General features: G+C 40.3%; 9 protein-coding genes and 3 long non-coding RNA genes across 20 annotated transcripts; 7 read left to right on the plus strand and 5 right to left on the minus strand.

The window, feature by feature from the left end:
• Positions 1–1,932: 1,932 nt before the first annotated feature.
• Positions 1,933–4,012, plus strand: znhit2 (zinc finger, HIT-type containing 2). Its single transcript, XM_008428724.3, has 2 exons — positions 1,933–2,073; positions 2,234–4,012. Exon 2 carries the CDS (start codon positions 2,295–2,297, stop codon positions 3,945–3,947), a length of 1,653 nt encoding a protein of 550 aa, XP_008426946.2. The 5' UTR covers positions 1,933–2,073; positions 2,234–2,294; the 3' UTR covers positions 3,948–4,012.
• Positions 4,013–5,018: 1,006 nt separating this feature from the next.
• Positions 5,019–73,486, plus strand: lrpprc (leucine-rich pentatricopeptide repeat containing). Its single transcript, XM_008428723.3, has 38 exons — positions 5,019–5,234; positions 6,473–6,675; positions 6,819–6,941; positions 7,123–7,244; positions 7,512–7,570; positions 7,820–7,906; positions 8,012–8,138; positions 8,292–8,436; positions 9,308–9,459; positions 9,591–9,696; positions 9,784–9,891; positions 17,372–17,490; positions 17,586–17,676; positions 19,597–19,666; positions 22,220–22,247; positions 22,968–23,025; positions 23,823–23,929; positions 25,016–25,093; positions 25,490–25,549; positions 26,368–26,481; positions 26,563–26,693; positions 26,967–27,052; positions 32,986–33,193; positions 41,791–41,915; positions 44,871–44,977; positions 51,166–51,234; positions 51,313–51,403; positions 51,906–52,048; positions 53,311–53,428; positions 53,782–53,908; positions 58,954–59,042; positions 59,148–59,352; positions 66,116–66,243; positions 66,340–66,455; positions 70,037–70,111; positions 71,005–71,089; positions 71,931–72,073; positions 73,223–73,486. Exons 1-38 carry the CDS (start codon positions 5,056–5,058, stop codon positions 73,277–73,279), a joined length of 4,239 nt encoding a protein of 1,412 aa, XP_008426945.2. The 5' UTR covers positions 5,019–5,055; the 3' UTR covers positions 73,280–73,486.
• On the minus strand, positions 62,737–64,162 carry LOC145555077 (uncharacterized). Its single transcript, XR_014091158.1, has 3 exons — positions 63,918–64,162; positions 63,312–63,426; positions 62,737–63,217 (listed from the first exon to the last, which is right to left on the minus strand). It is a non-coding gene; the product is annotated as an uncharacterized LOC145555077 (long non-coding RNA).
• A 1,299-nt stretch (positions 73,487–74,785) lies between the features above and the next one.
• On the minus strand, positions 74,786–83,981 carry abcg8 (ATP-binding cassette, sub-family G (WHITE), member 8). The gene is made up of 13 exons (XM_008428720.2): positions 83,558–83,981; positions 82,735–82,836; positions 82,481–82,628; positions 80,964–81,202; positions 80,739–80,871; positions 79,750–80,019; positions 79,484–79,637; positions 78,615–78,713; positions 78,340–78,539; positions 77,088–77,164; positions 76,613–76,880; positions 76,403–76,530; positions 74,786–75,600 (listed from the first exon to the last, which is right to left on the minus strand). Exons 1-13 carry the CDS (start codon positions 83,600–83,602, stop codon positions 75,463–75,465), a joined length of 2,001 nt encoding a protein of 666 aa, XP_008426942.1. The 5' UTR covers positions 83,603–83,981; the 3' UTR covers positions 74,786–75,462.
• Positions 76,932–82,177, plus strand: LOC145555078 (uncharacterized). The gene is made up of 2 exons (XR_014091159.1): positions 76,932–77,195; positions 80,793–82,177. It is a non-coding gene; the product is annotated as an uncharacterized LOC145555078 (long non-coding RNA).
• A 32-nt stretch (positions 83,982–84,013) lies between the features above and the next one.
• abcg5 (ATP-binding cassette, sub-family G (WHITE), member 5) lies at positions 84,014–95,211 on the plus strand. Its single transcript, XM_008428721.3, has 14 exons — positions 84,014–84,183; positions 84,435–84,556; positions 85,297–85,433; positions 86,946–87,044; positions 87,317–87,449; positions 89,383–89,522; positions 89,824–89,953; positions 90,045–90,258; positions 90,354–90,559; positions 92,348–92,486; positions 92,591–92,664; positions 93,648–93,759; positions 93,874–93,986; positions 94,304–95,211. Exons 1-14 carry the CDS (start codon positions 84,014–84,016, stop codon positions 94,486–94,488), a joined length of 1,974 nt encoding a protein of 657 aa, XP_008426943.1. The 3' UTR covers positions 94,489–95,211.
• Positions 95,143–100,096, minus strand: dync2li1 (dynein, cytoplasmic 2, light intermediate chain 1). Its single transcript, XM_008428722.3, has 13 exons — positions 99,980–100,096; positions 99,753–99,876; positions 99,615–99,649; positions 99,034–99,103; positions 98,603–98,691; positions 98,327–98,516; positions 98,156–98,224; positions 97,899–97,976; positions 97,714–97,793; positions 97,297–97,367; positions 96,899–96,996; positions 96,725–96,817; positions 95,143–95,278 (listed from the first exon to the last, which is right to left on the minus strand). Exons 1-13 carry the CDS (start codon positions 99,991–99,993, stop codon positions 95,216–95,218), a joined length of 1,074 nt encoding a protein of 357 aa, XP_008426944.2. The 5' UTR covers positions 99,994–100,096; the 3' UTR covers positions 95,143–95,215.
• Positions 100,097–100,979: 883 nt separating this feature from the next.
• lyrm7 (LYR motif containing 7) lies at positions 100,980–103,162 on the minus strand. Its single transcript, XM_008428719.3, has 5 exons — positions 103,042–103,162; positions 102,761–102,833; positions 102,580–102,650; positions 101,395–101,476; positions 100,980–101,301 (listed from the first exon to the last, which is right to left on the minus strand). Exons 1-5 carry the CDS (start codon positions 103,057–103,059, stop codon positions 101,231–101,233), a joined length of 315 nt encoding a protein of 104 aa, XP_008426941.1. The 5' UTR covers positions 103,060–103,162; the 3' UTR covers positions 100,980–101,230.
• An 11-nt stretch (positions 103,163–103,173) lies between these two features.
• On the plus strand, positions 103,174–104,829 carry hint1 (histidine triad nucleotide binding protein 1). The gene is made up of 3 exons (XM_008428717.3): positions 103,174–103,332; positions 104,010–104,114; positions 104,533–104,829. The coding sequence occupies exons 1-3, from the start codon at positions 103,222–103,224 to the stop codon at positions 104,695–104,697; spliced, it is 381 nt and encodes a 126-aa protein (XP_008426939.1). The 5' UTR covers positions 103,174–103,221; the 3' UTR covers positions 104,698–104,829.
• A 3,954-nt stretch (positions 104,830–108,783) lies between these two features.
• Positions 108,784–149,306, minus strand: cep170aa (centrosomal protein 170Aa). 9 transcript variants are annotated; one of them, XM_081616335.1, is made up of 23 exons: positions 149,196–149,306; positions 136,970–137,032; positions 136,550–136,689; positions 134,761–134,850; positions 133,592–133,673; positions 133,170–133,225; positions 132,859–133,087; positions 131,035–131,166; positions 127,499–127,678; positions 126,912–127,217; positions 121,670–122,023; positions 120,912–121,201; positions 119,026–119,112; positions 117,665–117,782; positions 116,026–117,579; positions 115,256–115,306; positions 113,159–113,435; positions 112,897–113,077; positions 111,591–111,758; positions 111,405–111,493; positions 111,172–111,265; positions 111,011–111,062; positions 108,784–109,129 (listed from the first exon to the last, which is right to left on the minus strand). In XM_081616335.1, exons 3-23 carry the CDS (start codon positions 136,652–136,654, stop codon positions 108,828–108,830), a joined length of 4,797 nt encoding a protein of 1,598 aa, XP_081472461.1. In that variant the 5' UTR covers positions 136,655–136,689; positions 136,970–137,032; positions 149,196–149,306; the 3' UTR covers positions 108,784–108,827. The 9 variants fall into 9 exon arrangements, with proteins under 9 accessions (XP_081472461.1, XP_081472454.1, XP_081472455.1 ...); XM_081616328.1 differs by having other exon boundaries at positions 112,846–113,077; XM_081616329.1 differs by having other exon boundaries at positions 112,846–113,056; positions 121,670–122,026.
• Positions 149,307–150,663: 1,357 nt separating this feature from the next.
• LOC145555079 (uncharacterized) lies at positions 150,664–152,312 on the plus strand. The gene is made up of 2 exons (XR_014091160.1): positions 150,664–150,801; positions 151,725–152,312. It is a non-coding gene; the product is annotated as an uncharacterized LOC145555079 (long non-coding RNA).
• A 30,602-nt stretch (positions 152,313–182,914) lies between these two features.
• On the plus strand, positions 182,915–185,256 carry LOC145555154 (uncharacterized). Its single transcript, XM_081616537.1, has 2 exons — positions 182,915–184,461; positions 184,555–185,256. Exons 1-2 carry the CDS (start codon positions 183,186–183,188, stop codon positions 185,025–185,027), a joined length of 1,749 nt encoding a protein of 582 aa, XP_081472663.1. The 5' UTR covers positions 182,915–183,185; the 3' UTR covers positions 185,028–185,256.
• Positions 185,257–206,243: the final 20,987 nt, after the last annotated feature.

A 206,243-nucleotide genomic window follows, 5' to 3' on the forward strand; every position in this document is an offset into this window, starting at 1 on the left:
TGTGTGTGTGTGTGTGTGTGTGTGTGTGTGTGTGTGTGTGTGTGTGTGTGTGTGTGTGTGTGTGTGTGTGTGTGTGTGTGTGTGTCTGTGCATGTATGTGTGTGTATATGCGCTGATGCATTGATCTTTGTGAGTACTGCTTTGAAATTTAGACCTTGGGATTTGGCTCATTTAGTGTCAACTTTTAGGAAAAGCAGATTTTCTTTTCAGCAGAGTTTTCTAATATCTCTGATCTGTTGTTCTTTCAGTACTTATGTTGCTGTGTACAGTGCTGCTCCAGTTGCATCCTTTAAAATAGGTTTGCAATCCTTATGTTGCATGTCATTTCTTTTTTGTTTTGGATGGTAGTATAAAAAAGTATTCTCTCTGTCAGAATTCTCATTTTCGCTTTTGCCACATCCAAATGTTTCAGATAATCGACCTAATTTAAGTACCAGCCAAAACGTGAACACAAAAAGTAGTTTTCAAATTATTTGAATTTGTTTGGCAAAATAAACCAAACAGATTTGTTCCACGTGAAAAAAGAACTACAGTCTGCCTGTAGCTTTTAGTAACAGCAGTAGTGGAAGTGAACAAAGCCGTTTGGTCCGTCTTGGTCACACTTCCAAATATTGAATTAACATTAACAGCCATTTTGTTCGGCTCTGCACTAACTGGTTTAGTTTGTCATTTATAATCCCAATAGAATACATTGAAGTGGCTGTTTGTAACACGGTCAGATTATTAAAAGAATATAAATATCATACGTGGTACTGTTCAGGTGTTACACACTAAAACATTTAGTATTGGTTATGAAAGGCTAATACTTTTCTAATTGTGACCTTGTGACCAATCACATCGTATTGTGTATTAAAGTGCAAAAAACCTGGATAGTTCCAGTGCGTCATCTACAGTATGTAATTTGTAGGAGCTAATTTATTTAGCTCACATAACAAAATGTGTGGAGCCTGCTCTCATGCAGAGAGGGGAAAACATTATAGCCTGCCCTGCTAATGTTAACAAGATTTGATTAAGTATCATGTGAGCAGCAGTCAGTGAGAAAGCTCGTGTATCTGGTGTTGGAGTCCAGCTATGTCAGAGGGCATGCCAGGGAAAGAGAAGGTAGATCAGAGTCGGCAGCTGCCCACCCTGGACTGCTGGTCTGGCTGCCAGGGGCGGGTCAAGACAGCATGGCACACGTCGTACTCAGACACCCGCTCTCCTTCCTCTCTCCCCCACGGGCTCCTGCGGTCGGCACGAGAGGCCCTCGGCCCAGCGAGGGGTGGACGGCCATCTGACAACTCCCCACCTGCCTGACCTTTACCATGCTTGACCCGCTACAGGAGACAATCACCTCATAGCAAACAGCCCTACAGGAGACATGGACGCACTGGGGACACAGGGATACACAAACATGCACAACGTTTTCTCTTTTTCGCTCTGCAGGAATTTTATTTTGCTTCCAAGGATCCACACTGTCTCCTAATCTTTTAGTGGTTTTGATCTCCATTGATCCAAAGTTGTGTTTTTGACCTTTTCCACTCCTTTTCGGTACAGTAAAAGACCATCTTAAAGGGAATGTTTTATTATTAGTAATATATTTAAATAAGCTGTGAATAATCCTCTTATAAAAAGTACTTTCAAATTCATTATAAGATAATGCACACTGCACTCCTGGAAGAAAAGTTTTTTCCATTTCTTTTTTAATCCAATGTAATCTCTAGCAATTAGAGATTACAAATTAAAATCAGATACAGCAAGTAATATTTTAAAAATTAATAGCAGCTATCAGAATTTGTGACCATTGTTATTTCAGTTCTGATCCAGTGTCACACTGTTTAATAGTCATAGAATATGGTCACTGGAGTCATAAAATGCCTGGGTAGGGAATATTTTTTCCCTCTTTTTGAGCCTTGACTTTTTATTCTTTTCAAATCTCTGGGGACCCTGAGAGATTATGTCCCGACCGCCACTGAGGTGTCACGCCTGAGGTTGAGAACCTCTAGAGAAGCTCATACGTCATCAAACAGCGACGTGACAGTTTACTTGGGACAGCAAACGTGAAACGTTGGGTTTTGTGCAGACAGAAGAAAAGTAAGTCAACATTTTTCCTGTTGTGTTTTGTTTTACATTTAGACATAATACCGGAGTTGTTCCTCAGACTTTCAGTCCTTAACCGAACCGAACTCCCTCCGTAACTCCGGTCAATACATGAAACGTCACTTACACGTCTGTGTTGTTTTTACGTTGCTAGGTTTATCCCCCTTTGGGACGCGGCGCTCTTATCGCCCTTCTACGGCTCAGTTCTCCTCCTTATGAATCCAGTAATTAGACGGAGCCTTCCTCCGTCAGTGAGGAGCCTCCTGACGGACATCTCTCCAAAGGAGGAGGAGGTATGGACCGACCTGGAGCCCGAGCCCGAGACAGAGGCTGTGGCCAGGGATGGGATCGTGCTTCCGTCCAGAGGAGCTGGAAAAGGAGAGTTTCTTTCTCCAGCCAAGAACCAAAACGAAAAGATTTCAGAGGACGAGTCTAACGCCAGGATAAGCAGGGCAGTGTGCATGCTGTGTGAAGGGAACCCTTCTAACTACACCTGTCCACGTTGTAACCTCCAGTACTGCGGCTTGTCCTGCTACCAGAGCCCGGACCACTCCGCCTGTTCCGAGGAGTTTTACAAGGAGTCTGTCCTGCAGGAGCTGAAGGACATGGGGAAAACAGAAGCAGAGGGTAAGAGGAAGATGCAGGAGATTCTGCTGGGACTGAGGCAGAAAGCAGACACGACGCATGGAGGGATGGAGAGTTTATTAAAAGAAGCAGACATGGTGGGAGACGAGGAGGAAGAAGCGGTGGAGAAGGTGCAGGCTATGGAGCTCCTATCCAGGTTGGCAGAGCTTCAGCAGTCTGGAGGGGAGAACACACCAGAGATGGAGGCCATTCTGAGAAAACTTGAGGAGATTGGAGGAGCAGAGGTGACTGCTGACGGTATAGAGGGGGAGCTGGACTTGGCCGAGCGACTGTCGGGGCTGGACATCGATAAGCTCTCAGAGGACGAGCTGTGGGAACTTCTCAGCAAGGAGGAGCAGGAGAAGTTTGTGGGTCTTCTGAAGCGGGGAGACCTCAGCGGGGTGGTCCCTCTGTGGAAGCCCTGGTGGGAGGAGCACGAGGAGAACGGCAGTTCTCTCATCCAGGTGCTGCAGGAAGACGTGAACGAGCCGGAGAAGGGTCACAATGATGAAGTCAAGACATCGCAAGAAGATGACGAGAAAACCATTAAAGGAGGAAAAAGTAAAGGAAGCTCAATTAGCGTAAAAGTTCCCTCAATCTCTGCAAATATCCCAAAGCTGAGCTCCTTATGTGCAAATCCGTCTCCTCTGGTTTGCTACAGCATAGTAAATGCCCTTTATGGCTATGCCTTTTCCCTGTCACTGTTTAACGGTGATACAGATTCACTGCTATTGGAGTTCTGTGACATGACTCTCTCTCTGTCTGAGGCTCTGAGCTCGGGGAAGGTGTTCAACTCTGTCCAGGAGGCCTTGGACTGCGGAGAGGCTCTCATCCTGCGTGGCGGCTACCTCGACAGGGAGGATCCTCTGGCTCCGGCCAGAGCAGCGGAGGCCGTGGCTCACATCATGACGGGCAGAGACAGACGAGACGCCTCAGGTTACTCCCTGGCAGCCTTGAGCCAGCTGCGCAGAATGCTCTCTAAAGCCAGGGGGAAGCTTTCCACGGAGGGAGAGGAAGGGACGAGGAGGCAGAAGTACTTCCAGGCAAATAAGAAGTGTGAATTCTTTCAAGCCTGGGTGAAGGACAACGTCCAGCAGGTTCGCAGACTTGCTGTCGAGCTGTGGAGTGAACACGGTAAAAGAGAGAGCGTGAGAAGCGGCATGGAGAAGGCAAAGACTGTAGTTGAGGAGAATTTGAAGAAAGAAAAGAGGAAAAGAATTAAGCTCATCGAGGAGCTGAGCTAAACATATATGTATGTGTATGCGTTTGTCCAAAGAAGTTATGGTTACATAAAACGTGAAAATTGTAATGTGGTCTGGTCTTTTCATTTTACGCCAATACATTTTGTGTAATGTGTTGTTTTTGTTGATTAAGACAGTTCCAGGAAGGAATATATATTCCTATGTTTCCAGTTCTATTGATAATCTCCTTCCCCTCCCCCACATATTGCTTTTCCCTATATTACAAGAAAATTTTAATTAGTCGTTTTTGGAAATATTTCCAGTGGTAAAAACAAAGATGGTGATGGTGAGGAAAGTGAAGTAGCCTTACTAATCATTGTTTACTGTTGGCTTGTTTTGAAAAACTGGAGCTGACTGAGCAGATAATACAGCTGATTAATAAACTTGTATAAATTTTATTCTTCCTATGTTACTCTGTACAGAATAGGAAAAGGTAAAATATACTGCACATCTGGATTAATTTAGCGAGGAAAAATCATGGCTAGACATTTTGTACCGGTGCAATCCTCTCACAATCTCACTCTCAAATTAATCAAGATGCTGAGGGTGAAAAATGTGTCCAAAAAAATCAAAAACAAGGAAAAGATGATGAATAAGAAAATCAGTTTTTATGCAGAACAATACACTGACAATAACATACTGCTGTTATGTGAATAAAATATATTAATGACATTTGATATTACAGAGAAGACAGGAAGGAGTGGGTGAGCATTGGGACTAAATCAAATTTTTAATTTCCAAATATTAGTCTTTTTGAAAAGTTTTTCATATTTTACAGGGCAATTGTCTTGAAGTTTCTCTAATTCTAGACCATCGTTACCACGTTTAATAGTTGAAATAAAATGTCTCTTGTAATACTTCCGTAATTATTCAGACATGAATAAACTATGCGAAGCAATGTTCACACCTTCATGTTTAAAAGACGGCTGCCTTGTACAGTTGAATTTTTTTCAACCTCAAAATGTTTTTTTGCTTAGCTGGTCAGTGTTACATTTTCTTCAAACTGCTGAAAATGTAAAAAAAAAAATGCCTATGTTGGTACTCTCGCGAGATTCTTCCATAAGACTATTGTCACGTGGTGAGGAAGTTCCTTCACGTTGCGACAGAAAACATGGCTGCGCTCTTGAGATCAGCCCGGTTACTTAAGTTTTCTCCTTCAGGTTTGCTCCAGATCCCCAGGAGCAGGAGGAGCGGGGCGCCGCTCAGTCGCTTGTACAGCGGGGTTCCAGTCGGCAGAAGTACCGGCGTCTGCTCCAGACAGCTCAGTCGTGTTTCTGACAGCGTGAGCAGGTATGTTCCTGCAGGTTAGCTGGGACCCACGCGTGAAGCAGGGATGTCATTGGGGTTCAATGACAAAGACACAGTAAAATGCCAGTAACAAAGCAGCCAGAACCTTTACACGTTAAAACCTTAAAACATGTGTCGTTGTAATGGAAACAGTTTAATATGCGCAATTAGCTTTTCTTGGACTTCTCAGTAAACATGGCTCCATTTTTATGCAACATTAGACGTTTCGTAACACTGAGACAGCACATATACATTCCCTCTTTAGCTTGTATAAGAGCCGTCGTGTTTCTTAATATTATTAAAGACTAAGCGCTTTTTCTGTAGCATGTTAGCTTTTAGCATGAGGCTAGCTCATTTACGATTGGGTGCTGTAGAAGCCAGTCTTTAGTAAAATACTAGTTAACTATCTGTTTTCTTAATTTATCATATTAAATTAAGTAATAAGCTGTAGCTAGTTAGCATTAGAATAATGACATTTGACGACAGGCTACTTTAGCATGACTGTCATCCTTCAAGGTCACAGCTCTTTTACAAAATCACAAACTGCAAACCACTGTGCTTGGTGGAGAACTGTCACTGCACATCTGAACACACCGTCACCACAGTGGTGATGGCAGCATCATGCTGTGGGGATGGCTTTCTATTGAGGGGCAAGTGACATTGATGGAGATAAACACAGGATAACCACAAGGAAAAGGAAGCTGCAGCACACAGGAGACCTGGATGGAGGTTCACCTTGCAGCAAGACTTACGCTGTTTGTATCAAAGCATATTCATATGGATGGCCCAGTCAAAGTACCAACCTAAATTGAAAAAGAAAAAACCATCCATCCATTTTCTTGCACCCTTGTCCCTCAGTGGGGTCGAGAGGGTTGCTGGTGCCGATCTCCAGCAAGAGGCGGGGTACACCCTGGACAGGTCACCAGTCTGTCGCAGGGCAACACAGAGACAAACAGGACAAATAACCATGCACACACACTCACACCTAGGGGCAATTTGGAGAGGCCAATTAATCTGACAGTCATGTTTTTGGACTGTGGGAGGAAACCGGAGTACCCAGAGAAAACCCACGCATGCACAGGGAGAACATGCAAAACTCCATGCAGAAAGACCCGGGCCGGGAATTGAACCCAGAACCTTCTTGCTGCAAGGCAACAGCTCTACCAACTGTGCAGCCGACGAAAAAAAAAAAAAATACTTGAATGCTTTCTCTGTTTCCCTTCACCTCATGTCCTCCTCAGGTGTGTGTGGCCTTACACAGCCGGTTGTGTGCGCAGCTATGCCGTGGCAACAGAGCAGAAGGACGAGGCCGGGCTGGTGGTGCGGACCAAGCAAGCACAGCAGTTCGATTGGGCGCTGACCAAATTGGACAGCTCAGTGAGGAGGACGGGACGCATCACCAAGACCTTGCTGATGCGCATCTTCCATGACATCTGCAGGGCAGGTAGGCGGGCAGATCTCAGAGAAGTATGGACTGTCCATTCCCAGTGTCACACAGCAAACTAAACTACAAGTGTTGGGACATTTTTTTTTCGTTCTGATTTTTGTTTACATCCATCCGCACTTTGTTTCCCGCTCTGCGTTTAGGCTATCCCAGTGGTAATCACGCCTTGCTGCTGCTGCGCAGCTGCGGCTCCTTGCTGCCTGAGGTGCCGATGGAGGAGCGAAACGAGTTGGCCCACCGAGTGTGGAATAAGCTGCAGGAGCTGGGTAAGAAACTGAACCTCAGGTGGTTGGAGAATTCACTGCAAATCTGAGGACAAATTTACCTCCAGCATATGAACATTTATTGGACTTAGGATTACTTAAGTTATTCAAACCACTTGTATAGAAGTGTTTTTTTTTTTTTTTGACATTGTGCTGAATCTGAACATTTGAACATTTTCTCCAGGTGCACAGTATGACGTTAGTCACTACAACGCCTTGCTGAAGGTTTATCTGCAAAATGAATTCAAGTTCTCCCCCACTGACTTCCTGGCTAAAATGGAGGCAGTGAAAGTCCAGCCGAACAGAGTAAGTGCATCATTGAGTAAATCCAGAATGTTTTTTTAATGTAGAAAAACACATTATATTGGCTTGATTTCCAAGAAGAACTTTACAATAAAAACATTTTTGTCTTTGCTCTGTATTTTTGTAAAACATTATTGAGCCTAGTTTTTTTTTCCCTTGTAATTTTACTTAACTTTACCTTTTGAATCTTTGATGGCATGCTGCTGTTTCAGTATTTTCTTGTGGAGTGATGATATAAAACTCTGAATTTTGTTCTTTTGCCGTGAACAGGTGACCTACCAGAGACTGATAGCAGCTTACTGCCAGAATGGCGACATCGAGGGAGCCAGGTGAGCAAGTGTTGTAGTTTTAGAAAATCTTTTAGATCCTTTAATGTAGAAAATAAAAAGTTTCCCAGAAACAATTAAATTAATTAATTAAAACTTTTCATGTGACTCTGAGGCTGGTTTTTCCTGACCTCAGCAGAATACTGTGTCAATTCCCTTGCAGTGTTTTTAGCGCCTGAATCCAATCAGTTTTTCCTAATGTTTTATTCTGAAAGAACTGAAGCCATTCTGATTACTTGCATTCATTCTCAGCACCATCTTGGGTTTCATGAAGAGCAAAGATTTGCCCATCACAGAAGCCGTTTTCAGCTCTCTGATAACAGGACATTCTCGCGCAGGGTGAGTTTCGCAGTTTTCAATCTGTTCATAGAGAACAGATTGTTTTGAAGCAATAATTTCTTTTAAAACCCGTTTTTTAAAAAAATTTTTATTATTACTGTGCAGCGATATCGAGAGCGCCACCAACATCTTGTCTGTGATGCGGGGAGCCGGAGTTGAGCCGAGTCCTGACACATATGTGACGCTGCTGAAAGCGTATAGTGAAAAGGGAGATCTGGAGAATATGAAGAAGGTTTGTGCTCAGCAGAGTAAATGTTTGATAAGCATGGCTTCCATTTTGAAGCCATCCTGTATCTTCCATTTGTCCTGGTTGACTTTTTCTCCAACGTTCACACCTCCATGTTTCTCTCTCCCCATCCCTCATTTTACTCTGCAACCTTTTCAGACTCTGGAGGCAGCAGAGAGCTCCGACTGCAGCCTGATGGATCGAGACATCATGCAGGTCATTTTAACTCTGGCCAAAGCTGGACAACAGCAACACATACCAGAAATGATCGAGCGTCTAAGACACGAGAGGGGCTACATACCAGGTAGACAGAAAGAAACATACGTCAAGTTTTCTGACAGCAGCAAACATTAATATCAGACAAAAATACGGCTGATGTCTTCTGATCATGGAGAGACTGGCTGTTCACATCAGTAGATATCTAAATTTGTCTTTGATGTTTTAAGTTCACACGCATTTTCAAGTCTTTTTCAAGTCTTAAGAAAATGGAGTCTGAAAAAAAATATTTGTACTTCAAGTCTTTATTCACCGTCTCGTCATCTAGAAGTTGTCCTTCTCTCGCTACTTTCGTATTGCTGTCCTCCCTTGATTCTTTCTTAGCTTTCAAGGTTTCCCGCAGAAAACTCGCTAAGCCCTGTGGTTGGGCGCTAAGGCAGGCATTCATTCAGCGGCCCGCCGTCTTTTAGAGTTAAAAAATGTTGAAACTTGACAGGAAATGTGAAAATATCACTTGATAGTTATGTGTTATTAAAAGATTGGAAGATTAATACTTGAACACCAAATATAAAGTCTTAAAAATGCAAACATTAAAAAAAAAAAAAAGAAGCAATTCTTACCCTGCTGGGGGCACAAGTAAAGCCTGGTGACCCGCCACGCTTATAATACACTGGTGTAAACCCTGGCTTTCTTCTCTTTATTTTCTTCTTGTTTTCATTTTGTCCTTCTTTACTTTTTGTTTGTTCCTTCCCTAAATTATGTTGTTCTTCTGTTTTCTCCCTCCTTCCTGTTTTCTGAGGATTTTCGATGTTTCGTATTTAAAGCTTACACAATGTGGAAGTGTCATTCATAGTGAACTTTTGTTTGGTATTTAAGATGGACTGTGTAGGAACTCTGTTTTTGTCAGTAAACATGGCACATAATTCTGTGTCTAAATGTCCTCCTTCATGTCCTTCCAGATGCCATGAACTTGTGTCTGAGCCTCATCACTCAGGGACATGAAGATGCAGCGTTTGGCCTCCTGAAGACATTCCCTTCTCTCCAGTCAGAAACCGATGACTCGCCCAACCTCGGATACTTCTTCCTCAGACACTGCGTGAACATGGGCACGGTACAGCACAACTCAAATTTCCTCTAATCCTGTTGAAAAAAAACAACAGAAACTGTAGGTTCACAGTTACCACCCACTGTAAATAATGAGCCATATTGTAATGTACCTGCTACGTTTGTCTTACGTTTCAGGCGCTGGAGAAGATTGTCCACTACTGCAAGGAGCTGCAGGAGTCGAACATTCACACCTCGTCGTTCACCTTCACTCTCTCGTGCGCCCTGGAAGCCAAAAAACTTGGTAAGTCCATCGAATAAATCTACTCATGTTCTCCAAATTGTATTTTACCGAAAACGAAACAATTTTGTCTGCTTTCTTCTACTGCAGGGATGTCTTTGGAGCTGATGAAGACACTGAAGGAGGAGAACTTGCCTGTTAGGCCTCATTACTTCTGGCCTCTTCTTACTCAGCCTTTGAAGGAGAACAACGTCGATGGTACAAACACACACGCAAACACAGACGGTTCAGAACGTCTCATCAGACTGTTAGTAAAAAAGAGGACACCGTTGTTTTACAGTGAGAGCTTAAGCACTGTTATAACAGGATAATTTGTAGCAGAACATTTCTCTATGACTGGAATCAGCTCATTTTCCACTTGATTCATCTTTACTTAGTAGCCATCTGATCAAAAACGGAATCTTTTCAGTGATTACACCACACCTCGGTGCAATTAGGTTACACCAGAAAGAACACTCTTCAGTGTTGAAGGTTTTATTTAGGAAAGAAGACTCTATTATTAGTATCGGGAGATGTTTAAAAGTAAAGTAAACAGTAACTCAGAGATGAAAGAATCAATTTCCTGTTCATTGTGTCTGATCAGTGTGTACCAGGAAGGCAAGGCGTATTTAGTTTTTCTTCGGACTTTTGGCTGTTTTCATCTTGTTACTCACCATGGCGGCACATTAGCTTTGTTTTCATCCAATTGTCATGCAAATTTTGAGCAAATGTTTTTAAATTTTGGAGAAAAAAAAGCAGAAAAAATAAACCGGAAGGAAAAAGCAAATTATTAGTTTCCATCTGTTGGTTTGGAGCGAATCAACCAGATTAAGCAAAGTGTAATTACATCAGATGAGAGCGTTGCCCATTACAAAGTAAAGGTTCACTGTTACTTTGTGGGCTGTAATGAAGAGGAAAATGTTTGTTACATCAGAACTTCTTCGCAAATATGTTCCCAGCTTCCCTTTAGCGCTTTAACTCTACTTTGGAAAAGCCGAAATCCACCAAACCTCCAACTTTTTTTCCAAAACTGAGGAAATTATTTTCAAATTTAGCTGTTTCTGTTTGTGATATTTCAAAATACACATTACATGACGTCGATGGAAACACGGCGTCATTATGTTGAGATAAAAAAGTGCAAGAAAGAGATGTTATCACTCACTTAAATGTTTTTTTAAATTATTTTGTGCTAGGATTTTGGCTGTAAGCTTTTTAGAAATCACTTCTCCTGTAAAACGGAGAGATCCTTGGTGTCCAACATAGGGGAACAATTATGTGTTCTTAAATGCTTAAACCGCTATTATTTCTCACAGTTGTGCTTTGGCTCATCCAAATCATGCTACTTTTAGCTTCATGTGTAAATTGTTTGTTGATGTGATGAAGCCCTAAGAGAAAGTAAAAACTCCTGCATCTGAATAAAAAAAAAAAAGAAAGTTCCTCTTTTTTTCTGTGGGTGTATAGGGGATTATAACATCTTCTGTACCAGAAAGAGCTTTTAAAGGGGAGTTTTTACTCAAATATTAATGACCTTTGAGAGCGAACCAGCTGGGACAGATTTCACCAGGCTGGGCAAGTCGAGGGGCGAAGAGGTCTGATCCCTGCGTGAGAGGGTGTGTGTGCTAACACACACTGTGGCCTCTCTAGAGAAGTTCTTGAAAAACCCAAACATCCCAACTTTCCATTTCCATCCAGTTTGACTCCCAGAAAGCGCTTTCAGACATGAATTTCATGTTTCTGCAACTCTCCCTGACGCCCAGCCACTCTTTAGTTGCAAGTTTCTGTTTGCTTGGCCTTACTTAACAGCTTTAGTTTTCTTCTTGCTTCAGTATTTTCCTTAATATTTTTTTGGGGAAACACATTTGCAGAAGTATAAGAATAACGGCAACAAACCACAACTATTTTGTTTTTTTTTCATTTTGCATTTAACGGAGCTCCAGTTGAGAAAAAATCTTTTTCACGATAGACTTAGTTTTGAACTAAAAATATCATTTAATGCATTTAGGCTTCTACTTGGACTGGGCCATTTCAGTACTTGAGTAGTATTGAAATGAGCCCTTCCTTTAATCTAAACCGTAGCATTTTAGCACTGGTTGCATCTTTAGAGTTGTTATCTTTCTGAAGGATGACCTTGCTGACCTTTGCCATGGTAAGACAGCCTAAGTTGTCTTGTTAGGCGTTTTGCTTCAGTGGGTTTCTTCAGTTCTTTTGTCTTTATCTGTTCCTTTATCTGTCCCTTACTGCGATTGCACACAGGATACTGTGAGCTCTGTGCTCAGTTTCTGGACCTTTGGTATAAATGAGTTATTTTGATTAGTTGCCTGAGGTTGACGCTTGCCCCTCTTGACCTCCTCCCATTACACTTTAAAGCTGCTTTCTAGTTGAAGTGAAGTCAAAGACTCACGCTACAAGCAAAGATTAGTTCTGCTGCACTTTTTTTTCATGTATGGGGTCGGGATCCAGATTTTCAACTTCACTGGTCCTGTCATTTTCTGACAGGAAATGAATAATTTTGATATGCTAGCAGAAGTGGCTGCTGCATTGGGAAAACAACACTCTTCAGTGTAGTAGTTGTTACTGAACAAAGGAGGATGAGTAGCCAGGTGTAAAAAGCTGTTTAAAATGAAACTATAATTTTCTACTTGTCTACAGTTCTGTCTGACTGACAGAGAGGGGCACATAACAGGTTGCTCTTTTATCCTTTTGAGTTCCCAAACTCTGCATGCTAAAAGTACATTTCTTCCTGTTTATTGGGCATAAATCTGCTGAAAACAAAAAAGAATTGTTCTTACTTTTTAATGTTAACAAGAACAGACAAAAACATAAGTGAGGTTTCATGGACTCTAATGGACAGTCCAAACCAAAATGAAAAAAATTTATCAAAATATGCAACAATTCAGGTTTCTCAAAACCGGCAACGTTGAGAAGTCCTCCACGTTTCTGGGTGCCAGATTAGATGCAAACATTAAAGAACAAACCATTGAAGACGGATGATGGATATGTCTGTTTTTTCCAAAGTACTCTTCCTCTGGTTGTCATCGGAGATGGGCCGGTGTGAGAAATCATCTCGTTCACAGATAGCGGGCATCTCGAGACTTGTCAGGACTCGCAACTCATTAGCTGACGCGTTCTGTCGACTGCGCTCGGCAGCAGTTTGGTTTTTAAGTGCTCCATGTTTGCAGAGCTCTGGGTCTCTCTTTAGGCTTTTTTGAAGCAATTAATAAGTGATGGATTTTTTTATTTATTTATTTTTCTTACTTTCTTTCCTCTCTCTTTCGCTGGCCGGTTGACAGCATTGGAGCTGGCAGGGCAGGCGAAAACCGCCGAGGCCGGTGTTGCGCCGCGGCAAATTGAATCTTCCGTGCGGTCGAGACTTATTCCCAGTCCGACTGGTGAGATGTCTTGGTGCGAACGCGTGCAACTCGACAGACTTAAACACCGACCGCACAGTCGGACAGCATCCATTTACGTATCGCCATGCGGAAAGGAGGAAGGAAGAAAGGAAGGAAAGTGGAGAAACTTCTCCCTCGCTCACACTTGCTTGTTTCCAACAGTGTTTGCCTTAATCCTCATGAATCATGCAGCGTCTCCCCCCCTTCTTCTTCTCCCGCACATTCATTGGTTGCATGAGGCTCTCGTGTGTGTGTGTGTGTGTGTGTGTGTGTGTGTGTGTGTGTGTGTGTGTGTGTGTGTGTGTGTGTGTGTGTGTGTGTGTGTGTGTGTGTCCGCGTGTGTGTGAGGGGGTGGATATGACTTTCGGAGGGCAGTGCAGGTGATGTGACTGATGCAGAGTGACTTGATTTCATGTAAATGCGAGCGCTCTGAGGGAATTCACTTTGGATTACGCGCCCCACTGTGCATGGCCCATGAAATATTAAGCGTCGTGTCACTTTTTGTCCACAGGTGTCACTAGCGGGCAGAGAGGCCTGAGCTGAGGAATGGGAGGGGGTTTCTGCGGGGGAGGAAGAGGGAGAGAAAAATCTCCTCACATGTTGATGAGGTGTGGATTTGGTGGGTTTAGCGAAAGCATATGCTCGGCCGTTCTCGCCACCTGCCGCCAGCTAGTCACTGCTTGTCAGTCCTTGTGACACAAAGTTCTCTTATAAGTTGTGACACAGCAGAGCCAGTGAAAGAAAGAAAGAGAGGGAGAGGGTCTCTCTCTCACCTTGCATGTTTTCGGTAAAGTCCTCGTTTGGTCTGTTTTCCTTCCTTGTAACAAAATTGCATCAAGCTGCTTTACCTGAGCTCTTCCTGAACATTTTTCACACGTTTCATCACAAATCACCTATTATGGAAGTCATTTCTCCTCTTTTTTGTCTTTTTTTCCCCCTCAAACTGCTTTTACCTTCTAGCAACAAAGTCTACCTTGAGTGAATCATAGGCGAAGAGAAATGGGCCGGACAGATGGTGTTGGAGGAGAGAGGAAAGGGGAAGTGACAGGTACTCATGTCCAAGGACGGAACGAGATGACAGCCACCGGTTCACTCCGCTCTTCTCCTCCTCCCTCTCGTGTGTCCTCACTTCCCCGTCTCTGACAGTTAACCTGGAGACATGAGGCTGATGGTGATATCTTGTGACCACTGCCATGCTTAACTCACTACTTTGATACTTCTTGTCCGGATAGAACGTCACGTCTTTATGCTGACCGACCTGGAGAGGTCTCTGGTCTTCACAGCTCTTCTACGTGCCAAAATCGGTTTGCAAATTTCTCAGACGGCAGAGAAAACAATAGTGGTTAGTTAGTTAAAGGTGAGAGCGTTTGAAGTAATGGTGTCAACAGATCCATCATGTTCCTTCTTAGGCAGTGGTTAAAATTTCACAAATGGCTTTTCTTTTTCTTTTGAAATACATTGAACCTTTCTTTTGAAGTTATGCTTTCTCTCGCTCTGTCGCAGCCTGAATTGAACCACATCCTTTCCAGCACAAAGCTGCTTTTCCTTCATATTTAATCACCTCACTGATTCTGAAAATAGCAAAAATGATTCTTTAGTTATTTTGTGACCAACAATCCTGTGTTAACTTACTTACTTAATATTACTATTTCTTTATTTTGGTCATTTTAACCTTTTCATACACAAGTCAAAAAACAAAACACAATACTGAAAAACCTAAACAAAAATAAACAAAATGAAAAAAGAAAAACGACAAAATGAATACAGAAATAAATATTTTAATTCCTGTCAATGGCTTGAACATAAAGTGTAGACAGAAAAAAAGCAAAGGTAGAAGCATAACCTTATTATACTTTAACTTTAATACAAAATCAAAACGGCAGAATCCTCCCTGCATGTTTTTCTGAAACGCTTATTGCATTTGTTTATCAAATTATTTTTATACTTTTTTTCATTTAAGAGTGAAAAACAGTTTTCACTCTTCACAACAATTATTCCACACTCAAATCCCTCTAAATGAACCACAGTTTAATATTTGTCCTAACATTTAGTTGTTTTTTTTAAACATAGGCGAAGAGAACAAATCCTTCCTTCTGAGAACAGATTTTTTCTGTAATCCAGATATTATACACATTTATTGCTTTGGATAGTTTGGAAGTTGATCGCGGGTCCCATTTCTTCCCCAAATAAAAAGTAACATGACTCATCTCGAGGAATATTAGAAATAACCTCTAAATCTTTAAATGTTTCGACTCAAAGCCGAACAAAGAAACACTTGGGTTCAAAAGGTTAAAAGCTTCTTGCTTTGAAGGCATGACGAGCAGAAAAGGAAAAAAAACTCCTCCAGCTCTCGTGGCGTGAATGAAAAAGTGCTGATGATCATGGAAGCTCATGTCCGGAAGATCGGAAGCACGTGAGGAACGTCCGGCTTCCGCATTTAAACCTCCTGCTCTCCATTCACTTGTTTTTCTGTCTGTTTGGCTCAGCGTGAAATTGATTATGGATTATTCAGGAAGATGGCAGGTGCTCCCTCTCTCCGTTCACAAAAAAAGGACGGATGGAAGCGATGAGAGGGGTAAGAATGAAGCGATGGATGGCAGAGTAGATGGGGATCCTCCATTGAGAAGAAAGGGGAAAATTGTCTGTTTACTTTTTTTTTTGAAAGATGGCTAGATGGATACTGGGAGAAGAGGATGAATGAGCGATACGAAGGGAAGAGAAGTCTGAATGGATGGAGTGGCTCAGGTACCTCTACCTGGGATAATGCAGGCCAGCCGCAGGTTTTAATGGCATATAAAAGCCCAGAACTCATCTTTTATTGATGCAAAGAGCCTGACAGGTGAACACACAAACACAAGCATCTCTCTATCTCTATATATACAACATAAGTTTATGTGTGTGTGAACTAGAGGAAGCACTTAGGGATAGTTTTCTGCACATGAAGAGATATTGGTAACATTGATAACGCTGCATCAGTATTTCTGTTTTACCCACCATTCACCAAAAAGCACAAACATGAGGTCATGTGTCTTGGCTCTCTTAGGCCTCTGCCTCTTGCGCTCCGAGACACGACGCAGAGTGTTGAGCAGCTTTTCCATATGCATGCGGTTGCTTTGGCCAACTTTCCTGGGGCAGGACCTCAGGGTTTTGCTGGAGAGCAGGTTGCAAGAGTCCATTTGAGGCCAAGTGTGTGTCTATGCCCACATATGTTTACCAAGCAGCCTGGTTTCGGAGGGGAACATTAGCGTTATAACAGTCAAGGGTGTGGAGTACTTCCACAGCTGCAGGGTGGGAACGTGAGAGTGAGTGCAGAAAAGTATGTGTGCAGTATTTGACTGTAAGACATGCAAGAGCCGCTTTAGGTGAACATGCATGAAGTTAAGTTTTTACATTTTTGTTTTTTGAATGCAGAAACGGGCCAGGATTGAAATTCTTACTGTATGACAACCTTGAGTGAAAACACAGGTTTTTGATATAGGTTTAAAATTTTATCACAACATTCTTGGAAAGATAAGTGATTATAAAAAGTATTTAAAAGTTCATTGTTTGTGGCAATGCATCTGCCATAATATAAAATCAGACCGCTGCAACACAAATACTTCTATAAAAATAAAAAATCTGTAGCAAATGCCTACTTCAGAACATCAGCTACAATTAATTTGAACACAATATTTACATGCAATCATGTTTTTTTTTTGTTTTTTTTACAGATATTAATATATAATCATAAGAAACTATGCTGGGGGAAAGAGCAAAAATCCCAACCACATCAGTAGCCATAGTTTGTCATTATTATGATTGAAAACACTTTTTATTGTGGTAAATTATATATTTACCCACCTCAGATTTTGATGCAAACTTGAGCAATAAAATAAATAATAAAAAAAAAGAATAAACACTCACCCTCTTTGGGTGTAGTGCTAAAGTATACAGGGTGATGGGCAGGTGTTGTTTAGCTCCCACTAGTGACCCAGCCGACTGCATCGAGTTTTGTGTTTTCGTTGTAACAATCCCATGCATGCATGTAGCGACAGTGGAGAGGAAACGCTCTCCTTTAACAGGAAGAAACCTCCAGCAGAACTAGAGCCCGACTCAAGAAGCACAAACTCTCTGATCCAGGATTACTCTTTACGTTAAAACAAAAGTTTTAACATAACTTTTAAACATAACTTTTAAAAGTTTATGTTAAAACTTGTAACATAAACAGATTTTGGGAATCTGTGATGTTTTCCATCTTCAAATTTTTCATGATTCAGTTCTTCTTGAAGATTATGAAATGCAAACTTCTCTGTGTTTTTTGTTTGCTGTAGGTGTGGTGGAGGTGGTGAAAGGCATGGTCAGACTCGGTGTCGCCCCCGATCTGGAGACATTAGCCACCTACATCCTCCCCGTGTTCCCCAGCTTGGAGGCCGCACTTCAAACCCTCAAGGTGATCAATAAAGTCTCGCTACGGTTTGTTCTCCGGCGCTCACCGAAAGGTTTTTAGTGACACACAAAAAAAAAAAATCGCTGTTGTCTGTTCAGGATTTGGGCGCCTCTGTGGACTCCGAGGTCTTCGTGTGCGCAGAGATTCGGATTCTGGCTACTAGCGACCTGGCTAAAACTTACACCTTAAGTAAGTCGACACACATCGACTCTAATGGAGTTTTTAACAAAGTCTGAAGAATCTCTGCACCATCTTGAGCATTCGTCATCATAGAAGTTTCTGCTTTGCCTGCAGGCTGATTGGCACACACACATTCACATTTGCCCTCCGACACCTCTGTGCTCATCAGGCCTTTTAAGGGATTAGTCTGTGTGAATTTGTAAAGAGCAAGAGCAAAGAGAGCTCAGAGGGGCGAGATACGAAGGGCTCCTAAATTATGGATAGCTGCTCCTGTTTTCTGTCTTTCATCTTTTAGCCTTAAACGCCCAGCATTCACTGCAATGTATGTGTCTCAGTTTAATCCCTGTGACCTGCCTGATCAGGGTAAATTGTGTTTTATAACAGAAAAAAGTGACTTATAAGGAAAGAGAAACTAAAAATACAAATGAAAAGACAAAAGCAAATTAAAGAGATGATAAAAAAAAAACAACAAATGTATAGAAATTTTGAGGAAAAATAATTAATAAATTGAATGTGTTCAACTACTTTTAAATGAATCTCCAAGACAACATAAAGAGAGAGGGAAAGGGTGATTGTAGGGCTTTCACAATTCATTCATGAAGGACCTGAAAGTTATAGTTAAGATTTAAAATTGAACTGTCAGCATGTGCAGATCCATTCATTCAGGACTGATTCATTCAAATGAGAAAAGTATGAATGATAATTACAAGTTTTTTCTGTGGAAACAGAATTAAATCCTAATTAAATGGAAAAAATGGAAATTGACAGAACAAAAAATAAAAATCAACAAATGTTTCATTTTGTTTCCTTTTAACATGTGCATGATTTCCTAGTGAAAAATACTGTACTTTCCGCAGTATAAGGCGCACCGGATGATAAGGCGCACCTTCAATGAATGGCCTATTTTTCAAAAAAAAAATTTTAAATAAAAAATTGGCAACCCAAACGCTTCAGTTTGTTCCATACTCTATTATTACACATCCACGTTTATAAAGAAATGGTCCCCCAGTACTTTATATAGTAGGCTGCCCCAGTCATTGTTTCACTCACGGTGTTGGTGTTGTGATATTGTGCCCAACTGCTTTCTGGGTAACACAGACCAACCGACACGCTGCCTCCGCAGTCTCTGTCTCTCTTCCCCCGCCCCTTTGCGCCCCCTGACTTTAAATGTATCATCAAACTTTATTAACAAATCAGCGTTCTGACAACTATCCCAGCATGCACCGCGTGCTTCTTCTTCCACGGGCGAAAATGAAGTCGGCGGCTGCTTACCGTAGTTGCTAGCCCTATTGTGGCTCAATATTGGTCCATATACAAGACGCACCGGATTATAATGCGCACTGTCAGCTTTTGAGGAAATTGAAGGTTTTTAGGTGCGCCTTATAGTGCGGAAAATACGGTAATCAGAAAATAAAGTTAGACACTCACTTTCTGGCCTACTCCTCCCAGTATTTTAACAAAAACGTCACAGAAAGTGTAGTTTTTTTTTTTTTCCGTTCTGTAAATAACCATGGCAACCTCATTTCATTCCTTAACAGTCGGTTCATGCTGTACCACCCATTTGTCCCATTATCATTTTCTTTTCTGATGCCAAAAGAACATTTCACAGATATCTACCAATTTCTTTAAGTTGTAGAAATTTTATCCCGGATACTGTATTTTAAAATCAGGAGCAATGGGTTTTGAAAAAAACGAGTTGCTTTACTTTATTAAGCTCTTTCCGGTGATTCAGAACCTCAAGCTCCTGTTTTGTATCCAACTTCCTTTGTTTTTTAAATATGTCTCAAATGAGTTGTTTCATTGACATTGATTAATCCACCTAATTTCCTAAAGTTAGGCTTGATGGCAGGTTTTAAGTGATTGGACTTTTACCTGATGACAATCTGGTGTTTTTCTTTAACATTTCTCTGTTTGCTTTCTCCACCTCAGTGTCGAATCCCTCTTTCCCACCTCTGGACCTCAGTTTATTCCGCAGTAGCCTCATCTCCGGCTTCAAAAAGTGAGTCAATTAGCCCCTTCCTCTGTTTGTCTTCCCATTTTCTGCATCACTTTACATTCGGCATTTTTTACATATTTGGCCCCTCGGAGCCCCAGCCTGGGGTTTTGCTATGGAGGTCACTGCAGCATATGCTGCGAGAGTGTGTGTGTGTGTGTGTGTGTGTGTGTGTGTGTGTGTGTGTGTGTGTGTGTGTGTGTGTGTGTGTGTGTGTGTGTGTGAGAACGTGACATGTGTGGCCCATTGCACCATCCACCGGCGTCTGTGCGCCAGGGCAGCTGCAGGGAGAAACGCTGCATCACGCAGACTTATGCGGGTGCCTCATACATATGGAGGCCTTCGCCCCTCATGCGTTCGCCCCAAAGCACCGTGGGAGATATGCAAATGAGCAGATGCCCACCACTATCGCCCCCTCCGACTTCTGCGCTGGTTGCGTTTTTCTCTCACTCTCTCCGACACACCAGGGCTGAGCCTGAGGACCAGCATCTGACTCGCAGGCATTCGTTGAAGGAGTGTTTATGAATATTTACAGTTTAGCACTACACGGCTGCACAAAAACACTCGGGCCCCCGGGCGACGCTGGAAGTGAACCGAGGAGTAAAGTGCTGACTTCCCTGCGGGGACCAAAGTTATTTTCTTTCACTGAGCAAAAATTCGATTACTTAAGCTCAACTTTATGCTCTTGGTTCAGCCCGTCCAAGTTCTTTATGCGCAGTGCCTAGCAAAAGGGTTTTGTCTTCAAATTTCATTGCAGTAAGTAAAAATTCAATAGTGGCTGGGCCTGTGATAACGGCAAACCCTGCTGGATGATAGGTTGACCCATAAATTATTATGATAAAATATAAGTTGTCGTTTTGAAACCATTTTCAAGTAATATCTTGATAATTATAAGCCTCTATAAACAAAATTAGCCGTCAAAAAATGTTAATGATCAGAACGGAAATGATCAATCTCATTTTAATTTAGCATGCGATTAATTAACAGTGGTAATAATGTCTTCCTGTTTTGGCTTTATTGCAAACATAAACCCCGGACAGTGAGTAATCTAATACAGCTAACAGAAACAAAATTTAAAAAAAATCTGAACTTCTGTTTATCTCAACAAGAAGGTTTTGTTTGTTTTGTAACCTTTACTTAACCAGAAAGTGAAAAACTCGTGGAGATCTCATTTATAAAACCGTCTCATTTATGGTTTTCATAGAAACCACCGGCTACATTTGCTGCTCTGGCAATGATCAACTGGGTTGTAATTTATTTTTGTCTTCCTAATCACCTAATAAATATTAGTGGTTGAGAGAGCCTGAATGGACCGACTTGAAATGTTCTTTTTCTCCACCAATTATTAGCTCAAATTTAAGAAAATTGGATAAACAAAATATTTCCGGTCAGTTTTGGTAGAATTTCTGAAATTCTGGACTCCATTCTACTTTCCGCCAACTTCCCTGCATCATGATGCTGCCACTACCTGTTTCATTTTGTTCTGGGTACGGTGAGTTCAGGGTTGTCTTTCCCTGCACACACACAGCGTTTTGCATTTAAGCCATGAAGTTCGGTTTCGTGTTTTTTTTTCTGTGTTTGTGCAGTGGATTATTAATCATCTCAGTAGCTCTTGATGTGTGATCTCTGGGATGTCTGTTCAGCACTCGACTCTGAAAAGATATTCTAAGTCATCGCTAATTATTGGTATTTTTATTATTTTTTTTCTAAATCAGTCCTTTTCCTCTCATCCCTATTCACTTTGCTCTCACACACACATACACACACACTCCTGTGATGGTTAGGTTGCCTGACAGGGTCATAATTGGGCTTGTCACTTGGGGAAGCGTGTCTGTGTGTGTGTGCGTGTGTGTTTGCGAGCGCCGTGTCATCGCTGTGCGGGACCTGCCCCTGTCAAAGACAAGGTCAGGGGATAATTTAATCATTAAAGACCTCTTCTTCTCTCCTCTCATCTCCCTCTCTCTCCTCCTTTTCCAACATCTCGCTGACAACGCTGGAGATGTCGCACATTGTCATCATTTAGCCCGTAGTGTGTGCGCGCGCGCCCCTGTGCTCATGTGTGACTTTGTGTCTTTTGTGGTGTGCCAGACTTTTGTACCGCCGTCTCTCGTCTGTTGTACTGCGGGACGGAGGGTGTCGAACTGGAAACCGTGTCGCTTCTTCTTCACGTATTCTGTGATATGCTGTCAGTTCACTAGCGGTGGTGAAATAATCCCATCGCTCCTGAGAAGTGTTGTGTTTAAAAAATAAAAGTTAAGGGATGTTTTTACAAAGTAAGCACTTTGCATTGCCTTGTTGCTGAAAATGTGCTACATAAATAAAATTAGCTTTGCGTTGTAATTGTAAAATTATAGATTTTCTTCAACTTTAGATGTTTTTACATGAATCTCATATAAAGAGCAGATGATATTTGAATGTCTTTATATTGTCATTAATGCATCTCTCAATCCAGTAGATGAATTTCTTCTTGTGTTTTTTGACTTCAATGACCAAATTGCATAAAAACTCTGTTTGAGCTGCAGCTGGTGTTCATTTATTGTCCTCTACTGCCCCCTGCAGGTCCTCTGATGTGGACTCCATGGTCAAGGTACGACTTCTGCATGTCACCTTTTGACTATACCAAAAAAAGAAAACCCGAAAAGGTGTCTGTGTTTGTAATGTTAAATCACATTGTACCTCAGCTGCATTTTTGATACTTTGTCAATCATTTATGAATAATGCCTGCTCTATAAAAGTAGTTGTTTTTTAAAAAAATACCTTCTTTAAATTTGAGATTCAACTTATTTGCAAAAGCAAATGCGATGAGATCGCGATACATATTACAACACGAAAGAGAGGATTCACTGAATAAGCAGTGAAAATGTTTTATTTTTATTTCTTTTTGCTAAAGTATGTGTAAGATTTTCTTTACAGCTCCCTTGACTATGTATAAAAATCCATGTGTCTTTAAACATTTGCTAATTTGTAAATGGTAAACTCGTGTGTAATTTCAGTATAAAAACACAGCCAACATGCAGTGAAACATGGTGGTAGCTGCATCATGCTGTGGCATGAAACTTAGGTTAAAAAGTAGCTAGAAACATAGTTAAGCAGTAATTGATAAATTGAGTCCTGTAAGAGGGTAGGAATGTATAGTTTGATACTTTATTCTACTTTTTTGAGGATGCTGAACGAAAATGTAATATGTGATAAAATTGCGAGTGTTTAAAATCAATTTATATATGAAATCCGTTGAGGTTTGTGGTTGTATTGTGACCAAATGTGAAAATACTTCAAGGTATTTGCATACTTTCTGCTGTTTTCCCAGATTATTGAGCTGCTGCACAAAGATGAGCGCTTCTCCGCTGGAAACTCCAACCCGTCTGGTAAGAAAAGTCCATGCGGACTTCACTCTTGCTTGTAGCTCATACACGTCCTAAGTTTTGTAATTCTTTCATCATGTAATTTTTGTGACTTTTGCATTTGTTTAAAACCAAAAAGGAGGCTCCATTGTGGATTTTATCTGCGTCGTATCAGTTACAAACTGCCTCCTGCATATCATTGATAACAAAATATCATTGATAACAAAATCCATGTTTACGTCCAGTCTCCATAGCAACGAGCTCACGTCCGACCCACTTCTCGTCGTGGAACCTCTATACGCTATGGGGTGTGTGTGAGTGTGTGTTTGTCAGCATGTCGGTAAAGGACCTGCTACCCAGGGAAATAGAGCCTTACTGCTGATGCAGCATCGGGATTGTGTGTGTGTGTGTGTGTGTGTGTGTGTGTGTGTGTGTGTGTGTGTGTGTGTGTGTGTGTGTGTGTGTGAGAGAGAGTCGGGGGAGTCTCCAGTGCAGAAGCTGGCGTGTGTGCGCTGGTGGGAGCGATGGAGACTGTTATCCGTGTCACTTCCAGTTAGACTACATCTGCGTGTGTGCATAAGCGTGGCAGTAGGAGGAAGCTGTCACAGCGAGCCGCCGTACGTTCACTCAAACTGCAGACCCAAAGCAGCTTCTGTCAGCAGAAATGACACAACCTCACACTTTGCAGAGGTTACAGGAAAAATAGTATGAATGCACAAATGGACACCGTGACTGACACGGTGGCAAATGAAATTTATTTCCCAAGACGACTGCTCTCAGTGTGTGTTTACGTGTGTGTGTGTGTGTGTGTGTGCATGCAGAGGCCACGTCATACTTCCTCTACAATCTGATAGACGGCATGTCAGAGGGGCAAGTTCATGCGCAGGAAGACAAACTGAGGAGTTTCTTCAATCAGCTGCATGCTCAGGTACAAACTTCACACACTGATGAGCTGCGTGTTAAATCCATTACTTCCTGTTTTAGAGGAGCTTTTATGAAACTACTTGAAGCTGTTTGCTGTTTGTCACCAGGCTATTTAGGTGTCACAAAGGAAATTATCTTTATCCATCAATATTTTTCTTGTATTTTTCATTTATTTTGAGGTACTCACCATTTACCCAGTCAACAAGAACAAGAAGCATCGTCTTAGATACATATTTTCCTTTTTTAACCCCTTAACCTGCAGGGGAACGCCCACATGCCGTTTTTTCATTGTATTTTCCGAGGGTGAGGGTTAATTAAACGAGAGGTAATAACCAAATAAAGACCTTTCAAATTTCCGATGTGGTCACTCTCATCTTTTGTTGGCTTCTTCCTCTTGAGACATGTCCACACTTTGTCCCATCTTCATGGGTCTCTTTATGTTTTAGAAATTATTTTTTATTGCATTTTTACTCATATTTTTAATTTTGAAATCAAAGAAAAATGCTGAAAAGACAAAAGCTGAAAAATTTATTAAAAAAACAGTTGGAAAATGCGACATATAGGAATATAAATGGGGTTTGATAATTTATTCACAATGCACAGAAGTTGCAAAACTTGGGCTGAAGGTCATTATCTTTTTTTTTTCTGATGGTTATGGAGGAAATATATATATATATATATATATATATATATATATATATATATATATATAAAAATGACACATTTCAGACTGAGGAAAGGCTCACAGCTTCTTTTGGACATCCCAGTGATGTTTACAATATTTGTTCAGATGTTCATGAATCCCAAGTTATCTGTGGTTACGTCTTTGACAGACAAATACTGCTACAGGCAACTCGATTAACCTCATAGGGTCATGGCATTTAGACATTTAGATTGGAGATGCACCAATCAAGCTTTTACAGCAAGATGCAAAGTTATAGTTTCCCCTTAGGTTTGACTTAATGTTTCAATTTTCCCCTAAATGAAAAAAAAGTTTTATGTAGTTGTTGAAACTCTGCTTCTCATGCACATCTTGCTGTTTGTGTGACCTTGACATTTGAATTTTTAATTTTTTAAAATTTTTTTTCAGGGTGTTGCAATTTCTCCCAGCATCTATCGAGGGATCAGAAACCTCCTGGATTCTTACCTCTGCCCAGAGCTAATTAAGGTACAGATTAGGACCTCCTTTCCGTTTCTGTTCACAAATCAATAATTGTGCTTATTTTCTGTCTAAAGCCCTGAATAATGGGAAGATTTGACTTGACAGATTTTAGTTTTTGCTGTATCTCGTCTTCCCATTTATGTAGAAGAAACTTTGAGAAACTAGTAGAAGAGGTGCAAAATAATTTTTTTTAAACATAATTCAGATTGAGACAATTTTATTATCCTCAATGGACAAACCAAAAACCATCAGTTAATCCTTGAAAATTGATACGTACCATAATGAAGTAGCCACGCTGAACGTGTAGCCGTCACATTGCTTCAGTTTCTAAAGTTGACTTGGTGAAGTTGTTGCATCACGGTTGTAGAAACGTAAACATCTGATGCTTACTGTGTTTTGCAGGATGTGCATGCTTTGGTTTATTCAAAGGAAAGAGACTCTGGGTCAGCCTCTTTGGCCACCGTAAGTAAAAATGTCTAAAGAATGACAGAGAAGTATAATTTTCCTCTTTAATGCTTAACATATGCTGGATTATTTGAGAATAATCTGAATATTAAGAGGGCAGGAGGGAACTTGTCTGGTGTGTCCAGTGAAAAGGCCAAATGTTGGCCTGTTTCTGCTATTCCAAATTCTGTTTTGGTGTTTGGACATACCTTCTTGTCTCAACACACACTTGTGTCAAAGTTTCACAAATCAGACCCACAGCATGATGCCATCATTCCAAAAGACTTGTGCAAATCTAGACTTGACTTTTCCACATTTTTTGCCAAGTTACTGAGACTTTCCCCTGATTGCCGTCAAACAAATGTTTTATTTAAAGAAAATCTATCATCTGTAATCCGTAATTATTACGTTGGAGAATTTAAAAGCTCCAGTGTAAATAGTTTCCAGACTGTATTCGTAGGTTTGAGTGCATGAAGGTCAGAGAAAATCCACTCTAACTTTAAATATGTTTGCCCAATTTATTCACTTCTGCTGTGCGTTGTATAATTGACCTACTGGACTATTAATAATTTAAATAAATCATTAAAAACCCCTAATTGGTATAGCATTCATTCTCATGATCTAAATTTCTTTGATTAATTTTATTTATTGTTAAAATATTTCACATTTATTGTTATTTTCATTTTCATTTGCGTTTAAATTTTTATTTTTCTTATGATTATTAGTATTTTTAATTCATTTTAAACTTCCGACATCAACCACATCACTACAAGGTCACGTAATTGCGAGGCTGCATGTGGGTTTTGTGCGTTTGACGAACATTTTGTCTACTTTAGGGAGATGAGAACAGAGTTTTGGCTCTTGAACGCAAACTGGCTGAACTCAAAGCGGAGAACAAGCCGCTGAACTCCGTTCTTAAACAGACCATCCATGCTCTGAGTGTTGAAGAGGTACGCTTCCCTTAACCCTTCCCATTTCATTCTTGTTTGACTCCACGCTCGGCGTTTCTGAGCATCTCGTTGTCTCCTCAGAACCTGCAGCGCGCCCTTGAGCTGAAGCAGCAGTATGAAGACGACATGTCCGTCGGGGCATACGCCATCCTCATCAGCCTGTGCTGCCGTCATAACAACGCGGAGGAGGCGCTCAACCTGAAGAGGGAGTTGTGAGTGCAGCAGGAGACACACACACTCCGCCGCGGCCGATGGTGGGCCATTAAAGTTTAACTTGAGTGGTATTAGGGGAGACGTTAATGCAGGGTCCAGCCGCTCTGTTGGCGAGCTGAAACACAGGAAACTCTCCCCTTGTTTCCTCCTCTGCCTCCTCTTTCACCACCTGCCCTCCAGTCTGACTGAACCCTGACAGCATGCAGCACATGAGCTGCATTACTGTTAAGAGAACACATTAATCACGTCTCTCTTTCTCTCTCTGCTTTTAGAAGTCGAAAGGACTCTTTAGTCACATTGGATCCCATTAAGTACATCGCACTGATAAAGACGCTCTCTTTGAATGACAAAGTTGAGGGTAAGTTGTCAGAATCAATATCTGATGTGTTTTTGCTTCAAAATTTAATTCCTGAAAGGGGAACTTAAGATGAATATAGCATCATTATGCCATAAGAGAAAATACAAAGCGGTACAGTAGAGACATTTTATATTTATCTATAAGTTATGGAGTAATTGACGTTTTTTAACTGCACTGCATAAACACAAAATTGTGTTTTTGATCTAGTTTCTAGTGCAAATATCTTAGTACACCTAAAATTAGAAAACTGACTTAGAAGTAACTTTTTAGCAAGATGTAGAGACTAGTATTAAGTAAATAATTCCTTAATATTGATGAAAAAAATTGTATTTCCATTGGCAGATATTTAACTTGTTTTGTTTCCTCTGCATTTCTGTCACCACGCTTTCTGATTGGCTACATCAGTCACACTCAGTAGGCTGCGTTCCCGTTTGTCCACACTCTGCTATATCAGACCAAAGCAATCCAACATTTTGATTATCCTCGATTTGAGGTCTCACTGGTCTCCATGTCCTTCCAAGCAGACCAGTTCACTCTTAACACCCAACACACAACAAGAATATACCTTAAGATTGTCTTTAGAGCTATCATAACACTCGGGGGACCCGGTGTGTCTGACTGATGGAAGAGGGAAAACTAAAAATATATATATATAAAAGAGCAACTTTGCTACACTATTTTTTTATTTTTATTTTTAGCCTTCTTGTTACCTGTTGATAGTTTTGCTCTCTCTCGCTCTCCTGCATTCTTAGGGAACCAGACACATTTCACTATAACAGACTCTGAAAATAGCTATATTTTAATCTCCTTTACTCGGTAACAGCGTTCACATTGAAGATTTCAGTGTGTGAGTCCCAGTAGCTCTTAGGTGGGTTTGCTGATCTGGAGCAGATTTTACCGATAAGTGCCGATCACTTGAAAATCGTTTGATTCCAGTCGACAGTTAATTTCTCGCTGCATCTGAAATGACAAGCAAATGGTGTGAGATTAATTAGCGATTTTCTTTTCTGGATTTGCTGACCGTTTCAATGTTTCTACACTAGAGCCACATGGACCCAGGTGCACACATAACGCCAAAGCGTTCAATGAACCAATCCTTCCCGTTTCTGTGCATTGTAAAAAGACACAATGGCTCATTTTCACACTGTGTGGAAACGAGTCGCAGCGCTGTCTGCTTCAGTCATTTATTACTAGGTTAATTCTTTATGTGGCAAAAGTTATCATCTTCATTTGACTCATTAACATTTTAGCTGGAAGAAATTGGTTCCTTCCGTAAGTCATTCTGTGTATTAACAAACTAGTCTGGCTCATTGTCATGTCTTTTTCTTTTTCTTTTTTTGCTTGTACAACCAAATTGTGCGCTGCTTGGAAAGTATGTCATTTTTCTTTTTTTTCCAGCTTCTGTGCATGCGTGTGTGTGTATGTGTGTGCGCGCCACCAAATCTGTCACAATCTCTCTTGGTTACCATATTAGCCGGCCATTTTCTGAATTCTACGGTGGGTTTCCTTCAGCCCATTGAAGACCCAATTACCATCAGTTTGTGCTTCTCCGCATTTCGCATTGGGTGACAGGCGAAATGTTTCCCTCGTCTGTTCTCGCCTTTCCTCTCCTCCCCTTATCACTTGCTCTCCGTTTCTGCGTCTCCATTTGACCCCCACCATCCTCGTCTTTCTCAAAGCGTGTCATTCTCTTGCCCCCCCCACCACCACCACCACCACCACCACACACACACACACACACACACACACACACACACACACACACACGTGTCAGCGGGAAATGAGAGAGGGGGAAAATTACAGGACTGTGTGTATTTTTCCAGAATTATTGAAATCTGCCTTGATGCTAATGGCAGATCATGTCCGCCAAAGTGCTTGAACATTTCACACACACACACACACATTCATACACAGAGTGACACAGAAATTTGCATGTGAATTCAAGCACAAGACATTTGGTGGCACGTCGGTCGGTGTGTCCGTCTGCCTGCGGTGCGAGTGTGTCGGGGTGTGTATAGGCTGCTCTCAATGCATTTGCCATTAGTTAGAGTGTGTGCATATGGAGGCAAGGCTTGTCAGCCACATTAGCACACATGGCTAACCTTGATGTTAGCCTGTCCCCACCCAGACGCTGATCTGCCCGGCTCCCAGCGAACACCAGGCCTCGCTGAAGATCACGTCTCTTGGCATCTCGCATTATTTCTCTCTTGCTTTAATGGTTTTGTTGTTTTTCTTTGAAGCCCCTCATTTGACTACCAACTTTGTTTGCTACTTTGTTCTTTAGCTTCATTCTCCTTTTAATGTTTTATCTGAGCTTTTTCTAATCTTCAAACCAATTAATTGTCTTCTTCTTCTGAGCAATTACTGTTATATCTTGGACCTTTTACCCATCCAGTCCCAGCTCTGTTTGTTAGAAACAGTATTTTGCTGGTTAAAGATTGTGCCAAAAAGATTGTAAATGTCTTGACTCAAAAAAAAAAGATTACCTGAATGCCATTAATGGTGCATTCACACCAACCCTGTTTAATTTGTTTTAAGTGAACTCTTAATTTATTTGCCTTGGAAGTCTGGTTCATTTTGAGAACTGTGGACGTGCGATCAAACTCTGGTCTGCCTAAAAACCTAGGTCTTGGTTCAGTTGAAGCAAACTTTTTATTTTTTTTTACATCTATTAAACTAGGGAAGTGTCATTGTCATTAAAAACTGTTTTTCAAGGGAGTCCTGGCCAAGAAGAAATGGAGGCTAAAAAGGAAATACAAATAATTACAGGATTAAAATACGATGCAAATTATTTAAAAAGTCACAAAAGTCTGGTAAGAATCATTACACCCTGATAGACTCGTTTAGTAACTGCACAGGGTTTTATTTAGGGGAATCAGAGTAAAGGACGTGTATGAATGCACACCTGACTTAATGTTTTTCTTAAATATACATCATCTGTGAATGTATGGTACTGAACAGTCGAGCTTAAGTTATTTCAGTGTAACTATGAGTAAGTTTTTTGTTAAATATTCCTTTGAAACCTTTGGTGTACATCCACCTGTACATATCTAGCAGTTCTAATAAAATCCAACCTTGGACCCGCTGAACTACATGGGCCTCAAGAGGCTAAACACAGCTTTCTTCTTCTCCTTTCTTTAATAAATACACCTCTCCTCTATCACCAAGCATCTCTTTGACCTGACCTTGCCCTCTTTCTCAATCCGTCCAGCCTCCCACTTTAGTAAACGCAACTTGTTCTGTTTTCTGGTGGTTCCAAACTCCTCTTCAGTGCAGTGTGTGTGTGTTTCTCTAAAGAGACATCAGCAGCAGTCAAGTCAGGCAGGATTACATGAACCATTGGGCTGTGTGATGTTTGTTTACCTGGGCTGTCTGCCTCCCATCTCTTGATGCCTGCGTGCGTGCACGTGTGTGTGTGTGTGTGTGTGTGTGTGTGTGTGTGTGTGTGTGTGTGTGTGTGTGTGTGTGTGTGTGTGTGTGTGTGTGTGCATGCATGTGTATGTGGGTGTGTGCACGCGTGGGGTCTGGCTCGGTGTGCTGGTCGAGATGCTCGGTTGAGCTGATGGATATACATACTAGCTCGCCGTACAGATGAAAGGGGAGATGGAGGGAGAACGGCATGGGGGAGGTTTAGATGGTGGGCGGAGGGAAGTTTGGGTAGTGTTGCTCCATTTGGGCAGATCAGCTCCAAGCCATTGGTCTCTGTGATTAACGGGTCTGTCATGTCGTGATGGAGAGAGCCGTGGGTAGATGGAGGGGGAGAAGCTCAGGGGGGAGAAATGGTCAGACAGAAAGAATATGCATCATCTGAGATGATGAACACTGCAGAAGTGATAGCAGGTGAGCCTGTGACGTAGATGTTGCTTATGTAGATTGCAACGACCAAGATCAGCATGTTCCTGTGGTCTTTTAGATGGTAATTATAACTAACAAGGTGTGTCATTTTCTGTGAAATGTTTGCTCTGTGCTTTCATTTATCCCTGCAATTTCCACCTCAGATGTTTATGTCTACGTCATTCTTTTTGATTTGGCTCAGTGATAAGACACCCGTCTCTTTAACTGGTTTAATTTATCTAGTATGTCATCCAGGAATATCCTCGCACCTGAGAATGAATCTGTTCTTACTTTAAACAGGTACAAGTGTTGATATAAAATTAATTTTTGGCAATATAGTCGACTGTAAGATATCTCTTGCAGATAAATTGGTACATACTCTGCCCCGGCTGGTTTTTACACATTTCCACGACTCCATCTTGTTCAGCAATAGGCAGCTTTGAGATGCTTAGTTGAATTTCTGCTGCTAAGCTTCTTCTGTCTTTTTTTTCTTATTTTCTCCAGAGGGTAACACATAGATCACATCTGCTTTGCAACTGAACTCTTCTGATCATTGTAAATGGTGTCCATTTGGGAAAATTTTTTATTTTAAAGGTAAAGTATTTCTGATGTGTGTGTTGTGTATTAGAAATCTAAATACAGACCTGAATATACTAAAAGAAGGTGAGCCGGTCCTAAACTCTGGCCTCTTTGCCAGATGAGCTTCTCCAGATCAGACTGTACAAGTTTCTATAAAAAGACATGGACCTGATGCATGCTGGACGAGTTAAACCTGCATCGGTTTTGTGGAAACACTGAGTGATGAAAAAATGTGGGAAATCCTTTACCTTACATTCTTTTGCAAACTTTTACTGTGGAAAAGTAGAGGGCATCATGTTTTAGTAGCTTTGGGTGACGGCATTCCAGCTTTAACTAGCCTTGAACCTCCGACAGTTTCATCCACACTCGTATTGCGTTTCCTATTTTTCCAGCCACTCTTTCAGTTCGAGTAACTATTCCTGCTCCAACCTCAGTTCCCATGTTTTCCTCCCTCCCCATTAAATCCGTGGCAGCCTTGGGTCTCATCCGCCGTAACAACTGGCACAGGAAGTTGGACGACGGAGAGACAAACCAGAAATTAGGATGCCAAAGTGCTCACCAACTGCAAAGTGTTTTGACTGGACATTTTTAGGATACTCTCGTTTTGGAGGTTTAGTTGCGATAACGTTGGTGTTGGAAAAGAGATCTTTGTAGCACTATTGTACTTTCCATTTTGAGCTTTATTTCCGTCTTTGCCTCAACAACGGAATCAAGGACCCCCGTTGAATATATTCTAAGCGCAATACCAACAGAACCCTGCAATTTGAGGCTTAAAGCAGATTATTCAAATATATTCAGCGTGTCTCCGTCTATCCATCTCCTCCTCGTTATTGGTCTCGCTGTATAGATTAGTATCTGTGGTGAAGAGCGGCTGTATCACTGACAGCCCATTAGCAGCTGTCTAAATAGACAGTAAACGCGTCTTAATTACTTTACCCTGTTAACGCACATACACACTCACTCCCTCTACACCATTTAGCCCCTTGTGCTGGCCAGATGGGCGCCTGGCCCAGTAAAAAGCCCTCCATTACCAGCGAGACTTGACCGAACCGATCCACCCCTCAGCCCCGCTCACCAAGGTCCTACTGGGGCCGCGGCGGGCCCTTGTCGCCACATACCTATAATTTAGCCCCCCAAGTGCTTTCCACATGGCCACGGCAAAAAGCTGGCCTCCATTGTAGGGGTCCGGTAATTGTAGTCTCGTTTAGAAAACTGCAAGTAGCAATTAGCAGAGAGTTGGCATTATACGGGGTAGGATTTGCATCCCCGCTGGGCGCAAAATGCTGTTTTAATATGGGTTTGTTTTCCCCACATGGAATTAGCTAAAGCGGCCTTTTATCGCATCCACACACCCAAACCAATGTCTGCCTACCTCTTGTCGCCCCTCTCCTCTTTTCGCCCTCTCCTTGTCTTCCTTTCTTTGTGTTTGTCCCTTCTCTCCTTTACCTGTAAACCACTCTCAGGTCACTGCTCTTTTTTTCTTTATGCTGAACAAGCATTTCTCCTTCCTCCTCCTCTAGAGGCAGTGGACATCCTGAAGGAGATGAAGGAAAAGGACGTGATCCTGAACGACATCCACATCACCTACATCTTCCACATGCTGAACGCCGTGGCGGCCAAGGGCGGCATACCCACGGTCCGCCGGCTGCAGGACACCATCTTCTCCCTGGGACTGGCCAAGCCCACCGCCAACCTCTGCTCGCCCGTGGTCACGTCTTACTTGCAGAGGTAACGCAAACGTCGTCACGAACCTCCAAAAAGCAAACCCTGGGTTTGCCAGATGAAGCTCAGAAACGCCAAATGCTCGTTGTGGTTTTGTGGCTCGGGTGAGTCCGCTAAACAGCCAACAAGCTCATGTTTGTTTTTCAGATCCGTTTCCTCATCTGCCAAAGCCTCTTGCCAGGTGTGTGCGCGTATATGTGTATCTCAATGAGTCACTCATCCCTCCCTATGATCATAGCCGAGGTTGTAGTCCGGGTCAGCGATTCAGAAAGGGAGAGGATGTTGAAATTGCTCATTTATGTTGGTGTGTGTTTGTGTTTTGAAGCCAGGCTTTTGTTTATGTGAGGATGCGCCAGCTGCAACCTCTATAACCCTCAACACACTTGATCTCCTGAAACACTTATGGCCATTCTTTGATATTGAAGTGTTTATGGTGTGATAATGTTCACAGAATTTACACCAGAAATATAAAACACAATCAATTTCTTTAAAAAAAAAAAAAAAACGGTTTCTCCTATTTCACAAAGAGTATGGTATAAAAAGAAATGCGATACCACAGTTTTTTATAACAATTATTTTAATTCATGTGCTCGAGCAAAAAAATATGTAATAAACTAAATGTAGTATTAGTTCTAAGGTGATTATTGCACTATATATTGCACTATATATATATATATATATTTTTTTTTTTTTTCTGTACTCTACTGTAACATGAGTACAGCAGACTGATGTTGGCTGCCTAATGCGCTAGCCTGCAACCCGCTACTGAATAGTCATGGCACTAGTTGCCTGCTAACTGTAGTTTTAAAGCTATTTTACTGTGATAATTTAATAAAAAATATTTTATTAATTCCACAGGAAATTAAATGAAATTATCAAAGTATTTTCAGAGAGTTTTTATTGGTGTTGGTGGCTGTGGACAGGAAGGAACTCCTTTTACTGCCTGTGGAAGAAACCTCAGACTGAAGAGAAATCTTGTCACTTTGACGTTTTTTTCTTTCATCTCATTTAAGCTTCAGATACACCAATATTTACCTGATGTAAATTAGGCTGACTGTGAAGGCTGTAGGTCCAATTCCAGCTTCCTGCTGTCATATGCTGATGTGTCCCTGGGCGAGGCACTTAACCAGTTCCCAAGCGACCTGCTTATCGGTGTGTAAATGGGTGACTGTGGCTCTATTGTAAAGCTCTTTACGTGGTCAAAGTGATTGGAAAAGCGCTGTATAAGTTCAGTTCCTTTACAATTTTGTTATGACCCTTAAAGAATAAAAATTAGAATATGTCTGTAAGCTGCAGGAGAGACCTGAAAGGAAACCTGAAAACTATAAGAACATCATGCTTGGTGCATCTACACTAAACATTTTGAATAGTTTTAAAACTTAAAATCCTTGATACCAATCACCATGCCTCCGGTTCCACCAAAGCTTTTTCTCCTAATGTAAATATTAGCAAACATTCAGTTCGGAGTCTCTCACCTTTCAACTCTATTCAGCTTGTGTATCTTGTATGTTTTTGTGCGAGCAGCTTTTACCTAGATCAGCTCATTAGCATGCTAATTATGCACAGGCCACTTAATTGGTGGATATACTATAGACATCACACACACTGTCCACATCCTTTCATACAGTTTATCATCATGTGCGTTGCTGCACATGAGGTAGACCTTTGGAAATGATGCTTACACACACACACACACACACACACACACACACACACACACACACACACACACACACATGCAGAAGGTAGCTCCCCTGCTGCTGTTTGTGTTGCTTTGACTCCGTTCTCCGGCACAAACAGAGCTTCCAGGTTCACGACGATAATCACTGCCTCTGCGAGATTAGCGGGCTAATTTACTCCTGGGTCATCAACGGCAGCCAAAACACAAGCATGAACACACAGCAGCTTACCGGCAGCCGGTGTTCCCAAATCAAGTGCCAGTTGTACTTCCTCCAGCTGATACTGCAGTAAACACACTAATGATCACGAGAGAACAAGATAGCTGCCCGTATCCGGTCATAATCAGCGGGGTGTTGGTTGGTGTGTAGGTTTCTAAGAGGGCCTTGTCCATGAGGCAAATCCACATCTGTACACCTTTCCTTTATTAGCTTTGAGAAGAAAAGAAAAAAAAACTTGGAATAGCTCATAGTAACCATGTATGTATTTTACACTTTGGGCATTTGGCTTGCACAGCTTTGTGGAATCAAATCCTTTTAGTTTGGTTGGTAAAGATTGGTTTAGTTATTTTATTGTAATCGGATTCCAAAAAGTGTTGGCAACCAGAAATTTCGCTTAACAATACCAAGCTCCGCCTCCACTCACCTGTTGTCGCACACTGCTGGTCAGATGGCCGGGAATATTCTCCTACTCTTTCCCATAGCTTACATGACAGACCAATTTTATGCATCGGAAATATTTCCTGCTAATATAAGCTTAGGTAGACTTGTGACTCTGTAGAGCACAGAATGGCTGCAAGGAACAATATTCTAAACATACCACTATCTACAGGAGGCGTCTTATTCTATATTTTTGCTTAACTGCATCAAAATAACTAAAACATCCTAGATTTATACATGGTTTTACAACCTTTAGGGCCTAAATTCATATTAATTTGACAACCAGATCTTAAATTACATTTCATTATGTCTGAAACTGTAATTGTACTGCATTTTCATTTATTACTTCTCTCTCCGGCTTTTAATTTTCTTCTTTTTTTTTGTAGAAATACATTCGCTTTAGTTATCTTTCTAGTTGAAGAAATTAGTTATAAAGTTACTAATATACAAAAGAAGGGAAACTCCAGAGCTAATGGAAATAAATTCATTCCAATACATTAAACCTTTTAAAATCATCTAACTCTGGCTGAAGATTGTACGTTTAGGTGATTGAAAACTTGCTGTTTTGTAATGTTACATGCAAAAGAACACGATTACCTTTAGCATGTGTGTGTATTTAAAATGAAACGGCTTAAAAATAGGGTTCAGTTATTTCCTACAACATCTTGCCAATAACTGATATCAGTCATTGTACCATGAAAGTCTCTACAGGATCCATGCTTACCAGATGTAGATCTTAAAACACCTTTTAGTTATTCCAAAATATTTTTATAATATTTATTTAATTAACTTCTCTCAGCAGAATGTTTTTCGTTTTTTTTTTTACAGGACTGCACTATAATTTGTGAAAATGTTACGGCTAGCCAGTTTCATACACTTTATCACCTTCAACTCTGTTGCATCTAAGTCCATGTCACTAATAATTCACTTTCAGAGAGAATACTTTCAGATTACTATATTTTTCCTCTTTCTAAAGCTCAGCTTTAAGTGTGAAATCTTCAGGATTGTAAAAAGAAAACAGCAAGCGGTTCAGTCAGTCTTCAGGGCAGGTTCAAGCAGCACAACACTTGACTTTTACAGCCCAGTTGAATCCGTCTTCTTGCTCTCTTCCCTTTTTATCTTCATGTTCTCGTCCCCACCTCTTCATTCCGTCAGTCAGCGGACAAACAGACGCTGGTGGTGGGAGGAGGGGATGGAGAGAAGTGATAAAAGAGGACAAAGCAGGCATCATTCCCGCCTGCACCCATCTCATCGCTGCGTCAGCGCTAATGACTTAATGAACACTTCTCCGCCAGATTAGCCCTTGACAGCCCATCACACGCGCCGCCCCGTTAGCCTTCACGCCCGTCCGCGCAGTATTGTGTGTGCTAACCTGCCACCGCGCTAGTTGGCAGCTAGCTCCGATTGCCATCCTTGAGGAAGTGATTAGCGACAGTAAATGCTAATGAGTCCAACAAAGTGAAGAGCTGGCAGGACGCATATGATAAGGCAGTAGTGGGATGATGGAGCACGAGGAGGCGGGCACAGAGCTGAAAAGAGATGAGCGGCTCACAGAAAAAGCCTAATTTACTTCCAAAGCTTAGGCCTAAAAGAACAAATGGAAACAGAGTGGCTAAATGGAGGCAAGTGATTTATTTTTTTTATACAAATAACAGAGACTCGGATAAAGAATGGATGAATGAACAATGCAGAACACGTTGAAAGACATGTTTTGCTCTTCAATAATTTATCTTGCGATATGAAAGATATAGATTACAATATTTATTATTTAAACTGGTTATGAAGTGCAGAATATTTGCTTTCTGTTTTTGCGTAAAGTTAGTCAGCTTCTCTCACTAACACGTAGGAAAAATGTCAGAAAATTCTGTTCCTTAGGAGTGAAAAAGATTAGTTCCTTTATTAGTAGGGGGAAAAAAACAATCATACAAAAAAAAGCAAAATCCTTACAATGATTAAAAAATTTTAATTTGAAGTCATCCAGTTTCACTTTGCACAATTGGTTTACTAAGTCTAAGGTTTTTTTTTTTTTTTTTAGATTTTGCAGTGGTATTATTGTGGAAATCTACATGACAAAGATGTTACATTACATTGCTCTCACATTACACTGTCCCTGTAAAGACATTATTTGCATAAACCAGATGGAGAATAACGGGTAATGTCAACTTTTATTCACAAGATTTTATTTGCTTTTTCTACCATGACAGAATGAAGTTAATTTAGTCACTAAGACACTCCACGCCAAGTACATGCAAAAATGGTTTGTAATAATTGACGACTACTCGCTTGTGTAAAATCAGCAAGGTTCAGTGGACAAGGAGTGATAGAAAATGGAAAATCCAAATGTCGAATCCAGTAGCATGGATATGGCAAGCCATTTTCTTTACCTTATCATTTGCTTCCTGCTACAGATACTTTTCAACACCTTGCATCCAAGCACAGGTGTTTGTTACGAGTGCGAGGCATTGTAGAAATTTAGAGTTTACTTCAAAGTGAAGAGATATTTTTTTTAATAGTCCTTCTAAACTGTGCTACTTTAAAAAATAAAAAACTGAGTATAGAACGTTTGTCTTTCTACTCTTTATTTTATACTTGCTGTACTTTTATATCAAAGCCAAAACCTAAACATGATTGCCTATACGCTGGTATCTGTGTCACTTGCATCAGAGCTAGTCATATTTTTAGATTTAAGCATAAATCCATCTCATGTTTGGGGATTTCTGGAAGCTGGCTCCCTCCCTCCCTCTATAAAGATAGAGATCAGAAATGCTCTGAAATAACAGGTTACGATTGGTTAAAATGAAATAACTTTCATGTTAGGCTGACACCTAATGTTCCTGTTTGTCGGCTGGATGTGGAATTGACTGGACCGCTAAATACCATGTTGCCACATCAACTTTGAAAAATGTTCACCTGCCTTTGTGTGACCACGGCTTTCACCCTTTTTACACAAAATCACCTGTTAAGGACGGGAATAATGTCAGTAATAAGTAAGTGCCATTCTAGCCCACATTTAACTGCAGGCTACTCGTGTCATGATCGCACTCTCATTTGCGTCTCGAGACACAGACACCTCGTTCTGGAGGACAGTGGCTTGATAACAGGCCTGCCCATCTCCCGTAAACAAAGGAACGGGACGGAGGCAAAGAAAAAGAGGAGAGGGAAGGGGAGGGCGGTGAAATAAGTCAAAATGAGCCTCCTTGTCTCATCCTTCAGGTTTCCACTGAGCAAATCGCTCGTTATTTTTTTTCAGGGCTTAATTGGCTGGAAAGTGTCTGACATGCAAAGTTGGGGACATTAACAGGGCTGTGTGCTGCAGTAAATGGCAACGCAAAGTGACAGTTAAATTGTACCTAGAGGGAAATTATCCATCTTTCGACATCTTTAGCTCTTTTTAGGGGGTGGATCAGCGGGCGGAGAGATGGGGTGTAATTGCAACGCCAGAATCTGTTTTTTTGCCAACAGATTTTTAAAATCCCTCATTAGGAAGAAGGGATTATGAGAAAGTGTTTAATGTATAAAAGATGGGACGGATCGATTGGGCATGCCTGTTGGCACTCTTGTGTAAAAATCCTTAAATTCATCTTATTTCAGCAGCGTAGACTGACCTTTCATTTGTGAATATTTACTTGGTTTGAGAAAAGAAACTCGCATACATAAACGTTTTAACAAAATCGCCAGTATTACAATTATACAAACTGGTTTTGCCAGCAGAAAGGACTTAACTTCTGTAATAATATGTAGGGCTTGTAGATAAACTTGAGCATTCCTGCTTACACAATGAATTTGATTTCTGTTTTGATTTCATCATATATTCTGAATTATCTTGTTGAAAAACCCACTTGTGGTCCATTTTCATTTTACCGGCTGAGGCCACCAGATTTATTCATTGTTTAGATTGCGAGCTATTTCAAAGAGTCAATGCGACCGTGCTTTCTGAAATTCTTAATCTTCCTGTGCACGTCTGTGAACTTGAGTTTCTTTGGCCTTCCTGAAGAGCAGCCATGTTTTTTCATTTGAATTGCAGTATTTCACTCAGAGACACTGATTTATAGAGGCAATGATGTTCAGGTTTGCTCAGAAGAGAAGAACTGAAATAGAAAAGAGTGATTTTCCCATCAGTGCATCAGGTTTGGTGTCCTTATGGTATCTGAGAGATGAAGTATGCAAATTATCCCAATACTTCCAAGATAAACACCTGAAGACCTGTAGTGTGCCATTCTTTTCTTTGGTCCTGCCTCATTTATTTTCTGGGTTATAAAATATATGGAATTGTAACAAGACATGAAATTAACTTCTAATGGCGTCATGGTCAAGTGATCAGTAGCGGGAACTAGAAAGTTTGAATGAGGACTAATGGGGTTCCTGTGGCTGGTGGAAGAGAAACAGACCCACAGCATTAAAGATCCTCCACCTTACCCAACAGTGAGCATCAGTACTTTAATATGCATTCCTCTTTTGCTTCATGCAAAACTGACAAAGAGTATTTATTTATTGCTGAAACACTCAATCTTATTCACGTCTGACCAAAGCACACAGTTCCAGTTAAAGTCCTGGTTGATTTTATCAAACTTCACCCGTTTATGCTTATAATAGGACAGAAAAAAGACTTGTTTTTGTCCTCCAATGGTACTTATGAAGACATGGTGTCGCCAACATGAACAGCATTTCCGTTCCCTAAAACTGAGCGTTGGAGATTTTGTTTCTGCCACCGCCTACTGCTATTGTATAATGAGAAGTAGTTAAAATACCAAGTGGTCAAAGAAATGGGAATCTGTCGGTTCATATGGATTATTAGGAGAAACTCTAAAGCTCTAAAGAAATACTTGATTATTAAGGATTTATATGGGTACTTATGGTTTAAAGCAATAAAAGATGGGTTTATTTTTAGATGTTTAACACATCTTTCATATTTGTGTACAGTCGAGTATGTGCAGGTAAGAAACGACCTCATTAGATCCTCACAGAACAAACCTTATAGCATGTTTGAGTGTCATCCCTCTCGCCCGCTCCTCCTCTCGTTTCCATAAGTCTCTTTGTCCCTCTTCTGAGCCGTTCAGTCAGACTGTTGTGCGGTTAAACAGCCTCTTGACTGGCGCAGCTGAATAATGTTGTGCCTCTTCATTTCAATTAGCGCTCCTCTTTGCCTTCCCGTCCCAATCATCGCCCCCGCCCGCCTCACCACCTCCATCCACTCCCGCCGCACAGAAGCCAGTGCCAAGGTCAAATGTTTCCTGTTTGCCCCCCTCCGGTGTTGTTGGTCGTTTCAGGGCGTGTTTTTGCATCTCCGCTTCTCTGATTGATTAGAGAAGAAAACACTTCAGAAATTACACCTGTTTGCTCTCAGCCCAACACTCACTCTTGTGTTTCTGCTCAGTCAGTCCTCCCCTCTGCCTCCCTCTCTCTCTACGAGTGCCCTATCTGCTTTGACCTCTGCGTGATTGACATGGTAATTACCCAATCAGCAGATTGATGGCAGCGCTGTCACAATAGAGGGGATTGAAGTGGTCTCTCGTGCACTTCCTCTCTTCTTCTCTCGTTATCCCTCCATCAGGAGCGAGTCCTCCCCTCGGCACGCCGCTTTTGTTTGCTGCGAGGAAGACCGGCTACGAGAGAGGATGTCATGAGAAGAAGGGCGCGAGCTGTGAAAGGCAGAGTGGGGGTCTCTAATGTTGTTGCCATATTTGAGCTAAATTGCTCGAGCTAGGGCGTGTGGTGGGGCAGGGGGGGTTCAGGTCAGAGTCGGTGCTGAGAGCTGACAGCGTGAAATCAGAAAGGCGATGGCGAGAAAGAGAAGTCAGAAAGGAAGTGTGAAGGTTGGGAGGAAAAGGGAAGTAAGGGATGAGGGAAGGTTGAGGAGGTTTTGGGTGGACAAAGAAGGGAAAGTTGGAGGCTGTGCAGAGAGGGTAAAGGTCAGCGGAGTCCTTTTATCTGCTGTATTGCTTCACCTCTAAAAGCCTGTCCGTAGAGTCATTAGCCCCACCAGGACAGGTGTGTGTGAGAGCACGCGTGGTTGTGTGGGAATGATGTATTGAGGCCAAAAGGCCTCGTCGCCCCGCAGTTGTGCTGTCATGAATTCAAAGGGCCTGTATTGTCGAGGCGGGTCATTGTGCTTGAATGGGAGGGCACAAGGTTAACGCCCCATGATACGCTCTTTATTCTCCACTGACACCGCTCTGTACATGAATGATTGGATGAACTCATTCTCACATTTTTCTTTTTCTCTGTGTGTGTGTGTGTGTGTGTGTTTGTCTGTCTTCATGCCTGCAGCAATGACCCGTCCGGAGCTCTCGATGCGGCGCTGGAGTATCACAAACTCTACAACCAGCTGCCGCGCATCCATGACATCACCGTTGCTCTGGTGAAGAAAGGAGATACAGATTTATTGCAAAAAGGTAGAACACTGACTTCTGATCTTTAGCTACGTTCAGTAGGAGACAAATCATTTGTTTTGGAAATGGCACAAAAAAAATCAATGAAACTAAACTGTTCTCTATGTCTGACTTTAAAAAAAGTGTAAGTTTCTCCATTGTGTTTATATATGCTAACAGTCCTCTTTGCCTTTAGACTTTTTTGGGAGCTGATGATATAGTTTTGTCAACTTCAGAGACAACATCTGTATTTAATGGACACACAGCTGTAGATGTATTTTAATGCAACACCTCAGACATAATACTATTATAAGGAAAAATCTAAACAGCTAGTATGACTTAAGGAGAACTGTGGGCCTCCATAAGTCTGGTTCATTGTTGGGTACAATCTCTGTTTCAGTCTGTAAGCAAATAATCACATCATGTGTCTAGAAAACTGGTCCACAACCTGCGGCTGCGGAGCCCCAGGTGGCTCTTTGGACCATCCACGACGGCTCTTGATATTTGACTAAAAAAATGCGTAAGCAACAGCTCTTAAAATTGAGATATAAAAAAAAAATTACTTTAGCAGCTTTTAGGTGGGAACGGGGGGTTTGCATAATATAAATCCTGCCTTAAATTTCCTCCACAACAGAAAGACGCAAGTACTAGTAGTATTGCTTTTTATTTGTTTAAATTATTTTTCACAAACATCAACGTCACAGAGAAGAAAATGTGTCAATCCTAATTTTGTAAATGTTTTATGTTTTTCTTTGTTTTAAGCAGACAAAGCAGAAATAAAATGGTGTTTTTTAAAAACAGGCCACAAATTTCCTATAGTAAATATTCATAAAAAAAAAACTTTTAAGTTGTCTTTTCACAAACGATTATGCACCATTTTGAATTTATGCAGCTGGCCTTGGAGCGCTGGCTTATCCGTGCTTCCTCATCTCTCTTCTCATCCCAATCTTTTTTTTTTCTTTAGTATTTGTTCTTGAGCTTCTCTATTCTTTTCTCCTCCACATGTCCATGATCCTCTTCCAAGTACACTGAGCACATGATCTGCTATGAGGAGTGTGCAGAAAATAAGTGTAGCTTCCTCAAGTTTAAACATTGAACATGAGAAAAGCGAGAAAAGCTGTACTTATCACTTCAGCTGCAACGCAACCTATTTCTTAAGCTAAGGTTAAGTTTCTCCTGAATGAGTTTAACTAAAAAAGATGCAGGATATTGATGAATGAGACCCTTTTCCTCTCCCTTAATACTCTAAACTATATTTTACTCAACAAACCCTGACGTATAACCTCGGTAAATAAAAAACCCATATGGAGTTGGAGTGTGTGCCACTTCCTTTAGTTTCCTGACTCTAACCTGTTACATTGCTGTTGTGTTTGCGCCCAAAGTGCTCTTTCAGCTGTAGCATTGAACACGCGTGTTAACAGGTGCTGGGGAATCCAGCAGAGCATAAGTGGGCCCGAAGGTCAGAAAGATTTATCACAGGGTCAAAGATGAAGCTACTCAACCAATCATATGTAGAGCAGCCTCTTTATACCTCAACTGCGGCGAGGTGAGAAATGTCAAGTCCAACGGGCCGCTGGGGTCCAAGTGGCTCTGAGTGCGTAAAGGTTGAGGCTGCGCAGTGGAGCACCTCTTCACATTTTTACTTTTGTGATGAATGCGGTCATCTCACCCTTAAAAACACAGTAACTTTTACAACACCTAGAACAGAATTACAACTCGCTGCCAAACTCTGACTCTTTAATGCTAAGTTCATTCCCACTCCAAACTCTACGACATTAAACATCGAGTCCCCCCACCCCTCAGTTTGAGGACTTTATAAGAACAAACTGAGCGCCTTTCACGCGTTCTGTGGGTTTATAGTAAATAAAACTCAGCCTTTTAAATGAACGGAAATGTGCTGAAACCACAGAGGTCGAGCAGATTGACCTACTATGACCTAACATTTGTGGTTGAATTTCAGACTTTAGTTTGAGAGAAGGATGTAAAACATTTAAATTTAAATAGAAAATCAGAGTTATCACTTGGAAATTAAATGCAGTCAGGAACTTGTGTGCAAACTTGTCTGTGTTTGATTTACACTTCTGCATGATTTAGCTCCCAAAGCACCACATTATTCTGCCTTATGGACAGAGGAAAAAATGAGCAGGGATTACCTTTATGTCCTTGGATTTGGCTGAATGTGCAGCTCCATTTGGATAACTGAAAACGTGTGTGTGTGTGTGTGTGTGTGTGTGTGTGTGTGTGTGCGTGTGCGCATACACGAGGGTGTGAGGGGTGCCTGTCCTGAAGCTGCTGGACAGAGATAGCCTGTAGCACTGAGCACAAGGCTTTAGCAAGTTCACAAGAGGAGAGCTTAGGTTTACGTTTGGGAATGTTTGCACTTGATCCAGAAGAAAACCGGACGCAGGTCTTTTATGCCAGAAGATTGGAATCTGAAGAAGTCGTTGATCTGAGTGAAGACATCACCCACCTTCATCAAATTAAACAAAATTTACGTCAAACGTTTGTGCTATGTCTGTTCAGCAAAAATTATTGATTGTGCCGCTGTCATTTTACTTTCCAGAGGTCATTAAAGGGTCAACCAGCCTCCAGCATTTACAAAATCAATTAACTTTGGTGTCTATCAACTGAAGTATGCTACAAATATTTTTGATTTTCAAGGTTAATCTCTGGTGACCTTTTTTTTCCTTCTAAATCTTAAAAATTATAACGACACAATTTAACTTTTGCTGTACAAACCAGCAGAAACATAGCACAGCTGATTGAGAGCACATTTTGTTTGATTGTCTGATGACCTCTGGAAACATTAATATCGTTAAAATGACAGACAAACAAAAATTGACACACATTTCATTTGATTTGAAGAAGGTGTTTGGGGACAACTTCACTCGGGTGGTTTTTTTGGTCTGTTTGAAGATCAGTTCTTTAATGTTCCTCCTCCTTGTCCTCCTCTCTCTCTCTTTTCAAAATTTTCTTTAGTGATGGACTTTGTCAGCCAGGAACGAGGAGAGATGATGATGCTTTATGATCTGTTCTTCGCCTTCCTTCAGACTGGCCGCTACCGGGAAGCCCGTAAGATCATTGAGGTGAGCACACATCTACACACACTGATGGTGATGTTCAGAGCCGGACTGGACCTCAACAAAGCTTTTAGTTTTCAGGGTGGAAACTAGAGTTTATATCGGCCCATAAGCCTCGTGTCCAAACCCAATCCAGTCCGACTGATTATTGTAATCACAGGCCCTAGTCCAAAGTAAATGAAATGTGTTATTTTAGAAAGCAGTGTAACTTCTCTCGATTTTAGTTAACGTCTTCCAGCTCCATTTTGTTTCTTGTTACTGCATCTTACTCACTTCCTTTACTTCCTCAACATGTTAAACTATTTACACTACAATAAGTAGATTAACACAACTTTACGTTGTGCGTCCTTATTTGGCTTTCTCTGTGTACGTAATGCAGGCTCATTAAAAACACGCCACAGAAGTCCGACCCGACCATCACGCAATTAATTCGGGTTCAGGCCATAAATCTAAACCCTAGTATAAACACTTACCCTAGCTTTGCATCACCTGTCACTTTGTACAAGACATGTTGCACTGAAGATTGTAAAAGTTTGAAAGTCTTATATCATGGCCTCAAATCAGCCATCGATGATCTATATGAGTTAAAAAAAAAAGAAAAATTTCAGAACCGTTACAGAGCACTTCCAAAATGGAGTTGGCTTCCTTTCGTTTTGGTATTGAGTCATCTGACCTGAATTATGGCATGTATATTTATATCTTTGTCCTCTCAAGTCCTGCTATAAGCCCCCTAGATTAGTGTGAGGAAAAAAGCGAGAGGCACAGAGAGCAGATAAGAAGTGATTTTTCACATGGATAAAACCAGAGGTCAGGGCACAGAAAGCAGCCACACACAGAGAGATTGATGAACAGATGAAAAGAGGGATGAGCCCGACATCAGAGGGGAAAAAAAAAGACAAGGCCATTAACGCTGCGATCAGGATGAGAACAAAGCGGAGGAAGGCATATCTGACCTCTTGATCTCTTGTCGTGGTGTGCTCTAAAAGACGGATTTGTCCCTCTTGAGGATTCAAACCCTCTTAGATGTTATCAACATGTTGTTGCCGCGGCTCTCATTCCCCTCATGCTGGATTATATGGCTGCTATCCTGCGTCTAATATCAGCTACATGCCAATGATGTGGGAGATTGTTGATGGCTGGGTGGCCTAGTCGAGGACCGGAAGGTGGCGATTCGAAATGCTGCTGAGATTAAACTCTGGACCGCATGTTTGGTCCAGAGAGTAGATATTTACTCATGGATAGATATGAAAAAGCATAATTAGCATAATTGACTAGCAATTTTCTCATGTAAAATATTCATCAATGTCAAGGGTGTTTAATAGAAAAGAGTGTACAGCTGGGTGAAAAGTGTTTTTTTGTTGGTCCTCAATAACGTCTGTAGACAATATGTGGGAGTTAGAAAAGTTTGAAAAAGTATTCAATTTGATTTGATCACTTTCTAAATCTGGGGTGAATATGTAAAAGAAAAGGAAAAACAGTGTTCCAAAACTGACAGGAAAAATGTAGAAAATTGATTGACTGTAGAATATTCACAACTAAAACCTAGTACTTTAGTTTAGTATTTTAACAATTAGAGGCCTAGTGGCTTGCTTGTAGTGCGTGCCACGTTTTTACAGAGACAAGAAGTGGAGAGTTTGTTTTCTTTTTTTGCTTTACTAAGCATTGAGTGTAACTTTGATTTGAACATGGTCACTTGCCTGGGCAATGGTGGAAAAATTTATTAAGTTTTCTGCTCAGTAGCTCAGCAAACAGGAAGCAGAGCAGCTTGGAGAGTGAAAGCGAAAGCAGGTTAGTCTCCACAAGCATCTATACAGTTGAACAAAATGATATTTAATTAATTATAAAAAATGCATCAGAAATGTGTGGGAGATTTCGCATCTTTTTTTTAATACTTTGACCTGTAGATATCAAGTTTAGAGTGTAGAAGAAAGGCACTTGGGGTGGGGGTGTTGTTGTGTTGTTGTGGTGGCGCAGGGGTTAAGCACACCCCACATACAGAGGCATTAGTTCTCAACGCGGCCGTTGCAGGTTCGATTCCCGAGCTGGTGACCTTTGCCACATGTCCTCTCTCCCTTTTCCTGCCATAGCACTTTCAAATGAAGGCCATTAGAGCTAAAGAAACCTTAGGAAAAAAAAAAAAAGTTAAGAGTGGGAGTGATGCCACACCCAATGAGTGACATCCAGGCAGCATCTTCTGCTTGTCTGAGATTGTGTCGCCTTGGTAACGGGTTCAAGAGGGTAATCGCATTCATGGTCCATACAGTATTTCATGACAATGGGTCAGAATGTAGATGGGCCTCTAAGTTGAGAGCTTTTTTATTTTTTCACAACAGCAGCAGCGCCTGCATTACTGCAGACAAAGCTCCGTTTCCCGATTCATCCCAACATCGTAAACAAGACATTAACATTTTTAAAAAACCAACACGGAGGGAGCAGTCCATCTTTTCCGGTCGACCACTGGATGAGTGACAGCAGTCCATAAAACTGAAAGCTGAGTTCATATTATAAACGTATGATCCTAAATAAATGGATTGGGGCCGTTAGCTTTACTAGCATGCTTAGTTTTCCAAAAGACTGAAAACATTTCCAAATCTTGCATGCTTCGTAACTGACAAAGATTTAAAGATAAAAAAGAAAAACCTGATTCCTGAGTTTGAGCTGAACATCGTCTGATTCTGATCCGATAAGATGATTTTTCAATTAAAAACCCCACTAATGTTTGCCTAATTATGTATTGTTTTTTCACTTAACTTTGCCAGTGATGAATACATTAACTCATCTGTTGTGGTTAAAAACCCAGCGAGTCATATCAACTCATTCTTCTGCAGTTTTCATGAAAGCGTTTTTGTTTTATTGAGCATAAAAAAAGGAGGAGGGAAGGGAAGGAGAATTTCACAGTCGCCATTTCAGCTAGCGCTGCTTCGACTGCAGAACAAAGTCTCTTAATTAAAAGTTCACTTTCATCCATCTGCTACGCTTACATTGCGATGAAGGCGACACTCGGGCGACTACAACAGAATCATATCGCTCATCGCTCAAATATTAACACTTACACACTCAGACGCACAAATACTTTTTTTTTATCCCTTTGAGAGCGTCAAGTGGCCGTCCAGTGTGGTGTCTCTCTTTAGGCTCTGTTTGGTATAATTGGCAGCTGATTAATCACAGCTAATTAAGTGTAATGATAGAGAAAGGTGGCCAATTTTGTGCTAAATGGTCACAGTTGGGTAGGGAGGGGACTGTCAGGTGGCCAGGTCCTATTATTGCTGCAGGAAGTGTGTGCATGTGTGTGATGGTCAAGGTTAGGTAGTATTGCTAAAGAGTGGTGAGCTATTATGTGTTTTTATGTTAGGGAGAGGGCTTGGATTGTGTGTGTGGGATAAGTGGTGATTAGTGCAATGGGGACATTAGGAACTGAGATGGTGAGGGTTTGTTAAGTGGAGGTAAGACGAGGTCATCTTTGGCCCTTTTTTTTGTTGTTTTATTTTGGAGAGAAGTTTCAATGCCACGAGAGTCAAAGAAAACTATTAAAGATGCAGCCGAGTGTGTTTACATTTGGTCGTCCTGGTAATCTGAATTGCTTGACATTTTTTTTTTTTTCTCCCTCCTTACTTTGATAGCGCCGTTGTTTTCTTCTCCCGCTTTGGATTCTTTTGATCGGCATCTGCATATGTCGGCGCCGCGGTTTCTTACTTCTGAGGTTTCCAGGCCCAGATTAGGGAGATTTCCACTGACTGATTCAGAATCCCAAACATTTCTGTGTGTGTGTGTTCTCCTGCTGCTTTGAGCCCTCAAGACTCTTCCAAGTAAAATGAATCTCAGGCAGAAAAAAAAAAAAAAAGATGGAGCGCTTGCGCTGAGCCTTAGTCTCTAAGAAGATTAGACAGACTGAAAGAGAGAGAGAGAATGAGTGAGTGCTACACATTTTAATTTGTCCCTTTGGCTGCTTGGGTAAGAACATAATGCCTTTGACTGGGACGGCTAGAGGGATGGAGGGGAACGGGAGGACAAGAGATTTGGAAGAAGGGGTAGAAATCTGGAAGGGATGACGGCAGAGAGGGCTGCTCGCAGAAAGAGATGAAGCTCATCTTTCCTTTACGTTTCCCTCCCTCTTAAAGCGTGACGGGTGCCCATCAAAGAGGCCAGCGGGGATTGAGGGTCGTTGATCCGCTGTCAGATTAACGTCCCGGCCTGATCGTTCTGTGTTCTCTGCTCCCAGATTACCGAGAAGAAGAGAGAGGGAGAGTGAAATTTCTCAATCCCAGTCTTATTCAGATTGTATCAAAGCCCCGCAGGGGACAGATGAAATCCTGATCGCTCTTATTCCACGATAATAATCATGTAGGCTCTGGACGTATCGGGCTAAATCGCTGCTACATGAGCCTGCAGATCAATCTATGTCAGACCTTATTGACAGCAAAAAATGCTCCGCTTATCTGCGTATCATTGGTGTTTGAAAAGTAAAAACAAATCTCTGGAAAATGGAGGACGACAGATGCCAGGGACAGCGTTTTAATCCTCTTTTGTTTTGTTGTTGTTTTTTTTTTTTTTTTTTTTTTCATCTTTTGTCTGTTTTATGCCGTGGCATCATTTTAAATTTTCTATCTGGTACTAAGAATTCACTTAAAACTGCATAATGCTATTATTGAAATTGCGTGTTGGTTTTGTGTCGCTTCTAAACCTGGTATCCATGACTCCTAACCCTCAGAGTGAAGCAACGATGGATTTCATCTTTTGAATCTAATTCTTGTTTTTAAAAGTTATTGAAGCCGTATTTTGTGCTGTCAGTCCTTCTTGAAACAAAAGATTAAAATTATATGGCTTAAAAGTAAGATTTCTTTTTTTTTTCCACATCAAATCCAATTTTAATCAATTTTTACAATAAAAAAGAAATTGCAAGTGACGGAAAATATTTCTGAAAAGTATTTCAATCCCTCTTTGTTAGTTGGACGATGGACTATTAGGGCCAGCTTGCAAGAATTTTTTATTATGAGAATATTGTCATATTGTCAAAACAAGCAGAATAAACACAACAGGAATGTCTTAAAATTAGTAGAGAAAAAGTCGTTTTAATGAGAAAAAACTTGAATAATACATTTTTTGTTATTTTTCATGTTGGAGTTCTCATAAAGTTACTTATACGTTCTCCTAATATGAAGACTTTATTCTCAAATTACTACGACTAATAACATTGTGACTTTTGGTCAAAAAAAAAAAAAAGTCAGTCCTTTAAATTCCATCAAAGACGCTCGTCAGTAAAGACTGAAGACTGAAGTAAGACACTGAAGTATGGAAACATGACGAGTGCATCGGTTTAAAAAAGAAAGTCCTGATTTTCCAGAAATGGAAATGGATTTCATTTCATTTAGAAATGAAATCTTCAAAAACCACAAATTCAATGAATCGATAAAATCGATCAATCGCCCAGCCCTAGTTCAAATAAAGGTTTATTTTTTATGAGTTTCCTGCCGTTCCTAAGTCTGTTTTTTATTTATGTATTCTGGAACTGTATCCTTACTGATGAAGGGTTTTAAAGAGATAAAATTAAGAAATATAAATCATTTTTAAAAAGTGTGGAGAACCTATACGAAACAGAACAGAACATCATTAACTAACCAATACACAATTTTAAGTAAAATACCTGATCCAAATGCTAAGGGCGACCCAAAAAACCAGAAAAACAACCAAATAAAGCACGTTTTCCAAAACATCAACGAGCTACATGTACGGGGGCACAATATTGCCATAAATCATATTGTTTTGGCTTCATTTTAATCTGCGTGTCTTGGTCTTTGATGGTACGAGTGGAAAGCCCCGCAGAGGCTTTCCACTGTCCAGAGGCCTGTCAGCTCATAATCCAGCAAAAAGCTATTTTTGTAAACACATTTCAAAACAAGTGAAATATTAAACTCTATTCATTCTACCCTGAAAATACTCCTAAAGCATCCCTAAGCTTTTTCAACCTTTGTTTTGATTCTGTCTGAATAATGATTACTCTTCTTTGTTTTGTTTTTGTGCTTTTTGAAGAATTAAAAAAATTCCTCCTTATGTAGAGAGATTTACACATTTTAGCTTCAACCTAATTGGTAAAAAGTAATTTATAAAAAGCTGAACTGCTGGTGTTTTTTAACACAACACGGTGCAACATCCAACCAACACGTGCTTGTTGAATATCATCTCGTTTGTTTTGTTAGACCCCTGGTTTGAGGGCGAAGCCTGGACGCCTGCAGTGGTACGCAGAGAAATGCATCGCTTCTAATCAGGTAACGAATGCATACGCAGCATTACATAAAGTACGGGGAAAGATTCTGGTGCTGATTGGGTTCATGTGTTTCTTGTAGATGGAGGCCTTGGAGCAGATGGTGGAAATGACATCCAAGCTGTTTGAGTGCGACAGAGACGAGATGTACAGTTACATCCTGAGGCTCTGCAGTGAGTCTTGTCCTTCGTCTGTCCCGTTTCTGTTCGTCTCCGTTTGTGTTTTTGATGGGTTTGCACCCGCCGCTCCTCGGCGCCCCCCGCTCCGTTGACCTCCCGTATCTGCCGTGCTCTCCGGCGTGCCAGGCTCTCTCCTCAGCGTGTGACTGAGTGGGATCGGTCGAGGCGCGGTGTGATTGCCGCAGCCCCGAGCCGGGCTGATAACAATTGCGATTGGAGTGCTAAAGCTGATTGTCATTGTCCCGTTGCCCCCACTCCTCTCCACACACACGCGCGTCGTAGTTGGCGTGTTTGATAAATTACAGCGTAGTTGAGGGTGAGTCAGTTGATCAGATTAGAGCTCTGATTGCCTTCTCCCAGCATGAAGCGCTTTGTCGCAAATTGGCCTGCGGGGAAAGAACAGGAGGCGGGCCGACCACTCGGCCTCGCAGGTCGCCGTGTCACGCTCTTAACCGATAAATAAACCTTTCACTGATTAGGTTCTGGTTGTTTTCAGAGGAAACCAATGACTGGCAGAAGGCAGAAGCCACATGGACCAAGATGCAGGAAGAGAACGTGATTCCCAGGGAGAGGACCCTGCGCTTACTAGCAGACATCCTGAAGAGTAACCACCAGGAGGTGCCCTTCGAGGTGCCTGAGGTAAAACTCCAGGCTCAAACGGCTCTAAAATGTCTTGTTAGACAGAGTTGGATAACTTACTTTCACTGTTAGACAAGCAGTGGAAAAACAAGGATTAGGAGAGACTTGCATTCGTCCATAAAATACCTGGTCTTTGCATATTTGTATTTATATTCTGACCACTTTAGAAATCTGCTATGAATCCTGCATCCATTCTGCACTATCTGTCTGTCTGATCTCCAATTTTTCCTTCATAATGGTCTTAAAAAGTTTTAAATTTGAGTTGGTGAAACCCTGAATAAGCAAAAATGTTAAAAATAGCTGCATGAATATGGAAAATCTAAATGTCTGCAATATTTTGTAAGTTTGCAGACTGTGTGATTACCAAGACCTAAAACACATCTATTCGTAACACCGTGGTCCAGTCATCCTAATATTTTCAAACTCATGATACAACAAGTTAGTCTTTTATTTTTAATAAAGCTAACTGAATAGATTATTCAGAGAGGCCTCTAATTGTTGAAGCTGCCAAAAAAAAAATCAAAAAACCCTCCAACTCTTATCAGCTGCTCTCCAAACCGCCTCCCACTTTGCTCCACTTTAAGCTTCTGTTCATTACATGCAGAGCAAACAGGATTGAAGCTCTGATCTGATGTGTAGTCAATCAGATGAGCTGGCTGGTGAGAGGAATTACAGATTGATCTGTCTGTAAATCTGTAATGCCCGACTAATTTAGCCCGCAGCTAAATGCCGCCATATGGCTGCAGCTTGATGCTCAGCTGGACTGAAATTAAGAGAGAATCTGAATTTTAATTTGGAGTTAAAAGAAGCTGGACTGTTGCTTTAAAATCTGCTACTGCTGCTGCTCCATTCCTCCTCAGATTTGGTTTTTTTTCCCCCGTATCTTCACTTTGCATGCTCCAGCAGCAAAGTGTGATGAGACAGGAAGTGATTGCTGTTGCCTGAAGCGATGAACTTTGTGACCCCCGGGGCTCTTCGGTTGACACTTCCCGCTCCGACACACAAACTCTCTGACGCACACGCTCTTCTCTTGCCCTTGGGGTGCCAGACCTAATTTGCCCCCAGCCAATACAGCTTAACCCCCTCCCCTTGCAGTGGCACGGGTGAGCGAGCATCACGGGACCCCGGCCGGCGCTGCCGCGCTGCTATGTACACACCATCGCACGGCCGCTCGACGGTGTTCTCAGGGCGGCCGTAGCTGTGTTTTGACGGAAACTTCACACTCTGTTTTAGCTCTTTGATCTCGTGTGTTTCCTTTGCAGACTTGGTACGAACAAGCCGCCTCCCCCACGCAGCAGGTCGAGTCACAGCCGCCCCTTCTGGAAGCCGATGGTTACCAGAGCCGCCTGCTGACGCTCTGTAAGAAGGGCAAAGTCAAAGGTAAGCAGCAGGAGGTCCGAGTGATGTAGTTGCATGACATAGAAAACACGAGATGTCACATTTATAATGGGTAAAACTAACCATATATTTTATTACTAGGTAATAACTTTTCCCCAAAACTCCCATTTGGCTCCTTCTCAAAGTTTCTTCTTGCACACAAGTCATATTTTTGTAGCAACATGTCAGAAACATTCGTTTAACTTGAGATATTTGGACTGGAAACTAAACAAAAATACTCTTTAAGATTTTTAAGGTTTTCATACACCTTAGTTTTTTGGTATTGGGTAGTTCTTAAAGAATATTTTGAAATTCTCCCTTTACTGAATGTTTTTTATTTTTATTTTCTATTGCAGAAGCATTGGATGTTGTGAAGGAGGTGGATGAAAGGGGCGTGGCCCTCGGCAGTCTTTCATACGACCACGTGATCCGAGCTCTGCTGGCTCAGGGACACATTGAGGACGCCATGGTGGTCAAGCAGCTGTAGGTGTCCCGGCCACTGATCCTGTAACTCATTTCAGGTGTAGTGAGTTAAACACAAACGCAGATGGTGAGGACTTCACGATCAGACCAAAGAACCACTGGTGATGTAGAAAACGAGGGCTGCACAGAATTGGCAAAACTGCAGCTGGTATTTTGTTGCTGAATAATTTCCAAACTTTCCATCTTTCTTGTCTATCAACTGGTCTTCTCAGTTCTCTTGATTCCTTAAGTGACGCTCTAAGCAATGAGGTGTTGGGCATTGTGAGGCTCAGTTAGTAGAGAACATGCACGGAGGCTTTAGTCCTTGACACCTTAACAGGGTGTCTGCGCACTCTTAGAAAGTCTTAAATACATGTTTCTAAAATTGAGGCCTTAAAATATCTTCATTAAACAAAATGTACATAACAGGTCTTATATTTTGTCATGACAGGGCTATTTGATTTCATACATTCTCCTATATGTTGTTTTTTTATTGTCTCAGGACTTTTTATTACGCAAAGGTTTGAGTCAGGTAGACATCTTTATTACGTGACCTGAGGCAGATGAGGCTACCGGTAACTAGCTGCTAACATACTCTTGCTAGCTAGCTAGTTTTTCTACATCTGTTACTGGTGATTGGCTTGACAGACGGGGAGAAACGAGACAGGGAGAAACGAGACAGAGTGTCAGGCAAACCCAACCCCACCCAACAGGATGTCACAGCGGCAAAAGTTTAACATTTTTCAATTTTCTTTTGTCGCATTATGAGCGCAAAATTTTATGTGAACTTGGCTGGAGGAGGGCAAAAGATTGTTGCCTCATTGTGCAACTTCTACAGGTGAAGGCTTATGGAGAAATGTATGACAAAGCGGCTGCTCAGAGCCGCAAAGAGACCCCAGAAATTTAACTATTTTTGTCATGCTTAGTTGCATAAGAGCAGTATCTCATAATCATGCCCTTTATTTATAGATTTTTCTCTCTTAAATTTCGTTAAAAGTCTTCAAAAGTCTCAAATTTGACTTGCTGAAAACCTGCCGAAACCAAGCTGAAGCAACCAAAGTTTGAAAGGCCTTCGGAAAATGTGTGATCAGAAAAAAAATATTACGTTTAAAATATTTTTCGCGACTATTTGGGTAAACATTCCCCTCTCTTTAAGGACAGATGGTTCGTCTCCATGTTGTGGCTCTGAAAACAGAATAACACCAAACTGAACACGCAACGTATTTAATTCTCTGCTCCCGTCCCGCTCATCCTCCGCCTGCGGCCGCTGAGGACACATGACGTTCAAACCGCTGCTCCTCAGCAGACACGAGGATTATACGCGGATTGCCTGTTAACACACTCAACGCCGCTGGAAACGAACAATAGTTTGCTCTAAGCCGCAGGATACAGAAACACTCGGATGTCCAGATTATTTTCTGGGGAGGGTTTTCTGAGAAGCTCCGTCCTGGAACGTCAGTCTTCTTCCAATTAGAGATGTATCATGTGTTGCACAGTTGCTGGGTGGAGAGGCGGGGGTCATATCGGGGCTCCACGGCCGAAGACAAATGGACAAAAAGATCCGAGCTTAAAGCAGAGCAGATCTCCAGCTTGGGCGTTTTTTGGGGGGTATTCTCCCTGCATTTCCTTTATCTCCTGTTCTCCCCTTTTCAGCGCTTTCTTTCCGCAGAAGAAAACACAGAAGCAAAGGAGATAATCACGTAATGACACACACCAAGAGGGGAGCCGCGGTGGCTAAATTGGTACAGAAAGAGGAAAAGAGAAGAAGAAAAAAAAAAACATGTAAAAACATCCATTACACTATCAGCCTCTTTCCCGCTCTGTTTTCTCAGCTCTCTACGCGGTTCGGTCTCTTTTATTACAAATATAATCATATCAATTTTCGAGCCGCGTTTCTACAAGCGCGAGGAAACATGAGTGATAACCCATCTCCAGCCTCTGCTTGAATTGGTTTATGGCATCCCCGCCTGGATAAAAGCAGAGTTTATCTGCGCTCTTAATGAGAAGTGAAATGAGCTGAGAGGAGAGTCGAGGGAAAGATGGAAATGTGTATATAAAAAAAGAAAACAGAGGCTAAATGGGAAAGGAGGAGTGAATGAGAGCTAGATTTAATCATGTATGAGGATAATGAAGACGCTACAGGCTTTAATTCAGATTGTGTGTGTGCGTGTGTGTGTGTGTTTTAGGGTAATCTGTGTAGAATTGAGCAGTTGGGTCCTTATGGTGAGATTAAGGGATTGAGAGATAGAGGAAGAAGCAAGAGAGAAATTCATTGGCTAAAAGGCAGGAGAAGGTGAGAGTGAAGGCGGAGGGTGTGTGTGTGTGTGTGCGTGTGTGTGTGTGTGTTGGAGGAAGGTGAGCCACGGACACCCTCAAGAGATTTTTTTTTCTTCTCCCGCTCGATAAGAATAATTCTACCCCCTCTCCGGTCTGCTCGGCTCGTCGGCCCCCCAGCAATCAGTCAGCGACCCTGTTACCGCTCCAATCTTCGGCTTGACCCCGTCGCAGCAGCTGCCGGATGCTGCTTGGCCTGGTGTCGTCGTGGCGATAAGGATTGCCAGCCTGATGCTCAATTGAGCGCGAGGATTAATCTGGTTGTGGGGCTATAATGATAAATAAATTAAAAAATAAGAAGAAGCAGGAGGCAAGTTTGATTGAGGTTTTAGTGGCGGACAAAAAAAAAAGAAAGGAAGAGACACCTCTCCCTGGAAAATGATGGAGAGGAAGAAGCTCCCACAGGCCTCAGTTGGCCTCTTTTTTTCTACATTTTGTTACAGATGGCTATAATTAATTTTATTAAATGTGGATCAAACTCGAGACCCACGGGCCAAATCCGGCCCAGCAGAAGTTTTCATGCGGCCATCTAGACTCTAAAAATAAAACCTTCCAGATTACAGCTGTCTGTAAATCAGCAGTTTTGTCTGCTGATTACATCTTCATGTAATCTAATATTATTTAAATTCAAAAGAAACTGAGTTACCAAGACCAGGCAGTCATGAGTCTGTCATACCACAACAGTCTTCAGTCAGAGGCCTCTTCAGAATCATTGTAAGACTGACTGCTACAGACACTTATCCCCTCTGGGATAAATAAAGTATTTTTGTATTTAATTTAATCTGAATTTAGCAGTTTTGAGTTGGTACTTTGCTCACTGTGGTTTAGGAAATCGCTCTGAGGTGCACCTGAGCATCATTTTTAGGTCTGGACTTTGACTGAGCCATTCTAAACACAGGAATATTTTTTTAATCTGAATCATCTCATTGTGGCTGAGATTGAAATTGCACGCAAGCCGACTCTTCACAAATTTTGGTGCCTTCTGAAAGAAATGGGTTGCATTAAATTTTATTAAGGGGTATCAGAGTGAAGGTGGCTGAGTGAAAATGCATGGAAAACTTGAAAACCATACATTTTCCTTTCTCTTAGCAATTATTCTCTGCTTTATAATACTCTGTGCATTGAGGGTTGAGGCTTTCATGTGAAAAAATTTACAAAAAAAAAGTTATAAATACTTTAGCGAAGATCTGTACAAACCAGATCTTAAGGATCTTCCCATTTATGATGACATCATTCAAGTGATTGATATGTGTGTGTTATATTGGGGTCACAGCAGGCGTCGTATCAGAGGTTCAGACTTTCCACCAATCAGATTTGTCCCTATTGTCTTGAGATCATGTGTTTATCCCCTCTGCCCCGTTTTTCCTCTAAATGTGATGCCTCATAACGATGCACAATCTAAAGCCTAAGACGACACGTATATAGTTCAATCATCGCAGATTACAAAGATTTGACCCTAATGGAACAACACTGCACTATCAGCTTTTAGAGCTGGAAATAATGGACTTCCTTGTAGAGTCGGTCAAACATGGATGAAAATCTACCATGTGTACACGATCTAATATCAAGTGGGGGAAAAAAAGATGAGTCCTTTTCATTTTCATAGGTACAACTCGCCCTTCGCGGGATTACATGACTCAGAAATGAAAACCCGAGGCCACTCTGGTGGCTCCCGGCACGCTACATGCGCGGAAACTTGCCTTTGTTTTAATTAACGTCACTTGTAAAGATGATCTCATGGCGAAGTGGCGGATTTTCTACACGCTAAAACACGGGGAGAAAAATTACTTGATTCGATTTGCCAAATGAAACACCTGGAAAAAAAACAAACAAAAAAAACAACTGTGTAGCGATGTGAGATACTGATGCAGGAATTGTCTGCAGGTAATACGAACATGAAGGATTTCTGCACAGGGATTACCTGCTGAACCAACAAACACCCAATGAAGTCACAATCCATAACGGTTGTTCCTTTCACGCAGCATTTATCACACTTACTGGCAGCCATCCTGAAGATAATAGCTTACCTTTTATTGTAGTAACAGAACCTCACTGAAACAATTTGAGCAGTCTGACCTGCGAGCGCATTTATTCAGCAAAGGGAAAAACGTCTCCGGTTGCTAACAGAATAGCAAAAGCTGGCACAGATTTTTTTTTTTTAAGCATGCATGAAGATTTTCATTCTAACAAGATTCCTAAAGCTTGTGGGAGAGAGACAAGCCCGCAGCATCACAAATCCTCCGTCATACTTAATAAAAGGGAGGAGGTTCCTTCTGACATTTAGATCCACTTTCACTTTTTCTTCCTTCTTTACTCTTTGCCATCTTCTCTTTGTTGTCCTTCCTTCCTTTTTCTTAGCTTAATTTAAAGTGTCCTCCTTTCTTTACTTCCTTGTATCCTTTCTCCCTTCCTTCCACACTCTTTTATTTCTCCTTCCTTCCTTCTATACTTCCTTATATCTTTCTTTCCATGTTTCCTTGTAATTTTCAAATTTAAACCTTGTCCACTGTAGAAACATCTGCTTTCCAATCACAGTGAACTTTAATCATTTATGTTTTGTTCTTTTAAATGAACATAAAGGAACGTGAATGCTGGAAAGCTTGGCCAGAGAAGATATTTTTATGTGAATAAATGTGCAGGAGCCCTGTACTTATTTCTAACGGACATGTCTGAGTGTGAAATTATCCATCAAACACGTTGATTTAAGAAACAAATCTGTGTTTTGTCTTCAGGGCTCAGTCTCATCTGCCGGGCTTCAAGCTGAGTGAGATCGCCAACAACTTGCTCATCATCTCATACAGCAAAAGAGGCCAGACCAGAGGTAAGTCATGTCTTAGTGCCAGGTGCAGAAATGTTTCACACACACACACACACACACATACATATATGCATCATGTTTCCTCTACCTTTCTGTGGTCGTTTGCAGAGGCTCTGGAGAAGCTGAAGTACTTGCTTCAGCTGAATCAAGTGCCCTCACACCTGGCCATCACCAGACTGGTTCAGGCCCTCGGTAACCAAGGCAACGTAGCAGGAATTCAGGAAGTGGAATCTGTGGTCAAGACCCTCGGCACCAACCTCAACCTGTCCAGAATGGTGTTCGCCAACAACACAGCTCTGGCGCACATCGCTAAGTAAGGCTTCGGAGTCATTTCTCGTTTCGCCCAATTTTTTATTTTATTTTATTTTTTTTTATTTTAACCAACGTCTTTGGTGGCTAAGGACTAACTCCAGCGTATTTAGTCCAGAAACGTACCAAGCATGAGGACGGATTTCCGATATGATTAGTGTGAATGGCAGTACTTTGGCACTTTCAATGGTCAGACAATCCTTTTTTTCTTGGTGGTACAACTTGTATGGTTTGTCTTCTAGTAAGACTTTGGGGCTCAGTCTTCTTTGTTAGACTACAAAACTTTTCTCCAGGCCAGCTGTGAGTTTCTGTCAAAGTGTTTCCCTCCTTTCTTGGCCGGTTCTCTCTCACGGTCCTCCATATTTTTGTTGAACACATTTCACTGCAGACTCTGACATCAGGGCCTTCGTGGCGCTTCGGGTTACGATGATCCTTCTGGATTGTTCTCGGCCGCCTTCATCAGTCCTTTGAGTCAGATATTTAAAATGTGGACATAATTGGACGCGATTGCCGACAACACATCGATGTAGTTTAGGTTTCATAATGTAGGCCAATTTTAAGCTTCTAGATTTGAACATTTACAAAACATGCTTAAAAGTCATATTTGTTTATCTTCTTGAGTGGATTATAGTTTGTAAAATGTGAAAAGGTCTTTTTGTTTTGTAAATAAAAGTTTAGAAGTCAGATCTACAACAAAACGTAACAAACTCTGCCTTTTCTGCCTAGAGGATTTATCAAATGTCCTGCTGGATTTACTCAGGAAGCTCGTTGACGGCTACAAAAAGCTAACGGACATTTAACCACACATCAGCAGGGCTGCATGTTCACGTCTGAGCCAGAATATATAATTTTGACCCTTCTTGAATCGGATAAAATCTTCATTACATTCAATGTTAAGCGCCCAGTTCTTGTTAGTTTGCATTTTCAATTCCACTTTGGACAATCTCCACCCACAAATGAATGGGACGATGAGCGAATGTAAACTCTGAATGACTGCAAGACGAACCGAGCAAATACAATTTCAACTCGGTCCTTCCTTTGTTTAAACAAACATAATAATTTAATAGCGCAGCGGCAGTGTGAGAGGATTGAGGATGACACACTCTTGCAGTAAAAGCTTGCAGGGAGAGCGAGGCGTCGAGGACAAAAAGGAAACACAAGCATAATAGGTTTATTCATGGGCCCGTCCTCCTCTGCTGCGTCTCAAACAAAAGAGAACAAAATAATAAAACGCGCTGCACATCAAAGTTTTATCGCGGCACATGCCGCATTAGCGCGTGCGTTCCCCCCCCCCCCCGTGCCAACTCGGAGGGACGACAGGAAGTGCAAAAAGGCGCAGCGATGTTACGCCCGGTTGGACATTGCAACGCCGGCCTGTCAGCTTGAACCCTGACCCCTGCGAGCGGCGGCTCTGAGCACCAGTGACACGCGCTGCGCCGCCGCATCTGAGTGGAGCTGACTGGTTAAGAGCCGCAGCGGAGAACCGGGCCGGTCCGGGAAGCCTGGTGCCACATTTAGAGGGGGGGCCCTTCGCTGAATTATTCAGACGGTCCCAGTCGCAACAATCAGCGCAGATATGTTCCCATACACACACACACACACACACACATACACCGTTGGTGAAATATTCATCACGGCTGGCGAAGGGCAGGCAGAGCGCGGGCAGCGTAAAGTGTTTGAGCTCAGGTTGCCAGATTGAGTCGGATTAGATTTGTTGTGCTTTGGTTGTGGCAACCTCAGCATAAAAAAAACTGAGCAATAAAAATCACAGGAATGTCTGAGAAATTAGTCCCAAAGGGAGGATGAAAAGGGCACAGCAGGAAGTATACATTCATGTTTTAAGTATAAAATAAGCAATATGGAGAACCTTTATTGTCTTTGTTGTTGTTTTTTTAAAATATCCAGTCATGTTAAACATTTTGTTTATAGAAAAACATTTAGCATCTCTCAACTAGTCGACTGATGTTCTTTCTAAAAGCTGAAACACAAACTGGTTGGTGTGAAATAGTTGATGCTTAGTTGTTTATGTTATAGGGAACATGTTCATTTTAAAATATAAACAAATGGCGTAAAAAATAAATTGGTAAAAACATAGACAACAAATGACCAAAATATGTCCATAATCAAAAGTTTTCAAAACATTTCTCCATAACAGCGACAGCTACTTCAGTTACCAAAAGCAAAAAAGAAAAAATGTATACCGTTTCTATCCAAAACATATATTATCTTAAACAGGAAAAACGTGGTGATATTATGTTTGATGTATTTTATGCCAGATGTTTATGAAAATTAACTCTGTACCCAAATGGATTCACTTACCCATCCTGACCATTTGATTCAGGTGTGCCAATCACCTCGATGACTTCAGGTGTGTAAAATCCAGCAGCTGGCCAATCAGAATGCTTCGACTAACGCTTGTGAAAGACCGGGTTGCTCAGCAAAGTCTGTCGTTTTAGCATTGATAGAATAAGTAATAAAAGTATGTCTGATTCATGCTAATATCGGTATCGGCCAATGCTCAAAGCTGCGATATCTGTATCTTTGATGTGAGCTGCTCACGTCTGTCGGCTGCTTTGAAGGAACGTCCTGTTTGAGTACTTCAAACGCTACCTACATTAAGTCCCAGGGGATTGGAGTAGGTCTAAATGTACACTGCAAAAAGTCCCCTTTCAAAAACAAGAAAAAAAAGTACAAAAATAGGGTATAATTTTCTCAAAATAAGAAAAATTATCTGCCAACAGAACAAGAAAATTTATCTTGTCAAGATTTTCTAAAACAAGAAAAAATATCTTACCAAGATAAACCTACAATATCTTAAAATTAGTGTATTTTTACTTAAAACAAGCCAATTTTACTTATACGAGTAAGATATATTATCTTATTTTAAGAAAAATTATCTCAAGTAAAGAAAATGTTACTTGACACTGAATTTCTTAAAATAGCGTAAAATTTTCTTATTTTAAGAAAAATGTTCTATGTATTAAGAAAATAAATCTCATATATTCTATTTGTATTAGTAAAATTGGCTTGTTTTAAGTACAAATACACTAATTTTAAGATATTTGTAGGTTTATCTTGGTTAGATATTTTTTCTTGTTTTGGAAAATCTTGACAAGATAAATTTTCTTGTTCTGTTGGCAGATAATTTTTCTTATTTTAAGAAAATTATACCCTATTTTTGTACTTTTTTTTTCTTGTTTTTGAAAGGGGACTTTTTGCAGTGTATACCTAAATCTAGTTTATTTTTATTGTTGCATAGGATTAAAATATATATTTTGTCACAGCTTTACTCAAGGTTCTTATGCTAAGACAAACATCCAAAAATTGATCCTGTGAATACTGGAACAAGAGATGTTATTGGCTTGCTGAAATGAAGACATAAGTTCAATTACTTTTAACATCTTTATTACGTTTAAGTTTCACATAAACACAATAAAACATGACTACTGGTCAGAATTTAAAGTCTGGATGGGCATCTGATTCTGAAACAATCCTGTAAAATGACAGAACAATGAAGATCTGACACATCTGCTGCACTAAGAGTCAAGCAAACCAAATTGTCCAAAGCAAAAAAAAATCTTGGGATTAGATGTCAACAATAGGAGCTTCCCCCGCAATGAACTTCTTCCAATAAGCCATAGCCTTTTATATGTGGAAGTCTTGCCTCAGTTACGGACGGCGTTCTCAAGACGTCTGTCAGCAGCACAGAGAGGAGTGGCCCCACACACGGATGCTGAAAGGTGTAGTAGCTATGATGTCCTCCTTTCAGAAGATCAGGGCAGGCATGGTTCCAATGGCCAGTAGAAAGTTGGTTTCACGATCACCACAGAGCTGAAAAGTGATCTTGTTTGAAGTTGTTGGGTCATCTGCTAATTGGAGCACAGACATAAAAACAATCACAAAACAAACCACGTTTTAGGGTCTAATCAGTGTAATGATGAATCAGTATCATAAATTTCTTACCTCAAGAATGTGAAGGACGTCGTCACTTGCAATTCCCAAAGTTTCTTGTAGATGGTGCAATACGTGATTGGAGACTTGTCTGGCATAGACTTCACCATGGCAACAGTTTGGTTTACTTGAAAAATAAAACAAGTCTTATTTTAGTTCATGTGCTCAATTACAATATTACATGAATTCAAGATGGCAAGAAAGTTATTTTAATTAAATCAAACAAGGACTACTTAAATTCACAAATCAAAAATAGTGTTTAAAATATCCTGGTAACAGTGTGGAATATCTAACCTTGGCTTTTAGACTCATTGCATTTAAGTTTTTTAATTACAGCACATCAAACACCCTCAGTTAGTGAAATACTAGGCGGAATTGCTCTTTAACCATTTCCCGAATCATAAGCTACGAATGAGAAGCCACCTTAGCTATGTTAAAAAACGGAAGCTACCAAGACTCGTGTCGATATTTTTAAGCCACAGCTATTGTGGTTAATAACTGTTCAAAGCTCATATTCACAAGAGCGGCTCTTTAACCGCGGATGAAAATTGGCATATCACGACATGCTAACTAGCTTCAGTTAGCTTATCTTAGAAAGACAGACAACTTTAAACTTACCTCTCAGTACAGCAGCTGTAGGGTCTATACACGTAAAAAAGTCCTCCATCTTCATTCATGTCCAACCGAGATTAGAGAATTTGCCAAAAGAAAATCTTATAAAAGTACAGTAGATAAAAGCTTAGTTACGCTGTTACAACTGAATTAACGGTTAATCAGGGCAGTTAAATGATCTCTGGCGTAGCCGTTAGTGATGTGCGGATTGATACTGAAATATCGATTCTTCCGATACCAGAACGTAATTCTTTAAAATCTATTGTCAGATCCAAGGATCAATACTTTCAACACTTTAGTAATTTGAGATAATGTAGATTAACAAGAGCAAGTTAGAAAGTAACAAAATTATTGAGATCTTGCCGAAATGAAACGTTGTTAATGGGAACTACTTTTTCTTCCGCCTGGTGAGTATGTAATGTGTAAGGACGTAATGCCCAAGCGCAGCGTGCTGCTGACGCTCACTCACTCAGAAATGAACATGTTGACAGATTATTAAAAAAGTGACATGGAGCCATTTCAGCTGTCATTTTGTAGTAGTTTTAATAATTAAACAAGGATGTGTTTAGTAGGGTTATTACTTTACTAATTTACTTTTTTTTAGTTTGCAACTCCATTTTCATATATTTTGTATATTTCTGCTGAATTAAAATAGCTTATAGTAAACGAGATTGCTCAATGTACTTCTGAGTTTAAAATGAGTGCATCAGAGTACATTGTGTTCTTTTTATGAAGCCAAGATATGGATTACATTTATTTTTTATTTAATTAAGAAACAAATTAATTGTCTTTTGCACAAAGTATGGGATCTGTATTGCCGATACCACCTTAAATTTTACTCGGTATTGGATCGGAAAGAAAATCTGTTGTATCGAACATTAATACTATCTCACTGACATTTTGGGCGCTTTCCCATTTGGATTGTATGATGTCATAAAAGGGGTTACAAACATGATGAATAAAATATTGTTCAAACTAATATTAGTAACTTATAAAGTAAGAATTTGAAATATAAACCAAAAGTTAAAATATTTATCATGACATTGAGCTAATCAATATTGTTGATTCTAATCTCATTGTGTGGAATACCAGCCATTTCAAATCACACATCAATAGAAATTTCATGACATGTCAGTAAGAGGTTGCATCAAGAAGATCAAATTAAGAAGGTCCTTAGCAGATGGAAACATGCCAAGAATTATCTTGATATATAAACTGATATTGTTTCTGAAATTGTTGTGTTAAATGTCAATCGTTTAAATATTAAATTATAATTTCCTGTACACTCTGCCAACTTATACAAGAATATAAGTTCATGGGTTTTTTTTAATTTTTCATTGACAATAACACAAAGGATTCCATTTGGACATAGTCTGTTTTAATTATCTGAAAACATTTAATTAAGTATGTGATTTCGCTTTCTGTGCTTGAAATAAGAAATTTTTACTTATATAAAATAAGTTCTAGACTTGAAGTTTGATTGGTAAATATTGATATTCTAGATTCTAGCACATATTTACTCATAATAAGTAATATTTTCTTAACATTAAGCTTTTATATCTTACTGAGATAATTAAGTACAAAAACACTTAAAATAAGAAAAATATTCTTACATAAATCCCTCTTGGTGAGAAAAATTATCTTGACAGAAAGAAAACAAGAAAAATCTCCTTAATTTAAGATATTTAATCTTACTAAGATTTCAGTTTTTGCAGTGTAGGAAATTGGATTCAGCCTAAATCTCGTCTAAATTGAAGGGATTACAAGATTAACCCAATTTATGCATGAAAGCGTACGGACATGGCCTTTATCAGGTTCATCAGATGTCAGTGTTGTTCATTAATGCATTTAAATCTTGAGTTTTTAATCTCTGATGCATTTATTAAACAGGAAATGAGTTTTCTCAGTATTTCACCTGCAAATAAACTGTTGGTGCTGATCGAGTGAATGGTACTCGATTTCTATCGCAATTTTCCGATTTTTATTTTTTTGATATTTCACTTTATGCTGAACAATTAATTTAATTTAACGGCGGGGGAAAGCTTTTAACTCAACCGATTTTATGGTTTTTGTTTCAACACATAGCTTAGACTGAGGAACTGAAGATTAAAACTGTCATCTTTATCCAACCCAAACAGCCTGTTGTTGTCAAATGAAAGTTTTAGTAAAACGGTGAGTGAATTGACCTTCTTATATCTCTGCAGAGGCGATGTGGAGTCGGCCGTCGAGTTGCTCGAAGGAATCTACACGAGTCCAGACAGCTCCAAACCCAGCATGTCCTTCGTCTTCAGGAAGGTGATGGAGTCTGGGAACGACCAAGCTCTGGACAGACGTAAGGAGCCGCGGTAACGGAAGCGTGAGCAGTTCCTTTCCAAACAGATCTACGTTGAAATAAAACCACAGGCTGTGTGTTTCTGTGCTGCTGCAGTGAGCGCGATGGCAGAGCGGCTGGCCAACCACTTCGCCTGCTACAGACCAGTTTCGGATCTCTTCCTGCAGCTGCTGGATATGGACAGAGTGGAAGATGCCAAATTCCTTCTGGCTGTGAGTTTCGCCGTGTAAAACAGAGCCAAGACATTTGAGCGTGTTTCAGCATAATTTAGATCTTTTTTTTCTTCTTTTTTTTGCTGAATGACTTGTGAATTTTAATTTTCTGATTTATTTTTCTCACTTATCAGAGGTTGAGCTAATCTACAGCGTGTGTGTGACGTGCTCAGATAGAGCTGTAACTGAGAGAACAACAGGACATTATTTAGCTTTCATAGAAATCAGAGCTGCTCCTCTGCTGCTCTGCACTGAATGTCCCGTCCACAGTTTAAACAACAAGCTTTCTGCTCAGATTGTGTTTCTTATCGCGCATTCATTTATTAATCTCCATTTTGTGTTTGTGTAAAGTGGCGATAGGGCCGCCTTGGAAAAAAAGAAGACATCTTCAAAGAGGGAAAAACCACAGGCTGCTTGTGAATTAATCTGAATGTGAAATAGTCACCCAAAAACCAAATCTAAGACGAGGAAAAATCATCTGGTGTCGCTTTAATTCCCGGTTTCAGATGGTCAGCGTAGATAATGTTCGTTTCCTGTTTGAATCGGTTAGCTTTTTCTTTTCTTTTTTTTTGGTAATCTGCAGCACTTGTCCTCCATTTGACCGCCCTGTTTATGGATATGTTTAAATTATGACATCAAAGAGAAGGAAAGAGATGATCACTGAGTTATTATTTATCCTGATTCACATTTCTGTGAGGAAAAGCTTTGCCCACTTTCCTCCCACTGAGACCTGTGGTCTTAAATTGGTCTATTTTACTTATTTACCACATTAACAGCTCAGCGACTTCTCGCTGTAGTTGGCAACGTGAAGATATATGAATATATAGCACCTAAATGGACGAAAGATTTGGGGGAAAGGAGCGGTTGTCATGGAGACTAGTGTTTATTTCCTCTGTTTACCCCAGAAATAAACAACAAACCCAACAAATATTGTTTACTGCTGTCCTACAGAGTAAATTTATAGCATTTTATTGTAATCTGGAGTTAAACAGTTAATCTAGTGTCAGACTCTTTAGCATTTGGAAAATTGGGTCAATAACGTCTCATTTTTACAATGAAAAGAAAATTAAAGAGGAAAACACAGAAATGAGACATGTCTGTTGTGGAAAGAAAGTCGCATAAGTTCACTCATTTTTTTTTTTTAACAACTTAAAGTTTACTTTTCCCCTTTGATCATCTTAGTGCTCTAATATTTTTAATACCTGTGAAAACATCCTGATATTTTCCTGGTACCATCCTTAAAGCATACTAGCCCAACCTGAGGTCAGTCATCCTTGACTTAGAACATTTGATGCTTCAGATTTGATGCTTCAGATTGCTTAAACTATAGGTCAGAAATATTACATATTTAACGCATATATTTTCATTTCTATATGTCAGTATTTCCAGTTAAATGAGTTATTTCCTGGGTAAAATGAGGAAAATCTGCACCTGGCTCTTTTCAGTGTGAGCTACCCGTGAGTTAGCAGTAGCTTTTGATAAGTTTTTGTTGTAAATATTAAGTGACGGATGTTAACATTTCAGTTCGCATTTAAGTTACTGATTAAAACATGAACTTTGTGTTTCCGGGACAAACCGCCCTGTAAAGACTGATGTAGAACACGTCCTCCCGCTCGTGTCTGCGGTTAAAGTTTGAGTTTAAACTTTGCCGTCGAGACCCGAAATAAGCCGGTGCGCCGCTTTTTGCCTTCCTGCCCCCCCTCCCGTCCTCCGCCCTCCCTTATTTTCTGAGCCGCTCCTCCCGGGTCACTGGAGGGTAGCCGCTCAATTCCTCCATCCCATCACAAGTGAAGCAGGAGCAAAACTCCGAAAAGCTTTTAAGTAGGCGAGCGGCCCGTAATGACGCCGAGGCTATCAGGAGAGAAGGAGGTGAGGTCGGCGGGGGATGGAGTCGGTCATTAAGCGGCGACGCGGCGCTTAACGAACCCGTCTGCAGCGGCTCGCGCGCCTGCATGTGCTGGAATGGGTCGTTTAGCAGGAGGAAGGGAGGATTCCCAGGATACACTGGGCTTTTAGGCAGCATGTGAGCTGAGCGGGGTCCGCTCTGTTAAAGAGTCGCTGCTGAGAGAGAGAGAGAGAGAGAGAGACGTGACAAGGGAGAGAGAAAATGACTGGAGGGAGGTGAGGGGGAGACTGAAGCAATGTGTTCAGATGCAGTCTTGGTCTAATTGCCTAATTGTACCAAAGCTGTCCTGCCACTTTAGTGACTCCTGAAGACTGTTGCTGGGTGTGTGTGCGTGCGTGCGTGTGTGTTGGTGTGTGCTGTGTTGCTAAAAGCCTTGCAGGCCACTCGCTTTTAATTCTGCAGGAATTGGAGGAGTGAAGCTCGTTAGTTTACGACTGGCTTGTAATCAGACCTCTCTGATGCTCAGCTGGCGATGTTAATGCATCTCCTCCTCACACATTAAAGACAGAAGGACTCAAACATACAACTCTCTGTTGTCCTACATTATGAGGCACGTTTCTAGCTTCAGACTGTTATCAGTATGTAATATGTGAGGTTGTGCAGAGCCTAAGGGGGACGTGTTATGCATGTGCATTTCAATACTTTCATTTGGTTCTCTACTGATTCTAAAAGCACAAGCGCTTAAAAACAAAAAGTACATGTTGTTTGGTGTCTGGAAAATGAGCAGTTTCAAAACTCACATGTTGTTACCTAGCAACCCTAGTGAAACTCCAGCACGTTTGGTCAGCTGGTTTTACCACTGTATGCACTGTACAATGGCTGCTGGAAAAGACAAGAGTTTTGTTGTCGACTTACAATCCAGAAACCACTTACTGCAATATTGTTGGTTGTGCAGGAGGCTCCACTTTTGCTTTTCAATTATGTATGGCTGTATATATAATTCCTCATCTGTTTGCAGCCATTTTCTTGTGCAAGTGTAAACGTCGAGTTGGGGGGAGGGGCCAGCAGCAGCTTATTTGGATTTAAAGTGACAGGAGACCCTAAAACTCAAAATAGGCAGAACTGAGTAGTCTGAAATCTCATTAACTAAGAATAATTTAGTGCAACAGATGCAATGAACATGTTTTTAAAGGAGAACATAATAGTTCTCCTTTAAGTATTATACATGTTTGGTAACAGACTTTGTTGCCGTATGGGAGAAACGCACTACAAAGCTTCCAGCTTGGGACTTCTGCATGTAAATAAAAAACAACAAAAAAACCCTGAAAACTCTGATTACTTACATAGATTCTAATATGTACGCTAAATCACTTTCTCTGCTCATTAACTTTTTATTTTCAAGTTTTAAAGCTGAGCAGGAGACGATACTGGGAAGAACAGGAACCCACACATTTCCATTTACAGAGTGGTTAGAAATGGATTTAAATGGAACTAAGTGGTGATAATGACGCTTTCCGACGAGAACATGTACATTCACAAGGAAACGAGGAGTTATCAGAGCCGTCGTTGTCCTTTAACCTGAGCGTTACCATCAGTGCTGGTCTGAATATGCAGGAAAGCATCAGAGTTTACGCTCTGAACCAAAGTGAGGATCACTGGCTGGAGAGTCGTCTTGACCTCAGCGAGTGGAAACGGATCAAACTCGCGTCTCACTTCCCGTCTCGTCTCGTTGCAGCGCTTCAACATTCTGGCCGAACAGAAAGAGATGTTGCTGTCCTACGTGTCCTATGTGGCCCAGAGTCCAGGACAGGTACAGTCTGATGATGGCGTTCCTCATGGATGTTAGCTTTCACGTATTTGTGTCAAACAAAGCATTAAAACTGCTCATTTGGGGATTTTTTATTTTTTTAAATAAATCAGCCTGGATATCAAAGCTAAAAAAAAAAACAAAACTAGGTTTCAGAGAATATTCTTTATTTTTTACAAGTTCATACATGCTACAGAGTTGAAATGACCTTTACCGTTCTCTAAAAAACAAAAGCTACATTTAGCATTTTGTTGTTTATTGGTAGAACAATGTGGATAATAATGCAAAATGAGTGAGTATCCCTCACATATTACCCATATTATATGAGTGAAAATATGGATACTATGTAACACTGTTCAGGTGTCAACAATTTTGTTAAAAAAAACTGAGTCTGGAAAAGTAATAACTGTGAAAGAACCCTGCATTTTGTTCAATAAATCTCCATCATTCCCAAATCCAAGATTCCATAATATTCCATTATAATATGATTTTGAGTGCTCAGACTTTTCAAAATATTTCCAGCCTTAAAAAGCAAATAAATTCTCCTAAATTGTTTTCCCCTTTTACCAAGGATACTTGAGAGATACTAAACTGATGCGATGGTCCAAATGGACCTTAAACATCTCAGAATCACATCTGTCTTTCTGAGCAAAGAATGACAGATGTGATCTTAGGCATAAATCTTATAATTGCCATTTAAAGTAGGATTTTCACATCCACTTCTTCCAGGTACAAGTAAAATTCAAGATATAGAATGAAAACACAGTAATGGAACTTGGAAAAGCAAATTTTGGTTGATATAAATATTCATTTTTTTTCTTTCTACTGTTGGAAGCAGAAAAAGTGGCGTGAACGAGTCGTGGCTCATTTTGTAAATTCAATCTTTACGTTCGCAGGCCAGTAAGATCAAGAACCTGCTGAGCCTGGTTCCGGACTTTGCAGAAAAGAAGTTTGTGTACTCGTACCTGATGAAGTGTCACGGTAAGACCAGGTGAACGGGGTCAGGCACAAGTTCAGAGGTTAAAACACAGCTAATCAGTTAGCCCCAGGGCTAAGCTTAGCATGCTAAATTAAACGTGCTAGCCTCTTACCCCACATGTTTTCTTTTCCTCTGTCATTTCCAATACTTTACAAATGTATATATATATATATATATATATATATATATATATATATATATATATATATATATATATATATATATATATTTAGATGCATTGGGTCAAATTTGACCCATAAATTATTATGGGTCAAATTATGACATAATATTCCTCATTTTGGAGGAACGTTCCCCTTAGCATCTTCCACATCTTGGGGGAATCGGTGATGTGAAGCAAACTCATGTGAGGCGTCAAGAGGTAGTTCTGTCGCTTGAGCCTTTTTACATTTTGCCACATTACAAATAAAGGAAATGCAATTTTAATTTTGACCAACAAAAAATGTAAAAGCAGCAGCATTAATTTCAGCTCATCTCCTTGAGTCTGTATTTCACAGAGCCACCGTTCGTTGCTCCTCTTCTGTGGAATCTGTTCCAATTTATGTTTAAACAAAAAGTTTAGCTTTCTTGCAAAAATCATGTCTTGCCACATATTCTTAATTGAGGTCTGAACTTTGACTAGGCCATTCAAATGCATAAATCAATGTAATGTTAAGGGTTGTTATCTCTGGGTGAAACAAAAACTAAATAGTTTCCATTCCATCTATGTCCTTCTCCATATATTCACTTGAAAGCAGATTTTGTCATGTTTTACTTCTCTTAGCCAACTTCCTACTCATCTGTTTCTCCCCCCACCTCACACTCTCTCTCTCTTTCATTTGGCAGCTCTGGATAAAGACCTGCGGTCGGCCAAGGCTCTGTACGAACAGATGCAGAGTGAGGGCGTCGTCCCCGACGATCTGTTCCTCAAACGGCTAGCTGTGCTCTACCGCGGGGGTGGAGAGACCGCGCCCTTCCCCGAGCCCCCCGTGAGTGAACAAGGAGCTGATCCAAACCAGAACAGCAAAACATGGGACATATTTGATTCAAACAAACGAAAAAAGATCAAACTGTTTGCATGAATTGCCTCTGATTTCATTTATGAGGGCAGGGGGAAATAACCTGCAGATGTGGAGTTTAGGGGATAAAATGGAGAGCAAGAAAAGCTTTGCAGCTCACTTTTACTTCTGTTTAACCGCTGATTCTCGTGAACATTTTCGGAAACGCACCTCGAATAGCTTTGAGCCGGGGCCCGCTCTTGTCCACCTCGCAGCTGTAACGTGAAGAAGCAGACATGCAGCCGGCGGTCGCCGCGCCACAGAAATAGATGTTTCAGCAGCATTTGATGTGTGGACCCAAGAGCCGCCGACTCTTACCTCCCCATCACTCACCTGCAGGACCAAGATAGAAGGAGAAAGAGATGAAGGTGGAGGAGCTGCTGCATAATTCAGAGAGTGTCAGCGTAGCTAAGAGAGGCCTGGCTGTATAAGCAGAGGAGACGGGGAGAGTGGCAAGGAGAGGGAAAGGTGAATATTTATACTCTTTAGAAGTTTCTACAAATAGGTAAAAAAAAAAAAAAAAACGGAGAAAACCCTCCTGTAACTTCTCCATATCAAGGTTTGAGTAACTTGTCTTCTGTTGTGGAATAAACCCGACCAAAAGCAAACAATGATTTCCTATAAGTTTCTGAAACTCTGCCAAGATCACTCTCTCTGTTTACGTCCAGCGCAGCCGTTTATCGGCATTAATTACCGCATTAGCGAGCGAACGCGCCGTTGTTGGGAGCAGCCATAATCTGCAGAAAAACTCTCACCTTCGTTCCCCCGACTGCTGTAAAAAAAAACAAAAAAAAACACAACACTCTGTTTGGATCAAAACACTGATTAATTATCCAGGAACAAGAGGCAAAAGAACGGAAGTGTGCGTTTGGGGAGCGAGCTACAAATCCCTGATTTGTGTATTAATGGGGATTTAAAGATGAAACGAGACAACCTGGTTGGAGGATGGAGGCTGTTCAGTCCGACCCAGGAGGGCCACACCGCCTACTTTATCAAAGATGCAAAAAAATCGAAACAAAAACACTTATTTTTTGTGATTATTCACTCGTCTAACTTTATTTCTCTTTTTACCTTTTCCAGGAGACCTTTAAGTTTTACGCAGAGAAGTTGAGAAAGGAAGCCACCCCCAAGGAATAGAGTCACCGCCGTACCGCCGAACCAATCCCACCATTTAGTTGTCTTTTTTTTCTTCTTGTTTGTCTTTTTTATAAGTTGTTGGAAAAAAACTGTGGAAAAATGTGTTGCAACTGTTTTAGCCTCTGTCCGCTGTAATGACTTTAAGGTTAATTAAAATGTTGAATGTACAGAAGTATTTATGCTAATAAACGATGAGGGGTGAATTGAGTCTGTTCTGGAATGGGGTTTTTATTTTAATTTTATCACTTTTGTTGCTTTTTGGTCTGGCTCAGTGGAAAACACTGAAGATTTGTTTACACATTTTTGTGTATTTAACCTACAAACCGAAGTTGAAGTCACAAAACTTGCGAAACCTTTTTAAAATATGATTTTATATGAATATATAGATTTGTATCTAAGGATATTTCTGATTAAATATATTCTTATAGCTGCAACCAACATAAAATTCTCAGCATGTCTGCGACACCCCGTCCATTCCACATGTACAGAGAAATTAAACTTTCTCTCCATAAATTATATTTAAAAAATTAATGGAATAACTGCAGAAAAATATGAAATACGTTGAGAGAGTGAAGAGAATTATTTATCCAAGAGAAGGTTCTCACTCACCACGCAAGACTCCACTGCTGAAGGAAACGCCATGTTGACGCTGCTTTTAAGTTTCCTAAACAACCGTTAAACATTTTGAAAATACTGGGAGAATATAGTTTGGTCAGATTAGACCAAAAATTAATGATGGATGTTGGTACTATTTCCGTACGCAAGAGCTTAGAGACTTTTATTATTGGACGCATTTTTATTTGTCTTTAAACACACAGCTGACATGTTTGGACAGCGTGCTTCCATCTTCGTCCGACGTGTCGGTAGGTGTCATAAACAGCTACTGTCATAATCACGTTACTGGGTGACGTGATTTTTGACACGTCACCCAGTAACACCTCAGCTTTTGTCTGACACCAGAAACACAAAGTCCCTGTTGATTCTAAATTCATTATTTAACTGAACATTTTTGAAGTATCCCTCTGGCTGATCCGTTTTAGCTCCAACAAAAAGTTAGTGCCGCTTTGGGACGCTGTCTGCTGCAAGAGGCTACAGGACTGTCTGCATCAAGAAATTCCTGACAAATTCATAAATTATCTTGTATGTTGTTTTTATAATTCTCAGAACTTCTAAAATTTTGGAAAACGTCCTGCTTTCGATGACCTTTCTTCACCTCTTTGCCGGACTGACTGAAGCCGCCTCACACTCTCTGACCCGTCTTCTCTCTGCTCGGCATTCTTTGCCCCGCCCTCACATATTTCAGTTTCATGTCATTTAAGTTGTTGGCGCTATCAAAGGGCAGGCGTTAGATAACACAACCTGCTGTTCCCAGAGAAGATCTGGGGCTGCTTGATGTCATTAAGAGCAAATGTAAAAAATAAAAAAAAATCGTTACCTAATGTCAGCCAGGACATCTTTTAAGAGGATAGATGCTGCAGATGTTTCCAAACACAAATATACACACACTTCAGTTGAGCAATTTGATTTAATTCTTAATTTGGACCTAAACTGCAGTTGTCGGTTTAACATGCAACTTTTTAACCTTTGCACCAGTGCAAAAGCGTATACCTTACATAACTACACAAAACGTACAAGTTTTTAGGGTGACTTGAGGAAATCTGCGCTAGACAAGCTTTTACTGCTCTACATACCGACACACATTGTTACAGTAAGCTTAAAAAGCTCCCATAAACAAAAAAAAACCCCAAAACAAACAAAACTGTTTTAGAAAATGGAATAAGCAAAAGCTGCAGATGGGATATCTGCCAAGGTAGCGCTCCAGAAGGGGAGGAAAAGCAAAAGTAAATCTGGACGTTGCGGTACTCTGCTGCCATCCAGCAGCACACAGTGGTACAGAAACAACTCATTTATCTCACAGCAGGAAGCAAAAACAGAAGCTACTCGAATAACCGTACAGGATTACATCCAAGATTTCAAACACTGTTCTGAAAATTTCAAAGCAAAACTTTTTCCTCTCAACTTTAGCACCCAGACATGAAACAATAACAGCATATAACCCTGAATGTTGTGTGTCGAACCAGTCGAACGTCAGTCTACTTTCACAAAAAAAATAATAATAATCCTATGTGGAGTAAATGAAAAAAAAAAAAAGAAAAGTGTGCGGACGCGAGACGTCTCTGTTTTCACCAGTCCTGGCTGGACTTCTGCTTGATGAATTTCAGGCAGACGTAATACAGCACCATGAAGCCGGAGCACACGGCCACCAGCACCAGGTAGCAGGAGAACAGGGGGTACTGGTTCAGTTTCATGGCCTCCACCACCTGCAGGACAAACAAACGACTTTATCCATTTATTCTAACCTTTCAAAGCTCATCGTCGTCTGTCTGTTAAGAGGCTTTAATTGTAAATGCAGCGGTGGGCCCTTATCGTATCGTTTATCACTTATCGTGAGAATTTAGATTCATCATGACGTATCTGAATTTTGGATTTTAAGAGTTTTCTCCTCTGCTCAATAAAAGTATAGATGATTATTAATTTGTAAATATGATTAAATGCAGTTACTGTGAGCAGTTTAGTGACTCGGATCACTCCTTATGTGACCGGAGTCCCAAAGAATCGTTTTACGATGGGAGTGTTTTTTAAGAGCAGCGTTTGTTTGTGGGGCGTCGAATGATGTGTCATGCCATCACTGCCATACTGTCACCTAAAAGAAAAGTAAACAGTTCTTATTGTCACTTTTGTCGCAATCACGATATTTTCACAAAATACCGTGATTAAACTTTTAAGTTCGTTTCGGCCAGCCCTATGAGTGTGAGTCAGCAGTTTTGCTCCAAAACTGTAAATTCAAATTCAAAAATACTTTATTGATCCCAAAGGGAAATAAAACGTTGTTGTAACTCGTGTTAATTCAAATTTGTCAAAGAGTTATTGTAGACAGCGACGGTTGTTGGCAGGAAATATCTCCTGTTGCAGTCTGTATTACAGTGTATTTGAAGAAGCCTCTGACTGAAGACATTGTTTTCCCAAGATGGTCTCATGAAAAGGACGGCGGGGGTTGTCCATAATTTTCTTTGCATCGTCATCTTAAGCGCACAGTTTGAATGCGGCGGCGTTCCCACTCACATGTATGCCGTCAATGTTGAAGGTGAAGTTTCCTATGGTGACCGGGTATTTATTGCCCCTGAACTGCACCTGCAGCATCCCATCGAAGCCCCAACGCATGAACGAGGCGTACGAGAGCCACGAGGCCACTGGAGAGGAGAAACAAACATCATGGCACACATTTCATCACGTTAACATCCCCACACGACAATTCTGTCGCCTCCTCCTCACCCAGCCACATGTTCTCCAGGCTGATGACGAAGCCTCCGGTCAGGTAGAAGACGGTGAACAAGGCGTTGCCCATGAAGGCGGACGTCTGCAGGGTGGGCAACGCGGCGGCCACAAACAGAGCCATGGCTCGGCTGCCGTAGACCATCAGCCACACCAGCAGAAAGAAGAGCAGGAAGCGGTCCGGAGCCTGGTTAAGACCCGCTAACCAGTAGATGGGCAAACCGTAGACCAGGGTGAACACACAGTGCTCTGGCAGCTCCCCCAGCACCTGGAGGACAGCAGACGGTCTGTTCAGTAAATACATACAACACTCTGAAAGGTAGGGGATAATATACAGTATATACATGGACACAAGTGTTGATCCTGGCTCGCGTACAGAAGCTCTCGTTTCACATTCCAGCACTGGAACGGCATGGAGCAACAGTGACCCCTGCAGGAGAGAGGGGACATCTCTTCAAGGCTGCATGAGGTTTACCTTGGCAAAGAAGTACGAGGTAACAGAGTACATGCCGTCCTCCAGCTCGTGGTACAGCATGGCCCGCTCCGTGTGACCTGCAGGGAACGTCACTCAGTCAGGCTACAGGTCAGAGTTCAAGTTTTTTTTTTCCTTTGTTTTAAACTAGATTTAGATACGAATTAATCCCACAAATGCTGTGTTCAAATAAACACCACTATGTCTGCTTATGTCTTCTGCTGAAGACATAAGCAAATGTGATTTTTATATATATATATATATATATAATCAGTTGTGTTTTGTTTATGTTTTTTGTTTTGTTGATTATTCTTCAGTTTTCTTTCTTCTGGCCGATTAGTGAGATGAGATGGCGGGTCTGGTGGAGATATTCGATGTTTCTATGTAAGTGTGAACAAAAGTGGAAGCAGATTGTTTTTTTTTGTTTTTTTTGTTGTTTTTTTTTTTACCATGGTTAAACCAGGAGCTAAAAAGGAGAAGATTTCCGCCAAGTTTTTCTAAAACTAAATAAGTTTTAAATTGCCTTCCATTTCAAAAATTGTAAAGTAATAACTTGAGAAATAAAGGCGGTCTTGGATAAGTTTTCATAAAAGTGATGAGCCTTTTGAAAAATTCATTAATTTTATCTTTAAAAATTCTCGTCAAAACGCGGCAATGATTACTTTAAGCGGTTCAAAAATCAATATTATTGTTTTACTTGATTTCTGAGCTTTAAGAAAATATTTTTAATAAAAAACATGTTGCTTATACTGGAAAGACGTCTCTCTGTATTGTTTGTGTAAACAAGTAAATTTGCTAAACATCGAATAAAGGTTTTCAGTTCTGTGAAATAATAATAATCACATTATTGATTAATTGCATCACATCAGAAAAATTAGATAAATTAAACATTGACCCCAGAATTGAATAATTAGCTCATCATATTAAGTTTTCATTTGTCAAAGCAGGAAAAAAAAAATGCTAATTTAAAATCACAAAGTTATTTTCAACAATATTTAAGGCAAGGATCTATTAGTAAGATTTCTGGGTAGATTGTGAAGAAAAATGAAGGAATGCTGCCGAAAGTAAAAAGCAATAAACATTCCCTCTCTCTTTATTAAACTGAAAGTTTTTCTCGTAGCATTTTGTGCTTTAAAACACTAAAATGAAACCGTTTAAACCCAAGACCACCCAGCTTCCTGTTGCTTTTAGCGCATCATTTGAAAAGCGAAAAGGGACTTTACGTTTTAAGTGAGGGATCCACATGCTTGCTTACATTTAGCTATGACGTCCAGCACCACAGCGAACGGCGTGAGGGCCCCGATCATGTAGAGGAGGGCCACCGTGTCCTGAATGTTCAGCCGCTCCTCTCCGGCCCCGTAGTACAAACATCCGACCAGCAGGGACATGAGCAGGGCCTCGAAGCCTCGGACCAACAGGGACACCAGGTCTCTGAAGTCGTTGGACATGTGGCGCCTGAGGGAGAGCCACGGTTAGTGTCTGGCTGTTCCCCCCTCCTCCTCCCGGGGATTCTGGGATGCGTCGCCTCACCTGATGAGGGTGGTAAACTGCTGCAGCTCACCGGGCAGCTTGTTACGATCTCTGGAAATATTAACCACTTCTTCTCTGTTTCTGCTCGGCTGCTGAGCGCTGCAGAGGACACCCAGGTTATGTTGAAAAGACATCCATCTTTTAAAGCCTTAAAACACGTTTGGGGAGCAGCAGCGGTTTCTGATAGGGGCGAGGTGGGCAGACGCCCAGGGCGGCTTCTCCTGCAGGGGCAGCATCAGCTGCCACACTAATACACAGTTTTGCAGTTAAATCTGTACCTTATTGAAAAGTAATTATTTTACGAAGCACGGGACTTTTTATAATGGTTGTACAAATGAATATGTGTTGAAGTACAGCAGGGTAAACTGTCTTCTTTAAAAGCACAATATAGATGTTAATTTGACAGTGGAGCAGTGAAATTTACCTTGATCAAAATGCAACTGTAGTACAAATGATGTAAATGTTTGACTGACGGCGCAATTTATTTTACTTGTATTTATTTTCTACCGTACTTATTGTTTTGTATTTGTATTGTGTACTTTTAACTGCATTGCCTACGGCATGTTTGTGCCTTGCTATGTGTGTTTAAAGTATTATTCTTGTTTCTTCCACATGTTTTGAAATGGAAATATTAAAATAAATTTTGAGTGTATCCATGGTGATACATGGTTATCTACATGATGTCGTGGTGGAGCACGTAGGCCCAGGGCACCAATCAAGCTAGGACCGGCCCTGCCACAGAGAACTGCTAAAGTTTGCAACCACAAAGCTGGTTCTGACCCGAAACGCAGGGGAGGACAAATAAAAAATGATAAATGCAGAATGACCCAGAGTTTGTTTCGTCAAGCTACAGATAAAAGCGTGCCTACCTCTCTATGTACGCCGCGCTGGTTTCAGCTGGTTTCCACATGTGGTCGTTGCTGTCTTGAACCTTTTCCTTGAACTGCTCGGACAAAAGTCTGGACCGCTCCAAACACTCGGCCTCACGCTCAGGACTGCGCCGGTCGATACTGATCAGATCAACTGGACAAAAACAGACCCTTTGGGAATATTCCCACTACATTTCTGATTACAAGTTATGCTAAAAAAATTTTTTTAAAAAGCCAACAAGTGAAGTTTTGACGCTCAGACTGACCATAGAAGTCGGAGGGGTTGCAGAATCGTGGGCAGGGGTGCCCAAGAGCGGTGAAGTAAGGAACCATGTCGCGCGCCGCACCAAAGTAGACGGCTGAGCCAGAAGAAAGCAGGACGACGAGGTCAAAGAGCTGGAAGATGTCTGACCGAGGCTGGTGGACCGACAGCAGGATCAGGCGGTTCCCCTTGGCGAGGCGGGACAGGGTTATGACCAGGTTGTGGGCCGTGAAGCTGTCCAGGCCCGAGGTGGGCTCATCCAGGATTAAAATACCTGAACGAAAAAAGAAATGCAATCAGTGTCTGTAAAAAGTGGCACCGCTCTTTTAGACCCTTCCTGGGTTTCAGGAAGGGTCTAAATATATATATATATATATATATATATATATATTTTTTTTTTTTTTTTTCATGAATGGATGTTGTTGTTTTTTTTAATCTTCCAAAGAAAACTTTTAAGATCACATCCCTCTGCAGTGACCGTTAGTGTAGATAGCCAAGATATATTTATTTGAGTAAGACAACAAGGTCTTAACACCTCTAACAGTTTTAAAAAAAGTGAAACAGAGTAAAAACATATGAAGTTAAAACACGGCAGCACTTTCACCAGTTTGCTAAATTTATCATAACAGATTTAATATGTATAGACAGTGTTTAACTGGGAAAAAAAACTCTTACTGCTGAAGTAACTTATACCTGAAATATTGAATGTAGCTCTTGAAACTAAAATTTTATTTTGAGAAAAAATATATATACTCTGGTCTATTAACATCAGTTTGAATCCTTGGAAAGTGTTTCCACTGTGAAGTTAGTCACAGCCTGTAAATCCTCTGTAAACACACAGAAAAATAAATGTCGGCTGAAACAATGTCTACTTCAGCAAAATTTAATAAGAAGAAGAAAAAAAAAAAAAGAGAGAAATTTTTGTGTTTTAAATAAACGTTAAACGTAAAACCAGTGCGTTTAATAAGATGTTTAAGGTTTGGTTTCTCTCACCAGGGTTCCAGAGAAGCTGAACAGCGATACTGACTCTCCTCCTCTCTCCTCCAGAAACCCCCCTCACGTAGTCGTTCCCCACCCTGGTGTGCGCACACTGCCGCAGCCGCAGCTCTGCGATGACATCATCCACCTGCAGCGGCACGAGTCACAGTTTCCTCATTAAACACGGCCCGCCATCCCCGTCACGTACTTCAGGTGAAGACGTGAAGCGGCCCGGCTCACCCTCTGGTCCCTCTGGTCCTGAGAGAAGTGGGAGGGGAGCCTCAGCTTGGCCACGAAGCAGAGGGTCTCCCGCACGGTGAGGTGAGGGAGAAGCCGGTCGTCCTGGCGAACGTGAGCGATGCTCTTCTTCACCAGCTGCGGCGTGTTGGGCTTCCCGTTAATCAGGACGTGACCGGAGGTCATTCTGCCGCCCTCGTCCCGGCAAGTTATGATGTCCAGCAGGGAGGTCTTCCCACAGCCTTGGAGGGGAGGAAGTGTGTGAAACACGCCGCAGTTAGAGCGCAGAAAGGAAATATGCTGCAGATCTTCTTTAGAGGAAATGTTTTTACTTGTTATACTTAAAACCTTCAACTGGGGTTGAGCTAGAAAAAAAGTTGTAGCTAAAGTATTTTTGACTGCATTTCATACATATTGAGTTGTTGTTTTTTTGTTTTTTTTTTTGTCATATCACAACAAACTTTAATGTGTTTATTTGGATTTTGTGTGATCGGCCAACAGACAGTAGCTCATAACTGTGAAGTGAAAGAAAAAGGAGCTGTGCCTTTCTACTTTTTATTTATTTTATTTTTTTTTACAGTTGAAAATCTGAAAAGTGTGGCATGGATTTGCACTCAGCTACCATGACTCAATACTTTTTAGAACCACCTTTGCTACAATTAATCCTGTAAATTGATAAGCATGATGACTACTTGATAAGCACATCCAGAGGCTGATCAAGATTCTAGATACTTTTTTTTTCTCTTCCAATTAAAGTCTAAAACTGGACATTTTCTCTGTTCTTTGCAAAGTAGCTCAGGCTCAGTCAGACTGCAGCACAGAAAGTGTTTGTGAACATCAGATTTAAGATTCTCAAATGGATTTATATCTGAACTTTAACTGGGAAACAAAAACTCTGCATCGATCCTTCCATTTCCAGGATTGCCCCATATTTAACTCCACTCAAAAAAAAAACAAAAAAAAAAACATGTCTTATTTTTACACCATTTCATAATTATGAAGTACTTTGTGTTGGTTTATCATTAAAATCTCAATAAAACACACTGACGGGTACAAAACCTGAGATTTGAATTCTCATGCACGGCACAGTTAAGTACAAAAAAAAACATTTTTCTAAAGTGACTGACTAATAGAAATGAAAACAAATTAAGATTTTTTTGTTTTGTTTTTAGCAACCCTACCCATAGAAAAATGCCAATAAATCACATTAAAGATTACATGGACTGATGCTTTTTTTTAATGATTTTTTTGTTGTTGTTTATTCACCAACTTTTGAAATGCAGAACAGGATAACTCCAGGTGAAGAAAATTTAGCTCAAACAAGATAATTAAATCAGAAAGAGACTGAAACTACAAAGTGTAATTTAAGCAGCTTGTGGCTCTAATTAATAATCTGCTACTCTACATGGTGCCTCAGGGTTGCAGCTCTGGTAGAAAGGTGGAACAAACAAGAAAAAGGCCTGGCAGCCTGTGCTGCAGTTAGAAAAATGATTTCAAATCCCAGCGTGTCGCTGCCTCACCCGAGCTGCCGATGACCGCCAGCATCTGACCGCTGCGGACTCGCAGGCTCAGGTTGTTGATGGCCGTCTGCTTGTTCCCCTTCACCTCCCATGGCAACTTGAACTCGGACAATTTCTCATACCAGGGAATCTGAGCCGATGTGTCCACCTGGACAAAAAAAAAAACAAAACAAAACAAAACAAAGATTTAGACATATTCAAGAGCCCAGACGACATGCATCGATGAAAAGGTGGAAACGGTTTAAGAAGCGAACCTCGTAGTGCAAGTTGGTGACTTCCAGCTCATTGCACTCTCCGCTGTAGGTGAAGTAGAGACTGCTGTCCTCGTCGGACGAGAACAACTCCGTGTCCGTGTGCTGTCACAAAGCAGGCAACTCACATTGACCATCACATTCACACATATATGTAAATATAAATATACATTTTTTTTCCCCCATGTATAGTAACTCGTGTAACTACAAAAAGGTAGTTTTTTAAATCTACGTCGCTGGTGTGTAAAGAAGCAGACACGACTCTTTAAATTTCATTTTCCCTTGTTTATTTTTGCAACATTTCAATCATCTAAATAGATTTCTATTTCATCTTCTCAATGTTTCTCAACTTACACGTGCAAAAATCGGTTCCAGTTGTTTAATTCAAATCTGACAGCCTTCTAGACTCGGTCTGTTATGTGTTTCAGCTTGAGTACACATATTCTGTGTGCTTTTCGCATGCATCTGTTTGTGACTTTGTGTAAATAGTTGCTAAAGGCCTCCTGTGGGCCAGAAGTCAGCTTACCAATATTTTGGCAGTTTTTAATCAAGCGTTTAATAGTAAATAGACTACTGCAAAGATCTGAACAACATGTGACATTTGAGCAGATAACCAGAGCTTCAAGGCCCAGAGGATTCAAGTAGATTGTTGATTACAGTGTTAATAATTCAAACAAAATAAAGCTAAAGGTGCTCTTATTTAACACGCTTTTGATCAATAGTTAGAAGGAAACCAAACCGAACAAGATTGGGAAGTAAATCAACATCAAATTTGGGATTAATTTGAATTTTAAGAGAGAGATTGGCTTTTTCTGTCCTGACTGACCTGTGAAAAGTTGTCTATGTGTCTCAGGCCGGTTTCTGCGTCCATGATGAAGCAAGCTTCGCTTTTTTTTTTGTTTGTTCCTGTTAAACTCCAGTCCAGCTGAAGATCTCCCCTGAAAGCTCCTTCTTCCTCAAGTCATCCAAGTTCATGTCGTGTCAGTTCTTCGGCCGCTTCGTCCCGCAACTTATTGCTTTCGTGGAAGTAGCCTCATGATGTGAGGTCTGTCGAGTGACTTGGAGTCTGTGGATGGACTTAACCTGTCTGAGTTTTTTTTTTTTTTCTCTCCCCCTTTCTTTGCACAACTCCAGATCAAAGTTCTCAGAGATAACAGGCATGAACCTGTTTTTTTTTATGGTTCCGAGGGACACCACTGACACAGCTGCACAGAAACACAGTCAGGGCTATTAACAGATCGATGTCCGGTTGTCGTCTCGCAGCCGGAGTTGGATCGGAGACATGAACCGATTTTATTCCCCGGAGGCGGCGGAGCCACGGAACGAGACGGAAGCCGAAGGGTCGTTCAAGTTTGTGTCCGAGGCGAAGAGGGATGTGTGGAGGGAAGGAGGGGAGGGGAGGCCGGAGCCGTCCTGTTGTCTTGGTGTCAGAAACATTTCCTACACTGTCAGGTAAACGCTGCATGCAGACGGTTTTGCGTTTGGACTAAAAAACAAAAAAACAAAAACAAAAAAACAGAATATGTGCAGGTTCTTTCAGATTAAAATTACACAAATAATTCTCCCAAATTTTATAAACAACAAATTGTAGTTTTTGTCTTTAAAGCAAGAATTATTTCAGCGCTTTATTGGCAGGTGTGAGATGAATAAATACAACCGCAGTTAGCATGTGGCTCATGCATGTCTCTCTGTGTTTGTTTTAGTGACCGTGTTGGACAGTGGTGGGACTTGCCCTCCTGCAGGAAGAGATGGACCCGTCAGATCCTCAACGACGTCTCTTTCCACGTAGACAGCGGCCAGATCATGGGCATTCTGGGTAATTCAGGTTCGTAACGCAGGTCGAAAGAGCAAAGAGTTCAGTCATAGCTGCTTCTCCCCCCCACCAGATCTGGAAACAATTAGACATACTCAAAGTCAGTTTCCAACGTAATCTTGCAATTATGTCATTTTTATATTCTGCTAAGAGAAGTGCTGCTCTGTTTCATCTCAATTTGTAATAATATGAAAAAACAACATGACTATTTGGAAGAAGGAAAAAAACTACATTTGTCTTTCAGTTTCACCCCCAAACTGATACCTTCTTCTTCTTCTTCTTCTTCTTCTTCTTCTTCTTCTTCTTCTTCTTCTTCTTCTTCTTCTTCTTCTTCTTCTTATTATTATTATTATTATTATTATTATTATTATTCTTTTACTACCATGCAGCTAGTTATGAGGGCTTCATGCGTTTTTCCTGTTTTCCAGAGAAGCTAAACTACCAAAAGTAGTTGAACCTAAACAGAGATGTGTTAAAATGAGAAAATGTCAAACTAATCGGTACATCAGCTTGAGATTGATGAAACTCCTACGGCATAAGTTTAATTGGAAGTTGGAATCTGTTCGCTAAAACACAGAGAAATGGTTCCCTTTTCTGTTTCTGAACATCAGGAACAGAAATGTGGGATTGAACAGGGTGCAGTTCATTCCTCCAGCTGCGGTTGTGCCAATAAGCTCGAGTCGTGCATCAAATGAGTCAGTTTGTGTGCGCAGTGATTGTCCTTGATTGTGTTTTAATTCTGCATCGTGAAGGCTCGGGGAAAACAACGCTGCTGGATGCCATTGCTGGCCGGATCGGGAGCTCCGGCACCCTGCTGGGTGAGGTCTTCATCAATGGCAGAAAGCTGAAGAGAGAAGAATATCAGGACTGTTTCTCCTATGTCTTGCAGGTAAAATAAATAAATAAATAAAAAAATAAACAGATCATGCCATTTACGATGACTGAATTTAAACTGGAACCTGCATATTTTTCAAAACAGGCCTGGAGAAGAGGAAACCTCAAACATAAACATGTTCTCTCTGTTGTTAGTTCACTAGAATAAACTACAACATGTCAAATCTGTCCGGATTACACTAAAATACCAATAATGTAACCTTTCCCCCCCCCCATTAACTCATTTTGTATTTGGCTCACACCTGCTTTAAATGAAGGGCACGTTTTCATGTCTTTCTGATCTTGAACAGTGGTGTGTATATATTGACCTCTGTGTCACAGACTTATTAGAAATAGAAAATGTTGAATTACTAACAAAATGGTTCACAGACACTCTGAATAACTTTAAAAGGTAAAATAAGAATCACCGGGAGAACCAATATTTGTAGCATTAGTGATTTTCCTCAAGCATTTTCAGAAATGTAATCAAATAAAAGGTTCAATAAGTTACCTGAGTAAGAGCTGAGTTTATTCGGGGACTTTTTGCACAACTTTACCGAGGAGGGTTCTTCACCGCCCCACTACTTTTAGATCACAAACACAAAAGACACTCGCACTTTGGCAAAATCTCCAAACAGGCCGCCCTGCTCTCTTTATGAAATTAACTTAAGACCCTTGATAGCCTCCTCACACCCCTAATCTCTCAATGAGAGGTGCTCATGTGTGTCCAAAGCTTGAATTAAAAACAGTAGTTTAAAAAACGGGCTTTGCTTCGTTTCAAAATCGTCTCCCTCCCTTCGCTGATAGCAAAGCTTTCTGCTCTCTAAGCTTCGTCATTAACTTCCTCCGCTAAGCCGCAGATGAGGAGGTGATATGAGCTCCTGATATTAAAGTCATTCGGAGGAGACAATAAGGAGGACTGGGACCGGGTGGCGCGCCATGTGCTAATTGAAGCAGGTCCAGCTGCTTGAAGTGTGTGTGTGTGTGTGTGTGTGTGTGTGTGTGTGTGTGTGTGTGCGTGTGTGTGTGTGTGTAACAAGGCTATTTGCATAGGAAAACTTGAATATTTAAATATATGTGAATGATCATGAACAGATCTGTTGACTTCTAAATGTTTATTCTGTTCCATAAAAATGTCCTTCTTCTGGACCTAAACAGGGACATGAATATTATAACACGGTTTTAACTCCAACATTTTGACAATTAAGACGTTAAGTAATATATTTCATTAAACTGAGATAAGGGGTAGGACTAAATAAATGTTCATGTCTTCCTGCTCCTTTTTCAAACAGAACAGTGATGGTAAACAAATTATGTTGTTCTCGGTTATGTATGCACATGTTTTCTCTGTCCTACTGATTTTCTTGTTTTTTTTTTTTTTGTTGTAGTTTTTTTTAACAGTTAAACAAATCAGATCAAAATCAAGCATTGATTTATTTTGTATTCTCTACATGTTTTCCACTGAAAGTTACCAGAAGTTAAAATTAGCATTGAATTGGGTTTTTTTTCTTTTTGGTCTGTTTTTCAGAGTGATAACTTGCTGAGTTATTTGACAGTGGAGGAAACCCTGACTTACACTGCCCAGCTGGCCCTGCAGAAACACTCAGTGGAAGCCATCAAGAAAAAGGTTTGGGGGGCTCTCCTGCGTTCTGTCCACTGTTACGGGCTTCTCTGCTTTGAGCAAAACGTTCACACAATTTGTGAGAAGAGCAAAACAGAGAAGTTTCGCTAATGATGTGTGACACAAGATTGTACGTTCCTGTTCGAGATCAACTCTAATATTCTGGCATTTCTAAATGTATTTCCCCTTTAAGAAATGAAATGATATCTTACATTGATAATCAGTCTATCTTGGTGGTAATTACTGCTCACCGACCTTGACCTGTGGTCTGCATGTAGGTGTCGGCAGTGATGGCCGAGTTGAGTCTCAGTCACGTGGCGCACAGTGTTATTGGAGGTCGAATTTTCACTGGGATCTCTGGCGGTGAGAGACGGCGGGTCTCCATCGCCAGCCAGTTACTCCAGGATCCAAGTAAGTTCCAGCTACAGACATTTTATCCATGAAAAAGTCTTCCGAGGTCTGCAGCCAATTTAAATGGCGACTATGAAATAAAACAGCAGACGGACATTATTCTTCAAATGATGAATCTCAGATCCATTAAAATGATTTACTAAACAATGTCTAGGCCTTGGGGGGAATATAAAAAGCCATACACATTAGATTTTTTTAATGTAATGTTCAACAATGATTCAATAACAACAAGATTAACTAGTTTGTTTCAGTAATATATTCTCCACCACATTTTTATAACTGAACCAAAATCTTTAGTTAATTATCTGTTAGCTGTGCTAAATAAGCAGCTAATATGTTTATCTGGACATTATTATTGATAATACATTCAATTACTAAAATTTTAAAACAGTCCTAAGAGTTATAAAGGAGAAAACACTATTTTGTAGCAAGAATGTAAGCTTGCATCCAACTTTAGCTACGTTAGCATCAGTGCTAATGCTAAAGCCGAGCTTCTTAACACGTTTAGCTTCTTTATCCTGAGACTGATTACCAAGGAACTGCATATTTTAGTTGCTGTTACTAGAGAAAATGTGTGCATTACAAGATTTTAAAAAGGTATTACTATTTAAGTTACATTTCAGTTACTAGCAACAATATTAATTTTGTTGCTAGTACAGCAACAAAATTAATACAGAAGTCATCTTAACTTGCTAGCTTTGTTTCTGAGCTAATCTGACTTTTAATGTTGCTTTGAGAGTAATGGCTTTTTCCTCCCTGTATGAGTTTTGAAGGCTCTCAATTCTCTTATTAATATTTGGGGCATTTATTTTATTTTCCATGATGATAAACCAGCAGTGAGTCACTATCTTAAATAGACTGTGGTTATGACCTTTGGTTAACTTAGGCTAGTAAATTAACCTATTGGAAATTTATATAGCCATGACATAATTACCTGGGATTTTCCAAATTGTGTAAAAGTATAGTAATCTTAGGCTATAAAAACGTCTGATTTTAGAATAAGTTATTTAAAGATTCTTTCTTTCATTATTCCTGCATTCAGTAAATAGTCATTCCAACTGAACTAAAAAAAAAGAAAAGCTTTGTCAGTAGAAGAAAAACAAATCTTAAATGAACTATACAGACACAATTCATCTGGAAATTACAAGAGAGAACCGAGAAAGCAGGACAAGATTTGACAATTTCAGGCATTTCTTTTACGTTTTTCAGTCGCACTAAATGCATAAACTGCAAAATGCAAACAAGACTGAACGCAGAACTTTAGTGTTAAATGACAGGAGTTCAATAAATGACCCGTATCTCACCCCAAGAGTTTCAAAATCCCCCTTGAATAAAACAAAAGAATCTAAATGGTGCTGAGATAACGAGAGGACAGAAAAAGGGATGGGGTGATTGAGAAGAGTATTAAAGGACCAGGTTATCACACCAGGAAGGGAATGAGCACAGACCCACCTGTGTGTGTGTGCGTGTGTGTGCTACTCCTAGGTGCGCTTTATCAGGTCTGAAGTGCTCCAGGGAGGACTGAGGGTCTTAGTCCTCATTCAGGATTAACTGGCCATGAACACACACACATTCCCAGAGAGTCACAGTCGGAGTAATGAAAAGTTCCCATTCGCTGCCTCTCCAATCAACCAGGAAATGAATTAATCTCACAATTAAAGCATCTACTAATTCCACCCTGCTTTCATAATGCAAAGAGGCAATCTTTTAATTGTTCTAATTAGAGTAATTAACTAAAAAAAAAAAAAGAGTGAACTCACTTATCTTCCCAAGTTAAGTTGGACCTACAGAGAGGCCTGCAAGTGCCACTTTATAAGAAGTGCTGTTGAAAGTTTTCTGCCTGGGTGAGGAGGAGTTGCTGTCCACTCTTTAACTTGTGCCCAGTGTTTCAGCGTGTGACAGTGACGAGGTCGCTGGGATGGTGTTCCTGCAGGGGTCATCTTACTGGACGAGCCAACCACTGGCCTGGACAGCATGACGGCCAATCAGATCGTGGTGCTGCTGGCAGAGCTGGCTAGGAGGAACCGCATCGTCATAGTAACCATCCACCAGCCACGCTCAGAGCTCTTCAGGGTGAGTTTTGGGATGAAAAGCAAATTGGAGTTACTGAAAATCAGAAATCCTCTGTCTCTCATTTAAAAATGATGCTTTGCTTTCTGACTCTGAAGAAGACAAAGAGGGCGTCCAAATGTTTGCTCTCATGAGGTTTAGACAAAAAAAGTTCCCTGTTGACCTATCGCATAAAATCCAATAAAGTACACTGACGTCAAGAAGTAAAAACAGAAATAAATAAATAAAAATCTAGGTATTGAAATACTTTTGCATGAACGTTAACTGTGAAGGTAACCTGTTCTCGTGCGTGTTGACCCGTCAGGTGTTCAGCAGGATCGCCATAATGAGTCGGGGAGAGCTGGTGTTCTGTGGTCAGCCGGAGGAAATGGTGGATTTCTTCAGCCAGTGTGGATATGAGTGTCCAGAGTACTGCAACCCTTTTGATATCTACGGTATCAATAACACAGAGCAATACAGCACAGTGACAGAACACCGCACATGTACAACAGCAGACGTTATAAAAACTCATATGATGCCAAACAGTCGACTTCACCTCCGTGGACACGCGCAGCAGTGAGAGGGAGGCCGCCACTTTCAGTCGGATGCACGAGATCACGTCGTCCTATCAGAGGTCGGCCATCTACCAGAACATGCTGGACAAAATGGAGCAGAACCTGCAGATCTCAGACAAACCCGCCATCCCCTTTAAAAACAAAGAGTCGCCCAACTGCGCTGCCAAGCTTGGAGTTCTGGTTAGGTCTGTAGTCTTTACCGCAGCTTGAACTCTTTATAGCGATAGCGAGTTTTGTGTCTTAACGGCTGTGCTTGATGTGTGTGTGATTTTGTGTTTAGGCGAACGGTCCGAAACCTCTCCAGAGACAGGATCGGTGTGATCATGCGTCTGTCCCAGAACCTGATCTACGGTTTCTTCGTGGCCTTCTTCGTCATCCATCTAGACATGGATGTGGCCAAGGGTGCAGTGCAGGACCGGATAGGAATGATCTATCAGTGCGTGGCCGCTTCGCCTTATACTGGCATGCTCAATGCGGTTTCTCTCTGTGAGTCCACCGTCACCATATTTATACGTTCTAACACTCATGGTTTATTAAGCGTCGCCAGCAAGCCCGCAATTTTACTTCTTATGCTGCTTTACAAAGCTTATTTTTCTGTTTTTGTCATGGTGCAACAAGCTTTAATGGATTTTAATGGGATTTTCTTTGACAGACCAACCTAAAGTGGTACATAATGGTAAAATGAAAAGTATTTTTGTTGTACTGTGCTTTTATGGGTATTATATTATTGTCCTCCAATTTTTTTGGGTACTACTTTATGTTGGACTATCATATGAAACGCTGCAAGGATCTAATTAAATGATTATCGGTGTCGAACATGATTCACTTTATAGAAAAATTAAACAGCTCATTGTTTGGTCCAGCTGTTGGGCACCGTGCCCAATGTAGCTGAGTGATGTCTTTAATGTGCTGCCCAAACCAAACGAGGCCTAAATCAGACTCCATGCAGATTCACCAGAAGACAGAAACTTTCCATCATCTCATTTGTACATCAAGTTACAAAACTTGCAAACAAGATGGCCGCAGAGCTAAATCTGGTGCTGCGAGACCAGGTGGAAGGTAGATGTACAAAGTGTTGTGTGGCGGCTTGCTTGAGGATATTACTTTGGCGCTTCGCGCTGACAGCAGCATTCACAGCAGTGCAGCTTCTTTTACTGCACAAATTGTTCAAAAGCAGCGCAGAGAGCATGTCAGAAACGTCAAAGTGCTGATTTATCCTTCAAATCCCCCCCCACCCCCAGAGTACAGACAGATTGAGCGACTGTGGGACGTTCTGTTCTGGACAGATAACTTAGACGCATGCAGTTTCCAGCAGTAGAAGTGTCCGCTGCGTTTTCGTGCCACAGGGTGACCTCAGAGGTCAATCCCAGCTGCGGTTCAAAGTCAGGCGTGAACCAGATGGCACGACAGACTGAAAAGGTGAATCCTTTCTCGATGATTTATCTCCGTTGTTTGACTGATTGTGTTTAGCTATTAATGCTAAAAGGGTAATGAACCTTTTCTTCCACCACCGGTTCAGTGAACCACAGTAAACTTTAACCTACAAACCTACAATGTCGATACGGCCTAGTCTAGATTATGTTTTAGCTTATGTACGCGAGTCTTTCTGGGGTTAACATGTTCAAGACTTCCTCAAAAAGCAAACAAAAAAAAGTACAAAACATTCTACTTAAACTACTTCTTGTTTGTCTAAAATTAATCTTAAATTTCACATCACTTATAGATGACATACAGGGTTATCTAAACAGCTCTATATGAGTGGTCCTGTTCTTTTAGCCAAGTATCTGCTGCTTATCGTCTGCGTCTAAAACAAGCTTTAGGGCTGTAGATATCAGATAAAGAGGATAAGAGGTATGATAAAACGATGAATTGAGCAGGAGTCTCAGCCAGAGGTAGTGACTGCTTTATCAGACTGACCTTGAAATTTGCTGATAAGATATTATACTGAACTGCATGTTGTAAAGTAATGGCTTTTACCGAGTTAGGTGGACTGAGTTCTTGGAAGAGAATTCAGAATCGGTTCGATTTATTAGGGGGATTTTGCAGTGTCAGATAATTAGTTATTAATAATGGAGCAAATGACCAACAGTAAAAGTAGGCAAAGAAAGGTTATAAATGTACTTTTTTTATCCCCTATAGAAATCTTGTTCCTACTCAAATGTCCCCGCTCTTCCCCATTTTTGTTTCTGAGACTTTTTGGAGGATCAGTTTCAGAGTATCTGACCGAACTCGGTCATAAAGTTGTCACTTTGTTGCTGTTTCCCCCCCCAACAGTCCCTGCGCTGCGAGCCATCAGTGATCAGGAGAGCCAGGACGGCCTGTACAGTAAATGGCAAATGTTCTTGGCCTACATCGTCCACATCTTGCCCTTCAGCGTCCTGAGTGTCATCATCTTCAGCTCCTTTATTTATTGGTGGGTAGCTGCAGATGAATCCTCATCAAGCGCTCAGTGAGTGTTGTGTAAAACAAGCAGCAACAAAGTCAACTCTTGATCCTGTCTGTTTTTCCCCTTCTCAGGACGGTGGGGATGCACCCGGACACGTGGCGCTTTATGTGTTTTACTGCTGTAGTTCTTGTTCCCCATGTAACAGGTGAGCTGATAAGATGTTGCTTATAATTAGACATTTTGTCTTGCGTAGATATTGGCTCTAGAACATGTTTTTAGACCCACTGTCTTCTCCTTAAAAGATAGAAATACGGATGCCTCTCAATTGATTCATTTTAGTATCACTGAACAGTTTGTGTATTTTGTTAATTCTACTCTATATGTGAAATTCAGTGTAGGGAGAATGTTTACATTTTTTTTTTTGAGTTACACTTTTGTGCAAACAATGTCCTAAGACAATAATTATACACTTAAGACGTATGTAAAATGAAGGTTATTATGTATATAACATAAATATGTGAAATTCATAGTATACAGTTGAAACACAGTTGAATTTGTAATGTAGCCTGTTTTATTTTCTTACTTTCTTTCATTAAATTAGAGAAAACTTTTTCCGTTTCAGTTCATTTAGGATTGGCAAAATAATTTTTATTATTTGCTAAAATAATAATTGTTATTATTAATTAAAAGGAAAAAATAAAAAGGGAGATATTTTAAATATATATTTTTGCTTTGGTCTAATGCAGAAGTTTACATAAACATGGTACTTGTTTTTCACATGTTTTCCATCCACTACATTTTCCATTAACGTGCCTTAATTCAGCAATCTGTGAACACCTTGCTTCTTCAGAAATGACCTATTACTACTGGACAATTGTCAAGTCAGCAGTCTTCTACATGACTGTACATGCTAGAGCAGCACATTTATGTATAGATTTACTTACTGTTTTTATTCTAATAGTCAAAGAAACAACATTTTGGGCTTGTAGTAGCTGTAAACTATTATATGAATGACCAGAAATAAACAACTGAAGTACAGCTTTGTTCGGATGAGAGAGGAAAAACGTTATGTTTTGACAGGTGTATTAGTAATCTTGGCGTTTTATTAACAGTGCATAGATGTTTAAAATTGTACTTTTACCATCTTAAGTGACTTGTTTTCCTGTATGTATTGAAACCTGTTCCCAGGGGAGTTGCTGACGGTGGTGCTGCTGGGAGTGGTCCAGGACCCCAACATGGTCAATACTGGGATGGCTTTACTTAACATTGCAGGAATCCTGGTGGGATCCGGTTTCCTCAGGTTAGACGAACCACAGCGGAACCTCATTTTTTAATACATCTGAAGTCAAATCCTTTACAAAAACGGATAATTGATTTGTAAGTTTTAAACGTGGTTGACTCCTCACGTCCACAGAAGCACAGAGCAGATGCCGATGGTATTTCAGTGGCTCAGTTACCTCACCTTCCAGAAATACAGCTGTGAGCTTCTCATTGTCACCGAGTTCCTCAATCTGGAGTTCAACTGCAGTAAGTTTCTTTTTTTTGTTTTTATAATGACAGATTTTATTTAAAAACACATTATTGGTGTTTCCTAATGTTTTGTAGACAGATAATGTGCTTCCCTTTCCTAACTGAAAGCATACAAACATTTTACATGTATATGTTTGTTTTTGTTTGCTGATCCTTTGCAACTTTGATATTTGATGTTGCGACTGATAATGAGTTCAATGTTCAAGGACTCTTGAGTTGAGCGTGGGGTAACATCAAGGTTCTTGTCTGCTTGTTTGGGAAAAAAACAAAAAAAACGATCTGAGTTTGATCGTTTCTGTTTCGTGCTGTTCCAGACGGAACCAAATCCTTACCAGGAGCCTGTGTGGTCACTTCAGGGGATCAGATCATCGACATGGGCTACCCCGGAGCTTTGTCGCGGTACACACTAGACTTTGTTCTCCTCTACTCCTTCCTCCCTGCTTTGGTTGTGATGGGAATGATCAGCTTCAGGATCAGGGATAAACTCATCCGCCACTGAAACGAAAACATTTCCATTAACATGCCTTAATTCTGGCACGTCGGTCAGTTCTTCTCTGGTTCGGTTGTTGTATTTTGTAGTTTACTGTAACTATGCAGTCTGCTATAATGTAAAAATGTGTTCTGCAAAGTACAAAAACCTTCCGATAGATCATGACTAGGATGACTAATAAGTTTAAATGATCTTACTTTAAAGTTGAAAAACATGAAAACAATAAAGACATGTGAATCCAGCATCTGCTCATTTTAAATGTTCTTGTTAGTCTTCACATAAAACTTGCACATTATCTTAGTATTTCTGCCAGCACTTTTGATTTTTTTAAGCTAGACTTTTTTTTTCTTTATATATTTCTGGAAATTGTGTATTACCAATAATGAGTTTTGAAACAAGCACACTAATAACCCCAACATTGGAGACAGAAAAGACAACACTGGTTGAATATCACTGTAATTTTTAAGTTATAATAATTATCTAATACTGTCAGGAAAATATGATCAACAGCTTTTTCCACTTACTGTAAAGAATGTTTTAAAAAAATAGAAAGTTGTTGTAAATTGTTTTTAGAAAAACTCATTTTAATAGCAGTAGTTTGAACAATTCTTTTGGTTGTTTAACCAATAATGCATAGACATAAAAGAGCCTGTAAAAAAAAAGTTAAATAAATACAGCAAAAATTTTTATTATATGTACACAATAAAGTGTTGTATGTGTGTAACAAATGTATATCTTATGTCTCCAGCTGCAGTTCTTTCCATGACTTTGCTGCATTTCTTTTGTACTGCTCCAACTCCTGAAAAACAGATTCAGACAAAAAAACAATACAGACATATTTGTTTGTTTTCGGAAAAAAATATGGTGTGAGGTCAATTTAAAAATATGCATTTTTCTCTCATTTTCTGACTAAAAATGAAAAATAAACACGTTGTTCAATCCAGCAACATGTGATTCATAAAGGTGAAAAAATATCAAACTGATGGCATTAATATGACTTAATTTTACTTCTATTTTCATAAAAAAAATGTCATATTTTAAATCTTTTGAATCTGTTTTAATGCTGTTATCAGGTAAGAGTCAGTCGAAGATAGCAGAGTGTAATTCAGGCAGGTTACTGCAGTTCAAGTGCCACAGTGGAACCATGGCATGTTGACAAGAAGATAGATAGTATCAGCTTTTACAACTATAGGACATTATTACGGTTATGTTAATGAAAGCATCACCGAAAGGCCAGGCTACTACAGGGCACAAGGTTACGTTAGAGCACTGGCGGGTGGTGCGACGTGTAGGAAAGACAATAAATCTGAGTCCTATTTATGTTAACTTAGTGGGGAGAGAAAACAGCACCTACAAGAGAAAGAGAGAACCTCTGAAATATCAGTACAATATCAAAAATCTAACATCTGGATGTTTGTTGGTGCTATTGTAAATAAATATTAAAACAGTTCCATATTATTTTTAGACTACAAAGCGAGTAAAGGTTTTGTGAAGTCATTGAGTAAATACGCCTCACTGTATAATTTAAAATGCATGTGTATGTTTTTCTTTAACAAACTAATTTCTTTCTTAAAATACAGGATTGTGTCTTAGTACTTAAGTTTTTGTTTTGTTTGTTCATAATTTTTGTGTTTCTGCTTTTTTTCTATAATTGATGCTTCATAAATATGTTTGAACTTGAATCTTTTGCTTTACCTTCCCGTTGTTCTTGATGGTCTTGATTTAAACCTCCATTTGTAATCATGTAATAATTAATGTTCAAAACCTGGATATTTTAGTTAAGATAAATTCTCCAACTCAGCATTGACCTCTCATATTTTATATAAAGTAGAATGTGCCACAAAATGAAGAAATTGTGCTTAAAAGTCAACCTCATTGTAAAATGAGGAGGGGAAAAAAAACAAGAAAAGTTACGTTTATTAAAAATTAAATGCTGGGAAAAGTTTATGTGTCTGAGACTTCATCTGATATAAATATAACTTCTTCTCTAAATATAGTCTTAATAACTAACATCAAGTCATACCTGTCTTATAATTTATTTATATAAATTCTTTTGTTACTTATTGTTTATTAATACCTGCATTCCTTGATATGGATTACAAAGTTCACGGACACAGAGACTGACCCAAACATTGCTCGCCAGCTACAGTTGTCTGTCTAAAATCAGTCTTATTCAGTGTTTTGCTGCAGTAGCAACAACCATTTAACTCTGAAGAACCAAGTGTGTAAGCGTTAAAAGTGTTACCTGATCCTTCTGAGCTCTCATTGCATCAATTTGAGGCTCACTGTACTGTGGGTCTTTGGCTGGATCCTTCAGCTCTCTCTGCTCACTATGGCTCTGGGAAAACAAGATTGTTCCCTTGTACTGAGAGCATTTATGTTCTTGTATGTGAGCTGAAACAGAGAAACGTGCCTCTACCTCACTGGGAAAGACTCGCTCGTACACTTTCTTCCACAGATCCTTTGGGTTTTTTGCGTGTAGAGACGTAATGTCGATGTCAGTTGAAGGAGGCGCCCCTAAATATCAGGAAACATTATTTTAAACACAATATCTCACAATCCTCTGCATCCAAACAAACTATACAGCTCCTTTAAAAAGTGTGCATACCAATAAATTTGAATATTATTTAAATATTATTTAATTTAGTAGCTCAGTTCGGTTTGTGGTTCTTATGTGGCAAATCTGAAAAAGTTCATCTGCGGATGTTTCATCATGTAGTGTTAATTTTTTATGCCACAGAGCCGTTCATGTGCTGCAGTCCTGGTTTATTTTAAATGTGTTGCGTCGTTTGGACGGTAGGTGGTGCTGTTGCTCACCTATTTGGCTGAAAGAGTCAGAGCCAGTTGGGATGATGAGAGGTTTACCTGAGTCACAGGACACAGTTTTCCTGATTGTAAATAAAAATTTAAAAAAAGACAGAAAAAAAAAACAAATGAACTCAAGACATGTTGCTATTATGATTGTTCTCTGTTTTCATTTATTTAACAGGTGACAGATAATTACAAATCTAACATATACAACTAAAAAAAAAGAGTTTGAACAAAAACTAAATGAGAGTTTTCATAAAAAGAATATGAACTGCTGCAGTAGATGTTGATCATTTCAGAACTTCTGAGTTTATAGTGATTAGAAAGTAACTTAAAAGCTTCACATCTAAGTTCTTCATATCCTACAATTTCATACAAAATTCCTCTTAATGAAATCTTTGCATTAATTGGTCATTTGCTCCTCACCCTCTGTCCAGACCAAACGCCAGATGTGAGAAGAAGCTCTTGGTTTTAGACATGAGGCCCTCTGATTTAATGCTAGTGAACTAATATAAAGAACAGACAGAAAAAAAACAGAAATGAAAGCAGCTTAACAGCAGATGGAAATTAAACTGCATTTGGATATATATAGCCTGCTGGGGTTCACTTACAATCAGAGAGGCTGCGTAATAGTGGGCAAGGAAACGGAGGGTTTTTCTAATAACTTTCTTCTTGTCAGAGTCAAAGTCCTGCAACATAAATCAAAAGACTTTCACTTTAAATCTGTCACACAAAATAGACCAGACTGCCTGTGATGTATCAAGAGATGAAATTTTCACTGTATGCACACACCTCACTTTAACTGAAAGCAGTAAACAATAGATGTACCGTCCAGGCAATGTAGAGCAGTTTTAACTGTGTGCTTTACCTGAAAGAGGTCATATTTGCTGCCGATGATGAGCAGTGGAACGGGAAAAGGACTGATCAGCTCCCTGTCCTGTTGAAAGATGAAGTTAAATCTTCAGAAGTACATATGAAAATAAAATATACAAACATCATGTAAATAAAAATGGAAAACCACAATGATCTCCGCCCGTACTGGGTAATCTTTTGGTAAGACCCGAGCTGCTGGGTGAGCAGCCTTCTGCCGTTTGTCTCCAGGTTTGGACTTTTGTGCCTCAGAAAAGACTTTTTCCACATGAGCTTGAGCTGCAGTCAGAAGTTTCTCCATGGTTCCCCACAGAGCGTTGGGTTTGGACAGGTCCAGAACGAGCACAACAGAAAGAGACCTGAGAAAAACCGCGTATTCAGGGACACGCTGCCTCTTTACTACCAAGAAGCTTTAAGTACAATAATAGGGCAATAAGTGACCAACCTTATACTGTTAGGAGTGATGGGGATCTGGACGAGGTCTGAGAGAGAGGTTCCCCCTCCCAGTTCCCACAGGTGGGCTATATCTTTGGGCTGAAAGAGGAAAGAGGAGGTCCGCTTTTACAGCAGGCAAGTATCTGGCTATCTATAAAGACTTACATGACTTCTATATTACAAGTGAACTGACTACGACTGAAAAAGTTTTAAATTAAGTTAGATTCCAGCTCAGTTTTACATCAGCTTCCTTGTTTGTGCTCCAATCACTTGTTGCCGTGAACCCCTGATCAGTGCTTATTGTGCATTTGAATTTCTTTAAACATAACTTAAAAAATATAAGGAAGACTTTTTAAGATATCAATCTTAAAAACAATATTTGTGCTTCTTTAGCCTATTAGAAATATCATGGAGAGGTCTGAGATCATCAAAGATCCTTACTGTGTTGTGTCCCTTGGCCCGCCTGCCAAACGTATACTCCAGTGCTAGAGTTGGCTTTGGTGGCTCATCTCTTGTGGAGAAAAAGAAAAGAAATTGAGGGTAAATTGTGTGCAATTTAACTCGTTCAGAATAAATAAAGCCTCAGAGGTTTGTTGGAGAATGTTAGTGAACAAACCACTTTACAAAGAGCAAGGAAAAAGCAAGACAGATCAGGAGGAAAGTGATGAATTTGGGAAGCATCCAGGAATCTTATGGTAGCTCTGGTGGAGGCAATGGCGCCATCAATGCCTCCAACTTCAGACACTTTGCAAAGAAGCTGTAGTTGCAGCAAGAGATGCTCCAGATATTATTTATAAATATATATATTAAAAAAAGATAGAGAAAGACTTTTCTGCGGAGCCTATCTGGTGAAATGGGATTTTAAAAAAGGGAAAAAATTGTGTAAATGACTTGCTTAATTCATGGGTACGACTTTCTCGTGATGAAATGTACAACAGCGTATTGTTTGCGCCTAGTAGCTACCATAACATGTCTGCATATCATGAGTTATGAGTTGACAGTTGACACTATAAACTACTCACCTCTCCAGACATCTGAGAAGAATTGACGTTTTACCCTGAAAAAGACGAATTGGCTTCACAAGCTATAACCTATGATTATTTTAAGGTTTGGAGCTCGTCTTTCAACATATGAAAATAATGTCATGAGGCTGTACCAACCCCAGTCTTGCTCCCCATCAGAAACACACTCCTTTCACAGACCGTCTCTCCTCCGTCCCCCTCTCCAGCTCCGCTCTCCTGACTCCGGACCTCCGCCGCTGCCAGCTCCCAAATCGTGTCTGAACTGAAAAATGAGAGAGAACAAATTCAGGACGTTTCGGAGAAATAGTCTCTTCTTTCTAAGAGAGCTTCGTGGCATAAATAGATTCCTTCTTTGGGATTATCACCTCATTTTTGCCATTGAACTGAAGAGATCGCCAACGGACACAAAAGACAAAAAGCGTTGCCACAGCAACGTCGACGTCGGCCTTTTTCTTGGCGTTAATGGCGGATTTGGGTACCATCTATAGGTGGATACCGCCACCTACCGTTCTGGAGCATGAAAGGCGGGCTTCAGCATTCTTAAAGCATCCACACACTGCAGAATATTAAGCTAGTTTTAGTTAAAAATTCAATTCGTGATGGTTTGCGTGTTTCTTTTAAACAATCAGCAATATCAAATTGATCCCTTCCATGTAAATTTCATTCATAATGTGCTCTAATCAGTGGAGTATTGGAGATGGTAGATTACAGTGTTCTACATTTCAAATGGCATAACAGTGCAATATGGTGGATATGTCAGGATGCTGTACGTTCCTGAATTTGATAGTTATCAGTCTATTCCTTTATGTCTCTCTTAACTGTTGCCTTAATAAGCCAGATATATATTAACAACCACGATAAATACACCATATATCAATTGTTTGCGATACATTGCTGCCATTGTTATGCCTGACACACAGATCCATTAAGTTTCTTGACAATGCAAAACCAACACAAAGCATTTGTGTGCTTTAAACGGTGCTGAATTTAGTTTTTGGAGATAAGACCTCCACAAGTTTTGTCAAGTGCAGACAGCTTTTACTAAAAACACAAGTTTTAGACTTCTGAATGAAACTGCCTCTGTTTAATATTTTAATCTGTATTCAGTAGTTTTGTTCTATATGTCAGCACTTGTTCCAAACATTATTCTTTACATAGTGCTGCAACTCTAATCACCTTTCAATATCTAAAACATCTTCCTACTATGATTTTTAAGTAGAAATTTCATATTTTTTAAGCTTTCAAAACTTTATAAACAACAAATCAATGAAATGTGATTTTATATATGTATATTATTTTTAATTAAAAAAGTAAAAAGGCAATCATGGTCCAAGCATTAATTGAAATCCTCCAGTATCAGCAATATCATTTTGGATCAACTTGCCTTTATTACAAGCAACCAAAAGCAGAACACATTTTATAACAACTAATAAAATACTGTACATGAAATAATGGCATCAAGTTTACAGCACCCTTTTTTAGCCATAGTGCAATGGCTCAGGAGGAGGTCATCACAACTTCAAGCATTGTTTTGTGATTTCCATTAAACGGCAGATGGGACTAATGAATAAATGTCTCTTGACTGATGCTCAAAATTAATAAGGAAGGAAGGATGGTCATGATTTTTTCCTTGGTTCATCACAATAGGGTACATTTTCCAACAGTAGACCCTCTCTAGGTCGAAGCCCTGTGGAAGGAAAAGAGGTGTAGTGAATCAACAGGGGATCATATCAACAATAAGTTGTACAGCAAGCATGAGGGGCAAGGAGAAGAAACATACGGAGCTTGTTTTCTGCAACGTGTTCCACTTGCAGCACCGTCTCACGAAGAACAGCTTCCACATCAGAGCCCATTTTAATCATCTGTAATTTGCAAAAACAAAAACAAAAAAAAACAGCTATATATGTATGACGGACTAAGGAACTCTACATGTTCAAATGTGTCAGTTCAAACAAAATGTAATATAAACGGTAACCTAAGTAAATGTAAAGTGCAATTTTCAAACAAGGACTTCATTCATTAAAAGAAAAGGCTACTTACACCAACGAATCTGGTCATATGTGAAAGAAATTACGGTACAGTCTAAACCTAATTACTGACTCTGCCACCTTTGGTAGCAACAAGTGCCATCAAGTGTTTGCAATTACTGAAAATAAGCATTTTACATCAATGTGGAGGAATTTAATTCAACCATACAGGGGAGTTGCAAGCATGAGCATGCTTGTGTGAGCCAAACTTTGACAAGGCCACTTTAAAACTTCAGTTTTGTTTTTTGTTGAGCTAGTCAGGGCGGGTTGGATGTGTTTTGGAATATTGTCCGATGTAATCTGTGTGTTTGAACTTGGTGCCATGAACTTAATTTATGGTTCTAACAACTACGGCAAGTCGCCCAGTCCCTGAATCAGCAAAAAGACCTCATACATTTAATTTATTTTCCTGAAATGCTGAGTCAATTGTGTACAAGATGCAAAGGGATGTAAATCTCCCAGAAAGTTTCATTTTTGTCTCGTCAGTCCACAGAATATTTTCCAAAAATCTTAAATTATCAAGATGTTTATTTGGAAAATGGACACGCATCTTTGTGTTCATCTTTATGAGATGTACTTCTGGCCTTGAAACTCTCCAATTTATGTCATTATTGATCAGTCTCTTTCTTATTTTAAGTGAGGCTTGAAGACTTTTACACGTCGTATTTTTGTGACCTCTTGGATGAGGTATAGATGAGCTATTGGAGTTATTTTGGATAGGGCTGGCTCATCATTTAATTAAGCCATTAAAATTCACTAAATGCACCAGTAGTCTTTATTCTATGTTTTTTTTAATCAATATAACAAATAAAAGTAAGGAATAACATTATTATAACAATAATAATTTATAATATTACTGCGAAGATAATTTCAAAATGTAAAACTATCTTCGCAGAACTTTTACTTTTCCATATATATATATAAATAATTCAATGGACCTTTTCAATGTCTTCCTCTGACGTTTCATTTTTGTTCTTCTTGAACTCCTCGTTGATCTGTAACCTTGCAGCTTTAAAAAGGAAACAAACGAATGAAAACATCAGATTATAAAATTCCAATAGTGATATACTTGCTTTTTTCTTCAGCAGAGAGATACGCTATCCTGCTGTGTGACCTCACCTGTCAAAGCTCTTTCATCCTCTCTGAATACATCCATTCTTGTTCTGTGCAGCTTTTTAAACACGCTTAGAACCTGCATTTATACACATTAAACCGTTAACTTAACACACATTTAGCAGCTGTGAATTCAGACAGTTGTAACTGACGCTTTTAGGTGACTTAATATTTCCTAAAGATTAAAATAAATAAATAACTTCAGTATGACTTAGTCTAATAGACTTAAAGAAAATACTATTTTGCTTAAAGTATTTTCTTAAATATAAATATTGCTCAACACTCACCTTCAAACGAGTGCCCATGTTGAATTTTTCCACCTATTTCCGGTATGTACAACGTTGACCAATCAGCGAAGGTTTTAGGATGACGCAGTGTTGTAACCAATCAGTGTTCGGCGTGTTCTTGGCTAGCTAAAAGTAGCACCCTGCTCCACACCACACCCCCTTTAGTTGATCTGCGCCAACATGGCGGATGAAACGGCGAAAGCGCAGGTTGCCCAGCCGGGTGGAGACACAATATTTGGGAAAATCATCCGCAAAGAAATTCCCGTCAACCTGATTTACGAAGACGATCAGGTATGCAACTGAAATGTTCACTTATGAAGGATTTTTATTGCAGCTCAAGCCCGCTGCAGTTCACTTTCACTGCAGCACTTTTTGGTTCAGTCTGAGCTAGCTTTGCAGAAAGCAGGCTAAGACAAAGTGTGGTAGTTGGACTTCCAAGTCCTGAAAGTGTGCTAAAGTGCAATATTTTAGAGACAAAGAGGAGGGCCAGCGATCAATTTAATTGCTCTGAGAACAGAGAGTTGTGCGTTTCTGAATTTTTACTTTCGTTCTGTATTTGCTGGAAATTGATGAGGTTCCAGTTGGCTGTACTTTCAATCCAGTATTTGAGATCTGCACGCAGCCTGCAGACCTATAATACAATAATTAGTCATAAAGCATGTAACACACCATAATGCAGAAAAGATCCTGTGTGCTATTGTGTTCTAGGGCGTGTGTCGTCCTAAAATAAAGGTAGATCTGAATAAAAACCAGTTAAGTGGTTCAGGTAGATCTGAGCCAGCAAGTTATTATGACATCCATAAGAACGTTTTGATCTGACATGAGTAAGGATGTCATTATATCATGACATCCCAATAGTATAGTGTTCTGTAGCCATATTTGTGGTCAACATCAAATGTTCTAAAATAAAGTCGTCCTGAGCTTTCTGCGCTTTATTGATTATTGTTCCTTCTCTCTTTTAATTTCAGTGTGTTGCCTTCAATGACATTGCTCCACAAGCTCCCACTCACATCCTGGTCGTCCCTAAGAAGCCAATTGTTCAGCTGTCGCAAGCCGAGGAAGGCGACGCTGCAGTAAGTACGATAAGATAGATTAAAATTCAATTTAGAATAATTTATATCATCGACCACCAGAGGGAGGCATTTACAAATATTACAAATATTTTGAACCAAGTGTGTTACTAAAAAACAACCAAAAGTGGTGTAATTTAGTAAATAAGTCGTTAACTATTTTACTATGCGATTGTTTACAATGTAAATAAAAATGGATGTACTGCAGATTAGGAAAAAATATATAAATGTTTCAGTGATTTACTAGTTTTTGCTTGTAATTTAGACAAATTGATTTGTCTAATAATGTGCATTAATATAAATATATGAATTCTTATGTATTTGATGTACAACAGTTTTATTTAAACTGTCTCGGGAATGAATATTAACTTGACAACCTATGTGTTGAATCTGTTTTTAACAGACTCTTTTGCTCTTGCAGTTGTTGGGCCACTTGCTGATCGTTTCAAAGAAAATCGCTAAAGATGCAGGCCTGTCGAAGGGCTACCGGATCGTCATCAACGACGGGCCCGACGGAGGCCAGTCTGTCTACCACGTCCACGTCCACGTGTTGGGTGGACGCAGTATGGGATGGCCCCCAGGCTAGCCTTCCTCCCCCTGCTCCCGTCGCCATGTCGTATCGACGTCCCTTGTCTGACATCTGTCATGTTAAAATGAAACGGTGAAACAAATGTGAGGTTCCTGTGGTGTTAATAAAATACATAAGGGTTGCTTGAAACTTGTGTCTGTTGGGGGTCATGGTTTTTAAACGCTTGCATTTCGGGTCATAACTTCGCAAACCTAATGTGCAGGAAAAATTTGGAAAGTTATATTTCTTCAATACTCTGGTGGAATCCTCAGCCTAAATCGTTGGTTTTCAATGTTGGTCCTCAGCTGCCACTGCTTACTTCAATGAATGTGTGATGAACAGGCTTCTGTAGCTCTTCATGGCACACCGAGAAGGTCATGAAGTCATTTGAATGCAGGCCTGCAGTAAAGACATCTTAAAACATGAGGGGAGTGATCTGAGGGCCGGAACTCGCATCAAGTGACCTCAATGCAAATTGCCACGTGTGGAAGAAAACTGACACTATACATCACCCTGAATAAACCATACCTAAAGGGAAGAGACCTTTGGGGTATAAAGATTTGGGGCAGAGGTTTTACCTTTCAGCAGGAAAACAATCCTAAAAATGTATCCAGAACTTTAATGCAGTGGTTTAGATCAAATTTAGGTAATTCTAGACCTAGTTGGGTTTAGGTCTAGAATTACCAGACCTAAACCCAACTAAGAATCTTTGAAAATAAATATTTGCAGAAAAGCTCCATTCAGTTTGACTGCGCTTAAGCTGTTTTGGCCCACTAAAATGTTCATCTCCAGATATGCAAAGCTGGTAAAGATTTACCCCAAAAGACTGAAATCGTGGCAATAGAGGTTCTTAAATTGTTAATTCCAGGGCTGACTACAAAGGTATGCCGCATATTTTCTAGTTTTTTATCTATGCAACGCTTTCAAAACTGTCATTTTACTTCCACTTCACAATTATTCACTATTTAGCGCCGGTACATCTCAGAATCTCGGTAAAATGCGCAGAAGTTAGCGGTTGTGACCAAATGCGAGAAAGTTTGAAAACCTTTTCGATGCACTGTATAAATTGCATTTGGTCTGGATTCAGAGTCTTCAACATGGTGCCTTGTGCTTTCCAAGCTTTCATACTGAAATCTCCTTCATTGAGGGTTCTGAGCAGAGAGAACCCTTCCTGTTGTGGGTTTGTGTCCTGGGATGGTCCCCTGTGAAAAGATGCAAATGTATAACAGAATTCAGGCCACACAAAGGACCTGTGGACTCATTTGCATTTTGATTTGACACATGATTAATTGCCTTAAGTTCAGTACAAAAACAACTGAATATGCAGGTCTACAGCACAGTAGTCAGACCCCTTCATGTTTCCACATTTAGAAATGCATGTCAGCCTTTAGAATTGTTTTTTTTTAAATTATTATTCATGCAAAAATAATTGACAGTAACAAAGTAAAAATATGTGTACATACTCACACGTTTGTGTACTTGAATTGAGTTGACCGAACATGATTTGTAATTCAACGTACTCAGCTATGTATGTAAAAATCTCACTTCTGTGTTGTGATATTGATAATCAGGATACGTTTGCACCCAATAAGAGGCGGTAAAGACGTGACGAGTCAATAGCTCTTTTTTTTTATTAACAGTAAGAATGCAGATAGTTGAACAAATATAAAATGCTTAAAACATTCACATAATATTAAAACAAAAATAAATAAAATGATTTTCTTTACAAAATAAGAAAAAAAAAAATACAAAGAACACTGATCCAATGACACGTGTAGCATTTACAAAATATATCTAAATGTACCTAGCATTCACAGTCCCCTAAAGTTTTTACTTTCTGGACATCATGAGAGGGAAAAGGGGCAACAGAATCGTTTCAGACCAGCACGGCAGTCACTTCTGATATCAGGCAGACTGATATCCTGAGTTAGATGCAATCTGTCACTTTGTTGATGTGATGTGCAAAATAAAATCACTTTTTTTTTTACAGACAACTGCACCTTTTTCTTATTAGTCAATGCCCTTCTGTCATTTAAAAATTGACACTTTGAGGCATTTAGAGTCTGTGTAAAGTACAGTATGGAGGGAGGGAAACGAACATGTATCCTGGTACCTAAAAATCACTATTGTTAAAGGCGACTAAGTACTAATACACTCCTTTAAATTTTAACCTAGTCTACACACAGATTTTAAGCTGAAGAGAGGCTCAGAAGAAAAATGCTCAGTCTCCAAAAGCAGCCAAGTGGTTGAGAAGTCTGAAACAGTCCAGGTACGTTGGAGTTTCCCCTCATAAATGATCCAGAACAAAAAAAACAAACAAAAAAACATTTTAAAAATCCTTAATATTTGAAATGTGGAGCCACATTTCAAGATAATTTCAGCTTTTTTTAAATAAACAAAATAAAGGCATTTTAGTGATTATGTGTTATTTCAACGGCATCTTATTAAAAACTAGTTCCAGCAGCTTTTTCCCACGGAGATGTTTGTAGAAGAGCGGCAAGGAAGACTATTATCTGATTGTAAACAAAATCAAACACGGCTATTTAAATATAAAGTGATTAGTTCAAACACTGACTCAATAAAGTAGAAATCCTTCCACAGGTGACAGGACCAAATAAAAAACAAGTCAATTGGAAAAAAAATAGATTGGCACCCCTAATAAACATGTAAAAAACCTAAAAATAATAAATTTATCTCCCGCTGTAGTAGCACAATCTCAGTCTCTTATCTGCGGTAATCTGCGTCTCACTGTGGCTGAAATTAGATCAAAAAATTTTGACAACAAAATAGAAAACAATGGACTTGAAAAGATTTTTAATAAGTCAATCATGGGGGACCTTTTTTTTTTTTTAAATATTCCAGTACCACAGTGAGTATGTTCGTTTGTTTCATTAAAATATGGCACAATTAAGTTATTTTTGAGCACTGACATTTTTTTTGCGTTCTTAAAGAAATTAAAATAGCCCAAAATTATTTTGATGGACGTGATGAGACAAAAAGTTCTGACTCTGCTTTCCTAGAGGCTTTGTTAGGTGAACCAATCATTGTAGCACTGGTCATTATCCACACACACAAAAAAAGAAAATTATTCACTAATGTTTTCTTGTGGCTGCTACCGAATAAATGTTCTCATTTATAAAGCTTCGATTTTTCAGAATTTTTCAGTGTGAGATTGTGCTGCTGCAATCAAAGATGCATTTATTTTAAGGCTTTTACTTTTATTGGCTGATAAGAGATATTGAGTTCTCTACAGGCAAGGACACAGTTTCCTTTCCTGTTTACTGGGAGATATATATATATATATATATATATATATATATATATATATATATATAGCGCATTAGGATGAATTGTAATTTTTGCTTCCCCAGGAGAGATCGCTTTAAAAATGGCACAACAATTTGAAAATAGTTACATCAGTAAACATGACTGAAGCTGCTACTGCTGCTAAAACCACCAATCGAAATGAGTCAGATCTGACTTGTAGTTGTACTACAGGGAGAAAGTGTGTTTCAAGCGGCTGGGACAGAAAAATTGATGGAAGGAGGAAAACTCAAGACGAATGGAAGCCTCATAAGTAGAGCCATGTTCTACTTATGAGGCAATTATTTTATATCATCTTTTTACATGAATAAATTCAGCTTGATTTCTGGAATAATCTCAATACTTCTAGGTTTAAACCATGTTTCTCATAATTGAGCTGAAATATCCTTTGTGTGAGTGTAACTAACACATGTTAAAGTTTTACTTTACAATGCATTCAGTTTGTCTTCTATGAGCTCACAAAAAATGTGTCGACTAGTGTTTGAGGGGATGAGGTGCGACGCTGCTACGGGGGGCGGGCAGGTTTTGTTTTAAGGCATGTCCTCAGCGCAGGAAGGGTCCCGACGCACGAAGAAGGCAAGAGGAGTGAAGCAGGATGTCAGGCTGGTCAGGGTGGTTGTTGTTCGTCAGCAGCTGGACGCTGGGATGTTACCGTCAGGCTATCTGAAACATCCCTGGGTCAAGTTTCTGCTATAGTCGAGCGGTTGAGAACTTCACTTCATTTCTGGTCACTGTTGGGTAAAAAGAAGACTGTGCGTCTGCCAGACGCCTACACGCTAATCCATGCTCACGTTTATTCATTTCTCATCGGGGAGAGCTGCTGTTCATTTCTGTGCGATGGCCTCTTCTCCGCTCGGCCGCCTGCGACTGAAGGGCAGCCCGACGACGCTCGCCAGGCCCAAACCCACGATGCTTTCTCGGCCCTCCATGTTGGTGGCGGAAGACTGGACCCTGGTGGAGGCAGCCGAACCGTCAGGCCCAGGAAGGATTTCGGGCAGCGACTCTTTGGCTGGGCTGACGGCGGTGGGGGGCGTGGCTTTGGCGGTCGGGACCTTGGTGGGGCTGGTCAGGCTGAGGCTGGCCAAGGCGTCCAAAGTCCCGTCTGGGTCCACCATCACGTTAATCACTGAGACACAGGAAGCACTTTGTGAAACGGCTGATTCCTATGTTAAAATTATTAGCTAAAGCTGCTGTATATAACTTATAAAAAATATGATTTTTTATATAATTGTTAAAAATGTCGTGACAATACAAAATGAGACAGAAAATCTGTGAAAAAAATGCCTTCATCCATTACTAACTGCAAAAATACACCACTTAGTCAGAAACAACAATCAGAGCCAGGCGGAGGGTCTTAGCGCTGTCAATCATCCATGTTTATGGGCTGCTCCCACCCTCCCTCTTGCTCTCTGCTACGCTACACCACAACAAAGCCCGTCATGAATGCTGAGGCCAGTCGGCACGGCCACCGATGACGGCAGATATATGGTATATGTAACAATAAGTTGCTTCCTCTCCATTAGTCCACTGAGCAGCACATGCACAAGCATGACTGACAACACTAAGACCTCCTCGCTCTGATTGGTGTATTTCTGCAGTGGCAAAAGCATCCCTGGCATGAGGCTGATGTTTTTATAGATTATCTGTCTCATGTTATACAGTCACAACTACAGATGTGCCGATCAGGTTTTTTCCTGTCAATACCGATTCCAATCACCCATGAGGGCTGATCACCGATACCAATCACCGATACCGATCACTGATACCAATCACCGATACCGATCACATAATTATTATTTTTTAATCATAAGCACTACCGGTTACATTATGTGGAAAAAGGAACCATGAATTCACCTTAATTTAGACAAAAACTTGTTTTTAATCACTTTTTCCAAGAAAAAAACAAAACAGGCATTGTGCAAATTGTACTGCTATCGGTAATACTATCTGTAACAAACTGAAAACATATGAAGGCTCTGAAGAGGCTAAATAATGCAAAGAGTCAAAATAAAACCTCTCAACATTGCCAAAGAAATTCAAGTATAAAACTTAACATTCAAAGGCTCCATTACAATAAAGACCCACCTTAAGCCACCTGAGTTACTGAATGAAACCTTCCTAATAGCATGGCGGCTAGCTGATTACTGCTAGTTCTGATTGGCTGTTTCTGACTGAGCGGAGTAATTATGCAGAGCAAGGAGGAGATCGAATATTTTTTCAGAGATTATTTGTCTCATGTTAGGACAGCGAAAGTTTTAATACGTATGTAAAATGTATTTTTTTAAGTTAGATGCTGCAGCTTTAAGCAGAGGTTTGGTGTGAGAGTCACTACCAGGTGGAGCAGAAGCGGTGCTCCGTCTGTGAAATATTACTACCTGTAGCGAGTAGCAGTGGTTCAACAGCGAGAACAGAACCAGCGTCTTACATCGCAGCTCGAAGACTTAAATAATTTTGCGGGTTATTTGTTTAGCTTTCTGACCGTCATGCTAATCCGGGTGAGTGTTTGTAGCTGCGCGCTGCTTTACCTGCTATCTGATCCTCCATGTCTTTTTTACTGCAATGAGCCTCAATGTAGCCAAACTCCGTCAAGTATGGCATTGTTTTTATGCCATATTAGATTCGTTGTGTTGATGCATTTTGACGTGCTTCAATTTTCCGCCGCAACATGCAAACTTCCCCATTCATTCAGTGCGTTATAGTTCCACATCGCTTAGGATTTGTTGCTGCGCGTTTGCGCAGTGTGAAGGAAAGAGGAGACCAGCTGCACAGGCAGGCTGCGAAATGAGATTCAGGTGATCGGTATCGGCAACAAGAGCCAATGATCACCGATCATACACTTTTTCACGGAAATCGGCCGATTATGATCGGTGGCCGATCGATGGGCACACCTCTAGTCACAACATAATAATTTTAACAAAAATATGTAAAAACAATAAAAGTTATATATTGCAGCCATAATCTTTTCAACATTTGCATATTTTATCCAGTAGAATCTGTTGTGCTTTACCTTGGAGCTGTTTCTCAACTCTCTTCAGTTCGAGCAATATCGAAGAGATTTCCTAAAAAAAAAAAAAAAAAAAAAAAAACGATGACAAAATTAAAGCTTCCATTTATATTTGACTCATGATCTTTTTAAACATTCTTGCGTTGCAGGATTGTTTTCTGTACCTTGTTGGAGGTTTTAAGAAGTGGCGCTTCACTCTCTAACTTGAGTTTACTCTCAATTTCATCCCAGTTTCTGTCCTTATCCTTGAACAAGATCCTGGCAGGAACAGAAATATTCAAGTTGTCACAGATCCACTGTTTCATTTATTTACATGTAAAATGAATATCCGGTTGTAACATAACCAAAAAATGGAGAAGTTCAAAGAACATGGCAGCTTTTGCGTGACAACAAGTACCTGATTTTTCCTGCTGTTCTGTCCACAGAGTGTCTGATCTTGGTTGACAGCTGAGACACTGAGTGGATCAGGAGGCTGTCCAAAACCGCCTAAAGACCCACAACGTCACAATCAGAGCCTGTTTTTCATTGCGAAAGCCTCAAAATGCTGGTCGTTGTGTTTTAGGTTCGTCAGGCAGCTCCTCACCTCCTCTCGGTTCCAGGTGCGCCTCCTCAAGGCCCGCGGCTCCCGGCCGTCAGGAGCTCGGGGTTGGTGCTCAATGGGCTTTCCGTTGATCTCTGGCGGCTTGTTGGATGAAATAACTGGAGGGATCTTTCTAAATTTGAGGCTCTCGTCAAACACTCGATCCACCAGCTGGGCCAGAGCAGAGAGAAAGGCAGAGGAGACAAAGGGAGCGAAGGTAATGAAACCTTCAGCTCGACTGTTGTGTTTCAATGAGCTGCATAAAGATGTTAGAATGTGTGAAACGTGGGCTTAGCCACTTTATCAAGGAAAGTTGTGTCTTTCATAAGTATAAACTTAGTAGAAACAAATTTGTACACTTCTTCCCACAGTAAAATTCAAGCACTCTGAAATATTTTCAAGGTAAACTTTTTCAGTGCCACACTGGAGAAAGAAACAATAAAAATGAACTAAAACAGATAGTTTTAATACACTACTATTATTACTATTAATCATTTCTTGTGATAATATCTACACTCTACAGTAGGGACAAATTAAACTAAAATATAGCGGAATTTTGTAATGTTTGTTTCATACACACCCTGACTGGTCAGAGAACAAAGCACTAACAAAAAAACAATTTCAATCATTGGTCTTGTTTAATGTACAAAATGTACAGTTACACAGATCAATAAGTCACTGACCCAATAGGAATAATAAATATTAATAAACAACAAATGTTAATTAACAATCAAAACAAATCATGTTAAGATAAATGACATATACAAAGAAAGTTACGAAAACTGTTTAATTATTTAGTAAAATAATTAATTTTGGCAATTCTAACTTACCAAAAATAAGTAAAATTTTGTTTGATTCAACTTTAGACATTGGGGGGAAATGTATATGCCCTTTTACTAGGTGTATGAAAATATATATTTCCCAAATGTAGGCTTTTAATCAAATGTTAGATTAAAATTTGTAACAAAATTGTGCAGTTTGAATGTCAAGTACATAAATCAGGCACTTTCCAAATGTTGAAAATTGAATCAAATAAAATAGATTTTAGGGAATTTAAGCAGCCGTATGAACCCTGGAGGTAAGGAGTTGACAGTTCAGCAAATAGAAGCTCATGAGAAGAACTGAAAGCTGTGAAGCAGCAGAGAGGCACTCGTTTTCCCCCTTATTAAACACAGGAATTAATGGCAAAGTTGCAATAAAAGCACAAACATTAAGGCAATAGAAGAAGAAGAGGAAGAAGAAGAAGAAAACCAGGCACCTTTTTCATGCTCTCCTGTATGTCCGGCTGCGCGGGGCGTGCAGGGCCTACCTCTTCCCGGGTGTCGATGGCCGAGCCCGGGGTGGTGGCGGCGGTGCTGACGGTAGTGCTCGGCGCGGTGCCGGACGAGCTGACCGAGTCTATCTCGCCGGCCACGTCGTGGATCTCGCGTGCCAAGATGGCCAAGTCCTTGGCCAAGTCCTGGCTGATCCTGCGCACACAGGGGAACAACCTGTTAATCAGACGGGGTTCTTTAGGACTCAGGAGCTGCTTTAAAGTGCAAATGAATCAGCAGATCAGTGATGGTCGGTACCTGGCTATCTCTTCGCTGTGAGCCGTCCAGTCCCTGATGTACTCCTCCTGCTCCTTCATGCGGTGTTTGATGCCCGCTCCGCCGGGGATCACCGCCACGGCCGCCGGTCCCGAGCTGGATGCGGAGCCGAGTCTCGAGCCGCGGTGCGGGACGAGGTGGTGGGGCCGGACGTGAGGGCGAGCGCCATGCTTTGCCGAGTTCCGGCTGGAGCCGAACTCTTCCTCCGAGGTGGAGCCGTACTCCGGCGGCAGGCGCCTCCACCTGCTGCTGCTGCACACTGCAACGGCAGGACAAGCCGTTACTAGACATCAAAAAAAGTCACAGTGGTTGTTGACTCATTTGTTAGCAAGTTCAGATGTGAATTTTGTTCAGAAGTTTACGAACACTTTTCTATTATTTAGCATTTTAAAAACAAGAATTTGGTGCAGGGGTTTGGATTTCTTGTGGATCCAGTCCACACCGAGTCAAAATGACACATTAAAAATCAAAAATAAACACAATCTCCTATTATTCTGTTAATAGCTCAATTTATGGCTCCTCAGATCGTTCAGATCCTCTTTGTTCTATTCATAGCAGGCCAGAGTCTTGATGGGACTGTTTCTGATTATCTTAAGCGAGTTTGGGTCAAATGGCTCAAACCTTGTCACAACTAGGTGCTTCTAAAAAATAATGACCCCAAACACACATCAGAACAGTTTTTTTTGCAATAATAAAAAGGGCGACATTGAGGTTTTGGAAAGCCCTAACCTCAGTTTGCATCAAGGTCCCCTCTGTTCATCTAAAAACCTGACTGGTGACATGATCTACGGATATTTGTGTTTTGATCATTTATTTACTGGTGTTAAGAGCTTTCTGAATTCTGTTCATTTCTATTTGTTGGTCACTGTGGATGTTAGTGTTTTTCTATGGAGTTTATTATTCTTTTGGTTCTTACTCATTTCTTGGTTTGTTCTCTTTACCTCATCTTTTTCTGCTCTCGATTCGTAGATCCTATTGTGTCTTAATTCAGCTCCTCTTTGTATTTTCTGTTTATTAGTCTCCCTGCTCTCATTTTGTCACAGCTGTTCCACATCCCCTCTGATTAGCTCCCCTGGTTCCTGTTATTTTCCAACCCAGGCCTCTGTAGATAAGCTCCTTGTTTTTTTCATTGCTCCTCTCTGGATTTTCTGTTTCACTCCTCCAGTTTCCATCATCTGTCTTCACATGTTTTACCTCCAAGGTCTCCTAGTTTTTTTTCTTTGGTTATTAAAGTCTATGCTAATTTTCACCAACGTCAATTTCTGTATTTGGGTCGTCATGCCAACCTCACAACATGACAAATAGTCAAATGTTGAGGCCACAATTGAGGCAAAACTTTGCTGATGTAGCTACAAAAAGTTGTGGAACCAAGTTGTGCACCAAGTCATTGTTTTTAAAAGTATTAAAAATTTGTTTGTGTAATCATTCCACCATGGAAAAAAATAGTTAAAATAAACCATTAAATTCAACACTATCAGGAGTGTATGTAAACTTCTGACCGGCAATTTATGTCACTCTTGAGGAAATTAATTGACCGTAGTTCATGAAGTGTTTTGAGTGTTTGACAGCGTATTTAGCAATGATAAAAATCACACACAAAAAAAGCAGCAAAAAATATTTTGAAGCATTTCAAGGCGTCCAACAAAACAAAGAAGCCATAAAGCTTCATGTTAAGTTGTTTTGAAATGTTCAAACAGCAGCTCTGTTAGTCCAGCTCTGAGACAATGAGATTATACTTCGCTCAGTCCAACTCTTCAGGATAACATGGGGAAAAGTGTTACAGTGTGAGCAAAGCAGCTGGCTTATCAACACAGCATTACTAAATGGATTTAAGGAGGACACGACGTTAGCTATCGAAGGCTTGGTAGAGCTGGGTCATCATGAAAGAGATTTTTGACAGGTATTAAAGAAATGAACCAACATTACTTTGGTAAAGTATGTATTAAACGAGAACTGTTTGAAATCCTTGAAGGATCCTTCACATCTGAGCATTGTTTTGACCCAGGTCTGGAGGTGTTAAAATACACACATGCACTACACACAGCAGTCCAATTAGACTTTATGGTTCTGGTACCGTACCAATCAGCTCTTCCTCTGCATCACCCTCTGGAGGTTCAGGCTGAGAGCTTTCTGGACGATGAAAGCCAATGCACAAGGTCATGACAACACAGGTGTTTACTGAGAAATATTTACACAGGAAATGCACCAAAGTGCCAGCTGATGACCAGAACCTGTTGGTTTGTAGCCCTCAACGGACATCGCCTGGTCAGAAACTCAAAAGTGTGAATTATTTTATAGCGAAATGTGGTGGTGAACACATGATTTGAGGAAACGGGGCAAGCTGTCAACATGCTTCATTGTCGGCTAAGTGACTGAGTGAAGAAGACTCAGTTAGCTACTTTCAGGTGTTGAAAATGAAGTCAACAGAAGCATAGGGCCATAAAGACTTTTAAAATGTCTATGAAGCATGATGGAGTCGGAAACATTACCAGCCTTTTTGATATTTCAGTTAATTTGAGCATTGTCCAGCTAATAATACAAAAGAGCTGATTTTGCCACGATAGTGATGAAAACCACAAATTAGATTCCAAAGATTATATATATATATATATATATATACAAGGTCACTATATAGGGTCACTGAAGAAAGAAAATCGATATCTGCCAGTCAATGTTTTACAAACTAGAGACCAGAAATCAGCCACGAGCATCTCATGTTGTGACTCAAAATCAACCATGAAACAGCTTATTTTTAATCAATAAACTGATTTAATTTTCTCTTCTTTTACTGAAAATCCTCAGATGTCAGACACTGAGTTGTTTTTTGTAGTTTGTTTTTCTTTGCTCACCTGTGGGCGAGCAGTATCCAGACGTCGTGGTTTTGGTCTTGGGCTCATTGAGTTTTGACACACTGTTGGCTCTCATCCTTGGCGACAGACGATTCTCTGTGGGCGTCGTCGAGCGCAAGCCGAGACGCAGCGCGGTCTCTGTGGAGAGGCGTGGCGAAGCTGTGGAAGGCCGGCTAACCGTGCACTCCGAGTCGCTGCGTGCCGAGACAGAGCCCACGCGATTCCTCCGTGGCTGAGCCAGCATGTCCAGCCGCGACATTCCCTTCCGTCCGGACGGCGGCTTAGAGGTGGAGCTCGTCGTGGACACCTCGGACGCCACGGAAACCCGGTCTGCATCGGCTAGATCCGTGTCAGACGTGTCCCCCAGTCGGGCCCGGCGGAGAAGGGAGGCTCTGGTGGGTCGTGGTTGAGGCAGAGAGGCCTGCTTGTTGAGTGAGGAGGCCGTTGCTGCCTGCAGATTTCGGCTGGTTTTGGAGGCACCGCTCATGGACGTCTTGGAAGATCTGCCGTCGAGTTTGGAATGGAGGAAGTCTTCTGAGCCTCGTCTATGAACCGAGTTCCCCAAAGGCCCAGAGTAGGTTTCCTGGTCTGAAGACAGAATGTCAGAGATGGGGAAGGAGGAGGTCTGATCGTCATCGGTGAGATCCAGGGAAGGCTGGCGTGCTCTGGAGGAAGCGCCGGGTTGAGCGGAGCGAGTCCGACCCGTCGCTTCGACAGTTCTACCTTTAGCCTTCCTCTCCAGGCGTTCGCGAGCGCTGCCGTTTCCGGAGGTCGTCTTGGACGCCGTGCTCATATTGCTCTTTTCCCGGTGCATGCTGCTGAGAGATTTCCGCTTTTGCACGCCGCCTGCGGCGGTCTTTCCCCCTGCTTCCGCTGCAGCATGGCTAGCCGTGCTGGCTGTGTCCACGTCTGATTCTGGGGATATGGAGTCAGTTCGAGCTGCGAGGCCAATGCTGGCACTAGGAGGAGTTTTAATACTTTTCTGGTCTAGTTTGTTCTCGTCCCTGAGCTTAGCCTCTAGGAATGCCATGACGGCCTCCGTATCTTTAAGCAGCGTAGCGGTGTCCATGCTGCCCACGGAGTCGCTGCGCTCCCGCTCATTGTTGCCTCTGCTGATGCGAGGGATAAGCTCTGGGGGGACATTTGAACTGGGCTTCTCAATGGTAAAGCTACCCTGGCGAACGAGGGCCTTCCCGGATTTCTCCCCTCCTTCTCCTGCTTCTCCTCCGTTGCTCTCCTCTGACCTCTTCCTTCTTTCAGTGCCCCGAACCGGACCCTTAGACGGAGAGGAGGTGGCCGAGCTTTGTTTCCTCTTGTTGGTCATTTCGCCGTCCTCCATGGGGGTTGGGGACTCTCCGTCTCCCTTGTTCTCTTTCTCCTGTGGCTCAGTGTCCTGTTTCTCCCCTATCTCAGACCTCAGTGCTTTGGGAGTGGGTTTAGCCCGGGGGTCGTCCACTGGGAGCTGGGGGAGGGTCCTGCGTTTACGGTCGGTCAGGCTGGAAGAGGGTTCACCTTTGCCAAGGGGAGGAGCAGCGGACTCAAAGGCATCAGATCCTGAGTAAAAAGGACAAAAAGCAAATTAATCAAAGGATTAAATACTGATTAAATGTAAGCAGTTTGTTGATTTGGGTGAGTCTACCTCTCTCTTTGTGCAGGAATGTTGCTGCTTCTGCTCCAGAACCTTCTGGGTCGGTCCTTGCTTGATTAGCAGCTAAATTGGCCCACTGAGAGACCCAGCTTGAGTCACCAACAAGAGCCTGAGGCAACACAACGAACAGGGTTAAACAAAAAGAGACTGATCTCAAATAAAGGGTTCTTCATTCAAACGATGGAGGTCTACAACAAGCCATGTACTTAAAAAATACAGTTATGTAATGTCTCTTAGAATGGTGGGTAGAAGCTTACAAACACCCATCATGGACATAATTATGAGCTTTAATGATCCATTGCATAATCTAAATAAACAGTTCTTTTCCTAGGATGGACTGATTAATATACAACTTTAACACATTTTTAAAACAAAAATTAAGTGCAAAGGTTTTAGTCGTTTATCATAAATAGCAAAGCTCATTTAAATTGACTGATTTGTTCCGAAAGACTAAGCTTTTAAGTTGATAAGTTTGGTTTCTCCATCTGGGCATTTGAACATTATTTTTCTTCATCTAATATTAACAGTTCATGGCAGATGGTTCCCATTTAATCCCAAACACAAGTTAAAACCAGTGTTAACAGGCTTACGTTATTCAAATTTAGTGAACATGATCGTAAGACTGAAAGTCAGTTTTTTTTTTTAAGAAAACCAACCAATTAAAATGAACTATGCCTAAGCAGTCAAAACCAGAATTACGATGCTACAAAAATGGTCTTGGTTTCTTTGCAACTGACTAACCAAACATTAGTTAACAGTGTATGCTTATGGGTCCCTTTATTTATAATTTGAGACCAACGGGGATTAGCTCAAATGTGCACAACAGAAATAGAGAAAATCTGCAATACATTCAAACTTGTGCAAAACTGACTAATATGACCCTGATGTCCACGGTGGATGCATATAAACCTATAACTGGGACTTTATTTGCTATACAGTAAAAAGAATATCCAAATAAAATATCAAATCAAGTTTCCAGTAATACTGATAAAGACTTTGTGTATCACTTGAAAAGAAAGGGATCTAAATGCCGTAAAAGACGGATCAAACAGACATTTAGGATGTCAGTGCAGATAGGCGCTGCCCCCTCCGTCTTATGAAACGGCCTGGAGGGCTGAACGTCTTTCCTCATCCCAGTGTGATCTAGGTCACTCACTGAGGATGAACCCTCCTCCCATCTGACAGGCCAGTGGAGCAAAGTAGTCATCTCAAAGGAGTAACGGACTTACACAATAAAAACTCCATAATTTTTTATTTTTTTTTGCTCTGGTTGCAACATAACTATGGGGTCAGAGAAATACCAAAATTAATTTCTTTTAGGAAGATTTCTTCAGTCCAAAGCATATTTATACCTCTTTCCCGGCGTTTCCTGAGTCCTTTACTTTTCCTTTTAGGCCAGACAAAACCAAGCTGCTTGTATTTTCCTGCACCCCGAACACCTACAAATATGTATAAAAAAAACTATGAATCAACAAAAAACTGGCAGAATATCATAATTTATGCAAACCTTTTATATAACTTTGTATGACTTGTGTGTAATGTACACATAATACAGTCATTTAGAGAATGTCAGTACTCTTGACTACATCCTCTTTCTGATACAGTGAATCCAACAAACAACGTGAGTTGTTTATTCAAAATGCTCAGCTCCCGTTCACTGAATATTTAAATGAAACAAACAGAAACATCAGCAGGTTATAAATGAGAGAGGGAGAGTGGACAGCTGTGAGCGCTGTGCCAATTAGCGTGTCAGCTAATTACAGGAATTAGCATAACAACACTTCCTGTTTAGAATGTATTGCATGCAGACTTGAACTGACTCAGAATATCGTGTAGTAATTATTTGACTGCTTGTCCAAAGATAATTCTTGCATTAAACGCTTAAAAGGAAATGTGATAAAATGGTTCAGAAAATAGTCCTTCTGTTAGCGATGCACAGAGAAATTCAGTGATTTGGTCATCACTAAGTTCCAGCAGGTTGGAGTAGAAACATCTTTGGTATATAAAGATGTTGTCCTTAATGGAAGAAGGCTACAATTGGAGGATACGGATAGGTGCTTAAAGCTAGCTATGCTAACCGCTAACTGCTTAAAATTCAAATTTAAATGGTAAAAACATTTCATTTTGTCATGCAGCACCTGTTTGGTCATGCGACGGTGATGGTGGTGCAGCACAGGATTATGGGGAGGTAACTGCAGCAAAGAAGCAGTGGTGGTGTCAGGAGGGTGCAATATCGATTATTGGTTATGACAGCAATATATGTATCAGATATCAATATCGGCTCAGATTTTTATATTAGCGCATCCCTAGTTATTAACCAGTAAAGCTCTGATGTCTTCTCTGTTTTTGGTATAAATAAATGAATACTTAAAGAAGGAAGGCTAGAAAAATAAATATTCTGAAAGCTGTTTTTATGTTTACTTGTGTTATATTTGGAATTACTTAAAGTCTCTCTCTGCAGGTCAAAGTGTCACGAAAACTAGAGACCAGATATCGATTTCTCTGGTTTTTATTGTTGTTTGTTGCATTTGAGAAATGAGGCAACAGTAGGAAATTAAATGTTGCTTAATAAAACAGGACAGTGCCTCATTGAGCAAATCCCTCCTGCTTATTCGAGATGCATTAGGTGAGCTGATGTGCCAGAGAATGAGAGGTGGTCAAGCAAGGCCAAAGGGAGATGACGGTGCTGTTTTAGTGGCAACTCCAGTTTGTCTCAAGGGACTCACTATGAAAAAAACTGCAGACCAAGTAAAAGAAAGCGACTATTAACGCTGCTGCAGCCTGTTTGGACTTGCTTTAGTTCTGCTTTTTGTAGTTGCTGCAGAGCAACGTTTAAAGATGTTACTTTTCATTTTAGTAGCTCCTTTATTATCACAGTTTTGAAAAGACCCCAAACTAAAAACACCTCTAAACAAAAGGTTATGGTTTTTTAGAGGTTGACAAACAAAAAAAAACCCTGGAGTGGTAAAAGCTGCTCAGCCCTTTAATTAAAGGACGCAATTCAAAAAGTGTATTCAACATCAGCAAACTGATCTTTAAACAGTTAATGCCATCTTTGGAGCATTTTAATATGTTCCTCGTAATTTCAACTCCAATTCCTATACTGTAAAGCCTCTAATGCAAAAGAATATAGTTTAACTGGGTCCCCAAAAGATGCTGTATAATTTCAATGATTACGGGTGATTTATACAAGTACTGTGAAAAGTAAACTGCTGCTAACATGTTAGATTGCTCCCACCTTGTCTATCATGCGCCTGGCCTCTTCTTCTTCTGGATTTTTATTCTCCAGCTCGATAGTGTAAGTCCCCTTGTCACTGTGGTCGTCGTCCACCTCTCCCCCAGCAGTTCCAGCTCCCTTTCCGAGGATCGAAGTGTCCTCGCTGGGCGTCGTGGGGCTCCCAGTCGCCAGCCCAGTACTAGCCGAGCTCCGACCGATACTTTGGTCCTCTGACCTCTGCTTGAGCAGCACTCGGGCAGCCGTTGGAGCGCCCACAGTTACTGTGGCTGGTATGGGAGCTGGAGCTTTACCTGAAAGTAAAAAAACAAAAAAATCAGTTAAGCAGAACTTATCTTTAAGGTAAGCTTATTTTTTTTTATGGCAGAACAACACAAAGCAGTGTAAATTATGAAATGAAGTAAAGCAATTCACTCTTTTTCAACATTTTTATGATTAAAAATCTGAAAAGTGTGGCATGCATTTGCATACACCCCCATTTACTGTTATATCCTGAAATAGAGCTTCTCCAACTAATTACCTTCAGCCATCTTATTGTAAATCTTTAGCTCTGTGAAGGCCTCACAGGTTTGTCAGAGAACATTAGCGAACAAATATCATCATGAAGACCAAAGAAGACAACATATTTTGTGTTGGTCGCTCACATAAAAAAAGCAATTCAATACATTAAAGTCTGAAGTATGAGAACTTTTGCAGGGCATTGTAGGAGCACTTAATTGCATCCGTGCAGTGAGAAGCATGTAGCGACACCGGAATTGTACCTGAATCTGCAGCTGAGGCAGCTGACGTTGAAATACTGAACACCTTCGGGTGCGAGGGAGGCTGTGGACACAGTCCTTCTCCGCCCACTCCGCCCCCTAGCAGTGGAGCAGTCTGGGAAAACGAGTAAGAGCGACGCTTGCGAGGGTTTTCCTCGTCGTAGAACTCGATCATGAAAGCCGTTCGACTGCCAGTGGCTCTGGTCCCGCTGGCGGTTGCGGGCACCCCTGCGGATCCCCCTCCCGCGTGGTTGTGCGCTGTCTTCAGGCGCTCCTCGAGGGCGTGTCTACGGTTGGCGAAACGCAGGCCGAGTCCGTTCTCAGAGTCACTTTGGGTGCCGTCTTCATGTTTGCTCCCTACTGAGACACAAACAAGGCGAGACAGTTGATTCCGCGATCGTCTTTGAACAACAACAAATAATCAGATCTGAGCTCCCCGGAGTTTAAAAGCACAGGAGGCAATTTTCAAACCTAAACAGTGGCATATCAACAACACAGTGTTATAGCAACAGAAACAACATACTCTTTGAAATATAACACAACCCGACTTCATTGTAGGTGTCATGGAAAAAAAATAGAAAACGAAGCCTGCACCTGAACAACAAGAAACACATGTTTGCAAATCGTCACAGCCAACGACAACAATAAACTCTCTCTGTGGCCTGAGGTGAATCACTGAACCGTCAAGATGGATCCTAACAGCACACTGTCTGATTTACCTACCACATCACTGCAGCCGCACATGTTGCTCTGTCCCAGTTGATTCAGAGAGTCCTTTCTGTGTTGTGCGGTTCAAGACGTTGTGCCACACTAACCCAGACATGCCACCCACACAACTCGCCTACCGGCCCTGTCCAATTCAGCGGCAGTCAGTTAAAAGCGGGGGAGGGGAGAAGGGACTCATGGAGGAGTGTGGGTGGAGGGTTATGGATGAAGGAGGAGGGGAGGCGAAAGGGGAAGAAGGATAGCAGAGGAGGAGCTGGGCAGTTGGGGGATGTGTTAGAAGGAAATGGGAGCAGACGAGGAAGAGTGACTGAATTAAGTGGGAAAAACACAACAAACAGGAGGCTAAGCATGTAGCTACTTAGATTTATAGATTATCAAAGTTTAATGTTCAATGTTCAATGTATTCAGGGTATATCTATCCAATCTTACAATGAAACTACTCTGTCATAGAGAGTTTATATTTGAGGGTTTTTTTTATTGAGTACGGTGATTGAGAAAGTTTTACTCTTTCACACACTGAGTGCAATTGCAAATCTGTTCATCGGTCACACTTAATTTTTAGCACAGCTATGCTGTTTATTAAACTGCAGTCGTCATGTCAGAGTGCAATATCTCAAATGCAAAAGGCTGATTGGATCAAATATTATCTAGCATTTTATATTTTTATATTAGCGATATGTTCTGCATATTGCTAATATGTTTGAGCAGATGAATGGCTGGATCGGATTGGATAGATATACCCTCATATGGCTGAAAAATGTACAATGGTTTCATATCAGTCGATATCAATAATCATAAATAGATTTTTGTTTTAATATCTGAAATACTGCCAGATTGGTGACATGGCTCTTCCTGTTTTATCCTCAATTTCATCTGAAGTGGTTATACTCATTTTCTCCTTTAACTCCACAACGTTGTTTTTTAAGCAGTTATGAGGCACAGTAGTGAAACCTGAAACTGCTGCTGTGCAAGTCACTCTGCAGGATGTTGCTAGGTTACCAAAAAGTGAGTGAGTTAGTTGATGCCACCAACCTTGAATTGGATTTTTTCAAACAAACCACTGCATAAATTTGGGCCCCTTATTTTATACTGCAAAGGTTCTAAAGTCTGCACTAATAAAGCTAATGCGACAATGTCCACTTTTAGCTGTTTAAAAGACATCCGTCTTCATCTTTTGCTCTTCCACTGTATTTTATTTGGTCACTTTTCATGATTTAATAGAGGCTTAATAATTAAAAAAAGAAGATGAACGTACAGAAAAAAATGAGAAAGGAAAACCACAGAGTGTTACAGTAGGCAGATCCGCATTCACAGAGAGGAAGGTCTTTCATTCAGCGTGCTGTGGACAAAGAAGCCCTTAGCAGAGCCGGAGGAGAACAGAGAACAGAGGAGTCTGTGAAAGTCCAGTGCATCGTCCCGGCCGCCCCACCATGACTCACAGTGGAGCTGGCCACTGCCTCTGCCCACACACACACACGCACGCACGCGCACCCCCACACGCACACGCACACACACACACACACACACACACACACACACACACACACACACACACACACTGAACATGCTAAATAAGGAAGAACTTCCTTTACAAACACAGACAGAGAAGCAAGCATGCAACCCTAAACATACAATGTAATGCCCAAGCATTTAAAGTACCACCTGCAGCAGGATTATAAGCTTTTGCTTTGGCTATGAAGACAAAATATTATTTTTACCTCAAATGCTCCTAAATTAAAACCATAAAAACACACCACTAATTAGAAACCACATTTTTAACCTCATGAAAAAGAAACAGCATCTAAATTAATTTAAATATGCTGCAATAATGAACACAGAAGAATAAAGATCTTTTTAACCCCAGAAGAAAAATGTAACTTACCTATCGGGTAATAAATTAAAAGCTATAGCTCAGACGCCTCCTTACGGTTCCCTTGGTGAAACTCTGCCGCTCTTTCTACCAGGCACCGCTACGACACACCCTGAGCAGATCTCGAATGCCCGCGCTAACGCACGCTGCACCGCTTCTCTGCAGATCGCCGCTCAGCATGTATCAAACATGCACACGGAGCCTAGCACCACATGACTCGCACACCTTTGGAAGACGGTGGAAAGCGTTCCTCACACAAAATACTGAAGCCGCTTCACACTCAAGACAGATGCTCACAGTGCCTGCAGTTCGCATCACTGTTACTATAACAACTTTCAGCCAAAGGCATCTTTCTCTCTCTCTCTGCCTCTCTCTCTCCTACCTCGTCGCCTCCTTTTCTGCTTTTACTGCAACCCAAACAACAACCCTTTCTTTCTTTCTCTCCTTCTGAACACTCACCTTTGCAGCTAATCCTGCTTCCATTGCTTTTGTCAGCTTCCTTTCCTCCCATCTCCTCCACTCACCTGGAGAAAACCTTCCTTCATCAATCTCTCTCCGTTGTCTCCCTCATCTCTCCCTCACTAGTCATGTCTTTCTTTTCAACCCCTTCTCTGCCCCACTTGAATCTTATCCTCAGCTTCCCATAACTCATCCTTGTCTAGGAGTGAAAACGCCGGTCAGTTAATCAGCTAAAAACAACGGCATCCATCAGGTGAGCCGATCTGTCAGCCCACTGACACACCCGTTAGTGGTCCTAACTCCATCTAATAAATTGGCTTCACCATTGTCCCCCACCGCCTCGCAGATTTCCGTTTCCATCAGCTCACACAGGCTCCGCCCCTAATATAGTGCATCTAATAGGCTAAAAGGAGGCCAGAGACAACCTAACCTTCAATAACACTCCAAGGAAGGTCTTGAACTGTGGACAACTTGAACATAATTCTTAGTTTTATGGGCAGAAACAGAGATGGGGAAGGTAAAAGCTTCCGAATTACATGTTTTACACCAGTAAATGTGGCTCTGGTTTAAATTAGGTACAAACTGTAAGAAATATAATGACTTTCAATACATCCTATATACATGCAGTCATAATGGGTAAAGCTCTGACTTTGCTATTTGGAATGTTTTTATCATCTGAGCAAAAAAAGAAAGCAACATAAATATCCTTAGACAAATGGAGACTAAGGAGATAAAATCAGTTCATTTTGACAATAAAATGATAATAATGTATATCAGAATATCCGAAAATAACCACGGTATTATTTTAATAAAAATTCATATAAGCAAAATGGAAATCTTATTTCCACTTAACATTGTTGTTTTATTGATAAACCTGGATCTAGCAATGAAGCAACTTTGCTGCCAGAGAAACACAGTTCTGCAGTAAACTATAATAACCACAAACATGTACAGCATTGGGAACATTGATGGAAGAAAAAGCAAAGTTTGCTGGATATTATGGAGATTCTGTGATTCAGGGAGATCAAGGAAATAAATTACATGCTTTGCACCACAAGCAAACCTTCCAGTTGGACCTTCAGCTGGAGAGTTTCCAGTCCCCTGCTTCCTCTACTCAAACCAGGCACCGTTACTTTGAGTCCGTATCTATTTATGTGTCGTTTCCACACTTTGTTCAGTGATTTAGGTTTAATGAAACAGCAACACCAGCGTGGAGCAGCTTTAATTTAGGAAAGTAATATTAAACAAAGTCAAATAGAAAGTCTTAAAATGCCCTAAATCATATTAGATAATAAACTATATTACCAGGTTGTTGAACTGGAGGTTCTTGAAAAATGTATTATCTGAAGGAAGCTTAGTGGTATTTAAAAATGGAGATCTGACAGATGAGTTTGCTTAAAATCTGGATAAAAGATGATAAACAAAGAGAGTCCTGCATAATAAAGTAGTAATAAAGCAAATACTTGAAAATTGGGGAAAACTTAACCAGTGCACAATGGCAGGGCTTTGGAAAATATTAAACATGTGGAACTAGAATAAAGCCAAACGATTAAATTTTTTTTATAGTGGAGTGAAAAGGAGTTCATTATTTTAATAAGATGGCTACTCTGTACTTCGTCCTGTAATAAACAGAGAGGTTTTCCTCTAAAAACTGGGCACAATCTCATCAGTTTATTGCAGACTGTTCTTCAATCGGCAGACTTGGTCCAGCAGCAGGATTGTGACTCAAAACTTCACACTAGCAGCATTTGGTCAAACAAAGTCCAAGGTAGAACTAATCCAAATAATGTCTCCTGCACACAGTTTACAAAACTAACTCATCTAAACAGTTTGAACAAAATTTTCCAATCTTACCTAAAATATAAATACCAATGGTACTTCAAATACCACTGACTATGTAGAACGATACTTGGTACAATCTCACTGCAAGGCTCAATAAGCACTTTTGGGTAAAAGTTTTAGAAATGGCAAAAAGACAAATTCCAAATGTTGGGATGAGGCTGTTTCTTATTGATTTGCACAGACAAACAGAAACAATTAACATTAAAATAAATGTTTATTTTAGGCGATGGTGTAACTTTTCAGGAAAATCACTGATAGAAACTTGTTAGATAACAAAGCAGCAACGTTAGAGTCATTTTCTTGGTGCAAACAGGATGAAGAGACGTGTAAAAAGAGTCGGACCTGTACCTTTGAGCCTCTTTAGGTGGACCGGGACGTCGCTCTTAATGCTCTTGCTGTCATCCTCGGTGGACTCGGTGTGCACTAGCGTGGGGTCGTTGTGAGCCAGCCAATCCGCCACCTTGCTCTCAGACGCCATCATGGCGGCCTGCAGCGTGGTGAGGTCCTTGCTTCCCGAGCCACCGCTTCCCGCCGTGCTCTTCTTGGTGCGGGACCTGTGGTGGTCCGACGCGAACTTTGACACGTGGTCTTTAATGGTGACTTTCCCTGGAGAGGTGTTGTCAAACTCTATGGTGAAGGAGGCGTGCCCTTGAGCTGTGGAGCAGACGGTGCACTTTCAGCTTTTGTGTCCCGTCGACAGTAAAAGTAAAGGCTGCTAACTCAAGCACTTTTAAAATGTTGATGTGCAGTATAGTTGTGGCATAAAGACGCTTTCCCTAATGCCATCTAGGTTACAGGGAAATACTGCGATAAAATAAAATGTGTTACTAACTAACCTTTATTAATATTGCACATTTTATGGAGCAAAAACATTAGAACTGTTCAATTAAATGAGAATATATATGAATAAACCCAATCCTCTAGATCTCTTTCACCTGCAGCGGTGTGGCTTTGACTGGGAGCATCCTCTGTGTCCTTGGTGGGAATTTCATGGATGCCGTTATTTGCCATGTGACCTTCCTTTGTGGGGACCTCAAAGTAACTGGAATCGAGAGCAGGGGACGCATGAAGGCCGTCCTCTTTAGCTTTCTCTCCCCGACGCGCCTCCTTGCTCTCTGTTGTTAGAAAACAAATAAATGTATTCTTACTGCAGCGTGACTGTTGTAATTTTGTTTTTTAAATAACATATAAATACTGCAGCGTCAAAGATGGCTACTATGTTTTATTACAAAAAGTAGCATAAAATGAAGGTAATGAAAGGGGAAGGTCAAGTTAAAACTGCAAATGGACTAATTAAATCCAGGCTTGTTTCTGGATGGAAAAGAAGGATGGAGGAGGAGAATGGACATCTGTCTCATTTTCGCTCGCTGTCACTCAAAGCATAAAGTGACGGCGAGGCTCTTTAAAAAGTGCAGCATTTATATTCTCTTCAGTCGCTATTAACCAACAGAGCCTCTGATGGGACTGATTATGATTAACGACACTTTCAGGAATTAAAGGAGCCATCTGCTTCGTTTTTGGAGGAAAACGCAGGAACATATGGCAGCTGGCGAATACGGACAAAAAAACACAGAAACTTTGTGCAAAATTGAATCATTTGTAAGTCATTTATCTGTGCAATTCGTTGTAAATTATACATGCTTAAATTAAATTATGAATTAAATTAGGAAATGTGTCTTCCACTTTCATTAGTTCAGATCAGCTTAGCTAAAAAAGAAAGAAAATCTCTCATAATTACATAATTACTGGTAGTCAGCATAAACCATTAGGCAATACTGGACAGATGCACAACATGGCTGACACCGAAACAAGAGGGACTCAAGCACCTTTTTAGGACTGTGTCTGGTTGCTTCTTGTGTCCGTTTATTAAACAATTAAAATTATTAATGATCTAAATAGTGCTACTTTTTTTTGTGAACCTGAAAACATACTACAAAATTTATAAATTGGCTATAAAGATTAGAATTGCATCGAGAAACAGGTTAGCGACCAGAATTGGCCTGAGACCAGTTGAATGGCCCCAACCAGTGGTCAGCGGGTCAGAAACACAAATATCTGATCGTTTCCATATGTAAGCGCTAATAAATTACTGCTACAGTGGGGTAAAAGAAACTCAAAGTCAGACATTCAAACAGATTTTCAGTATCAGTTAGTTAGGAATCTTCTATAAGGAAACAGTGTTTTCTAAGAAGGTGGATCAGCTTTTTACTAAGGCTGCTACAACACAGAGCCAGACTTGCTGGCCCAAAAAGACCACTCAGATATAAAATTAGTTGTATATGTGACAGAAATAATCTTATTACCTGATGTAAATGAATTTGATATAGTGTTTCTGTATCGTCTTTAACCACATACTAAAAGTAAGAATAGCGAATCGTCTATACTACATGAACACTCGCTAGATTAATAAATATGCTGTTGGGGTAAAGTACAGTACATTAACCAACAGTGACTCAATTTTTCTATTTCACAAAATACGGAACAGATACAGCAAATTAAATTAAATACCTTAAAGATTCTCCCACTAGCAAAAAGCAGCAGGAAGAAGACAGCAAAGTCAAAAGTTGTGTCCTCGCACCAGAGGAGGTTGTTACAAACTGAAAGTATTTTAGCAGCTATATGGATTTGAGAGTAACTCTTACTGGAGGGTTAGCTAATGATTTCTGCAGGGTAAAGAGCAGTCTGTTAAGAATGGGTTTGTGTGTGTGAGTTAGGAGAAAGAAATGGAGTCGTTGCGATGGTGTAACCCAATCGGGTTTAGTGACAATACACATGGAGGGGGAGTTAGGGAGTGGTGACAACAGAGCCTTTTTTTTTTTTTTTTTTTTACTCTGCAAGAGAAAAATGCACTAAAATAAAACTGACATACACATGCTAGCAACAAAACACACACTGAAACAGAATCATTTCCTGTCCTTAACCTCCCACTTCCCCTTCACTCCTACATCTCACATAGACTGTGGAACGCTCATGTTATTTTTGAAACACCCATATCAGATAAAATCTCTTTTTAATGCAGAGGCTCAAGCCAAATACACCAGAGCTTTCCGGACACACGCTGCTTCACAGAGGCGCTCCAACATTTCATCATCTACACCACAGTTATTCGTCTAACATTTAATACTGCTAGAAGGGAAAATAATTTCCACTCACCCACTCCCGAGGCTGACGTAGCCAGACCCATAACGCTGGATATTTGGAAAGGTTTCAAGGTTTCAAATAGTTTTTGTGTCCGAACACAAACACTATTTGCGAAAACCAACAAATCAGGGCAAACAGACTCCTAGGAGCTGGAGAACAAAGTCTTCCTTCACAGGGCAGCCAAGATGATGCCAGACTAGCAGTGCAGATGTGCAGAGAGATTGGAGGATGCTCCAGTCTGCTCTCGTGTTTGTGTTATGATTCCACACTGGTTCGCTAACCCAGCCTGGCACAGACTGATTTTGATTCTCTGAGCTGGTGTGGCCACTAATCCTGTTAAGGGGACCCCCCTCTCTCACACACACTCATATTGTTAAGTAGACAGACATCCATGCAGACTCTGAAAAGAGGCTTTGTATTCACTTGGATGTAAATGATTATTAATAAAAGCAAACCCTCGCTGCCAGTCGCTGCCTGAACAGCAAAAGCAAAACAAGCTGACCTCACCTTTGTGAAGCAATTGTTTTACAACCAAAGAAAAACATATAGTACGTCACAGTGCGTGTTGTATCTGTCGTCTATAAAATAGTATTCTGTTGGTGCAAATCTACCGACACAGTGATTCATCTGGCCGATTATTCACCAGATTATTTCCCTTTCGAAATAATCTGAGAGATTATCTGGTAAAAAAAAAAAAATTGAGAAAAAAATGTAATAACATCCCAGCCATCAGTTACAATCCCAACTAAGTAATCAGGCTACGGGTTGATTCCCACTAACAGTGAACATACCGTCAAATAACAGCTCCAATCTACCTAGAGAGGTTGAAATTTAAAGATAAAGAATGTAAACGCATATACAAATCAATAAAAGGAGCAAGTTGTTTAGAAACTCAAATCTTGTATCTTTCACATATCAGATTAAGGAAAAAAGCTTGGAAATCTCCAAATAATCTTTTTTTCTATTTTTCTTTTCACATACTTTTTCAGACCAAATTTACAAAAAAAAAAATTAACACTTTTCCATGATATTCAAAACCATATACAGACAGAGGTCTCACAAGTAATCTTTTTAAAAATCCTGGTCTGTTTCCATGATAACTAGTTGCAATACCAGAAGTGTTTTCTTTTCACCCTTTAGAGTGACGTTACCAGGAAATGAGAGACTGTATTGGCTGCTGAGGTCGTTGATTTAATACCTGATTTAATGTGATGTTAAAGTCTTGAGTTTGGGAGTCTTCCCAAGTGACTTGAATCTTGATATCTTGGCAGCCATATTTAAAATCCTGCTTGTGGACATGAGAGCATCTGAAAATGTTAAAAAATCCCACCTGAAATGGAGCCGTCGTGTTTTTTGGACTTGGTTTCCTGTTTGAAGGAGTTTTCATCGTCTGCGTCTCCATCCCCCCACCACGATGGCTGACCGTACAGGGGGGTCCCACGAGGCAGAGCTGTACTGTCCCCTGAGACAAACATGCACATTTCAACAAAACTGCACAGATAATTTTTTTTAACATTTTCTCTAAACCATTGTGGAATAAAAATGAGTCCAACTAATGTTTGTGTGTAAGTTTATTTCCTCATTTTTGCATTGTTATCAAACACTATTCTTTGATTTCTTTCTCTGTCATGCATAGGTAGTGTAAATGTATTGCTGTTATGGAATTAATAATACTTTTTTTCAGGATGGAAGCTGACAGGGATGAAACATCCGGTGCAAACCTCTTTTCAAAGCAGATTTAAGAATGCAGAGAAAATCACAGTTTCTGTAAAGATCCTCCTGTGGATTTCACAACGTCACAGCTCGCTCCACTGCTTCTTACTTTCTTCCTTTAGCCTCCGGTCCTTTAAAGGCCCCCTGTTATCTTCAGCTGGTGTGACTTTAGTCACAGTTGTAAACATAATTACAGAGGCAGGTTTCCAAATCACATATCATTTTGTGTGAAAGCTACAGAATGTGTATTATGAGGAGTAATGTATGTTTGGCTTCCAGTAACAGTTAAATTACACATTTCAGTGGCAGACAGAGTAACACTAGCAGATGGGTGTAATACTGCATGTTTAGAAATATTGTGCTTCTGATATTTCCTTCAGAAAGGCTGAGATGACAGATGGTTTTGCTTGTTAAATTTCCTCTTGCTGATTAATCTGTTCAAATAAACATATAAGCTCCATGTGGCCTTGTTTTAACAACTGGTTATTAACCTGAATCCCTGTTATCTCCATGCCCGACCAGTGACAGACCCTCAAATTAAAACTTCTCTTATTCCTTTTTCCTTTATGGGGCTCTGAATTTTGGAGGGCCACAGTTGTAAACAAGTTATTTTTTCTTAATCTGTTCTGCTTGGTCAAATAAAAGCTAAGGCAAAGTAAATACAATATGTTTACAATGTAACTGCATGCTAGGCTAAGATAAAAATAATAATAATTTCACAACATTTAGTCTGAAAAGAAACTGTCTTTGAACAGAAAACTTTTGCAGAGTATCTGCAGGTTTTAGCAAGTTACCTTGAATAAAATGTAAGACCAAAAACTGTAAATATAGGGGATGGTTGGGGGAATCCTGCTGTATTCCAATCGAGTATCGCAAAAATCCCAGTCGTGACAAGCTTAAAAGTTTTGTTTGTATAGAATGCGCCTAGCCTCATAATTGTTGGCAACAGAAGTGAACCAGTGGTGAAAATAAATGTTTTGTAGGCAAGGGGATAATTTGCAATGACCCATGATAGATGTAGAACAGCTAGCTAGTTAGCAAGCAAAGGCATATTAGCAGCTAGTTACCAGTAGCCTCAACTGCCTCAAGGCACAGAATGAGACAAACATCTCTGTGCACGGCTCAAACTTTTGCCAGACAGAAAAGTCCCGTGAGAAAGAAAAAACAAAAAACACCTGTGATTCAATTATTTAAGGCCAAAATAAAAATAAAAACATTTATTCAATTGATTTTTTCCACCCTTAAAAGGACTATTTAAGACTTTTTAATGCTCGGGCACCCCGAAAGTACAAAAAACAATCTTTGTAGCACATTAAAGTCAAAGCGAAGCCAATGTTTTTGAATTACAATCTCATTCTCCGTCACCATTTCTGTCACCTATCCTATTTAGAGAAAACACAAATAATTCACATGATAATTCCCTCGTTCTTCTGCAGCTCACCTAACTTCTCTTCTGCTTTCTGAGAGTCCAGCGGCTTGGTCGGCTGTTCTCTGGAGGAAGTGACCCCATCTGCTGCTCTGCTCTCCGCAGACTTTGGAGTGCCGCCGCTCGGTGACTTTGGCGTTTTCATTGGGGCCTTAGAAGGAGAATGGCTCTTGGTCGTGTTGGTCGTGGTTTCACCGTTGGACAGCTTCTTGCTGAGCTGGAGGCCACTGGTGAACTTTTCATGCTGGAAGGAGATTACATTTTAATAAATGTGATGTATAAACATAACATCAAAAATGTGAAAGGGACGCGTTAGGTGTTTTCACCTTTAGAGCTTCCTCAGGCACAGTGAGCTCTCCTCTCACCACCGTGAACAGGTTGGTATGTGAAACAGAAAAGGTTAAGGAAATACTGACCACATTAATGTAGCAATGAAACACAAAAGCAAAATTGAATGTAGATCATAGTATATCACAATATTACTAACGTCATTTATTTCAGTAATTTAGTCAAAAAGTAAAACTAATGCGTAGTACAGATATATTAATCATGGTGATATATTTGTAGAGCTCATTTTTGTTAGCTTAGACGATCGTGGCTTTACTCCAACAATTCAGTATGTCAGACATAACCAATAGACGTAGCATTACTGTAAGAATGAGCTTAGCTCAATAATCAGAATGAGGATGAGATTGAGTTCACTGGATATGTGAGGCTTCACAGAGTATAAAGTGAAATAATGAAAGGATATCATATCCAAACCTCAGCTTGTCCTCCAATTTGAGCGTGATGTACATCTGCTCCTGAATGCGGACATCGTTTACAAAGGTCTGGAGAGAAAGCAGACAAAAAACCTGAAACTAAACAGAAAAACTAAGCTAAAAATCTAAAAACCACCTGTTTCTTTGAGAATGATTCAGTCAGTAAAGTTCATTTATTAAATATTAGAAGAAGGATATGATTATGTTTGTTTGTTTTTTGTTTCAAAATTTGTAAACATTCTACAAAAAATATTCTCTTCATATTTTACGGCATAAGGCAGTATGTTATTTTGTTTCGTGTAAACGAGTCACTTATTTACTAGTAATTTAAAGAGTAACATACATTTTATTGTAATTTATTGATAATTGTTGTGTTAGCAGCAAAAACTATAGTCTTTGTTATAGATCTTTGCACAATCAGCCATGTTTCTCTTTTTGTTGGAAGGTTTAGCTCCAATCTCTCCTTCTCCAGAACTCATTCACCCTCGTTACGCTGTGCAGGCAGATCAAATACCACTGACCAGCAAATAAAACTCTCACATATTTCCACTTTTTTTTGTACCAAAACATTCCTTTCTTCTCTCTAGTGTGATAAAATTACAGCTTAAGAATTTCGCAGTGAAAAGGTTTCAGAAAGAGAGCAATTGGTCCAAACGTTTTTACTGGCTAACCCATGTGTGGCAAACCCACAGCACTCCCACTGACTCAGCAGGGAAAACTTCCTCTGAATCAAGCCAAAGGAGCTGGATGGCTAACAGCGCAGGAGGAAGTGACTCTGACTTCCTGTCTGAGAGCCGGAGAGGATGTGAGGGACACGGCACAGATGTGCCTCATCTGGTGGGCTCTGACTGAGCTCTAATCACAACTTATGACTAATGCCAATGAATGGGTTTAACAGGGCAGCTGTGACCAACTTCTACTTAACTTTACTGTCAGAGGAGAAAGAAACTGTTAAGAAGTCAAATTAAGCTACCAATAAACTTAAAGATGTGAATAAAGTAAAAGTGCAAAATAAAATAACTTTAAATTTTCCACTTAAATCAAACTCCAGATCTTTCCAGACGAGGTAGGAGCTTGTTCGCTTTTTATTGCGTTTTCTTCTTTGATTGTTTTCATTACTTTTCCGTTCTTTGCACTTCACCATGTCGTCACTCACCCCGTTCAGACTTCCAAGGTCCTTCACTTTGTGTTCGTCAGTCCCCGGCTCGTAGTTGATGACTGCGTGCTGCTTGTCCACGCTACGAGACTTTAAAACACAAAAATAAACAAACGAGGAAATATATGAATCCAGTGGGGACCCTAGAAGAAGAACCCTATTTAGCTATACCTAATAATTGAAAGAAAAATCTGATTTGGACATTTCAAATCGTATTTTAGCTGTTGTTTCATTAAGTAAAAATATGAGACCGCTGGGACATTTTTGCACTCACATCACAGATTTACAAGAAGTCAAAGGAAAAAAGCAAGAGAATAAAACAGGAGGTGAAATATTGATTTTTCTACAGCTAATAGAAGCATGCCTATCAGCTGTTGAGAGAGTAAACTGTTTTTAAAACAAACACAGCGGCTCCCCTTCTGCATTTATAAGCCTCAGGTAGAAATGCCTAGATATGTTTCATGAACCAAATGTCACTGAGATGGAAAACACAAAAAGGAATCCAATGACTGGACAATGAAAGATCAGTTACTGTCAAATTTGCTTTGAGTTTTGTCAGCACTTTATTTTAAGGTAGGTCAAAGCCAATTCTGGGAACTGGTTCTCATCTTCAGTTCCCATTTCTCTCTTTGTTTTGTTGAGTGACATGGTTTAACTGTGTGTTCTGTTTGTTCCTTAAAAGCCCAGATTTTCTGAGCTGGAGAAATAAGTGGTAACACACAACCTCGGTTTAGTTTCGTGACATTGTGACCTCTGCATGCTCCACGTGACATGACAGGAAATAGTTTTTTTGTGTATTCGGTGTATGTAATTTTTAAGTGCACCTTTCTCTTCGAAGAGAAACTTTCCCTGTAATTATTAAAGTCCTTCACTTTTCATTACATGAATAAATCAACTTAATGGGTTTAAACGCTGTTGGGCATTTTAAAAAAACACATGTAATCCTTTGAGTAAGCAATACATTTTTATATTTGATTTGATATATTGCATTAGTCTGTGTGTGTGTTGTATTTGGTGCATGACACAGGAGCTTTTTTATGTTTAGCCATGTGATAAAGCCTTGGCTTACTGAAAAGGTCACATGGGTATCAACTGCAGGCTGCATCAAAAACACACAAAAGGCTATGAAAATGTTTTGTCAAAAAACTTAATATCAAATCCTCTCTCATCCAAAAGATTCGCCAAGACGGGAGCACAAGAACAAAAACACAAAAATAAACGGAGTGGGGGAGAAAACTTCCAGCGAGACGAAACATAAAAAAGGTTCATGATCTTTATTTGCTGTAAGTCTTCAAATTGAAATCCTCCTAGAAACTATAAAACCAGAAGTGAAAACTAAGAAAATAAAAGCAAAAGCAATTATCTTTAAACACGTATTGTGTATAAAAATGTATAGAAATAATGCATCCTGAATGCTTTTTTATACAAACAGTGGGACCAGTAAGAACTACGCTCAAATAATATTGTCCCAGTAGTTGTAAACACTCTAGCCACAACGAATGACTCAGTCAGATAAGATCTAACTCAAGAGGTATCTGCCCCACTTTCTATTATTAGCGCAGTGACCAGAGGTACACATGAGTGTACATGAGGTCTCTCTGGATGTATGCAGGTGCAACAACACATAACACACACGCACACACACGCACACACACGCACACACATGAAGACCAACATGCAGATACAGAAAGAACTGTGTAAAATCACTAATAAACTCAAGTAGTAGGAAAGAAGCGTCTCCTTTCTGCTGGAGACCAACAAAAACAAAATCTTTATGAAGCGTCCTCACCTGCAGCATGAGCTCGCAGTCATCCCTGCCCACGAAGATCATTTCCCGGGGGAGTCGATGACGAGTCCCCCCGCTGCTCACCAGGAACCAGGAGGTCACGCTCATCTCTGCGATCTGCTGCTGCCTCTAGTACACACCTCCTGATATCAAGGCGAACAGAATCTGTGGGTTAATAATAAGCAGGAGGTTTCCGTTTTTGGTTTTAATTCCCTTCCACAGTCACTGCCCGATGCGTCTGAAATTAGGCAGGTTTGTTCACAAGAGAGCAAAAAAGTCTGTTAAACAGTGATGATGCAGTACGGTTTACAGCAAGTAAGGAGGAAAACACACATAATCCTGCAATAATAACATTAAATTAATAACATTTTCAATCTACAGAAATGAATATAACGATACATTTCCATGCATTTTAGAACAAACCTCTGGTCCAGGTGATAGACCACAGCTGACAGACCACTGGCCGTGCAGCAAAGCTAGGCCATCCTGAAAAAGATAAGCAAAAACAAAATCATCAGGCATCTATTCCCACAGGAAAGAACATGCATTACACTGTACTTTTTTTTTTTTTGGTGTCTTTGTCTTCTGCTTCATTTTCTCAGCTGGTTGCTGAAGTAAGTGAGAGGCCTGGGTAGATCCTTTCTTTTTCTCTGCCTGCTCTGATGACTGCCAGATGTTTGAGGAGGAAGTGATGTAGGAATGTTAGCAGGCCTACCCATCAGCGAGTTTATTTTCCCTCCTCTTCAGACGGGCTGGAAAGGAGGTCAGAGCCAGCCCCGGTTACTTTCTAACTGTCCCGGCCTGAAACGACTAAATTAAACAGACCTAACTCCTGCCAAAATGACACGAACTGTTTACAAACTAACTTCAAGTGTGGCTTAGAGTAACTGTTGCTGTCTCACTGAGCAATTGGGCGTAAAATTAAAGCAGCACTGTCATCCTGTTATAACTGAAGTTTCCATGCTGTCAAAGGATAGCAGGAGAAGTATTATCTGTGCAAAATGGAGAAACTTTCTGCATTTGATTTAGCCTTTATGTTGAACTTTTAAGCGGTTTAGACAAAAATGGCTTTTAAAATTATCATTTCAGAGCTCTTTATTGTCCATTCTGGTGACGCTAAAATAATAGGAACTCTCTTTTATGAGTATAAAGTGCCAAGAAAAAGCCCATCAGAGGAAGAATTAAAGATTATTGAGCTAAGCTCTTGATCTCTTGACCTCTTAAGTACTTAGTATACCAGCTCAGTAATCCCCTGAGGAAAATTTTAATCAGCTACACACTTCACTACCTTGCATGACAAGGCTAAAAGAAAATCACAACTGGATCAACAGCTGTCTCAAATGCAAAATGGATCAGTTTGTAGCCCAGTTACCACTCAGATTGTCCTGCAAGTTTATTCAACAGGAACTCTTATCGAACATTTGATACCACCTGACAAAAATTTAAAACATCTAAATATCCTGATAATACTTCATATCTAGAGATGCACTGATAATGCTTTGATTTTTTTCCCGAAAGACTCTAACCTATAACGGGGGAAAAAATTGCTACACCATCTCAGTATGAAGAAAATTAAGAAATGACAAGGTTCTCCTCATTCATGAATCAAAGCATATGTGCCTAACCCTTACCTGAGTCTTCATAAACTTAAAAAGATACATACTGGGAGATCTTAGCTTTTAAACACTTATTGAACAGAAAGAAAGAAATCACTTCCACTACCAATCACCGGTCAGAGCCGAAAAAATGGAACATCGGCAGATACCGTTATCTGGACAAATCCCATAATAACAGGCACCAATCACTGGCATTAAAGTATCTTGAGTTTTAAAAGATACAATGAATAATGCTGTGCACTCCCAGCCAGATGGCTGAAATGTTACTATGTTTATTTGCACACTTTCTGAAATCACTCATTCAGTTGTTTGTAAACAGAGATGCACCAAGCAATTATTAATGTCTGCATCAGTCGAGATATTGGAAAAAAAAAAAGACTGCATATCGATGACAATGTTCTGCATTCATAAGGGTAGATCTATTCAGTTTAATTCTATGGTTTGTGATCTGAGGAACGTCATACTTTATGATTTATATTACATTATATTTAGAATTGCTAATTACACTTTATGAACCATTTTAAAGAAGGTTTGCTGCAGTTTATTTTTACATTAGACCAAGGTAGTCAACCGATAGTTTCAGTTTCTTTATTATTGATTTTGCATTGGCTGTTACATTCCTAAGTGCACTAACTGCACAAGTTAAAGTTGGGCTGTTTTTAGTGCTTGACCGAGTTTGTGAAGCTATTGGTGAATGTAAGTTTGCTGTACTGGTGCAGAATTATTTTCGGAACTCAGTGCATTTATGACTGTGTTTTAGGTCAATACAGTACTATTTTTCTGTATCGGATCGATATCAGCCGATACTATAGCTCAGATATCTGTATCGGTATCACAAGCAAAAAAAGTGCATCAGTGCATCCTTTTATGTCATTTCTTGTAGCATAATATGAAGAGTCAAAGTGTAGAAAGAAAAGGAGTACCACTCTAATACAAGCCCAATAAATCATGGTTATATAGTGCGTATTATCTGTTTATTAACAGATTAAATGAATAATGTTCACAAACAAACCGAAACACTGCAGCTGCTTTGCAACGAAACAATAGGAAGATATCAGAAATAGAAGAAGCTTTGCTGGAACAACACATCAGGCTCAACAGCACTGGCATTACACCACAACTATGTGTGGTTTCCCTCCCAAATGTAAGCAAACCATCAAAGAGCCTGCTGACTAAATAACTGCAGCACACTCACATGGAGAATGCAAAGTTAACAGTCTGCGGTGGAGGAGCTGCAATACGGTGCATGCCAGCCTTCTGGTGCCATTCAAACAACCTCTGACTATCACACATGAAAGATGTGGCACACATGGAGAAAGGAAGAGGTTGGTGTGATGAAGGGAACACAGCTGTGGGGAAATCTGCTTTAAAAATGCCTCCTTTTGTTCTTAAAGTGTAGCTCACCTTAAAACAGCTAATCCCTAAAACATGAATACAAAATAAAATGGAAAATTATTAGTTGAAAGGATCCATTTTTCCCTGGGCAATATTTTAATTTAAACAGAAGAAATGTTTTAAAATGACAAAAATGTCATTGGGACTCTGTAAATAACATATTGATGTTGCTTTGCTTTCGTTCTACAATTGCTTAAATTGTGATGCGAAACTGAATGTAGAACCCAAATCAGTATATTAAGACAAGCGTAAATAGAAAATGCAATACTCACCACAAATAAGATGTTTGTGTTGAGTATTGCACCACAAACATCTTTAAAAATAAAACAATTTATTTTATCCCTTAAAATAAATTGTTGTGGCAATATTCTACTGTACTATGTACAAAACCACAAGTTTTAATTGGGTTTTTAATTCCTCTTAATTGTTTTATTAACCCCACCGTTGTGTTGATATGGTCCTATGCTTTGATTTCTTATTGTGCTACCATTGGCTGTTGGTTGGGGGCCACCAAATTTTATTTAAAATTTACTGTCAAAGATGTCAAAATTTGTGATGCCATAAATTCAAGAATCTACAAGGTTCCAAGCACCTTTGGTTGAGGAAAAGCCCACATCGTCATCATCATATCTTCGACAGCCTTTTTTTGCTTTACACTAAACATACCTGAAAAATTTAAATCTGCATCTCATCTGACCAAAGCGTCTGGTCCCAGTTAAAGTCCGAGTATCTTTTTACAAACTTACTTTTTCTTAACATTCCTCCCAGACTGATTAGAATGTCGATGGTGCCTAGTTATTATAAATTATTATGTTTCACCAATCCAAAAAAATAAATGAAACATAAATGTAAAAAGTTCCAGTTGAATTATTAGGGTTGCTATCTACCAACTGTGTCCAAAGTGATTCTGAAAGAAACTATTTCTTAACTTGGGACTAAACTGACATATATTTAAATGAAAAAAAAAATCATGTTTTTCTGTGTGAGATTATGCTGCTAAGCATCTTTATCACGAGCATCAGTAGATGTTAAGGGCAGGAAAAGAAAAAAGAAGCAAAAAATATGCAACTTATCATGCTGCTTCAGCAGGATTCTTGCAGGCGATAATAAAGAGAAACAGTGACTTCATGTTATTGGGAGGAATTTACCAGCCCCCAGAACTGCACTAATACTATCTCCCTACACACTCAAACACTCAGTGATGAGGAATGAAAGAGCAGGATTATTCCAAGATGACTGAATTCTTTGTGGTGAAGAGATAGCAGTGGAGAGACAGGAAGAATGTAAAACACTTCTAGTTGAGGACACTCATCTTTTGATCTACTGCCTGTGACCAGAAACTGTTCTTAAATACAGCTAAACATTTATTTTAAAAAAGGCAACAACTACAGAAAGATTGTGCTTTAATAACTAAATTGGATGCTAAGTAGAAATACAATTTAAAATATAAGAGCGGATAAGAATCTTGACCACTTGCTGAAAAAGGGGTTGTTATCAAGCAGAGGGGAATAATCCTTTATCAACCCTGACTAATCACACTTCCAGCTGTATTTCCGTTGTTTAGTGTCAAGTTATATAAACACCCATCTGTTTTTTTTCTTTACTTTTTGAATCTCTTCCCTCCATTCTAAAGCAGCCAATCACAACCACTAACTGGAAAACAGGAAGTGACGTCCATATTTACAGTCATCGACTGCAACGTAGCATCTGGCGGGAGTTGGGATCCCAGCATGATGCAACAGCTGGGTAACGGTCACAGGCACTCATCTGCTGTTTCCTATTAACCGTCCGGTTGCCGCAGCGAGACTCAAACGAGACCCACATCACAGACCAGGACGAACGGACACACAGATGCTGAGCAGAGCGCGGAGAGAGAAAGGCATGGCTCATTCTCTTGTCACACTCATTTCCACTTGGTCTTATGATGAGAGCCATGCTCAGCCCCAGTCAGGGTGGGGTTGGCTGTCTGCATGGAAACATCTCACTGTAGTGACAATAAGCTCACTTTGTAAATTCTAAATTTAAAATAGGTATTTGCGGGGATAATTACTGTAATCTGTCACATATCACAACTTGTTGGGTAAACAAAAGCAAACCTCCATGGGAATCAAACTGAAAATACTTTCTTTTAAATTAATTATGTTTTTTGTGGCTAATGGTCTCTTCAAATGGAACTAACTATGTATACCAAAAGGAAATTATTTCTGTTTTTGCTACTGCAGCAGTTACTGTACCTACGGAAGTAGAAAATGTTGAGGTCGACACAAAGCTTCTGGACAATGGGAACGTTTAATGGTAAAATAAGCGTGGTTTCTTGATATGTACATCTCTAAATATTTGATATTTGTTGACAGGACAACAACAGAAAAATGCATGGCTAAAAAAAGGAAATACTTTGTACTTAATATTTCCCATTTAAGAAGACATTATATTTAAAATTTTGATTAAAAAAACAGTAAAAAAAATTCACAAAGTGACCAACTGAATTGGCTTCATTTACTAAAGAAACAAAAAATCTGGACATCTAAGGCTAAGCAATCTAAGCTTTAAATAATAAAATGAGAGGACGGATCTGGAAAATGTAAAATATTTCCATATCCTTAATGTCATTTCTATACTTATCCAGAATATAAAATGATTAAATCAAATTCAATAGTTTTCCAGGCTTTTCAAGAACGTGTGGAAGTCATTTTGCTGACCGATACCAACTTCTGTCTTTCACTGAGGTCAGACCTCAGTGAAAGACAGATTCACATCTTCTTCACATCTTCTCTCACAAGACAATAAGACATGCTTTATGTATTGCAGGTGTTTTGATTGAGGTGACCACATAAAGTTATTACTATTAAAGTTATTACTATTCAATTCAATTCAATTCAGTTTCAATTCAGTGACAGTAGACAATCCTTATTGGCTTATTTAAGTTGATACTTTAAAGAGTATATCCTTACCTTGATCTGATATCTAATCAAGCTCAAAAGCAGAAAGTGCAAAAGATGTTTGTGGATGAGTTTATGAACTGAGAAAAACTGGTTCTTTTTTTGTGTGCTTAACACAAAAAAGTGGGGAAATTGGCTGATTTCAGCCAAATGATTAGTGCCTCACTACTGAAAAGTGAAAAGACAAAAAGCTCCCCATCAGTCTCCCCTTTTCCCTCAGCGTCACTGATGTTAGGCCAGTCAGACAAGCATTTTCAGGATGAAATCAATAAGTAATAGGCAAGGGACCAATCCTCTGACCTTACAAGAACATCTACACACCCGGAGGGTTTCAAAGTACAATCAACAGAACAGATTTACAGTAAGACAGTGAACTCTGGGCAGGGAGACGGACAGACAAAGGCTTCTCCCGTCCCCCGCGGCTCTTCTACAGATTTACAGACATGAAAGTGTACAGCACCTATTGTTCCTCTCTGAATGAGACAAAGAAATACTGGTCAGAGCTTTTCAATGATCTGAACCAGGTACTTACCAGGCTACATTTTTTCAATTCAGTGTGCTGGTAGTTGCTGGTATTGATGCATCAATACCTTATGAAGTAATATTGTATTCACCTATTAAGTTTTTGTATGGTGCTGGTTAAAAAAAATTCACAGAGACAACAGGAAATACAGACCTACAATATACATGACAATAAAGAGACTGCTAAAGTCTACAAATGTACCACCAAGGTTTAATTGTAACTATGTTGCCTGCATCTGTTTTAAATTTTATATATATCAAATATGACTTAAAATAAATTCGACATAATAATTTAATGTTTTGTAATTGGCCTCTGTCTATGTCAGAAATTCATGCTCTTTCTGATACTCTACTTTCAGGAACAACATCGCTCCTCTATTAACCCTTTAACGTTTTAACCAGCGCTACACTGAGAAGTAGCTCATATAATGAGCTTAGCAGATGTGCAGTTACACCAGGTGTTTGCTAATTGCCGCGGGCTAGTCTGAAGGAAATGAGTGGGGGAGTCAGGGAGGAGAGGTGCTTTGTGAGGCGGAAGCCACAGAAGATTAAATAATTTCTCAAACATGCTTGAAAGAATCAAAGCAACACTCCAGGTGTATTTTTGATGAGGGAACAACATAACATGATGTAAAGCTCAAAAAAGTCGATTTTACATAATACTCCCTCTTTAACATATGTTAGGAAAGTGTTAATAAACTCTGAATCTGCAAGTTACAAAGGTCTTGCTTAAAGTGATAACAAAGAAGGCAAGATGTGTTATTTACCACCTCATTTTAAGAATGCACAAAAGGGAGTGCTGCCTAGTAGTTAATAAAAAAAAGATTTTTCCCAATCAAATCCAATACCTGGTGAATCTGTATTGATTCCTCCTCATGTAATCAGTTCTAGTTTTTAAACACATAACTATTACAGTCCATGAAGAGAACATCTTTACGTTAAATTTATAATCACACTCGATTACAAATTATAAATACAGTTTGACGGTGTATATCCTGAGTAAGGATCCCATCCTGCTTCCAAATACATCTTTAGTATGAAAAACTGAAGAAGGATTAAGCAAAAGCAAATCCATTTGGAGTTTACACATAAAATCAATGGCAGAAAAAAACTGCACTGTTTGCCTATTTATCCTCAATAAGTGTAGTGCGTGAAAATATAAACAAATAATAAGAGGCTGTAAGATGAGGAAGAGACCACCTTCCTCCTCGGTTGAAGTCGCTCATGTTGAAAGTGATATGATTTTCTAAATCTGGATGTAAAAGGAGGTCAAATGTCACCACTGAAACATAACACTTCAAAACAAAACCAAGAGTATGAAGATAATTGTTGATTCTACAGAACCTTTATTTCAGAATTCATCCTTATTTCTGCAGCTACACCACAACTATGCACCAACATTTATTCCTGCGACTGGACTGAACTACTATGGAGAAAGCTAATAAATCATTATGCTGTCAGGATCAAACCAGTCGTCTCTTAACCCTTGGCTACACAAGGGTATATATAGCTTTATGTGTGTTAGCGTGGCTATTAAATTCAGCATGTTAGTAAAAAAAAAAGTCTAATGCGGCAGAACAGAGCATATGGTGCAGAAAAGCGGTATCACATGAACAGTTGGCAAGAAGCAACAAATCAGCAAACACCTCCATTTAGCCAGCATCAGTCCTGTCTGCTCCATTGTTATTACCAAACACAATCCAGCAACCCCCTTCTGACCCTTCCACTGCCTTAAGACATAAACCCGCCACATGTTCTGAGATCCATGTGTTCAGACTGCCCTGCAGACCCACAAATGCCGGTTTACAGTTTGTGGATCCTGAGGACCGTACAGGAATATTATCCAAAATGTACTACACATTCAGGCAAAATGAAAGTAAAAATAAAAAGTACTTTTCTTCTAAACATTTTTAGGGGAGCAGCTACCCGTATAAACAGGCGCTTGGGATGATGAAGCGCTCGTAAAAATTATGTTATTAATATTCCATGAGAATAATGAGGCACATGTCCTGCAGCAAAGTCTTTTTCTCTTCATGTGATTCTTTCTCTGAAGGGTGTGTGCTTAATGCTTCTCTGAAAAACATACTCAAAGACACGATTTCTTTACTAAAACCAGGTCCTAGGTATTGGACCTAGACCATTGTTAGGTGAGTGGTAAGATCACCACTCACCTAACTTATCCAAGAATTTGCTGTTATAGGGCCTTATCACATGACCCCCCAAACAATTTAACTCCAGCATTATTTTTACTTTCATTTTTGGAAACTCATCCTTATGAGCGTTTCCAATGTGTGTGTTAAAAAAAAATAAAAAAAAACTTTGATGTGCATTCAGAAGGCTCTATCTTAACTTATTGTTAGTAATCTGTTGGTTTGCATTACATTTGTATTGTACATGAAATCAAATTTAAACATGCTATGAATAGGATTGTGACGCTACATTAGACGCTTTGATGTGCTGGGTGCTCTTGTGGCTCTGCAGTGCTCCTGCTGAGTTGATAATGACTGACCCGTGGCGCTTTTACAGAAACATTAGTCTTTGACTGCCTCAGCCAGAAGTTGATTATGGCTCCTACATTTTTACCACCCAGAGCAATAGCCTTGGCACCGGATAAAAATAGTCAACTCTCTTATACTGAAATCCACACTGCCACTCAGGAGGAAGGAGAAGAAAAAAAACAAAAAAAACCTCCAGAAATGTTAGCATAACAGGACAATGAGGGGTTGGCAGAGAGGAAGATGGGAATAGAAGATGCAGAAATGAAGATCGATATCTGCTGTGGAAAGCACAGCACATAATAAAGGGAACGCAGAGGGGAGTAGAGGCTGTTACACCCCAAAACAGATGTGAAGAGTAGTTCGCCGTTATTCTGTCTTTTTTTTTCTTCCTCCATTTCTAAATAATTAAATCTCGGAAAAGAAAAACTCTGACACACCCCAGACGTTCAATAACAAGGGAGAGTTTGGTCATCATGTGAATAAAGAACTTTAAACTCTCTTCTTGATTTCTTATTTACTCATTACCACTTTATAACTTCAGGCTTGTCTACTGACCAGTCTTTATTCTCTTGAGTGTGTCTGCCCACATCCAGCAGCACCAGCAGGCTACCTGACTCCCATAACCTTATTAATGTTTCCACTCTGTCTGATTACAGAAATGAGATTTACTGATATTTTTAGCCAAGGACTCTGCTACAACGCGTCTAAAAAAACACCTTGAAACAAATGGATCAGAGTCACATATTAAGTTCCAAGCTAAGTTGTTTTCAGTCACAAGTAATGCTTTCCTTGCCACTGAAGCAAAATGAATTCACTTCCTAAACTTCCTACTATACACAATAGCCATGGGCAGGCCGGACGACAGTCCCCAAAGACGTCCTAACTACACTCCAGAGCAGAGATGCACACAAAAACACAGCTCTGTGGTCAACAGATCTAAGCAAGTGAGGACCAGTAAAAAGACACATTTGTTCAACATTATTATGCTGCACATCATCATCATCATGAGATTTCCAGTTTTCAGAGAAAACAAGCGACAGACGTGAAGCTTTACGGAGGGAAAATAATTGACATTTGTTCTGTATGTTAGCTGGGATTCAGTGTAACTGGGTAATGGCTGAGGTCTAGCTGCTTCTTCTTTGAGACTGCAGCTACAGTCCTGTGACACTGACACAGTTTTCCTTTTAAATGTGGAGGCCTTCGGAGCAAACCGGCCGGCCAGCAGCCACATTTACACAGAGGGTTCTCAGGAGGAGGGAAAAGGCCAAGCAAAAGAGAATATATAAAGGAGAGAGCAGCTGAAGCAGCCTGCATGGTAGCGTATGCACCAGGAAGGTTTTGTAGTTTCAAAACAACGTTTTCTGTCACACCATGCCTATAGGTCAAACTTATTTTGTAAAAACGTAAGACAGAGTGACGAGAGATCTCACTGGATCAGGGTTCCTACAGGTTTCAGTAAATTATTTTTAAAGCTTTTACATCTTTTTCAGAGCTTTTATAAACATATGCATGAACTACCATAGGGTAGCTGTGTAATGGTCATATTTGACACGCTATTGGCTGGTGTTTGCAAAGCAACCAATCCAGGAGCAGAATTAATTTCCTTGCCTCTGATTGGTTGTACCCAAGACCAAGACAAACACTGTGAATGTTAAGCTTCTACAGTTTCCACTGTGCATATCAGGTAAATTTGATCCATCCATCCATCCATCCATCCATCTATCCATTTTCTTAACACCCTTGTCCCTCAGTGGGGTCGGGAGGGTTGCTGGTGCCGATCTCCAGCTAACGTTCCGGGCGAGAGGCGGGGTACACCCTGGACAGGTTGCCAGTCTGTCACAGAGCAACACAGAGACACACAGGACAAACAACCATGCACAAACACACTCACACCTAGGGACAATTTGGGGAGGCCAATTAACCTAACAGTCATGTGTTTGGACTGTGGGAGGAAACCGGAGTAAATTTGATGTTAGTACTAAAAACGAACAAAACAAAAAAAACAGGAAGTTCTAAACATTTTTATCTTTTTTATGTTATTTCATATTTTACATATTTAAAGCATAATAATAAATAAGTGCTAAATCACAAAAAAACCAAACAGCTGGGACAGTAATACTTGTAAATTTACATACCATTCTTCAGACTATCTATGTCTCAGATATTTGGTGACATTTGCTGTTTAATGCAACGTGTACGATTTTTTAAAATGTAAAGAGATTAAACAAATGTCCACAAAGTTTGAAAATGCTAAGACTAACTTTTTCCCAAAAAAAAAAAAACTTTGTTGTGGAAATGGAAATAATGAACACTTTTTTTTCACTAGCTGGGTAGACTACACACTACCCAGGTCCTATCTTTGCTATGAAGTCTAAGAGGAATTTAATTTCTTGCTTAATCACTGTAAGTCACATTGACATCATGACATTCACCAATATCACTGCATTTCGCATCTCTACCTAAAATTTGCCACTCAATTAATATGTTGTAGTAGTTTAGCAGCTCTATGAAAAGGATTGCTTTTCTTTTTTTAACCAATAGCTAAGAGGCCATTTTATATATTTTTGTTTGAATTCTAGTTTGATATCCTGAAACAGTGATATTTTTGGTTGTGAGGCCCATACTGCCTCACAACCAAAACATTTGAACCCAGCAGAGGGGTGAGGAGCATTCAAACTCTCTGATATCAATACAGTTCTTAACACAATATGCAAACAGCTAACTTTAATGACTGGCATTTAACTGATTTTTTTTTTTTACACGTTTTATTATCTGCACAAAATTCACAACAATGTGAAAGAAACTATAGCTAAAAGCATATTTATTAGGACAGCAATACAGTTAAATAATCAATTATTACAATTAATTACCAAAGTAGTTTGTTTTATTTAGTTTATTTATTTTTGGAGATGTGATGACGGGCTCAAAAAAACTAACTGAACACAAAGAGAGGGATGTATGTAGGCCATCTACATCTGCCCCACGAAAACAAAGCCACTACATTAGAGGAGGAGGAGGGGGTCCGACATCGGGACACATTCTGCGATTTAGTTCGTTCATATTGAACGAACTAATAAGATTTCCCCTAGTAATGCACATTGAAAGCATACAGACTCGAAGACAGCTATCTGGTTCCAAAAACATAAACAAAGCGATCAATGTGAACGACCTTCATTGATGTGCATCTTGTCTCGGCGACCCTTCCGAACGCCTTCTGAAGGATGCAACTCGGGAAAACAGTGGTTGAAGATTATAATATTCATCAGAATAAAAGAAACGACAGAAAATAAATGTGTTTTTAAGAGGAGGGGAGACTGGGTCGCTTAACAAAGGTGGAGCAGGGAGCCATCCAACCAGTTAGCCGACAGGGAGTCAGACCAGCAGCATTTTTAAAGGATATTTCTCAAGCTTCCTAATTATATTCGAGCACCCATTTCCATAAAGCTTTAAAGTAAGTAAGTTTACAGCGTGTCAACTCCGGGAATTTTCAACTGACACGGAGAATCCTCTGAAATCAGGAGATGTGCTGAAGAAAAGCTGAAAATCGACTCTTTCTCCTTTTGTCCCCTCTCGGTCGTAAACTCCACGTAAGTAACGGTAAACTTTAAAGCTAAAAGCCATTTTAAAGCTGTTTATTGTACTGTTTTCTGAGTAAAAGTCAAGTCTACGCGTCACTTACCCTTTTCCTTTAGCTGCGAGTTGAAGGTGTGTATAGAGCCCAGCCCTGAGTGCGCTGGCCTTCTCTTCCTCCGTTGCTCAGCAATAAGCTACTCCCCTGAAAATAACGGCGGGCGCATCAAAATGCAGGAGAGACTAAATACTGTTTCCGGTCATTACTTTCAAAATAAAACCTAAAAGGAAATAATACAGGGAGTTATTAATCTGCACAATGCCCCCTTTCTTTTCCTTGTTTTTTACTCTGGTGTTGCCATTGCACCCAAACTTTAGAAAATACAATTTTATTCTTTTCACAAATAGGAAAAAGATTTAATAAAGCTCACCTGAATTTCAAAGAATATTGTGTATATACTTTGGGTTTAGGGCTTCACAGTCGCGCAGTTGGTAGAGCTGTTGCCTTGCAGCAAGAAGGTTCTGGGTTCAATTCCCGGCCCCGGTCTTTCTGCATGGAGTTTGCATGTTCTCCCTGTGCATGTGTGGGTTTTCTCCGGGTACTCCGGTTTCCTCCCACAGTCTAAAAACATGACTGTCAGGTTAATTGGCCTCTCCAAATTGCCCCTAGGTGTGAGTGTGTGAGTGTGTTTGTGCATGGTTGTGTGTCCTGTGTGTCTCTGTGTTGCCCTGCGACAGACTGGCGACCTGTCCAGGGTGTACCCCGCCTCTCGCCCGAAACGTTAGCTGGAGATGGGCACCAGCAACCCTCCCAACCCCACTGAGGGACAAGGGTGTAAGAAAAGGGATGGATGGATGGATGGACTTTGGGTTTAATTTGTATAAGTATTTTATATTTTGAGGCAGAGATAGCTAGATGCAGTCCAGACTCTTGAAGAAAGAGTAATCCTTAAATTTAACACTGAATTGGAACTTGTAAACAAGATACCAACTTCTATTTAGCACTATGCTCCTTACACTGTCCACAAAAAGATGAATGGGGGTGGGGGGACTCCATCTTCATCAAATAAACAACAGAAAAGTTGATTAAGGTGCAGCTAATCAATAAATGCACCATTGACAGAGGTAAGTGACTCATATGAAGAATCCAGACGCAAGTGGCTCACATGAAGAATATTCTTCATAGTCAGGCACGTGCAGAGGGGGGAGCTGGGGGTGCTGAGCACCTGCCCTTTTCGCTCCTTGCCCCCAAGTGCCATTTTGGTCAATTTATTTATTTATTTATTTTGGTATTATTATTTTCTAAGTCCTCTTCTGACACATAATAACATGTACTAAAATTATTAGTTTTTTGTTAGGGTTTTTTTGTACAACATAATAAGCCGATCTTATTGTTACCTTTGACCTTTTGCCCGTGACGCATGACGCAGTTGCCTCTCGCGCAGTGAGATAAGGCGGCTAACTGGAGCTCAACGTAGCGAACGTTCCAGATTACAGAACAGTTTTTGGCGAATTAACTGTTCACCAAAACGTTTTTGGTGAATAAAGTGGAGTAGACTTGCTACTTGTCCGATGACGGAAAACGTTGAACGTATCGTTTCTGCTTCAGCTCGGAGTCGCGGTTTAAGCAGAGAGGTAATGAAATACAACAGACACTGACAGGCCTCTGCGTCTGCCTTTCTCTGAAGAACTGCTGAGCGGGAGGAGACAGCCAGGTGAGGAGAAACTGTTCTTATCTATCGATTCAGTATTTTTATCATACAGACATTAGGCTGTTGTTGTTATGCTATTAGCTAGCTGCTGGCTAACGACTTTGCTAGCAAAGCTGTATAACTAAAAAGCTTCTTCCCTGTACCGTTAATGATATCAGTCATTCTTCAGTATTGCTTCTGCAATAAGGTCACATCGCCCGTCCAAATCCGATCATCTCCATAATGAATCCGATCTTCTAATTTCCTTTGCTGCATAATGTACATTTCATTTATTCTAGCGTTAGGTAAATGTATCTTGAAGGAGAATAACAATTAAATAAAAGTCCAAAAAGGACATTAATTTAGAATTAAAAATAACTCACCCTGAATTACCATGATAGATATAATGTATGTAATAAAAGTGACATTAATGAAGGGGAAAAAACTCAACCCAGACTTTTAAGTTTAGGGTCTGGTTCGCAGAGTATGAAGTTAAATTTGTTTCCCAATTATTCATTGGAAACAAAAAAACTAACCTCAGTTAAGTAAAATGCAATTGTAATCAAAACTTTTGGAATTGTAATGATTCCTTTAAAAAAAGTTTTGTTTAAAAGTGTTTTTTTAATTAAATAACTCATTTTTACCAAACAAACATTTATTTTCACACATCAGAAATCTTTTGTTGTGATTTTGGGCCCTGCCCACGACGTCATGTGAGAATGAGCAAAACTTCAAGTCACAAACAAAAACTTGGAATAGCAAGAAAAGATTTCTGACAAGCGCAAATATGTTTGTTTTGCAAAAAAGAAAGTTAACTTCATGAGTCAAAAATGTGTGATTTAAATTTTTTTATGAATTTTTTTTAAGCAAAACTCAGTAGGCTTTTCTCATGGTGACATGCATTAACAATTCAATATTTGCTTTGGTTTTTTTTCTTTTTTCTGCAGTTCCACATTAAAGTTTGATGCAGCTCTGCTTTCCTGAATGGACCATCTTCATCTCCACTGCAGCAAACAGGCAGCTCTTTTTTATAGATTACAGTCACTAAAAGGTTGGATTGTGCCCTTGTTTATATTTTTAATAGTGTAATTCTGTAAAGACAAAATATGTCTGGTGGTCCAGCTCTGATTTACATATCTTGCTAAATTGCAGGTTTGAATATTGAAATACTTTTCTATAACAAAATAGACCTGCAGAAAAAAATTACTAATAAAATATCTTACATAGGCATAGTGTTATGCTCTATATGGAGATGATTGTATATCTCACAATTTTGTAATTTATTGTTGTTTATTAAACTCTGAAAGCTGAGAGGCTTCGTTAATATTCTGTACAAGAACATGGCTAGATGTGCCCTTTTTTTGTAGTTGAGCACCTGCCCCTTTAGTGGTCTCTGCACGGCCCTGTTCATAGCAATATTGCTATTTTTAACATTTAATTTGTCATCTCATCATTCCAATGAATTTGTTATATCTTATCTGAAAGCTCTTTTAACCCTAAGTTTTTACATTGTTATGCACTTCAAATAAATTTTTGACTTTGACAAGGCAGAATGTAAACGTACAGTATCAATAAAGTAATGCAACCTACAATACAATAAAAATAAAAATTCCTTTCTCACCCTCCGCCGATGGTCTCTCTCTCTCTCTCTCATCCTCTGAGCTCTGGTCCTCTACCAGAGGCCTGGGAGCTTGAGGGTTCTGCGCAGTATCTTGGCTGTGTCTAGAACTGCACAATATATAATATTTTAGGTATAAAACGCTGAGCTCCTAGAGTTAAGAATTAAGTAAAGCAAGGATTATGACTGATGAGTTGAGCAGAATTTACCGAACAGATGGGTTATGCGGCTGACATCGCTGTTTGTACCAGCTGACACGGAGGATTACAATATGAGGGAATCCCTCCTTCCCTTTTTTTATTTTGAAACCCACTGTCGCCATTTCCTGTTGTGCGTTTGTCAATGCTCAGTTGGATCCAGTTCATTCTCAGCAGGAGCAGCAGCGCCTGCGTCTACACCGTGGATGCTTCCAACTCAACCAGAAGCAATGTCCGCCAGAACAGGGTGGGCGGGTTTCCTGGCCGCTCTGCTCACTTTCAGCGGTCTTTTGTTACTGCAGCACCACCTTGGCTGCAACGCTGGCAGTATCTGTCTGATATTCTTGATCCTGCCACATAATCTGCTCAATTTAATAGGGACGCAGAGCAGAGGAGCCCTGCTGCAAATAAAAGGACAAGAGCAGCCAATATGACAAAGAAATATCATCGTATCCGTAAGGAAGTGGGAGTTTATTATTTATTTGTGTTAATACACAAATAAATAATAATTTTTTAAACATACCTTAAAATGTATTTTGTTTTAAAAAAAAATCATTACACAGAATAACCATGCATTTAATATAAAGTCAGTAAAAAAAAAAAAAAAATTAACACGTACATTTTAAAATACAATTTACGGTTTATTAGTCATCAAAATGTACAGGCAGAAATAATAAATATTATTATAGTAATATAATAGTTATTTTAGTTCAATACTAAAGCTATCATGAAGTGTGGTTGGTGGTGGTGAGAATGAACGCGGAGACCCAGGTTAGGAAGAAGATGATGAATTTAATGAGGGAGATCACAGTCCAGAATCAGGCGGCACGGCAGCAAATGAGCACACAGCTAACACCGGTAGCAACTGACATGAAAGACTGTGGACAGCAACAAGCAACCTCAGGACTTCACAGTTCTACTGCCATACCAGTTTATTCCTCTGTATTTACTTTAGTTTCTTAGTTTATTCTTGTATTTTGTTCTGCATTCATTTCCATTTAGATTTTTTAAATTAGTATTATCCTCTCTTGGTTTATTGTTATGTCCACTTTAGTTTCTGTCCTGTTGCTAGATTTATTTTATCGTTTATTGACCACCAGTAATCTCATCACGTGCTGCGCATCCTAATCGTCATGTGTTTCACATCATGTGTTGATTTTTCACTGTTCAGCGTCGGATTCTCTGTTTTTATGTCATTATTCACATCTAGTTCGTCGCTCCGTTTTATGTCTCTGTTTCAGAGTTTTGCGCAATGTGCGCGTTGGATTTTTTTAACCCCTTAAGGTGCAGGGCGTATCAATGGGGGAAAGGCAGACTGACACAAACCTTTTAAAACAATTTCGGTATTCTGATTATTGAAATTTAAAAGTGCTGTGGTACCGTTGTTCCATCAAACCCGTTTCATACCGGACCACTTATATCACTGGTGTTAACAAAATGAACGCTCTCTATCGTGGTATCACCCATCAAGGGATTGCTTTATTTAAATGGGTTCATTTTTCAGAGGGGTACAAAGTGAGGGTATCGTGATTTTAGTAATTAAATGTTTATAAGAGCAATTTTCTGTTGTCCGTCCATGTAAGCAGGCAGCTTTTAAACGAAAATAATACATTTTTTAATATAAGTTGCTGCTTTGACATGATCACAGAACTGCCAAAACATGTACAAAAATCCTCAATAAAACATAAAATATTTGAAAATGAGACACCAGACAAGTGAATCACAGCAAGTCATCAGCCGATGTAACGCTGAACTGATGCGGTGAAGCTACTAGTAGCAGGAGAACGGAGCTGCGCCAAGAAGCTACTCTGAACGCCCCCGTTGAGAACCGCTATCCTTGAGGGTCCATAGCAGCTTCTTCAGCCGTCAGCTTGGTTAAAAATTAATTGCATTGATTTAGTGTACAGCAGAGATCCAAGATTCTATACACTCTTGTCCCTAGTGGGGTTTCTGGTGCCTATCTCCAGCTAACGTTCCGGGTGAAAGGCGGGGTACACTCTGGACAGGTCGCCAGAGTGTCGCAGGGCAACACAGAGACAACAATGTGCACATCCTACAGAGAATTTGGAGAGACCAATTAACCTGACAGTCATGTTTTGGACTCATTTTGGAGCTGGAATATCCGGAGAGAACCCACGCATGCACAGGGAGAACATGCAAACTCCAGAAAGACACCGGGCCGGGAATCAAACCCAGAAGCTTCTTACTGCAAGGCAACAGCTCTACCAACGGCACCACTGTGCAGCCCCATTTAGATTACTTCTGTCTAAATTCCCCTGGTGTGTGTGCATGAGCGTGCGTGTGTGTGCAATGAGGTTGTCCTATTGAATGTTTCATGTGTGTTGCTCTAAACCAGGGGTGTCAAACTCCAGTCCTGAAGGGCCGCTGTCCTGCAGTTTTTAGATGTGCCACAGGTACAAAACACCTGAATCAAATGGCTTAATTACCTCCTCAGTTCTCCAGAGCCTTGCTAATGACTTAATTATTCTATTCAGCTGTGGTGCAGCAGAGGCACTTCTAAAAGTTGCAGGACACCGGCCCTCGAGGACTGGAGTTTGACACCCCTGCTCTAAACACACATGAAACATTTATATTTTTGCTTCTTGGTAAAAAAAAATCTTACTGAAAAAACCCCATAGATGACTTAACTTTGAATCAAATCAGAAACAGACACTTTATTTGTTTCACTTAAATTTTCTATATTTACATTAAACTTCAGTCAACAACAGCATCAAATCCGTGAAATGTAGAAAAACATATTTTTTCCGAATAATGAATGATGAAATGCACTATTAAAATATCTTTTTATAATTTTTATAGATGTACTATTATGGCAGTTGTTCACTCAAACTGATTGCTTGTTCTATACAGTATTTGCTTGACCACATACAAAAAGACATTTCTACTCTCCATTTCTAAACTTTATGTTTGCATCTCTAAACTTTTTATTGCCCAGTCCAGAAAGCCTCAAAAAAAGAATCTAAAATGTTAAGTAAATAACAGACCAACAGCTCACCAGCTTATCGTGAACCTATGAACTTTTAAGTTGCTGGCAACATTTAGTAAGTGAGAAAACATAAGATAGGAGAAAAAGATTTGAATATGATCCTAGGCTACAGAAGTTTTCTCACTAGACCTGGAGTGTCGCCTTCTCTGGTGGGGAAGGAGGCTGAGCTGGTGTGTGAGGCTGAGTGTGCTTCATATACAGATTAGTAGAACTATTTCACACTGATTCAGAGTCAATAGGTCACATGACCCAGAAACTATTGAAGAAAACCACTATATTATAACTAAAAAATAGGCAAAAAATGAGTTAAAATGGAATAAAAATGTGTGCCTCATCTATACAGACTAGTAGAACTATTTCACACTGATTTTGAGTCAGTACGTCACATGACCCGGAAGCTATTGAATAAAAATACTAATAAAATTATTTTTAAATATTGACTTAAAAATGAAATAGTGGAGAATGTATATAATGTAATAGCATGAATTACCACTTTTTGTGTCAGTTGGTCACAAAGCAAGGCATTTATTTACATTTGTTTGATGGAAGTGTTTGTTTTGGGAATCTGCAATAAAGGTTTTTTTTTTTAAAAAAAGCTAAAAACAAAAGTTCTATCAGCGATAAGCTGCTGTGATCAGCGATATGAAGCGAATGGAGACACAGGAGGGACCAACCGTCTGAAGCCATTCAATGGGGCTGATGACATTCGAAGCTAGTGCCTCTTTCAGCTTCGTTGTACAAACAACCAATTCAAATCCAGTTTATTAAACATTTCATGTTTATACACAGTAAGGGTTGACACCATTGGTTCAGTATATATTTTCTTATTGATAATGATCTATTTTGAATGTCTACAATTTTTAACTCTTCTGGACAGTTTTCTTTTTTACAGACTATATAAACCCTGAAAAAGTGTTTAAATCAACTCTGTGGAAGTTAAATCAACACTGGGATGTTTGCTGTGCACAGTGTTTGGGGGGCATCCTGCGGGGGGACAAATCAGGCCATGTGGATTTTGGTCAGGGGGAGATTTGTATTGACTTTTCAAATGAAACTCATTGTTTAGGAACAGTCAGTGATGTAATGGGGACAAAGATCATGACATCACTGAAGACTTTGTGATGTCATACTCAATGGCTTTAAATATGACAAAGACACTGATGACAACTCAAACTTCCAAGGAGTTCCAAGATAGATTACGTTCTGTGAAAATTTGTCCAGAGTCTTAAAACGATTTCTATACAAAAAGAAAATGAAACGTTCAGCAGAAAATTTGCGAACCAAGGACAGGTCGGATCAACTAACTGACAATGATCCCCAATCCCACAAGAGCCAGGGTGAAAGAGCCAGAGATGCAACAAGACCATCCATAGAGCAAACAGGCAATTCTCCTTCCAAGGACAAAAAAAAGCATTCTGAAAAGGATTTACAACAAGAAAACATATCCCTGCAGAAGGAAATGAGAGTGTTAGAGGTAAAATATTTTAAACTTTCTAGCACATGTAAAGGGCTTTCGACCAAAGTTCAGGAACGTGATGCCATAATTCAGAATCTAGAAGATCAGTTAAAAAACACAAAATCTAGTCTTGCAGAGAAGACAAATTCTCTGATGGTTATAGCAGCAGAAAGGCGAGATTTGACTGATAGATTGGCAGCAATGAAGCTCTACAAAGATAGAGCATTGATCGCTGAGAAACAAGTCTCAGAGCTCACCGATAAAAACCAAAACTTGAAAGGGCAACTGGACTTGTCTCAACAAAAAGCAAGGACATTTAGAAATGAAGCAGAGGCCCAAAAAGAAGAGCTTTCTAAGCAGTTAGATCTCTTGAAAACTAGAGATAACACAATTAACCATCTTGACATTGCATTGGATGTAAAACAAAAGCAAATCGATGCTCAGACAGAGGAAATTAAGAAACAACGCAAACTTGCAGAAGAGAATGAAGTTGAGGCGAGAAGAAATCGGCTAAATGAAGAAACATCAATGAAGCGAATAAAACACAAAGATGAAGGAAATTTGAGCCTACGAAAGGAAGTCACGGGACTAAAAATGGCTTTGAGTGAAACTGAGAAGAAGTTGTCAAAACAAGGTAAGAAACTTCAATTCATCCAGGAACGCCTTAAAAATGCTCAGACAGAAATAGCAGACCTGCAGAAAGAAAAACGAGTCCTGGAACATTCTGCAGCTAATAATGAGAAAGAGATTATCGAAACACAGACAGTCCTGCAAAAGATTCAGCAAGAGAAAAAATTTCTTAAGAATCAAGTGCAGCAGCTCAAGGGAAAGCTGGCTGACGAGATTTGTAGCGGCAAGAAAAATAAGATAAAATTTGAAAAAGACCTCCTGCAGAAACAAGAAGAGTATACCAAACTAAAGACGCAGACAGAAGACAGTCTGACAAAAAACAGGAGAGCCACAGAAGCAATTTTCTGTAATGAGAGAAAAATTGGAATACTGGCAGACACAGTACGTGAACAGGAATCTAAGATTATGGATCTAACCAAGGAAGTTCTGAGACTCTATGAGAGTGAGCATAAATTTAAAATGGTTAAAGAAACATATTCTAAGGTCGAAAAGTTATGGATAGATGAAGATAAAGGAGATATTGTAATTCTCCCAGATGACGACACGAAAAATGATCAACTCAGAAAGTGCCGCTCTGAGAACCACAGATTGTCCACAAAGCTGAAAATGAAAGAAGAAGAAATTAAGAATCTCAAGCTTGAGGAGGAGAAGCTGCAAGAAGTGATGAAAAATCTCAAGTGTAAGTTAGACCTACTGCCGCAAGATGTATTGCAGAGAGTGGAGGAGAGTCAGACCACCTCTAAAGGTCTCAGAAGACAGATAAAAGCCCTAGAGAAAGAGATAAGTGTACTTTTAGCAAAAATAGATACGCAAGAGTGCGACATCAAAATGTTGAAAAATAAACTTTCAGATATCTCATTTTCACAGAAGGATGCAATTCCTCCAATTCAGTCAAACAATATCAAACTGAAATCTGAGGACATGGACCCAAAGCCGATGAAACCCCGAAATATTGTTTACCTTCCACCTATTCAAATCACTTCATGTGGAAAGACAAAATCAAAATAACTCCACAGACAAGAGAGAAGGTGTTAGAAAATGGATGGAGGAAGAGGGGTGGTCAACCCTCTGTGTTTGGCTCAGGTCCTGCAGGACATATTGGGACAAATTAGGCTCTACACTCCTCCCGAGCCTGCTAGGGTGGATTTTTGACAGGGGACCATTGTATTGACATTTCAAGAGTGTAGTCAATGCTTAGTGTTGGAGCGGGGGTCCTGCAGGATATTTGGGGTCAAATTGGGCCATGTGGGTTTATTTTTGACAGGGGGTCCATTGTATTGACTTTTCAAAAGGTGTTGTGGGCTGCACAGTGGCACAGTTGGTAGTACTGTTGCCTTGCAGCAAGGTCCTGGGTTTCATTCCGGACTCAGGGTCTTTCTGCACGGAGTTTGCATGTTCTCCCTGTGCATGCGTGGGTTCTCTCCGGGGACTCCGGCTTCCTCCCACTGTCCAAAAACATGACTGACAGGTTGATTGGCCTTTCCAAATTCTCCCTAGGTGTGAGTGTGTATGTGTGCGTGTGTGCATGGTTGTTTGTCCTGTCTGTCTCTGAGTTGCTCCTGCATGACATGTGGGGACCAATCAGGTCCTGTGGATGGATTTTGGTCATTGGCAGAATTGTATTTACATATATTGGGGAGGGGGTCCTGCAAGATATTTAGGGACACATTGGGCCATGTGGGTGGATTTTGGTCAGCGGGTGCATTTTACTGACTTTTCAAGAGGGGTGGTTGACCATCATTATTTGGGGAAGTTGGGACTGCAGGACATGTGGGGACAAATCGGGTCTTTTGGGTGGATTTTGGTCAGGAAGACCATTGTATTGACATTTCAAGAGTGTAGTCAATGCTTAGTGTTGGAGCGGGGGTCCTGCAGGATATTTGGGGTTAAAATGGGCCATGTGGGTTTATTTTTGACAGGGGACCATTGTATTGACTTTTCAAAAGGTGCTGTGGGCTGCACAGTGGCACAGTTGGTAGCACTGTTGCCTTGCAGCAAGGTCCTGGGTTTCATTCCGGACTCAGGGTCTTTCTGCACGGAGTTTGCATGTTCTCCCTGTGCATGCGTGGGTTCTCTCCGGGGACTCCGGCTTCCTCCCACTGTCCAAAAACATGACTGATAGGTTGATTGGCCTTTCCAAATTCTCCCTAGGTGTGAGTGTGTGTGTGTGTGTGTGCATGGTTGTTTGTCCTGTTTGTCTCTGAGTTGCTCCTGCATGACATGTGGGGACCAATCAGGTCCTGTGGATGGATTTTGGTCATTGGCAGAATTGTATTTACATATATTGGGGAGGGGGTCCTGCAAGATATTTAGGGACACATTGGGCCATGTGGGTGGATTTTGGTCAGGGGGTGCATTTTACTGACTTTTCAAGAGGGGTGGTTGACCATCATTATTTGGGGAAGTTGGGACTGCAGGACATGTGGGGACAAATCGGGTCTTTTGGGTGGATTTTGGTCAGGAAGACCATTGTATTGACATTTCAAGAGTGTAGTCAATGCTTAGTGTTGGAGCGGGGGTCCTGCAGGATATTTGGGGTCAATTTGGGCCATGTGGGTTTATTTTTGACAGGGGGTCCATTGTATTGACTTTTCAAAAGGTGTTGTGGGCTGCACAGTGGCACAGTTGGTAGCACTGTTGCCTTGCAGCAAGGTCCTGGGTTTCATTCCGGACTCAGGGTCTTTCTGCACGGAGTTTACATCTTCTCCCTGTGCATGCGTGGGTTCTCTCCGGGTGCTCCGGCTTCCTCCCACTGTCCAAAAACATGACTGTCAGGTTAATTGGTTTCTTTAAATTCTCCGTAGGTTGGTGGGTGGTCAACCCTCTGTATTTGGGTTTGGTTAGATGTTGGATGAAGTCTCTAAAGATATTGATGCAGAAAGCAGAAATTATTGAGAATGGTGGGTTTTATGAATCCAAGGTCCACATACACACAGTAAAAAGAAATTCCGTAAAAAAAACTGGAAAATGTACTGGTAATTTTCTGCCAGTACATTTTCTGTTTTTTTATGGATTTTCCAGCAGAATTTTTTCAGTAATTTAACAGATTTTTCCCGTAATTTAACAGTTTTTACATGTTAAATTAAACATAGAAAACTGTTAAATTACGGAAAAAGCCTCTTAAAATTACGGAAAAAATTCTGAAAATTCCGTAAAAAAACAGAAAATGTACTGGCAGAAAATTTCCAGGACATTTTCCGTTTTTTTTACGGAAAATTTTGAACTAAAATACTGTTAAATTATGGGAAACTTCTGACTGAAATTCTGTTAAAAAACTGAAAATATCCAGGTAAAATGTTACCAGGACATTTTCAGTTTTTTCTTCCTTACAGAATTACCATCAAAATATTTTCCATAATTTAACAGTTTGTCAAATATACCAATATTTTGTTAACCCAAAACTGAAATTCTCTGTCTTTTTACTCTGTATCTCGTGATATATTCACACACTTTAAATTAAAAAAAAAAAGAAACCTTGACATTTCCAAATACTTTTGTCTTCCGAACCATTGTAGTCTGTATTCTATACCATATATTAATTATAGTTTAAAATATATTAAAGTTAATGTATTTAATATATTCTTAGCATAATTTTGAAACAAAACTAAATTCAAAGACTACAGGAAATTGTAGAACACTAAACACTTAGTTTGAAAGTAGCTCATGCAAAGTGATATAAAAATAAAACCATTCGACAAACAATTTGCATATTTTATTTAGCAATTTAAGACCATAAATTGACATCATCTATTCTTTATAACTAACCTTTGCTATTATATATTAAGAGTTAAACATATTCTTGAGCTTGCTAATGTTTATCTTCTGCACATCATGTAGCACTATTTAAAGTGTAAAAGGACTGGATGGAAAAAATCAGAAGACTAGAATTCGTCTACTGGAGCCGTTGTCAGTAATCAATAAAACCAATGCAAAAGAACTGCTTTCAATACCATGTATTTTTAAAGAGAAAATTAAAGTGAACAGCACAAGACAAACATACATAGAACCCCAAATTAAATATACACAGTACTGCAGTAGATCTTTCGTGCATTTGTGCACAACCGTTTTAAATTTCCCCACTGGTCAGCACAGTGTCTGACCTACACACATTCAAAAAATCCATGGTTGAATTGTCCAGATATTTGAGATGACAATGTCCTAGCGCAAGTCGTTTCAGATGAAGAGATGAATAGTGGATTGTGTGTCCGAATGGTTAGATGGAGGGGGAAATGATACAGACCAGCCTCCTACCAGACCAGTATGGAGTGATTCTCAGGTTCTCCTGGCCCCAGCCAGTTTTCAGAAGCTCGCCATCCTTTAACCCTACAAAGGGATCACCTGGCCTGTATTAAAATAAACAGGACCAGTAAATTTCCAGCCTGCTAGTTAACTAGACTCTTTTCAGTTATACGTAGGGATAAATACAATAGATCTAATCTGTCAGACCAAATAACGTAATATTTATCTCATTTTCTTAAACATGTTAAATTTAAGACATTAGATCATACAACAATTAGCATTGGCTACCACCAACATGCTAAAACAACAAAACAACATTGTGTCCACTACTCACCAATTCCATTAACAGTAGAGAGTATGGCAGCTTCAGGGCTCCAAACTCACTGGATCTTTTCAGATCTACATGATTTTTATATTGTAAGGTTAAAAAAAGTGCATAACAAACAAAGAGGTAACTGATTGTTTGGAAACACCAACCTGTAGCTCCTTTGTCTCCAGCTCTCCCCCTCACACCTGACTGGGGAAAGCTGGAGCAAGCCTAAATAATTACCTCAGGTGTGTCAATTGGCTGCATGCACTGTGTGACTGACTGTCACTCTTAACCAATGGGGCAGCAAGGCGGGACTAAGGGCAGTTTTTTCACCCCGGGTTACAGCCTCCCCCCCTTATATCATGCACGTCCCGTGGCATGTAAACATTAAACAATGTGAACATTGCTGGAAGTGGTGGGTGTCAAAACTAAAGCATCAGACAAACTGTGCAATTAAGTTTGAACAACTGAAATAAGCGGATTGCCTAAAGTAGTATATTGAAGCCGTTTAGGCGCCACTCTGTGACGTGTTGAGCGTCTTGGAGAGATGTCATTAATTTGATTTATGCCATCAAGGTTTGGGGATCTGTTCAAAGAAATTTCAGAATCAGGAACAGTTTCACCAACTGGGCTGCCTGGATCAGGTAAGTCTTCAGGATGAGGTGGAACTTGTTCTGCAGAAACATCAAGTTGCTCTTCGGCACTAGATTCTGGTTCAATTGATTCCACTTCAACAACTGACTTCAAACTCTCAGAATCTGAAAGAACTTCAACAGGTTGTTTTTCCACTGGAGAAACTGTTGGGACAACAGAGTTTTCTACATCATCAGGGGGTGATGACTGTCTGAGCGGTTTCTCCATTTTGAATTCTACTGGAGGTGGAACTAGATAGAATGGAATCCCTTCTTGCTCACAGTTCTCACCTTCTGCAGAGTCCTCTGAAGATTCTTGCCATTTCTTGGTGTGTTGACGTGTCTGGGGTTTTGTGACTGGAACTGTCTCAGTTGGTCTTTCAGCATCTGTCATGGGGAGAAAACCACATGGAAGAAGAAGGTCTCTGTGTAAAGTGCGTAGTGGGCCATCTTTGCACTCTGGTTTTACTGTATAAACTGGGAGATCTCCAGCACACTTCACCACAACAAATACATCTTGCTCCCATTTATCACAGAGGTTGTGTTTATCTCCGAGTCTCACATTCCGCACAAGTACTCGGTCTCCAACTTCCAGCTTGGATGGTAGAACCCGCCGATCGAACCGAGTCTTGTTTCTTTTAGCACTTCTGGCAGAGTTCTTTGATGCTATCTGGTAACTCTCTTTCAACCGTGACTTCAGGTTCTGTACATACTGCAAATGCGATGGACATTTCTCTTCACAGATAGGAAGACCAAAAGCAAGATCAATCGGGAGTCGAGGACAGCGTCCAAACATAAGTTCATAAGGACTATATCCTGTCACTTCGTTTCTGGTACAATTGTACGCATGAACGAGAGGTTTAACATATTCTTTCCATTTTGACTTTTGTTTTGGTTCAAGAGTTTCCAACATTGCTAACAGTGTGCGATTAAACCTTTCTACAGGGTTTCCTCTGGGATGGTATGGTGTTGTATGACACTTTTTAATTCCTGTCATAGCACACAGCTCTTTTATCAATTTGGACTCAAAATCAGATCCTTGATCTGTATGTAGTCTTTCTGGAATTCCAAAATAGATAATGAAATTGTCCAAAAGACATTTGGCGACCGTTCTTGCCTTTTGATTCGGTGTTGGAATAGCAATGGCAAACTTGGTGAAATGATCTGTCAACACGAGAATGTCTTTGGTATTGCTGGTATCAGGCTCAAGACTGAGAAAATCCATACAAATAAGCTCCAATGGACGTGAAGTCCGAATGTTAACTAGTGGAGCAGCTCTCTCGGTCAGAGTCTTTCGACGAACACAACGTCCACATGCTTTTATTTTCTGCTCCACATACATAGCCATTCTAGGCCAATAGAATCTAGCTCTAACAAGATCCAGGGTTCGCTCTATTCCCGGGTGGCCCATGTCATTGTGAAGACTATGAAGAACAGATTCACGGAGGTCTTCTGGAAGGACCAGTTGATATACATGTTGCTCATTTTCTTGCCGTTTCCTGTAAAGAATGCCATCAATCATCTCCAGTTTAGTAAATTCTCTAAGGAGAAGATGAAGTTCTGGAAGTTCACTCCTAACTGTTGGGGGAATTTTTTCACCTGACTCCAACTGATGGATAATTTCCCTGACACTAGGATCAGCTCTCTGATGGTCTTTTAGGTCGGAATGAGACATTGCAGGAACAACAGGAAGTCCATGTGCCTCTTCAGAGTAGTCCACAGGAATTATATCTGCCCTGACTGAGAGCGATTCAACCAAAAGACTTTCAACTTGGGTCCGAACCAGACGACTTTGGCAGATTGCATCCATCACTTCAGGTGATATCTCATTGTTGCTGTTGTCTAAAAGATGTTGTTGAGCAAACTGAGACAAGTTCCTGATCTTTATGTGCAACATCAACTATGACAGGACTTTCACAGGGACGACGAGAGAGTGCATCAGCATCCTGGTTGTGTTTCCCTGCTCGATACTGCAACTTAAAGGAGAAAGTAGAAAGTGCAGCCAGCCAACGATGACTGGTAGCATCCAGCTTAGCTGAGGTTAGGATGTAAGTAAGTGGATTATTATCAGTGACAACTGTAAAATCTGCTCCATACAAATAATCTTGAAACTTTTCTGTTACACTCCACTTCAGTGCTAAGAATTCAAGTTTATGAGCTGGATAACGACTTTCACTGGCTGACAAACCTCGACTAGCATAAGCTATTACCCTGAGCTTCCCCTCATGTTCCTGATACAGGGCAGCACCCAGTCCAGTGATGCTGGCATCTGTGTGAAGGATGTAAGGTAGTGCAGGATCAGCAAACCCCAGGACTGGTGCAGTAGTAAGTTTGTCAATCAGGGTATCAAAAGCCAGCTGACACTCAGGAGTCCACCTGGAACCAAAAGGTTGCTTTGGATCAAACTGTGGACACTTAGAAGATTGTACTCTTGAGGGTTTATATGTTGGAGGGTACCCACGGATCAGATTGTTAAGAGGCTGGGCAATAGTGGCGTATCCTTTTATGAAACGTCTATAATAGCCAGTAAATCCCAGAAAGGATCTCAAGGTTTTCAAATTAGTAGGAATTGGCCAGGATTTCACTGTGGAAATCTTTTCTGGGTCTGTCTCAACACCTTTTTCTGAAACAATGTGACCCAAATATCTGACAGACGTTTGGAAAAATTTACATTTTTCCAGAGAAAGTTTTAATCCAAACTCTTTCAGACGATTTAGAATTCTCAGCAGACGGTTTTCATGTTCTTCAAGACTGTTTGAGAATATGATCAAGTCATCCAAAAAAACCAATACCTCTTTCAAATGCAGGTCACCCATACATTTCTCCATCAATCTTTGAAAGGTTGATGGTGCATTTGTAACCCCCTGAGGCATTCGGTTAAACTCCCAAAACCCAAGTGGAGTAACAAAAGCAGTCTTAGCTTTATCTGCTTGATTCATTTCAATCTGATAATAACCAGATTTCAGATCAAGCACTGAAAACCACTTTGATCCTCTGAGAGCTGTAAATGATTCTTCCAGGTTGGGCAAAGCATATGCATCTTTGACAGTTTGTAAATTAAGCTTACGATAGTCAATGCACAGTCAAATGTCTCCATTTTTTTTCTTAACAACAACAATTGGAGATGAGAAAGGGGATTCAGATTCTCTGATAACACCAGCATCCAGAAGTTCACGTAAGTGTTTGCGAACAGCCTCTATATCTTGTGGGTGAATCGGTCTTGCACGATGTTTGAAAGGAGTATTGTCATGAAGATTAATGTGATGCTTCACTTGCTTGGTACAACCAAAATCTAAATCATGATGGGCAAAAACTTCAGGTATGGCATTTAGCTTTGTTGTGATTCTTTCCTTCCATTCTGATGGTATTGGAGACTCACCAAAATTGATTTTCAAAGATGCTGTTGATGTTTTCTCAGCTATATGGTTGGTCACATGGTGCTCTGAGATGATACCTGCATAGGTTTCCAGTTCAGCAATGATACTTAAAGCTGGTATGGAAATGACTTGCTTTGTTTCATTGGAAACAGCAACTGGAACCTTATTGAGTGAGTCAGCTTGAAGTGCAACCAGACAGCTACTGACAACCAGGCCACCCGGCAGGCCTGAAACCGGGTGCCGAACGACAGCACACTGACTGGCTGTAGAAGAAAGCTTGGCACGACCCTCGACCACCACTGTGCAACCAGCTGGAATAAGTACAGGGGTTTTGCTATGGAGAGTCACAACACCCAAATGATTGTCACAGTTTTGCTGATGCATTAACTGATGCAGAACTGTTTTAAACCCATATGAGGTAGGTTGGAATGTGGGACAATCACTGGAACAAAACATTTCATAGAGAATTTCAAGTGTATTCATGCCAATTAGTACTGAAGCTGGAAATCCAGGTCTCACATCAGGAACAACCAAAGCAAGGGTTTCAACTGTTAGTTCACTCCCAATGAAGTCTTTTGGAAAAGTTATTGGTATTTCAACATAACCCAAATATGGAACTTGTTGACCTGCAGCCCCTTCAACATGAAGTAGGTCATTTAATGAATGCACTGGTTGACCTGAGAGATGCTCATTGAAGAAAGAAACTGGAATGGTAGTGACTTGAGAGCCAGTATCTAGAAGACATTGAGAGCTATGGCCAGCAATGTTGACTTCTGCTGTACATCTGGAGCCAATTAATCCTTTTGGCAAGTTAATTTTGGTTTTTGTCTGCATCTTTGCACACTTAACAGACTCTCTCTCTGCGGGACAAAGTTGGTCCAGCTCAGTTCCTGTTCGTCCCTCAACAGGAACTGGAACTAGTTTAAATGTGCTGAAGGAGAGGGATTTTGTCCCAGTCTCTTCTGTTTGTCATAAAATATTTTCCGCTTTGCACTGACCAATGCTGAATTGGGCTCATTATCACATTGAGGCTTAATATGGCCATCCTCCCCACAACGGAAACAAAACCCAGGTTTAGAGCTAGACATGCCGAATTTTACATCTTTAACAGTCTTTTTCACACTAGGCTTTGAAGTAACTTTTCCAGCAAAAGGTAGCTTAGTGCCCATTTGACCTGCTGTTAAAGCAGTAAGCTGCTGCTGTATTGCAGCCATCTGTTGTGAAAGCTGTTTAGTCATGTTATTCAGAGCAACACACAAGTTAGTTTCCTGATCAGTATGTGCAAACTGAACCCGAGATGCAACCTTTTGTTTAGTGGTTCCCAAATGGTGCTTCATCCTCAAGGTCTTTGCTGCTTCCCTGTCCTCTTCAGTTCTAAGTAACAACAAAAGCTCAGCAAATGATGGTGGATAATTTTTTTCTGTTTAAGTTGAAGTTCTGAGATTAGATTGTTGTCCCAACACCCTCTGCAGAATTGGGTCAACAATCGTGCATCCATGTCCTTCTCCAAAACACCTCCTCTCTTTACTGCATGCTGTAACGCAACCTGCAGACGCTGCAAATAGGCAGATGGATTTTCTCCACTGTCCTGATAAGTGTCCATGAATTTAACATACAACTCCTCTCCATCTTGAACAGTTCCATAAGCTGAATCAAGTTGTTCCATGTATACTTTTGGTAACATGTCAGGACTCAAATGTTTCACTATATCACAGGCAGGTGGAAGTAGACTGTCACGAATTAGTCTGGTACATTGCAACCTTGACATAGAGGGATCTTGAAGAACTGATTCAACACTTGAACGCCACGTGTCATAGTCTATTTCATGACTTGGCCTAGGGACTTTTCCAGAGAATGCTCTCTGTCTATGGGATGTGTGCATATGCAGAGAGCCGTCCCCACTCCTAACAACATGCTCCACAACGTACCGTTGCACCTCAGGCGGATTAAGATCACCAGCGGAAATGGGTGTGGACCGCTTCTCCTGACCTGGCACTTCAGCTCTGTTGGAGACAGCAGAACTGGATGGGAAAGGAACTGACTGCGAGAGGGATGACAGAGGAAAAGGGAGTTGAGTTGTGGCATGAGCTGATGGCTGCTGCCCTCCATCTTCATCTGCAAGTTGTTCATCTTTTGCCTTCTCTTGCACCACAGGACAGAACTCTGCAATAGACTGCTGTATCTGGGACATCACTTCTGTGAGAACTTGAGTGTAATTTTTTCCTGACATTTTGGCAATTTCTTGTAAATCGTCCAAATACTTGTCTTTAAACCACCAACCTTTGAGGCATAAATCTCAGATAAACTTTCAATATGAAATTTATCACCCACACTTGATGTAAATGTATATGGTAATATTGGAGATAAGCGTGCTAAAGACAATCCAGAATCAAATTCAACAACGAACATTTGATCAAATTCTGATTCACACGAATCGATGGTAGTTCTCTGCTTAATATCACCATACTGTTCAAGAAAATCAATAAGTTCATCAGTGGGGTTCTCCAAGATTCCATCAGTCAATACTGTATTAGGGATTTTTAGACCAAGAGTTTCAAAAATCTCCATAATGGAAATTGAATTGGTGAGTAGGAACCAAGACTTATTTGTGCAACTTTACTCAAACCGGTTTCTATTAATTACTGATCAAACAGCTCCTGGCTAACTCGCCAATAATGTAGCACTATTTAAAGTGTAAAAGGACTGGATGGAAAAAATCAGAAGACTAGAATTCGTCTACTGGAGCCGTTGTCAGTAATCAATAAAACCAATGCAAAAGAACTGCTTTCAATACCATGTATTTTTAAAGAGAAAATTAAAGTGAACAGCACAAGACAAACATACATAGAACCCCAAATTAAATATACACAGTACTGCAGTAGATCTTTCGTGCATTTGTGCACAACCGTTTTAAATTTCCCCACTGGTCAGCACAGTGTCTGACCTACACACATTCAAAAAGTCCATGGTTGAATTGTCCAGATATTTGAGATGACAATGTCCTAGCGCAAGTCGTTTCAGATGAAGAGATGAATAGTGGATTGTGTGTCCGAATGGTGAGATGGAGGGGGAAATGATACAGACCAGCCTCCTACCAGACCAGTATGGAGTGATTCTCAGGTTCTCCTGGCCCCAGCCAGTTTTCAGAAGCTCGCCATCCTTTAACCCTACAAAGGGATCACCTGGCCTGTATTAAAATAAACAGGACCAGTAAATTTCCAGCCTGCTAGTTAACTAGACTCTTTTCAGTTATACGTAGGGATAAATGCAATAGATCTAATCTGTCAGACCAAATAACGTAATATTTATCTCATTTTCTTAAACATGTTAAATTTAAGACATTAGATCATACAACAATTAGCATTGGCTACCACCAACATGCTAAAACAACAAAACAACATTGTGTCCACTACTCACCAATTCCATTAGCAGTAGAGAGTATGGCAGCTTCAGGGCTCCAAACTCACTGGATCTTTTCAGATCTACATGATTTTTATATTGTAAGGTTAAAAAAAGTGCATAACAAACAAAGAGGTAACTGATTGTTTGGAAACACCAACCTGTAGCTCCTTTGTCTCCAGCTCTCCCCCTCACACCTGACTGGGGAAAGCTGGAGCAAGCCTAAATAATTACCTCAGGTGTGTCAATTGGCTGCATGCACTGTGTGACTGACTGTCACTCTTAACCAATGGGGCAGCAAGGCGGGACTAAGGGCAGTTTTTTCACCCCGGGTTACAATCACAACTAATTTATTGCTTTTTACTATACGAATTTCAACGTATAAATTAAATGTAAAGCAATCTTGGCTAGTCTTTGTAGTCAAACAGTTTTGTTAAGATGGAACATACAAAAAATTGCTTTGGAACATGACAATCATAGTTGTAAACAAGACCAACATACTTCAAAATAAATGCCGAAAAATAAATGAAATAAAGGTATAAATATTTAGTTAAAAATGAAATGCTACATAATGCCAACGACAGTGGAAGACACTGGATTCATGAGTGTGTGCTCTCATTACCTCTAGTCGCTGTGAACATAAAACAAAACAGTCCATTTTATGTTTATGTTCTGCCAAAAAAGGTTAATCCAACTCTTAGGTCCAGTTACCAAGAGCTTGAAATGTTCTGTGGCCAGTTCTTGTGCTTCGCAAAGGTTCTTGGTGCACCAGGTTTGATGAGATGATCAATCACGTTTAAACTTCAAAAGGCTCAAATTTTCCATGGATTCCCAGTCATTCAGTTCATTAAGGGACTTGAACTATCTTGGTGGAATGCAAAGCTGCTTCTTCACCTTCGTCTGCGTCATGTCAGTCGACCTCGTTCAGGGTTTGAGCCCAGAAAATCTATAAACAAGGAGAATGGATACTCAAGTTTAAAACAGAAACACTTCATGTTATAAACATACTTTTTACAAAACGCTTCTAAATTACATTACAGCACATCACCTTGCTCATCAGCGTCTCACCAATTGCTAATACCTCTTTGACAAACAACAACATTGAGTAATTTTGATTAATTCTGACAGATATAAAAAAACATCTACACTAGGTGTGTGTCATTTGCAGATTTCTGGCCAATCTTTAAAAATCTGACTTGTCAATTCAGATTTTGGCCGATACTGATTGTCTTGTCTGAATATTGCTAAATGCTGCAAAACGTCAGTGGGTTGGCAACAGTGGTGTGACTATTGATAACTGCAAACATGGAGACATGACCTGGTGGGCCGGTTTATCAGTCAAACGTCTCTAACAGGAGAGGAAAGCGGATGATTTTTAGATCTTTGCTGCGGTAGATAAGATCAGTGGATGAAATCACTTTCACATGTATTGGCGGATTACCAGTCATCAAAATTAAGGATTAGGGGAAGATTTATTGGTGCACCCCTAACATACACAATACACAAATATTTTCTTTTGAAATAAAAACATACACTGATTTTTGCTTTTTTCTTAAAATAAAGTCACCATGTCATGATTTTATGTTATGAGACGTAAATTTGTAAAAATAAAAACTTCACTTCCCCTGAGCTATTTCCATTTGAAGAAATCCATCACTCCCAACCAAAACCAACCAGAGACAGGAGGATAGTCTTAGCACTGTCAATCAACCTCTTCATGCTGTCAATCAACTTACCATTACAGGAAAACCATTTATCCACTGTCATCGGTGTCCATGCTACCTAGCCTTAACATTCATCCTTAACATTCATGAGAGGTTCTGTTAGCTGCAGCGTAGCCAAATGCAAGAGATCAGGGAGAAGTGGGATGAGCAGCACCACAAGAGTTTGTGATTGACATGCTAAAACCTGCCTCGTGGCTCTGACTGTTTGAACCCAGTTAGCACTGGCTAACAGAAGAGCTAAATTTTTTTCACAGATTATCTCTCATGACACAGTGACAGCTTCAACAAATATGTAAAAAAAATATAAGTTACATAGCGCTGCATTAGACATTATTAGAAAGACACATAACAAAACATTATGCCTATATTATTGTAGAAAACACCACACACTTCTTATTTTAAACTAAAGGTTTAACAGGTTGATTAAAACAAAAACAAATGTACACAACTATTTTTAAGATGCATAGTTGCTTTTCATAAAAAGTTCAGGAGTGTCTGAATGCAGCTGTTGAGGAGAGGAAACAAAATAACCATATAAGGAGAAAGAAATATAAACACCAAAACATGCAAGTCTTCCAATAATTAAATCTTTTTTTTTTTTTTACAATAAAATGAAATAATTTGTTCTGACAACAAATTTAGAACAGTACTATTTATATAGTTTTTAAGCTAAGCTAGAATAACCGATAATAAGTTTGCAAGTAGGCATTTCAGTAAAAACTCCCAAATGGAATATTTCTTTTTGCAAACGTCACTTTTATTTACTGATGTTTGTTCTTATTTCAGAAATAGGAAAATTAACTATCTGTATGTACAATCCACAATTTATATGAGGCAAGAAGCTTCCCAGATAGCACATGATGTTAAATCAACGTTGAAAAATAGTTAGAATCGTTGATTTTTGGTTGAAATCGACAAATGACGGTGGATCAACCATCAGCAACCATCTAATCAAACCGTTGAAACTGTGTCACTGAATCAATGTTGTTTTTTTATTGAAATCTGATGACTGAAATGCCGAGGTCTGATTAATGGTTGATTTTTGGTTGAAGTCGACAAATGACGATGGATCAACCGTCAAACCCGTCAAACAATCATCCACCTCTAGCCAAGTAACTAACGTTGAAACTGTGTCATTGAATCAATGTTGTTTTGTTGTTGAAATCTAATGACTGAAATGCATTTGATCAACATCTCATCAATGGTGAATCAATGTCAGCTGTTTTTCCCCACCCCAACTTAATTTAAGTTTATTTAACCAATTCAATATATTATAATCATACAACTCAATTTGTTAATTTATTTTTAACAAATTTATTAAGTATGTTTAAGATAACAGATTTAAGTCAGTCATACTCAAATCATGTAGTGTACTTCAAAAATGGTAAATAAACTTACATAGCGCTTTTCCAGCCATTTTGACCACTAAAAGGGCTTTACACTAGAGAAGTGGTTCTTAACCTTTTTTGAGGTCATCATGACTTTACACAAGTGTCTTTATCTCCGCAGCAGAGGCCTGAGACCGACTCATAGAACCCATGGGGTTCAATCGAACCCAGGTTAAGAACCACTGCACTACAGTCACTTTCACACATTTATTTAATGCACAGATCAGTTGTGGTTTGGTGCCCAGGGGGGACATTGACATGTGGCAGGAGGGAGCTGGAATTGAACCGTCAACCTTCCAATCACAAGACAACTGCTCTACCCACAGAGCCACTGTGGCTAACCAGGGAATCTGTCCCTGGTTAGCTTGAGTCATTGTGTCAGACGAGGGATACAAATGTGGTATCAAACTTAATTATTTCAAGTAAAGTCAGAGTGAATCCAGTGTGTTTCAGCACTGGTCCTCCAAGCCTTGCAAGTTTTAGGCATTTCCCTAATTCAGCACACATGATTTTAATTGATGTCTGATTAACAGGGTTTTGCTGAAATGAAAACACGCAGGTCAGTTTGCCTTGAGGACAAGGTTTGGGGAAGAACTCGTGATCTAAATGTTCAATCAATGTAAGCTGTTTTTCACACCCCTCTACACACACCTCTTTCCCCCCACCACTCACCCCTAGCCTGGGCCCATCTACCCCTCGGTCTCCTCCCCCTTTCCACTCTCCTCCCCTCTTCCTTGGGCTCCGGGTGAAACAATTTTAATTTTAGGTGAGGGTTTTAAATTTTCACATTTTATTTTGTTAAAGATTTTTTTGGCTCTAGTGGCCTGTATTTGATAGTTAATTGACAAGAAAGGGGGTAATGAGAAAAGGGGGAAGACATGCAGCAAAGGTTGCCAAGGCCGGGAATCGAACCTGCGACAGTTGCGTCAAGGACTAGGGCAGGGTTGGGCAACTACAGGCCTTGAGGGCTGGTCTCCTGCAACTTTTAGATGTGTCTCTACTTCAACACACCTGAGTCAAATAATAAGGTTGTTAGCAGGACTCTGGAGAACCTGACTGCACTGAGGAGATGATTCAGCTATTGGATCTAGGTGTGTTCTACCAGGGAGACATCTAAGAGTTGCAGGACACCGACCCTCGAGGACCAGGATTGCCCACCCCTGGACCTTAGTCCAGGGGTGCCTCCATGTGTGCAATCTGTGCAGTTTGTTGCACCCTTCATCACCTTCTCATCTCCCCCTACTCCCTCCCAAAACTCCTCACACCCACTTGCTCCTCCCAGCCTTCCCCTCTTTACCCCCTTTCATCCGTTCTTCCCTCCCCCGATCCTTGAGCTCTGGGTCAGAACATTTTATTACTAAGTGGGGGCTATTCATGTTTCAAATTACGCACTACATGTTGAGAACAGTGGGTTGTGATTCCTTTATGTACATTTTCTTACTTGTCTGTAAATATTATTACTGACTGTGCATAATGTGTTGACACAAAAACATCTACAAGTCTCTGACAGGACAACACAGACTCGGGGAAACAGGACTAAACACAGAAAATCCCAAAATAACTATACTGAAAAACACAGATCGTAACGAAAACAAGCTGGTGCTAAAAAGGCCTCCAGCAATAAATTACTATGAGGGTTAGGATGACATCTTATTCTGTTTATTCTTATTCTGTGCCATTTTCTAGTTGTTAAATCTTGCACAAAATGACCAGATAAAAGATGTTCAACATGCCAGTTTAAACTTTGATCTGTTTACAAAACGACTGAGCTCTGCAACATTAAAACATGGATAGAACTGTAACTACATTCATCATAACTCTTCTTCTCTTCAGTGTTTCTGTCGGTTTCTGGTGGTGCAGCTCTGTGCTGCCTTCAAGAGAATGGGACATCAGAGTATCATCCATAAAATTTCACCCACATGACATTTATTGTACAAACCAGAGCTTTCTGTGAAAAAACAAAAGTTCCAGATCCTTTTAATGCCATACAAATATGAGACAGAAACATGGATTATATCTTTATATAGAGCTGTCTATTGATTTATAGATTCATAGTTTTACAGAAATTACAAAGAAGAAATCTGGTTCTTAATCAAATCCTAATGAGTCAAATGGAAAGTGTCATGGAGTCATCAGCCTCATGACATTAACACTGAATTGAAAAATAATATTGAAGAAATAAATATATCAAATGTAATTAAAAACATAAATAAGTGATAGTCTATGTTTATTCTTGCAACATTCCTCTGTATTAAGTATTGCTCGAAAGGTCTTGCCATACCAGTTTATTCCTCTGTATTTACTTTAGTTTCTTAGTTTATTCTTGTATTTTGTTCTGCATTCATTTCCATTTAGATTTTTTAAATTAGTATTATCCTCTCTTGGTTTATTGTTATGTCCACTTTAGTTTCTGTCCTGTTGCTAGATTTATTTTATCGTTTATTGACCACAGGTAATCTCATCACGTGCTGCGCATCCTAATCGTCATGTGTTGATTTTTCACTGTTCAGCGTCGGATTCTCTGTTTTTATGTCATTATTCACATCTAGTTCGTCGCTCCGTTTTATGTCTCGCTTCTCCTGTTTCAGAGTTTTGCGCAATGTGCGCGTTGGATTTTTTTAACCCCTTAAGGTGCAGGGCGTATCAATGGGGGAAAGGCAGACTGACACAAACCTTTTAAAACAATTTCGGTATTCTGATTATTGAAATTTAAAAGTGCTGTGGTACCGTTGTTCCATCAAACCCGTTTCATACCGGACCACTTACATCACTGGTGTTAACGCTATAAAATGAACGCTCTCTATCGTGGTATCACCCATCAAGGGATTGCTTTATTTAAATGGGTTCATTTTTCAGAGGGGTACAAAGTGAGGGTATCGTGATTTTAGTAATTAAATGTTTATAAGAGCAATTTTCTGTTGTCCGTCCATGTAAGCAGGCAGCTTTTAAACGAAAATAAAACACTTTTTAATATAAGTTGCTGCTTTGACATGATCACAGAACTGCCAAAACATGTACAAAAATCCTCAATAAAACATAAAATATTTGAAAATGAGACACCAGACAAGTGAATCACAGCAAGTCATCAGCCGATGTAACGCTGAACTGATGTGGTGAAGCTACTAGTAGCAGGAGAACGGAGCTGCGCCAAGAAGCTACTCTGAACGCCCCCGTTGAGAACCGCTATCCTTGAGGGTCCATAGCAGCTTCTTCAGCCGTCAGCTTGGTTAAAAATTAATTGCATTGATTTAGTGTACAGCAGAGATCCAAGATTCTATACACTCTTGTCCCTAGTGGGGTTTCTGGTGCCTATCTCCAGCTAACGTTCCGGGTGAAAGGCGGGGTACACTCTGGACAGGTCGCCAGAGTGTCGCAGGGCAACACAGAGACAACAATGTGCACACCCTACAGAGAATTTGGAGAGACCAATTAACCTGACAGTCATGTTTTGGACTCATTTTGGAGCTGGAATACCCGGAGAGAACCCACGCATGCACAGGGAGAACATGCAAACTCCAGAAAGACACCGGGCCAGGAATCAAACCGAGAAGCTTCTTACTGCAAGGCAACAGCTCTACCAACGGCACCACTGTGCAGCCCCATTTAGATTACTTGTCTAAATTCCCCTGGTGTGTGTGCAATGAGGTTGTCCTATTGAATGTTTCATGTGTGTTGCTCTAAACACACATGAAACATTTATATTTTTGCTTCTTGGTAAAAAAAAATCTTACTGAAAAAACCCCATAGATGACTTAACTTTGAATCAAATCAGAAACAGACACTTTATTTGTTTCACTTAAATTTTCTATATTTACATTAAACTTCAGTCAACAACAGCATCAAATCCGTGAAATGTAGAAAAACATATTTTTTCCAAATAATGAATGATGAAATGCACTATTAAAATATCTTTTTATAATTTTCATAGATGTACTATTATAGCAGTTGTTCATTCAAACTGATTGCTTGTTCTATACAGTATTTGCTTGACCACATACAAAAAGACATTTCTACTCTCCATTTCTAAACTTTATGTTTGCATCTCTAAACTTTTTATTGCCCAGTCCAGAAAGCCTCAAAAAAAGAATCTAAAATGTTAAGTAAATAACAGACCAACAGCTCACCAGCTTATCGTGAACCTATGAACTTTTAAGTTGCTGGCAACATTTAGTAAGTGAGAAAACATAAGATAGGAGAAAAAGATTTGACTATGATCCTAGTGTCATGATTTCAGCCCTTCAGCTCCACCTTCAGTGGGCTGATTACTCATTACCCTCACCTGCTCTGTGCTGCTCCCTATTTAAACAGCTGCTCGTCACCAGCTCAGTGCGAGATCGTCTGTTGCCACAGTCACAGCTTTCAAGCCTTGTCCATGTTCCAAGTAGTCTACTGGTTTTCTGATCCTGCCTGTTTTTTGACCACTGATTTTGCCTTTTCCCTCTGCTCTGAAGAGTGTGCCCTCCTGTTGCTGAACCCTGCCTGGTCCTGACCCTGCCTCCTGGTTGCCGTCTATTGGATTGCCTTGCCTGAGAAACCCCCGTGCATGACCCTGGACTGTGTTAACGACTAGCCTCTGGTTTGTGGATTTTGTCCCTGTCATCTAGTTCCTCCCTGAGTCCCTGCGGACCCCTCTGCCCTTTCACCCTACCCTCTCCAAGCTGGCTCCCCGACCCCGCTGGTCCCCCACTTCCTCACTCACCAGTGTGACCACTCCCTGTGGAACCCACCCCCTTCCCTTTATTTAGTAATAAACTTTTTTGATCTGATCTCTGGTCTTGGCTGCGTTTTGAGTTCTGGCTGATTTTGCATACTCGTTACAGTACGATCTCGCCAGAATGAACCCACAGCCTAATCCGGTTTGGTGTTCTAGGGTGGAGAATGCCATTACTGGCCTAGAAAGAAATGTCCAGGAGCTTTTACAGGGACTTTCTTTTCTAAAAGATTCCCAAACTCAAGCGAGGCCCTCCATTACACCGCCACGTCCTCTAGCTGTCACTCCCTCAGCTAACGCTAACAATGAACCTAAGATCCCCCCCCCCAGAGCGTTTTGATGGGGATCCCGAACAGTGCCGACCTTTTTTAACTCAGTGTTCTCTGCTTTTTGAGCTCCAGCCCTCTGCCTTCCCTTCTGAGCAGGCCAAGGTGGCCTACACCATCTCTCTACTATCTGGTAAGGCAAAACAGTGGGGAACTTCTGAATGGGAGAATGATGCCGACAGCTGGGTAGGACCAGGCTCTTTGCTGAAGAGAGGGAGAGGAGGTTCAGAAATCACCTGTGTTTCTACTGTGGAGAGAGAAACCATCGCGCTTTTAGCTGTCCGTCAAAAGGACAGGCTCAGTAAAGCCCGGGGGGTCTTTGCTGAGCCCTATCCTCAGATCTCAGAACCCTCCTCACAACCAGTGCACCATCAGATTTTCTGACTCTCCTGAAGGCAGGGAGGTTCCTGTTTTCATCGATTCTGGGGCTGATGCCGACTTTATTGATGTTAGCCTAGCACATGCGCTCGCCTTGGAGTTGGAACTTCTAGACGAACCTCGTGAGATTTTTGCTATTGATGGGCATCTGATTGATCAAATAACCCACTGCACTAAGCCTGTGTCTGTACTGATTTCAGGAAATCACCACGACAGGATCACGTTTCTGCTGACCAGGTCTCCTGAGATCCCCGTGATTCTGGGACGCCCATGGCTAATCAAGCACAGTCCAGTCATCAATTGGCTCACGGGTGAGGTTCAGTCTTGGGGTTCATCTTGCTCCACTTCTTGTTTAAAGGAAGCCCCCATCATGGCTTCCCCCTGTGAGGTCAACCATGATTATCCAGAATTGTCTAAAGTCCCTAAGGTTTACCATGATCTGTGTGAGGTGTTTAACAAATCTAAGGCCACTTCTCTGCCTCCCCATAGAGAGTACGACTGTGCCATTGACCTCCGCCCTGGAACCACCCCACCCAGGGGCAGATTGTATTCCATTTCTGGTCCTGAAAGAGAGGCAATGGAGAAATACCTTTCCGATGCCCTCAAAGCAGGTCTTATAAGAAAGTCTTCCTCTCCAGCAGGTGCAGGATTCTTTTTTGTGGGCAAGAAGGATGGATCTCTTAGGCCCTGCATCGATTATCGAGGTCTTAACGAAATTACTGTCAAGAACGGGTACCCTCTACCTCTCATGACTTCTGCCTTTGAGCTCCTTCAAGGAAGTACTGTGTTTACTAAGCTGGATCTGCGCAATGCCTACCATCTGGTCCGTATAAGGGAGGGAGATGAGTGGAAGACGGCTTTTAACACCCTTCAGGGCACTATGAATATCTGGTCATGCCCTTCGGGCTCACCAATGCCCCAGCCGTTTTCCAGGCATTGGTTAATGATGTCTTAAGGGATATGTTAAACAGATTTGTTTTTGTATACCTCAATGACATTTTGATTTTTTCAAAATGATTTTTTCCAAGAACCTCACGAACATCAAGCATGTTCGTGAGGTTCTTCTTAGGCTCCTCCAGAATAATCTATTCGTGAAGGCGGAGAAATGTGCTTTTCATCAGCCATCTGTATCCTTCTTGGGTTTTATCATTGCTCCTGGCAGGATTACCATGGATCCATCAAAGGTGGCAGCCGTCTTGGAGTGGCCCAAACCTTCCAGTCGGAAGGAACTTCAACGGTTTCTTGGATTTGCCAATTTTTATCGCCATTTTATCAAGGGTTATAGTTCAGTGGCTGCCCCTCTTCATCAACTCACTTCCACCAAGACTCAGTTCCAGTGGTCTTCAGAGGCAGAACATGTTTTTGGTAAGCTGAAACGTCTTTTCACTTCAGCTCCCATTCTGCGTTTTCCTGATCCGTCTAACCCTTTTGTTGTGGAGGTTGATGCCTCAGATACTGGGGTTGGAGCCGTCCTGTCGCAACGGTTTGCAGATGATGCCAGGCTACATCCTTGTGCCTTTTTTTCTCGCCGGCTCTCTGCCTCCGAGAGAAACTACGACGTAGGAGACAGAGAGTTGTTGGCTATTAAACTAGCATTGGAAGAATGGAGGCACTGGCTGGAGGGGTCGGCACTTCCTTTTACTGTGTGGACAGACCATAAGAACTTGGAATACCTCAAGTCGGCCAGGAGACTGAACCCACGACAGGCTAGATGGGCACTGTTTTTTAGCAGATTTGACTTCACTCTGGCCTACCGACCTGGCAGCAAGAACGTCAAACCAGATGCCCTTTCAAGACTTGATCTGTCCTCTGTCTGCTCTTCTGATTCTATTGACCATGACTACATCCTTCCCTCCAAGACCAGGTTAGCTCTAACCAGAATAGAGACCTTGCTCAGGAGGAGTCATCGGAAACAACCACCTCCAGCTCAATGTCCTGAGGGTCTTCTGTTTGTTCCTGAAGAGATGGTACCTAAAGTCCTTCAATTCTGTCATGGCTCTAAACTTTTCTGTCATCCAGGTATTACAAAGACTCTGGCTGTGGTCCAGTCAGGATTCTGGTGGCCCACTCTGAGAGGACACACGAGAGTTTGTTTTAGCATGTGTCACCTGTTCCAGAGTTAAGCCCTCCAGACGCCCCCCAGCTGGTCTTCTGAGGCCTCTGCCGATTCCTCATCGACCATGGTCCCACATCTCTATGGATTTTGTCACCGGCCTGCCTCCCTCTCAAGGTAACACGGTACTCCTCACTGTGGTTGACAGGTTCTCTAAGATGACCCACCTCATTCCTTTACACAAGTTACCTTCAGCACCTGATCTCGCTAGTGTGATGGCTCGAGAGGTGTTCAGACTTCATGGCATTCCCCGCAACATTGTACCTGACAGAGGACCACAATTCATTTCCCGTTTTTGGAGTGAGTTTTGCACCCTTCTTGGCATTGAGGTCAGTCTTTCTTCAGGTTTTCACCCTCAGACGGATGGCCAGACAGAGAGGATAAATCAGGAAGTAGAGTCCAAGTTGCGCATCCTTTGCATGGACGCTCCTAGTCGCTGGTCCCAGAACTTACCTTGGGTTGAATATGCCATTAATGGATTACCATCAAGCTCCACAGGTCTGTCACCATTTCATGTCGTTTATGGCTATCAGCCGCCCATTCTCTCTGTTCAGGAGGGAGCCACCCAGGTCCCTGCTGCCCATTTATCAGCACGTCGCTGTCTCAGAGTTTGGAGAAGGGCCAGAGCTACTCTCTGCAAGACTTCTGCGGTTTATGCCAGGAATGCCAATCGCCACAGATCCCAAGCCCCAAGATACCTGGTCGGTCAGAGGGTGTGGTTATCTACAAAGGATCTGCCCATCAAGGTAGAGAACCGCAAGTTGGCACCCCGTTTTGTGGGCCCATTTCCTGTTACTAAGATTGTTAACCCAGTAGCGGTACGTCTCAAACTACCGCCTTCATTACGGGTACACCCCACCTTCCATGTCTCCAAGATCAAACCACTGATGTCATCCAGGTTGTGCCCTCCAGCCAGACCCCCTCCACCCCGCCCGACTCATTGATGGGGCCCCTGCCTTTACTGTGAGGCGGTTACTGCGTTCCCGACGTTGGGGCCGTGGCATCCAATATCTTGTGGACTGGAAAGGTTATGGTCCTGAGGAGAGGTCCTGGGTTCCTTCTCGCCTGGTCCTGGACAAGGACCTTGTCCACAAATTCCACCGCCAGCATCCGGACCAGCCCAGAGGGGCGTCAAGAGCCGCCCCTTGAGGGGGAGGTGATGTCATGATTTCAGCCCTTCAGCTCCACCTTCAGTGGGCTGATTACTCATTACCCTCACCTGCTCTGTGCTGCTCCCTATTTAAACAGCTGCTCGTCACCAGCTCAGTGCGAGATCGTCTGTTGCCACAGTCACAGCTTTCAAGCCTTGTCCATGTTCCAAATAGTCTACTGGTTTTCTGATCCTGCCTGTTTTTTGACCACTGATTTTGCCTTTTCCCTCTGCTCTGAAGATTGTGCCCTCCTGTTGCTGAACCCTGCCTGGTCCTGACCCTGCCTCCTGGTTGCCGTCTATTGGATTGCCTTGCCTGAGAAACCCCCGTGCATGACCCTGGACTGTGTTAACGACTAGCCTCTGGTTTGTGGATTTTGTCCCTGTCATCTAGTTCCTCCCTGCGGACCCCTCTGCCCTTTCACCCTACCCTCTCCAAGCTGGCTCCCCGACCCTGCTGGTCCCCCACTTCCTCACTCACCAGTGTGACCACTCCCTGTGGAACCCACCCCCTTCCCTTTATTTAGTAATAAACTTTTTTGATCTGATCTCTGGTCTTGGCTGCGTTTTGGGTTCTGGCTGATTTTGCATACTCGTTACACCTAGGCTACAGAAGTTTTCTCACTAGACCTGGAGTGTCGCCTCTCTGGTGAGGAAGGAGGCTGAGCTGGTGTGTGAGGCTGAGTGTGCTTCATATACAGATTAGTAGAACTATTTCACACTGATTCAGAGTCAATAGGTCACATGACCCAGAAACTATTGAAGAAAACCACTATATTATAACTAAAAAATAGGCAAAAAATGAGTTAAAATGGAATAAAAATGTGTGCCTCATCTATACAGACTAGTAGAACTATTTCACACTGATTTTGAGTCAGTACGTCACATGACCCGGAAGCTATTGAATAAAAATACTAATATTAAAATTATTTTTAAATATTGACTTAAAAATGAAATAGTGGAGAATGTATATAATGTAATAGCATGAATTACCACTTTTTGTGTCATTTGGTCACAAAGCAAGGCATTTATTTACATTTGTTTGATGGGAGTGTTTGTTTTGGAAATCTGCAATAAAGGTTTTTTTTTTAAAAAAAGCTAAAAACAAAAGTTCTATCAGCAATACGCTGCTGTGATCAGCGATATGAAGCGAATGGAGACAAAGGAGGGACCAACTGTCTGAAGCCATTCAATGGGGCTGATAACATCCGAAGCTAGTGCCTCTTTCAGCTTCGTTGTACAAACAACCAATTCAAATCCAGTTTATTAAACATTTCATGTTTATACACAGTAAGGGTTGACACCATTGGTTCAGTATATATTTTCTTATTGATAATGATCTATTTTGAATGTCTACAATTTTTAACTCTTCTGGACAGAGTTTTCTTTTTTACAGACTATATAAACCCTGAAAAAGTGTTTAAATCAACTCTGTGGAAGTTAAATCAACACTGGGATGTTTGCTGTGCACAGTGTTTGGGGGGCATCCTGCGGGGGGACAAATCAGGCCATGTGGATTTTGGTCAGGGGGAGATTTGTATTGACTTTTCAAATGAAACTCATTGTTTAGGAACAGTCAGTGATGTAATGGGGACAAAGATCATGACATCACAAGACATTGTGATGTCATACTCAATGGCTTTAAATATGACAAAGACACTGATGACAACTCAAACTTCAAGGAGTTCCAAGATAGATTACGTTCTGTGAAAATTTGTCCAGAGTCTTAAAACGATTTCTATACAAAAAGAAAATGAAACGTTCAGCAGAAAATTTGCGAACCAAGGACAGGTCGGATCAACTAACTGACAATGATCCCCAATCCCACAAGAGCCAGGGTGAAAGAGCCAGAGATGCAACAAGACCATCCATAGAGCAAACAGGCAATTCTCCTTCCAAGGACAAAAAAAAGCCTTCTGAAAAGGATTTACAACAAGAAAACATATCCCTGCAGAAGGAAATGAGAGTGTTAGAGGTAAAATATTTTAAACTTTCTAGCACATGTAAAGGGCTTTCGACCAAAGTTCAGGAACGTGATGCCATAATTCAGAATCTAGAAGATCAGTTAAAAAACACAAAATCTAGTCTTGCAGAGAAGACAAATTCTCTGATGGTTATAGCAGCAGAAAGGCGAGATTTGACTGATAGATTGGCAGCAATGAAGCTCTACAAAGATAGAGCATTGATCGCTGAGAAACAAGTCTCAGAGCTCACCGATAAAAACCAAAAATTGAAAGGGCAACTGGACTTGTCTCAACAAAAAGCAAGGACATTTAGAAATGAAGCAGAGGCCCAAAAAGAAGAGCTTTCTAAGCAGTTAGATCTCTTGAAAACTAGAGATAACACAATTAACCATCTTGACATTGCATTGGATGTAAAACAAAAGCAAATCGATGCTCAGACAGAGGAAATTAAGAAACAACGCAAACTTGCAGAAGAGAATGAAGTTGAGGCGAGAAGAAATCGGCTAAATGAAGAAACATCAATGAAGCGAATAAAACACAAAGATGAAGGAAATTTGAGCCTACGAAAGGAAGTCACGGGACTAAAAATGGCTTTGAGTGAAACTGAGAAGAAGTTGTCAAAACAAGGTAAGAAACTTCAATTCATCCAGGAACGCCTTAAAAATGCTCAGACAGAAATAGCAGACCTGCAGAAAGAAAAACGAGTCCTGGAACATTCTGCAGCTAATAATGAGAAAGAGATTATCGAAACACAGACAGTCCTGCAAAAGATTCAGCAAGAGAAAAAATTTCTTAAGAATCAAGTGCAGCAGCTCAAGGGAAAGCTGGCTGACGAGATTTGTAGCGGCAAGAAAAATAAAATAAAATTTGAAAAAGACCTCCTGCAGAAACAAGAAGAGTATACCAAACTAAAGACGCAGACAGAAGACAGTCTGACAAAAAACAGGAGAGCCACAGAAGCAATTTTCTGTAATGAGAGAAAAATTGGAATACTGGCAGACACAGTACGTGAACAGGAATCTAAGATTATGGATCTAACCAAGGAAGTTCTGAGACTCTATGAGAGTGAGCATAAATTTAAAATGGTTAAAGAAACATATTCTAAGGTCGAAAAGTTATGGATAGATGAAGATAAAGGAGATATTGTAATTCTCCCAGATGACGACACGAAAAATGATCAACTCAGAAAGTGCCGCTCTGAGAACCACAGATTGTCCACAAAGCTGAAAATGAAAGAAGAAGAAATTAAGAATCTCAAGCTTGAGGAGGAGAAGCTGCAAGAAGTGATGAAAAATCTCAAGTGTAAGTTAGACCTACTGCCGCAAGATGTATTGCAGAGAGTGGAGGAGAGTCAGACCACCTCTAAAGGTCTCAGAAGACAGATAAAAGCCCTAGAGAAAGAGATAAGTGTACTTTTAGCAAAAATAGATACGCAAGAGTGCGACATCAAAATGTTGAAAAATAAACTTTCAGATATCTCATTTTCACAGAAGGATGCAATTCCTCCAATTCAGTCAAACAATATCAAACTGAAATCTGAGGACATGGACCCAAAGCCGATGAAACCCCGAAATATTGTTTACCTTCCACCTATTCAAATCACTTCATGTGGAAAGACAAAATCAAAATAACTCCACAGACAAGAGAGAAGGTGTTAGAAAATGGATGGAGGAAGAGGGGTGGTCAACCCTCTGTGTTTGGCTCAGGTCCTGCAGGACATATTGGGACAAATTAGGCTCTACACTCCTCCCGAGCCTGCTAGGGTGGATTTTTGACAGGGGACCATTGTATTGACATTTCAAGAGTGTAGTCAATGCTTAGTGTTGGAGCGGGGGTCCTGCAGGATATTTGGGGTCAAATTGGGCCATGTGGGTTTTTTTTGACAGGGGTCCATTGTATTGACTTTTCAAAAGGTGTTGTGGGCTGCACAGTGGCACAGTTGGTAGCACTGTTGCCTTGCAGCAAGGTCCTGGGTTTCATTCCGGACTCAGGGTCTTTCTGCACGGAGTTTGCATGTTCTCCCTGTGCATGCGTGGGTTCTCTCCGGGGACTCCGGCTTCCTCCCACTGTCCAAAAACATGACTGACAGGTTGATTGGCCTTTCCAAATTCTCCCTAGGTGTGAGTGTGTATGTGTGTGTGTGTGCATGGTTGTTTGTCCTGTCTGTCTCTGAGTTGCTCCTGCATGACATGTGGGGACCAATCAGGTCCTGTGGATGGATTTTGGTCATTGGCAGAATTGTATTTACATATATTGGGGAGGGGGTCCTGCAAGATATTTAGGGACACATTGGGCCATGTGGGTGGATTTTGGTCAGGGGGTGCATTTTACTGACTTTTCAAGAGGGGTGGTTGACCATCATTATTTGGGGAAGTTGGGACTGCAGGACATGTGGGGACAAATCGGGTCTTTTGGGTGGATTTTGGTCAGGAAGACCATTGTATTGACATTTCAAGAGTGTAGTCAATGCTTAGTGTTGGAGCGGGGGTCCTGCAGGATATTTGGGGTTAAAATGGGCCATGTGGGTTTATTTTTGACAGGGGACCATTGTATTGACTTTTCAAAAGGTGCTGTGGGCTGCACAGTGGCACAGTTGGTAGCACTGTTGCCTTGCAGCAAGGTCCTGGGTTTCATTCCGGACTCAGGGTCTTTCTGCACGGAGTTTGCATGTTCTCCCTGTGCATGCGTGGGTTCTCTCCGGGGACTCCGGCTTCCTCCCACTGTCCAAAAACATGACTGATAGGTTGATTGGCCTTTCCAAATTCTCCCTAGGTGTGAGTGTGTGTGTGTGTGTGTGCATGGTTGTTTGTCCTGTTTGTCTCTGAGTTGCTCCTGCATGACATGTGGGGACCAATCAGGTCCTGTGGATGGATTTTGGTCATTGGCAGAATTGTATTTACATATATTGGGGAGGGGGTCCTGCAAGATATTTAGGGACACATTGGGCCATGTGGGTGGATTTTGGTCAGGGGGTGCATTTTACTGACTTTTCAAGAGGGGTGGTTGACCATCATTATTTGGGGAAGTTGGGACTGCAGGACATGTGGGGACAAATCGGGTCTTTTGGGTGGATTTTGGTCAGGAAGACCATTGTATTGACATTTCAAGAGTGTAGTCAATGCTTAGTGTTGGAGCGGGGGTCCTGCAGGATATTTGGGGTCAATTTGGGCCATGTGGGTTTATTTTTGACAGGGGGTCCATTGTATTGACTTTTCAAAAGGTGTTGTGGGCTGCACAGTGGCACAGTTGGTAGCACTGTTGCCTTGCAGCAAGGTCCTGGGTTTCATTCCGGACTCAGGGTCTTTCTGCACGGAGTTTACATCTTCTCCCTGTGCATGCGTGGGTTCTCTCCGGGTGCTCCGGCTTCCTCCCACTGTCCAAAAACATGACTGTCAGGTTAATTGGTTTCTTTAAATTCTCCGTAGGTTGGTGGGTGGTCAACCCTCTGTATTTGGGTTTGGTTAGATGTTGGATGAAGTCTCTAAAGATATTGATGCAGAAAGCAGAAATTATTGAGAATGGTGGGTTTTATGAATCCAGGGGTCCACCCACACAGTAAAAAAAAAATTCCGTAAAAAAAACTGGAAAATGTACTGGTAATTTTCTGCCAGTACATTTTCTGTTTTTTTATGGAATTTCCAGCAGAATATTTTCAGTAATTTAACAGATTTTTCCCGTAATTTAACAGTTTTTACATGTTAAATTAAACATAGAAAACTGTTAAATTACGGAAAAAGCCTCTTAAAATTACGGAAAAAATTCTGAAAATTCCGTAAAAAAACAGAAAATGTACTGGCAGAAAATTTCCAGGACATTTTCCGTTTTTTTTACGGAAAATTTTGAACTAAAATACTGTTAAATTATGGGAAACTTCTGACTGAAATTCTGTTAAAAAACTGAAAATATCCAGGTAAAATGTTACCAGGACATTTTCAGTTTTTTCTTCCTTACAGAATTACCATCAAAATATTTTCCATAATTTAACAGTTTGTCAAATATACCAATATTTTGTTAACCCAAAACTGAAATTCTCTGTCTTTTTACTCTGTATCTCGTGATATATTCACACACTTTAAATAAAAAAAAAAAGAAACCTTGACATTTCCAAATACTTTTGTCTTCCGAACCATTGTAGTCTGTATTCTATACCATATATTAATTATAGTTTCAAATATATTAAAGTTAATGTATTTAATATATTCTTAGCATAATTTTGAAACAAAACTAAATTCAAAGTCTACAGGAAATTGTAGAACACTAAACACTTAGTTTGAAAGTAGCTCATGCAAAGTGATATAAAAATAAAACCATTCGACAAACAATTTGCATATTTTATTTAGCAATTTAAGACCATAAATTGACGTCATCTATTCTTTATAACTAACCTTTGCTATTATATATTAAGAGTTAAACATATTCTTGAGCTTGCTAATGTTTATCTTCTGCACATCACAACTAATTTATTGCTTTTTACTATACGAATTTCAACGTATAAATTAAATGTAAAGCAATCTTGGCTAGTCTTTGTAGTCAAACAGTTTTGTTAAGATGGAACATACAAAAAATTGCTTTGGAACATGACAATCATAGTTGTAAACAAGACCAACATACTTCAAAATAAATGCCAAAAAAATAAATGAAATAAAGGTATAAATATTTAGTTAAAAATGAAATGCTACATAATGCCAACGACAGTGGAAGACACTGGATTCATGAGTGTGTGCTCTCATTACCTCTAGTCGCTGTGAACATAAAACAAAACAGTCCATTTTATGTTTATGTTCTGCCAAAAAAGGTTAATCCAACTCTTAGGTCCAGTTACCAAGAGCTTGAAATGTTCTGTGGCCAGTTCTTGTGCTTCGCAAAGGTTCTTGGTGCACCAGGTTTGATGAGATGATCAATCACGTTTAAACTTCAAAAGGCTCAAATTTTCCATGGATTCCCAGTCATTCAGTTCATTAAGGGACTTGAACTATCTTGGTGGAATGCAAAGCTGCTTCTTCACCTTCGTCTGCATCATGTCAGTCGACCTCGTTCAGGGTTTGAGCCCAGAAAATCTATAAACAAGGAGAATGGATACTCAAGTTTAAAACAGAAACACTTCATGTTATAAACATACTTTTTACAAAACGCTTCTAAATTACATTACAGCACATCACCTTGCTCATCAGCGTCTCACCAATTGCTAATACCTCTTTGACAAACAACAACATTGAGTAATTTTGATGAATTCTGACAGATATAAAAAAACATCTACACTAGGTGTGTGTCATTTGCAGATTTCTGGCCAATCTTTAAAAATCTGACTTGTCAATTCAGATTTTGGCCGATACTGATTGTCTTGTCTGAATATTGCTAAATGCAGCAAAACGTCAGTGGGTTGGCAACAGTGGTGTGACTATTGATAACTGCAAACATGGAGACATGACCTGGTGGGCCGGTTTATCAGTCAAACGTCTCTAACAGGAGAGGAAAGCGGATGATTTTTAGATCTTTGCTGCGGTAGATAAGATCAGTGGATGAAATCACTTTCACATGTATTGGCGGATTACCAGTCATCAAAATTAAGGATTAGGGGAAGATTTATTGGTGCACCCCTAACATACACAATACACAAATATTTTCTTTTGAAATAAAAACATACACTGATTTTTGCTTTTTTCTTAAAATAAAGTCACCATGTCATGATTTTATGTTATGAGATGTATAATTTGTAAAAATAAAAACTTCACTTCCCCTGAGCTATTTCCATTTGAAGAAATCCATCACTCCCAACCAAAACCAACCAGAGACAGGAGGATAGTCTTAGCACTGTCAATCAACCTCTTCATGCTGTCAATCAACTTACCATTACAGGAAAACCATTTATCCACTGTCATCGGTGTCCATGCTACCTAGCCTTAACATTCATCCTTAACATTCATGAGAGGTTCTGTTAGCTGCAGCGTAGCCAAATGCAAGAGATCAGGGAGAAGTGGGATGAGCAGCACCACAAGAGTTTGTGATTGACATGCTAAAACCTGCCTCGTGGCTCTGACTGTTTGAACCCAGTTAGCACTGGCTAACAGAAGAGCTAAATTTTTTTCACAGATTATCTCTCATGACACAGTGACAGCTTCAACAAATATGTAAAAAAAATATAAGTTACATAGCGCTGCATTAGACATTATTAGAAAGACACATAACAAAACATTATGCCTATATTATTGTAGAAAACACCACACACTTCTTATTTTAAACTAAAGGTTTAACAGGTTGATTAAAACAAAAACAAATGTACACAACTATTTTTAAGATGCATAGTTGCTTTTCATAAAAAGTTCAGGAGTGTCTGAATGCAGCTGTTGAGGAGAGGCAACAAAATAACCATATAAGGAGAAAGAAATATAAACACCAAAACATGCAAGTCTTCCAATAATTAAATCTTTTTTTTTTACAATAAAATGAAATAATTTGTTCTGACAACAAATTTAGAACAGTACTATTTATATAGTTTTTAAGCTAAGCTAGAATAACCGATAATAAGTTTGCAAGTAGGCATTTCAGTAAAAACTCCCAAATGGAATATTTCTTTTTGCAAACGTCACTTTTATTTACTGTTTGTTCTTATTTCAGAAATAGGAAAATTAACTATCTGTATGTACAATCCACAATTTATATGAGGCAAGAAGCTTCCCAGATAGCACATGATGTTAAATCAACGTTGAAAAATAGTTAGAATCGTTGATTTTTGGTTGAAATCGACAAATGACGGTGGATCAACCATCAGCAACCATCTAATCAAACCGTTGAAACTGTGTCACTGAATCAATGTTGTTTTTTTATTGAAATCTGATGACTGAAATGCCAAGGTCTGATTAATGGTTGATTTTTGGTTGAAATCGACAAATGACGGTGGATCAACCGTCAAACAATCATCCACCTCTAGCCAAGTAACTAACGTTGAAACTGTGTCATTGAATCAATGTTGTTTTGTTGTTGAAATCTAATGACTGAAATGCATTTGATCAACATCTCATCAATGGTGAATCAATGTCAGCTGTTTTTCCCCACCCCAACTTAATTTAAGTTTATTTAACCAATTCAATATATTATAATCATACAACTCAATTTGTTAATTTATTTTTAAATAAATTAACAAATTGAGTCAGTCATACTCAAATCATGTAGTGTACTTCAAAAATGGTAAATAAACTTACATAGCGCTTTTCCAGCCATTTTGACCACTAAAAGGGCTTTACACTAGAGCAGTGGTTCTTAACCTTTTTTGAGGTCATCATGACTTTACACAAGTGTCTTTATCTCCGCAGCAGAGGCCTGAGACCGACTCATAGAACCCATGGGGTTCGATCGAACCCAGGTTAAGAACCACTGCACTACAGTCACTTTCACACATTTATTTAATGCACAGATCAGTTGTGGTTTGGTGCCCAGGGGGGACATTGACATGTGGCAGGAGGGAGCTGGAATTGAACTGTCAACCTTCCAATCACAAGACAACTGCTCTACCCACAGAGCCACTGTGGCTAACCAGGGAATCTGTCCCTGGTTAGCTTGAGTCATTGTGTCAGACGAGGGATACAAATGTGGTATCAAACTTAATTATTTCAAGTAAAGTCAGAGTGAATCCAGTGTGTTTCAGCACTGGTCCTCCAAGCCTTGCAAGTTTTAGGCATTCCCCTAATTCAGAACACATGATTTTAATTGATGTCTGATTAACAGGGTTTTGCTGAAATGAAAACATGCAGGTCAGTTTGCCTTGAGGACAAGGTTTGGGGAAGAACTCGTGATCTAAATGTTCAATCAATGTAAGCTGTTTTTCACACCCCTCTACACACACCTCTTTCCCCCCACCACTCACCCCTAGCCTGGGCCCATCTACCCCTCGGTCTCCTCCCCCTTTCCACTCTCCTCCCCTCTTCCTTGGGCTCCGGGTGAAACAATTTTAATTTTAGGTGAGGGTTTTAAATTTTCACATTTTATTTTGTTAAAGATTTTTTTGGCTCTAGTGGCCTGTATTTGATAGTTAATTGACAAGAAAGGGGGTAATGAGAAAAGGGGGAAGACATGCAGCAAAGGTTGCCAAGGCCGGGAATCGAACCTGCGACAGTTGCGTCAAGGACTAGGGCAGGGTTGGGCAACTACAGGCCTTGAGGGCTGGTCTCCTGCAACTTTTAGATGTGTCTCTACTTCAACACACCTGAGTCAAATAATACGGTTGTTAGCAGGACTCTGGAGAACCTGACTGCACTGAGGAGATGATTCAGCTATTGGATCTAGGTGTGTTCTACCAGGGAGACATCTAAGAGTTGCAGGACACCGACCCTCGAGGACCAGGATTGCCCACCCCTGGACCTTAGTCCAGGGGTGCCTCCATGTGTGCAATCTGTGCAGATTGTTGCACCCTTCATCACCTTCTCATCTCCCCCTACTCCCTCCCAAAACTCCTCACACCCACTTGCTCCTCCCAGCCTTCCCCTCTTTACCCCCTTTCATCCGTTCTTCTCTCCCCCGATCCTTGAGCTCTGGGTCAGAACATTTTATTACTAAGTGGGGGCTATTCATGTTTCAAATTACGCACTACATGTTGAGAACAGTGGGTTGTGATTCCTTTATGTACATTTTCTTACTTGTCTGTAAATATTATTACTGACTGTGCATAATGTGTTGACACAAAAACATCTACAAGTCTCTGACAGGACAACACAGACTCGGGGAAACAGGACTAAACACAGAAAATCCCAAAATAACTATACTGAAAAACACAGATCGTAACGAAATCAAGCTGGTGCTAAAAAGGCCTCCAGCAATAAATTACTATGAGGGTTAGGATGACATCTTATTCTGTTTATTCTTATTCTGTGCCTATCTCCAGCTAACGTTCCGGGTGAAAGGCGGGGTACACTCTGGACAGGTCGCCAGAGTGTCGCAGGGCAACACAGAGACAACAATGTGCACACCCTACAGAGAATTTGGAGAGACCAATTAACCTGACAGTCATGTTTTGGACTCATTTTGGAGCTGGAATACCCGGAGAGAACCCACGCATGCACAGGGAGAACATGCAAACTCCAGAAAGACACCGGGCCAGGAATCAAACCGAGAAGCTTCTTACTGCAAGGCAACAGCTCTACCAACGGCACCACTGTGCAGCCCCATTTAGATTACTTGTCTAAATTCCCCTGGTGTGTGTGCAATGAGGTTGTCCTATTGAATGTTTCATGTGTGTTGCTCTAAACACACATGAAACATTTATATTTTTGCTTCTTGGTAAAAAAAAATCTTACTGAAAAAACCCCATAGATGACTTAACTTTGAATCAAATCAGAAACAGACACTTTATTTGTTTCACTTAAATTTTCTATATTTACATTAAACTTCAGTCAACAACAGCATCAAATCCGTGAAATGTAGAAAAACATATTTTTTCCAAATAATGAATGATGAAATGCACTATTAAAATATCTTTTTAAAATTTTCATAGATGTACTATTATAGCAGTTGTTCATTCAAACTGATTGCTTGTTCTATACAGTATTTGCTTGACCACATACAAAAAGACATTTCTACTCTCCATTTCTAAACTTTATGTTTGCATCTCTAAACTTTTTATTGCCCAGTCCAGAAAGCCTCAAAAAAAGAATCTAAAATGTTAAGTAAATAACAGACCAACAGCTCACCAGCTTATCGTGAACCTATGAACTTTTAAGTTGCTGGCAACATTTAGTAGTGAGAAAAACATAAGATAGGAGAAAAAGATTTGACTATGATCCTAGTGTCATGATTTCAGCCCTTCAGCTCCACCTTCAGTGGGCTGATTACTCAACCCTCACCTGCTCTGTGCTGCTCCCTATTTAAACAGCTGCTCGTCACCAGCTCAGTGCGAGATCGTCTGTTGCCACAGTCACAGCTTTCAAGCCTTGTCCATGTTCCAAGTAGTCTACTGGTTTTCTGATCCTGCCTGTTTTTTGACCACTGATTTTGCCTTTTCCCTCTGCTCTGAAGATTGTGCCCTCCTGTTGCTGAACCCTGCCTGGTCCTGACCCTGCCTCCTGGTTGCCGTCTATTGGATTGCCTTGCCTGAGAAACCCCCCTGCATGACCCTGGACTGTGTTAACGACTAGCCTCTGGTTTGTGGATTTTGTCCCTGTCATCTTAGTTCCTCCCTGCGGACCCCTCTGCCCTTTCACCCTACCTCTCTCCAAGCTGGCTCCCGACCCTGCTGGTCCCCCACTTCCTCACTCACCAGTGTGACCACTCCCTGTGGAACCCACCCCCTTCCCTTTATTTAGTAATAAACTTTTTTGATCTGATCTCTGGTCTTGGCTGCGTTTTGGGTTCTGGCTGATTTTGCATACTCGTTACACCTAGGCTACAGAAGTTTTCTCACTAGACCTGGAGTGTCGCCTCTCTGGTGAGGTTGGAGGCTGAGCTGGTGTGTGAGGCTGAGTGTGCTTCATATACAGATTAGTAGAACTATTTCACACTGATTCAGAGTCAATAGGTCACATGACCCAGAAACTATTGAAGAAAACCACTAATTATAACTAAAAAATAGGCAAAAATGAGTTAAAATGGAATAAAAGGTGCCTCATCTCTATACAGACTAGTAGAATTTCACACTGATTTTGAGTCAGTATCACATGACCCGGAAGCTATTGAATAAAAATACTAATATTAAAAATTATTTTAAATTGACTTAAAAATGAAATAGTGGAGAATGTATATAATGTAATAGCATGAATTACCACTTTTGTGTCATTTGGTCACAAAGCAAGGCATTTATTTACATTTGTTTGATGGAGTGTTTGTTTTGGAAATCTGCAATAAAGGTTTTTTTTAAAAAGCTAAAAAAAAAAGTTCTATCACAATACATCTACAACAATACGCTGCTGTGATCAGCGATATGAAGCGAATGGAGACAAAGAGGGACAACTGTCTGAAGCCATTCAATGGGGCTGATAACATCCGAAGCTAGTGCCTCTTTCAGCTTCGTTGTACAAACAACCAATTCAAATCCAGTTTATTAACATTTCATGTTTATACACAGTAAGGGTTGACACCATTGGTTCAGTATATATTTTCTTTGATAATGATCTATTTTGAATGTCTACAATTTAACTCTTCTGACAGAGTTTTCTTTTTACAGACTATATAAACCCTGAAAAAGTGTTTAAATCAACTCTGTGGAAGTTAAATCAACACTGGATGTTTGCTGTGCACAGTGTTTGGGGGGCATCCTGCGGGGGGACAAATCAGGCCATGTGGATTTTTGGTCAGGGGGAGATTTGTATTGACTTTTCAAATGAAACTCATTGTTTAGGAACAGTCAGTGATGTAATGGGGACAAAGATCATGACATCACAAGACATTGTGATGTCATACTCAATGCTTTAAATATGACAAAGACACTGATGACAACTCAAACTTCAAGGAGTTCCAAGATAGATTACGTTCTCTGAAAATGTGTCCAGAGTCTTAAAACGATTCCTATACAAAAGGAAAATGAAACGTTCAGCAGAAGATCTGCGAACCATGGACAAGTCGGATCAACTAACTGACAATGATCCCCAATCCCACAAGAAACTCATGAAAAATGAGGGTGAAAGAGCCAGAGATGCAACAAGACCATCCATACAGCAAACAGGCAATTCTCCTTCCAACGACAAAAAAAAGCATTCTGAAAAGGATTTACAACAAGAAAACATATCCCTGCAGAAGGAAATGAGAGTGTTAGAGGTAAAATATTTTAAACTTTCTAGCACATGTAAAGGGCTTTCGACCAAAGTTCAGGAACGTGATGCCATAATTCAGAATCTAGAAGATCAGTTAAAAAACACAAAATCTAGTCTTGCAGAGAAGACAAATTCTCTGATGGTTATAGCAGCAGAAAGGCGAGATTTGACTGATAGATTGGCAGCAATGAAGCTCTACAAAGATAGAGCATTGATCGCTGAGAAACAAGTCTCAGAGCTCACCGATAAAAACCAAAACTTGAAAGGGCAACTGGACTTGTCTCAACAAAAAGCAAGGACATTTAGAAATGAAGCAGAGGCCCAAAAAGAAGAGCTTTCTAAGCAGTTAGATCTCTTGAAAACTAGAGATAACACAATTAACCATCTTGACATTGCATTGGATGTAAAACAAAGCAAATCGATGCTCAGACAGAGGAAATTAAGAAACAACGCAAACTTGCAGAAGAGAATGAAGTTGAGGCGAGAAGAAATCGGCTAAATGAAGAACATCAATGAAGCGAATAAAACACAAAGATGAAGGAAATTTGAGCCTACGAAAGGAAGTCACGGGACTAAAATGGCTTTGAGTGAAACTGAGAAGAAGTTGTCAAACAAGGTAAGAAACTTCAATTCATCCAGGAACGCCTTAAAAATGCTCAGACAGAAATAGCAGACCTGCAGAAAGAAAAACGAGTCCTGGAACATTCTGCAGCTAATAATGAGAAAGAGATTATCGAAACACAGACAGTCCTGCAAAAGATTCAGCAAGAGAAAAAATTTCTTAAGAATCAAGTGCAGCAGCTCAAGGGAAAGCTGGCTGACGAGATTTGTAGCGGCAAGAAAAATAAGATAAAATTTGAAAAAGACATCCTGCAGAAACAAGAAGAGTATACCAAACTAAAGACGCAGACAGAAGACAGTCTGACAAAAAACAGGAGAGCCACAGAAGCAATTTTCTGTAATGAGAGAAAAATTGGAATACTGGCAGACACAGTACGTGAACAGGAATCTAAGATTATGGATCTAACCAAGGAAGTTCTGAGACTCTATGAGAGTGAGCATAAATTTAAAATGGTTAAAGAAACATATTCTAAGGTCGAGAAGTTATGGATAGATGAAGATAAAGGAGATATTGTAATTCTCCCAGATGACGACACGAAAAATGATCAACTCAGAAAGTGCCGCTCTGAGAACCACAGATTGTCCACAAAGCTGAAAATGAAAGAAGAAGAAATTAAGAATCTCAAGCTTGAGGAGGAGAAGCTGCAAGAAGTGATGAAAAATCTCAAGTGTAAGTTAGACCTACTGCCGCAAGATGTATTGCAGAGAGTGGAGGAGAGTCAGACCACCTCTAAAGGTCTCAGAAGACAGATAAAAGCCCTAGAGAAAGAGATAAGTGTACTTTTAGCAAAAATAGATACGCAAGAGTGCGACATCAAAATGTTGAAAAATAAACTTTCAGATATCTCATTTTCACAGAAGGATGCAATTCCTCCAATTCAGTCAAACAATATCAAACTGAAATCTGAGGACATGGACCCAAAGCCGATGAAACCCCGAAATATTGTTTACCTTCCACCTATTCAAATCACTTCATGTGGAAAGACAAAATCAAAATAACTCCACAGACAAGAGAGAAGGTGTTAGAAAATGGATGGAGGAAGAGGGGTGGTCAACCCTCTGTGTTTGGCTCAGGTCCTGCAGGACATATTGGGACAAATTAGGCTCTACACTCCTCCCGAGCCTGCTAGGGTGGATTTTTGATAGGGGACCATTGTATTGACATTTCAAGAGTGTAGTCAATGCTTAGTGTTGGAGCGGGGGTCCTGCAGGATATTTGGGGTTAAAATGGGCCATGTGGGTTTATTTTTGACAGGGGGACCATTGTATTGACTTTTCAAAAGGTGTTGTGGGCTGCACAGTGGCACAGTTGGTAGCACTGTTGCCTTGCAGCAAGGTCCTGGGTTTCATTCCGGACTCAGGGTCTTTCTGCACGGAGTTTGCATGTTCTCCCTGTGCATGCGTGGGTTCTCTCCGGGGACTCCGGCTTCCTCCCACTGTCCAAAAACATGACTGACAGGTTGATTGGCCTTTCCAAATTCTCCCCAGGTGTGAGTGTGTGTGTTTGTGTGTGTGTGTGCATGGTTGTTTGTCCTGTCTGTCTCTGAGTTGCTCCTGCATGACATGTGGGGACCAATCAGGTCCTGTGGATGGATTTTGGTCATTGGCAGAATTGTATTTACATATATTGGGGAGGGGGTCCTGCAAGATATTTAGGGACACATTGGGCCATGTGGGTGGATTTTGGTCAGCGGGTGCATTTTACTGACTTTTCAAGAGGGGTGGTTGACCATCATTATTTGGGGAAGTTGGGACTGCAGGACATGTGGGGACAAATCGGGTCTTTTGGGTGGATTTTGGTCAGGAAGACCATTGTATTGACATTTCAAGAGTGTAGTCAATGCTTAGTGTTGGAGCGGGGGTCCTGCAGGATATTTGGGGTCAAATTTGGGCCATGGGTTTATTTTTGACAGGGGTCCATTGTTTTGACTTTTCAAAAGGTGTTGTGGGCTGCACAGTGGCACAGTTGGTAGCACTGTTGCCTTGCAGCAAGGTCCTGGGTTTCATTCCGGACTCAGGGTCTTTCTGCACGGAGTTTACATCTTCTCCCTGTGCATGCGTGGGTTCTCTCCGGGTGCTCCGGCTTCCTCCCACTGTCCAAAAACATGACTGTCAGGTTAATTGGTTTCTTTAAATTCTCCCTAGGTGGGTGGGTGGTCAACCCTCTGTATTTGGGTTTGGTTAGATGTTGGATGAAGTCTCTAAAGATATTGATGCAGAAAGCAAAATTATTGAGAATGGTGGGTTTTATGAATCCAGGGTCCACCCACACAGTAAAAAAAATTCCGTAAAAAAACTGGAAAATGTACTGGTAATTTTCTGCCAGTAAATTTTCTGTTTTTTAATGGAATTTCCAGCAGAATTTTTTCAGTAATTTAACAAATCTTTCCTGTAATTTAACAATTTTTACATGTTAAATTAAACATAAAAAACTGTTAAATTACGGAAAAAGCCTCTTAAAATTACGGAAAAAATTCTGAAAATTCCGTAAAAAAACAGAAAATGTACTGGCAGAAAATTTCCAGGACATTTTCCGTTTTTTTTACGGAAAATTTTGAACTAAAATACTGTTAACTTATGGGAAACTTCTGACTGAAATTCTGTTAAAAAACTGAAAATATCCAGGTAAAAAGTTACCAGGACATTTTCAGTTTTTTTTTCCTTCCAGAATTACCATCAAAATATTTTCCATAATTTAACAGTTTATGTCAAATATACCAATATTTTGTTAACCCAAAACTGAAATTCTCTGTCTTTTTACTCTGTATCTCGTGATATATTCACACACTTTAAATAAAAAAAAAAAGAAACCTTGACATTTCCAAATACTTTTGTCTTCCGAACCATTGTAGTCTGTATTCTATACCATATATTAATTATAGTTTCAAATATATTAAAGTTAATGTATTTAATATATTCTTAGCATAATTTTGAAACAAAACTAAATTCAAAGTCTACAGGAAATTGTAGAACACTAAACACTTAGTTTGAAAGTAGCTCATGCAAAGTGATATAAAAATAAAACCATTCGACAAACAATTTGCATATTTTATTTAGCAATTTAAGACCATAAATTGACGTCATCTATTCTTTATAACTAACCTTTGCTATTATATATTAAGAGTTAAACATATTCTTGAGCTTGCTAATGTTTATCTTCTGCACATCACAACTAATTTATTGCTTTTTACTATACGAATTTCAACGTATAAATTAAATGTAAAGCAATCTTGGCTAGTCTTTGTAGTCAAACAGTTTTGTTAAGATGGAACATACAAAAAATTGCTTTGGAACATGACAATCATAGTTGTAAACAAGACCAACATACTTCAAAATAAATGCCGAAAATAAATGAAATAAAGGTATAAATATTTAGTTAAAATGAAATGCTACATAATGCCAACGACAGTGGAAGACACTGGATTCATGAGTGTGTGCTCTCATTACCTCTAGTCACTGTGAACATAAAACAAAACACTCCATTTTATGTTTATGTTCTGCCAAAAAAGGTTAATCCAACTCTTAGGTCCAGTTACCAAGAGCTTGAAATGTTCTGTGGCCAGTTCTTGTGCTTCGCAAAGGTTCTTGGTGCACCAGGTTTGATGAGATGATCAATCACGTTTAAACTTCAAAAGGCTCAAATTTTCCATGGATTCCCAGTCATTCAGTTCATTAAGGGACTTGAACTATCTTGGTGGAATGCAAAGCTGCTTCTTCACCTTCGTCTGCATCATGTCAGTCGACCTCGTTCAGGGTTGAGCCCAGAAAATCTATAAACAAGGAGAATGGATACTCAAGTTTAAAACAGAAACACTTCATGTTATAAACATACTTTTTACAAAACGCTTCTAAATTACATTACAGCACATCACCTTGCTCATCAGCGTCTCACCAATTGCTAATACCTTTTGACAAACAACACACATTGAGTAATTTTGATGAATTCTGACAGATATAAAAAAACATCTACACTAGGTGTGTGTCATTTGCAGATTTCTGGCCAATCTTTAAAAATCTGACTTGTCAATTCAGATTTTGGCCGATACTGATTGTCTTGTCTGAATATTGCTAAATGCAGCAAAATGTCAGTGGGTTGGCAACAGTGTGTGACTATTGATAACTGCAAACATAGAGACATGACCTGGTGGGCCGGTTTATCAGTCAAACGTCTCTAACAGGAGAGGAAAGCGGATGATTTTTAGATCTTTGCTGCGGTAGATAAGATCAGTGGATGAAATCACTTTCACATATATTGGCGGATTACCAGTCATCAAAATTAAGGATTAGGGGAAGATTTATTGGTGCACCCCTAACATACACAATACACAAATATTTTCTTTTGAAATAAAAACATACACTGATTTTTGCTTTTTTCTTAAAATAAAGTCACCATGTCATGATTTTATGTTATGAGATGTATAATTTGTAAAAATAAAAACTTCACTTCCCTGAGCTATTTCCATTTGAAGAAATCCATCACTCCCAACCAAAACCAACCAGAGACAGGAGGATAGTCTTAGCACTGTCAATCAACCTCTTCATGCTGTCAATCAACTTACCATTACAGGAAAACCATTTATCCACTGTCATCGGTGTCCATGCTACCTAGCTTAACATTCATCCTTAACATTCATGAGAGGTTCTGTTAGCTGCAGCGTAGCCAAATGCAAGAGATCAGGGAGAAGTGGGATGAGCAGCACCACAAGAGTTTGTGATTGACATGCTAAACCTGCCTCGTGGCTCTGACTGTTTGAACCCAGTTAGCACTGGCTAACAGAAGAGCTAATTTTTTTCACAGATTATCTCTCATGACACAGTGACAGCTTCAACAAATATGTAAAAAAAATATAAGTTACATAGCGCTGCATTAGACATTATTAGAAAGACACAACAAAACATTATGCCTATATTATTGTAGAAAACACCACACACTTCTTATTTTAAACTAAAGGTTTAACAGGTTGATTAAAACAAAAACAAATGTACACAACTATTTTAAGATATAGTTGCTTTTCATAAAAAGTTCAGGAGTGTCTGAATGCAGCTGTTGAGGAGAGGCAACAAAATAACCATATAAGGAGAAAGAAATATAAACACCAAAACATGCAAGTCTTCCAATAATTAAATCTTTTTTTTTTTTACAATAAAATGAAATAATTTGTTCTGACAACAAATTTAGAACAGTACTATTTATATAGTTTTTAAGCTAAGCTAGAATAACCGATAATAAGTTTGCAAGTAGGCATTTCAGTAAAAACTCCCAAATGGAATATTTCTTTTTGCAAACGTCACTTTTATTTACTGTTTGTTCTTATTCAGAAATTAGAAATTAACTATCTGTATGTACAATCCACAATTTATATGAGGCAAGAAGCTTCCCAGATAGCACATGATGTTAAATCAACGTTGAAAAATAGTTAGAATCGTTGATTTTTGGTTGAAATCGACAAATGACGGTGGATCAACCATCAGCAACCATCTAATCAAACGTTGAAACTGTGTCACTGAATCAATGTTTTTTTTTATTGAAATCTGATGACTGAAATGCCGAGGTCTGATTAATGGTTGATTTTTGGTTGAAATCGACAAATGACGATGGATCAACCGTCAAACAATCATCCACCTCTAGCCAAGTAACTAACGTTGAAACTGTGTCATTGAATCAATGTTGTTTTGTTGTTGAAATCTAATGACTGAAATGCATTTGATCAACATCTCATCAATGGTGAATCAATGTCAGCTGTTTTTCCCCACCCCAACTTAATTTAAGTTTATTTAACCAATTCAATATATTATAATCATACAACTCAATTTGTTAATTTATTTTTAAATAAATTAACAAATTGAGTCAGTCATACTCAAATCATGTAGTGTACTTCAAAAATGGTAAATAAACTTACATAGCGCTTTTCCAGCCATTTTGACCACTAAAAGGGCTTTACACTAGAGCAGTGGTTCTTAACCTTTTTTGAGGTCATCATGACTTTACACAAGTGTCTTTATCTCCGCAGCAGAGGCCTGAGACCGACTCATAGAACCCATGGGGTTCGATCGAACCCAGGTTAAGAACCACTGCACTACAGTCACTTTCACACATTTATTTAATGCACAGATCAGTTGTGGTTTGGTGCCCAGGGGGACATTGACATGTGGCAGGAGGGAGCTGGAATTGAACTGTCAACCTTCCAATCACAAGACAACTGCTCTACCCACAGAGCCACTGTGGCTAACCAGGGAATCTGTCCCTGGTTAGCTTGAGTCATTGTGTCAGACGAGGGATACAAATGTGGTATCAAACTTAATTATTTCAAGTAAAGTCAGAGTGAATCCAGTGTGTTTCAGCACTGGTCCTCCAAGCCTTGCAAGTTTTAGGCATTCCCCTAATTCAGAACACATGATTTTAATTGATGTCTGATTAACAGGGTTTTGCTGAAATGAAAACATGCAGGTCAGTTTGCCTTGAGGACAAGGTTTGGGGAAGAACTCGTGATCTAAATGTTCAATCAATGTAAGCTGTTTTTCACACCCCTCTACACACACCTCTTTCCCCCCACCACTCACCCCTAGCCTGGGCCCATCTACCCCTCGGTCTCCTCCCCCTTTCCACTCTCCTCCCCTCTTCCTTGGGCTCCGGGTGAAACAATTTTAATTTTAGGTGAGGGTTTTAAATTTTCACATTTTATTTTGTTAAAGATTTTTTTGGCTCTAGTGGCCTGTATTTGATAGTTAATTGACAAGAAAGGGGGTAATGAAAAGGGGGAAGACATGCAGCAAAGGTTGCCAAGGCCGGGAATCGAACCTGCGACGTTGCGTCAAGGACTAGGGCAGGGTTGGGCAACTACAGGCCTTGAGGGCTGGTCTCCTGCAACTTTTAATGTGTCTTCTACTCAACACACCTGAGTCAAATAATACGGTTGTTAGCAGGACTCTGGAGAACCTGACTGCACTGAGGAGATGATTCAGCTATTGGATCTAGGTGTGTTCTACCAGGGAGACATCTAAGAGTTGCAGGACACCGACCCTCGAGGACCAGGATTGCCCACCCCTGGACCTTAGTCCAGGGGTGCCTCCATGTGTGCAATCTGTGCAGATTGTTGCACCCTTCATCACCTTCTCATCTCCCCCTACTCCCTCCCAAAACTCCTCACACCCACTTGCTCCTCCCAGCCTTCCCCTCTTTACCCCCTTTCATCCGTTCTTCTCTCCCCCGATCCTTGAGCTCTGGGTCAGAACATTTTATTACTAAGTGGGGGCTATTCATGTTTCAAATTACGCACTACATGTTGAGAACAGTGGGTTGTGATTCCTTTATGTACATTTTCTTACTTGTCTGTAAATATTATTACTGACTGTGCATAATGTGTTGACACAAAAACATCTACAAGTCTCTGACAGGACAACACAGACTCGGGGAAACAGGACTAAACACAGAAAATCCCAAAATAACTATACTGAAAAACACAGATCGTAACGAAATCAAGCTGGTGCTAAAAAGGCCTCCAGCAATAAATTACTATGAGGGTTAGGATGACATCTTATTCTGTTTATTCTTATTCTGTGCCTATCTCCAGCTAACGTTCCGGGTGAAAGGCGGGGTACACTCTGGACAGGTCGCCAGAGTGTCGCAGGGCAACACAGAGACAACAATGTGCACACCCTACAGAGAATTTGGAGAGACCAATTAACCTGACAGTCATGTTTTGGACTCATTTTGGAGCTGGAATACCCGGAGAGAACCCACGCATGCACAGGGAGAACATGCAAACTCCAGAAAGACACCGGGCCAGGAATCAAACCGAGAAGCTTCTTACTGCAAGGCAACAGCTCTACCAACGGCACCACTGTGCAGCCCCATTTAGATTACTTGTCTAAATTCCCCTGGTGTGTGTGCAATGAGGTTGTCCTATTGAATGTTTCATGTGTGTTGCTCTAAACACACATGAAACATTTATATTTTTGCTTCTTGGTAAAAAAAAATCTTACTGAAAAAACCCCATAGATGACTTAACTTTGAATCAAATCAGAAACAGACACTTTATTTGTTTCACTTAAATTTTCTATATTTACATTAAACTTCAGTCAACAACAGCATCAAATCCGTGAAATGTAGAAAAACATATTTTTTCCAAATAATGAATGATGAAATGCACTATTAAAATATCTTTTTAAAATTTTCATAGATGTACTATTATAGCAGTTGTTCATTCAAACTGATTGCTTGTTCTATACAGTATTTGCTTGACCACATACAAAAAGACATTTCTACTCTCCATTTCTAAACTTTATGTTTGCATCTCTAAACTTTTTATTGCCCAGTCCAGAAAGCCTCAAAAAAAGAATCTAAAATGTTAAGTAAATAACAGACCAACAGCTCACCAGCTTATCGTGAACCTATGAACTTTTAAGTTGCTGGCAACATTTAGTAGTGAGAAAAACATAAGATAGGAGAAAAAGATTTGACTATGATCCTAGTGTCATGATTTCAGCCCTTCAGCTCCACCTTCAGTGGGCTGATTACTCAACCCTCACCTGCTCTGTGCTGCTCCCTATTTAAACAGCTGCTCGTCACCAGCTCAGTGCGAGATCGTCTGTTGCCACAGTCACAGCTTTCAAGCCTTGTCCATGTTCCAAGTAGTCTACTGGTTTTCTGATCCTGCCTGTTTTTTGACCACTGATTTTGCCTTTTCCCTCTGCTCTGAAGAGTGTGCCCTCCTGTTGCTGAACCCTGCCTGGTCCTGACCCTGCCTCCTGGTTGCCGTCTATTGGATTGCCTTGCCTGAGAAACCCCCCTGCATGACCCTGGACTGTGTTAACGACTAGCCTCTGGTTTGTGGATTTTGTCCCTGTCATCTTAGTTCCTCCCTGCGGACCCCTCTGCCCTTTCACCCTACCTCTCTCCAAGCTGGCTCCCGACCCTGCTGGTCCCCCACTTCCTCACTCACCAGTGTGACCACTCCCTGTGGAACCCACCCCCTTCCCTTTATTTAGTAATAAACTTTTTTGATCTGATCTCTGGTCTTGGCTGCGTTTTGGGTTCTGGCTGATTTTGCATATACTCGTTACACCTAGGCTACAGAAGTTTTCTCACTAGACCTGGAGTGTCGCCTCTCTGGTGAGGTTGGAGGCTGAGCTGGTGTGTGAGGCTGAGTGTGCTTCATATACAGATTAGTAGAACTATTTCACACTGATTCAGAGTCAATAGGTCACATGACCCAGAAACTATTGAAGAAAACCACTAATTATAACTAAAAAATAGGCAAAAATGAGTTAAAATGGAATAAAAGGTGCCTCATCTCTATACAGACTAGTAGAATTTCACACTGATTTTGAGTCAGTATCACATGACCCGGAAGCTATTGAATAAAAATACTAATATTAAAAATTATTTTAAATTGACTTAAAAATGAAATAGTGGAGAATGTATATAATGTAATAGCATGAATTACCACTTTTGTGTCATTTGGTCACAAAGCAAGGCATTTATTTACATTTGTTTGATGGAGTGTTTGTTTTGGAAATCTGCAATAAAGGTTTTTTTTAAAAAGCTAAAAAAAAAAGTTCTATCACAATACATCTACAACAATACGCTGCTGTGATCAGCGATATGAAGCGAATGGAGACAAAGAGGGACAACTGTCTGAAGCCATTCAATGGGGCTGATAACATCCGAAGCTAGTGCCTCTTTCAGCTTCGTTGTACAAACAACCAATTCAAATCCAGTTTATTAACATTTCATGTTTATACACAGTAAGGGTTGACACCATTGGTTCAGTATATATTTTCTTTGATAATGATCTATTTTGAATGTCTACAATTTAACTCTTCTGACAGAGTTTTCTTTTTACAGACTATATAAACCCTGAAAAAGTGTTTAAATCAACTCTGTGGAAGTTAAATCAACACTGGATGTTTGCTGTGCACAGTGTTTGGGGGGCATCCTGCGGGGGGACAAATCAGGCCATGTGGATTTTTGGTCAGGGGGAGATTTGTATTGACTTTTCGAATGAAACTCATTGTTTAGGAACAGTCAGTGATGTAATGGGGACAAAGATCATGACATCACAAGACATTGTGATGTCATACTCAATGGCTTTAAATATGACAAAGACACTGATGACAACTCAAACTTCAAGGAGTTCCAAGATAGATTACGTTCTGTGAAAATTTGTCCAGAGTCTTAAAACGATTTCTATACAAAAAGAAAATGAAACGTTCAGCAGAAAATTTGCGAACCAAGGACAGGTCGGATCAACTAACTGACAATGATCCCCAATCCCACAAGAGCCAGGGTGAAAGAGCCAGAGATGCAACAAGACCATCCATAGAGCAAACAGGCAATTCTCCTTCCAAGGACAAAAAAAAGCATTCTGAAAAGGATTTACAACAAGAAAACATATCCCTGCAGAAGGAAATGAGAGTGTTAGAGGTAAAATATTTTAAACTTTCTAGCACATGTAAAGGGCTTTCGACCAAAGTTCAGGAACGTGATGC

The sequence above is a fragment of the Poecilia reticulata genome, chromosome 15 (assembly GCF_904066995.2).
Source record: "Poecilia reticulata chromosome 15, P_reticulata-male-v2, whole genome shotgun sequence".
Classification (NCBI taxonomy): domain Eukaryota; kingdom Metazoa; phylum Chordata; class Actinopteri; order Cyprinodontiformes; family Poeciliidae; genus Poecilia; species Poecilia reticulata.

Bases quoted from the DNA above. Each gene is read 5' to 3' on its own strand.
- znhit2 (XM_008428724.3), top strand. From the start codon at position 2,295: ATGAATCCAGTAATTAGACGGAGCCTTCCTCCGTCAGTGAGGAGCCTC.
- lrpprc (XM_008428723.3), top strand. From the start codon at position 5,056: ATGGCTGCGCTCTTGAGATCAGCCCGGTTACTTAAGTTTTCTCCTTCA. The intron at 6,942-7,122 runs GTAAGAAACTGA...CATTTTCTCCAG, and splicing joins GAATAAGCTGCAGGAGCTGG to GTGCACAGTATGACGTTAGT. The intron at 53,909-58,953 runs GTAGGTGTCCCG...TTTTGTCTTCAG, and splicing joins GCCATGGTGGTCAAGCAGCT to GGCTCAGTCTCATCTGCCGG.
- abcg8 (XM_008428720.2), bottom strand. From the start codon at position 83,602: ATGGACGCAGAAACCGGCCTGAGACACATAGACAACTTTTCACAG. The intron at 80,020-80,738 runs GTGAGAGAAACC...TTTTTCGTTCAG, and splicing joins TCAGCTTCTCTGGAACCCTG to GTATTTTAATCCTGGATGAG. The intron at 76,531-76,612 runs GTGAGGAGGAGG...TCTCCTCTCCAG, and splicing joins CCTGGAGAACATGTGGCTGG to TGGCCTCGTGGCTCTCGTAC.
- abcg5 (XM_008428721.3), top strand. From the start codon at position 84,014: ATGAACCGATTTTATTCCCCGGAGGCGGCGGAGCCACGGAACGAGACG. The intron at 87,045-87,316 runs GTTTGGGGGGCT...GTCTGCATGTAG, and splicing joins TGGAAGCCATCAAGAAAAAG to GTGTCGGCAGTGATGGCCGA. The intron at 89,523-89,823 runs GTGAGTTTTGGG...TTGACCCGTCAG, and splicing joins CACGCTCAGAGCTCTTCAGG to GTGTTCAGCAGGATCGCCAT.
- dync2li1 (XM_008428722.3), bottom strand. The intron at 99,104-99,614 runs GTGAGTAGTTTA...TTTCTCCACAAG, and splicing joins CTTCTCAGATGTCTGGAGAG to AGATGAGCCACCAAAGCCAA. The intron at 96,997-97,296 runs GTGAGCAACAGC...CCTGATATTTAG, and splicing joins TGACTCTTTCAGCCAAATAG to GGGCGCCTCCTTCAACTGAC.
- lyrm7 (XM_008428719.3), bottom strand. The intron at 102,651-102,760 runs GTGAGGTCACAC...TCCTTTTTAAAG, and splicing joins GGATGAAAGAGCTTTGACAG to CTGCAAGGTTACAGATCAAC. The intron at 101,477-102,579 runs GTCCATTGAATT...TGCAAATTACAG, and splicing joins CAGAGGAAGACATTGAAAAG to ATGATTAAAATGGGCTCTGA.
- hint1 (XM_008428717.3), top strand. From the start codon at position 103,222: ATGGCGGATGAAACGGCGAAAGCGCAGGTTGCCCAGCCGGGTGGAGAC. The intron at 103,333-104,009 runs GTATGCAACTGA...TTTTAATTTCAG, and splicing joins TGATTTACGAAGACGATCAG to TGTGTTGCCTTCAATGACAT. The intron at 104,115-104,532 runs GTAAGTACGATA...TTGCTCTTGCAG, and splicing joins CCGAGGAAGGCGACGCTGCA to TTGTTGGGCCACTTGCTGAT.
- cep170aa (XM_081616326.1), bottom strand. From the start codon at position 136,654: ATGAGCGTGACCTCCTGGTTCCTGGTGAGCAGCGGGGGGACTCGTCAT. The intron at 133,226-133,591 runs TCCTTTCATTAT...CTGTTTCACATA, and splicing joins GCTGAGGTTTGGATATGATA to CCAACCTGTTCACGGTGGTG. The intron at 113,078-113,158 runs GTACCGACCATC...TCTGATTAACAG, and splicing joins CACAGCGAAGAGATAGCCAG to GTTGTTCCCCTGTGTGCGCA.
- LOC145555154 (XM_081616537.1), top strand. From the start codon at position 183,186: ATGAAACGTTCAGCAGAAAATTTGCGAACCAAGGACAGGTCGGATCAA. The intron at 184,462-184,554 runs GTGAGCATAAAT...TAATTCTCCCAG, and splicing joins AGTTCTGAGACTCTATGAGA to ATGACGACACGAAAAATGAT.